This window comes from Hesperophylax consimilis, chromosome 8 (genome assembly GCF_061612785.1).
Source record: "Hesperophylax consimilis isolate HC1 chromosome 8, BYU_Hcon_1.0, whole genome shotgun sequence".
Taxonomy (NCBI): domain Eukaryota; kingdom Metazoa; phylum Arthropoda; class Insecta; order Trichoptera; family Limnephilidae; genus Hesperophylax; species Hesperophylax consimilis.
Window position 1 is genome coordinate 24,070,810 of NC_142843.1, and position 207,020 is coordinate 24,277,829.

The window sequence follows — 207,020 nt, forward strand, 5'->3', positions numbered from 1 at the left end:
AGGTAGGTATATTATTACACGTAAAATAGAAATCGATTATAGTAGGTACCTACCTAAGTATCGCATTTTAATTCCCACATTTCACATCACTTGCTCCTCGACAGAGCGGAAACGAATGAAAAATAATAGTACACGGGTGAAACACAGGGTGACTCGCAAATGATGCGAAATTTAAAAAAAATCTTACCAACACAAGATAAAGACATTAATCAAAAATTAATTGACATGGAACGGAATAGGTAACGGGATAATGTGCAAAATTAAAATATCCCTCCGTCCACAACACCGATACAATGGACCGGGGTCATGTGGGTGGAATATTGCTTTACCTAGACTAGTTTGACCGCACAAAGTTACGTAAGCATTTTTTACTCTTTTACAATCTCCTCAATGGTAAACATGTTTGCTTGCAGAAAAAATATGTCTATTGCATCTAGCAAAATTTCAATTACTTACAGCAAAGGTTCTCAACTTCGGAGCTACTTTTTACTTTAATTTTCATACGGATCGACTTCTTACAAGAATCTTATAAGAATGTAGTCTGTGCTTTTTTTAGTCCTGTAAAACATTAACCCGCGCATCTAGAAAATACCATTTTGTAGTGAATGTGGGAGCGGTGTTGGTATTTTCAATGAGGCGATGTGGGTAGGCTTTGTCCAGATGTTTATTGGGAAAATAAAAATATAGGAAAAAAAAACGATTGTTTAAAATAAGAAGTACGTATCATTTTTAAGCTATAATTATTAGCCTGAAACACATATAAATTGAAAAAATCTTCCATGAAAAAATACATGCCGCCGACGGGAATTGAACCCGAGGCCTTTGGATTACGCCGCGTCAGCTTATTCAAAACCCGCCAAATTAGTCAAATATGTATTGGTATTTTTCATTCAACAATTATTGCTTAGTTAGATTTTTTACTAGAAAACAGCCAACTTAATTTTTGTATGAAAGGCATTGATTATGGTAAATCTCCTACTAGATGGCGTCGAGACATATTTTATCTTCATTTATTGGTGAAGTATTTTGACTTGTCAATTATTATTATTTTTAATGATAAACTAGGAATCAAGGTTTTGTATGCATAGCAAAAAGGATAACGATTTTTTTTTCAATTTATGTGTTTCAGGCTAATAATTATTGCTTAAAAATAATGCGTTATGCTTTGTTTTATGCATAAAATCCCTTGCTTCTTAAACATTAGTTTATCATTAAAAATAAAAATACGAAGTGTTTATGTTAGTTGTGGTGTTATTGTTTATCGTTGATTTTGTTTGTGTTTTATAGTCATTCTTATGGTTTTGTATGTCATTTTATTATATTGAAGGGGCACATGATTTGATGTGAGTTCTGAGATAGTTTCGAAAGACTGTGAAGCGAAATGGATTGTAGTGTGATATTGAGGTATGATGAAAAAGATTAGGACAACGTCGGAACAAAATGTGTTTATGAAGATTATAAATGATAAAGTACCTATGTTTAATTTAGAATCTTGAATTGTTTCGAACATAACTTTAGATCCGGATATAATTGTTTAGAATATAAGTTTTGCCACGTTTAGGATTAAGAAGATTGTTATATGGGAAAAGAGGAAAAGAAAATTCGTCTTCTAGGAAACCATAATTTTCTTTACTACAGCCCGCGCAGAGAACTGACATACAGTGACAACAAGGTGGACAGTGAACAATCTTGTACGTTTAATTAACAATGACGATGTGATCAATGGAAAAAGCAACCCCGAACCGTATGACCAATACTTAAGATTTAGATATAAGTAGATCTAAGTATCATGAAGATTTAGTAAGTATTAAAATTTGGCCAAACCACATTAAAATCCATGCACATATTGAACAATACATCTTTATAAATAAATTCATTCCCCCCGTCCCAACCCAAGCGACAAAAATTGGTGAAATGGCAGAGTGGAGGTAAAGTATAAAACTGCAATACTTATATTTAAATATACAAACCATTATTCTGAGCTCGCCCTCAGAATTTGGACATGGGTATATCTTTTTTGTCAAATTCTAAACTGTTGTGTACCCCTCTGCTCCTTGTTATGTGTCTTTGCAAAATTCTGATCCATTGGTCCTATGTGCTACCGGCTTTTTGTCGGTCTTTACTCATTTATTTATTTTCTTTTCGTTATCTCGAGTGGTTCATCTCGGTACTGTCTAGCGGCCGTCTCCAATATAGTTATAACAGCTGTTCCGGCGGTTGCCTATATTGAACTCAATCCATTCGTGACAGCTACTTCATAACTTCATTCCCGCTGGATTTTTTCTTTCTTTCCTAGCTCGAGGTCAAAATCCCCAGATTGAGGAGAAGAAAATAACAATTCCACCCATTTTCCGAGAAATGGGAAAAATTTTATAAATCTAAAATTAAATTTCTCCTACATTGGCACTGTGAGTGGTATAATATATGATTGGTACGTGAGTGATTTATTTTAGCGATGGGTACAATCGATGATTTACTCGATCTTTTTGACCATCGAAATATTTCGATTTATTATTATGGAAAAATCGATTCTATCAAAAATCAAATTACAGTCCGAGACAATATCATTCGAAACTACAGCCGTCAGATACATTGGTCAGAATTCATTCGAAAACGTAAATCGATTCCCAATTCTGAGAAACGTCAAAAATATCTCCTATTTTCTTGAAAAACGATATGTTATTCCCGTGGTGATTGGTTTATTTATATTCCCGTGGTACATTGTGTTACGTACTTCCTAATATGATTTGACATCCATTGGCAACTGAGATTACGCAATTATTCTTTGTTAATTGTAAAATGTTTAATTATATTATCTACCAACCGAAAAAGCTACGAGTATGTGAACAAGTCATTTATAATTTAGGTTGGGATTTACGACGCCCGTGCATTAATTGTGCGTAAAAATGGCATTCTGACTTATAATAAAATGGGAAGGTTATTTAATCATAAATTGATCATTTTTATAGTGCCGTTTTTGTCAACAAAAAACGCCAACTGCTATTGTACACAGGTTACTATTTTTATAATTTTGTAATTATCTATTATTACCAGCTACGTATTGTTTTTTTTAAAGTTATGTTTATGTTATTTTATGTTTATGTTATGTTATGTTATGTTTATGTTATGTTTATGGTAGGTTTATGTTTACGATATGAAGTTCATGTTTTGATATGTTTATGTTATAGGTATTCATTGTATGTTTGTGTTGTGTTTATCTTTATGTTTTATAATAAAATTTATTTACTCCCATTTGCTGTATTTATTTATAAGATTGCCAATTTCATAGTTCTGTTTAAAAAAACGCTACTAAGTTTGGAAAAATTTCTGGTTAAATAAAGAAAAACGCCAACTAATATTGTACACAGGTTCCAACTTTCATAATTTTGTGATTACCTACTGTTACCAGCTCTGTACCGTTTATGTTAAGCATGTTATGTTATGTTTATGTTAGGTTTATCTATGTTACGTTATGTTTATGATGTATAATCAATTATATTCTGTCATTTGTTGTATTTGTTAATAAGAAAAAAGTTAATTGTGTATGGTCAAGATCACCCCTAATGGGTGAAAGCCAAATTAAAGAATAATAAAAAATAAATAAAAAAAACTGATTATTGTAATCTCTATGGCATAAATAAACCAATCACCTCTATGGCCTGAAACTAGAGGTGAGTTGTATTGGCTTGTCTTGATACTAGGAACTAGTACGAGTATGAAAAATACTTATTCCAAATACTTGTTCCCCAGTATCTTTCAATAGTGTCTACCTACCTAGTATGCAGTACGCGTTTTGCGCGTATCTCCCGTACGAGTCGTGTGCTAGGTCGTACGCTAGAGGTGAGTCGTACTAGTTCGTCTTGATACTTGGAACAACTGGTACAAGTTAGAATAAATACGTATTCCAAATATCTGTTCCCTAGTATTTTGCACTTATCTACTTACCAGTGGTATAATTTTTTAGAATCCTAAATATAATTCCCCGCACTGGTTTTTGGAGAAATTCGGAGCAGAATAATTCCCCACAAATTTTCTACACATGAAATTCCGAAGTATGATTCCCCACGATAATTTTACAAGTATTTGGATTAGTGATACGCTCAGATACGCTCTTCTCACTAAGCGTCTTGCGTAGTCTTGCGCGTCAGTCACGCAATACTCGCTAGACCCGCACATAAATTGGACCCGCAATCATAGACTAAATACACAACTAGACAAGCCATAACCATTGAAAAATAACCTCAACACAATTTTGGTTTGGTTCACGTGCACATTTATGAAAAGGCGTACGCATTGTGTCGCAATTCGAAATGGGCAGTGTGCATTGCGTTTTACCTTTTGTTGGTCTAGAGCAGAGGTTCCGAAACTTTTTTGTGTCGTAGACCCCTTGCCATGTTTTTCTGTTTTTGGTAGACCCCCTACTTACCTGATATTGATTTTTTGTAAATTTCTAACTGTAGTGAAGTTTAGTGTTAAAAACTTAAAGTAAAAACACATGTTCAGTTTTATACATTTATTAATTGAATTTAAATTAAAACTACTCAAAATAAAATTTTGTATCTGTTATATAAAATAAACGTAACATAAAATAAACTAAGCAATAAGTAAATGTTTTTAGTGGGAAGGATGAACCTGATGCTTTAATAATAAATTATCAACATTTGGCGTCAATTTTGTAAGGTTTAATCTTAAGTCTCCTCGGCTAATGATGTCCAGTCTGTTTCTTTTTTTCGTTAGGAGATTGGTAACAGCGCTGAACCCCCTTTTCACTAGGTATGACGATGGAAAGGAAATTAAAAATTTCCTCGCTATATTCCATAATACGGGATAAGTAACGGGTATGTTTTTTTGCAGCCAGAAGTGCTGATATCCGTGCTTAAACTGAACCTTAAGTTCTTCGTTTGTACTTATTTCAGTCAGTTCCTCTTGTTTTATGACATTCGTTTCTTCTATGTCACCATATGGGTTAATTATCCACGGTGGTATTACCATAGTCAAAACATCCTCAAACCTAGTTTCAAGATCTGAATAGAGGGCATTTAAATGTTGAACGTAGGTTGAAACGTCGTCTTCCTGGCAGTTTGTCTGTGACAAATTGGGGAACTGGGAAAATTCGCCCCGTCCAATATTTTGCTTCATTAGTTTAACTCTGGCAAGAAATGCTGATAAGATGGACTTTGTTTTAATCAAATTTAGACTGTCGCCTTGTAACTGCAAATTAACCATATTAAATTTTGTAAACAAATCTGTTAAATAGGCGATGTCTGTTTTCCACTTCATTAAATTGTCTTTTAAAATTTTATCTTTAGTATCCAGAAATTCTAAAATAGTCTCAAAAAGTGCAAAAAATCTTGTCAAACATAAGCCTTTCGACAGCCAGCGTACTTCAGTGTGAAGGAGTAATTGATGAAAGTGTTCGTCATTTTCTTCACACAACTGCGCAAATAACCGCGTATTCAACGCGTTGCTTCGGATTCGGTTTACTGAATCAATGACTAATTGAAGAGATTCATGTAATCTAACACTCAAATTTTTAGCAACTAAATGTTGTCGATGGATGACACAATGTATTGCTAACACCCCTGGCACATTTTGTTTTAAAAAGCTTATAAATCCACGATAACGTCCAACCATGGCAGGTGCTCCATCTGTAGCTACTGACATTATATTTGATAAAGGGATTGCTTTTCCAATTAAGTAATCCTTCAAAACATGAAATATTGATTCACCTTTAGTGTCGGTTGTCAAAGTTCTTGCGAAGAACAGTTCTACGTAGATTTCTTGATTCATAATAAAACGAACATGCCAATAATAATGCTTCATTACCAGGTAAAGTTTACTCGTCCAGTTGTATAGAGAAATGGGTCGTTTGCAAATAATTACACAAGAACCTTTCAATATCAGAACTCATTTCATCAATACGTCTTTCAACAGTATTGTTGCAAGGGAATTCTTTTAATGATATCAGATGCAGGTTTGTGTAAAACAGTTTTTAAAACCTCTTCAACGGCTGGCAAAATTAACTTCTCTCCGATAGTATGCGGTTTTCCGGATTTTGCTATAAGTAGCGAGATATTGTAAGACGCCCGCAAACCATCATCGTTTCTTTGTGACGTCGAAACGAACATTCTGTCCAGCGTAGGTCTATTCTAAAGTTTATCTTTGAGTGTTTGAAAGTATTTATTCTATTCTTCGTTCCTCGTACATATATTTTTTTTTTTAACATGTCGAGTTCGAATTCAGATTCTGATCGCGGTGCAGGAACGAGTAGAAGCATGGGTGCTAAAAAAAATATTCGCAATATTATAAGAAAGAGTGGGAAAGTTTATACAGTTATGAAAGCTGGCTTGCTTTGTAAAAAAAAAATTGCATTCTGCAAAAGTTGCAACAAGGATATACATATTTGTTCAGGAAGAGATGCGTTGACAAGGCATTCGTCCTCACAATCGCATATAAAAAGCAGGAGATCTCTTTTGTCTCAACCGACGATCTCTAGTTTCGCAAGCACAGGGAATGTGAAAAAGGTCCTTGAAGATCAAGTGAAGGAAGGTTAGTATTTTTGTATTGTGGTATTTTTGTATAAATTAAAAATAACTAGAATACAATTTTTATTTTTATTTTTGTATAAAGATTACATAAAATATTATTTATACCCGCTTTAGTTCAAATCTGCCACGTTATCCAAAAAGTGCACAGTGAAAGGCAAAACATCGGTCGTCGGTTTTAAATGCTTACCACATGTGCACGGTGATAGACTAGTGAACAGTTTCAAGTGCGTGTAAGTGATTTATGAGGGTATCCTTTGGGCTATGATGGTTGTAAACAATGTCGTATATGACCGGGCCACACTACTCAGACTTAATAGTGAAAGTGTCTATTTGGACCCTGCAATAGCTGCAAAGATATCGCTGTATAACCTTGGACGCGTTATTACTAAAACAACTACCCGTAAAATTAGGTTTCGTGGTTGCAGAGCTGGACGCAGTAGGAAAAAACATCTGGAACACAGCATCGAAATAGTTACGTCACCGCTAACAAAAGAACAGGGAAAAGTAGCAACTCAAATTCTCCCGATTCCGGAGAGAGAATATAACACAGTTAATGCTTGTATACAACGGCATGCAAACTTTAAGAGCCGTCAACTAGGTATAGGATCCTGGAATGTTAGATCTCTCAATAACAAGATAGAGGAGGTAGGGGAGGTTTTCAACGAACAGAATCTTCATGTCCTGGCCATAACTGAGACTTGGCACGAAAATAGTGACTCTTTTTCAATAAAGAGACTCCGAGCTTTAGGTTATGTCGTGCTAGAAGAAGCCCGACCTAAAGCAACAATTTCTCGGGATGACAACATCGCTAGCGTAAATCACGGGGGTATCGTGATTTTAGGTCGCCAGGGCTTGCGTTTAACAAGGGTGTCAATTGGTGCATACCGAACCTTTGAGCACTTGGGATGCCGAGTTTTGTCTGCAGGAGCATCATTCATTTTATTTACCCTATACCGGCCTGGTTCAAAACAAATCACTTTGGACTTTTTTAATGAATTTTCGTGTTTTCTCGAGCGGGTTGTGGGACTTTCCGATAATATTTTCATAACAGGTGACATTAACATTCACTTAGAGCGTCTAGAATCACCAAATACTCTTAAATTCACTGATTTATTAGACTGCTTCGGATGCCGTCAATGGGTTAATTCCCCAACTCACGATGCTGGTGGAACTTTGGACATTTTTATCTCAAAGTCAAGCGGGCCGTTTCTGGTAGCGGATAGTGTGGATGTAGGACTATCAGACCATCGACTTATTCGCGCAGAAATCGATTTTAACCCACCGAAAATTCCTTACGTTACTATCACATCAAGAGCATGGCGCGGTTTTAACTTTGACGACTTCCTGTCAGAACTAAAAGCTTCTCCGCTCTGTACACATAGCGCATGGGAAACAGAGTCGCCAACCAAACTAGCAGCAGATTATAACACCATCCTTTCAACCCTTTTAAATACATATGCCCCAATTTCTACAAAAACTCGGCGTCTACGAAAATCTGATGCCTGGTTTGACGAAGAATGTCGGAGCCAGAAGAGATTGATGCGTAAATTGGAGAGGTCCTACAGACACTCGGGGGTTACATCACGGAACGATTGGATACAGGCTCAAAAAGAGTACACGATCTTAATCCGTTCAAAAAGGTCTGAATATTGGACAAATAGGATCACTTCAGAGCGTCAAAATCCACGTAGTCTTTGGAACTCGGTTAAGACAGTCATTGCTGATGTCCATGCACCAAATACAATCGACATAGCTCCGGAAATCTTCTCCAAGTTTTTTCTTGACAAAATTGAGTCAATACGAGCCCTAACAACCTACGCTCCACCACCGTATTTTACTAAATGCAATAGAGAAAACCTTTCTGCCTTCAAACCTACATCCCTAGAAGAAGTAAGAAAATTAATTTTTACTTCACCGAACAAGCAGTGTTCGCTCGACCCTATTCCAACGTGGCTACTGAAAAAGTGTTGCAATGAAATTGCTCCCTTTTTAGTTCATCTTTTCAATAAGTCACTTAGCACGGGTGACTTTCCAAAATCCCTTAAATCAGCTATCGTAACTCCATTATTAAAAAAACCACAACTGGACGCTGAAGATCTTTCAAATTACCGACCCGTTTCAAATCTGCCTTTTATATCAAAAATATTAGAAAAAATCGCTGCCTCACAGGTCATATGTCACTTAAATTCAAATGAATTATTAACTAAATACCAATCTGCATACAGACGGTTCCACTCCACAGAAACCGGGTTACTACGTGTTTTGTCGGACATAACTACTGCCATTGAGTCGGGTAAACTGGCACTTCTTTCAGTCTTGGACATGAGTGCTGCATTTGACACGATTGACCATGACTTTCTTATTAAACGATTAGATGAATCATTTGGTTTAAACTGTGATGTTAAGACCTGGCTGACATCGTACCTGGCCAACCGTTTACAAGCCGTAAAAGTAGGAAAAAACCAATCAAATTATGCAACCCTTTCATCTGGAGTACCCCAAGGGTCCGTTCTGGGCCCACTACTCTTCATCCTCTTCACAAATGATGTCGCTAAAATAATAGAATCATTCGGCCTTCTATCTCACTGCTACGCTGATGACCAGCAAGTTTATTTTTACTGCTTACCAGAAGAAATAAACAGTCTAAAAATTCGTATAACTGAGTGTATAGAAGCAATTACTCGCTGGATGACCTCAAATAGATTGAAACTGAATCCCACAAAGACTGAGTTTCTGTGGACTGCTACAAGCAGACGTCAGCATAACATTGAAAACTCCCCAATAACCATTTCCGGAAGTGACATCACTCCAAAAACGTGCATCAAATTACTGGGTGTCAATCTGGATGCTAATTTTTCCCTTAAAACTCAGGTGAACAGAACTGTAAGCACGGGGTTCTTTCAATTAAGGCAAATTAAAGCAGTGCGGAGAAACCTGCCAACAGAGGCGACTAAATTGCTAGTCAATTCCTATGTTGTTTCACGTCTAGATTATTGCAACGGAATATATGCAAGTCTCCCTAAATGTCAAATCAACAAATTACAATCCGTTTTCAACGCCGCGGCAAGGCTTATCACCGGAGTATCTAAATACTCCCACATTTCAGAGCATCTCAAAAATCTGCACTGGCTCAAATGTCCTGAAAGAATCCAGTTCAAGGTATGCTGGATGGTATTTAAGTCACTTAACGGAATGGCTCCGGCTTATTTATCAGAATTGTGTATTCCAGAAGATTCCAACTCCCGACAGTCAACCCTTAGGTCAGCAACGTCATCAGCTATCGGAAGGTTGAAGGAACCAAAGCGCACACCAGATACTAAGTTCGGTGAGCGTGCTTTTGCCGTGTCAGGACCTAAAGCCTGGAATGGACTGCCACATGATTTGAGAATGATCGCAGACTCGACAGAATTTAGGTCTAAACTTAAAACGCACCTTTTCAGACAGTCGTATCCATAATTTCAGAAACCTTCACTTTCACAGTTGACGGCAATTTAAATTTAAATTAACAAAATGTAAAAAATACTAAAAATAAAATAAAATAAATAAAAATAATAATTAAAAATAAATAAATAAAAATGATAACAACTAACAATTTGTAGGCTTTTAAGACAGTTAAAATACATTTAAATTAAAATAAAAACTATAGCAGACTTAAGATCATGCGACGACCAGTGTTTTTTGATATAGTGTCCTCTGCGTGCAGTTCTATCTTTTATAAGCATAAACTTTTTAATATAAGTGTGTTTGTTGGAAGTGACTTGCCAGGTAAGTATGTTTTGGTATCATTTCTAAATAACAAATGTAGATCCTAGGAAATAAATTGTACAGCGCCCTTGAGGTGATTTTTCACAAAAACGGCGCTCTACAAATTATCCAATTATTATTATTATTATTATTATTAAGCTACTGCAAGTATGGTTAGACAAATGCATCAATTTGTAATTTCATAAATGATTTTTTATTGCCAAAGGCTACTTTTATTGTTTGTTCTGTGGGCTCACTTTTGTTCCTAATTTCGAGGCACATTATTTATTCTATTTTATTTTTTAGCTGAAATTCGCGTGAGTGCATTAGTAGCTGAACACAATTTGCCGTTCACGATTATGGATCATTTGCCCAAGCTTTTCAGAAAAATATTTCCTGATTCAAAAATTGCCGAGGAAATGCATTGTTCCCGCACCAAGACGCAAGCCATAATCGAGAATCGATGAATCCACCGACAGAAGTACAGTGAAGCATTTGTGCATAGTAGTAAGATACTTGAAAAATAATTGCATCAGAGATAGTTTTCTTGCCCTCATCCCACTTTCGTCTGCAAATGCTATCGCTTTATTTAAACATATTCATGACTTTTTCATAAAACACGAAATTCCGTATAAACAAAATATGATCGGTTTTGCATCTGATGGAGCCAACGTTATGATGGGTAACCAACATTCTGTCATGATGCTTTTGAAAGCAGAAATACCTAATAACTTATTTGTGATGAAATGTATATGTCACTCATTTCATTTTATGCCTCATATGCATGTGAAAAATTACCGCGTTTTGTAGAGGACTTCGTTAGGGACGTTTTTAAAATTTTTTCCTCAAGTCCAAAAAGGGTAGCTGAATACAAAAAATTTCAAACATTTTGCAACCTAAAAGTTCACAAAATGTTACACCCTTCGCAAACCCGATGGTTTTCAGTACACGCTGCGGTAAAACGGGTACTAGAACAATATGCAGCATTAAAACTTTTTTTATAGATGCCACCCATAATAATGACCTACTAGCTGCTGAAAATATACTTCAAAAAATTAATGACCCCACGACGCAACTTTTTTTAGAATTTTTAGATTTTGTTCTCCCAATTTTTAATAACCTTAACAAAGAGATGCAGGCTGAGTATCATCGAATTCATGTGTTATATTCAGAAGTATCGCGAACACTTAGGACCCTGTACGATTGTTTTAGAGAGAATACATTGTCAGTGTACCTATTGACGACGTAGATTTCAAAAACCCGCGAAACTTTTTAGATTTAAATGACATTTATTACGGGGCGTTAGTTATAAATAATTTGTTAAACACAGATGAAATATTAACAAATGAACAAAAGCATTTTTTTAGAGTCAGATGTTTAGATTTTTATATTGAAGCGTGTAAGTAAATTGTCGAAAGATTCCCCCTAAAAAACAATGTATTGAAGGATTTTCAAGCATTTTATCCAGCCCGGATAAAAACTGGCGAAGTAGTTTCTATTGTTGCTATATGTAGGATTTTTCCAAATTTGATTACTGTTGGTGAATTACAGACAATTGACACGGAGTGGAGACTACTTCGAAATATTGATTTCCAAAACTTAAGTGACAAATCGGATTTATTTTGGGAAAGTATAAGCAATATGAAATATGGCGATGGTTCTGCAATGTTTCCCACTCTTATTAAATTTTTCTATAATATTTTTACACTACCCCATTCATCTGCAAATGTAGAAAGAATATTTTCAGCAGTTAATTTGCTTAAAACCAAGCAAAGAAATAGGCTTTCTTCTAAGACCATTGAAGGCCTCTTGCATTGCAAACGCCGTATTGATAAAAACAGCTGCTATGACTTTGACATTGAAAAAAATATGATGTCTGTTATCTCTAAAAAACATTGGTAGGATAAAGAAATTGAATAATCGAAGTTCATAATTTCTTTATTTGTTTGTCAGCAACATGCTTTTCAGCAACACATTGTATTTTTTTCCTTTGGGTATTTTATTTATTTATTTTATTTATTTATTTGTTAAGACATACACAGTACAATAAGATACAGTTAGAATTTTTTTTTAGTTATTACATAGTTGTAGTACCTATTACGTATGTCCATAAAATGTCATTACGTAATTTCGCCTGAGATTGTTATAAAAGGAAGGAAGTGTGTGGATAGATAATAATAAATGAATTGAAAATAAGAATTATAATAAGCTCACGAATTGTAATTGACTGTTAATACATAGGAGTTTTGAAAAATGATGTGAAAATATTTTTGAAATTTGTCATGCTAAGAAATTTAATAAGTTAGTTTTGTATGTTAGAAAGGAATCATGAAAGATGTCTAAATGTAGTAATTTTTCGTAATGGGTGTATGTTGTGATTGCGCGAGTAATTACTGAGTTGTTTGCTGCATTGGTATTGTTGGCTTCAATATGAAATAGTGTAGTGTGCCTGGTACGCCTCGTTGGAACATTTAAACCAATGACGGATAGTAATTCGGGACTATCTATTTTATTATTTAGCAGATTATGTAGAAACAACAGGTCTGACAATGTGCGTCTTTTTTGTAGAGTTAACATATTATTTGTAGTATTGTTGTATTTCTTGAGTAAATGTTTCGAAAATTTATTCTGTATACTTTCTACTAAATCTATGTATACCTTATATTGAGGATTCCATATTGTGGAAGCATACTCCAGTGGACTTCTGACCAATGAACAAAACAAAATTTTCAGAGTCTTAGCACTTTTGAAAACTTTGCATATTCTTAATAAGAAACCTAGCATTCTGTAGGATTTAGAAATAATGTGTTCAATGTGCTTGTCAAAAATTAATTTGCTATCTAAGTAAACACCTAGATCTTTACACGTAGACATAGGTTGTAAAGGTTTGTTATTCAAGTTGTATGGATAGATGATTTTGTTTTTATTTCTAGTAAATGTAATCGAGTGACACTTAGATATGTTTAAGGACAATAAATTTGATTCACAATATACGCACAAATTATCAAGATCGCTTTGCAATTCCATACAATCGGATAAACACTGTATAGCTTTATAAATTTTCATGTCATCCGCGTATAAAACAAAGTAACTATTTTTAAAGCATACGGAAATGTCATTTATATAAATATTAAATAAGAGTGGTCCAAGATGCGATCCCTGGGGCACACCTGAGATGATTTCCGTTAAGCAAGATGCAAAACCATTGACAACCGTGATTTGGTGCCGATTATTGACGTATGATGCGATCCATCTATAGAGGTCACCGTGAATTCCTAGACCTAATAACTTTTGTAAAAGAATATAATGATTAACACGGTCAAATGCTTTAGAATAATCCGTATAAATGGCATCTACCTGGCATCGCATATCCATTTGAGCATGAAGAAAATTTGTAAAAAATGCAAGATTTGAAGTTGTTGAGCGATTTTTCATGAAGCCGTGTTGATTATTTAAGAGTGAGGGTGAGATAATAGAATATAATTGATCGTAAACAATTTTTTCCAATACTTTACTTAGTATCGGTAATTTGGATATAGGTCGATAGTTCGAGACATCATTTTTACTGCCATTTTTATATATTGGGGTAATATTGGGGTATTGTGTATTCTTACATGTTATCTTTAAACATAACTAGATAGTTCTTGCATTTTCTCTTCCATTTACCGATGGGTGTTATTTTTAAGCTTTCTGGCAGCACATTGAATTTTTTTATTCCTATGTGGTGTAATATTCCATTGTAATGTGTTAACGTTATCTTTATTATTTCGATAACATATTGTGTAATATTAAGTTTTATGTATAAATATCAATGTCATCAATATCTCTATACTACTATAATATTGAATTCTTATATGTTATCTTTTAACATAACTAGATAGTTCTTGCATTCTCTCTTCCATTTACCGATGGGTGTTATTTTTATGCTCTCTGGCCATAGACATCAATGTTTCTGGCAGTACATTGACATTTTTTATTCCTATGTGGTGCAATATTCCATTGTAATATGTTAACGTTATCTTTATTATTTCGATAACACATTGTGTAATATTAAGTTTTATGTATAAATATCAATGTCATCAATATCTCTATACTACTATAATATTGAATTCTTATATGTTATCTTTAAAGATAACTAGATAGTTCTTGCATTCTCTTCCATTTACCGATAGGTGTTATTTTTATGCTTTCTGTAATATTCTATTGAAACACGTTAAAGATATCTTTATTATTTCGATAACACATTGTGTATTATTAAATTTTCTTTATAAATATCAACGTCATCAATATCTCTGTTTTACTGTTAGCCAATTTAGCTCCTGTAACATTTTGGCTACTTTTAAAAATCTATTTCGCCGTATTATTCACATTGCTATATTTTGAACAATTTGCAACTTACTTTGTTCTGTCATTTCACCAGAAAAGAATCGTTGGACAGTTGTTAAAATGTGGGCTAAAATTGGAGTTACGAGTATATACTGTAATCGCAGATTCTTGGAACAACTTTTGAATAATTCTTCCCAGAAAAGAGATACTTGTATCCAAGTTTCTATTGTAAATGCCCAGCATGCTTATAAAAATTAAATCTTAATCTAATATAACTCGTAATTACTCCATAACAGTAACGATTTCCACAATTTTATTTTCGCTCTTGCATTGTATTTTTTTTTGCTAATTCATCTGCTAAATTAGTAGGTATTTCATAATAAACAATGCTAAACATTTTACTATTGGGTGACAGCGGAATGTTTACATGTGAAGCCAGGTGATATGAAGAAAAAGCTCGAGGTGATTGGATGGTTGCTTATTAAAATTGAAAATAAAAAAGATTGTTTCGTTTCATTTAATCGTAGACACATCCCGAGGACAAAAATCGTCACTTGTTTGAATGCCGCTCAATTTTAATGTACATTGATAGGTATTCAATAAATTTTGACGTCTCTTGAACTGACATTTCAAATTTCACAAAAAATGTTCTGTGTTGACAGACGTAAAAATAAGTCTCCATCGAATGTTACGGAAAATTGCGTCATTCCATGGGCAACATCTACAATTATGCTGCTTCTTGATTTTTTAGATCGTTGTTAATGGTCTGCTTCGGAAATAGTAAACGGGATTCGGATTGTTGACAAGGGAGAATATTTATTATAATAGTTCTAGTCATCTCCCGATTTTTAGGCGAAAATTCTCCCGATTTTGAATTTTTAGTTTCGGGAACACTGGGTGCACATTTGACAGAGTGGTTAATTACTTTATTTATGATTTGACACAATGTGAAAAAATGAAGTGACTTTATATGTGAAAGAATTTATATACATATTTGACTGTTATATATACATTGAACACGAAGTTTATTATTTAAAATGCCTGTAGCGTGTTCTAAAATATGTGGAAAGAACGCAGTTTTGAAGGTTAGTTTGGAAAATCCTTTACTAAGATTTTTTTTAACTTAAGTTGATGGTAAACTATATACATATTTGACTGTTATATATACATTGAACACGAAGTTTATTATTTAAAATGCCTGTAGCGTGTTCTAAAATATGTGGAAAAAACGGAGATTTGAAGGTTAGTTTGGAAAATCCTTTACTAAGATTTTTTTAACTTAAGTTGATGGTAAACTATTAGGATCGCTTTCCACGCTTAATGCTAAGATTTTTTTATTGTAGTAGGTTATTCAACTTAATTACTATAAAAACCAACTATTTACAACCGGGGGAATGGAAAATACTGCATTTAAAATTACGTGAAATGAAAATTTGCTTTTGTATGGGATCACCGCTATAATAATATTTTACAATAATTTCTGTCCGTACTATGACATAAGCAAGCTTTTTATTCAAAAAATATTTTTTTAATAATATAAAAAATACAAAATATCAGGAATATAAAAATGTCAATATGGCGGACGTCCGATACAAAAGCAAATTTTCATTTCACATATTTTAAATACCTACAGTATTTTCTATTCCTCCGCATGTAAATTGTTGACTTTTACAGTAAATAAGTTAAATCAACGGGTATTTAAAAAAAACTTCAAATTAAGCGTGGTCAGCAATCGTAAAATATTACCAAAACGATTTTGTCAATTTATCAATTATTTCAGAGGCCCAAAACTGGTGATGCATTGTGTAAAGAATGCTTCTTTGACGCCTTTGAAAGTGAAATCCATCACACAATCACCGAGGGGAAACTCTTCAAAAGAGGAAATTTAGTTGCCGTCGCCGCGTCAGGTGGAAAAGATTCCACAGTTCTTGCACATGTACTTAAATTACTAAACGTTAAATATGACTACGGATTGGAATTAGTATTGCTCTCCATAGATGAAGGTATAACCGGGTACAGGGATGACAGTCTGGAAACAGTCAAAAGAAACCGTGATGACTATGAAATACCACTGAAAATCTTATCTTACAAAGAGCTGTATGGGTGGACAATGGATGAAATTGTCAAAGAAATTGGACGCAAGAACAACTGCACATTTTGTGGTGTGTTCAGACGACAAGCTCTAGACCGAGGAGCGGCGTTGCTGAAGGTGAATTGTGTGGCCACAGGGCACAATGCAGATGATATTGCTGAAACTATTCTTATGAATATTCTAAGAGGGGATATTGCAAGGCTACAGAGGTGCACATCCATCATAACGGTAAGGCGGCATTGATGCTACAGTTCAGGCTCATCCAAAAAGGTGTCTGTGACTTTCAAATTAAATAACTTAGGACAGGTTGTTTCGGAGAATTTGAACAATTCATCAAATTTCAACGTTCATTTACGGGTTCTGTGAAAGTCCTATTCAAATTCTGTTATTATATCATTATAGGCTAGTTGCTTGACAGAACTGAAATAAAAACAGAACTTAAAAATATCTTTCACAGAACTTGAAAATTAACTTTGAAATTCGAAGAATTGTTCATGTTCTCCGAAACAACCCGTCCTAAGTGTTATATTAAGGACGGGTTGTTTCGGAGAATCTGAACAATTCATCAAATTTCAACGTTCATTTTCAAGTTCTGTTTTTATTTCAGATTTGTCAAGCAACTAGCCTACAATGATATAAAAACAGAACTTGAATAAGTCTTTCACAGAACCCGAAAATGAACGTTGAAATTTGATGAATTGTTCAAATTCTCCGAAACAACCCGTCCTAAAGGTAGCTGCCAAAAATTATTTGCAAGATGATATTGTTAATTCTGAATTTAAAATATGATATGTATTGACAAATATGAAGTTTAATAAATAGGTCCCAATGGTCGAGTGATTTAAGAAGTCTATTGTTAAGACGAGAGATCCTGTGTTCAATTCCTAGTTGTGACCGTTATATTTTTTATTTTTCTATTTCATGTTTCGTTTAGATTTATTAGTATTATCTTCTTTAATGATATATTACATTGATGGATAATCAAAATAAGTTAAAAGAAAAAGTTATTCCTGTATATTATTTATTTGTACACCAAAACATGTAGAAAATCTTATTTTTTTAGATAATTTTGATAAATGAGTTCCTCATGTTGTGTGACGAACATCTAAGCGATAGTCGACCTCCCTCCGGGTATGCTGAATCATATCAGGAGTCACAATAGCAATTTTCGCGCAGATTCTCTCTGTAAATTCCAAATCCTGGATTTTTTCTGCATAAATAATGTTCTTAGGATAACCCAACAAGGAAAAGTTCATAGAAGTAAGATCAGGACTTTTAGGTGCCCACAAAATAACAGAACAAAGTGATTCACTACAACCTTATTGTGCAACAAGCTCTCAACAATAGATTCCCTGGCTGTTGGATTGGTAGCAATGGTCCTGTCTTTTGACCACATGTTAAAATCACGGACCTTTTCACTTTTTCAATGACCCTGTATAATAAATGTTATTACTCAATAAATATATAAGTTTTACTAGTTATATCAAATTGTTTTATTTTTAGGGAAGCGACGATGGGATTACAAGAGTAAAGCCACTAAAGTACACGTACGAAAAAGAAATAGTTATGTACGCTTACTTTAAAAAGTTAGTATATTTTTCCACGGAGTGCATTTATGCACCAAATGCGTATCGGGGTTACGCAAGGGCACTTTTAAAAGATTTTGAAAAAGTGAGGCCTTCTTCAATAATGGATATTTTGCACTCAGGTAATTTACTAACTGTGAATGTTTGTGACATAACAAAGTTGATTTATTAATTTTGAGTTCTGCAAATGTAATATACACAATATATATTATTTTTTTAAATTGTGGTATCGTTCACTACATATAATTATGTAATTTAATTGTTTCAGGTGAAAAACTCTCCATAAATGAAAATATCAAATTACCTGAAAGACGAATTTGTCAAAGGTGTAATTTTGTGTCCTCACAAGAGACTTGTAAAGCCTGTGTTCTTCTAGAGGGATTAAACAAAGGATTACCTCGGTTAGGAGTTGGAAAGAGCTCAAAAGTCAAAAGAATACTGGCTGAGCACAATAAAAACACTGAAAATAGAGCAATGAATTAAAAAATGTATTGGCAACGAATATTGTTTTTTTAATTTACACTTTACAAAAAAAATGCACACTGTAAATGAGGACATCAATGATTGAACATACCGAGTCAATAAGTTGCATTGTGAAACGGAACGTCAATTATGAACATTTGAGTCAATAAGTTACATAGTGAACATAGACATCAATGACTGAACATTCAGAGTCAAATTATAATCAATAAGAAATCAAAGTTACCCTTCATGACCACTAACATTCCTTGTGGATACAGATATACCTCAAATAACGGCAACTCTATAGCGACCCATTTACGTAAGGCTTTCTCTCAAAGCGTCACTTAGTTTATTTGCTTACAATCACCAATTTTTCTTCCATTACGCTCCATGATTTTGCAAAATAAAAATTTTGTATCCCAGAAAATCCATTACAACACAATTTTTCATTGAGACCTGGTTCAATAGCATTTGGAACAATTCAAAATTTTATTATACAACACAATTTTTTTTAAATATTTGTATTCCATTTTTCTAGATCTCAGTAAAGTCTGGTATTCTTAAAAAAAAACTTAATATTCACAAGGATAGTTTCTTCTGATTTGGGTAGTGGCTCAGTCTTAGCGACTTTTCCTTTTTTGTAACATTCTAAATATTAATATGTAGATTTTTTTTAACCTTACAATAAAACTATTTGAAGAACTCCATATTATTTAATTAAATTGATTTTTTATTAAGTTCTATGTGTAAATTAACATGCAACTAAAAAAATTATAAATACTTTTATTACGTTTCCTGTCTTTAGAAATGAAGTCTACCGTGTTTATTTTAGTTACAAGTGCATTCTTATTTCAGTTGTTCCTGTACATGACGATTTAATTGCTATACATGGATCTTTTCGTGAAAAAATGGTAGCATTTTGAATAGTAGACCAAAAAGGTTGTTTTGGTCTACTATTATTGGTTGTTGCAAAATGTAGTAACAGATCTCCGGAGGTTTGTAACAATCGTCGGCTAAAGATATTGGAATACCATTTCCTTATTTCAAGTATATGTCATAGGCACATTATCCACACCTTTTTAAAAATAACCCAATCAGTTTTCACTTATAACGTTAGTTTCTAAGTCATACTTTGTAAGTTAATAGAAAATATAGCAATTTTTAATGAATAATTCAAGTGGAATTCCAATCATGTAATAAATGCTGGTGCTTTCGATACGATAGCAGCCCGACACACCGGACAGTTGTCTTTGATGTAATCTGAGCAATCTTCACAGATGGAGACATGTCCACAAGGCAGAAGAATAATCTGAAAAAGATAAAATAGAATAAATATTGATAAAACAATGAGTTGATTGATGATGCAACAATTCTTAATTTGATGATAATTAACAAACTTAATGTAAACAGAAAAAATCTACAGTAATGGTAAAACCATTCTCTAAGGACGGGTTGTTTCACATTATTTGAATAGTACATCTAATTTGAATGTTAAAATTTAAGTTCTGTGAAAGTTCTATTAACACACTTTAATCGGGAAGAGTAGTTCTACCCGTTCGGTCGATTGATGCTTAACGTCGGGAAGGGTAGTTCTACCTTCTGCGCCCGCCTCATTTCAATGGCAGAAAAGAAGAAATTATCCGATGTTTTTATATGAATATTATATACCAATCTCTTTGTAAAGGTCCCAACTATACGTACATAATTATCAAATTGTAATGCAAGTCTTTTTTTAGTATTTATATTGGAGTCTTTTGTGTACATCGATATTTCAACTAAAGTGACCTATATTATTGAACACCTGACACTTGATAAGTATTGCGTTTGAAGATCAACGAAATAAGTAATTTAGATAACATATTCTGTTATTCTAATAATTCAATTCCTGGAACCAGGGTTTTTATGACCATGAAACCCGAAACAAATCTTTCTATCTCTGATCCGCACCCACTCAACTTCTAGGTGCGAGCGAGAGGAGAGTGTCGAGCATTTAAAAACAGCAGGTATCGGCAAACACAGTTAGGCGGACCATAATAAATATTTACAAGTGCGTGCCAGTTTTTAAAAAGCAAATTGTCCTACGATTGTGTTCCGAGGAGATAATATTTATATTTGCTTTTTCAAACCTTTCAAAATGTATTCTGAAAATTACGAAAGTGATAACGAAATCGTCGCAGATAATTTATCTGCCTGTTCTAGTAATTATTTGCCTGAATTATATAGTGAAAGAGAAGAATCTAATGGAAGTGAAGAAATTCCTTGTAGGAAAAGAATGTCAGTGATGCCATTACAGTTCAGTGATTCTGAAGAAAGTGATATGGAGGAAGAACAAGGAAATATTAGATGAACAATTTTTAGACGTAAACTGTAACTGATTATATAAAGGTGATTAAAAACTTAAACCTAATAGTGTATGGTGAAAAAAATAAACAATATTATGTGAGCAATACGAGAAGCATTCTACGCTAAGTGATTATTCTAAATTTCATTTGAAAAAATAACCAATATTATAAGCACGTTCCGATGGTTTTGGTCCGCTGTATCGTGCGAGAGGCAATTGCACACGTGGTATTTCAATGAGTAATAATGTGTTACTCTGACGATACTTGAGAAGTGGCAATTGTTTTTGTTTTTATAATGATTTGGGCTTGGTGAAAATATAATAATTTGTAATTTTATAAAATTGAAACCTAGTTTATACTTAAAAAATTGAACACTAATGACTCAACTATGACTTTGTTTTCGATTTATTATGTTGCATTAGAAATAATACTTGGTTTTCAGCTACAAATTATATAGCTTGGGTATGCTGAGTTAGTATGTAGAAAATTTTATTGAAATATTTCCATTATTTACGAAGATATAGCGATTTAAAACAAATTAAACAAATTCGCGCGGGACCTTTATTTTCGCCCGTTTTCAGCGGTCAGCCGGCGAAAAAATAACCCGATCAAAGTGTGTTAATCTGTTATTATTTCATCATGGGCCGGTTGTTTCACAGAACTTGGATAATAATACAACTTGAATATTAACACACTTTGATTGGGTTATTTTTTTGCCGGCAGACCGCTGAAAACGGGCGAAAATAAAGGTCCTGCGCGAATTTCTTTAATTTGTTTTAAATCACTATATATTCGAAAATAATGGAAATATTTTAAATACATACTAACTCAGAATACCCAAGCTATAAAATTTCTAGCCGAAAACTAAGTATTATTTCTAATGCAACTTAATAAATCGAAAACCCTAATGACCCAACAAGTCATTGTTGGGTCATTAGGGTTCAATTTTTTAAGTATAAACTAGGTTTCAATTTTATAAAATTACAAATTATTATATTTTCACCAAGCCCAAATCATTATAAAAACAATTGCCACATCTCTAGTATTGTCAGAGTAACACATTATTACCCATTAAAATACCATGTGTGCAATTGCCCCTCGCACAGTACAGCGGACCAAAACCATCGGAACGCGCTAATAATATTGGTTATTTTTAAAAATGAAATTTAAAATAATCACTTAGCGTAGAATGCTTCTCGTATTGCTCAAGTAAGATTGTTTATTGTTTTTCACCATACACTATTAGGTTTAAGTTTCTAATCACCTTTATATAATCAGTTAAAGTTCACATCTAAAAATTGTACATCTAATATTTTATTGTTCTTCCTCCATATCACTTTCTTCAGAATCACTGAACTGTAATGGCATCACCGACATTCTTCTCCTACAAGAAATTTCTTCAATTCCACTAGATTCTTCACTTTCACAATGGAATTCAGGCAAATAATTACTAGAACAGGCAGATAAATTATCTGCGACGATTTCGTCATCACTTTCGTAATTTTCGGAATCCATTTTGAAAGGTTTGAAAAAGCAAATATAAATATCATCTCCTCGGAACACAACCGTAGGACAATTTGCTTTTTAAAAACTGGCATGCACTTGTAAATATTTATTATGGTCCGCCTAACTGTGTTTGCCGATACCTGCTTTTGTTAGATGAGCCAGACACTCTCCGCTCGCTCGCACCTAGGAGTTGAGTGGATGCGAAACAGAGATAGAGAGATTTGTTTTGGGTTTCAGGGTCATAAAAACTCTCTTTCCAGGAATTGAACTATTATAATAACAGAATATTATGTTATCTAAATTACTTATTTCGTTGACCTTCAAACGCAATACCTATCAAGTGTCAGGTGTTCAATAATATAGGTCACTTTAGTTGAAATATCGATGTACACAAAAGACTCCAATATAAATACTAAAAAAAGACTTGCATTACAATTTGATAATTATGTACGTATAGTTGGGACCTTTACAAAGAGATTGGTATATAATATTCATATAAAAACATTGGATAATTTCTTCTTTTCTGCCATTGAAATGAGGCGGGCGCAGAAGGTAGAAATACCCTTCCCAATGTTAAGCATCAATCGAAGAACGGGTAGAACTACCCTTCCCGATTAAAGTGTGTTAACTTTGAAATTTGATGAACTGTTCAAATTATTTGAAACAACCCACTCTAAGACCAAGGGAGTTATAATTTCTTTTGTTATGAGAAAGTTCAGAAATGAAATAGAGATGACTTCAGCCGTGTTTTTTCATCAGGGTATAAGCTAAACCCAAGGCATTATTTAATAAATTTATATTTAGCCAAAACTCTATCATCCTTTCTTAAAATTGCAGTGTAAATATTATGCGGTACTTATGGTTGGAATGGTGAAAGGCTTGAATTATTATTACAGCCTAGGTATGATTAAAATGGCGTTAAACCGGGCTCTAGGCCGGCTTAACTATACCTAAGCTGAACAGGCGCGTAAGAATCTAATAAGACGAAATATTATATTTATTTCTGGGCCATTAATAAACAAGTTTTTAAAAAATTATTAGTTTTTTGGACAATCATTCAGATACCCTGCAATATTCAAATCATTATTTAATTTTATCTTGTTATTGAATTTTATTAAATTGTAAAATGGGGGGCCTCTGCTCCGGCAAAGCACCCAGTGAAGCCCACAGTATGAAATAATGTTTGAAGATACATAATGTTATTGTATCAATAATAAAAAATAAACTGTGATTACGAGGCATGATAATGGCTATTAATGCATCACTAGTAATTAAATGCGATAACAATTACCACATAACATTGATGGCATCCATTAAAGAAGTGACATGTATTAAGGCGATGCACTACATCGTGTAATATTTTAAATTGAGCCTCTATCAATAACAACCCTTACGTAGATGGCGATAACGTTTAAATTCCCGCTTAACACCATCCGCCTGTTTTGATTTATGCAAGAAAAAAACATGGCCAAAAAGTGGCTTTTATTTTATTTTGTGGATGTTCAGGCATAAATATTTGATTTTTTTTCGATCATTTTATAGATAACTTAATTTTCCACATTATACAATAAAATTATAACCGAAAATGGGTTCGTAAGTAGGAGATTTTGAACTTTAAAGCAGTTTTCATAGGCCTTATACATTATTTTTTTCTGGGCTTATAAAAAGGCTTATCTAAAAAATACTCGATTATTTCAAAGGCCAAGATGTATTCTACTCGCAGTATTTAATTAAAGCATCTGAAACATTTCTAGGCGACCAAATTTTCAAACCAAAAACACATGATATTCAGAGATGTGCTTTATTTCAAATAAATCCATTTCAAATGGAAATGCAAAATGGGTATTTTCCATTTTGCATTTTAAATGCTTTTCTCAATGCATTTTCCATTTCAAATGCTTTTTTGCAACATTCTTCCTACTATCTCCTCTCATCTTTTTTTCATAAGCCACAAATATCAGTCGGTCCTCAACCTCGCTATGAGAGATAATTTACATTTGTCAAGTTGCTCCCTGGTAGGAGCCCTGGCAATTGAGCGATACCATTACAAAAAATACTGAAGATGGGGCCATGACGCTGTAATATTAAATGTTAGATAGCAGTTTCTATGTTTTTACGTTGGCAACATTAATCCCGCGCAAATTTTTTGTGGTTTCATAATATGTAGTCGTGGTGATTTTGGATTTACTATCATATAATATGTTTGTTCTACATTGATGTCCATTATTAAATGACAAAATTGCTTAAAAATTCTATAATTATTTTGATTGTTTGACCTGAGAAACCATTTTGCATTTTCAATGCATTTTGAAAATAGGTATTTTGCATTTGAAATGCTTTTCTAAAAACCATTTTGCATTTTCAAATGGAAAAGTTTTGACCTATTTCCATTTTGCATTTCAAATGGTTTTGGGTACCCATTTTGCACATCTCTGATGATATTGCATTACTACGTATGGCATCGCCTTAAGAATGTAATTTACTTATTCCTTAGGAATTCACTTTGATAAGCTAGGTACATAAAGATGTACTTTAACCTGTTAACCGGGCGGGACGTATAAATACGTCAAACGTAAACAGTATCGGGTACGGGTAGGACGTATAAATACGTCCTTGAAATATATGTTGCGCCCTGGAACGAGCGGGACGTATATTTCCGAACATATCACACGGAAATTGAGTTTTTAATTTTTTAAACTCAATGTTTCTCTTTTATCTGTGTGCTTTTATTTATTGTTCTGTAATTATAACCTTTTTTATATTTTTTTGTAATCTTTTTTTGTAATTGATACGTCCTAGTGAAGGAGTTCGCGCCCGTTATATGCTGCGTAATTCAAAACTGAACTCCCCGGTTAACAGGTTAAATGCTACGCAACATCATCGCATTTGCAAATCTTTAATCTAAAGAATGAATTATAATAATTATGTACTTCTTTAGGATTTTCTGCGCAAACTACGCATAATTGTGTTCGATCTGTTACATTTTTTCCTCGAGCCTGCGCCCTCCTTTCCCTCCTTGTTACTGCTAATTGTTTTTTCATAATATCTTCATCTTGTTGTCTTTTCTTTCTCGACATGTATTTGATGGCTATTCTACTTGTAAGTATAATAGCCACCGACCCAAATACCAAAATCAGTATTCTGAAACATATAATAAAGACCAAATTAATTATCATAATTGAAATCAAAATTTCATTATAATACTGGGCTCAAGGGAATATGTTAATATCTGTGTACATAAAGTGATTTTCATATTAGGATTCTTTTAGTGCAAGGAAAAATCTAACAGAGTAGGAGTGTTCACACTGGAAGTTGCCACCCAGCGATTTGGCCAAGCAGTTACTCCAACCATGGAATTATATCGTCACTTATTTATTTTTCGGAATAACTTTATTGAGTAAAACCTCAAATTGTAATATTTAAATATTGAAGACAATATTAGTGATTTATAAATATTTATTATTTTATTTTTTTTATATATCGTCACTGTTCAAATTCTCCCCCTTATCTACAAAAACATGTTTTTAATAAAACTGTCTATTTTCCTTATTAATACTTAAGTAATGCATTAATTAATTAAAAAAAAAAAAATTTTAAGGAAGGAAAAAGGACTTTTATTAAACTCCTAAGAAATGGTTATTTTGTAGAAACTATGTAATCAGAGCAGTATATATGATATGCACTAATAGCATTAGAGACGATAAGCACTAGAATCTTAAGAACTAAGTTAATCCCAGACCAAATATGCTTCAACAACAACTGTCAATACTCAACAGTATTTATTTTAAAATAACACATGCCTGTAAGGTGGAAAGGTGCCAGATCTTTGGAAAAAGGCAATCGTCCACCCAATCCCAAAAAAGGGGGACCGTTCCGACCCTTCTAACTACCGCCCCATAGCCATCACTTCCATACTCTCGAAGGTATTAGAAAGGGTGGTTAACAACAAATTGCTCACATATCTCGAGAATAACAATATCCTAAGCGATCGGCAATATGGATTTCGTCGAAACCGATCGTGTGGCGATCTACTCGGATATGTAACGCATATTTGGGGGCGGTACATGGAACGTTTTGGTGAAACCCAAACCGTTGGGTTGGATATCTCCAAAGCCTTTGACAGAGTCTGGCACCGGGCGCTTATCGGGAAATTACCATCGTATGGGATCCACCCAACCCTGCATAGTTGGATTGCGGACTTTCTGAGGGGAAGAACAATTCAAACCGTGGTTGACGGCTCTTCTTCCTCACCGCACCAAATCAATGCGGGGGTGCCACAAGGATCTGTGCTGTCTCCGACGCTGTTTTTATTGCACATCAACGATCTCGTTGAATGTGCACCAATTCACTGCTACGCTGATGACAGCACCGTTCACGAGGGTTATCTTTTTGACAGGCCCCCTTCCACCTATGATGTCCGAACAGCTCGGGAAGTTTTGAAGCGAAAAATTGACCACCACCTAGAGATGGTTCGTGCCTGGGGTAAGGCCAACTTGGTCAGTTTCAACGTCTCAAAAACCCAAGCGTGTCTGATTTCGGCAAAGAGGGAGATCAATGACTGTCTGGTGCAATTTGATGGGAGCACTCTCCCCAATAAAGACTCCATTGAAATGCTTGGAGTTACTATATCAGACCAGCTCAAGTATCGGGGATCCATAGAAGCCCGAGTAAATCAGGCCTCCAAAAAGTTGGGCGTCTTGTACAGGGCTAGGAGATTCTTCAACAGTGACCAGCTGCTGACCCTGTACAAGTCTCAAGTCCGCCCAACTATTGAATTTGGGAGCCACCTTTGGGCTGGTGCCCCAAAATACTTGATAAACCTGCTTGAGTCTGTGCAAAGGAGAGCGATCCGTCTGATTGACAATCCGTTGTTAACAGACCGATTGCCTTCTCTGATGCATAGACGCAATGTAGGCATGCTGTGTCTGTTCTACAGGTATTTCAATGGAGCCTGCTCCAAGGAGCTAGCAGCATTGATTCCTGATGCACCGGTGCACGTGCGCGAAACTCGACGGACACGAACTGAACACCCGTTCACGGTTGACGTTGGCTTCATGAGAACGGGCCGTTTTTACGACTCGTTTTTGTGTAAGTCGGCTCGTATGTGGAACGAGCTACCGGCATCTGTTTTTCTTCCCTCCTATAATCCGAGCCTCTTCAAGGCCCGCATTAACAAATCCCTTCCTACAGCCCCTACCTTACTCCGCCTCACAACGCCGCCCAACCGGGTGGTGACATAGTTCCCCTGTCTGTGCACTGCACAGGCAGGGACACTCTTGTGAGGTGTCACATAAAAAAAAAAAAAAAAAAAAACATTCATAAAACGTGGATTTTCTCAAAATTTTTTTTTTTTTTGTGTATTACAGACTGTGTGTCCATTTACAATACACATGTAACATTAACTACATATAGATGATACGAAACAATGAAATAAAAAGGAATAGAAATAACAAGTTATAAGTTATAAATAGTGATTTTTGGCATTGACATGCCTCTTGAATTATTAATTAAAAATATCGATAGTCTTGGAGGCGTTGTTTAACAGCGCCATACCCCGTGTCATGCTATGCCGAGCCAGTACGTCCGTTCTGCCACGTGGGATACATAGCAGATCATGGTGCCGTCCCTGGCTGTAGTTGTTCGGTACGAACAACTTATAGCATTCCAGAAGGGCTATCTATTAAATTATTAAGAATTATGTACGCCGTTAGTGGAGACCTTGGTAGCGCGTTTCGCCAAGCAAATCTTCGTGATGCATGAATCGCGGGTACTCTCCGTGCATTCTCAAATACATGTATCTCAAAAACTATTTTGATTCTGTTCTAATTTTTCAATGTATTTTTGTTGGTATGGGGCCCATACAGCAGAGGCGTATTCAATTTTAGACCTTATAATGCAGTTGTACAAAGTCATCATTGCCTCGGGATTGGAAAATATTTGTTGACTTGAAATTTTTTTAAATCCATTATAAATTTGAAATGCATTTGCAAATTATAATACTTTTGATACACAATGCAGCGTTCAAGATATACTGGGATGTTGTTTTAACAATATAATTAAGTTCCACCTCAAGAAGTCTTTTGACTCGCTGATCTTTTTGATAAGGCTACTCTTAGTTGATGTTGTCAAGTATAATGGAAGGCCATCTCTGGGGGTCTGCAGCTTCATGGTGCCACCCTCGTTGCCGCTCAACTCCCCGATTGCCGTGATGTAGGTTCCATTCCGAAGCATTTCTTCCGTGGTTTGCAAACCTCGCTGGTGAACTCCAGCAAAGAATCCCCAAATATAATCCATCACACTTGGAGAAAGGGGTTCAAAACGGTCAGATGTAACATCCATATCTGGAATTTAAAAAAAATGATTATTGAGGTCAGCCATAAATTGCATAAAACGGTAAATATATACTAATTTATGTTTTGCCTAATTTAGACCAAGGGTTCCCAACCTTTCGAGTTACTTTCTACCCTGGTTTTCATGGGTAGAAGTATATCGAAGAATTTTTGCTGTTACTTTTCTAGTTTTTCAAAACTTTGACTTTTAAACCGTGATTTGCAGGTAACTTGAATCCGAGTCGTTAAAACTTACTCCTTGTTCATATTTGAGTCCTATGTACCTAAGTACTGATGGATTTCATTGATTGGTTGGAACAGGAATATTCATTCTAAATTAAGATTGGTAATAATGGCCAATGCATTTCAAATTCATGCAACCAGGTTTTTAGAACAAATATTCATTTTGGGTAATTATTCAATCATTGTGAGTTCCTGTGTTTAATAAGGGTTTACGAAACTGTTGGAAAAATATATATATATACATATATTAGATTATTTAGTATCTTACAATTGTCATAATGTATCTGACAGTCAAGGAATAAGATTTATTCATTAAATAACTTGCACAGTCAATAAGCTATAATTTTCGACTATTTACTTATTTAAATGTTATCATATTTTTATATACATCTATATGTATAATAAAAATGTCCATTTGTTCAAAATCATAAATCTCGGAAAGTTCTTCACCGATTGGTTTGAAATTTTAACACAACGTACCATTTGAATACGCTTGTGTTTTTATACATACCTATATTATATATGGAGGATAAAAAAAGTCTTAGCTGTCGTTAGTGAAATAAATAGCAAGTTCAAGCCTGAAGAAATTATAATTTACAGGCTTGGTAGTAAATTTTCAAACAAATCAGATCCATTAAAGTAGAATTTGAAGACCCTAAGCTGGCAAAACTTATTATTTTTAATAAAAATACTTTGCCTAATGGGACAAAAATGAAACCCGATAGGACTCTCTCGAAGGAAATGGAGGAGAGAAAAGAAAAGGGTGAAATTGATTTGCGAATGAAACATTTTAATGGAATTAACCGATTAGCTTTGCATATATGATGGATATTTTTCGAATAGATGCTTGCACAAACCACGGGTTAACAGATAGGCATGAATCTAGATAAACCAATACGTCCTTTGCATGGCCACCGAGAGGGGGAATAATTCACCAGGCCCAGTTTTGCGAATGTGCTCGAGATGGATTTTTGATGAAAATGGGTGCTACTCAAATAGAATACAAGTATTATTAAAGTAGATACATTTAAAAAGTTACTTGGAACTTAACCCTTGAGACGTTGTTGATTTGCACGGATCGAACCTTCTACAAGCTTCCATTTTTTCAAAGACAATAACAAGCACTATTTCGTTCTCTTTCTGACATAAAAGAAATAATTAATTTTTAGATGAGAGGAAGAGAGATATATGCATTTTAATAATGTGCGGTCGTTCTGGGACAAATATGGTCTTAGGAGAATATAATGCGCGCACGGCATTTGGGACTGTTTGGGTCTTAGAAGGTCCCAAGGGTTAACACACTATCACAATCATGCACAACTGTACTTTACGTCTGTCGGCTATGTATGAAATAAATATGACAAGTTTAGTGCCAGATACAGACATAACACAGCCGGACCTAGGCTGCTCCTCACTCTTCGCCGGTCGCTTCTGTCATATTCAACGAGTCGTCGTGGGTGTATGCAGGTGTGGCTATCGGTTAGAAAAATTAGTTATGCATATAAATCAAGGGGGTCGATAATGTTCGTCAATAGAGTTCTCGGCGGCCCTGTATATCTGTATAATATACTATCACATATATTGTTAGGATATCATTTTTTTCATCCATGGTTGTAAATTTAAAATATGGAAATAATTATTATTCTCAAAATTTATAATAATTTTCGGGATCAACCAATATTTGGTCAGCGATCAACTGGTTGGGAATCCTTGATTTCGACTATTATGACTGTATTTGCATATTTTATAAAAATAATATCTATTATGATAATTACCACAAGGTAAATGTAAATACATGCATGAACTTATGTTAGCAATAATACTGGTTTTTCAATAAAATCATTCGGAAGATTACCAACAATATATTATACTATTTTGAGATACTTACTAGCATCATACAAAATATCAACATTCAATTAACAACATGCTATATTACCTAGTATGTTGGCATCTAGAGCATCTACTATTTCAATATCAATCGCATTTGCTGACAAAACAAAGGGCATATTATTGTAAATCTCTCGAACGGTCCGGGATTGATGTGACCAGAAGCCCCCTGTTGTTCGGGCGACTACATGTTCCTTAACAATAATCTTCTGAATGACCCCCGACACAGTATCATTAGATATACTCTTTATTGAGTTTCCCAAAGGTCTCACTAGGCCACGTATGACAACATACGGTATTATTTTGTCAGGATATTTGTTCAATTCTGCTTTAAGATCATCGTTGATTTCTAAACTAGGGGCATCCTGTAAAATTATTTAAAAAGGGTTAAAAGATGTAATGTATAGTGTATACATAAAATAAACAAACCGACAATTCAACAAAAATCGAACAAGTTTTGGTGAAATAAAAATTGTTAACCAGAAAACGAGCTTATTTATTTATACAGAGGAATTTACTCACATTCAGTGAGAAGATAACATTTCGACATCTAGATAATTGCTTTATGCAAATTCCCAAAACAAGAGAATCAACGCCTAATGCAATGGTTTCGCCAATTACATGATAAATAAAATCCATTTGTATAATTTTATTATTCTACACATAAAATTTGATACCGCGGCCAAGTGACATAATTTAAATATACCTAATTGCATCCATAGATTGTACCATAAACAAACCACTCCTAATCATAGATATACCACTCATATTGAGCAAAAAACCATAAATAAACCACCCACCAAAGCAATAAAGCATAGATATTAGTGATGGGCAGGATCGAAATATCAAAAGAATCGAATGATTAATCGATTAAACTGCTTGGAGTTCAACGGGAGCAGTAGCTGCGGACAGAGGCAGATTTTTGTCGGTGATTTTGGTAGAATGATTTAAAAATATTAATATAATTTTAGTCTAGGACTGGGTGATGATTTTTCATTTTCGTTCATGATAATTAATCGAAATATTTCGATGAACGAAAAGATCGATTAAATAAAATTTAAAAGCGATTAAAATAAGTCCTGAATTCTGCCCACATATTCCCCACAATTTTTTGTACGTAAGCTTGACTCCCCCATTAATTATTCGAATTGTTCGAAATCCATGGAGGGGCGAGGCTGATCACAAAAAATCATCGTAAAAAGTACCAGTCAAAAATACCCATCGAAAATATCCGTCAAAAATACCTATTAAAAATACCCATCAAAAATACCTACTAAAAATACCCATAAAAATACCTGGTAAAATTACTTATTCAAAATATTTAGTCCCAGTATAAAATACCTGTGAGTATTTTGGAGATTTGTCACAAGTACAAAGTATCGCATGAAAATACCCGGTACTTTTACTTATAAATGCACGCCTCACCTCTAGTCCGGGTGAGTGGTTTATTTATGAGAGTGGTTTGTGTATGATTTATGGAGTCCATGCAATGCAAGTCCATAAGTCCATAAATCAACTATCAAAGTCCATGTTAAGGTGCCTGTAAACGATCAAATTTGTTTGTCAAATTTACGTGTTTGTCAAATTATTTGAACGTCTGCGGCCTTGTTTGATGTGCTTGTCAAACAAACTACGTGTTTGTCAGAAATTCTGATTGACGGAAAGTTTGAACGATATTTGACAACATGTTTGAACGTTTGCGGGGGTGTTTATCAAACAAACGTCAGTTTCGTGTTGCCATCACTATGGAGAGTGCTGCGTCATCGAATGTTATAAGTGAAAGAGACTTTTTATTACATTTTATATCCATATATCGCGATCTGCCGCAACTGTGGAAAGTAAAATGCAGGGACTATATGGACAAGAATAAAAGAAACATAGGAATAAAAACAATAACGGATTTATTAAAAGTATTTCGCGCCAATATTACGGAAGAAGACGTGAAAAAAATATATATTGGTATATTTAGCTCTTAATTTTAGCCATTCTCTAGACCAACACCTTCTTTTTTTTCTTTTTAAGACACAGAGCTAATGTCAACGCAAGAAATGCTTTGTCCGCATCCGTAATTTTTAACAACACAAAATATTTCGCTATTCACCCCACTTCAGACCGGATACAATAAACATCAAAAGACAATTCCCGGCGAAAGCTGTAAATAAATGAACTAATATTTGACAAACTTCATTTGAACGTTTGCGGCTGGTTTATTTATGTTTGCGGCCTTCCCAGGCCTTGCTCATCAAACACGTGACGAGCAAACGTTAAATTTGACAAACAAATTTGATCGTTTACAGGCACCTTTAGTCTATGGCAGTCTATGGATCGTGTGCCTGTTTTTGACGTTTGTATTGATTCCAAACCAAACATAACCTTATTTATTACAAAGTATGAATATTTTGTACTAATTCTAAATATCGTTATATTGCTTAGTTGGAAATATATTTTATATATAAATATGAATTGGTTTCGTGCTAGGCCGATTTTTAATTTAGCCGCCTTTCAGTGTGCTTCAAAATGTGTTTTCAACAACACTCCAAGTTTTATTGTGAGGCAAACCAAAATATCTTTTCCAAGCAATGTGCTTATAGCAGCTCCATATTCTGCACAGTCTGAAACATGCGAAGACTCTACAGGTAAGAGGCTTTTGGGCATATTATGGCCAGTATAATAATGTATCAATATTAACGGTTTGAAGATGCCTCAAACATCAAAAACGTACTGTGCAACGCTGTGAAAATATACTTTTCATGTATTTAAGTATGAGCTTTCATACTGATGATAGTCTTTTAACATCCATCCAATGTATTGTAAGTGAAAAGTATACAGGGTCATTTTTTTTTTTTTTATAGTGAATACCTCACAAGAGTCCCAACTGCTCCCGTCTGGAGCCAGTGAGACTATGGCATCCCCAATTGGGGGATGTTGTGAGGCTGAAGGTAAGTGGGGAAGGGAAAGAGGAAGGTGGGGAAGTACCTGGCTATTCAGATCTAGTCACTAAACACGGCTAAAGCCATTTGGAGCAACGTTTCAATTCTGAATGGTGGTCTTACACCAGGGCGATACTGGTAGTATCTTCCACTCTGGGTCATAGGACTATACAGCACGTTTTTAAAGTTTGTGTATGGTGTAGTCAATACTGATGCATTGTTTGAAGTACCTAAAGCAAATGGTTCATGAAAATCGATTTCATGTATTACTTATTAAGTAAAAGTATCTCGTACAGATTTAATATATTTTATGTATAGTGTATTTCCACATCATCTAAATATTAATTTATAATTATGAAAACAAGTATTAATCAACTCAACCCTCTTCAAATTACACTTAATTTACTGATAAACATTTATTATGTCTTAATTTAAAATATGTGCATTAATTTTTTTAGAGGAATTGCTGATGAAGATTTGCAAAGGTGACCCAACCCTCGAGAATAAATTACGGGTTATCATGTTGGAAATAGAGGTTATGCGACAAGACGGACGACAGGCTCCTGAAAATGAGAATATCAAACAACATCACTGGGAACATATTCTCTCCTTACCGTCTAGATCTGCCCGATTCAAATACCTAACCTTTTTATGGAAAAATGAAAAGAAAACAGAAAATACAAAGGTAAAAATTATATCATTTAGGCCCTTCTTCCAAAGGGATACACAAGTATCCAACACTCAATGATTAAAGTAAAAGATTATATTGGCGACTGCCGCCTTACATCTGCGCTCAGGTTCACGGAGGGCACGCGTTGCCGACATTTTGAAAAACTTGTCAGTGGTGCCGGTCTCCCGCAACTAGCCGGTCGAAGTCGTTACCACTCACGTTTTCGAGACTTTAAACACGGCGGAGATATTTATTTTATTTATTTTATTTCATTTAAACGCCCATAGGGCTTTTACATATAATAATGTACATCTTTATTTTTTAGTTATACATTTTATATAAAAAAAAATACATATAGATTACATATAAAAATGTCAGATTTAGCAAAATATAGGTTACATAAAATATAAGAGTTTAAAAAATTAGGTATGATAGAGTGCAAATAAGTGCGACAAAAAATATAAAATTTGCCAAAATCCTCCAAATCAACGATAATGTTAATAAGAAGGTATAAAATTAGTTGATAACAATAGTTTACAAAGTATGTAAAAATAGTTCGCACATACTCCGTTTAAAGTTGGCCAAGTTCAAATTATTGTCAAATACATTTATATTATTTAAGTATTTGTTACCAAGACTGTGTAAACGTTGTATTGGAGAGTGAAAACTATAGTTGGAATGAGATGTATGTATGTAAAATGTTGATATTTGCCTAGTTGTTCGTGTAGGTATGTGTAGATTTATTAAATGCAGGAGTTCACAACAATCGAATTTAGAGTTCAATAATTTTAATAAAAAGGTTAGGTCGTTTATTTTTCTTCTGTTTTCTAATGTCGGAATATTTAAATGATTCAATAATGACTGGTAATTTATGTGTTCTAAAGGGATGTTAAGTTTAAAATTGACGAAGCGTAGAAATTTTCTTTGAATTCTTTCAACATTATGAATATGTACATTGTAGAAGGGTGACCAAACTATGGAGTTATGTTCTATCAGGCTTCTAACAAGGGATATGTACAATAGTTTTATGATTTGTAAAGATTTAAAGTTTTTAATTGTTCTTAATATAAAACCTAATGTTTTCATACCCTTATTCACAGTTTGTTGAATGTGGGCCGTAAAGTCTAGTTTCTCATCCATTATTATGCCAAGATCTCGCATTTCCTTTACTCTTTCTAAATTTGTTTTATTTATTGAATAGCCAAAAAATTGTGATGTTTTTTTTCTGGAAAAGGTCAAAATTTTGCATTTTTCTACATTTAAATATAAATTGTTTTGTGAACACCACTTATTTAGCATGTCTATATTAGATTGAAGAACTTGACAGTCGTTTAATGAGGTTATTTCTTTATATAATTTAATATCGTCGGCGAATAGCAGTACATTGACATTTTCAAAGCAGTTGACTATGTCATTTATAAAAACAATAAATAAAATTGGGCCAAGATGACTACCTTGCGGTACGCCACTAGTGGCCAAAAATGGTTTAGATAAAAAAGATTTTATTTTAACAAGTAAAGTTCTACCAGATATGTAGCTACTTAACCAGCTTAACATATTTGCTCTGATTCCTATAGCATGAAGTTTTTGGATCAGTACTTTGTGAGACACTTTATCAAAGGCTTTCGAAAAATCAGTATATACACGGTGTCCGGAAACTCGTAGTACAAGCGGGAAACTGGAGAATCTACACCACATGGGGAACCCAAAAAAACATAAAGTTTTTTGATTTGAGCATTTTCAAAAAAAAAAAAAACAAAAAAAAAAATTTTTTCGGCTATTTTAGGGTTAAAGTTTTTTCTGGTGTTTAGGGTTGAATAACAGATGTTTTAACCCTGCAGAGCAGAAACATTTTATGATTACACCGGGTTAAATGAAGGGTGATTTCAAAATAATGCTTCAAATCCGAGTTTCTTCATTTGTTTTACTTTCAAATAGTTTTAATTAGTTGGGTACTTTGATCTTCAGTAATAATTTATAAGAATTTGATTAAAAAAAAAAAAAAAAAAAAAATCAACTTCAAACTCGATTTACTCGATAACGAAAGCTCAAATAAAAATAAAAAATACTACAAAATCGACTCCAAATGTGATGTAGATTCACCAGTTTCCCGCTTGTACTACGAGTTTCCGGACACCCTGTATACAGTCAACTTGTTTATTTTTAGAAAAAGACTCCAATATATAGTTTTGAAACAGTAGTAAATTTGTTGTAGTTGATCTACCTCTAATGAAGCCATGTTGTTTGTCATTTATTAATTTTGTTAGTGTAGGATATATTTCTTCCAAAACTAAAGATTCAAAGATTTTGGGTAATACAGATTGTATGCATATTGGTCGATAGTTTGAAATGTCAGTCTCGTCACCTTTTTTAAATATTGGAATAATATAGCTGGATTTCCAGTAGACGGGAAAATATCCAGAGGATAGTAGGTGGTTAAATAAAATGGTTAGTGGTTTAGACAATACGGAGGAGCACTGTTTTAGGAAAATTGGCGGGATGGTGTCCGGGCCTGCAGACTTGTTTATGTCTAAGGAATTTAATTTTTTTTTGCAAGATTCTTCGGTGATGTAGCAGTCTGTTAAATGTGTGGTTTTTTTGAATGTGTATGAAGGAATATTTTCTTCTAGTGTTTCATCATCATAAACATTTTTAAAGTCAGAAAAAAGATTTACAATGTCTTGCGTATTGTTGGCGTATTTGTCGTCCATGTGCATTTCTGGAGGATAGTCTGTGCTGTCGTTGTTTATTTTTTTAATAAATTTCCAGAGATTGTTCGAGTTTAAGGCTGTGTTCTCGATAGAATTTATATATGTTTTATAACAGATTTTAGAGAGATCTTTGCATTTTTTCCTATTTTCACTGAAATTTGTATAGTCGATTTTCTTCAGAGTTTTTTTGAATTTTTTATGAAGTATTTTTTTTTGTTGTAGTGAGGCTATTAGTTCTGATGAGAAGTAAGTTGGATATGTATGTTTTTTAGGAGTAAATAGTGGTACATATGATTTGATAGTGGTGGAGAATATTGAATATAGATTTTCTAAGGAATCGTCAGTATTAACATCAGACAAAAAAGACCAGTCAACATGCGAAAGATGAGAATTTATAGATTCAAAATCTGCTTTTTTGTAGTTGAGAGTTTTTTCAACGGGTTTCGGCTCGACGCCACATATATTTAACTTAATATAAAGAGGGGGGTTATGGTTATCAACAGGTAACAGAGGATCATTACATTTCTCAATGAACAATTTAGGATAATTTGATATTGCTAGATCTAGTAAGCGATCATTTATGTTGTATATAAAGTTATGTTGTAAAAGATTTAAAAAATTTGTCATATCTAAAATCTCACGTGCACGATCATTTTGACTTTCATTAACAATGAAACCACTATCACTTGTTTTCCATTTTAGGTTAGGGAGGTTGTAATCCCCGAGAATAATAATTTTAGAGTTAGGATATTTGTAGAGTAGATTTTCAACGTCTTCGCTGTGGCTTCGATAGTTTCCGGCATCAGATAGTGGCGGTGTGTATAAAGTTGCAATTATTATCTTTTCTACAGTGGTATCAATTTGTACAAATAGTTGTTCGAGTGTATTATTTTTTGTTTTGAGTTTTCTTGACATCAATTTCTTCTTTATTGCAATTAGTACTCCGCCTCCCCTTGTTTTGGAACTGGATTTAGAGTTTCTATCGCAGCGAAAAATTTTGTAGTTGTTGAGTCCGAGTTCTGTTGATTTTATTTCCGAGTCGAGCCAAGATATAAAAGAGTCTAGCAAAAATTTTAGTCTCATCGCTACCAGTGGCAGCTCGGGTGTACTAGAATGCTAACATTACAAAAAATTGCATTATTGACGGTGTTGTAGCTGAAAACGTCTTCGTTTTTTTTTGGAAATTCAGGTTTTTGTATGAAGATTTTCAAGAAAAAAATCAAATTTTCTAAAAAAAATAAAAAATCGTTTTGAAATAAACAATATCAATAAAGTTGAATTTTCAAACTTAGCACTCTATCACACTCAAAAGTCACGAGCCGCCACTTGTGTCAGACATTTTGTAACAATGCAAACAAAAGTCAACAAATAATGACAGCTACAGCAGTTGTGAGTGACTGAGTGTGGACTGTGCGCGGCAAGGTGTGTGCAATGTGAATACACAACTTCCTTGTCGGATACTTGCATATTCCTGTGGAAGAATGGCCTTATTTTCAGAAAATGTTGTTGTTTAGAAATATTATCCAGCAGCATGTAACTGGCAACATTATGCTATTCCCTATCATTGAAGTGACTTGCTAACTTTTCTATAATGTTAGCATCAAAAAAATAAATACATAATTTTTTATATTATCAATACACAACACAAAGGGAAATCTAGTCCCGTCAATGTGGAATCTGTTTGGATTTTTGAATTTGGAATTTGATTGAAATCATGTGATTCATGAAAATTTTTCATATTTTACAGCTCAAAAAAGAAGCTAGGAATAAAACGTTAGAGGAAGTAAGATTACAAAGAGCAACGGCAGACCCAAATGAAGAAAAGAACGAAATGGAATACAGTTTGACCAAAAACTCTATGTTTCTTAGAATTTATGATTCATCAATGAATGCTGGCTATAATCAAAGGTATAATTTAAAAATATTAATGTAACAATTTTTTTTACTTATTTAGTGAAATTCTGTAACAGTATTTTTAAATATTCTAGATTAATGCAAGCAATGCAATTTGGTGAAAAACTAGTTATTGATTGTTCCTATGATAAATATATGACACCAAATGAAGCAAGCAATGCGGGAAAGCAATTGACTTTTTCATTTGCCGAAAACCGTTTCCATGAGGATCCATTTGATTTGCATTACTGTAACTGCAATAAAGAATCTGGGAGCATAAAGCAGCTCTATAGAAATATTCCAACAATAGAAGAACCATGGTTTCCACTGCACATTCATCCTGAAAGTTACTTGGACTTATTTCCTAAAGAAAAACTCGTCTATTTAACCCCTCACTGCAGGGAAGAATTAACAAGCTTTGACCCCGATGCAATTTACATCATTGGGTGTATGGTTGATAAGGTCAGTAGTGTAACAATATATTATAAATTTGACTATGCGGGTCTTTTTTTCACATTCATTGCTTTTTAACATAAACTTTTCATATTTTCAGGCTTTTACTGAACCATTGTCTATGGGAAAAGCGAAAGAACAAAATATAAAAATGGCAAGGTTTCCATTAGATAGATACTTGCATTGGGGCTCAGGTTCTGGTAAGAGTCTGACCATCAATCAAGTTGTCAAAATTCTACTAGACCTTAAAGTCTCTGGTGATTGGAATCATGCTTTAAAACATGTCCCAAGCAGAAAAATTTACTCAAATACAGATAGAAGAGAGACGAAACCCCTTTGGAAGTCAAAATTCACCTCAACCAGTCATGACTATGCGAAGGAAGAGAAGGGTCCACAATCTAGAGATAATAATTACGAAAGGAGAGAAAAGGATTTACAAACCGATAATGATTACGGAAGGAGAGAGAGGGGTCTTAAATTCAGTGATAATTATAAAAGGGAAGAAATAGTTCCACGCCGTAATACTGCTTATGAAAGGAGGGAAAAAGGTTTTCAATCCACTGTTAATAGCTATGAAGGAAGGGAAAGGGCTACTCCATTCAATAATAATCATGAGAAGAGAGAAAGGGCTTCACAACCCAGTGGTGGTTATGAAAGAGGGCAACAATTCAGTGCTAATAATGATGAAAGAAGAGAGAGAGGTTCACAATCCAGTGGTGATTATAGAAGGAGAGAGAGGGGCTCGCAACTCAATGACAATTACAAAAGAGAAGAGGATCCACAAACCAGTGGTAACTATGGAAGGAAAGAGAGGGGTTCGCAATTCAATGAAAATTACAAAAGAGATTCACAACCAAGTGGTGGATATGGAAGAAAAGATGGAGGTGAACAATCTGATGATGTCCAGACTGAAAAGGTTCATCGAAAAATTCCTTCTGGATTCCAGAAAAGGAAAATACTTACAATGCGCAATTTATTTGATGATACTTCTAAGTAAATATCTTATAATAGTATAATATTACGTAGTAACCTTTTAATTAGAAATCCTTTAAAATATAATAACTTTAGAATGTTTATCAAATGTTGTTTTTATTTTCCTTTTACATGTGAACAAACATTTGAATGACATTTAATAATGACCAGCTTCCGGTCACAAAATGTTTTGGATCTTTTTTTTTTATATTAACTCCACACAGGAGGCCCTGAAGAAAATAATTTCCCTCAGGGCCTATGTCATCTTTGGGGATGCTGTGTGGAGGGTCTTTTTGTGGAGAGGAAGGAGTGAACATGGGTCTTGAAGAGTCCCATGTTGTAGGAGGGAGGAAACACAGAGGCCTGCATTTCGTTCCACAGCCGAGCTGTTGAACTTAAGAACGAATCGTAGAAGCGACCCGTTCTCATGTGACAAATGTCAACCGTGTACAAATGTTGGGCGCGCGTTTGGCGTGTATCCCGACTATGCACCGGTGCCGAAGGGATCAATGACGCTAGTTCCTCAGAGCATCTTCCATTGTAATACCGATAGAACAAGGACAGCATACCTACCTGACGCCTGTGCTCTAAGGATTGCAGTCTGTTTGTTAAGATTGGGGAATCTATCAAACGAACCGCCCGTATTTGCACAGAGTCAAGGGTTTTTTTCAGGTATTTAGGGGCTCCGGACCAGAGATGGCTGCCAAATTCGACAGTAGGGCGCACTTGCGATTTGTACAGGGTCAGCAGTTGTGTACTATTAAAGTATCTGCGGGCCCTGTACAGTACGCCCAGCTTCTGAGAGGCCAGCTTTACTCTGGCTTCGATGGAGCCCCCGTACCTGAGCTGGTCACTTATAGTTACACCAAGCATATCAATGGAAGGCCTGTTCGGAAGATTGCTTCCGCTGAAGGAGACTAGATTATCATTTAGATCCCTTTTTTCTTTAAAGTAGTGATTTGTCATTATGCCCTTCTGGTTTAGAACATTAAATTTAAATTTTAATTAGCTTATCTTTGTCTTTTGTTAGAAATAGGGACAAAATTTCTATCGTAAGGATTTTAAATTTTGCATTGTGCCAAACTCTATGACACAATTACAGCCATTGTGAAATGTGTATTTTGGGATAAATAACATTAACGGGATAAAAAAAACACAAATTTTATTTTGTATTTTATTAGTAGGGTCACAGTTATCACAATAAATAAATCCTTAATTCCGTCGTCTCCGAACTCTGGATATTCTCCAAGCATTTGGCTCTTCATATTTGTTGTAGAGAGGTTCCAATCTTTGGTTCTTCTTGAACTTTGAGAGTTTGGTTGGATCAGAGAATTTAAAGAAAGCCGGAGCAAATTCCACCAGCCATTTAGGATCAATGGTGGTCACTTCGCGCATATATTCTTTTGTAGTTTGTACCAACTCATGGTAAATGACCCTGAAAATCAGAAGTATAATTTTAGCATCTTCAGTTCATTTCGACAATACAGTAGCGGGTTAGAAATACTATCTTTGAATCTAGAGTTTGCAAATTCAACTTGAATGCAAAAATGTTCCATCAATTCTTTGCTGAGCAGAAATAATAACTCTTTTAGTCACATTAATTCTGTTGGAAATTTCACATCTCACGACAATATGATGTGTTGGTAAATTATATTCGATAAAAATAGTATTTTCTATTCGCGTGGGGATAAGAAATTGTATAAGGCAATAAAATAAAGAAGGGATAATTACCATTCAGGTTGTCGGTTGAAAAGTGCACTGGATGGATGAATGTATACTACTTGACTGTCCACTAGAGTCCTGTAACCTTCCTGTGGATCCTTTTTGGCAGCATTCCGGAAGAATCCAGAGCATACTGTTTTTTGAACTCTGACAGTGTTTTTGCCGGCAGATACAACGTCAAGTTTGTGCCTAGAAAAAAAATTAAATTAAGCATTAAAAGTGGCACATTTTATTGAAATGACCATACACTAACTAAATAGGCATGCACTAATAGTGTAAGTATTACAGAAGCACGTAAGTATTATAGAATTAAAAACAACATGCTAGTTAGTTACCTGTCCATAATACCAAGCAGCTGTTTCCTCACATCCTGGGCTCTTTTCAGAGTTCTGATCTGCACAAAGTTTTCATAACACCAAGCATTGGAAAACTTGTTATTCCTCCAACTATTATATACAGCCAAGAGCGTTAGATGGTCTCCTTCGGCCTGGTTAAATTTTGCTTTCTTTTGATCGGCTAGGGCTTGCTTATCCTTTGGGCGGTAAAATACGTTCTGAACGCTCAGCATTGATACAACAGTTAGGATTTCATCAGAACATTGCAGCGCAACAGACATGATCAAGATTTTAGAAAGATTAGGCTCCAGGGGAAATTCAGCCATCTGGAAAAGGAGTATTATAAAACAACTAAAGTTACTACATAGATTTGGCTACAGAAATTCTTAATTGGGTCATCAGGTAAAAGGGGTGAAATAAACAATAATTTACTTGTAAAGGGATAGGTACGTTGTTTTTGTGCTTTCTTTTCCTTCTCAAGTCAATATTTCAAACAGCTTTGCGGGGTATCCATTCATTGCATGCATTATCTGCCCTGATGATGGATGCTGCAAAGCTGTCCTAAACATTTACTCGAGAAGAAAGTGCTCCTTCTCAACAACCCAATATAATGTTGAAAGCGTAGAGAAATTAGCAATTTAATTAATATTCATACCCTTCTTCCCAATCTGGTGAGCAAACCCTCGGAATCGAGGGCGGAGAGGGAGTGCAGTTGTTCCAGGGCCATGATGAGAGACTCTACCGGAGGAGCGTCCATGAAGTCAAAATGCAAAAGATCATTAATTCCCATCGTTTTTAATTGTAAAACCTAAAAAATAAAATAATTTAGTATCAGAAATCAAAGGTAATATAGTTTATTGTGCGCAGTATATGTAGGAAGTTGGAATTTTTACAGTAGTAGCCAGGTTGGTTCTCTGAATTTCGGGTACTGGAGTTGGTAACATTTCATCTCTGTAGGCTCGCTCCGTGTAGAGGCGGTATGTCTTCCCTGGACCCGTTCTGCCGGCCCTTCCAGCTCTTTGTTTGGCAGCTGCCTGCAGAATTAAACATTCATTACACATTTGACTAAATTACAAAACTGGATACATACTATGAACAGTAAATAATGTAAACAATGCAAGACAACAGCATTACTCTGCCGGGAATGTATGTAGTATTTACCTGTGATATAGGAGTAACCACCAATGAATCCATTCCAGTTTTAGAGTTGTAAACTTTCTGTTTGACAAATCCAGGGTCCACCACATAGTAGATACCGTCTATAGTAAGGGATGTCTCGGCAATATTAGTGGCTATGACCACCTTGCGGCTCCCCGGTGGGGCCGGTTCGAAGATTCGGGTCTGCATCTCAGAAGGCAGCGCAGAATAGACAGGAAGGATAATAAGGTCAGGTACATCGGGACCCAAGGATTTCATACGTTCATACAAAATTTCGCATGCAGTGTCGATTTCTTCCTGACCAGTGAGGAAGAGTAGAATATCACCGGGAGGTTCTCGCAAGTGAATTTGCATCACAGTTATTAAAGAGGCATCCAAGTAATCTGTTTCCGGCTCTTTAGTGTATAACACTTCCACGGGGAATGTTCGTCCGGGAATAGTAAAGATGGGAGCTTCAAAGAAATACTGCGAGAATTTGACAGCGTCCAGTGTTGCAGACGTCACAATCAGTTTGAGTTCAGGTCTCCTTTGCACTGCTTGCTTCAACAACCCAAACAGTACGTCTGTGTGAATGGTTCTCTCGTGAGCTTCGTCCAACATTATCACTGAGTAACCCTTTAAATCTAAATCCATCAAACATTCCCTTAACAACATACCATCTGTCATGTACCTGAAATAAATTTATAAAAATATAATTAGCAATCAATTTTTAATTTTATTCTATAAACTAGCTGTACCCCTCGAAGCGTTACTGTGACTCAGTCTGTCTGTACAGATAGAGAAACAATAGCGCGTGTTGCTTTTACGCCCAACAGATGGCGCTGTTTTTGAAAAAAAAGTTTTTACCTGTCACAGGTGAAATCTATATGATATAGGTATGCATATAAAAACAAACACGTTGTCAAATGCAATATTGTGCCAAAATTTCAAAGCAATCGGTGAAGAGCTTTTGGAGATTTAAGATTTTGAACAAACAAACATTTTTATTTATATAGATAGATGGTAGAAAAGTAAATAGTAAAACTTACTTAATCACGGTTTCAGGACTTGTGCAGTCTTCGAAACGAATAGTATATCCAACCTCTTGTCCTAACCTACAGCCAAACTCTTCTGCCACTCGTTTGGCTACCGACATGGCTGCCACCCTACGGGGCTGGGTGCAACCTATCTTGCCTCTCGCAGTGAAGCCAAATTCTGCCAGATATTGGGTGATTTGGGTTGTTTTTCCGGATCCGGTTTCTCCAATTACAATCAAGATTTGATTATCAGAAACTGCCTAAAAATAATGTAACAGTGACATTAATTAACATACATAAATATATTCTCAAAAACCAACACACATATTAAATCCAGTCAAATGAAAGTTACCTTTGTTAGCTCGTCTTTGAGTTTGTAAATAGGAAGAGATTGGCGTTGTTCTAGTATGGTGAGATTTGTTTTCTTTCCGAATGAAGACTTTTTGCCACCAATGACATGTTTTTTCCACTCCGGCAAGTCTTGCGCAGACATCCCTAGGCCTCTCATGTTGGCCGCAAGTGCCCGACCGTCAGCTTCAGGAAGCGGGTCTATCCAGTTCTTGTTGAGGCCTGTGGGCAAGGCTTCCATTTCTTGTTCTCTTTGCAACATCTTCACTTCTCTCCTTTCTTTGGCGAGAGCAGACTGCATCATGGCAGCTTGAGCGAGAGAACCATCGGGATTTTTGACAATTCTTACGGGTGAGAGATCGTGGAGAGCCCTTCCGTGGCCCTGTAAGAATGGCGGCTCATCCTCTACTATTTCTATTTCAATGTCAGCCTCCCCGTCTTCATCCTTGGGCAGAAGGCCCGTTTCTTCGTCAAAATCAGGGAGCTCACTTTTATCAACAACACCTGAAGATATCATCTGTTTTATTTCCCACCTTTCCGGACTGGATATTCTAGTGACACGTTTCCTACTAGAATCATCGTCTGCGTCAATAGCTGTGGGTAACCCGTGCAGGACAGAGGGACCAGATGGCCGGTCAGGATTACGTCCATCTTGTTCAGGCTAAAAGACAAACAAGTTATTAATTTTAAAAGTATTGTTTACAAGGAATTCATAATCAATTATAAAACAAGGGCTGAACGTTGAGAGATTAATTTAACATAAATAATACCTTTAAGTGATCGTGGGAAGTTGGATTCAAATCTTTCCCGGTTTCCTGACAAACGTCTTTCATCGACAAAGAAACTTTTTGACCTGCAAATGATATTATTTTCACCTGAAAACAACAAAAAATCACTATAAAATACTACATGACATAAAAATGTAATTATCAAATAAAGTTACAATCTATTTCGTTTTATTGATAAACAGGTTTTATACCTGATAGATAACTAACTATATACTTATAAAATATAACTTACTGCCAAAAGAGAAAGGAGAATTTCCTTTAATTTAATATATCATTACATAATATTATATTCAACACAATACCAGTTTACCAACAAGAGTTCATTGAACTGAATGTTTACAAAGATGAAAATACCTTGACTTTCTCTCCTCGGCTGACCACATCAGACACGTTGGTGACTCGACCCTCCGCTCGCAGCTGGGAGATGTGCACCAGCCCCTCCCAACGCTTCTTCACACCCTCGATTTGAACAAAACACCCAAAGGGGACAATGTTTGCTACTTTAGCAGAGTAAATCTAAATGAAAAAATATATTATACAATTATTACTTTGATGATGTTGACAAATGCAAAAGGTTTTAATGGGATATAAGCTTAATACGGGAGGCCAAAAATAAAGTGAACAATTTTTTTAAAGCTTTACATTCAGTGATGATTTTAATTATTAAACATCTATCTTCTACATAAATAAAAATGTAAATGTTCATTTTATTTAAAATCTTAAATCTCCCAAAGTTCTACACCGATTGCCTTGAAATTTTGACACAATGTTGCATTCAAATAAGCATGTGTTTTTATATGCCTATATTATATAGATGTCACCCATGACAGGTAAAAACATGCTTTTGGATGTTGGATGTAAAAGCAACATACATTATTGTTTCTATATATGCAGACAGACAGAGCCACAGCTACGCGGGGCGAGGTACAGCTACGCGGGGCGAGGTACAGCTACGCGGGGCGAGGTACAGCTAGTATTATAATAAAATTCAAACGGAGAAATAAAATATAATGTACTACTTCGGTTAACATGTATTACCGAAGCGCCCTTAAAGTGATTTTCCCACCAAAATGGCTCTGAAGAAGTAATCCAATCATTATTATTAGTTTAGTAACGTAAGCCTCATTTTCACAGAAAATAAGTCAATTCAAGTTCAATCTGGAGCTTTAAGCTACCAGTACTCCAGCACTTGACACTACTTCTGACCAACAGGTATTTTAAAAACATCTTTTACAATTTGAATAAATTATATACCTTTCCTGGCTCTGGATCATCTTTCATTTCGGAGTTATTGGGACCTCTCTGGTTAAATCTTTTTGGGGAATCGTCAATCCTATTCCTGCCCCCAGCATTTTCCCTGAAGCCTCCCCTTCTTTCATTGGACTTGGATCTCGATCGCTTTCTATCCTGTGCCTTCGATTGTTTTCTGTCTTTGGATCTTGACCGTGACCTCCTACGTTCGAATGATCGAGATCGGGACCTTTTCCTGTCCCTTGATTTCGACCTGCGTTTATCCTTGTAGTAAGATTTATGAACTCGAGAAGAATTTTTATCTCTGGATCTTGAACGAATCTTTCGATCTCGACTCCTGCTACGTTGTTCCCTTTTAGGGCTTCTGCTGCGTTGATCTCTTTTGGGACTTCTACTGCGTTGATCCCTTCTAGGACTTCTGCTGCGTTGATCCCTTTTAGGGCTTCTATTACGGTGCTCTCGTTTTGGACTTCTACTTCGGCTTTTTTTATCTTTTTTAATGGCAGATTTACTGTGTTTTTGAGAGTCAGATTTAAACTTGGAAGAGCTGGGCTTTGGTTCAACTCCTTCAGTAATTCTTTCCAGTTTTGAAGGTATTTTCAGACCGGTTGAGGGAGCTAATGCCTCCAGTGCAGCCATAGCATCATCCACCACTGTGTCCCCCTTCTTACGTAAACCAGATCCAACATTATCAGATTCGTTTTTGAAAACCTTAGAACTTGTCATTCTTTTATTTTTAGGGGCAGGCTCCTCCTCTTCATCGCTTGACGGTGGTTCACTTAAAGGCATTGGTTTATCATTTGGTATGGCCAAACCTGGAAACTTGACTGCCATCATGTCGTGCTGACTGGTATTAATTGATCCACCATCTCTTACAATGTTTTTTGGAGGTCTCATATGCTGAATGATTCTTAACAAGTTTGCCACAAATGAGTCTGAGAAATTGGCACCATTTTCCGATAAAACTTTTTTAAATGTCTCTAATGTATTATGGTTTTCCGATAAATCGATGATAAATTCAGCTTAAATATGAAAAAAAAAACATACATTAGCGAGTGAAAGTACAAGAGTTAAATACTTTACTTTATTATAAGTTACTTTAAATAAAGCTTACCTAAATCTTTGTCATTTATACCATGATGGTTGTCCAACTCCGTACATATCTTGGAAACCAGGGAAAGGTGTTCCAAACGCAGAACTTCATCCATTTTATGGTTATGTTGCGTTTGCTTAGTCCTGAAGTCTTTTGAAAAAATATTTACATAGCAATATATTAAAATAAATATCAGTTTATATTCACAATTATTTACTTTTGCTTACTAGTAAACGTCAAGCAAACGTTTTTATTTTATTTTGATAGCAACGCTAGCGAAACCATTGACAAAATTTGAAGCATAAATAAACCAATCACATTTGAAGTTTGAAGGATAAACTCCATAGAAATAGAAAATGTCAACTACCACCTAATACTAAATCACACAGAGCGATTTTAGTTGATCAAGTCGGCGTTGAATGACACTTGAAAGCTAATCGACAAGTTAGTGTGAAAGCCTTTCAACAGAGTTGATCAAGTTTTTAGTTGAGCGACAAAAGTTGAAAGCCCGTCTACTTTTGTTGTACAAGTATGAGTCATCGTTCGATTTTCCTGCTGAATCGAAACGTGTGTACATATTTACATATGTTTCAAGTCGCTTGCGATTTTTAGGTTAAAGTTGCCGTAAGACGTTCCTAGTGAGTGGTTTATTTATGCGTACCTAGTACCTACCATCATGGTATCTACTTCAATGAAAGAATGTATTAAGTGGTCGGATGTCGGATGATATGATGTTCAGATTTATGCACTGCAATTAATAATATTATTTTTGAAATGTTACTGTGTAAATGAGTAGTTATTATTGTTAAATAACACGTCTCTGAATGTTACAAAAAATAATTATTTTTTATCTTCATAACAAATTTTAGGGCATCAACTATTACAACGAACACTTCTTTTATTAACAATTGTATCGTATTTTTTGGAACTCTGTGCATATAAGCCAGACTTGAAAAAGAATTCCCCGTTGCCAGGTATCTTAGCGTAATTTGTAACATAGTTTTTGCCGGGACAGCCGTGCGTATAACTGTGTCCTTGTTTTGGATTTTTTCTTGATTTTTTTACAGTACATCAAATTGTTCTTCCGAAATTCGCAAATGATTGCGATAGTCTTCGGTATCTTTTATCGCCTTATAATCCATTTTTTGAACTTTATTGAAAGGCTGTTCACACTTGTCGATTAGCTTTCAAGTGGCATTCAACTCTGACTTGATCAACTAAATTGCTATGTGGAAGGGGTATTACACATTGGGCCAGCGCATTAACCCAATGTGTACTGGCAGCATAGTATTAAAAAAAATTATAGTAATGCGAATCCATTGACAATATTTTAAATATAGGATAAACTCCGTAGAAAAAAAGGAAAAAAAGTAATAATGTATGTAACCAATAATGAATTAGACATTTGTAAACTTGGATGTACAAATGACTAAAATAAAATAAAACGAATGGCTCGAAACTAGAAACATTATAGCGATTCAGACGTTTTAATTTTAGTTGATCAACTTTTATTGAACGATAAGATTTCTAATGGCGGTCCAGACAGTGCGATTTTAGTTAAACTACTTTTATTGAACGTCAAAAATTGAATAGGATTTCATTCAGACGTTTCAGTTTAACTTCTGAAATTATTTGTGCGTGCGTCTCTATAATTTTTGACATTTTGCGAAACGAACTTGAGAACATGTCATTGAAAAAGCATAAAACGTCCTCTTTGGGTTAGAAAATGGATTCCAAGCATAATCGAATTAGGTGCATGTAATACTATTTTGAGAGATATAGCATTACAATATTAAAAGATACTGAAGGGAATCGAAATCATTTACAAAATTCGGATAAACAATTTGGTAAAGTTGCCAAATTCCGCTGCACGCATAATACTTTAATGTATAAATAACATTATTTGATTTCAACTTAATTAATACTAAAAAAAAAAAAAAAAATCGGGGAGATGAAAGTACATTTATTTGTTTGGTTTATTGAAAGAATTTCTCAGAAAAATCAACTTAGTACGCGATTGAGATAAAATGGAACTTGAATGCATCTTTACCATTTCCCCGGAAATAAGTAATTGTTTCTTGCAGTAGGTAATTAATTTGAAACCAAGTGTTATTTTTTTAAATTTTTCATTTTGGGTTATAACTAGGGCTGCCACCTTTCAAAAACAGTAGACCCGGAGATTTTAGAAATATAGTTTTTTTTATTAATATAAAACTTTTTTTAGTATGATTTATTTAATTTAGGCAAAATGTCATGGTAAAATACCATTGATAATGTTTTTTTTAAATATAAATGACCTAGCTAGTGCTAAGCTGACTTGGACCAGCTTGACACTTAAAGGTTTCTTCAAAAACTTCAAAAATTCTTGGCAATTCATATTGTAATTAATCTTCACAATTAACTCTGCCTTCACCATATCCACTGACAAGCAGTTTTCACTCGTCTGTCCACAAATTTCCCATTAAAGAAAAAAATCGCGTTCGACAAATACATTGCTTATAGGGATTGAAATTTTTTTCCAATTATTTTTGGCAGTTAGGTGAAGGTTGAGGTGACTTTGAATAACTGAACCCATCGTAAATCAACAGGCAATGTTGGATCACTAGATTGTACGAACTGAGAAAATACTTGGTTTAATTTTCGGGTCTCGTCATAAAGTTTATCTTCGTCGACATTTCTCAAACCAAGTGATTCGACAGGTTCCACAGTATCTTTGTAACTTACTGCACTTGTTAGATCGAATTTGGAAAATATTTTGAATACAGAATCCATAAAATCATAATATTTCTGTATGTATTCAAGAGTTCTCCTATAAACCTGATTGGCTTCTTTTTTTATTGATCCTGATCAGAAGGCCTCAAAAACTTAGGACGGGTTGTTTAGGAGAAATTGAACAATTCTTCAAATTTCAAAGTTAATTTTCAAGTTCTGTGAAAGATATTTTTAAGTTCTGTTTTTATTTCAGTTCTGTCAAGCAACTAGCCTATAATGATATAATAACAGAATTTGAATAGGACTTTCACAGAACCCGTAAATGAACGTTGAAATTTGATGAATTGTTCAAATTCTTCGAAACAACCCGTCCTTAATGTTTCTCATTATTTTGGCACCGTAAAATTCATCATGCATTACTCAGTCAGACAGTTACGCGCTCCGCGCCGTGAGCCGTGATGGTTGTTTGTCGCTTCGCTGCCACCGCCCAGTCTGACCCGGAGATATCGATGTTAAACCCGTAGCCCGGACATGCACCATGCAAACCCGTAGATTCCGGGTCAAACCCGGAGAGGTGGCAACCCTAGTTATAACTAAAAACTTGATAAAAACTTCATTGAAAGAAGGTACGATGAAATAATATCGAATCAAATTTTGTGAGTGGACGAGAATGCAATCGACATCTTTAGGTGAATGAGGTATTTTTTTTAGTCCCGTTCGTAGGTAAAATGGGTTAAATACTTCTGTGGACCGTGCGAACGCGAACCAATCTTTATGAGCTACAGGTTGTTCCGCTTGTGCCGCTAGCTTTTGATTTGTTTACTTCGTACGTCACTTGAGATTCAGGTGCGTGAAAGATAATATAGGTAAAATTGTTCGCGAGATAGAGATAGACAATAATAACAGTAGTGTTGTAAGTGAAAGCAGAATGATCGCGTGCGATGTGGCATGTGGGGAACCTGCAAAAGTGTGATAAAATACAGATTTGAAAGCATTGATGTTCAATGTTTGAAAGCAATAAAAATATTCTATCGCAAATTCATTTTATTTATTATAACCGATAGTAGTTGTATAACTTGTGATAATCAAAGCAAAGTTTTATTATTAAGCGGGCATATATACATGTACCTGAGCCGATACTACATCTTTTGAAATGTTATGATACGACAGGATGATTTATTATTCCGCTATTCAGCACAATTCGCCAATCATTTTATGAATATTTTCCATACGAGTTGGTAAATAGATATTTGTCAAAATGCATGAACTTTTTACTCAAGTTCTGGGGAACCGGGACTTATCCCGGGCGGGTGACATGTTCTCAGTATCAGATTCATCGATAGTAAATGACCTGACTGAAGTGGTGAGTACTCGCTGTCATTATTTATTAGATCATCTGTTGTGGAGGTGCATTGACACTTATATTTTTACCATTTTATTTCGGATTTCCTATGACATATTCAGAAACACACAAAAAATAATTTTAATGGCTTAAGCAATTTAAAATAAAACATTTTTTAAATTATTTAAATCATTAAAATGAATGTCAAAGTCAATTATTTGTACCCACTGCACAATAATGCCTGCTTGTTGATTAGATAAAACTTATGGGTTTGCTGAATATGCCCACTGATTACAGATAAAAAGATACCACACTCTTCAAACAATGTGAACTGATCTGAATCAAACACAATTATATAAATATTTTTAAATGCGCCATCAAATCTAAAATCATGACATAATGCCCGTGGGTTATTAATAGGATAATCAAATAATATATTTCTTTTTAGAATATACTTAAATAAAAAAAATGAGCATTCAATTCAACATGTTTTAAAGATTAACCCACAGGCCTATTTCATCTCTGAGGATATTGTGCGTGAATGTCTTTTCAATAATATTAACAAGTGATATAATGACGGAACATGTCAACCATGTTCAATGTAGGCAGAGATGTGCTTTATTTCAAATAAATCCATTTCAAATGGAAATGCAAAATGCAAAATGGGTATTTTCCATTTTGCATTTTAAATGCTTTTCTAAAAACCATTTTGCATTTTGCATTTTAAATGCATTTCTCAATGCATTTTCCATTTTAAATGCTTTTTTGCAACATTCTTCCTACTATCTCCACACATCATTTTGAGCCCTGGCAATTGAGTGATCCCATTACAAAACATACTGATTCAAATACTGAACATGGGGCCATGACGCTGTAATATTAAATGTTAGATAGCAGTTTCTATGTTTTTACGTTGGCAACATTAGTCCCGCGCAAATTTTTTGTGGTTTCATAATCTGTAGTCGTGGTGTTTTTGGATTTACCATCATGTAATATGTTTGTTCTACATTGATGTCCATTATTAAATTACAAAATTGTTTAAAAATTCTTTAATCATTTTAATTGTTTGACCTGAGAAACCATTTTGCATTTTCAATGCATTTTGAAAATAGGTATTTTGCATTTTGCATTTGAAATGCATTTCTAAAAACCATTTTGCATTTTCAAATGGAAAATTTTTGACCCATTTCCATTTTGCATTTCAAATGGTTTTGGGTACCCATTTTGCACATCTCTGAATGTAGGGCATATGTATCTCCCAGCTAAACCAGTGTCAAAGGGATCACTCATCCTGGTTCTTGACAATCATCAATCTTTAACTGTAAGCAATTGAATCTTACAGTTGTACAAAATCATTGACAATGTGTTGTTTGCTTTTCTTTATAGATAAACCAGATAACAGACATAGCTTCACAACCTGATTACTGCCAGAATGACAATAACCAGTCTGTTGTGGAAATATGTGTCACGAGAGTTACTTCTTGCATTCGGGAGACAGGCAGCGTGGAGAAGCATTGCACCGCGCTGGTGGCTCTGCTGGAATCCTGCTTGCACCACAATCTGCAGCCCGAACACAAGGATGAAGATCCTCCTCATGCTAAAATAGCCGCTGACGTTATCTCCTGCATATTCCTGGTAAAAATATGAATTCATTGCTAATTGATTTTGACGTTTTGTGGAAAACTCCTAATTCTTAAAAATGGATATACAGTACCAGGGGGCTCGCCAGCTTCCAAGTAGGGGGGGGGGGGCAGCTTAATTGTTTTTATAGAGGCTACAGGGGAGTAATAAAGAAGTAGTCAGAATAAAATAGAAATATTTATATAAAAGCTGACGTGTATCCGGCGTTGCTCGGGGTTATGAACAAGCCCGTTTAAGCCATGAAGGGGCCCAAAATATTATTTTGCATTTGGAATGGTATAATAATTGGCAAATAAAAGTAAAATGTATATTTTTTTAAATATGTAGAAACAAAAAAGACTTGAAAATTCCCTACGTTAGTCCCAATTTCTCAATGATCTCAGAGCCCTGCCCTGAACTACGATATTCCCAATGAATATGTGACATGGAGAAAGGGAGTGGAAAATTCGTTATAATTCCGACAAAGCCTTAAGAAGCGCTTTAAATTATTTTTTTACCATCGTATCCCTTTAGGGTAGATATGTGGTGTGGGTAATTATTACATTCAGAAAGACATGAAAAAAGCGCCACTGGCGAAAAATTTTCTAGGTCGAAGCGCAAACCAACAAATGCTTTCAATTTTTATTTTTCGAAGAGTCAGTATTCAAATAATATTTAGACGAAATATTTTAAGTTATTTCTTAAACGGAACTATTTTAGTATTGTTTAAATCAGAAACCTTTAAAATCTTATCAGCTTAATCGGCTAGTAGCCGAGTGTACAAATGCGTCGGATTCCCGCCCAGGTGTCGCGATTTCGCACCACTGCTAGCTAAGTCCTCCATCATTGCACAAGCAACATTTTTTACTTTCACAAACATGTGAAATATTTTTTTCTGCGTCCTGTGTTCTCAATGTTTATGTTGGGGCCCTATGAAAAAATTGATATACCAGTTTCACAGCATCCCCAAAGATGACAAATTATGCCTGAAGAATCGGTGCCTCTCGTGTGGAGTTAACATTGAAAAAAAAAACGATCCCTGTTGCGCTGTGTATACTCGCACACAGGTCTCTAATGCGGTTTAGAAATTCAAAAGAATTCACGTTTTTTGGAAATCTTGCAAATTATTTACATTGTTGTTTTTTGTTTTCATACCGACCCGAGTGGGAGTAACCTTACTGTTAATCGACAAAAGCGAGGTACATATGTCATCACGTGTCCCCTGTCAGATTTCAATCATTTTGGCGGGCTTTGAAAATTATTTTATATGTGATATTGACATTAGTGAAAAAAAAAATATATACAGGTATTTAAGTTAGAAGATGAGCATTTCCCACAAAGTTTAAAGAAGCTATTATAATCCCCATTCATAAAACAGGGTAAAAAATTAACATTGAAAATTACCGCCCAATCTCAATACTCACGGTATTTAGTAAACTTTTTGAGCGCATTGTCTACGATCAAATTTACATAACAATTGTTCGTAATATACAAAACCAACAACACGGATTTCTTCAAAAAAGATCAGTACTAACAAACTTGGTAAATTTTACAGAATATTTAATGTGCAATATGGACAATAGAAACCAAGTAGATGTAATCTACACTGATTACTCTAAGGCCTTCGATAAGGTAAACCATTTCATTCTAATTCAAAAATTAAAACAATTAGGCATCCATGGTGACTTACTCCGGTGGCTCACTTCATACCTTTGGAGTAGACTTCAAAGTGTCTTAGTTGAGGGAACAAAGTCCAGCTTCTTCTCTGTGCCCTCCGGTGTACCTCAAGGTTCTCATTTAGGCCCATTATTATTTAATGTTATATATATACAATATTCACAAATGTTTTTTTACATGCTAATTACCTAGCATATGCAGATGATAAAAAAATATACTTAGCTATTAAATCAATCAACGACTGCATTAAACTTCAAGAGGACCTCAATCGTCTTTTTATCTATTGCGAATTAAACAAACTTGTTATTAACATCGCAAAATTCAATAAATTAACATTTACACGTAATAATAATCAAATATCCTTTGTATACACACTAAACGGCAGACACATCAATGAAGAAAAATATATCAGAGACCTTGGGGTAACACTGGATGTTAAATTAAACTTTATCCAACACACTGATGACATCATTAACAAAGCCAATAAAATGCTGGGATTTATAATTCGCATAGCAAAACCTTTCCACAATATAAACACTCTATATTCCCTTTACACCTCATATATTCGCCTCACCTGGAACACTGTACACCGATCTGTATTCCTTTATACCAAGCCCATATCGAAGGAATAGAAAGAATTCAAAAAAAAAATTTCAAACACATTAATTATAAACTAAACTTACACTTCTCAAATTATACCGAATCCATTAAATTTCATAATTTTAACTCCCTCCAAACACAATGTCTAATTTTTGATCAAATCTTATTGTTTAATCCTAAATAATGGTCTGGACTCACCAGAACTTACCAATTTAATAAATCTTCATATTCCATCTAGATCAAGGCTGCCCAACCTTTTTAGCAGTTGGGCAAAATTGACGATTTTGAATCACTGGCGGGCCACTGAATACCTGACGGTTCCTATTTCCATGAGGGGGGGGGTTGTTAGAGAATTTCTATGAAAGATAATTCCCCACAAAAAAAAAATCTAAATAAGTGCTCCCCAACAAAATATTTAAAATCCATGGGGGGGGGGTTGTTACGGAACTTCGCTGAGGAAAAATTTCCGCACACCCGAACATCATATGTGATACCCCACAGCAATTTTTCGAATTCCATGGGGGGGGGGTGGCTACAGGATTCCATTTCGACGCAAAAGATATTATGTCGAAAACCGGTGTATTTTTGTTTCAAAAGTAAGTTCAACAGGTTAGATTTTTTCGTCGCTGATTCTCGTCCTGAGTAGCCTAAATAGCGATAAATCGCCGTCGTTGGCAACACTGGTGACCGCGCGCAAGCTGCATTGTTTGTTTTACCGCGGGCCCGCGACACTTTTTCAAATTGGCGGATTGGCGGGTTTTTTGAAAATGTTTCACGCGGGCCACTTATAATTCGTTCGCGGGCCACATTGTGGCCCGCGGGCCTGGGGTTGGGCAGCCTTGGTCTAGATCAACCCGACAATCTGATTTATTTTCCTTGAAAAAATTTTTTTTGAAAAAATTCCCCAATTCCTCGTTATGTGCATAATATAATACAAAATTTTACAGCATTGATATTTTTGGTAATAACCTAAAGAAATATTGATATGAAGTAATGCGTACGATCGATTATTAATATGAGAGTATGGAATGTATCGGGAGCATCTCCTATCCTCTTCCTATTTTCCTCTTCCTCTCCCCTTCCTTTAACACCAAATTAATTTTAAGATATTAAAACTTCATTTCCAATGAACTTTAACATAAGAAACTTCTGTGGCTTGACTTCAGTTAACTTGTATATTTATATCTATCATTGTATATTATATAAAAGCTGTTTGTTTCTTACAAAATAAATAAATAATTAAAAAAAATACTGGAATTCCTTATTCTAACAACAAAAAAAAGGTTGCTCAAAACGTTTTCAAAAGTAAAATTTGTCAATTTTTCATCTGAATTTTATAAAGGTGTAACCAAACCTAGTACCTACTCACCTTTTACTGGCTTGTTGCTGTACTCATGCAGTATTTTGCTTTTCATCTCATGCACTCTGCTTGTATTTTAGCTAAGCCTTGCCTTATTTTGTAGGCATCCGACAACCAGAATTACAGCAAGAAGGCGGTGATGGAAGCTGCTCTGCCCGTGGCTGTAAAATTCCTTCACAAGGGCAACAAGGAGCTGTCACGCAACATGGCGCGCTACCTCTCCCTCGCCGCCATCCACCACGCTTCGCTGCTTCAGCCACACGTGCAACAGATCATGGACTCCATCATCTCAGGTAAACATCATGGACTCTCCATCATCTCAGGTAAGCATCATGGACTCTCCATCATCTCAGGTATACATCATGGCCTCTCATGGATTTTCCATCATCTCAGGTATACATCATGGACATCATGGACTCCGCCTCATACATTATTATTATCATTATTACATCTGTGTAAAACGATTTATTGAACTAAATACAGCAACAATCCAAATTATTCTAAGTGATAATTGTAGACAGTGAATGTATATTTCTAATGCAATACCAGTTCTTTGTGGTAAATATGTATATTGAATATTTAGTGCATTCGATTTTGACAGTTTGCGAACCCAAATACCATAAAATATTTTTCATACAAAACTTTCAACAGCTGTTAAGGATTAAAAATTGAGTCTTCTAATATATATTTGTATCTATGATTATCAAGTAGTTTATAGACAACATATAGAAATAAAAAAATATCCGATGTTGACCCGAATAAGTACCTCGCACTGCAATTTCAAAGGAACTAACACAGAGAATTCGCGCGTTTATAAAGTTTATAATTAATGAATTATTTTTTTATAAATATTAAAAATATGTGACGAACTGTAAAATATAGGTGGATTAAATTGGTATATAGATAGCATTATAATCAGTTTATATGTCTCAATATTAAAATTATGTATGAGGTATGATTTTTTTAATGTGGGCGAGAAATTTCCAAATCAAACGCTCAGAAATCACGGTCGCTCGACTCGCTTTTCAATTATAAACGTGATAACTCATGTGGTTATTTAACCTGATCCATAAGCGGCTATCCTGCATGCAGAATTTTTCTCTAAAACACGTACAATGTGTAAAAACACATGGGATAGATTCAGTTGAAACGGCCAGTATTGTAAAGGTTAATGATGGAGGTCATTGTGAGATCAGATGAGAATGCGGAAGATTTGAAAAGATTTACCAAATTTTTCAAGAAACGTATGGAATAATGTAATATTTGTAAGGAATGACTCCCTGTGCCGAGTGTTATCGTACCTTATGAAATATTTAACTAAAATAATGTAATATTTGCAGGAAACTACCCCCTGTGCCGAGTGTTATCGCAGCTGTATGAGGTGTCTCCGGGCCCCCTGAACGGCCATGCCATGGCTCTAGTCTCATTGCTCCCGCACACGGACCAGCAAGAGAAGCTGGCCCTCCTCGGACTGTTTGAGCTAATGGCTAAGAATGATCCGTCGGTTCTGGAGGCCAGTATTTCCCAGCTACTCGCGTACCTTTGTCCCAACACGGCCAATAACAACGTATCAGGGTGTGTGTGCGTGGGGGTGCTGAAGGTGGTGCTGTGCGTGTCTCAGAGAAAGCCCTCCCTGTTGGTGGAGCACCTGGCCACGCTGCACCGTGCTGCCACCCCGCCGCATGCCACACCGCACCATGTCATCCTGATAGCGCAGATCCTGGCTCAAGTCGGAAAATTAAATAAGGTACCGGTTGCAAAAAATTATTATTACTATTACATTTTATATTATCTACTTGACCTTTTCGTCGAGCTCCTGATGTGTATGAGATAACAAGTGTGCGTGGCATACGTAAATGAAAACATACGTCTTCAAGCATACGTATATAAGCGTAGCGGTTAACTACCGGTTGCAAAAAATTATTATTACTATTACATTTTATATTATCTACTTGACCTTTTCGTCGCGCTCCTGATGTGTATGAGATAACAAGTGTGCGTGGCATACGTAAATGAAAACATACGTCTTCAAGCATACGTATATACGCGTAGCGGTTAACTTGAGGAAGATCTATGAGCAGAAGCAGTAAAAATTCCAGACTTTGAGCTCTGGAGTTTTTGCACAGCTTTTGAATAATATGGAATTTTTCAGTGCACAATTTAATTTCCACCATGGGCTACGGAGCTTTGAAATATCCATTTAACATTTAAAAAATAAGACAAGATCCCACAGAGCCTGGTATTAACTGGTATGTAATTGATGGTTCCATGATATTTCATCAAAATGAAAATTCAACACACCTTTAAAAAGTGATATAAATAAATAATAGTGATAAATTTGATAAAGAGTCATTAAAAGTGATGAAACAAAAACTAGGTTTAATAGTTACCAATGTAACCTATTTAACCTAGTTTTTGTTAATATTAGTTTATATTTCTTTTACAATAATTTATCAATACATTGCTTTCTGCATGCCTTATAATTTCGTTTAGGTTCCTTAACATTATATATATTATATTATACACTTAAATTAGAACTGTAATCGCGCTACTCCACATCTCAAACACGAGAATATATTTCTCATCTCAGACAGGTAGTATTGTTAAAAAAAAACAAATACTGTGTGAACAACCTTGAACCATTGTATCCTTGTAAAATCAATTCGTAAAATGTTGTTTGGCATACAATTCCGCAAAGAAACAATTTTTCCAAAAGTGATAAATATATTAATACCATTTGATTCATAATAATTTTCTCAGAGTGTTCATCATATTTGTGATTGGCCCGTATCCATGAAACCCGCATGTAAACAATAACGTAAGACCGAAAGTTTGACAATGTGCTAGAAAATCGTATGTTTTGAAGCCAAATTCATAAGGAGAACTGCACTAAAATAACGAAATGTAGTTATTTCGATTTGGAAAACAACGTGCATATTCCCTGCATGCATCGAAAATATTAGATAAAGTCACACTACAGAATAAATACATACTAGATAAAGTCACAATACATAAAAACTAAACAACAAAAGAAACATCATGTAAAATATTTATAATTATTTCAGAAAAAACACTATTTAATATATTTATAATTACTTTATACAGGGTGTCCGGTGGTAAAGTGCAGTAACTTCGGGAGGTGATTCTACGTGATCGTAGGAGTAAAAAAGATAAATAACTTTTTCTGAAATTCCAACTTTTAGATGTACTTTTAAGCTAATAACGAAAAATTTCTCCGACGTGCCTAGACGGCATTATTTTTTTCGTCGTTGCCAAATCTACATCCCGCGCCCCTTCCTGCACCCCCCGCTATTGTAATTCAGTAAGCAAACGTCTGTGCTTTGAATGTCACATAATTTGACGCGCGGAGTAAAAAACTTTGAAATTTTAATTTATCTAGTGTTAAAAGTCTCATTTAAATAAAAACTTGTTAATTTGGTGTCTTTATCTAGTGTTTAAGTCTTACTAAAAAGTACATCTTTATTCGGTGCGTGTTTTCCTTAAACATCGAGTTTTATCGAGTTTACGCCAAAGAAGTAAATAACGTCGAAGATCTCCGGTTACGTATTCACGAAGCCGCAGATGAAATACGCCACAATGTACGAATTATAAATAATATTACTGTACGTTTACATACTTGCCTACAAGCAGAAGGTGGACATTTTGAAAATATTTTAAATTAGTAAAAAGCGATGAAATTAGTTAAGTGTTCAATGAGTTATTAATATTTTTTATAATAAAAAGTGTAACGTGATTTTAGTGCAGTTCTCTTTTTGAATTTGGTAAAATATCAAAACATACGGCGAACTCTGTGTTGTTATTGTTTACAATTCACATGCGGTTTCCATGGGTACGCGCCACTCACAATATCGGTTTCCATGGATACGCGCCACTCACAATATGCAACGTTGCCACGTTCACACTTGCGAATTTATCGGGTAAGTTTGCACCTACACTATGGCTTTTTAGCAGGTATGTCTTTTTGTATGAAAAAGAAAAAATTGGAATTTCGGAAAAAGTTATTTATCTTTTTTACTCCTACGATCATGTAGAATCCCCCCACGAAGTTACTGCACTTTACCCCCGGACACCCTGTATTATATATACTACTAAATTTTAATAATATGTAAATGAAATCCTCAGCACGAGAGATCCCAGTGAGGATATCATTATCTATTTATTACAATAAAAATAAAATAATAAAACACTTAGGACGGGTTGTTTCACGGAATTTGAACAATTCATCAAATTTCAAAGTTGATTTCAAGTTCTGGGAAGGTTTTATTCAAGTTCTATTATTATATCATTACTGGCCAGGCGCTTCACAAAACTGAAATAATAACAGAACTTGAATAGAACCTTCTCAGAACTAGAAAATCAACTTTGAAACTTGATGAGTTGTTCAAATTCTTTGAAACAACTCGTCCTTAGTATTATTATTACAATTTTTTTTTGATTACAACAATCAAGTTTTAAAAGTCAAACACTAACTATATAAAAAGCACAGCAAATACTTTGCATTCAAATTCGACACTGACAGCGAAATCGGCAGGGGGCGCGGGATAAATAATAATGCTGGTCGCACACGGCGGACCAATTTACCTTTTTACATGAAAAGTACTATATTTTGGTAAAATGTTAGTTTTTAGGACAGTATGTAACACTGCTTTCAAGGACAATGCAACGTGTGTATCTTGGTTTTTTTTCTGTCTTGAACAATTTGTTTCATATTGCTTACGTGGTATTGCTTGCCGAAAGATGATATTAATTTTGTGACAAACTATGGTTCTTCCAAAGCTCTTGATTATCATTTTTGTTACTATAATTGTGTTCTTAAAGGTGGTGAATTTTTTTAATGTATCAGGACCGAGCGCAGGAAGCCCTAAACTTTGTTCTCGACCAATTGGCTGGTTCCGAGCGATCTTGTCACGCAGCTCTACTAAAGGAGGCCACAGCCCTGTGTAGTGCTTATCCGGCTTTATTCACGGACAAAGTGTTGCATGGAGTTCGTCACCGCAATAACAAGTAAGAATTGTTATTGTTAATATTAAGCTTGAGTCAAAGCGAAATTTGGTTGGCATCAATAATATATAGTTTGTTTAGTGAAATATGTAATATCATACTGAAAAGTGTTAGCTTTCTACAAAATATTAATTGTATAGCTAGACCAATGACCCAATAAAATAAATACTATAAGAGAGGACTTGGCATACCAATAAAAAAATCTGTCCAAACAGTAGCACAAAAATGGCTGCCAAGATGGCGGCAATGCCAGACCGTTGGTTATTGTTCAGTGGCTTGACATTTGGGGGCAACAACAATTATTTCTTATTTATCATAACCTATTCCATTTAAATAAAACACATTTTTGTGTGAACAATATTTTATTTAAGTAAGATAATTTTACTGGCAAGCCTAGGAAAAAATAATCAATTTTGTTAATAATCATTTTATGAATAATAATAATCATTATTTTTCATAATATGTATTTTTTATTTATTTTATTACTCCGTAACCTAATAAATATAATTATAACGATATTTAATGTTGTGGGCACTGCTTCATCCATCGAGTTAAATTCAATGTTAAAAATTTTTTCGCAGCACCTTTCTTTTCGCTGCTACGGGTACCGCTTAGAAACCTGAAGAGTTCACTTACATCACAAACATGTTATACATACCTATGAAAATGGAAGGTAGTAAACAAAATTAATCATAACGCAACTTGGGTATTTTTGTTTGGGTTTTTAAGCTAATATTTTACAATTAGCCGACTAACAGTTCGAAAGGAATGGTCTATCAACAATGGCGTCACACGTAATACTGGAAAGACGATTGGAATTTGACAATGTAATTTTAAAAAAAGAATGTAGGCGATGAAAATATTCTAGTCTCTGTTATGTGCGATGGTAAGAGAAGAGTGCAACTATGCAATGCATTTTCTCTTTGTATTATTGAGGTACTTCCTCTGTTTGTTCTGTATTCTATGACTGCCATCAAGTATACTATTAAATAGGTTTTTTTTATAATAAAATATTTAATATCATAATGTAGCTTTCTGCAAAATATTAATTGTATAGTTAGAAGGCAAGCAAAAGGTCACATCTTTTGCCATGCGCAGTGCGTGACTTATTAGTAGTTCGCTAGCTTGGTGGCTTGTCATGGCACACTATGCTTCATTTTAGACGACGCTAAGGAAAGGTCTTTTGTTTTTGATTGAATTATAATATTTTATAATTTATTGACTTTTTCCAGCAATATTCCAACACCACCAGTTCAGAGCAACCAGGTGAATCAGACGTCTGGCGGTGTCACCATTGTCAAGCTTGGTGGAGTTAATAATATCCCGCCTCCCGTTGCTAGTCCGGTGGTCAGTCCTACTCCGATGTTACCTCCACAGCCTGCCCAACTCACTCCATCCGTTCAGTCCAGCCAGCCGACTCCACCCATCACCAGTCCGGTGCAGAACAGCCCTCCCACCGTCCCCCTCGTCGGTTACACCCGTAGAGCCAAACTCGGGGACTCGCGGAGCACAGGAAGACTGCACACTTCGTCTAACACACACAGAAGTATGACGAGGCTTAATATTGCAGGTTTGATCATGCATTGTACTGTGTCCTCTCATATCAGGCCATTCCTTCCCGCTATCCATAGTATCTTCTTCATATTCTGTTTATATCTCAGGTTGGTTTTCCTGCATTATTAATTACATATTTCAAACTTTTTGTTTCTTATTATATTATGTATTGTATGCCAATTTTTCGTATTTGTAAGGCTGATTTTAGTGTCACGCCGACCGCACGCGCACCGTCGGCGCTGATGGTCGAGATATATGAACTTCTAGGAAGCGTTTTTGAATGACGCGTAGCTATCAGCGCGCAAGGTGGTCAACGCTGATGGCTATGCGGCCGTACGCGTCGCGCGTCGGCGCCGTGTAGCTGTCGGCGCTGACGATCGCACGAGTGCCTCTGCTTTCAGTGAGCGTTCTAGTGTCGAGCGGAGCAGACGTCATCGCATGTACAGTCATGGCGAATCGCGAAGTGGATACAGGTCGAGTTATCGATGAGGTTCGCCTGAGGAAGAAATTGTGGGATGCATCCGATCCACTCTACAGAAATAATCTAATATGGATGAACATGGAGTCTTCGTCGTCGCCTATTTTTATTTTTTTGGGATAGGTAGTACAAAGCAGCAATAACTAATACACTCCGCATTTTGGTCTTCGACTGTACAGTAAGGCGGTCAGTACGATACTGAAACGAGCCACGTTGAGCCTCAGCGCTGACGAACTACGCGCTGATCTATGAGCGCTGACGGTGAGCGTGACACTAAAATCAGCCTAAAACATGAATGTTCAGTAAATATACAGAAAATAGGGACACTCTTAACCTCTCAGACAAAGACTTTTATTTACTGTGTGTTCCTTTGAGAACTGTCAAAACGTGAAAATTTTTGTGTTATTTACGAGTTTTGCTAAAAGCTTCATAACTCACGTTCTGAAACGTAGCCTCATTCTAAAAAATGTTTTGGAAAGATTATAAATTCACTATCGTATTGTGTTGTTATACGTAAATATTTGCGTTTCTAAATATACATTTTATGAAAACGTCAAAAATATGTAAAAATCGCTGACCATTATTTCAAAGCCGTGAAAAATGTACTTTTTTCTGAGTATCATAAAGATATAACACTTTATATATTGAAGAAATATAATTAAAAACTATTAGTCACCTCAAAATATTAACCGTCCAAACTAAAATATTTTTAATAAATTATTTAGAAACGCAATAAATTATGAACGAACAAGATGACAGATCCAATCGGCTTAGATAATGCACTTCTACGTTCCATAGATATTCTTGAATACAGATGCGTAGCGTTATTCATTATCGATACTCTGTTTTTTAAATCATGGCAATCCGTATACTAGTGATGAAAATAAATCGATTTTTGTAAAATCTCGCGCGTTTACGTGAAAAGACGTTCTAATGTCTTGACCGCTATTATCATATTTACGTCTTTTGACGTTCTAATGTTCTGAGTGGTTAATATACACTTTTTATATTGAAAACACTTTGTATTAAATAGTTTGATAATAATGAGAAGTAAGTATTTCGGTTTCCAGAAATGGAAAATAATGAATTTATCTATTTCGTTAAAAAAAAACAGATAATTAACGTCTTTTCTTCACGCTATTACATATAGGGCGTTTTATATAAATGACCGCATTCTTCACTTCTGTTCATTTTGAATAAAATGCAATAAATGTTTTTTTGTACTTTTCCCACACTTAACTAACTAACTAACCATCACGCTGTTTCTCCGCAGAAGTAGGCAGAGAGGACGGACCGCCAAATGACCCGGTTTAGCACACACTCCTTGCCTCATTCACATAGTCTCATACATACTCTTCTATTATTTTGACTCTTGACATGGCCCGACTCAAGTATCTGATTCACTTGATCATGCCATGTCTTCCTAGGAAGTCCCTGACTTTTGCTACCATTCACTTTTGCGTCATATATTCTCCTTACAATTAATATAATTTTTGTAAATAAGTGTTTTCATAAGTTACACTCTGTTTATATTTTATTGTAATTAATTGGTAAATTTTTGAGTTATTTTTTTTTCTGTAACCTAAAGGAGATTGCCGTTGTTGTTGCAGAACTAACTAAATACAATATGTCATTTTGCTCCGAAACCTTTGCACTTGTCAATAGTATACATATTTGTTTCTCTATCCATTGTCATATCTTACTCATTTTAGACCAATGGTGGAGATTGCTGTCTTTGTTTTAATACACCTCATATGTATATAATAATTTAAAAATAGTTTTTTAGGTCAGTTATTAATTTTTTTAGTTCTTAACCCCTCCAGCGTTTGAGGGTCATATATGACCGAGCGTCCATATTTTATCATGCGAAAATACATTTTTTTTTGATGTTAGAAAGAGAAATAATAATTCTTTCCAGTTTACTGGAATCCATTAACAAAATCCTAAAATTAGACAAAATGAATAATTCATATTTTGATATTAAAATTTTATTAGTTAGAAACAGTTACTTTTATTTTAAATGCTTACACTTGAAAAATAATTTTATCTTATTTCTAAAACAGTATTTCTTTTTATGGAAAATTAAAAAATAAGATAAAAGTACATATATAGCGTATTTGAAATACACAGAAAACATTGCAAACTGAAGAAATGTGATGAATGTACTGAAGGGTTAAATATACCCAAACTTGGAATCTATTTTACGATCATATTTAGCGTTAAATAAGATTAAAAAAAACTTTCACACCAATAACAATGACCGCCAACTATTTTAATTTTATTGAAATAATGATTAAAATGCATTTCATTTCCTGAAACTGAAATATTTGCTTCGCATTATTGTCCAACTCCTATAAAGTGTTAAGCATGTCCCTATTTTATATATATTTACCAAATGTTCTTTATGATATTCTTGTTATTATTTTCATTAGTTATATTCTCTTTCTCTTAAATTCACAGCAAACGACAATACATATGTGTATGAGACAGTTATAAGTCTGTACAGATACTGTATACGATAAGGGGCTAGACACAACTTGTCACAAAATCAGCCTCGGGAAGTGTGGTGAAAAATGGAGTGAAGTATTCAATAAAACACTCAAATAGGTTACTTGAACACTTGGTTTTGGTTTTTGTTTTTCAGATGAGTTGTTTCTTCTTTAGAGGTAGATATTGAACTGACTTGACATTGAATGTGGCTCTGTATTTATAGGGTAAACTCGAGTCGGGTCTTCACTGACGGGAACCTCCCCTGTCATGGGAAGTGAATTAGTTAGGTATTTTTCCTCTCAGCTGTTGGCCGGCCAAGGAGGATGCAACTTTATGGGGCAATACCTCTAACTAGGTCAGTTCGACTCACCTAAACCATCACCCTAAATCTCGTTTATTTATTTTATGATAAAATATACAGTTTTACATATCTTTGATGCTTGACATTTTTGGATTGAAAATTTTTTCAAAATGCAAAAAATACAGTTAGGTGTAATTTTTCAGGTTATTATTTTAGCATATAGTCTTTTTTGATGTTGATATTTATTTCCCGGTCATAATTACGACCAGTTTCCCGTAATTTTGTCCGACGTTATCAGAAATGGTTATTTTGAACTCGTAATTATGCTCCTTTGCTCTGATTGGCTGTAGGTTTCGGCCATTGAAAGTTCAAATTCCATCCGGTGAACAGTGGAGGGGGGACAACGTTAATACTAAGGCAGTTCCTTGGCGGCGATCATTTCCTCGTCTGGTGGTTCCGGGCGAAGAGATAGATGTTTCTTTAGATATGTTTCAGGATCTGTTACTACATATATCAGTATGTAATTCTCTTTACTAATTACATATGGCATATTATTTGATAGAGTTAATTGAATTAAAGATCTTTTATATGTCGGTGACACGGTATCTGAAGATTTCAGAGTCAGAGTGTTCTTTCAATTTTACGTAAATATGATTTTTTCTTCTAACACAGCAAACTTATTTTGTGGCACCATTTTAATTGAAATTAATAAAATACTTCGTTTTTACCACTTTTATTGTTTATTACCAACATGTTTCATGAGCAACGCTCACTTCTTCAGGGTTTTTAATAATACTGAGAGTATTATTAAAAACCCTGAAGAAGTGAGCGTTGCTCATGAAACATTTTTTTAATTTTTTTTTTTATGTGACACCTCACAAGAGCGTCCCTGCCTGTGCAGTGTACAGACAGGGGAACTATGTCACCACCCGGTTGGGCGGCGTTGTGAGGCGGAATAAGGTAGGGGCTGTAGGAAGGGATTTGTTGATGCGGGCCTTGAAGAGGCTCGGATTATAGGAGGGAGGAAAAACAGATGCCGGTAGCTCGTTCCACATACGAGCCGACTTACACAAAAACGAGTCGTAAAAACGTCCCGTTCTCATGAAGCCAACGTCAATCGTGAACGGGTGTTCAGCTCGTGTCTGTCGAGTTTCGCGCACGTGCACCGGTGCATCAGGAATCAATGCTGCTAGCTCCTTGGAGCAGGCTCCATTGAAATACCTGTAGAACAGACACAGCATGCCTACATTGCGTCTATGCATTAGAGAAGGCAATCGGTCTGTTAACAACGGATTGTCAATCAGACGGATCGCTCTCCTTTGCACAGATTCAAGCAGGTTTATTAACCTTTTGAACGCGTTAATTGGCTCCGTTTTATCTATACCCGTACGCGGTACATATTTTCAAATACCTATGCACGCAATCAAATGTCAAATTATAGCATTCTGGCATGATTTATTGGACTATATAGACAGAACAGATTATTCTCCACAGTATGAAAACAAATCCTCGTGTGTCAACACTCTTAGATGTTTATAAAAACAAAAACATAAAATTTTATACAAAGACGTACCGTATCTTTTAAATGTGGTCCCGCCATTCACTCGGCGTCATAAATAAACCACTCTCGGCGTGTGTGTACTTATGCCACTGCGTTGGTAGACACAAGTGGGACACCATGATCACATATCATTTTTAGTTATGAAAAGTTCTGAATGACATACTAGTACTAACGCCATCCGTTGACAAAAATGTAAACTAAAGGACTAAAAGGCGCGAAGAGGCGCACTTGATTATCGATCTTTTTTTATGAAATACAATTTTATTTTTAAGATATTCTTGTAGATGTCAGCATCGTGATAGTTCTTCAAATGTCCAAGTGAGCGAAAAATACATTTATGACGAAAGAGCACTGGAATATCGGCCGTCAAAGTTTCCGTATCAACTGTTGATACAGCCGCGTGTGAGTATAGACTTTTTGCCGTAACAACAGTTGATACGGCCGCGTGCAAAGAGTTAAGTATTTTGGGGCACCAGCCCAAAGGTGGCTTCCAATAGTTGGACGGACTTGAGACTTGTACAGGGTCAGCAGCTGGTCACTGTTGAAGAATCTCCTAGCCCTGTACAAGACGCCCAACTTCTTGGAGGCCTGATTTACTCGGGCTTCTATGGATCCCCGATACTTGAGCCGTAGTAACTCCAAGCATTTCAATGGAGTCTTTATTGGGGAGAGTGCAAAACATGTTGGTAATAAACAATAAAAGTGGTAAAAACGAAATATTTTATTAATTTCAATATGATTTTTATTGAAAATGCTTGTATAATTCTGGACATGTATGATATATACAGGGTGTCCGGAAACTCGTAGTACAAGCGGGAAACTGGTGAATCTACATCACATTTGGAGTCGATTTTGTAGTATATTTTTTTTTATATGAGCTTTCGTTATCGAGTAAATCGAGTTTGAAGTTGATTTTTTTTTTTTTTTTTCAAATTCTTATAAATTATTACTGAAGATCAAAGTACCCAACTAATTAAAACTATTTGAAAGTAAAACAAATGAAGAAACTCGGATTTGAAGCATTATTTTGAAATCACCCTTCATTTAACCCGGTGTAATCATAAAATATTTCTGCTCTGCAGGGTTAAAACATCTGTTATTCAACCCTAAACACCAGAAAAAACTTTAACCCTAAAATAGCCGAAAAATATATTTTTTTTGTTTTTTTTTTTTTTTTTTTGAAAATGCTCAAATCAAAAAACTTTATGTTTTTTTGGGTTCCCCATGTGGTGTAGATTCTCCAGTTTCCCGCTTGTACTACGAGTTTCCGTACACCGTGTATATGTATACTCTTAATTTAAAAGGCTTCTGTTGCATTTGCTAGTGTTCTATTCATTAGAATTATGCAGGACTTCCAGCCATTTCTACTATGATTCCCTTTGGTATTTACCTTTTCAACATACATATTATCATTCATTGCTTACTTTTAATGTTGGTGGTTGATTACTTTTGTTTTTAATTAAGACCCTGAATTTAATATTAATTTTAATCCCTCTTATCTTTTTTCCCATTTGACTTTTAACCCCTAAAGCATCTAACATTTTGCAATGTAATTAATTCGCTTATGTGATCTGTCAGAATGCAGATCTCACGGAAACTATTTTTGCATTACGTTTAATTCTAGTTAAATTAGCCATTTTTTTGACATATTTCAAAATAAAATACTATTTTTGAAAGCAAATGATAGAATTATTCATTGTTTTGAACGCAAACATAGATAAAGTTGTTTACTAATACAGAGCTATGCAATTAGAGGCGCTATTGCATAATAATATCTCGTTGCAACGTGTTCCACTATTAGAATGCGATAAGCGGTTAAACCAATTTTTTCGCTTTATGTCTCATCTAAATATAATACATCAATGTTTACCAATTGTTTTTATCGTGTAAACTGTCATTACCACTTTCCACAAGAATTTAAAAAATATATTTAATGAGACAAACGTATTATAAAAGTTATTATCACTTATTTTTTTGTTTTAAACATTTGTAAAATATTTATATAAAAATTGCAAACCTTGACAAATATTTTTCAAATTTATCTTTTGTCTATAAACTTATGTTATTCGCTCTAAAGCGCGTATTTTCTGTTTCTAACATGGTGTGAATCATATATCTAACCGTAATACCTACAAAATGAGATAGCATAACTTTTTTGAGACCGTCTCAGGCTGGGAGATATATCTCCCAAAAATACTCTAAGGGTGTTTGCTGCCTGTGAAGAATATCTACCTCCCAAACTTGCTCATGAGGTTTAAGTAAATTTGTAGACCTTTTCACCAGCATAACAAATAATTCACAGTAATACCATTTATGTTCTCTATCAAGATTTTTTATTTGTCTACTAATATGTATTAATTTATATATCTTTTAGGTGGTTCTGTTGGTGGATTACACAAGAGTATGACTCGCTTGTCGTCATCTCAACAAATAAATAACCAATCTACGGTTCAACAAGCAAACCCGTCCAACAATTCGGCCAGCACCATTGCGTCCAACCAAACTCAGAGCAAATGGAGTAACAGCAACATAGTGGGAGGGTTGTCCAACAAGGCAGGGGTTTCTAGTGGCGGAGTGACCGTCACGACCATCTCTCCTCCCCGTATCCTCAGGCACGGCAACACCAGATCACACGCTGTTCAACATTCTGGACAAATCATCATTGGGCAGGGTTCAACGGGGACAAGTGTCGGCACAGGATCAGCTGTAAGCCACCCCATCGTGATACATAATTATCTATGAAGTGTGTCTTGTTTATATTTTAATGCTTATTTTTTTCTTTTGCTTACACATTTAATGAATTTCCAGGTGTCATCTGGACCTCTGATACTCGGAACCTCATCACAAATTCAATCGATCTCAATCAACCCACTTATCCTTGGAAAGTCTTCAGATTCTATCTCCACGTCGCCTTTGCACATTGTTTCCCCATCAACCTCAGTCTCCATTCAGCATTCCAACGTGGCACTGGGACAAGTATCCATAATCAATCCAGGAGTGCATGGCTCACTTTCATCAAATCCCAATGGAAGCTCTATGAGCCACTCAATGGGATCTGGTCCCATCAACATTGGCGCCAGTAATCCCATCAGTATATCAGGTCCTGTCACCGTGACATCCAGAAGAGCTAACAATACAAGTGTTACAGTGATCAATGCGAATGCAGCTTCACAAAGAATAAGCGTGTTTGAGCCATATCCCATGCGTGATACTGTCCAACATTTCTGTGAGAAACATTTGGATAAGATCAAATTATACATGGACAAAGTTTCATTGCGAATTCCTCCGCCTGCAAAATGCACAATTGAAGGTTTGTAATCATTTTTAAACATTGTGCGTAATACTTTAGTAATAGCATAATATGTGTAATACCGGTCAGTGGCGGAGTTGGCATCGCATCTGGGTTCCACCCAGGCATAGTGTGTTCAATTCCTTGGCTGGCTAAGTCCTCTATCACGACACAAGCTACTGTGATGGTAGTAGGAGATTTTCAAATATTATTATTTTCAAATAATAATAATTTTATATTTGCAGAGCGACGGGCGAAGAAGTTGGCTAAATTACATTTTGCTTGCCAGGCGAGGGGCCAACATTGTTTATATTCAAGAACCTTCTTTACAATGCGCACAAGGAATCCCAGGATTTGGATTCACCTTATGTTTATTGCATTACAGGTATGTTCAAGTCTGATAAGGCTTGCAGTGTTATCGCATTGTGTTGTAAAATAACTATGTCTTAGTTATGGCTTAATTTATGTATATCTATTACAGGCCAGGTCATCCAGTGCTCTCAGCAGCCGTGACTCAAGTGTAAGCAGCCTTAAGCATTGCTGGGATATTTTGAAGTGTGAGAATAAAACATTCCTCACTTTGGTGACCAGTGCATTCCCATGCGACAAGGTAACTTTATTAATTCTTCCTTATTTCTTTATCTTATCTTCAAATTATGTTTTTACTATCTAAAACTCAAAATTAATATTTAAGGACCAAGAAACCCTTCTGAATGAGCTGCGGCAATCGGGTTTCTTCGACGTGTTTGAGCTGAACCCCGCAAGGGACGGAGAGGCTGCGCAATGGGGATGTTTCCTGTGCAACCACCCAGAGAGGGCTGTTGGCTTCCTCAATGGGAACACTCAGCCTGTTATAGAGGGACAGTTGAAGGAAAAGAAAGGACGTTGGAGGCTTTTCCGCAGATGGCGCACTCGATATTTTACACTTTCCGGTGCTCATTTGTCATGTAAAGGATCGGTAAATAGAAACTTAATCATTTCTTTTTGAATCGGCTATAAACCCTAAGATTAATAGTACAGTCCTTTTCACTAAACATAATTTATGCTGAAAAGAGAGTAAGTTGGTACCTACTCGACTTGCTCGACTGTACATATTACGTATTTACAGAAATACCTATCTTCTTCTTTGAGTATTCTGACAATCCCATTTGGGTCTATTGTTGATTTAGTGCTCTCGTTGCAGGGTTTTAAAGCCAGAGTCTATTTCCTTGTTGCCACCAACTCACTAAATTTAATGTATACTTTTTCAGAGCGGCGGAGAAAGTATCGATGTGAATCAGATCCGCTCTGTGAAAGTGTCCCGAGGAGCCAGAAACATTCCGAAAGCTTTTGAAATCTTCACTGGAGACCAAACCCTAATCTTGAAGCCAAAAGATGGGAAGAATGCTGAGGAGTGGGTGCAGTGCCTCAGCATCGTGGTGGCACACTCGCAGGCCCGGGACGCCCCTGCCAAGTCAAACAGCCTCCCCGCCCGCGGTATCACTCTCAGGAACATCTGATTTGCACCACTATATCACTGAAATACTCTATCCAAAAGGGTAACCTGACAAAACTGAACAGTGAAAAAACAGAACACTTTTGAAATGTGATATAAAGTCAACTAGGTTAGGTTAGCTTAGATTTATCACTTTTCATTACTTTATCTTCAAGACTTTTCAAAAATGTTCTGTTTTGTCATGGAACCATCCAAAAGACATCTTCAATGGTGAGTACAAACAAACATTATTTATGTATTTAAATTAATCTTTTGTTGATATAGTATGTGTACATAATATTCGGTGGCAGGATTTCAAATAAATTATTTAAGAAGTTTATTAACATATTATGTTATTATGCTGCCAGTTTTTTATTACCTAATTATACTTTAGTCATATGATGTACTTATTTAATCTCTCATGATCTAATTGAAACTCGGTTTTCGAAGGAATGCATAGTTTATTTACAATAATTTCCATTGAATGTTTATACCATTTTAATTATACACATCTCCTACCTTAATCTTTTATTCATAAAATGAACGGTTTAAGAAAGCCGAGTAAAAGTGTCATATCGTTTAATTGTAAGGATTATTTATCAATTTTATATCACAAGATTTTAATTTCAGTACTTTTCTTTTACACAATGTACATATGTATTTCATCATTCAAAAGAAATAACTCATTTATTTAAAATGTGGACTATTAACATACATTTTATTTGTATACACATGTGTATTTATACACCAACTCAAACGATTTTCGAGTCAAATCTGCCTACAGGCTTATCTCGGATAAGCAGATATGTATACATTAAGGTACCTACTAAGATAATGTAATGACGCTTGTCTAACTGTTAACTGAACTCAGTTTAGGCCAATCTTCCTCATGCAAAAAACTATATATATATAAAACTATAGGTGAAACTCACTTACTCGCATAAGAAGTTTTCATGCGGAGTTTGGTTTTTTTGGATTTTTGAAGACTGAAATGTTATAATTCCACAAAATATAGTGTTTTCCCAGTAAAGAGGTTTTGATAAATTAGAAAAAGTGATAAATTTGATGTAAAGTTGGGGACATTTTTTTGCTAATTTTTCCTATTTTATATGCATAATATTTTCTCCAGTGTATAAACACAGGGTGTCTGGATATAATGTGCTAACTTCGGGGGGTGATTCTACATAATAGTACAAGTAAAAAAGATGTATAACTTTTTCGAAATTCCAAGGTTTTAAGGTAGTTTTTAGGTTAAGAAGTTGAATTGTTTGCATGGGAAAATAAATATTCTTCAATGGAGAAATATTTTTGTATGGTACAATAAACATTGGAATTTCGAAAAAAGTTATTTATCTTTCTAACTTGTACCATCATGTAGAATCACCTCCCGAAGTTAGCAAACTTAACCCCCTCGGATACCCTGTACTTTAAGTGAGATGTTTGAATGCGTCTGTTTTGAAGCATGTGTGTCGTTTACTGATTACATTCCAATACCTGCTCATTCTTAAATTATGTACTTAATGTCAATGCTACAATGAGGTTGTCTCCTAATTTTTTAAAATTAAAATATATCAAAGAATTAATAATGACAGTAAAATTAGTTTTTCTATATCTCCAAGCTTAGGAAAAACCAAAGATATTAGAAGAACGAGATGTGCTATGAGCAGTTCATACTGTGTTGAATTGTTTTGCCCAGTGTCGCCGGTTTTGTTCACCAATACTACTGCACACCTACGCTTACGCTAAGGTATCCGCACTAATACATAGAACAGATTTCTGCGCGTACACGTCCCGATAGTATCCAAAGTACCCTAATTAGGTAGTACTCCGCCTACGATCCGGCGGCCAACATAGCATATCTCGTTCTTCTAATATCTTTGGGAAAAACGTATACCTTCCCATGACATAATGAGTCACAATTTAGTATAATTTAAATGGCAGCAACGCACACTGCAGCGCCTGTAATATCTATGGCCGCGTGACTTCACACGCTATTAGCCGGCCTGTGAGATTTTCAACCTTTTCACTAGGTTCCATTCGGTATTTTCCAAAAAATTAAAAAATTCCTGTCCTCAGCTTGCTCTAATTAAAATGATATATTTGTAAATAATATGAAATTCCGTTGTAGTAGACAACCTCACATATAGTTATTTTGTGGGTTGTTTTTTATTTACTTTTTAAATATCGAGAGCCAGCCTTATAGTGGGTCCAGACGTTTCAATTTTAGCTGGTCAACTTTTATTGAACAACCGGATTTGTAACTAAAAACTTGATCAACTTTGTTGAAATAAGGTTCACACTTGTCTTTCTAGTGTCGAGTTGATCAACTAAAATCGAAACATCTGAACCCGCTATTAGGACTTTTTCAGAAAGTTCAATAGGTTGTCCAGTCACTGTCCGGTGGAAAATGCCTCTTTCATTAAACTAAACCAATGTTTTTCTTGATATCAATTTTAGACATTTTATTCTAACACATCCTCTCCGATTAAATTTGTCTCAAATGTATCTGTCGCCCCCTTGGCTGAGTGTAATTTTCACTTCGCCGTTAACTTAAAGTAAAGACATTTTATATTTGGAGAGTGACGTCCGCATAGCGTAGCTTGTAGGTCAACCTATTGACAGCGGAATCAAATTGAAACTTGATTTCCAAATATGTATGACATCATTTATAATATTGATTTGTGCATTCCATGTGTAAAGAAAAATATTGCATTCACAATTAGTAGGTACAATTTTTTTTTTATCTCTTTTGGCATTGAGCTAAAGCTATGTCAAAAAATGTTGGTGAAATGGAATTATCGTTTTCTCTGTTATCTGAAAGCTGCCGTAATTTAACACTGTCATTTATCATGAGATAATATTATCTGTGTGATGGTAACTATAATTTTTTTTTTTTTTAAATGAAAAACAAACATTCCTGGGTTACGAAATAACCTGACAATATTTGAAAATCTCCTCCTACCACCACAGTAAGCGGAAAATGTTGCTTGTGTTGTGATGGAGGACTTAGCCAGCCGAGGAATTTAACACACTACGCCTGGTTGTAAACGTTATGTCAACTCGGCCACCCGACCGGTCAAATTATATCCGAGGCTTCTTGCAATTAATAATTCAAATGGTTATTTAAATAAAATATTGTATTCTTCCCCCGTAATTGACTGACACAAAAATGCTCAACATTTAATTATACTTTCATATATAATATCAAAATATTAGATTATTTTATCTAGGTTTGTACATTGTTGTTCTAAGAATGTTATACTCATGCTTCAGTCATATTATATTTTTTGTTATGTATGTGTAGAAAAAAGTTATATGTACTTAATTTACAATATTTGTTTTATTAAAAAATATATGTCTGTACTTAATAGATGTGGGTACATATAAGGCTGGATGTCTAAAAATATTATGACATACATAAATAATATTATTAAATACCATAACCAAAAATATTTTTTCTCAGCAAATATCCATTTTTATAATTATTATTGTTGTGATACCAAATCACACTGGGGTAAAATTACGGAGTCTTATGATCAAAATAATTGAAGGTTAGAAATAATAATTGATTTTATTTTGGGGGAAAAAATCACATTTATCCATCCTTAGAGTTGCATCATATGAGTTTGTATTATTTTTTCCAAGAATTAGGTTAGGATAATAAACAATAATAAAATCACCTATGTAAATTTGATAATAACATACCAGTTTTGAGTTTTTTAAGTAAAGAAAATAAAAATATTATTTTTGCTCTCTTTACCTTATTAATTGGTTTTCTTTATTATGTGCGTTAAAGAAATATTAAGGATTAAAATAATACTTAATCGTTGTATTTAATTATTTTTGTTGTTGATAAAGTTATCATTAATTTATAAAATTAAACACCATTTCGCTACCTACACACTGAATTTATTAAACAATATAATTCTAGCATTCCTAAAGAAACACAAATAAAAAGTAAGTTTTCACAAAAAAAAATTTACCTAGTAAAAAAATAGTTTAAGCAACTCTGACGAAAAGTTGGAACTCTTTCAACTTGATTGGGAAGTGTTCAAGTATAAAATAAAAAAATGACATTATTGTGGCCTTTTGAGAATTATTGTGATAAATATTATAATGCTTGTATATTAGGGACCTGAATCCTTTAAAATTGATCATCATTTTCATATTTTTATACCTACTTTTTGTATTGAAATATTTATTTTTAATATTATTGTGTTAGTATTATGAAATAAGCAAGTTTTGAGTAAAGCAGCTATTTTAAAGACAGTTTATATTTTCATTGAATTTACCATTTTCTACATCCAGTAGTAATAATCAACCATGAATAATATTCATTCATCCATGCGTAGATCATTTTCAAATGATCCATTATTTCAATTTCTTTGAGTGAATGATCAATTCCAAAATATCGTTTAATTGAATTATCCTGCTAGTAATTTCGCAACACACTTAAATTACTATTCGGTTAATTCAATTAATCGGTATTTAGGAATCGTTTAGCAAGACAGTTCGATTCTCAGATAAAAAAGATCAACGAGAACTGATATTCTGGAGTCATTGTTTTTAGACATAAATACTGAATGGTTAGATAATGTCCGTCAGTATTATCCAGTGTCCAGAGACTTTAATTGTTTTAAAAAACCTGCATTGGGCTGAATAGAAGGCCTCTTTCTTTTAACCAGGTCGTAAGCATCTTGAAAAGAATAATTCTTCTGTAGAATTAAATACCCTATGACCACCATAGCTGATCGGGAAACACCCGCATTGCAGTGGACCAAGACGGAGCCCTGATTGCCAAGTGCGTCATCAATGTAGGCGCATGCTTCTCTCAGTACTTCATTAATACACGTTTCTGGCAAATCGAGACATGGAACAAATTTCTTATCCAAATTAGTAAATGAGTCAACACCAATGCTTAGAATATGAGTAAATTTATATTTCTCTGCAATGCCTTCATCAGCGCAATCTTGCGAACCAATGTGTAAACCTGGAATTACGTTTGCTGGAATATTATCTGGTTTTAAGTCAACTACAAAACCGTATTGTTTCGAAGAATTCTCTGTTTTAAGTGGATCCAATCCGAGGGACCTCATCTCGGAATTGTCTATGTAGGTGGAGCCATCACTGTGAGTAATCACAGTTTCTGTGCTTTTAAGATTTACTTTTCTTTTGTTTATTTCTTCTAAAAAACTCATGTTTTATGTTCAGCGTCTTAACTAAATAGTGAGTTGGAGATCTTTGGGATTATATTGAACTTCGTAGAGATAAAGTCCCCAGGGTGGAGCTATAGAGACACGTGGATTCCAAGAGTGCTTTGAGGGAACTTGTAACATAATCTGTAAATCCCTCGTAGTCAATACATCCAAAGCAACAGCCTCAGCTACTCCCACCATTCGACGGATCTGTAACCAGATGGACAGGGCAAAGTTATAAAATACATAATATTACTTACACGCTTATTTCGTTACATGCATCGAACCTTTGAAGCACAAAGGTGCCAAGTCTGCCAAAATGATAAATAATTACTTTTTGATGGAAATCGATGCTTTTCCTCCGTTCTAGTCATAAGTCCACATTTTATACCATTTCTAAAATAGTCAAAGATATCCATACGTGCTATGGACGCTCAAACTTTAAAATTGCCCTCCTGAATCATTCATCTCCAGTGACATAATATCTTTGTGCTCCAAAGGGTCGATGTATGAAATAGAATAATGTATTCACCTGATTGTGCAAGAAACCTCTCCCTTTAATCTTTATATCATAAAAGTGAAAGTCATCCAGGTGTTGGTGATGAGATAATGTCAACAATGGATATGCTTCACACACTTCTATAGAAATAACTGTTCTTACATTGTTCAATATCTTAGACCGTGATGGTGCAGCTTTTCTAAACGTTTCAAAGTCATGTTTACCCACAAATAAATTTGCGGCTTCTTTAAATTTTTCAATGTCAAAGCTTGGTTTCCTGTAATTTGAAATATGTATTTATTAAGAATTATGTCTTTTATTAATTAAAACTATCGCACTATTAATTTTTTTTAATGCTTGGGAAACATCAACAACAAATTACACAAAATATTTTTGAAACTAACCAAATCAAATGTAGTCTTTGCCATTCTTCAATTGGTTGTGTTATTTCTTTGTCAGCAATCTTACGAAAAGCAAGCCTAAAATGAAAACTTTAAATTAATTACAAACATCTTTGGTTTTGAATACGGATGATAGGATGATACAGTATACATATTACATTATTTGACATTTAAGCTTTGAAGTACCGATCTCCCGCGACTTAATACCTCTGTTTTGCTGATCTCCCGCAACTTAATACCTCTGTAGTGCTGATCTCCTGTGACTTAATACCTCTGTAGTACAGATCTCCCGCGACTTAATATCTCCATAGTGACAATCTCCCGCGACTTAATACCTCTGTTTTACCGATCTCCTGCGATTTAATATCTCTGTAATGCCGATCTCCCGCGACTTACTGCCTCTGAAGTGCCGATCTCCCGTGACTTAATGCCTCTGAAGTGCCGATTTGCCGCGACTTAATACCTCTGTAGTGAGCCGAGGATAAAAATCCCACAAACAGGAAGTATTTTTTTCAGTTTACCAACTGGATAAACCGGCGCTTATAGATACAAATTTTTCATAACCAATGAAAACTTTTGGCGCTTGAGAAGTTAAATAGGCTTAGGTTATCGTATTGTCTTTTACTATTGATATGCTCACCTGTACAAATAGGTTCGGGATACAGCGGAGAATCGGGCATGGAATGTGTCCGGAACTCTTCTAAAATCCTTTATTATTATTCCTAAATTATTTTTTGCAAAATATTTATTTAGCCTGCAGGTTATACGACGCAACGAATCATGAACAAATGGTTCCCCACTTTTAGTCTCCAAATCGAAATGTGCCGTATTGTTGAAAGCGTGCACACCTGCATCAGTTCTGAAATATAAAAATTAGAAAGAAAATATTAGTTGGCCTGAATCCTGCCATGGCCATTAGGGCTGAGTGAATTTTTTTATTACAGCACAAGAAGTCATTAAGTACCATTTTTGGTAAAACCGAGTTAGAAAACATTCAGGGTTATTTAAAAAAAAAAAACTACGAGGGCAAAAAGACATCAATACGCTTTTGGCCAAAGAACGGCTGCTTTTGCGGGGAAAAAGTTATTATTTGTATAAAATGAGCTTTTATTAAAATAGAAATCATCAGGTTACTTAATGACTTTATACTTTCTTTGAATGTTATTTAATGACTTCTTGCGCTGCAGCTACGATATGTTTAATCATTGTCCTTATACTATATGAGAAAAAACACGAAATTTTATTGACCTGTGATGATATCTATGATATATAATTTTATTTGATTAATTTGTGTCATTTCACAATTAATTAATTAAAATAATATATAGTATATTTGCGGCACGTTCCAGAGTGGAAGATACTACCAGTATCGCCCTGGTGTAAGACCACCATTCAGAATTGAAACGTTGCTCCAAATGGCTTTAGCCGTGTTTAGTGACTAGATCTGAATAGCCAGGTACTTCCCCACCTTCCTCTTTCCCTTCCCCACTTACCCTCAGCCTCACAACATCCCCCAATTGGGGATGCCATAGTCTCACTGGCTCCAGACGGGAGCAGTTGGGACTCTTGTGAGGTATTCACTATAAAAAAAAAAATAAAAAAAATCTTCAGGGGGCGCGGTTAACCTTGAATTAATATTTATTATATTAATATTTATTAATATTTGAAAAAAACTAATTTTTTTACATGTTACTAGAAATAGTGTTACGACTGTAAAGAGAAGTTTGATTTTTTATGAGTTGCGAGAGCGAGAAACAATAGTCCACCACTGGCCACCATAAATAATAATAATAAAGTTACTAGAATTGCGCTTTGTGAGGAGCCCTAAAAAGTAGCTGTCAATGATGAAACATAATTGGGATTTTGTAATTCTAAAATTTCACTCCTGCATACATTCTAATTCACTCCTGCATTCCTTCCTGAAAATTAACATTAATAATTAAATTTAGTATAGAAAGTATAATATTCTAAAAAAAAATCGTTTTCTACTAAACATCAAACATGTCGGATACTTCAAACTTAGCACTCTATCAAACTCTCTTACATTATAACAGGGTCCATGAGTACCCGGGAGAAAAATACATTCTTCTCTCCAGCGACCATTGTGGGTACCAAACCATAGCTACGGACCGTCAGACCCAGTGTAGAATTAGTGAGGTACGAATTATAAAGGTAAGTGTTGTTTTTGTATTTTTCAAATTTGTGTAAGTTTATTATACATTATGACAGTTATTATTATTATTGACATTTTGAGGTAATTTGTCATAGCTTTTACTAATAATCGTACCCAAAACTTATTGGATAGGTTGAAAGCATTGAAGAATCTCAACCTACAACAAATTTAGCTGCTGAGATTGCGGATGCAAATTTTCGTGTAATGAGCACTGAGTTATAATATGCACACTATGTGTTTGGTATGTTTTATTTCTTTTTTAGGAGACTGATTTTGTAAGTGTATATGTTTTTTAGCTAAAATTAGAAACTGATTTGATTTTATCTACGTAATTTAGTGGTCTCTAAGAAAATAAAATATTTTAGTTGATTACGAAAGTGGTTTTATTTTTTGTGTGGTGTGTATTAAAACACTTCTTTTTAAATGCTAACATATCTTAAATGGTCAAAAGTATTTTTTTTTCTTTCAAGTTTTATTTCCAAAAAATCTTTGTATTAAGCGTGGGCAGCAATTCTAATAGTTTATCAAAGAAATAAAAACATATTCCCTTGTGTACTTAAATCATAGGTTCGTATGGTGAAATTAAGTGTAGTACGTAAGGGTTAAGATGGTATTTTTAGATTCATTGGACCTAGCCGATTTATATTATCATAATTTAAATCTTTCACAATACCTACTAACCTGCTAGAAAATGAAAGGTCAGATAAATAGTTTTTTCTTACAAGTCCCAATGCTATTTCAACGTTTCCTTCAATACTTTGGGGATCTTTTACGCCTGGCAAACAACCCCAGTACTTTTGGGAACCCCTGGAAGAAACATTATTATTTAGTCTCACAGAGTGGTATATCTATGATCACACACTATAAAAACTGATGGTGCTACAAATAATAAAAACCACGCTTCAGAAAAATGTATAAATTTTACGCATCATTAAGATTTTTTGGTAAATATTTACCTAACTGCTGCACTTTTAATAGGCACAGATTATGGAAATTACACTTGTTTCTTAATTACTATAAGAAACTACTACTACTTCGGAAGAGATGGTAAAAGATGCATTCAAATTCCATTTCTATTCAAAGTTCAAAATTTTCCTTATTAAACGATCCCTTTTTTTAGTACGGATTAATGTTTTTGGAAGTCTCGCTTCAATCTAAACACGCATAGATTACGTAATTAACCCAAACTAAGAACCTTATAACCTATTTTGTGCATGAAAATCGTTGTTTCTTGTAGTAATTGTTGAAACGAAGTGTAATTTCCATAACCTGTCTAAAAGTGCGGCGGTTAGGTAAACATTTAGCGATTTAAAGCAATGAAAACAGTGAACACATAAATTTTAGCGTATTTAATAGTAAACAAAAAGAGGGAATACATTTTATAATATTCAATATTACCTAAATTGGCTGCCTATGTACGACATAGTAAGCAAGTACCGATGAGTCATGATAGATTATTTAGTCAACTTTAAATATAAATAAAACAAACCTTCAAAGGCCAAAAATAAGAATTAGCATAACCTACTGCCTACTTGGTTTAAATGCTGCCTGTCAAATTTGACAGTTTTTAGTTCTACTTTTTCTAAGCATTAAGACTTTTCGTTTTCCTCATTCACTAAAAATATAACATTTTTGCCATTTTCGAAAACCAATAATTTGACAACCCTATCAAATTTATTATTTAAAAAACATGATCCTAGCCGAGAGTGGTTTATTTATGTCCTAGCCTTTCGGATAATGACACGTAATGTGATCTTTTATCTATGGATTCTCATTCCATTTTGACAATTTGTCTTGTCAGATCTATCTATGCATATTTTGTAAATAATGGCGCGATGGACGTTGCATAGTTTTGCTATTGTTTTTGTATTGTCGGCGTTATTTTCTGTAACAATAGTAGGAGATGTAGCTTCACTAGGAGCAACGGGATCAACAGTCCCATGGTATGAAAGCCTGCCGGCTGTCGCCATGGATTATAAGGTTCATGTTGACGCTGGCAAAGAGGATTGTTATTTTCAATATGTCCAGCCGGGAGCAACGCTGTACATAAGTTTTCAGGTAAATTTAATTTATTACACACACGTATTGCACGAATGAATGAAAATAATGAGAAATTTAATTTATAATCCATTGGTTTCAGTGCAATTCAATTTCAATGTTCAGTTAGAAAGAAAGCGTGTCATTTATTCAATGCAGTATTAAATGCATAATTTCTAGCATAATGCACATTCTTACTATCTTATCACAGTCTACAAATATACATTTATAAATCTTAACCTAAATTCATCTATAATTGCACAGTTTATTTTACAATATGTCTTGAAATCACCAACATTGCAATGGGAAGGAGAACATATTGTTTCATCTGACAAATTGAAACACTTATGATAAAATAAGTATAGCATTCTGTAAATATTTAATATTTTATTGTATGGAAAATGGTCTTATTCATTATAATCCTTAACCTTTCCCTTACTGTGCTAAAAAAATCCACGCGTTCCGGTGCTGTGTAGTCAATACACATCTCAAAATAAGCGATTTAATATCGGAAAAATATGAATATTCATAGCTTATCGATTATGTTTATTATATTTTATATCAAAAGTGATAATAATTGTAATTTAATTGCTGAAAACATGAAAAAACCATCGGCAGATGCTAAAGAAACGTGCGAGGGGTCCACATCTAACGACAGTTGATGTGGACCTGTGACTAGAGTGGCTAGCGGCTGGCACAAACACAGCTGTGCGGTCGTAGGTACCGATGGTCTAAATCAAAATACAACTGCAGACGTGTGGATGTCTGATGTTCCCGCATAGCGAATTAAAGCGGGACATCAATAGCGTGTCATTTCCTCGCACATTCTTCGCGTATTAGTATCAAACGGTTGATTGTATTGGTGTATTTGTTCCCGATTTTTAACAAAAATCTCTGATTTTTAATTGAATTTGAAAACTATGGAAAATATTATTTTTTAATTCAGTGCATAAATGTATAACGGTGGAATACCTAAAATCTGAACTCAGAATTTATTATTTTTATAGAGTTATTATAGTTATTAGAAGCAATGTGTAGTAAATACACACCACATATGAGGAAAGGTTAATGACATAAAAACACCTTCAAACAGCCATCCGAGTCTTGTATGTTGAAAAACGCGACTGGCTTAGTGGCCGAATTAGTTAACCTCATTTTCATTAATCATAATTGTCTGCAACTGAACATTATTTTTTTTCCATTCTAAATAGTCATTAGTCAATAACTGCTCTGAAACAGTATGGCAGAATGTATTTTTTCCATTCTAAATAACGTTGCCGCCTCACTAGTCGATAACTGTTCTGAAACAGTATGACGGTATGTATTTTGTTGTGGGTGAAAATAGTTTTTATGTATTGTAATGTTGTCATTTAATTTAGTTGAAAGAATAGACAGGCTGCCTGGTGCTCAATTTAACTTAAACTACTAAGGTCCAAGTGTTTCGCAAACTTGAATAATCAAATTTCAAAGAAAATATTAAAGTTCTGTTATTATTCTATTACGGGGCAGTTGTTTCAAAGAGCTTAAGTAGTACTTTCACAAAACTTGAATATTAACTTTGAAATTCAATGAATTGTCGAATTTCTGTGTAACAACTGGTCCTTAACCGTTTGATTGCCAATCGTCGACTTTCGTCGATTCGTGTTTTAACGAAGATTGCCGATCGTCGATTTCCGTCGATTGCGTCAGTCGTGTTCTGATTCGCGCGTACGTCGGGTGTGGTGCTGCGGCGTTGGTAAATATTATTCTAATATTATCTTAATAGTTGTAAGATCGTAGTAAACCGTTTAAATTTCAGATTCATTTATTATTTTTTTTATTTAAGTTAATTGAAAAAATATATCGTTGAGGGCGTCCTTTGAAATGTCTGACAGCGGGAGCGACGATTTCCACTCCTATAATTCAAGTTCGAGTAAGAGTAGCTCTGATGAGAGTGATGTCATACCTGTGTTTCCCAACCGCAGGATGCGAATTTCCAGTAATTCTTCGGATCGTGACCAAGAAATGGAGAGTAACACCGGAAATTACTCATTTTCAAATGTACCTCCCGGAACCAATTTTTCTACCGAAAATTCTCATTTTTTCGAAACGCCTGGACTTCGGGATCCTCCTCCGCGTGATTCTAAGCCAATATCATATTTTGATTTATCGAAATCCTTGAAAATTCAAGGAATTTATGGGGTTTTAAAAAAATATATAGTTTCATAAAAAATAATGTTTTTTTGGTGGCATTTTACAAGCAAATGTATGAATTTTTTGGCACTCAAACGGTTAAGGCTAGGCCTCCACTTTCGTGGCTAGTGTGAGTTGTTTATTCTCATGTTGTGGCCCTATATTTTAAATAATAAGTTGTATTTTTGCGACTGAGCAACTCCACGATTATATATCTCGGTAAAGTCCTAGCCTAAGGCTCTGGTAAATGAGCAACTTTTTACAACAATTTCTTTCCGGCAATGTATTGCTATCTCCTTTTTTCTCGTTTACCCGAGCCTTTAGAAAAGGGATAAATCTACATCCAGACAATGGCAGCAAATATTTCTAGGTACAATAAAATAATAACTTAAATATATTACCCACACACAGGCTGCGCCTTAGTGGGTTCCCATTATTCGTATTGATTTATATAATATTGAATGTAATTAATGTAAAAATTGGGAAATATAAAGGAATTAAAAAAAAAAAAATAAAAATAAAGAATTAAATTTATTTAGTACTTGGTGGCAGTGTTTTGCAATTTCTAATTTGTATTTTGATCAAATTTATTTAATATTTTTTATGTGTGAGCAAAAAAGCAGTGAGGTCGTATGTATGTAGGTAACCTAATATTTATTTTTGAAATTTTCTATTGCTATAATTTATTAATGTAAAATAAAGAATTCATTAAAATGTATGAAAGAAAACCCACCTGCAGAAGTTGTGGCGACAGGAGGCGCTAGTGAAGCATACTGCCGTCAGAATGTATGGGAAATGTCAGAAGTTGGAGGTGTTGTCTCTATTGGTATTTGCTAAAGGGTATTTTCTCTCTAGGGTATTTTCTAATTTTTTTTTTTTTTTTAAAGAAAGATAAACATTTCCGGGTTCCGAATAACCTGTCAATATTTGAAAATCTCCAACACCATTACAGTAAGCGGAAAATTTTGCTTGTGTTGTGATGGAGGACTTAGCCAGCCGAGGAATTGAACACACTACGCCTGGGTGGGACCCAAACTCGATGTTAACTCAGCCACCAACCGGTCAGTTAGCTAGTACATTTATTTTTATATGGGTTTCATCAAGTGACTTTCAATAATTGAGCGTCAATACAGGAAACTATCAATGCAGAACTGAACACGGTAGTTTCTAGTAAAAAGTTACCCATAGGAGTGAGGCTTGCTGTCCATAATAGAATGCTGATACTGAACCTGATGTTTATGCATTAGTGAAGCATGGAACTGGCGGAGGAAGGATGGAAGTAGACTGAATGCTGTAGAAATGAGATCCCTGAGGCCGTATCACGAGATACGGAAAGAATGTACAGTGTATGATGAGTAATTTTGCACTAGTAAATAAACAGTTTTATTGGAACCCATATGCTAAATGTATTGGTAAACCATAGTTAATTAATTTTGCTCAAAATTCTGCCTCAGTACAGGTTCTGGTGACTGGTGCTGGTGAGTGGTGAGGCAGGTTATATCCAACTTAAATATACCTACTATTATTTTTTTTTTAATTACTGTGCCATTATACATTTTTCTATTACTGTTCTTATGTATCTAAAGTTACCTTGAATAGTAGGTATGTATGTTTATAATCCTGTTATGTTTTGATTTTAACTAAAAAAAATGCAGGGCTGAAAGGGACTAGATTGCACCACCTTCGCACTCTCATAATTTGTTACAAATGAATTTATATATATAAATTAATATGTACAATTTGTAATATAATGTAAATGGCCTAATTGATCGTTAGTAAATACTTGAGTCGGGTCATGTCAATATGAGCAGCATATGTGCAGGAGGCAAGAAGTTTCTGCCTTGTACAGCCGTATGGTCATCAGCTGCGCTCGTCCAGTAAATGTGAGAGCACTAATCACAAAGTGTTATGGGTACGCGTAGATCTCACCGGTACGATGAGAATAAATGCGGGCCTATTTCGCTCACCAAATCTAGCCGAATCAGACGCTGTTAGGTTGTTTAAATACCTGAGCAACGCTGTAGACGTTGTCTTGGCCCGCTACCCATCGGCCGAGTTAGTAATTCTGGGTGATTTTAATGTTCATAATGAACAATGGTTGAAGTTCTCGGGCCCAACAAACTCGTCCGAGAGATTGGCGGAATCCTTTGCTCTTGTCTTAATTCATGGATAAGAGCAAAGGATTCCTATGAAAATATAACATAAACTCGTAGAATCTCCTACCAGAATACCTGGTACACAGAGGAGGTTACAGTGCCTTTAGGATCTTCCGACCACTGCCTGATTACCACCTCTGTCCCATCCTCCATGAACAGTCAACCTGACCAACATTTGAAGAGGAAGGTATGGCACTACAGGGCAGCCAAATGGGAAGGCATGCGGTCATTCTTCTGCGCCTTCCCTTGTAGTGCAGTCTGCTTTAGCTCAGAGGAACCATCAATCTGCACTTGCGAGGTGATCACATCAGCGATGGATTGCTACATTCCCTTCTTCGTCAAATCCTCTGGAGCGGGCACAAAGCCGTGGTTTCACCATTGCTGTGCTTAAGCAGTCAGACTCAAAAACACGGCTTAAAGCACTCAGAAAGTTGGCTCCTCTGATAACCTTTCGGAATACCGAAAACGGGCAAAGGATTGCAAGAGAACTCTAAATAGAGCTAGGAGCAACCACGACCAAAGAATTGTCCCAAAGTTGGCAGACTGCCCCACCGGTAGCCGTTCTTTCTGGTTACTCGCTGGTTCAATCAGGAGAAATTTATGCAGAACTACTTTTCCACCTCTGAACAAGTCCAATGGTCGGCTGACTCATGAGTCTCCCCCTTCCATTCCGTACTGCAGTTCCCAACAAATGAAGGAACCAAAGATCTGGAACAAGGAGGTTTTCCGTGTCTTGATCGAGTTGAAAGTCGACAAAACCAACGGGCCAGACGGAATACCTGCCCTGGTTCTTAAGAGGTGTTTAATCAACTCCAGTGCTCTCAAAATTATTTAAACTCTCACTCAAAAGTTGACTGCTCTTCCTCTCCGCACCAAATCAATGCGGGGGTGCCACAAGGATCTGTGCTGTTACCAACGCTGTTTTTGTTGCACATCAATAATCTCGTTGAATGTGCACCAATTCATTGCTAAGCTGATGACAGCACTGTTCACGATGTGTTATGTACAAACAGCTCGGGAAGTTTTGAGACAAAAAGTTGACCATCACCTCGAGTAGGTTGGTGCCTGGGGTAAGGCCAACCTGGTCAATTTCAACATCTCAAAACCCAAGCGGTCCGATTTCGGCAAAGTTAGCAGATTCTTCAATAGTAACCAGCTGCTAACTCTATATAAATCTCAAGTACGCCCAAAAATTGAATTTGGGAGCCACCTCTGGGTTGGAGCCCCACAATACTCGATAAACCTACTTGAATTTGTGCAAAGGAGGGCGGTTCGTCTGATTGGCAAACCATTGTTATACATCGATAGTTTAATGGAGCTGCTCTAAAAGCTAGCAGCGTTAATCCCCGGTGCATGTGCTAGAACTCGACGTACAGGAGCAGAAGACTCATTCACGGTTGATGTTGAGGTTGACTTCATAAGAATGGGCCGCTTCTTCGACTCGTTTTTGTTTAAGACAGCTCGTATGTGCAACGAGCTACCGTTTTTCCTCCTTCATATAATCCGGGCCTCTTCTAGACCAGCATTAATAAACCCCTTCCTACAGCCCCTACCTTAACCCTCCACACATTGCTGCCGGGTGGTGACATAACTCCCCTGCCTTTACACTGTACAGACAGGGGCGCTCTTGTGAGCTGTCACGTAAATCGTCATCGCAATCTATCCCACACTCAATGTATTTGTTTTAGTGGAACCTCATACGTCACATGCGACATCTGCGTACGGGGATAGCCGCCAATTGATCACATATGAGAATTTCCAATGAGTTTGAATTGTTGTATTGTATTGTATTGCAGGTTGTGAGGGGAGGTGACGGCATGGCAGGGTTCGCCGTGCGCCACCCCAACGGACAGATAGTTCACCCGTACGAGTGGAAGCCAAGCTCCGAGTACACAGACCAGTCCTCAACGGGCGGCTACTACTCAGTCTGCATCGATAACCAGTTTTCCCGCTTTGCCGGCAAACTGGTCAACCTCTATCTGACCGTTATCCGGTATGACCAGTGGGACAAGCTGACCAAAGAAGTTGAGGAGATGAACATGAACATGGAGAACTTTACTGTGAGTTTTACAAGTAATTACTTGTCTAAAGGATTCTTAGCATTTTTATTTTGATTTTAATACTACACTAGAGTTCTCGTACCAGTGGAACTTGGAACCCAATTGGGGTATGTTGTGTGGCTAGAGGGAGTGGAGAAAGGAAGGTAAGACGGTAAGGTAAGTTGGGAAGTGTCTACCACTCCGGAACATGTAACAAATATATTTATTTTAATTAAATGTGCAACAGCACATAAAAATGAATTGTAAATACTAGGTTTCGAACCTGGGATCCCTGCATTTAAAGCCACGGATCTTAAACGTTTGGGCCACGGAGGGTTTAAACAGTGATTCTTGCATATTTTATTTTCATTGATTTTTCTTATAACCGAAGCAAAAGAGTAAAGATAATATATTATACAATAATTTTATCTTTCAAAATAACATACTATACAATAATATATTATGTCGAGTTATCATGGAACCGTGTGATCAAAGTAATGTGAAAAGTTAGTTACGTATTTGCATGGTGTTATTTTTTTTATCTACGATTGAAAATCACCAAATATTTTGTCCCCAAATAAATTGCAAGTGATGTGAATGGTTTTATACTTTAGACCGATTTCCAAAGTCTATTATCTTATGAGATAAATATGTCACGGTTTGACGGATCTGACTGATAAAACCTCGTAAATGTATGAAAAAGGATGTACAAAATATGTATTTTAAAATATATAATACTAAAGCGTTGTTTTTATATTGAGGGAAATGAACTTTGAAATTTATCAATGGTATTTTTTTAAATTTCAGACAACAATAAAAACAGTGGAAAGAAACATCAATGAGATGTTGCAATATCAGTACTATTCCCGGGGAAGGGAGGCGAGAGACTACAACTTGTTATCTGACAACAATACTTACATCATGCGCTGGTCCATCATACAAATCTTAGCCATTGCAACTACATGTTCCCTCCAAGTTTTCTTTGTGAGAAAACTATTCGAAGTGAAGACAGGCAACACCCGATCCCGTATTTAGAACCGAAGTGTGCTATTATTTAAGAATCGTTTGGTTTTCGTACAGAATAATCAGTTGGTGTCAATGTTGTCACAATTTCTTTAAAGACTAATAGAAGATAATATTAATACATACTTATTATCAGGAGTAAATGTTGTGAGAAGTTAATCTTAAGTTGCCAAATATGAATAATTATGTAAAACCACTGGACAGATAATACATATGTACTAGAAAGGCCTTCTAGCTCATTTAGCACGCGCTTACACTGCCTGACATTGTATATCGCCATTACGTTTGATTGAAATGAAAATTTCACAATGAAGATCAGTTATGTATTCGAAACTTGCGTGCGACCAGTCTGACTTTTGAATCACGAAACACCCATTTCGCATTATCGCACATTCTATGCGTAAAACTTGTCTTGCATTTATCTCATTAATATAAGCTTCTATTTATATTATCAATTTGCAACACACTCGCTGAACAATTACTGAACATAATATTTTATTACTTGCAAGTTTATTTACATAATATATTATTTTTTATGATTTTTGGTTATCAAGATTATCTATTATAGATATAAACTTGAAAGTTATATTTACCATGGATTTAGTGTTACAACTTAATAAGAGATTACACAACAAGCATTCCTTTATTGAGAAACAGCCCTACTTATATAAGGTGTACTTAAATAAATAAACCTGTACTTTCATGTCAATATTGATGTATTTATTTTGAAAAGATATTTTTATAAAATTTGTTAATAAATGTTTCAAAACTTAAATGGTATTTTACTTTTATTTATACATTTTATTAGGAATGTTACCTTAATTAAGTAAACTTGAAGTACGAGTAGTACAACACAATAAATAGCAATTAACAGTCTTAAATCGTATAAATGTAGATTATTTTAAATGTTATATAATTACACATTTACATAAGTTAACCGGTCAGCAACGTAAGCAGATATACACGATAAAATAACGATAGCAGTCAAGTACAATAAGCGTGTTTACACGTCAACGCGTGTCTCTCCATAGAAATCGTTCTTACTCCGTTATTATTTTAGTTACATCCCTCAAACAAAAACTAAAAGGTCGATTATAGATCAAGCTACACATCACTACCAAGTTGTCTATGGAAATACAAAACAGGAATCTGCTGACAGTCGCATAATTGACACAACATTTTTACCCGCGCAAAATGTCTGCCGGTAGCGCCGCGCGCTTCACATATTAAATTTTTATAAAATATTTTTATATGAAATGATAAAAAAATGAGGTGATAAAAGTGTTTATTACACATATATACAATAGAATAAATATTTTTGTTTACATAATCTGTGATTTTAGTACCATTTTCACCTAAAAACATGACGTGAGTCATTTTTAACCTATTTTTAATGTTTGCGTTCTAAATTTTAATATTTAAAAATGCTAATATTTATTTGTAATATAATAATTTGAAAGCTTATTTTGTAACTTTTCTAAAACAGTTTTTACTATTCGGCTACGTTCAGAAATGTTTCATTTATAGAGCTTTAATTGTGAAGCGGTAATAACAAAAAGTTTTCGTAAAATGTCATTTCGTTAAAGACAGTTAAAGTGCTTACATGGCGATTTTCGGAGGGGTTAAAAAGGTCAAATTAAGTATCTTTGCATTTGAAGAAAATTAACAAAAATGTTTTTAATTAAATAATATTCTTATTGTATGAAAATAATTCATCCCTTAATAATCCCTTGCTAGAGTTTTGTTTTTTCAGAAACTTACACTTATTATTTCTCTAAATTCAGGTATTTTGTGATAGTTACTATGTATGTTTATATAATTCTAAATTACTTAAAACTAGACCTATCTATAGTTATATGAATGTAGAAAGTATAATATATACAAAGGGATAAAATAATTATAATACAATCTTGAGACCAAAAGAACCTCAGTTGAGTTTGAAATTAATAATATCATAATACAATTACCAGTAAAAGTATTAAATCTTATTGAATAGAAATAAACCACCAAAGGTTGTAATGGCTTTGCTTCAAATGTGGATTATGATTACATTGTGAGTGTTTGTAGAAGCTGTGCAAAGTGGTGTTAACCCAATCGCTGCCATTTACGCGTATCGGCGTACGAACGATCCGTGCCACAACTGCCATCTACGCCGTATCACGTAAATCGCCAGTATGAATGTTTCGAAGATGATATTTCTAAGTTCTAACGGTAGATGGGGCTAAATATTATTTTGTAAAATATTATGAACTGTTTCTTTGCGACATCTCTGGTAAAATATGATAATTTTAATTGTTTATACTACGAAAAACAACATCCAAAAAAGGTCAACAGATTTCTTGACGCAGTCGTTTGAATCTCCCGCCATCGCAGCGTCGTGTGTGTGGATATCACGTGGTTCTTATTACGTTCTCTGTGGTGTGGTTCTAAAAGTTTTTTTAATATTCGGCGGAAATGTGGACTTGAGTTTTGTATTCCCGAATTGAGAATTTAGTTTGCGTATTTTTTTTTTAATTTAGTTCGATATTTCTTTTCGTGTGTACTTTTATAAAATCATTTTTGAAACTTTATTTTTAATATCCCTAAATATGTCAAGACGCGATCTCAATGAAGAAGAGATAAGAGAATTCGTCCTCGATATTGACTCTGAAATTGAGGAAAGTGATGATGACTCAGATATTATAACGCAACTTAGTGACAATGAAGATGAGCCTATGGAGACTGAAGTTACCCAAAGAACTTCGTCAGGAAATTGGACTGTGAATTCCGGAAATTTTAAACCAATCATCCATCAATTTAATGATTTTCCATCTGGAATAATCGCGACCCCATTATTATCAGAAAATTCCCCGGAAATAAATTTTTTTGAACACTTTCTAAATACAAATATAATGGCCGAAATTGTCAAGGAGACAGACAAATATTATCAAGCGACTATTAGAAATAAAGTTATTTCTGAACATTCACGGCTTCGCAGGTGGAAAGATACATCAGTTAATGAACTCTACATATTTATTGCAGTGACAATGCTAATGACCAGAAATAAGCACCACACGATAGAAGAGCACTGGTCAAAAGATCCCCTTCTGACAAGTAATATATTTGGCAAGACGATGGCAAGAAATCGTTACCAGATATTGCTGAGTATGCTGCATATGTCAGACCCTGATTCTCAAATTGCTGGTGACAAATTAAATAAAATTAAACTTCTGGTCAATCACACTCGAAAAATGTTCAAAGAAACAATGGTGCCATACGAAAATCTTTGCATTGACGAGAGTATTATAGAGTTCAAAGGACGTCTTAAGTTTAAACAATATATTCCATCCAAACGCCATCGGTTTGGAATAAAAATGTTTATTTTGTGCGACTCGAAGACAGGTTATATTTTAGATATAATTATTTACTGTGGAGATGGGACGGATGTCACTGACAATCAATGTCTTGGGGCTTCAGGAGCTGTTGTCACCACTATGTTAAATGACTACCTCGGTAAAGGCCACAAATTATATGTAGATAATTGGTACACTAGTCCAATATTATTTAAATTTTTGCATGACCACCAAACTAACGCATGTGGAACGGTGCGAAAAAACCGTAAAAACATGCCAAAATTCAACAAATTGAAGAAAGGGGAAATTACTTCTCAGTATTCCGATTCACTGATGGCATTAAAATGGCACGACAAAAGAGAAATTCACATGTTAACGACGCTTCATGATGATAAAGTTTCTCCAACTGGGAAAATAAATTTTAGAACTGGAGAAGTAGTTTCGAAGCCAAATTGTATTCAAGATTATAATAAAAACATGGGCTTAGTAGATAAAGCGGATATGATGATAACTAGTGTAAATTCGCTTAGAAAATCAATTAAGTGGTACAAAAAAGTTTTCTTTCATTTAATCGATTTATTTTTACTGAATTCGTACATTATGCACAAAACCGTTACTTCCAAAAACATTACTTTTCCTGATTTCCAATTATATGTGATAAGACAATTATTAGAAAAATATCATACTACATCGCACCCTGAAGTTGGTCCATGTACGTCACAAGATGTGCCATTACGGTTATCTGCCAAAATGCTAGTAAAACATATGCCGATACCTATACCCGCAAAGGAAAAAACCCAAAAACCTTATAAAAACTGTTATGTTTGTTCTAACACTAAACTTAGACCAAAAACAAGAAAAGCGACGAAGTACATGTGTGGCGAATGTAACGTACCGTTATGTGTTTGGCCATGCTCAACAATATTCCACGAGAAAAAAGAATATTAATTTTAAATCTTAAAAACATTGTGTAAATAAAATGTAGTACAATTTAGTGCAATATCAAATATAAAATGTGAAAAAAGTTGGAGAATCGTTGCCGACTCGATACAATCCATAATGACATGTGAGTGTTTATCTTATATCTCTTTGTTTATTTGTGTTAGTGAGTCAGCACTATGGCGGTTCACCGCACTCAATTATTCTGTCGGTGTTTATTATTTATGTCGAAAATACATAACGGGACACACTCGAGGATTCAAATATCTTATCAAGTATGTACCAAAGATATCAGTAATGAGCATCTAGTATAAACAAAGCCCTCAATGGCAATGGGAATGCCGTAAAGATTAATTTAATTGAGAACTTAAAAAAGGCTGAAATAGCTTGGCGTGTGATAGTTGACAGAGTATATTGCTTGGGCAGGCATTGGGTTAAGCTGTTAAGGCATTATTTCTCTTCCATATTACTGTACTGAGAGACTTGACTTGTCTTGATACATGATTCATGATAACTATTTTCTTGGTGCTTGTCTGACTTGTTTCTTCCCGAGCGTGCGGCACATTGTGGAGTTAACACCCGCTTCCATTATGCAAATAGCTACTACCAAAAACAAGTATAAAATGTGTAGTTTGGTGTGTAGTGCCCATGAAAAGATGGGTTCTTATTTCTTTTTGCTCTGTCCGAGATAGTTGCCTGTGAGGGCCAGTAACCTATACCTCTGCCTAAGGTTCCTTGCTCGGACATGCTGTGATGCTATTTCAGCCGCATAGGTTCCTGGAAACCAACCTTTCTCACCGTCCCTAATACGCTCACCGTGGTACCATCCTGAAATATGTTTACATTGTTAATTTTATGTGTTTTTTTTATATTCACTGATTTTTATGAATGAGTAATGTTATGTGTAATGAACATAATATTATATATTTATTAAATTGGAAGTGTGATTAGAAGCAAGCAATAATTGTGCAAATTATTTGAATGCCATGAAATTATTTGTGATAAAGTTAAAATAAAAAATATAATATTACGTACAATGTTAATGACTTAAATATGTTAACAGCATTTATTTACAAATATGCAAAAATTCAAAAGTTATTTTATTTTATTCTATGAATTTTGCTCTAAATATGTATAAATATCTGAATTATTGTATTTCTTCATATATTTAGGTTTGTAAAGGTTCACAACCAAAAGCTGGGATAAAACTTATGATTAAAATTCTATGTTGCAATTATTTGTATACAAGGGTTGAGAGTTAAAATAATTACAAGTTTAAAATTTGTAATATTGTTAATTGAAACATAGAAAACACAGTCAACAAAGGAAGATAGGGTTGATTAAATATATAAATTACATCAACAGCATAGTAGTTTTTGCAAAGATTCCTTCAGGATAATTTGTTTACTTTTGGAAACAACTAATACGGTCTCATAGAAATCGTTGCATCTCCCTTATTATCATGGTGAGAAATATGATCAAAACACTGCTAGAAAGAGAAAATGCAAAGCTTTATTTATTTTTTAAACTAGAAGTTAACAGTTCACCAGTAACAGAAGAATTAAAATGTTCACCTTTATGAAACCAAAGGTTCTGAACTCAATTTGAAAAAAATTATGAAACTTTATGAATTTTTAATCAATAATTTTAGTTACAAAATACTTAAGGTGAGCCATTTTTATGTTCACATTCAAAATATGAATATATCAAAAATTATATTTTTATTTATAGTAATAAAATTTGAAAGCGTATTCTATCACCTTTCTAATGCAGTTTTTGTTTTTGGGTACATTCAGAAATATTCCATTTATTTGGATTTTATTGTAAAGCGGAAATACTTAGACCTTCTGTGAAAATATGCAGAGAATTGAGGGGTTAACATTGAATTACAAACCTTCATCGATTTAGCTAAGCGTTAAAAATGATGATAAATTTGTACATGCAGAATACTAGTTATTAAAAAAATTGGTTCATAAACTAATTTGGCATTTAATTAAAGTATCTACACACAAATAACATATGCGTGTTAGAATATATTAATAGTGTTTATAAAGAGTTGTTGGAAATAATAACCTAACTTTGGTACCTACTAGATACCAAATGAGAATGTTTGTAATCTATGCAAGCCTTATGTTTTGCAAGTGAAATTATGGAATTAATCTCTAAACATGCATATCTCAATAACAATTTTTAGATTTTTCTGCTAAATTGGACTGTTTTTTTATTTTTATAAATAGCCTAAAAACTTAATGTATGTAGTATGTCATTAATTTTCAGTATAATTTGATGAACTTAGTTGTTGTTGATGATTAAAAATATTTTGTTTATCTTAAATTAGTAAGAGTTCACCGTACAGAAAAACCGCAAATCTTGGGAGATTGAGAAAAGTTGGTGAAAAATACAAGATGTTGAAAAAGCTATAATAATGCCATCTGTTGAAATAACCTTTAACTTTAATAACAAAATAATTGAATTCATGCAAAAATACAGGTACCTACACTGTAACTTGTTTTGTAACCGTTATTGGTTTTGGGAATAAATCGGCTATCAAATTATATTTGACACCGAAAACTTTTCTGAATCTTAATTAAATAATGCAGTTTGATTGCATGTCTCATAAATACACCATGGTTAGTAAGTAAGCAAATGGTAAAATGGATGGCAAATGGTTTAGCATTCTTCCAGGACAAAAGCAGTTAGATTGTAATGGGTATGAATTAAACTCAATTTTCTAATATTACTGTAGGTTAGGTTTTATTAAATAAATGGATAAGTAATATTTATAATAATGATGATATTCAATAATAATATAATATTGTTTATTTGTGAGTAATATCAGTGTTCCTCGGAAAATATGGGCTGGATCCTAAAAAGCACATTAATGACATTTAATTAAACGAGTGCAGAGATTGTACATAATACTGAATATTAGGTATGTATAATAATTATGTTTGCTGCCAGAAATTAACTGCTGCTCCCCAAACCGACAGAATAACACATGTAATTTATTAAAAAGAGTCATTCTGCCGCCGACATAATTACATACTATGAAATGATTTTGAATTAGCAGCGAAAATCTGTTATTTACAAATCATAATCTTGAGAAACACCGATAGTTTATATAAATATTTTCTTAACTTGATTTATGAATGAAAATGTTTATTGATGAATTTGAATGATATTACGATTTTATGAGAGAAATACTAACCATCTGCCATTTTTTTATTAACATTCACAATATCGCCCTTCTGAAGGTTCAACTCATCGGGTTGCGTGGACTGGTAGGCGTACACGGCCGCCACTTGTGGGCAATCCCAGCCCTCGTATACTGTCTCGTCAGGGTTGCTGGACGGCGGGGGGAGGCACGCCTCCATCCACCGCTGTCGGTCTGACTCGCTCACACAAGACAATAGCTATAAAACAACAAACATTTTTTTTGATTTTCACAATTTACCCAATTCACAATTTATTTAGTTTTATTGTAACCTGTCATTCTGAAACATAATCCGTTTAACCTTCAATATGCGAAGATGCAAAACAAAATTTGTATTACCAAGGAGTTACTGAGATACCCCACACATGTTATCATTATTATGGTTATGTAGGAATACAAATTCACTATTTACGCTGATATTGGAGGATAGTAATTTCGGGGATTCTGGTTACCCCCAGGACCCAACCTTACCCAATGGGAAGGTGGGAGAGATTTCAATGGACCTATCAGCTATATACCTTTATATATTTAATTCATAAGTGTAAATTGAGTCAATACCATTTCAACTGTTTTGTGATCATAGTTTTCTAGCATTGTGAGGAGCAACGTGTATTTTCCCGCGCTTTCTTTGACTGGGGATGGGCCCATCATGTCGCTCGTTGTTATTTCAAGAAGAGACCTTTTGCAGTAATCCACAACCACATATGATTCATCGCTGTAAAGAAAATTAAAGATTAATCCAGTTATGTTTCATGTACAAAATTGACATGGGCAGATTCATTAATACTATGTAGTGAATTAATTCATTCATATTGATCATTGCATTACATCTAATTTATGCAATATTTTTAACTTTAAAAAATTATAAAATAAATACCTTTTTTTCTTAGTCACTATAAGGAGATCAGTAAATAAGAACAAATGCAGAGGAATCTTTGACACTTTTCTTCCAAAGGTCAACTTGGATTGGTCTTCACCTCTCCACAAGAGATGAGTTAGTTCTCCAGATCTTACAAGCCACCTGGGAGTTTCGCATGCACTGATTTTCTTATCAGACTTTGGAGCAATTATTGGCATTTCCTTGATGTGTGGAGGGAATTCGATTTGTGTAGAAAGTATTCTGATTTCTTCAATGCGCTCTACGTTCCGGGCGCCCTCGTTGCATTGAGACACGACCTGAAAATGATCAATATAATGAATTATAACTTTTCGACAAATCAATAGGTGTGTTAAAACTGTCATATTTCATACTTACATTGTTCAATGTGGCTAAGGCATCCAAGCAGGGTTGATATTCATCATCTGTGGCAGTTAATTTCTTTAGAACAGCATCCAGAAGGAGAGGTAATCTCGTTGCTCTTTGCATGGGCAGCATCAGGAAGGAGTGAAGACATAGACTCTGGCAGGCCGGCTGAGTTTCAATTTGATTCAATACTTCAGTAAACTTTGGATCAGATTTGAGTTTCTTCAAAGCTTTTACAAGGAACACTTGGCTCTCGCAATATTTAACATAAACATGGAAATTCTTTTCAGCGTGATTTTTCACAATTTTACACAAACCACGGAGAAGAATATTCTCTTGCCAGCATTGTTCTAAGTCAGCCAACAATTGCTCTGAACACCGTTTTACTGCAATTAAAAAACCACATTTCTGATAAACTTCTAAACCAATTTAATTCATGATTGTTTGGAGGAAGCGTAAATTTATTTAACTTACCTGGTGGAATATTTCCAAATAAGATACTTTTTTCAGTGTTTGAAAGTATTCGTTCATCAGTAAATGCTGGATGAGACATGAAGATGGTCTCAAGAACAGTCAGAGAATTCAAGTAAGAAGCTTCGCTCGATATTATCTCAAACATGGCCTCTTGCAGTTTCTTCTGGGTAGGGGTCAAGGTAGCTAAAATAATATAAATTATAAATAAATAATGATTTTGTTATATACACAGACTAGTCTTTAGCAAGTACTCAGATACACGGTTAATTTCTATGTAGGAAGTTAAACTTTTACTTACTAAGTATAGCCGAGTTGATAACTTCAGGAATCTCACACCACAGTGTTCTGGAAGGGCCCTTTTGGGGGTTGATGAGGGTCATGGCTGAAGGGCGCTGGAGGGTTTTGCAATCCTTTGGAATACCTTCCTTAAAATTTGCAATTTCCTCATAGCCATCGGAATCAGAGTAGTTGTTACTGATTTCTCGACAAACCGACTGAAAATTACATAAAATAAATTTAAAATACAATGTTAATCATCATTTTAGCATACCTACACATGAAGACCACAAGGAATTAATGAAGCTAGGACGGCCTTCACTCAGCAATAAATAGTGAAACTCGATAATGTGGAGAAAAATTAAAAAAATAATTCTTAATAGAAAAAAAATCAATACCTCCAATTTAGCTGCATCATAAAACTGATACAGGGGCTCCTGGTTGAACATGCCCAGCGGGGGCACAGGGGTGTCGGGGGGGCTGGGCGCAGCCGTGGTGGAACAGGTGCCCCCGCTCATGGTGCTGCTGGCCCCGCTGCTGGTCGAGATATTCCCTATCTGGTAAAGCCCCACTTCCGCATACCTACAAAATAGTGTTACATTAGTCACCCTTCAAATAATGCTATGCAAGACAATTGATGGTGGATTTTCATGGTTGATAAGCCATTGGTTGTTTACTATGCTACTAGGTTACTAGGCCATGTCATTGTCATTCTAAATGCCAAATTTTCAGAACAAGATGTGTCACATGGTTCTGGGTAAGTGTAAATATGTTTTATCATTCGCATAATTATTTTATAATATATATTCACTAGTTATACTCTCAAAAGGTTAATGCTTGGATTTTATCTATTGAACTGAGTATCCTCAAGAAATTTATGTTTTTATGATCTTTTTTTCATTGCCTACAAATTTTTTATCGAATTTCGATATATTTACAAAATTTTGCCAGTCTCATAAGGGTTAACAAACCCTGTAGAAGTAATATCCTCAGGCAAAATTAATGTATAAGGTCAACACTGCAATTGTAGGTCTTCGGCTCCTAAGGGTTAAGTAGATAGGGATTTAAGTACCTACTTCCAAATCTTATGATTTCAGAGGAAATTTTGGCTTTGATTTATTATTAAGAGTAAATTAGAAAAATACTTTTTTAAAATGCAAGATCCACTGTTCCCAGACCTGCTAGTATTACAGTAATTAATTATAATAGGCATAACTGGCGTAAGGAATGAATATTGTGAATTTGAAACGGTCAGCCAAATTCCATAACAATAAAATTAATATTTATTTTAATAATTTGTCATGTTGCTTATGACAGCTGTAGAGACATTTTTGTAAAGTTCATCAAACTTAACAACCAACATCACAATGTTTATTATTGGATACAATTTTGATCATGTATTTCTACTATCTCCTGGTGATTAATGACACATTGTGTAAACATAATTGAATCCGCCTATCTTAGGCTGTGATTTCACCAGACCAAATATTTATTTTCTCTTTTGATAGCACTGTTTGCAGTAAACGCAAATACAATAATGGTTGTGAAATTGAATCTAACAACCGTAGCATAAAAACTTAATATTTATTACTTTGCTAAAGCTGTTCTTACTATGTATTCCATACCTCGGTACATTACAACAGTTAATTATTGGCTTACCAAGAAGTGCTCGATGTTCGCTCTTTGCCATTTCCATTAGTTTCTGGTTTGTATTGCTCGTTGGCTTTAAATAAACCACATTCAGCATACCAGGAAGTGCTATTGACGGATCTTTTTTCCTTTTTACTTGCGGACAATCTCTTTGGGTCTCCTAGAATAAAGGACAAAATTATAATTATTCAATGTCAAATCCAAATGCGTAAACTGTTACATTACATGAATGTGTACAAACACTACAGACTAATGTTTTCTTCTTCTAACTATCCTCAAAATACGCCAATAACATCATTTCCTCAACACACACATAGACCAATCTCATACCACTCTTTGATCCAACACCATTTCCCTGACTATATCTCATAAACTCAGTTTTCCCTCCAAAAAAGCTAACTGTTAAAAGAAACTTACTCTTTCACATTTGTTTAGTAATTGTTTTTAAAATCAACCCATAAGTTATTTTACTATAGTACATCTACTTTAAAACTAAAATAAAAGTTTTTTTATGGGTTTGAATCAGGATTGAACCTTTCCACCCAGGAACTGGAGTCGACAACTCTATCAACCTCGCCAAATGCTGATCAGGTAGGACCAACATTTATTTAGTACATTAACTGATGTAATTTCAAACGATTTCAGAGAAATGCATATATGTCTGTGTGGGTGTGTACGTGTTTGCCAACAAAAGTTGGTAGAATGCATTGTCATCGATAACGAGTCTATCTGCAAGTTTCAGCTCAATTGGAAGTCGGGAAGTGTTCAAGATGTTCGTCCAAGATTTGTATTCATTCCCAAAAACAAAATTGAAATTCCAATATATGACTGAGAATAATCCACAAAGAAAGTACTTAACTACCCAAATTTTGTTAGATCATTTTTTTAAATAGCAAAAATGAATACCTGTCGTTGGTGATCCTGTATCTGGGGGTGGTGGAGGGGGTGCATTTGGTCGCATGGTCACCAATTTCAACAGATTACTAGACTTGTCTCCGCTGACGGGAGATGACTTTCTATTGCTCGGGGGGACTGCTGGGGGGGTAGAGATGTCAATCACAGGATTACAATCAGAAGTTGGAATTAGAGGCAGTTCAGCTGCAGGTTTCTTATTGTGCTTTCTTGATGGAGCTATTGGCTGGGGTTCTTCTTTACTGACTTCAACACTCAGCGATTCATTACTGAAAATAATTTATGCATTGAAGAATAATCGGACATAATATTATTCTGTTCCGTGCAGAAGTCTTGTACACAAATTACACAAAGAAAATACATATTTACCTTTTAACTTCCGTTGAATCATTCAGCAAATCATTCAAATAAAATGTAGAGTTCATAACGGACAGAGACTGCGATCTTGATTTGTTGCTCTCTGTCAATGATGAATTTCGTTTGAATTTTGATTTGAAAGATAAGTATGATTTCCTGGAAAGTGTTGCACTATCTTTGTCCATTTTGCTACCACTTTTAAGAGTTTCCTGACTATCAGTGTTATTGTTTGATATGTTGGCGTAGTTTTGCTCTGTTTTTGATTTGTGGTCGGCCAATTCTAAATTAAGTTGTGAAGTGTTACTTATATTAATATTAGACAGAGCATTTCTGACAGGAAATTGAGAAGATTTTATATCACTCATTGGGGAATGTTGGGTTTTTATTGTCTTTTGTGGTTTGTCCACACTGGCTTCATATTTGGACTCTGGAAATAAATTATTTTGACTAGTAATGTCGGGTGTTTTGACATTTTCTTTGAGCTTTTTGCTTTTTTGTTCAGGTCCTTGCTTTACTTTGGAAGAATCTTCATAAATATAAGTATTTTTCTCTCCCCCATTATCTAAAATAAAATAAATATTTAACATGGAGATACTAGATGATACATCATGATTATTATTAGATAAGTTTATGAATTAAAATCAAAAGAGTTCCAGCAATACTTAATTCAATGTGAATCAAGATGATTAATAAAAACTGAAATTTGTCTCTCATTTATCTACAAACCTGTTATGATAATTAAAGAAAAGATCAAAGTGTTATGATGAAGTTTAAAAGTAAAAGCAAACATGCAAATAAATATTACAAACGATAGATATATAAAATGGTTGTAAATAGTAATAACTAATAACTGAAATTGTGTTAAACCTGTAGATTTTTTCCTTGTACTTTTGGTAAAGTTAAGTTTCAGTTCGCGCATCTTTTTCCCCGCAGCCGATGCAAATCGAGTAAGCGTGTAGATGTTGCTGGTGGAGGGTGGTTCAGGTAGCTGGGTGTTGTCAATGTCACCCTGCAACAACAAATTATTATTATTTTAAAAAAAGAAACATTCCTAGGTTACACATAACTTAACAATATATTTTTTTTAAAACTCCTACTACCATCATTATATGCGGAAGATGTTGCTTGTGCAATGATAGAGAACTGTCTTAAGTGATAAGTTGTAGGTTAAATAAATTAAGATGTAAAGTGCCCCGCGGCGCGCTTACGAAAATGGCCCTAAAGAAATAATCCAATCATTATTATTTGACCAGCAGAGAAGTTGAACTCACGACGCCTGGGTGGGAACCCGACGTATTTCTCAACTCAGCTACTGAACAGACCGAGTTAATCGTCAGAATGGGAAAATTGGTAAACCTTTTTCATAAAGTTTTTTTTCACGAATTTCACTTTTTTTCCTATTTTCTTCCTAACCTAACCATTTTCCTAAAATAACAAATTTATAAAATAAAGAATTTAATTTCTAATTTTGTCTTTTAGTTGTCGCACCAGATAAGTCACCAGACGCCACTGGCTGATTCAGATTTATTCAGTACATAAATAGTAAATAAATGTTCCGCAAACATTATAATAATGTGTGCGGAACATTTACATAATCATCAAATATTGACATGTCACATCACATGTTATGTAAGGCTATTGTAATTGACATTTGTAAAGCAGTTGAATAAAATATATCACTGGAGGGAAACTGTAAATTTGAATTTTAATTTACAGTATCAAAAATTATAACTACCATCAATAATAAATTGTCATTGATTAAAATTAAAATCATGGTAGCAGTATATCGAATAAACAACCTCCAATCGAGAGGAATATAACTAGTTTTTCAAATTTTAAACTAAAGTCTTTGTAATTTTTTTTAAATACATCGATTGTTTATCATAACTGTTTTGTTTTCTTGAATGAAGTGGAAATTAACCCACTTCCCGACATCCGATCGAGCTGAAACTCGGCAGATATACTCATCGAATTGTCAATGACAATGCATTATATCAACTTTTGACAGATTTCACACATAGACAGGCGGACATACGCATTTCTCTTAGATGTTTAGTTTGAATTAGATGACATTACAGCATTTAATTTACGAAATAAATCTCCGTACTAAAATTAAAATGAATAATTTATTTAAGAACGTAATAAGTTCTCCTGGCTAATTTAGTTGTTAAGATGAAAAAGATACACACATACACGGTGTTGGGAAACTAGTGGTACAAACTGGAAACTGGTGTATCACATTACAGAGAACCCATAAAAGCTGTTTCTTAAAAAAAAATTCGGCAATAGGGTTAAAAAAACTTTTGGAAGCCGGGTCTATGCTTCCACGCATTTTATAGCAACCGATTTTTATACGACAAAATCGGCTTTAAATGTGATCTAGATTCACCAGCTTCCCACTTGTGCCAACCACTAGTTTCCAGACACCATGTATAATGTATATCTATCTATCTAAATAAAAATGTTCTTTTGTTTTTTTTTCACCAACTGCTTTGAAATTTTGACACAACCTTGCATTCGAATACGCGTGTGTTTTTGTTTTTATATACCAATATTATACATATACTATATCACATGTGACAGGTAAAAACAACGCCATCTGTTGGACGTATAAGCAACATCCGCCATTATTTCTCTAACTGCACAGACAGACTGAGCCACAGCAACGCGTGGCGGGGTACTGCTAGTGTGATATAACTTCTATATTAATGAGTTATATTTTTTCTTTATAAAATAAATAAATGTACCTTGTCAACATGATGATAAGACTGCTCCGATTCAGAGTCGCTGTCGAAAGAGTCGTAATACTCCTGTGGTATTCGAGAGGTCTCTGGAAGACCCTGGTGAGGAAATGGTTCATAAAGGTGCTCAGAGTCCGTGCTGTCAAAATCTGCAATAAAACAAGATAAAGTCATTTTCGAATGAGAAAAAAACTGTGGGATTTCGCAAGCTGGTAATGGAGTAGAAAGAGGAAGGGAACGTTTATTGAATAACATAACTTTCAACTAGGTACGAGTAACATGAAGCTTCACGGGTCAACAATGACTTATAGCACATGTTTAGTAAAAAAAATGAAGGGCACATTTATTGGGTAACATAACTTTCAACTAGGTAACATGAGGCTTCACGGGTCAACATTAACTTATAGCGCACATTTAGTAGAAAGATGAAGCGCACATTTATTGGGTAACATAACTTTCAACTAAGTAACATGAGGCTTCACGGGTCAACATTAACATTTAGCGCACATTTAGTAGAAAGATGAAGCGCACATTTATTGGGTAACATAACTTTCAACTAAGTAACATGAGGCTTCACGGGTCAACATTAACATTTAGCGCACATTTAGTAGAAAGATGAAGCGCACATTTATTGGGTAACATAACTTTCAACTAAGTAACATGAGGCTTCACGGGTCAACATCGACTTATCGGTATGTTGGGAATTTGAGACCTGTGAATCTATTAGTTAAATTAAATAATATACCTACAACGTATCATGTATTAGTAAAAGACTAGGTAAATTGCTTATTTTGAAAATTCGAAATTGTGTCCAAACAAAGTTTAAAATATTAGATTGTATTTTTTTGTAAAAAGAAAGCAATTTAAAATGGAAAACAATAAAATGGTAGAAAATAAATATCAAATTTAAAATTTCTTATTTTCTAAATTATTCCGATCAGTAAAAAAAATATCGTATTATCAAATTAGAATAACGAATGGTTGGAATTGTTAAACAAGATATTTAGGTAATGATGCAGCTTAAATAAAATGTGGGTGCAAAGGTGAGATAATGTTCATATTATGGCGCGTTGAATTATTGAATCATAAAAAGATATGTAAATAATGAAACGTGTGTAAATTAGTAGGTTACGAAAAATTTACGGAAAAAATAATAAATATTATAGTCAAAGGCGAAGGTATTACAAAATGCGACGCAGAGAACAGGTTTCGGTGATAAATAATCGGCCATGTTAGATTCGAAACAAAAAAACCGTTGCGAAAATGAGCACATAATACTTCGTACTAATTAACCTGCTGTACCAAATGGAAACACAGGTATTGTATCATGTGTTAGTCAATTAATTAAATAATAATTATTATTACAATTGTAAAGAAATAATGCAATTACCAATTAGAATTGTTGCTTCTTGCGTTTCTGTGGAGTCATCTTCGAAAACGTAAACTTTGAAGACGGCAAGTCCGGTTAAGTCTTTTCGACGTACTTTAGGGTTGCTGATTATTCTAAATATCACATCGGCGTTTCGGTAGTTCCGTAAAGAATTGCAAATGTCGTCGTTATCTGAATAGAACGTCGCTGAGCGCGTTGTCGAGATATATACTTTAGAGGGGGAAGACACGAACACTGAAAGAAATAATATAATGGATACAATCCTCACAAAGGGATAATTGATAGCTCAACAGAACTTGAAAGCGCGAGCCGAACTGCGTCCGAAACAAACAAGTCGAACAAAAATCAAACCACGACAAGACTTACTCACGCGTCAGCAAAATACATTTTCATAGAGTAATTATTCTGATACTATAAAAAATACACTAAATCGTTTTGGTTTCTGCTGCGAATAAATTGGAGCCAAATTTGTACTACATTGCCGCATTGGACTATTCTACTCTACCTGTAAGAATACTATGTAAATTTACAGACACGAAAGCTGAATCTTAATGGAATATTGTAAGAATATAAGTGGAGCGTTGAACTCGATAAAAGAGCGTTTTGCGCGGCCGCTGCTTTCGAGGACTAGTTGAAACTAACATTTATATGTTTACTAAATAATAATTACCGGAACAAGGATAGAGATTAGTGCGAAATTTCAATTGGAGTAGGTATCTCAACTAATGGTAAGCTATTACTAATGTAATGAGTAATGACTAATGACTGTTCAAAAATATATATTATTAACAAATGCCTAAATTAATACTCCATTTATAGCCGAAAGTTATAGTTGGTTTGAGTTGATACAGATTTTAAATATTCAATAGTTATAAATAAGTTGTCGACCTTCAGCGACAGTCGCACATCGCAAGGTCGGCGGTTGAAGTTAAAGTTTCCGGACGCAGTCGATGAAAACACTGAACGAGGTACGAGTACATCATTCAGAGGAGCGAAAATAAAAACTCTACAGAGTCAAACTAAGTTTGTCGCTTCTCTAACGAAGATTTCAATTTTACTAACTTAATGGCGCAATGAAGCGCAAAACTACCAAGGAGACTTCTAGATCAAATAAAAAACAATTAGGTACATGTCTGAATACATATGATCGCGTAATCCAATGTTACGTATCTGTGTGTGAATCAGGTGGCTAGTCATGGGCAATATCCAAGGTGAGCCGTGAAAACTCTTCTCTGAGATGCGATTTCGCAAAAATGATAAGAGTTGGCATACTGTCTAAGGTATAAAAGAAAAAAAAACACACAAATTCAATGAAATATGCATTCTTTACGCGATTACACGCCAGATGACTAGACAATGATATATATGTGTGTAAATTCGATTGGTTATTTTAATAATGTTCTAGGACATTGCAAGCGAGGTTGCGGAGAGATCTCGGAAAGGTCAGAAGCCAAACAATCTCCCGTATATATAATGTCTGAAGGGAAGTCTCCCTGGTAGTTGCGCTTTTCTCCACGAGGAGTGAGAACCAACCTTGCTCAGCGCAGTGACGGCGCCTTCGCGCGGTGTTCACGGGGGCAGCCGCTCGGTGCGCGCGAGGACTTCGCTGGCGGACACATCCCACGCTCATGGCTCATTTTAAATGTGACGGACACACAACTACCATTTGTGTTCTATTATTAGGTAACTTATGGTAAGAACATTTTTTATCTCTGCTCGGGATAGAAATAAACGTTATTAATCTCGAGGGAAAACGTCACAGATGCGCAATAGCGAAACAATATCGCATCAAGACGATAGATGAAAATAAACATATTAGGTAATGATTGCCGATAGTTACCACCATTTATAATATACAGAATCTATTATAATATCATTATCGTGGCTGCATCCGAGTGGCTCAGCCCAGTGAGCGATGGATATAGATGATGAGGAGAAATCTCTGATGTACGGTAACCGAAGTTTTGAACGTAAGCAAGAAGATCGTATGCAAAAGATCGTATGTAAAAATATCGTAATTATTATTTGATCGTAAATGATAGTAAATTACGTAAATAAGAAAAAGATGTTAAATACTCGATCTTATAATGATTGTAATTACAGTTAATACGGACATGTGTCTAGTGTGGTAGTCGAAAAGCATGTAAAAAAACTGTATATAAATATATTTTACGAATAAAGGAAAGAAAAAAGTGAGATTGTAATTTTACTTTAAAAAGTTCGTGAATAAGAAAATGATCGTCATCAGTCTAATCAAATAGTGATGACGAATCTAATCAAACTGTTAAGTTCAGGAGCAGACAGGTGCATAAACAAGGATTTTTATTAGAATGTTGTCTCACTGAACAAGGAAGGCAACTTGGCATATTTATACAATATAATGGGAGACGGGAGGAACATTATTCTCGTCATCGCTTTAACTAACTCATCATGGAGTTAAAGTTTGGAGGATTCATGCACCAGTTCGCCACCATCATCCAGATATCTGCCACCGAGAGGGAGCGACAACTGAAGTTCGCATAGAACAATATGCATTGTCAATCTGGGTCCCCTCAAAAGAAGTACAAAGACAGCACTGAAAGCCTAACACCTATTGTGAAAACCGTCGACTAACCACTATTGTGAAAACCGTCAACTAACCACTATTGTGAAAACCGTCAACTAACGACTATTGTGAAAACCGTTAACTAACGACTATTGTGAAAAGATTTTCAAAATGATGAGATTATTGACTATTTGCGTGGAATAGCCCACAGCATTGCTTACTGAAGAGAACAACTTTTTTTTTTACATATATTATTACCTAGATATATTTGCGTAATATAAAGTATGTAAAACCAGCATTTAATATGATAACGAAAAGTAATAAAATGTATTGTTCAGTATGAAATAAATGATTAGACGTATATTATATCAAATCTTTTTACTACACAGACCTATTGTTTGTTTACTATCATTTGCTTATTATTTGCCTAAGATCATTTTGATAACGATCATGTGTGAGTTACGATCATTTGATCACGAACATTTTGTATACGATAATTTTGTTTACGATCCTTTTACCTATCACCCTGATGGACGATGCTTTAATTTTAATTAGATTTAATTTAATTTTTTTATTTGTGTGATGTTTTTATTGTAGGTTATCAAAGTACCTAAAATAAATATAACCTTCCTATTATTAATTTTTATTTTTTTTATTTGAATTTTGAATATAAAAGTTATATACAGGGTGTATCGGCACGTACCCGACAAACTTTAACCAGCTATTCCTTAGCACTTTTGGAGTAAAAAATGTTATGGGCACTTTGCTGTCCGGTAACATTTTTTTTTAATAAAAAATTTAATATTCATATTTTCACCACAATATGTCACCAATGTTTTATCCTTTGACAAAAAAAGAAAAACCCGTCTGGCAATATTTTGTTCGAGTTTCGTTGAATAATGTACGTACGTACCTACGTTGGCGCGCTTTTACAATCACAACGAAATGGCACGGCACCATTGTCTCATTTTTAACTATTATTATTTAGTGTGTACGAAAGAGCGAGGACACTTTTTGACACACTTGATAATAACAGCTGTTGAACACGAGAAACAATGCAAATGACAGTGACGGAGTGTGGATTTTTTTTAATTTATTTTTTGTTTTTAATAAAGTTCTGATGGAGACTTTGTGGTTTGTCATCACTTTGATCAACTTCTACATAGATTATCTCCGACCATTAGGTATTGATTCTACTGTAAACTTTCAGGCCCACTATTGGGGTAGGCAAAGGCATGTTTATTGTTAAAAAGAATAATGGGCCACTTCGTCTAAATGAACAGTCTAAAATAACAGTATTCGGAAGTTTCGACTTTTTCCTTTCCGCTGCAGTGCGCGGCTCGCACGGAAGTAATGTTGCCGCTCGAATTATATTTATTCGATCTGATTCTTACGAAAATAGAAATCGGTCGCACCCGCAACTCCTCTATTTCAACAATTTTTAATGGACGTCGAAATGAAGTCATTCAATAATGAATCAATATTTATAGTTATGGAAGCTGATTCATACATGATTCAGAATCGATTATGAAAATGTTAAATTTGAATTAATATTAAACAAACATTTGTTCAACCACAACCAAGGTGAGATTAACTAAATGTTCATAAACTTGATGTTGTTCTGTGAAAATATTTGGTATTATATAATAATTCGTTGTATTGTTTGTATTCAAAGTTCTCACAGCAAAAGAAAACTATTTAATTTGTCCGTAGGTACCTGTGTGCTTTCGTATTACATACCAAGTACACAGTCAGTATAATTTTACACAATAAGCATTAAAAACGTTTTCCCTCGAGATAAACAATGGAATGTTTTTACAAAGAGTATTTCCTAGATAATGTAAAATCTCCACGGAAAGATATAATATGCGAAGCAGAGGTGCATACAATAGAGACAAGTGCATAAAGCAATTTGCGCCGAGCACGTTTATCTAGCATTAATCGATCGTGGAACAATCGTATGAATTAAGGTCGCGAGAAAAATTGGGAAAATAATGTATTATTTTAGAACTGTCAACGTTTTGCAGCCGCGGGTTTCGTAGTCCCGAGCGTCGAGCTCCAATGTGAGGCATTTTCTGTTTCCTTAGCTCCACTTAGCTGCTACTTCACTATTCACTAGATATGTAGCACGAGGCACGAGAAACTGATAAGTTGATAACGGGCATCTTCAGGTCAGCCGTTGCGGTGAATGGTCATCACTAGCACGGCTGATGAGTGCGTCTGACACGAACACTTGGTGAGTCTCCAAGGTGACGTGATACGAAACAGGTTATTGCACATGCACACTATTTTACACTCCGTAAATTATAATATGTCACTTGACACAGTTGAATTGGCGTGATGTTTTCTACAAAGCACAAAACCGCTTATAATACAGGAAGTAAACAATGCGTTCCATCGTACAAACAAACGCTATTTTATAATTTCCAGAGTCGTTCGGACGTAGGTACAATTTCTCCCGATTATCCGTGATGGGCATTCGCGGTTATGCAAAAGAATATTACGCAATTAATCTGATAAACGGACAAACACAAAGCACCGCTCCGCACTGAATCGCACCTCGGCCGCGCAGACAATAAGACCTTCTAGCACAACCGGATTTCTCTATCAATTCTATAACATAATACGCGGACGCGAGCGAGGATGATCACATACGCGTAACACTAATATGGGGCTATTCGTTTACATATACGCTTCAGGCGGACAGACGTCGAGGAAAACTTTTGTTATGATCACAAGTCGTTTTGGGCAAAGGTTGTCGTAATTCCACTTTCACTTGTCGGGCGCGAGCGCTGTACTGGCCCGGCCGCGCGCGAGTGCCGCGCTAGCCCGCTAGCCCGCTAGCCAGCCAACCCGCGCAGTCGTGGCTCGCCTCCTCGAGGGTCGGCCTTCCTCGGGTCGTGGGCCGTGGGCCGAGATCCGCGATCCGCGAACCAACACACAGCCGGCAGATACATTCCTCGGTCTCGTACACGCCCAAACAGATCCATCCAGGTGGAACCACTACTTGCCGTGTAAGGACTTCGGGTAGAAGGGGACGGACCCCGCGCACTGCCTGCCGTCACTGTGATACCAAGTGCCACATTCTTGTACCTTGCTTTTCACGGAGCCATCACTATATATGGGGTGACAGCTGGTTCAGGGCTGGCGCAAGGGATAATGAGAGAACAGGATTTGGTAAATTTGCCGAAATCCGGCTCAGCACGATTTTTTTTGAAATTTCTACTGGAAACGACTAAATTTCTACTGGAAGTCGGGGGAGATGTAAAACATGCACAAAAAGGTTATTGGGTTCTTAGTTTGGGATATTTAAATAATTTATGCGTATTTCCTAACCTTTAAACTTAGCTATGATTGAGAAAAAAATGAACTTTGATGAATATTTTACAATCTCCCCAACATAAAAAGAAAGTTGTTTCTTGTAGTAATAAGGTTGAAACCAAGCGTTATTTTTTTTATATTATAGTGTGTATCATTTTGTATGGTTTTAGGTAATGATGGTTTATTTAACTTTGTTTAATCTCAGAAACAATTCCCTGCATAATAAGATACCACATTGACTTTAGATAATAATTTAATAAATACTAGGTATTGATTTTATACCTATTAAAAATTCAATATAATAATAATAATAGTTTATTCCAGAATGTATGCAGGGGTAGTGCAATGTAATACATTCCATATTTTGAAATAACAAAAAAATGAGACAAATAATAAATTAGACAAAATAACAATACATAGATTTAATGGTAATTTTGTATTACCCATATCGTATCTTCTGTCATAAATCACATTAGAAACCCCATATTCGATATAATCCATCTATGTATGTAATTTACTTATTTGATTTAATATATTTGTAATTGTATAAATGTAGAATAATAAATAAAAAATAAAGACAGGCACATAAAATAAAAACAAAAAAAGCAAAAAATGCAAAAAACACAAAAATGTATGCATAATAAAATTTGTTCAGTGCTATAGTTTCGAAAACACAATAAATAATAATAGTAATGCTTTAGAAATCCAGCTTGAATAGAGAAAAAAAATCATCATGCAAATGGCCCATGCAATTGAACCAAAACCACCTATATGACAAGGCCAGGACACTGAATAAAATCGGCTTTTTAACTTTTAAGAGATCCTCAAAAAAAAAAATTTTTTTGTCTTAACAAATTTTTTTTTTAAATGTAGACGTGTATTAACCATGTTTAGTCCTCCACTAAAACTAACTATAAAAATATATATTTATACAGGTCATTATTGATAAAAAAAGGACTGCAGTTCTTCATTGGATGAATTTGTGTATTCGGTAAGTATGTTTGCGAGAGTTGAAAAGGCTGATATGGAAATTGAATGATGGGTTGAATTGAAATGCAGAAAACTCTAATAGTTAAAATAATTTAAATTTTTCGGGTTTCCAAAAAACGCATTGAATCTCTGAATGACCCGTGATGTCACCGATGACCAGTCTCAAAAAGTCAACTTTTTTGTATGGGAGTTGAAACGTTTGTTATTCTTAAGACCCGGCATTTTCAATTTCTACCGATTTTATATCAAGTTTCTCGCTAACTCCTTAAGTCTTGGAGTTCCAAAAAAAAAATGTTGTTTTTGAAGATAATATCCATACATTTGTTTTGCCGAAACGTTAATTATTTGAAATTCCCTCGATAGAAAAAAATCGAAAAGTAAGCTCCGAAAATTATTAAAAATATGTTTTGTTCTGTTATTTAATATGTTATAAGCACGAAAAAATTCAGAGTGTATGTTTAAATGCAACTAAAGACATTGGAGAGAGATTTTTGCTTTATTTCAAATGAGTCGTGTTTCATAAAATATTTTCACAGCAGTCGCTTACGTTTGTTCATTCCAATCCTTTTAAATATTAGCGCGCTCTCTCTAACATTGTGATTTACATAAGACCATTTCAAACATTCATCAGTCCCGCGCAGTCGGCAGGCATAGTGGACGTGTGTCAGAATTTTTGGCATCTAAAATTACGTGATTTACTGTAAATAATATTTAATTTAAAATATTTGAATAGCTTATTTAACGTGAATATTGCATTTATCGGTTAAATAATATTGTTTTTCAAAATTGAAAAATAATTAACAAACATAAATTAAATGTCCCAAGGCCGCGGCTTGTGTACAAAAGTACTATTCGCCAAAAATTCGTTTGCCACAAGGCGAAGTAAGCTGATTGTTCTAAAACTGTGAGATTATTTCTTGAATGAATTCCGCAGTCGTTTTTTGCCACTCTGGAAATATTAGAGTAAAACACGTCAGGTGTTTAACAAATACTGGTTATTCAGACTTTGCCGAACATTTAATTAATACTAACCATACTTTTGATAAAAATACAGGAGTCAAAATTGTACATAAAAATAAAATAGGAATACGCCTTAATAATATAGAAGCATTAGAAATAGTAGTAGATTGAGATCAAACGAAACCGGTCGACGTGTATAGCAAAATAAAGTGGTTTAAAACAACAACAAAAATTATTTTGAATAACATATTTAATTAAAATGTATCTATCACGTATACTTTTATAAAATTTACAAATATCTTTATGAAATTCAATTTTTATTTAAAAAAGAAAAAAGTGAAGTAAAGCAAAAAATAGAGTATTAGAAATTATCCTCAAGGGACAACTCTGTATTACAAAACATATTCAACTATTTCAAGTTGTTTTTATAATTTTATACTTTATATTATTTTTTAGATTGCGTCCATTTAGACATATTTAATGCATTGATAACTGTAAAAACCGAGTAAGTTTGTTTTGTATTGGCCATTAAATGATGATGATGTTTTTGTTACGTAACTCCACACAGGATGCAGGTAATTCTGCGTGATTATACAAGTTAAAAATAAAATGTAAATTTTTCGAAATTCCAACGCTTTAAGGTCGATTTCAGGTAAGTAAGTTAATAAACTAAAGGATAAATAAATATTTTTCTATGGAAAAATATTGTTCTATAGGAAAAAACACAATGGATTGTTAACCCTATACGAACTCTATGACAAGTAAAAGTGGTGGGCGTCGCCCATCTACAATTCTAAATGCAGAATGCCGCGTCTTAAGAGGAAGCTACAAGCCAAAAATATGTATATTCTTTGTTTGCCTTATTTCGTGACGAATACACAGGTAATAGGCATTAAAATCGCTTGCAAAATGGATTCAAGAAACACTCGATTTCATGCGCAAAAGTGGTTTTTATTTATTTTGTATAAAAATTTATAAGTACGCAAAAAATTAATCAAAGGAAACTGTCACAAATAATCTTACCCATAATATGTTATTTTTTAAAAGTTGATTCATTTGTGCATTCATACATTTTTATTGAATAAATACATTTTTTAGTAGGTTACATTTATATTTTATATGAAGTAAATAATTTTTTCATTTGAATTCTCCTCAAGAGAAAAGATAAGAAAAGCATCAATTTATATAAAGCATTTTATTTGGTACTCATAATGTAAACAAATTCGTTATAAAGATTAATGGAAAATCACTATTTAGCACTAATTGAGCTTCGCCTTAAGTCTGAGTTCTGTTGATTTTATTTCCGAGTAGAGCCGATTTTCCGTCAGCACATATACGTCGTAATGGGGTAAAATATGGTAGATTGTAGTTCATAATGTTATAATGCAAACTTATTAGATAACTATTTAAAATTATTGTACTGTATGAATAAATATATAATTACAAAAAGTCTTCTGTTTTACAAGTCCTTAGGAGGAACCTAGAGTTCAAACCCTGTTGATATAAAAAAGCTTAAAACAATTAAAAGTATTTTTAAAATATGTAATTATTTACTTATGTATATACTTTTATAAAAGTATATAAATATGTAATTATTTACTTATGTATATAATTTTATAAAAGTATATACATAAGTTACATTTTAATTTAATATCAAAAAGATTTAATTAATTAAATCTGTAATATCCTTAGTTTGAGAATTGTAGACGTTTTAAGTCCCGCGCGCGTCCAGTTCAAGTAACTTCGCTAGTATTTGTCCACCGAAATAAAAGTTTATTTATCAAGTACCAAATACCTAACGACCGGCGGACTCCTGTCGACCCTTACTACGTGTTGCCGTTAAATGCACGGCGAATTTGGAGAGTATGTCCAACTTTTGGTAAAATTAATTTTAGTTCTCAATAATATCAACAGATGTAGCAAACGCAAGAAGTGAAATATATAAAATTGCTATCTTAGCGACAATCAAAACCCTATGCGCAGTTGTGAAAACTAAAAAAGGAGGGTGTTACCCAAATCGCAATTCCAAACAGCGTATGCTGAGGCTTAAGATTATCCACTTTCAACATCGAAAAACTCTATGTAAAATATTATCGTATTAATCAAAGTGCAAAAATGCATCCATGACTGATAAAAAATTTAACGGAAAAACCTGTAATAAAATATTTTCATAGGTTCAAACGTGAATGTGGACCAGAGTTGAAAATACCCAAAAGATATGAAGAGATTTTCAAATTCCCCACAAGATGCTTTACAATGAAACAAAATTTTATTGAAATTAGCAATTTTTTTTTATAATCTAGTCATTTTCGGATTTTCTCTTTCGTTCAGGCTTTAAAAATACTTTTTTTTCAAGATTTCTTTCAAACGTAAACGAAATACATGTAGTGCATTCGCATAATTATTGTAAATATAATTTTTCAATATGGTTGGATAGAAATGCCCAGAATCCCAGCATTTTCCCCACAAAAAACCCAATTCATGAAAATCTTAGAAATTCCCCACAATTCAAGGAATTCCCCTCGAATTGGCAACCCTGATGTGGATGTTATAGACAGCGTAGGCAATAGATATATTACTCACGTAGACTGGTTGTTATGAAACTGCAGGTTCAGTCGTACCAACCAAATGGTGTGTTTTAATGGGACAGTATTTTATTAGTTAACCCAGTACCGAGATAATGTGCAATAATGAAACATAGATAAGTACATAAACCCAAATTTATGTATGTATTATGCTATGTATAGACACGCGAGTCGAACTGCCGAACTGAACCTCGACTTATGGGAAAGGAACAAAGCAACTGCAAAGGGTGCGAAACTCCACTAGCAGTTGATTCGTTCCTTTCCTCCTAATTCGTGGATCGGTTTGCGTTTCGGTTCGCAAATGTATACGTACCATTAGATGGTTAAAATGAGATTATTTTACATCTAGCCAGTTTTTTGTGAATACCGCATTATCCGGAGACAGTGGGACTATGGTATCCCAAATTGGTATGTGTAGTGAGGTTGAAGGGAGCGGGGAAGGGAAGGAGATGCGAAAATTTTGAGAAGCAACTGGTTATTCAGATCTTGTCAACAAACACGACTAAAGTCATATCAAGCAACGTTTCGATTTTGAATGATGTTGTTTCACCGGGGCGATACTGAGATTATCTACCACTGAAAGTTGAAAAAACTTTACCCAATCATAAGGTACAAAAACTTTACCCAATCATACACAAAAAAAACAATGTGGAAAAATTACAAATAATGTCACCAAAAGTGTAACCTTTCAGTTTGTGTTTCAAAATTAACAGGAACATGTTACGTTCAAGGGTAATTTATTGGTGAATAATTTGTAAGACAGGTAAACTTCAAAACCGTTAGTTCCAGTTAGAGTGATAAACATTAAAATTCTAGTTTCTTACGAAAAATATCAGGTAAGAAAAACTTTTAAAATAATCTCCATCCCGCACTTAATATGCCATGTTACTCGGCCACAAGACATAATACCCCAAAAATAAATTACTATAATAATACTTTAGGCCATGAAATTCTCAAATCATACCTGTTCATTAATTAAATTAACCCATGAAATATTTTTTATAAATGTTTTAATAATTAATAAAGAGATTTTAGTAATAATTGGATAGAATATTATTTGTGAACAATTTGAGCAAAAACCGGATTGTAATAATTTTATCAATACACCTACGCCATCTGTTGATTGCACGAATAATTAAATATTCTACAATGGTGAGAAATTATCATTTTAGGTAAGATTTTGTATGCCTATTTAAAATTTCTTTGGTTATAAAATATAAGTACATTGGGAAAGTTTGATAGATTGCAATTAACATAACCTGGTAGCTTAGTAAGTATTGCATCGTTTAGAGCCATCTATTGCATTATCATGGAACAAATTAATAAGACAAGGTAAGTGTGGACATTTCAATAGTATGAAGCTTTGTTAGGCTTTATGATAAATAGCAAGGTGAATAAACAGATGCTTATTGTAATAAATTATAATAAATTAATTTATGAAAATAATTTATTTGTCTGTATACTGTTCGTGCCAAGATGTTCATTATTCCCTTGTCTTTTATATTATTAGTTCCTATTATGACTAAAAGTGTAATATATAATCTTACCTCCCGGACCAGCAGATTTTTTAGGAGACGTATTCCACTGGTGTCGCACCTTCCTAGACCAGCTAGCCGGACTACGCTTCCCTCTTGACCTCTCTCGCTTTCTGTAATATGAATAGTTATTAATTTATTGATCAAAGGCCGAAGCTACCAACGCTTTTAAAACGTTTAACTGGGTAGATAGCATAAGACAAAATGTAATGAAAACAATTACCGATCTAAATAATATGTAACGTAGCGGTAACTTACATGATTTTGCTTGGGTCAGAAGGGTCGACAATAGTTTCATCTTGATCAGACATATCCACCCAATCATCACTGCGGTCACTTGAACTAATCTCACTCGGTGCATTGCCGTATATGGTGGCCTCTGACCTGATGGAGCCTGAGCTTACTATGGATCTTTGACCATATATACTGTTTGTCTTGTTCTCACTTGATATTGTGGAACCGGAATAAGATTGGCTGAAGTTTGAGATGGAGTCAAACGGAATATTGGACTTGATCAAGAGTTGTGGAAGATATTTGTTGCTTGGTTTTTTCCTCATTTTTATAACGCTGTGTGGACTTCCAGGGATACTTTCGTAACAGTTGGATTCTGATATTGTATCACATGGCTTTATGGTATCATAAATATTTTCGTCGCAGTTACATTCATCATAGTTGATTCCATGATCGTGATCATTATAATGAGAATCGCCATTTATACAATGTTTACTATATTGTAGTTCTGAGGTTGGTTTTGAGGGGATACTTTCATAAATGGATGAAATCTTTTCATATCCCATTGAATAAGTTGGACTGTTTGATTTCACTGGGGAGTACGCATCTTTGGTACTTGTATTTATTTTTGAAGAGATAGCGTGAATCAAGGATTGATCTGTTTTAGTTTTTGCATTTCCTTTTGGAGCAGTGCATATCTCATACCCATCATCACTATCATTATTATAGAACTGCTGTTCATTTCTTTTACTTGCACAATATTCATAGCTGTGACTGCTAGAGTTATCATCATCAGTAAGAATACTTTCGGCAAACAAATATTTATATGAAAACTGTTCTTTTTCTTGAGGAACTTCAGGAAGGGGACAATTACTTTTATTGTGAGATTTGTTTGAAACTTCAGCCAGAGATTTCTGGGAATCTGTTAAATCACTTCTATAAGGTTCTAGCGGTTCATAGCCTTCATCCAAATTTTGTTGATATTCGTGTTTTATTATATTCTCCGTGTCGTTTATCGCCACTTCATTGATAGCTTCTACAATTTCATCATCAGATTTGATATTCAAATTAAATGCTTCATTGCAGAAATCTTGGACAGCAATAGAAATCTTTTCCTTTTTTAAGTCTTCAGCAATTTCTCTCTTTTTACTATCTAATAAATCATCTGTCTTTTTCAACAAGATTTCAAATGATGGAATAGATTCCTCTTGTGGGGTATTTATTTCTTTTTCTGAATCGCATTTCAAAATAGCAGTTGACGGTCCCACAACATCATAGAGGTCATCATCTTCTTCAGTAATCAAATCAACTGCAATTTCATATTCTTTGGAAGGAATCAAATCCAGTTTAGAATTGCTACGCCACAGGAATGAATCATTGGGTTTAATTCTTGCACTAACTTCTTGATATAATTTTTCATCTTCAGTAAGAGAGTCAAGTTTATCATCATTGCTATTTGTGGAAATTGTTTCCTTCTCTAAAGCAATCTCCTTATCAACATCATCAATAAATTTTATTTCAATACCTTCCATTATTTCCACTAATGTGGAAGTTGAAGAGGAATCAATTAAAATATCAGTTGTGTTTGATAGTTGCAATTTAGGTTTATTCAATATTCCTTGAGAAAATTTAGCCTTGTCATAGATAAATTCCTTTTTGGTTTTAATTTCAATGGCTGTCTTGACAATTTGATCTGAGACAATTTCTTTTGGAAGCTCATTTACGGCAATCTCAGGATCTATTGTTGGGAAATCTAGTGAATTTGATTTTATATTTTTGAATTTTTGTTTGCCATCACGTATGACAACATTTTTTGTTTTTGACAAATTAATTTTCTTTTCGGGAATTTTAGGCTTTTGGACAGGAATCAAATCTTTATTTGTATCCAATTCTACATTACTACTGGGATTTTGAATAATTGGTTTAATATTGGGGGAAATAATTTTGACATCATCAATAGATAATTCTGGTTTTGTATGTTCAAACTTTTGGATAGCGGCTCGCACATTTACAGAATGTCTTGTAGGAGATGTTTTGAAACTGGGTTTTCTCTTGACACTATTTTTAGGTTTCCTCAACTCCAGTGTTTCTGAGGTGTCAGTATCATTTTTGTCTTTGATATCAATGGTGCTATTTGATTTAGTAGAATATGGAGACTCTACTTTTTTATTTAAGTCATGAGTTTTTTTTTTAATTGAACTTTTCTTTTTAGGTAAATCAGATTTAATTCTTGATAATTTTCGATGAGCAATCGGAGATTCTGGAAGCACTTTATCAATGGAGGCATTACTGGAGGACCTGCTTTTCAAACTTGTTCTTCGTTTCACTGATATTTTATTATAGGTTTTTATTTTCCCATTTACGTTTGAAGGAAGGGTAGAGGAAGTTGAAAACACATTACAATGTCTATTTTTGTTTTTGTATAGTTTAATATTATCATTGACAATTGTTATTTTAGATTCCTGTGTTATATCTTCATTTACTTTGATCAGCTCATTAAATTTCTGAGTCAAAGTGGCCACTTTGTTGCTGGCTAATACTGGCCTCCTGTGAACTGGAGTTTTTATTTTGAAGCTTACTTTTCGGGATGGATTGAGGTCTTTAGAATTTTTCTTAGTTAATGCTGTGTTTTGAGAATTCTTTTCGGAAAGTTTAAATTTAGGATTTGGATTCATAAATTCCTGATTCGGAGGTGTTCCTCCTCCAGTTACCCTGGAATCGGTGTTGTTGGATTCCATCATATGGACGTGCTTACACTTTGCATTGATCTTTTTCGAAAAGGAATTAGAATGTGCTGCGTTTGGTACTTTTCCTTCATCGCCTTTACCCTTTAAAGTATTCAATTTTTCAGCTTTTTCAGAGAGAGAGGCTTTTATACTTTCCGAGTACAGAAATGATGCCTGGTAATCTTTTAATGATTTATCAGTCACATTGTTCTCTTTAGGGCCACGAAAATCACCTAAAAGATTTTTCGTATTGGATATGTTATCTATTCCAGTTGGTTTACTGACAATCGGAATTTCATTAATGATCCTCATGTGTTCTACTTTAATATTTCTTTTCAGAGGGGAAGAATAGGCCTCTTCCTTCTTATTGTCGCCCAGATCGATGAGTTTGTGGAATATGCTCTCTTTTCCAAACGTTTGGGGAGGTTTCTTCACGAGAGATTTGATGTGATGGTTGAGTTTCTTTTCCAGGGTTCGGTGAGATGGATCACTGCTGTTTCTCATGGTGCTGCTCAGGAAAACATCTTGGGTAGTGGTTCCTCCTCAAGTATTCAAAAGCTGTTGCAATACCTGAAAGAAACACAAAATATAACTTATTATTAATTCGGAATTCAAAATTCTATAGTACGGCCTGTGGTGATGTGAGCTTCTGTTAACCAAATTAATAAGTGTGGAAAAAGCTACGTTAGTTCCCAATTTTTTGTGTAATCATGTATAATTTTATGTTGGCTAACGCCCATCGCTATTCGTTTGTTTTCACGGTTTAGAAGAAGTGCTTTGAAAGTGTTTTTAAATAATCTTTTTTTACTACGGTACCATGATACACGTTGAATGCATAAAAATATTTAGAAAAAAACAGGCACACTGTCGATTGCAAAATAAATCACAAACATCTATTCATCATTCACCGCCTTTGACTTAACGACGTATAATTTCCCGATTCGGAACACCCATGAAAGGCCCAGCACTTCGACTGGATCGTCGACTAGCCGTGGTCGGCAGTTGAAAGTGCCTCCTAATGGGACCACCTGACCAGTGTTGGTGCCCGCAAGGGCCCGGGGCTCGCTGGAAGGGGGGCGGCACCCACAAAGGACCGGCCATCCGATAAACAACAGTGAAAGTCCCCATTTCCCCGTGGGGCCTTCAGGCATTCTCCCCGACATCTGTTGAGAATTTAAATGGACCAAACAATTGTACGGTCTGGTCTCGACAACTATGCACTTTCTCGGTATATCACTAGTGTGGCCTCCGGCAGTAGCGGCCAGGGTCCCTTTGGAATTCCAACCTGAGTAGATTATATTGGAATAATGTTTGATTACTTCACGCCTACGTGATCGTGTCAACAGTTGAATAGAACGAAGCAACACACATGATTCTAAAATGAATCCGACATTTCCCAAGAGTGAAGACACACATCAAATAATAACTAAAACTAAGTTGAGAAAACTAAGAGAAGAATCTCTAAATAGTATAAAATAAAGTCTGTTTCTTTGTGCGTTTAGTTCTTCTAAACTTGGCAACGGATTTTGAAAACATTTCACTATCATTTAAAGAATTTCTTCCGGAAGGTTTATATATATGTATAATACATGCCCTTGAGGTGATTTTGCACAAAAACGGAGCTATACAAATCATCCAAATATTATTATTATATTAATATTTATAGAAAGTCGAGAAAGGTCGATGTTTTGTAATGAAGTCGTAATTTTTTTTCCGGCGTTTACATTGCTAACGCTGGCTAAACCTTATGAGATTCATCAAAATAATGTACTATGAAACTGTATAAATTAAAAAGGTCTCAAAACCTTAAAACTTTACCCCAAACAATTTATAATTCCCTGAGCAACTCCGGGTACACGTCAGCTAGTCTGAATACTAACACCAGGAATATATTCAAATGGCAGGATAAGAGAAGTCATAACATTGCGATGATAATGCTATGTGGTGACTGGGACATGGCTTATCTCCAGGAAGCGCCACATGATTGGAAAATGCTCAGTTCTTATCGAGGAAATGCAAAGTTCATTTAATCGTGAGTCATTATTTGTTGATCTTGCTGTCACAATAAAACGCATGATGTCTGTGATTAAGGACATAAATAATAAATGAAACAAATATAATAAATAATCTCAAAATTAATAAACAATTATGAATCAACCGACTCGTAGAGAAACCCTGAAACATGAATAAATGCATACCTAACTAATCATAAAATTACCACCTACATAGTCTAAGTACTTTCACGTCATCCATATTTTGTTAATTTTAGTGGCTTTTTAAAAATATTTATTTACATTACGTACACACAATAACATTGTTAGGTTGCCACTAAACGTTGATAACACTAAACATTTAAAAGGTCGGTAAAATTCCTACTAGTTTGGTACCATTGGCATATTGGCAAGTAGGTACCATTGGCAAGTAGGTACCTACGGCTGAATAATCTGCATACAAAGACGAACCCATTGGCTGCTAGTTCTAGTCCTATTTAGTTTCATACTAACCTTGATGATACCTTAATAACGACGAATGTAAAATGTGGTAAAATGATTAGCGTAGGTATGTTTGGAAAGTTTGTAGGTTTTATTTTTTTATGTGAAACCGCACAAGAGTCCCAACTACTCCGAACCATCTGGAACCAGTGAAACGATGGCATCCCCAATAGGGGTATGTTGTGAGGCTGAAGTCAGTGGGGAATTGGCGAGGGGAAGGAGATGTGGAAGAGGAAGGTGTGGAAGTACCTGGCTATTCAGATCTAGTCACCAAATACGGCCAAAGCCATTTAAAGCAACGTTTCAATTATGAATTGTCTTACACCAGGGCGATACTGACAGTATCTTCCACGTGGAACGTGCCGCAAATATACTATAAGTTATTTTGAAATTTGTGAAATAACACGAATTAATCAAATAAAATTTACTTGCGCACGCCGGTATTTGATCCTGCTTGCTAGTCGAGAGCCTTACCCTTCGACCACGGAGGCCGTCGAATCGGGGTATTGCCATTGTTAGAACCTAATGATAAAAACTTATATATGTATATTATGTTGGTGACGATGATTACTTTTCTAGTCCAAGAAAGAACCGTACTTAGTAAATAACGCTCGAACATAGAAAATAATGAGAGGAAGCTACTATCATCAAGACAAAAACTGATAACCACTAGCAGTACAAATAACATAACAAAACTACCCAATTGTCAGACGAATATTTTAACAAAAAGCGTATCGAAAGAGAAAACCTTAAGAGAAATTTCAACACAAATATGATATCAAGCCATTTTGAAATTGCCCCGGGAATGAAAATCTTATCTAAATAAAATAGTATTTAATAGGCAGTTATTGTTTTCACTTTTCCATGGGAGTTTTCCCACACATTGTCGCATTGTTCCACACGAGTGAATGCACAATACGCGGTGGCCGAGCTGGCACTGCTGGCACTTCTGGCAGCCACCAGGTACAACAACAGCCATCGATAGCACGTAGAGAACGAGACTTTTTGGCACATGCGTTTTTGCCCGCTTCAATTATAGTTGTGCCTGTGGTCTGATTGGATCAGATTATTTTTTCTCCGGTTACTGAAAGCGAAGTATTTTTTCCCTGGGCAAAAAGTGAAATTGAAAGAGAGCCAAGAGTGGACGAGAGGTCTTTACACAAATTCAATTCTCGGCGAGAAATGAAGCGTTAAATTGAGATGGACAATCTCAAGTTATCGACATTCGCCAGTCACTTTAATGTGTGCTGGTTTACGCGAACTTGAAAGCAATTTTATTTGTTGTATTTTTTTACCTTAGTGAAACTAAATGCGACGAAAACGAGCAAAGTTGTTACAGACTTCGATTAAAACGAAAGTAAATAAAAAATTTTTCAACAAATTGTTTTTGAAGGGGAAAAGGGTTTCACGAATTAATAGCCAACCAAGTGCAGGTTACCCAAGTTGTAACGAATTGGGCGTCAACGTCCTAGAAATATGTTTCTAAAGGAATTTCTAATCCCACTTTCAACAGACAAAAGTCATGACTGACCTTGAGGAACACCGCAGAGCTAGACAACGCTTTATTAAGCACCATACCACGCATACCTTTCGGATTATGTAACTAAATATGATAATTTACTGGATAATACTGCTTATTTCTCTCTAATGTCATAGAATCAAAAATATTGCATGCATTCCAAAGGAGGGATAAGAACAAGTTCTATTCAAACCAATACCGTATTTCGGTGCATACTTGTATGGGTTATCCTATCAGTCTATTTATTACTGGCAATCGTAAAGATTCTATCTATGTATCGGAAATCTAATCAGTAATATTTGAAAAATATAAAGATTGAATTCCTCACTAACTCTTCTCTATTGGTGGCAAAATATGATAGGGGTTTTTCAATGCGTGTTATTTTGAATACCGGAAAGTTTTTTTACAACACGAAAATCATCACGTCATTATATTGTGTGAAGGTAATAACACATATTATGGTCATCTATCAACTTGTGTGTACACATATAAAACGAAGCTATGTTGTAGTCGTAGTATAGAATAGAATGACACCTGATCTCGCCCATATTGCAGAGCTAGGAGGCGTCGCGTAGCTGGGCTGCAGGTGTGCGAAAGTTGCCAAAGAAATGATGGCTAACAATAACAACTAACAATGCAATGCTCCCAAATAAGCTTCAACAAAGAGCAACAACGACGAACTGGACAAATTATAAAACCTAATGGATGCCGACAGGTAATAAATATGTAGATTGTAGATGATGGATCATGATCTGCCTGAGGGAGTGTAAACATTGGTTGTTTCATTTGCTATTTTTCAATATCATTGGTCTAACAACTTTTGGAATAAAAATATTAATACTAACAGCCACTAATAATCGAAACCAGAATATAACCAAATTGATGAATTCTCTACTTCGGACGTGATTTTGTGCAAACATTGAATCAGGCATTGGTCATTAATCATTAGTCTTGATGACTTGAGGTTTAACATAAAATCGATCATTTCAAATATGCAGTAAAAGCCGACCAATTTACAATCACAGTTTATATATAACAAGTCTACCACAAGAGAAAATTTCGAATGTAAAATTTATTGACAGAAAGGCAAATTTTCATTTCGTGTTTGGATGTTCAATTGAACAAGACTTATTTACTTGTCGAGTGTTGAATGGAGATGTATGCGGTCTTCGCACGTCCAATCCGCACTTGGAAAAACCGGGACATAAGCGCTCTGCTTTGGCAGGTATGCTCGGCACATAAAGACGCTCGACAAGGTGAAATAATGGATGAGAAATCTTGCCGAAATGCCTGCAGAATTATAAACTAGAAGAAACCTCGCCTTCGGAGAACATTTTAAGCTCAGTTTCATACGGAAAATAATTTAAATCATCGGTCAAAACCACAGACATAGGAATTAATAGACGAGAAGATAATGGCGAGGGGTAAAATCAACTGTTGAAGAACGAAGGGGGTTAAGCTGACTGTGATTCGTCAATAAATCAATCTGACAGTAAATAGGCATCTCGCATTATAATATCACCATTTAGTTCTTAAAAGTAAAATCTGCTTTGAATGAATAGACATTTTTACATGGGAGCGCAAATTACTCGCCACGTTATGAACTAATTTGCGAAGTCCAAATTCGGCAAAGTAAATTTCTTCTGTTTGCAGAGTCGTAGTTAGTTTCAGAGTATTTAGTTAAGACACTTTTACAAATGTTTCATAATTTACTTACCCCAGTAAACAACGATGAGCACACTTGAGAATCGCTACATTGTGATGTGATAGTATATGTTTCTAAAACTGATCCATATAATACGGTGTGAATAAGCTTAAAATAAAGTAAAATAATGCTTACTTATGGAATGTAATACGACAATTGGGTTTATTCTCTTTTTCACATCTATTTTTACAAGTTTTCATATCACAAGTCAACATTTTGCCGTGTTATTTCGTAAAATGAACCGATGATGCCTCGACCATAGTTCGCACAAGAATGATGACGTCACGTTTTCAAATTTCATTTGAGGCCATACGCGAGCCCAGCCGGCTCAATGGAACCGGTATGGGGAGTGGGGATAATACGCTTTTAATCACTTAGGGCAGGTCTACTAATATTCATATGTCTATGGTCAAAACCTTCACACTTTCGACTAATTCTCGAATCCCAAGAGTGCGTTTGATTTTTTCGTAGAAGCAACAAACACTAGTACACTTTCCCTCTTAGTAAGCATGTCTTTTGAGGCTTCAGTAATGTCATATGATATTATCACATAACACCGGCGTGCAATGAATGACAATGTAACTTCCGAATATAACATTTCAAATTAATGTCTCCACTCCTTCTCTAAGGTTTCTTAGGTAACCGATACTTTGAACAGCGCATTCATTGCACCATATTGCTTTTCAAATAGGTAACAGTACGAATAAACTATTAACGCGAAGCTGGAAAATTCTACAACGAAGCGCGTGTGTTCTTCAATATTCTGTAACTAGTTACGTTAGGATTTACTTAACACAAAATATGGGGAGATACGATACGGAGCGAACCATGCGAGGTTTGAATTTAACTTCATCTGAACAGATAGTCATTTTTTCAGTGAGTGTAAAAAAATGTTATTTATTGTGTCTATGATTTAATAACTGGTAATTGATTAGACGGCTGGCACCTGGCAGGTAATGTGAGCTTCAAGGCAAGCCAGCACGCAGTGCCGGTACGATGAGCAGAGGTTAGGTATGCCTAAAGACGAGAAACGGACTCAAAGGTCGCGACAAAAACAATGAACTCGTTTTCTCCGTGTAGTTCGAAAAAATATGCTTAGTGTGCAATTCATCATACAATACCGAATTTTGAAATAATTTAAAATATTTTAACAACGACGGAGATTCATAACTGATTCTATTTACTTAACGAAATGGCTGAAAATTACTTTGTTTGAAAGCCATTCCCTCAGGCAGGTATAGATCCCTACAAATTGCGATGATGCCTTCTTATCGGGGCTTTAGAATCATAATGTGGGCTTGTATGTGTACAATGTGTACATGTACAGATGTACAGGTATCACTTAACTTAGTATGCGCAACAGGCGTCCTGCGTGAATGCGCTTTGGCTCCTAGTCGAACTCCATAACCATAAAGGTGTCACCAAACAAGGCTCTACTCTTCCATTGATTTCGAAACAATAAAGATGAGCGGCAATCAGAATGTAATTACATCAACCCAATATTCGTGCGACACAACGAGAACAAAGCACAGTATTCTCGCTGACAGCGGAAATAACAAATAATAACGATTCTCAAAACTATCCGACCGTTTCAGTTTTCTTTGTCAGTGTAAAAAATATCCGGCGAATCGATACTGGGAAACCATCTGTGGTCGCGAAATTTAGAAAATGTCGACGGTAAACACGTTTGCAACATAATCAACCAAGATGCGAGGAGGTAGATTGTCAAATTGTCAACAAAGAACGAACCTATTATTATCTCTATTTACTCACATCGGCGAGCGCACCGTTATCACTGCTGTGAATACTGGGCCACTAGGCACTACGTACTTAGATATCCGCCTACCTATTGTATTTAATTGAAATAAAATAATGAATAGATAAATCTGAAGAATGTTGAATAAATTAACCAAGATGGTTATTTCAAATGTGAGTATGTCTGTGCGACTCAAATAATATGTCAAAATGAAACGTGATAAGGCATACAAAATTATAAATTGCAAATTAAAAATTAAATGCGTATTTGTTTTTCTGTACACTGGAGCATGGGAAAGTTTAAATTTGTCGCATATTTTTTAATGCCTAGATACGAAAGCGAGAAATTGTTGTGTTTTTTCTTTGGCGTAAAGAAATTTATTTGAATATATATTATGTATGATAACACAATAGCGCGGGTAAGAGCTACCTATATCAAATACAATAAATAAAAATCACAGTTTTGAATACTTTTTCGATATACATTATGTTTCAAATCTTATTTGATGGATGTTCAACCCCAATAAAATCTATGATTTCTTTTTTACTTCATTACAAATAAAACCCGGTAAACTACTAAAACAGTTTTTAAAAAGCACAATACATATTATAGAGAAATACTATCTATGTCCCATCTTATAAATCAACCCTTAACTATCTTGTTTTGTTCATTCCTTCTCATTTTACTACCATAATAATTAATATTAAACTAGGCACGAACTTCGTTAAACTTTCATAAAATAAGATTTTTGTGTAACATGGGCCTTATTTTCTAAAATTCCGTGCTTCACAGAGTTGGCAGAACGTTGATGTTCTGGAATGGATTTATATTCATAATATATTCAGTAAAACACTCTCTAGTAAAAGTTTTCCCATGGTGTGTCTATTGAAATCATAACTGATTATCTCTAGGAAGATTATATCTAGGTAAAATTCCAATGAAGGTGAGTTGTTCATCAATAAGTCGTGCAATTAATTAGCATAATAAGATATATCGAGAACGTTGATGAAGATCGTTGACGGGATATTCCCATGTCTTTTATACTTCCGGTTTGGTAGGTAGAAGTTTTTTTTTATAATCAGATTTTACTGATCTCGTTATACATAAATAACTTAACCACTGAACGCCACACATTAATATACCCAAGTAGAATGTGTATATATGTCGAGAATGTCTGGTTCTTACTCGACAACTTTTCAAACTAGTTTTTGCAACGCCCATGTAGAAGATTTTATATAAAACCTATCCCGTCACCAATCAAATGGAAAACCATTGATTTATTATCGACAGACCCATAAACAATGCTCGAAGAAGAAAAATGTTATAATTTATGAAATCTCGTGTAACTACATTGTACTGGTAATGTAAACTAATGAAGATAATTCAATTTTAAATTAAAACATCAATTGGTAGAGGCGTCTACAATTTATATAATATCCGCACAATTACATAAATGATCGATCATTAAAACCCATTAAAGCTCAAAACGCATCAAGAAAACTTTTCTACATATTTTCAAAAAATGTCGTAATACAGTTGTGAACGCAGCTGCTATACTATTCTCAAGATTTTGAATTTAAAAAGAGCCAGCCATAACAATATTCAGCCATGCGCAAAAGGCAAAATGAACGCGACAAAGGGGCATCATTATACTTAAAAATATGTGGATGGTTGGGTGTGTAAGAATAATTTTAATATTATTTCATGCGATACCAACGGGTTGCAGTAATTATTATTATAGCAATATCATTGTAATGTAATATTATTTATGGATACCAATCTGTAACGTCTTACCAAGAAGTCGTAACAAGAAAATATTATATGCCTTGACCAAATTGTACAATTTTTTTCTTTATTTGTTCACATATAAGATCAAACATTTTTAGAAAAAAAAACTTATTCTTACAGTGTTACAACATCTAAATCATTCAGCAATAATTTTAATTCTTTTACACGGTGTGATATTTTACGAGCCATTTGTATTTGTTTTGGCAGAAGATTAAATGTACGCGGACCAATAACCACCGCGGACCATATAAAAATTGTCGTTGACAAATCGTTAAAATGTTTATTAAACAACATTCTGCTTATCTAGTAAATATTATAACAACAAAAAATAGAGTTCCTGGCAACGTCGGGTTCGGACCGCTACTTTATTATAAAAGCTATTCCCAGAATCCGACACAGTTTTAACTGGTTTTTTGAAATTTATATATTTATTTATTGTTTTTGTGTTAAATTCGTAGAAATCCATTTAATTTTTTTTTTAAATTTAATTAAAATCAAATGTGTCACAGTTTGAAAATGGCCTTGAAAGCCGAAACAGCTGTAACAATAACAAAAACCAAAAAATACTTGCAGAACTTAATAATTATATTATTAAATTTGATTTTAATTAAATTAAAAAAATATAATAATAATAATAAATTTGATCCGAGTTAAGCGGACTTAGAACCACTGGTCAGGACATTTTAATCTTACCGTTACTCGCTAAAGAATATTGAAAACTTTGATTCAGGTTGGCCATTTACTAATGAATGATTCAATTATTCATAAAATATCTTTATATTCCATGCAACGAATTTAAACAACACACAAGGCTGATGATGTCAGACTTAGCCCTTCATAAACCCAATTTTATATAAACTATAAATTGCATATGGCTGTACAAAACATTGATTAAAATTACTCCATGGATAAAATGTCTCTATTGAAACGTTCAGAAAGAAGAATAAGCACAGATTTAATAATATTACTCAAAATACCGCATTACAAATTTGACTGTTAGAACTGCTTCAATTAATCTCGCAGAAATATATTACCCTTTCATATTAAAACTTACTGTTGGGAAGTAAGAGCTTCATAGATGCACGCACAGATGGCAGTGTATAGAGCTTGCGTGGAAGTCCGCAAGATGGAGCCAGTGGCCAGTAGTCGCCAGGGCCAGTGGGAAGGCTCCCAGAGAAACTTACTGTTTCAGATTCCAATTAGCCAGCTTCTAGTTAGGTCGACTATCGAGTCACCCTTATAATACGCGGAGTATTAATAAATCTCTGATTAATCTAAAAGAACCATTTATTTATAAACTCCTTCGACGACGAGTTGGAGACCTGATTACTAAAATCTCTCCAACTTATTCGTATTCCTGTTAACAACGGGACTGCAGCTCTTCAACGAATGAATTGACAGGTTTCCTAGCGAACTGTTGGTAAAACACGAATATGATATTAGGTTGTCGGAACACGTGTTCATTGTAACATTTATTCATTATATTTACCAGGAAAAGGACGCCTGCATGAAAACGTCTTCCGATATATTCTGTATAGACATTTATTTTATTAGGGAAATGATTTCAATCACATTTTTAACAAGATTTCAATAAATCAGCCATACTCATTTTTCTCCGTGCATTATAACGATTAAGGATTGCTTTTGAATGGAAGGAAGTAGCATTTCCTTTGGCAATACAGCGTGCATTCACTCCGTATGTAGAATTTGAATGGCATATTTCAATTAATTACATACAATGAATATTGAAACATTTAAAAGAAAAAATACAAATAAAGTAAATAACATTCCACATAGTTCAGCTACTTTATTAGCATACTAGCTGTACCCCGCAACGCGTTGCTGTGGCTCAGTCTATATGTGCAGATAGAGAAAGAATAGTGCGTGTTGCTTTCACGTCCAACAGATGGCGCTGTTTTATTTTATTTTTAAAAGCATGTTTTTACCTGTCACGGGTGACATCCATAGTATAATATAGGTATACATATAAAACACACACGCGTATGCGAATCCAACGTTGTGTCAAAGCAATCAGTGAATAACTTTCGGAGATGTAAGATTTTGAACAAACGAACATTGACATTTTTATTTATACAGGGTGTATCGGCACGTACCCGACAAACTTTAACCAGCTATTCCTTAGCACATTTGGACTAAAAAATCTTATGTGCACTTTGCTGTCCGGTAACGTTTTTTTTAAATAAAAAATTTACTATTCATATTTTCACCACATGTCACCACTGTTTTATCCTTTGTCAAAGTTTGAAAACCCATCTGGCAAATATTTTATTCGAATTCCGTTGAATAATGCACGTGTGTACCTATATTATTTATTTATTTAACGCCCAGAGGGCTTTTACATGGTTGGTAGTATAATTTTAATTTGACAAATACTTTCAAACATAAAAAATAAGAATAAAATTACATTTGATAAAAGCTATGCAACAAGTCATACAAACACAAGAAACAAAAACAGAAAATTACAGCTATTTGTTGGTTTACATGATGTGTTTAGGAGTATTGTTGAAATAAATGTTTTAAATGATCCACAAAACTTGCCAAGTTGGTATTGAATATGTCAACCTCACCCAAGTAATGATTTCCCATGGTGTGAAGTCGTTGTATCGGAGAGTGGGCAATGTAGTTACGCTTATGTGTGCTGCTGTAGAATATTGTATTTTGTCGTGTTGTTACTGTGGGTGTATGTATGTTTATAAGTTTATTTTGGCGCACACTTACAATCACAACGAAATGGCACGGCACCATTCGTCTCATTTTTAACTATGTATTATTATTTAGTGTGTGCGAAAGACGCTTTTTGACATACTTGCTTATAACAGCTGTTGAACACGAAACGCAATGCCAATGACAGTGATGTAGTGTGGAAATATTATTTTTTTTTGTTTTTAATTGAAAAAAAAATGCTACCGGACAGCAAAGTGCCCATAACATTTTTTACTCCAAATGTGCTAAGGAATAGCTGGTTAAAGTTTGTCGGGTTAGTGCCGATACACCCTGTATAGATAATAATTCCCCGAAATTGAAATGAAGACAGATAATATTATACTAACTAAGCGACATGATACCTATGCTTATTGGCAAGTATGCTAACACTGCTAAATACGATATACTATTTAATAAAATTAAGAATGAAAACATGTACAAACATTCCTTACTGATTAAAACATACTTCGTAATAATAATAATATTATGTTGACTTACACATATGGTTTTGGAAATGTCAAGGCTCCTGACATTCGAGGAAAGAAACAATTTTCAAACCTGTCAATTACTTGTTGAATATTAATTTATAGTGTCGTACTAAATTAACATTAACATAATATCATAATAAACGATTACATTTCGTGGGGTAGTTTTATACCCCTTCAGTATTATCTATCTATCTATTCTATATAAATAAAAATGTTCGTTTGTTCAAAATCTTAAATCTTCGAAAGTTCTTCACCTTGCGAAAAGCAACGCGCGATTGTTTATATTCTGCACAGACACACTGAGCAACAGCAACGCGTGGCGGGGTACAGCTAGTTATTAATAATTAATCCGTTTATGTGGTGCGCTCGTGGGGTAGACGTCAACCCCATGAGTGCCGCTAAGGGTTATTTTTTAATGTGCATACCGCACAAGAGTCCCAACTGCTCCCAACCGTCTGGAGCCTGTGAGGCTGAAGGTAGTGGGGAAGGAAAGGAGATGGAGAAGAGGATGGTGAGGTAGGCTATTCAAATCTGGTCACCATATATGGCGAAAGTCATTTAAAGCGACGTTTTAATTTTGAACGGTGGTCTTACACCAGGGCGATACTGAGAGTATCTTCCACTCTGGAACGTGCCGCTAGCAAACCATATATTATTTTATATGAATAAATCGTGAAATAACACAAATTCATCAAATAAAATTTACTTGCGCACGTCGGGTTCTGAACCCGCGACCTTCGATTGCTAGTCGAAAGCCTTACCCCTCAACCATGGATGCCGTCAAATACTTGTCGATTTTTTATGAACGCGAGTTTAAATGAAAGTTGATATAATAAATGTTTTAAAATGCACCTACTAAAGGTATTTAAAAATAAATTATAATGAATTTACAAATTTTGGTGAATTGGTGAACTTTGGTGAAAACCAGAAGATTAATTATATGAAATGTGTCCTCAATCTGCGAATTACAGTTAACATTTTCATTAGGTATTCAATTCTGACGCGATCCAGTGTTTAAAAAAGTGGTATTTTCATGACTTTTTCAGCAATTTTGAATTACTTTGTAAACACTGGATCGGCGAGCTTAAAAGTGACGTCACAAATCGTATTATGTGTGAATCAAAAGCTGACGGTTGCGGAAGAGGCGATGGGAGGAAGGGAGGGAGGAGCGGGGCCGCGACACTTGTGCCAGCCACCGCGGCCTTCGCGGCTCCGTGTCCCCCACAACCCCAACTTCCCCTCCCTGCTCTTTACTCTTTGTAAACCATAAAACGTATTATAGCAAGTATATTAACGAGTACCAGTTACCTACACTTACCTACTCCTAAATTTATAACTTGTAACATACTAACCTTACTAATTAAGCTTACATACATAGATATCTGCCACAGAGAGCTCTGTGTTACTTGTTACCTCTCACTCTGTAAGGTATTGGACGACTCTTGACCCTCCTATGTTAGGTATGTGCATCGCATATGAAAAATAGTTAGATCTTTCAATTTTCAATCATGTTGGTGGTATGCCTTTGAATCATTTCAAGCCAAACCTTTGGTATTACACTTAATTAATTTGGGAGTTTCAGAAAAATTCTTCGAGAAAGGTCAAAAAATTGGCTGAACACGACGAGGTTAGAATAATGATGATCCCAATTAAATGGTGAGCTTTTTCACTGCGATCGTGGGATCACAGCTTTTACTTCACCGACGACTTCGTGAGTTGCTGACAGAAAACTTTCGTTACCAATAGACAGTATTTTCTAAGAAAATAAGACATTTATTAATTATGCCAATCATTTCTGGGCCAATTATATTGATTTAGAATGTGCCTAAACAAATAATAAGAAGCTCGATTACAACATACATAGCTAGTAATTAAACATGACCACTATGACCAGTCAATTTCAGGGACATATTTAAATCATTTCCAGTAGCGATATTATGTGAATTTAATTGAGTAGAATGACATGTTGAACGCAAAAATGTTGTTTTAAAAAATGACTCATGCAGTGAAGGTTTTTACAACAGTTGATAGTGGTATATGGTTTTTACTGACTTGTTTTTTTTTTATATTATGCAATTATCAATTGACCGGTCGGTGGCCGAGTTGACATCGCGCTTGGGTACCACTCGGGCGTAGTATGTTCAATTCCTCGGCTGGCTAAGTCCTCCATCACAACACAAGCAACATTTTTAGCTTACTGTGGTGGTAGTAGGAGATTTTCAAATATTGTCAGGTTATTCGTAACCCGGGAATGTTTGTCTTTCTTTTTAAAAATTAAAAAATTTAAAAAAATTAATTAATATTGGAGCAATGGCAAAAGAGCTGCTAGGAGAACCGACTAATCGAAGCAATTTAAAGTAATATTTGGAATGGTAGTCTTTCACCAGCGGTTACTGAATGCAGCTTTCAATTCTTTATATCTTTGTCATTCAAGAAACAAAAACCTTGAGAGGGACAAGAATAGGAAGAAGCAATCTAGGACACAATGAAGACAAATGAAAATGTGGGACCAGCCAGTGTGAAACTGGGTATACAATAATCAGGGTTCTAAACATCAATGGTTCTAAACTAAATCATTTTTCAAATGCTTAGAAATAGTAGTTGTAAGAGGTAGGTTACATAAAAAAATAAACATTTAAAATCCATGAAGATAAAAAAAGTTCCTACTCGGCGATACATGTTTGTTATCAGCAATAATGACGCTGAACATTGCTGACTAGTTACGAATGCACACACTGATTTTGATGGCACAAGTCACATCTCTAACAAATAAATAAAGTGATTATAATAGAATAGGCAGGTTCCAAATTATTTATTATGAGCGTGTCTGGCATAAAGAAAAACGAAGCTATTATAGTAGGTAGTTCTCTATAGTAATTATGTTGTAAATGCTTTATTGATTTTCATACATTACAAAATACTGAAGTTGGTATCTTGATGTAATAATGCCCTGTTCATATTGGGAATAAATAAGTTCCGGTTCTTTCTACAAATGAAATAATAAAAAAAATAATTGAATGTATTACAAGATGCATATCAAGAAAAAGAGTTGATTAGTCAATGGTCTTGCTAGATAGTTTTGGCTGTGATAGTTTCCACAGTGGAGCATTATAATAAATCCATGAACTTGATACCCACACAATATGCATACTTTCATCTTTGTTCGCGAATCTCTTTTGGTGAAATGACGGCCAAGTTCAGGGAACTGGAATGGTGAGTCGGAAACCTGTAGTCTTCAGTCTTTAGTGATGCCTCTCATTACCCACACCGATGTACTTGCTGAAAAACTCAAGAATAATTTGTCGAGATGAAAACATGACGACTGTACTTTTAAAACAATTTTTCTCGCAATTCGTTTCTACGAGTGGAATGCATTTTTCATATCATTGTCCCTTTGTGTGGCGACAGTTGTATAAATGAATAGTCATTAATGACAAAAGCTTTAGAACTTAATGAACCAGCCAGAACTACGCATACATGTTTTGTATAATGCGTGAAAAATGAACATGGCATACTTAAAACCTAGATGCCAATTACCTTTCATGTTTACTGTTATGTTATGTTGGTGATGGTGACACAGTACGAAGAAGAGATTTGAATATTCAGCAGGAAGCCTACTTTACATTTATAATAGTATAACATAATAGCCAATAACACGATACGCTGCAATCTTAATATATTATATTATGTTCCGACAGCTCTGCTAGCAAAAATAGTGTAGAATTGTCATGGTCTCATAGTTTCAAATTACAACAGTATGTGAACTTATAAAATATTAAAACAAAATTAAAATTAAGCGGTAATTTTATTACTATCAAGAAATCACGTATTGTATTGTTTTGTTCGAGAGGCCCGCAGAGGGAGAGATATCAAAAGCAAACACATCTTACCAAATTGCACACACACAAAAAATATTCAAATTTCATTTGTAAGTGGCCGCCATAAAGGTATATTGCTTATTCAAATTCATAAAGTGAATACGATTTTTCGCGATTCCAAATTTTATAGAACAGATTCTGTATTGTTTGGAGTAATTCTTGGGAGAAAATCATAAAGCGATTATCCGCAATCGTTACAATGTGGTAATTACGCGTGAGAGGTAATAAGGAAGCGATAATGAAGGGATTTTCAGTTTATTTACACCGAAACATGGCATACTTCAAAAGACGTAACGGAAACATATTCGCGTCGCTGTGAGAAGCATATCACTACAATGCTGAGCGAGTGGTGAGAAGTTGAGAAGGATTGTTTATAAAATAGGTATACAAATCAGTCCGTTGTGCCGCATGCCGCCTGCCGCCTCTCTGCAATAATGTACCCCGCACTGAGGTCGCTGAACTGCCGAGGATATTTTTGCCATAGCAAGCGTTTTATAGGAATCTTACTGTAAATGGTCGCGTTGATTCGCATAGTATTACTACGCAAAATGTTTCGTTTCACGAGAAATTGAAATCTCCATGCGATGTGTGGGCTACGGGTAAGTAAGGACGGGTTGTTTCGGAGAATTTGAACAATTCTTCGTTTTCAAAGTTAATTTTCAAGTTCTGTGAAAGATTTATTCAAGTTCTGTGAAAAATTTATTCAAGTTCTGTGAAAAATTTATTCAAGTTCTGTGAAATATTTATTCAAGTTCTGTTATTATTTCAGTTCTGTCAAGCATGTAGCCTATAGTGATATAATAACAGAAGTTGAATAGAACTTTCACAGAACCCGAAAATTAACGTTGAAATTTGATGAATTGTTCAAATTCTGTGAAACCCATCCTAATAAAGATATAGTAAGGACTTATGTACCCAGCACCACGAACATTCGCGTACCTACATTCCACATTCATGAGTATTCTGCTCTCCTCACCATGTACCTCCACGGAGAAAACTTACTGATTACTTAAATCTCTTCCAAGTTATTCGTATTCCTATTAAAAACGGGACTGTAGGCCTTTAACGAATTAATTGACAGATTTCCTAGTAAACTATCAGTAAAACACGAATTTGTTATGGCAATGAAAATTCAAATATTTTCGCATTAACAGGATAAACGCAGCTGCGTGAACACGTGTTCCGACGTGTTATGAAAGTAATAATAATTTATCAGGAAATGGCCAATATCACCTTTTTAATAGGAGTTTAGTAAATCAGCAATACGTATTAAATCTATATCGTACGTATGTGCGCACATTCGACCAACTAACTTTTCATTTTCAGAATATGACTTATGTGCTAGATGGTTCCATGATAACTCAACACAGTGACAATTCAACACACTTTTAAAAAGTGATATAAAGTCATTAGAAACGAAGAATTTTTTTTAACCTAACCTACTTAACCTACACAGTTTTTGTTTCATCACTTTCCATGAATTATATAACTTTTTAAAGATGTGATGAATTATCATTGTGATGATTTATCCGGTCACCGTGCTAGATACCTACTACACGGTGACCGGATAAATCATCAAAATGATAATTCATCACATTTTAAAAAGTTATATAAAGTCATGGAAAGTGATGAAACAAAAACTTTATTTACTGGGTTAAGTAGGTTAGGTTAGGTTGGGTTAGGTTTTTTTTTCATCGTTTCTAATGACTTTACATCACTTTTTAAAAGTGTGCTGAATTGTCACTGTGTTGAGTTATCATGGAACCCTACTACACATAACGGTGTAAAAGTGTGTTGAATTGTCACTGTGTTGAGTTATCATGGAACCCTACTACACATAACGGTGTAAAAGCGTGTTGAATTGTCACTGTGTTGAGTTATCATGGAACCCTACTACACAAAACGGTATAAAAGCAAGGGTGTGGAAAATATGTCAAATAGATAATTGGTTCCACTTCAGTCATAATCTATAGTGGAAAAAGCGAGTAGGTAAAGGCAACAAGAAGTTCAGTGATGTATCTCCAGGTGCTAATGAGGCAATAACGTTGGCAGGTAATGTCATTATAGAGAACTACTACCTATGTAAATAATAAAGACTGAGATTGTACATAATAATGTAGGTAAGTGGTACTTAGATAAACCGGCTTTTAAGAAGTGTTGTTCAAATGATTGGCAAATAAGCATACTGACAAACATAAACGTCCTAGCCTAGGTACCTAGTACCAACCTATATCTATTATTGACTACTTGAATGTTATTATATTACTAGTGGATCCCCCGCAATGCTTCGCTATTGATAATGTCTTTCTCGGGCGCCTCCGACTCCTTCCACCATTCACTACTGTAAATATTACTGTAAAAAAGCTGCATTACATTGACTTTAATTTGACTCCGTATCTCATTTCAGTGCAGAGATATTGTGTTAAGTATTCATCGGGCGTCCCCAACTTTTTCTACCATTTAAACATCTCTAAACACTCCTGGCACTAATAACAACAAACTTTGAAATTTTCAGCGATTCGAGTTTTGCGAGCACCGACATACGCTGGCTGAATTTTTATATATTAAAATTGAAAACCAGTTAGAATTTAACTCAACCATTTGGAATGAATTTTATAATATAGGGTTTTCCAATAAGAGGTGTTATTTTGATATTCAATCGTAAAAGATCAATGGTTTCGTTGCTTGTGTGGCACGTAGCGCCGTCTTGTTGAAAGTAAACGTTGTCCAGATCAATACCATCCAATTCCGGCCATAAAAAATCATTAATCATCTCTCGATCGCAATCCATTCACCGTAACTGTTGCTCCAGCCTCATTTTCGAAAAAGTAAGGTCCAATGACTCCGCAAGACCATAAACCACACCAAACAGTCACACGTTGAAGATAGAGAGGCTTTTCAATAATAACTCTTGGGTTTTCCGAGCCCCAGATGCGACAATTTTGCTTGTTGACGAAGCCACCGAGGTGGAAATGGGCCTCATCACTCAAGATGACTTGCATTTGATTCACTCAAGTGAATTTTAATAATTTCAATGCGTTGTTGAAGCGTGTATCGTTCCATTCTTATTAATGGCGTAGTTTCTACTTGTCAAATGTCAAAAAATGACAGCTTCAAAAGTAACATCTACCGAAATAGCGGGCTATTCAAAATAACACCTCTTATTGGAAAACCCTGTATAAGATGTTGTCCTGCTACAGACTGCCTTCTATGTAGGGAAGTTAAAATTTGTGGTGGTATGAATTTTTTTTTGGACCAAAACTATCATATATTTCAAGCTGGAACTAACCATACACATTCACAAAATTTCATCGAAATCGGTTGGGCGGTTTCGAAGATTAGCGTGTACGAATATAGTGACACGTGATTTTTTATATATTAAGATGCGCGCCTACGTAGGAATGTTGCGTCTTCGGCCTGTGTTGTTTTCACGAATACTGTTGTGATAAACGCAATAAAAATAAAAACAACATACGGGTTCATAATCGATACGTTGTTAGCTGTTAATATCAGTGTCGATAACGAAGATAAACTCGTTTTTTATACCAATAAGAGCGGAAATCAAACGGAACCAAACAGGTCCAAATTACTATAATGATAACAATATTACATCCGCCTATCATACATAATGCTCTTGCAATGTTGACATACTATTATGAAATGTGTGTCAGAAAGGCTGGAGAATGAATGAGATGAAGATGCACTGATCCCACACTACGCTTCGCCAATTCCATGTGCCAAAAGGCCTTTGAATATCGTTGTAAATTTCGTTGGAGTAATGTCATTCATCTGTCCAACAGTGAGTGCAGTACGCTGCAAGTCGCAAGGCTTATTCACAGCAAGTAAATAAGTCAGAAGGTACCTCGTAATCTCCGAGCAGATAATTAATGTGGCTGTATTTTCTTTAGTGAAAGCACATCAAAGCCAAAACCTCTCCTGCAGGAATAATGATAACACTGATATCTGATAAGCATCATCTCATTTGACCGTACAATTTCGTACATATCGGCTTGAGTCGTAAAAGAGAAACATTCTATCATCCCATCTTGCAATATTATCGATGCCGGTTGATCAGTTTGTAAAATAATACAACTATTGAAAGTTGTACTGAGCTGGTCACATGTCAAAATCTCAGGATGAATGATGAATGATAGAACCGACAGCGTTCATACAGATGCCAATAGGGTTAATTAAGGGCGCGCAGGAGCGCCGAGAAATTTTAACGATAGGTATTTGTAAAAATTATTTCTATTTCGTTCATCTCAGCGGGGACGGCAAAAGCGCTATCGGTGTATTGGTGAACCCCAATGCGTGTGTGTGCGTGGCTGCAGGTGCAAGCACGAATCGTCGCGCCGCGCCCGATAGCGACTTTGCGTCATATTATCGCGATCAGTTCTTATTATTTCATTTACTGTTATTCATTTATTCCAAAAATTAAGTAGGTGCCTAGGTACATATTCGTAATAAAATAGCGAGGTCTACATTATTTAATATTGTATTGTACTTAACTTTATTATTATTATTACTTACTACAAATATGTACGTAGATACATTTATTTTGCCTCCGTGGTTGAGGGGTAAGGCTCTCGACTTCGAGTCCGGAGGTCTCGGATTCAAATCACGGCGTGCGCAAGTAAATTGATTTTAATTAATGTATGTTGTTTCACAATATTAAAAATAATATTCATTAAAAAGAATATTAATTAAATATAATATAAAATAATTGTCTGGAGAAATAATGATACACGCGGCGACTTAGTTACGGCCAAATCAGCTATCAGCTTACAGGGTTTTGTAATACTAGTCCAATTAAGTCGCCAATTGGGGAATCCACAGTCTCACTGGCTCCAGACGGGAGCAGTTCGGACTCTTGTGCGGTATTCACATAAAAAAGTCACGTCGCAACTCGCAACTAGAGCGCCTGCTGTTCGCTCATCACCTCAGTCACATCGCGACTTGTGCGTAGTTATATACATGTGACTGCCTGCTCCGAGCTCATCTTCTGCACACACACAAGTAAATGAGACTTGTGGGTGCGTGTATACAGGTTGCTGCACACATAAAAAAGGAGATATCAAATATAAAGTACGAACACACCAACTGCACATTTTCCGATTTAAAATTTGTGAAGGAACGACGAAATGGTCTTCTAGCCAGAATGTTTTCGAGTGCAAAATGTGCAAGAAAATAGAATACGTACACTCCGAAGACCCGAAACGGAAAATGTCTATAAATACTGCTGTCGTCGAAGGAGTGATGTGTACAGGAAATGGGTATTCACAATGGAATGAAATTTGTGGGGTTTTAAATATGCCAAATATGGATTGTAAGACTTACACGAACATAGAACAATGTTTAGCGCCAACAATTGAAGAATGTGCCTTAGAAGAAATGATCGCAGCTGGTGAAGAAGAAAAAAGGCTAGCCATTTTAAACGGTGACGTAGACGAGGGTGGCTATCCTTTGGTAACGGTGGTTGCAGATGGCTCCTGGGCAAAGAGGTCGTACAAAAGTGGATTTAGCTCCTCATCTGGCGCAGGGTACATAGTTGGACTACGAACTAAAAAGGTTTTATTTCTGGGAGTGCGAAACTCATACTGCTGCATATGTGCTAGAGCTACTAAACTACACATAGTTGCTTCTGAGCACAGGTGCTTCATAAACTGGCGTGACAGTGCTAATGCCATGGAAGCCCACATTATAGCAGAAGGGTTCTCGAGAAGCATGGAAATGCATGGATTGAAATTTAACAAACTAGTTGGTGATGGCGACTCCAGCATCATGAAAAAAATAATGCAACAAATGCCATATGGTCCTAACCTTATAGTACAAAAAATAGAGAGCAAAAATCACTTACTCCGCAATTTTTGCAACAAAATGAAAGCACTTGGAAAAAAAACCAACAACGCTAAAGGCTTTGTACCAGTTCATATAAGGAAAAAGATTGAAGCAAACGTTTTACGCATGAGAAGAGCTGTAGTTGGAGCAGTAAATTACAGGAAAGAGCAAGAAAACACAGTACAAAGTGATAAAATAAAAAATTTGAAAATGGACATAAAAAATACCGCAAATCATGTGTTTGGTGATCATAAGAATTGTGCATCGTACTATTGCAAGCCGGAGAAGTATACTGATGATCCAAATTTAGTAAGCGATCTTCGAGATTGTGGAATATGGACTGATATCCAACAATTCTTATTGTCTCTAATAGCAAATGCAGAAAGTCTTATTATTGACGTGACAAATAACACTGTGGAGCAATTCAATAACGCTATCGCCAAATTTATAGGTGGAAAAATGGTAAATTTTACTACAAGAGGATCTTACCAAGCAAGATGTTTTGGAGCAGTAGCTTCGTGGAATAGTGAATTGGCAACCCATTCAAGAATACAAAAGAAAATCCAAGGCCACAGTCCCGACAAATACACGAAGCACTTTATAGAGAGAAAACGACGTTCGAAGGATAATACACAAATGTGTCGAAAAAAAAAACTAAAGTTTAATGAAAATACGACAGAAAAAAGAAAAAAAGTTACAGGGCCCGATGAAAATTATGGTCAATTGGAATTAGAACCAGATATGCCACCCGAAATATTTGAAACGAAAAAAGAGGAATTTCTCAAAGAATTATCTTCAACAAATAAGGAAGAGCTCGAACGGAATACGGTAGGCCAAAGCAATAACAATCTGTAGGCAATTGAAAGACGTAAGCGGATAACGGCGTCTAACTTTGGAAAAATATATAAGCTTCGGCAAAAAACTTCAGTTACGGGAGTATTAAACTCTTTACTGTACTCAAAATTCAAAGGAACTATGGCCACAAATTATGGAAAAGAAAATGAAAGCCTAGCAATAGAGCAATTTTCAAAAAAAACAAGTTTGCAGGTATCCGCTTGTGGGCTATTTATCGATAAAACCATAAACTTTTTAGCAGCAAGTCCGGATGGCCTTATCGGTGAGGATTCTATAATTGAAATTAAATGCCCTTATAGTATAGCAAATATGTCACCAGAAGAGGGAATTGCACAAAAGATAATTGATTACTGTAAATTGGAAGACCATTATAGAGTCAAAAGTCATTGATGTACGGAGCGTTGAAGATATTTGGAGAGCTACCAGAAGAAATAAAATCAGAAGAAAACATAAAAACATTTAAAATTAAATTAAGAAAATATGTGATTGATTCATTTTAAATGTGTTACCATAATTATATGTATGTGTATTTAAGGATTGTATTAGGACATAGATAACTATGTACCTACTTAAAATACCACAATAAACAATAAACAATTCTTTAACATTAAAACGGAATCATAATTACTTCTACCAAGTACAAGGCCAGTTACATACTACTCGTCGTAATTATTGTTATTTTGTTGTGTGGAGTCCAAAAGGTTTGCTGTATGAAAAAATTGAAAGGGACGATGAAATCTGGCAAAAAATCGTTCCACTGTTAGAAAATTTCTACCACCAATGCCTTTTACCAGAAATAATTGACGGTAGGGCGAGGGAAAGGTCTGGACCATAAATTGTTTTGATTTCATTGTGTAGATGTTAAACAGTAATTTTTTTTACAATAAAGCGTTTAAAAACAAAAAATTTTAGATCATTGAAGAAGATTGAAAATGTCAAGTGATGTAGGAGGTATTCCCAAAAGTGCATTTTTCTGTAATAATATAACGTATTAAAAAAGTTAAATAAAAACTAAACTAGTTATGTGTATGTACCTAATATGTAGCACAATAAACAATATTGTGCCTCTTATACATAGATTTCAATATTCATTTGTATAATATGATATTATAATAACATAATCGATTCAACAACATGTGGTAGATGCATGTACCACTGAACATACGCTGTACCAGCATTCCATCAAACGATCAGTGGTGTATGTACTTACCATCACACATTTTCTTGTAAAATATATATATTTTTTTTTTAAATCTAGAACAATATATTTAGTCAAATATAAAAGTTTTTTTTGGTTCGGTAGTTGTATCTTAAAAAAAGTGTCCTATAAAGGGATAATATTATGTTGAGTACAACCTTCAAAAGTTATCAAAAAATATTTTAATTAATTTTTGTGTTCCATATCCAACTCGGCAATACGGAACGGAATCATCTCGGGGTCTGTCTGTAACAGGTGTTTTTTTTTTCAATTTTTTTCAATTAATTTATTTGACGTAAACAAATTAAATTTGTCACAATAACTTTAGTAAATAAGCTCGGTAAGTATTGGCACACTCAAGATAAGTCACCAAACAGAAAAATAATTTTTAAAAAACATCGATAACTCGGGACATGACAACACTAGTGGACTAGTGTATCGATATAATTATTGAGAATGTCACATCACTTCGTTGACTGTATACGTATTCAACAAAACCCTCTCCGCCCCCCCCTCACCCCCGAATACTGAGAGAAAGGGACACATGCACCTCAGCCTGATAATACCTAAATAAAATTGTCAAAATCGAGGTTTTGTAGTCCTCATTTTTCTACTCCAAAACTGGACCGATTTCCAAGATTTTTTTTATCAAATGTATTGGAAGAAAACATTCTATGTCTGTACGTTTTGCTTTTTTAAAAAATACATCGTCTTATTTGTATACTGAACGTTTGTTGATGGCGTTAAAAAAAGGCAATTTTAACAATTTTTGAAGGGTTATAACTCCTATAAAAAGTAACTTATCAAAAAAATCAAAACGTACCGACACGCTTGCGGTTAATATTCATATTATATAAAAAAAATATTTTCTCTAGTGTCAAAATCCAGAGAGGGAAATGAGGAATACGTTTGTATGGAAAAAACACCACCCGGTTTCCTCTTAAGACGAAGAAAAACACTAAAGGTTGGTTTGAACCAAAAATAACAGAACTTGAATTCTATTATCTTTGGTTTGAACTGAATATTCTCACTCTTATGACCTGTCAACTACATATGTAGTAGGCATTGATGTAAAGTCAATGGTAGTAGGTAATTATGAAGTCAAAAGATCACTTTTATAGAAACTTGACGAATTGAGAATTCAGAATCCGAATGTTGCGGTGTCTAATTCTACAGTTTTTCCACGGACTTGAATTTTAATGTGGAAAAGCGGTAATGAGGAAATATCGAATGCAGAAAAATACGATAAAAAGAGACACGAAAGAAGTTCTGCAGTGCATGAAGAAGACAGAAGACAGTGTCAAACACGGGGAAGAAAGCATATGCAAGTGCATTTGCTTTGATAATATATCATGACGAAACGCGAAAATATTCGGATGTTCTTAATTAACTTATTCGTAATTTACCAAAAGTTTATCAGCAAACCAGTTAATTCATTCGTAATTCCTGCAATCCCGTTTTTAACCGGATTACCAAAAATTTGAAGAGATTCTTAATAAATTGGCAAAACTCATTTGTCTCCGTGTACTTTCATATTATAAAGCATAGGAAACCTGAACACTTTGGCCAGTGGATATCTAGTGGACATATTATATGATCCAAATGAATAATAATTAAAAAATAAGAAATCCTACAACTGTCCAGTCAAGGTAAAATAAAAAAAACAAATGATCGAGGAACCTTTTTTGTATGTTTTTATTTAGTTATAAAAAAATTACATTTTTATATCTAGTACAAACCTATAATTTATAAGCAATAATTAGTCGCCTGAAATATCAATACAAATTGAAAATATCTTCCGAGTAAAAATAAATGCGGCCAACGGGAATTGAACCCATGCCTTCTGATGTCCGGTCGGGAAATATTTTCAATTTGTATTGATATTTCAGGCGACTAATTATTGCTTATAATTATTTGTTATCCTTTATGCTATGCATAAAACCTTGTCTTATAAACATTAGTTTATCATTAAAAAATAATAGTACAAACCTTATAATAACAACTTATTTCTATGACATTAAGGACACTTTACAATAGACCTAAAACTTATTCTTTATAGTATTTAGGCATAACCCTCGAAAAGCAGCAAGGCTTTTAGCTTCTTTAACATCTGTCGGTAAATTCATTAAAAATCTTAAATCCTTAAAAATAGAGATTATTTTAGGTTCCGACAAATTTGTTTTTGGAAATATAAAATTTCTAAGTTTCTCGTGGGGTAGCCATGTATTACGAAATTAAAATTTATATTCTTAAACATGTATTTCGTAATGAAGAGTAAGTTGTAAAACACCTACATTGGGTTAAAACGGAATGTTCAAAGTTTAAAAAGCAAAAAGTTTTTTTTTTTTTAAATGTGAAACTTCAGGGAGGATAGGTCATGTAGACTGACATAGTGCTTACCTTTCTGTTAATACCCTTAGCAGCCACTTAAATAAATAAGAATATATATATATATATATATATATATTTTATATATATATATATATATATAAAATATGCCTTGTTAATCTGTGAGAAATAGTTAGGATGCAGGCGAATTCTCCAATTAATGTTTTTTTACTGTCATGTTTATTACTGTCTGTATTTGTGTTTTCTCCAATAAAACAGAAAGATTAATCCATTCCTTAGTATAACATACCTATTCCTCACAAAAATTCACGAATATAAATGTGTATACAATACCTTCCCTGCATGAGTAGAAGAAATTAAGAAACGTTCAGAGTGATCGATCAGTATGTATGAAAAATAAATAACATAAAAAGTGAGATAGTAATAACAGCATGGTATGAACTAGTGAAAATTTGAAAGTGATCTGTTTGTGTTTGTTCTGTTCATCACGAGAACAAGGTATCGTGATTTGAAGTTTGCGAACGTCGAATGAAGGTCCCAGGTCACAGCTGATATGAAAGAGTTAAATATTACGATGGTGCAGAGCAGCGCCAGGTGGTTAATCATCGTGCACGCTTTCATTATTGAATTATATCGTCTCATATCAGGGCTACCAATAAACCGACAAACTAGAATCGGTTTTCGGTTATATTTGTATTAAAAAAACAAGGTTCAATCCATTGACTGGTTTTGACTTACAAATATTTGATTGGATTGATTGTGCCATATCTTATCGGTCGTATATGGCTCCATTATACAATCGATTCCTGCCCTTCCCGTGTATCACTGGCATGCCTATTAGGGTGGATCGATTTTTTGTTTTTATGTTTTTCTTAGTAGCGGGGTGTGGAATGGATGCTCTATGGGGATACTTTTAAAAGTCATTATGACAGCATTAAGATATTTTGAGTGCAAGTACTGCCCCAAGTCAATTCAAATTTTTAAAAACAGCGAGAAACTAGAAAAATAAGGGTTTAATCTTTGCTCAATAAAAGTAGTTAAAATATTTTAAAAAAAATAACATTTCATTTACTAATAATATTATCTACTAATCAAGAAACAATAAAAGTACCATTGCTACACAAATAATCAAAAAACAATGTTAAAAAATAAAGTCAAAAATCATAAAAGTTATTGTGTTTTATAGTCCTTCTTCGAATTGAATACTGGCATTATACGACAAGATTCCAGCTTGTTTTGTATCCACCCTTCACGTATTTCAGTGCCGCAAACAGCAAAGCATGATGCCGTTACCACTTTGATGCATCTTTCCGTGGCTTGCGTGTGACTGGGCATAAATCGGAACTTACACAAAATGTTGGATTCGATAATTTCGTGGTCTGCAATGGCATCAATTATTGTCTCGCTAGATATCAGTTTTGTAAGAGGTGGTTCTGATGGTTTTTCCCAGTAGATCAAGTCAATAAAGTCTGCTGCGTTGAAATTATAAGTGGGTAGCTTAAATACTCCTATTGGAGAGAACCGTGACGTACGTTCTCAGATACTTAGAATACGTCTCAGAGCCAACTCTCTAATTAGTCTTCCTTCTTCGTTTAATATACTAATAAGTGTATTTGAATTACGGGATCTACCACCTTTTTCAAATGCTCTGGAAGGTAACGAGACAATTTTATGGTTAAACACACGAGGGTTGTTTTTTTTTATTTTAAACCATATCGCAGCATACACTCTTAGTACAAATTCAGTCAACATCACCTGATTATCTGACGGATTCTTGGTTGAAATGTAAAGTCAAATATTAGAATTGGCTGTTGTTAATCAACGCGAATGACAATTTTACTCGGGTTTCTTTTCGCTAAGTTTTCGTTACATTGTCCTTCGGCGATTGCTCCAATAAATTCCAGTAAATAAAGCTGGTCTGTACTAAGGTCGTCACGGAATTTTGTAATGTCCGGTTAGTTGCATTCTATTGCTTGAAATTCTATCACAGGAAGATGTTCACAGTTCTTGAGTAACTTTCTTAGTTGGCTGCTGAAGCTTCTAGGATCTGTTGCTGTTCCATCAAGATATTATTCGAAACGGTGTCTTAAACTTAATTCGTTAGCATGTAACTGAGAGACCAACCACTGAAGTGGACGATGGAGCTTTCCTTCGAGAAGTCGAATAATCCCAGACTTAGTTCCAGTATTAACTGCTGTTCCGTCACATCCAATGCACGCTAAATCAATGGATTTTGCCACAAAATATACAAACAATTTGTGAGCTATTGTTTTCGCATCGTCGTGGCCAATGTATTGTGAGCCAGGTTCTTTCAAAAGACTGATATGTTCTTCTATGACAACTTTTCTGCGTCCATCCTCCATGATTAATGTTTTATCCTTTCGACCGTCAAACGATATGCAAATGCACAAATCAAAGTGGGGCTGGTTGATGGCAGTCAGTGTGGTCCTAGTTTTGGCACGAGCACGTCGAATCTTATTACGATCGATCACGTTTGTTAGATTGTCTGTTGTCACTAATCCAATATCTTCCAAAGTAGCGCATACGATGGCAGCACCTGCCTGATCAGAAATACTGTATCAATCCAATGTTCTGGATACAAAAGATCCACTGTCTGTTGGATTTATTACATAAGAAGAAGAAGTAGATGAAGCAAAGTATTGTTGGTCAGTTGGAAGATCAACGTTAGTAAAACTTGAAACTGTACTGCGAGATGTGGACGGTTGATCTAAATATGTTTGTTGTGTTTCTTGGTAAAGTTTGCGCTTTAATTTTCTTAACATATTGCTCTCATTTTGCTCAGTAGTTTTTCTATCTAAAAAACCAATCATCATTTTTCTGTCACCTCTTTGATCTATCAAAAAATGTCTTTCTTTAATAGGTACTTTTTGATCTTGCGCACAAAAACAATTTTCGAACGAAGAACATTTGCAAGCAGCGATATCAAACAACGTCTGGGTGCGTCTTTTGAAATCATCCAGTTTTTTAAGGTAACTCTCATTATGCTTTCTACGTTTGCATGGTTTAAGAATCGCCCGATATTTTTCATGGTAGTCCTTTATTCGCGCCAAAATTGTGCGATGTTCCACGATCGGTAGAGACGGTCGTTTCCAAATATTTTCTATTTTAGCAGCAACAATTTCACTAAAATCTCTTACCAAATCCTGGAATCGTTTTTCTGTGCTTTGCGAGACGTGAATAAAATATTTCATCATGTCTTCATAACTTGGTAACACACTAGCTGCTAATTACAATTGTTTGCTGATGATTGCAATAACGCATGCAACACCCCCGCGGCCCCGAGTCACTGCGCGCGGGAATACGCTATGCGCGAGCGAGGCGCGAAATTGGACTCAGCAATTTGTCAAATTTTCGCGGGAAAATAAATATTATCACATTTTTTTAATATTATTATTTAAGGCGCGGCAATTTTTATTCATTATGATATGTAAAAGTAAAAATTGAAGTATTAATATTGACACAAAACTGTTTTACAAGGGGATATTTTTTTATCAGATTTTAAATAATTCAACTGCTTTGGGGCAGTACTTCCTATCAAAATTTTAAATTGATATTTTGTATGCTTAATCGTATGTACCTAGAGCATCTATTCCGCACCCCGCGAAAACTGATTTATAAAAAATAAAAAAATTCCATACAATGGCGATCCACCCTAATGCCTATGTCTACATCGCACAATCGACTCCTGCTCTTTCTATGTATCACTGCCATGCCCATAGCTCCATAGCAAAATCGACTTCCAATCGACTTCTGCCTTTCCTATGCATCAATGGCATTCATCAGGATTGGTACTAGAACTCAGCTGTGACCTGCTAGTCAGGCTTTCATTGACAAACTTTATACAGGCTGTTACTGCCAAAAATCAATATCCTTATCAGCCCTCACGTATCTCGCTAACATAATTTCACAGTTACAAAAACCATTGAATAATTATTGCAAAACTAACTGCTAGGGGGATTCTGATTAACCGAATAAAATGTCTGGTTATAGGTTATATTTCATTAATTCAAATATTTGGAAACGGTTTAAATCGGTTCAGAGGCCCTGGGCAACTCTGTTTTTCTCAATAAATCTGTGAACTGCAAGAACATCAAATTAGAGCCATCGATATATAACGCAGTACGTTCACACTATTCCGTACTAATCGCAATTAGATAAAAGACGTGAGTTCAGATAAAAGTGAAAGGATTAGGTTTTTATAGAGATTTTGAAAAAAAACTTCGTAATGAATCGAAGACAACATAAGATAGGAAAAAGTTGGAATGTAGGTTAGAGATTCAATACAAAATCATGTACTCAGCTGTCGGCCTTTTATATTGTCTGTGAAAATTCTATTTGCCTTTCGCTGGAACTTTCTATGCAGTGTCATTTTTTTCTTACACGACTGTTCTTTGTTGCATGGGAAATAAATCATATGGTATACATGACTTAATTTAGTTCAGATAAGGTTCCGACGTGTAGAGAAATTTAATTTATCGTGAAGAAGGTGCTCAGTGAAAAACCTTTTTACACAATTTTAAAGGATAAATTCAAATCTTCTTTTCGTAAGTGGTAAGGTTAGGAGATGCAAACGGGATTCAGGAGGCGAAGGTTGCATTTCCGCAAACCAACGCACGGCTAAGGATACCATGCAAAATATACGTGGTTTTAAAATTATATTTATTTGAACAATTCCAAATCAGTTTTATTTGAGAAAACTTCAGTCAAATAATAATTAAAATGTTAGTTTCGTAAGAACCTCCATTGGAAACAAAAGTAAAACAGAAAATTTAATATGAGACATAGAGAAAGAAGAAAACAAAGATAACGAACGGGTGCGCGCGCAGTTTGCAAGGGAAACAGAGCGGTTCATTCCGAAACTGGTGGACACAATAAATATTGTGGTTTGAATCAAAGAATTTCTTTAAATTAATCTACTAATGGCAAGCCACAACGGAACTGCTTTCTTATAAAAATATTTATTGTGGAAAACCTCAAAACTTTTATTATTGGACGCATCAACACACTCGTGTATATATTGCTAACTATATTATTTTTATCAAAGATGTAGGCGTAGGTACCCCAAATTAAACGAGGAATTTTCCCCAATGAAATGTCTTTATTGGTAGTAAACTTCAAGTCTTGGGAAACTACTACTTACAAGAATAATTTATTGATATCGATATGACAATCATTATGATCGCAGTAAAAATTAAGAAAAAAACATTATTATTAACTATGTGTAGAAATACTTTTTTGTAAACGTGGAAGACAGGACGTTGTGTGTATAATTGTGTGTATAATAGGGTGTACAGTTGTGTGTAAAAGTGTGCGTACAATTGTGTGTACAATTTCTACACCAAAACGTCAACCAGACGGACCTAGACGTCACCAATATTTTGTTTAGTTTCATCGAGAAGTTTGTTTACTTTAAACTTTAAAACACCGCATTAAAAGCATGTCATTTTTTGCACTTACTTGTAAAACAATTTTCAAGTCTCGAAAGTTATTAGGATATTTTTAAATTCTTTAAACGTTTCTATTAAGTGGGTGAAAATGTATTCGGAGTAATTGAAGTTGATTGCCAGTTTATGATTGCAGAGTCATTAATTTATTAATTTAGTTGATATTTAATATTACGAGGTTTGAAACATTTCTTGTGCAGGTTCTCGTCAATCTCTACATGTGGGACAGCTTATGGCTTATGTTAGAGCAAGATGGTAAATGATGGTCTGACGTAATAGTAATACACCTGAGGCGATCATTACTTCAGACAGATGGATACAGAATACAGACATACATTTACAAGTACTTAGTACTTACACCCAATAGAAAAGTAGTCCAAGCCAGTGATGTGAATAAACTTGTCATGTTGATTTAAACAGCTTTAGAGTCGAAGAAGATATTATTATTTATGAATGATTTTCATAACACGACATAAAAGAACAGTTTTGCGCATAGACATATGAATATTAGTAGACCTGCCCTAAGTGATTAAAAGCGTATTATCCCCACTCCCCATACCGGTTCCATTGGAGCCGGCTGTGCTCGCGTATGGCCTCAAGTGAAATTTGAAAACGTGACGTCATCATTCTTGTGCGAACTATGGTCGAGGCATCATCGGTTCATTTTACGAAATAACACGGCAAAATGTTGACTTGTACTATGAAAACTTGTAAAAATAGATGTGAAAAAGAGAATAAACCCAATTGTCGTATTACATTCCATATATAAGCATTATTTTACTTTATTTTAAGCATATTCACATCGTATAATATGAATCAGTTGTTACTATCACATCGAGAAACGTCTGGACGCGAAACACAAAGCTGGTTGGTTGCTGGGAAGTAAATTATGAACATTTATAAAAGTGTCTTAACTAAATACTTAAACTAAATATTCGATTCTGAAAATAGAACCGAATTTTTTTGCCGAATTTGGACTTCGCAAATTTGTTCATAACGTGGCGAGTAATTTGCGCTCCCATGTAAAAATGTCTATTCATTCAAAAGCAGATTTTACTTTTAAGAAGTAAATGGTGATATTATAATGCGAGATGCCTATTTACTGTCAGATTGATTTATTGACGAATCACAGTCAGCTTCACTCCCTTCGTTCTTCAACAGTTGATTTTACCCCTCGCCATTATCTTCTCGTCTATTAATTCCTATGTCTGTGGTTTTGCGGCAATTCTTTTGAATTATTTAGTCGTTACTGAGAATAGACGTATGTTGCGTATTACCAACATAAGTAGTAAGTTAAGTAAAGAACTTACCCATCACAAATTATGTACCACAGTAATAGGCATTCATAAAAAAATAAAAAAAAATTAATAATAAATTTTAATAATAAACCTCGAAAAAAATAAGTGGCCAAGGCAGCGAGAATCTATATAAATAAAAATGTTAAAGTTCGTTTGTTCAAAATCTTAAATCTCCAAAACTTCTTCACTGATTGCTTTGAAATATTAACACAACGTTGCATTCGAATACGTGTGTGTTTTTATATACCTATGTTATATAGGTGTTACCTGCGACAGGTATAAACATGTATTTTTTTAAAAACAGTGTCATTGTTTCTCTATCTGCACATACAGACTGAGCCATAGCGCGTGGCGGGGTACAGCTATTAGAAAATAAATGATAAAACAAAAAATCTGGTTGAATGAAGTAACAAAATCCTTCAAACAATGAGTGCGATAAAACAAAAAAGTCTGGTTGAATGGATTAACAAAATCCTTCAAACAATGAGTGCGATAAAACAAAAAAGTCTGGTTGAATGGATTAACAAAATCCTTCAAACAATGAGTGCGATAAAACAAAAAAGTCTGGTTGAATGGATTAACAAAATCCTTCAAACAATGAGTGCGATAAAACAAAAAAGTCTGGTTGAATGGATTAACAAAATCCTTCAAAAAATGAGTGCTGGCGTCGTGAAATTTGTACAATTCGTTCTGTCTGTAATTTATAGTTTAGCGCAATTATTTTCAGCACGCAGTCATTTCCACCATGACTTGTAGATCTTTAAAATAACCATTTAACTATGAAACACCAGACGACATATTAATTATTCGGTTATACTATTTTCAATTGTTTAGCAAGAAAAATAAGTGATGATACTGGGGCGAAGCCTAGTGGTATAGCCAATACATTACATTCAAGAGATAGATACCTGCAATATTAGACATCAGGTAATAAGCTAGGAGGCTCCAGATGAACAAGAATGTATGATCGATGAGCAATGTGATCTACCTTAAATATTTGACGTCATTCTAAACAAATACATATAATAGGTGACGTAACGCAAAGGTAAATTGGTACGTTCGTACGTCGAACCACGTTCAAACACATCAACAATAAAGTAATAATACACTGTAAATCCATGTATTTTTTTAATCGATGAGATAAGCCCGTAGTTACAAAAGAGTTTTCAGGATTGATCTAAAAGTTTTTATAAGAACTGCTCGTGTAAATACTACGTGTGTCTGTGATTTAAATTAAAACGATGATCAGAAAATTAAACAACGTGAAACCACAAACTAGTCTTTAGTTCAAAGGGTTTCGTTTTTTTTTTAAATATTATCTTCCTATTACATTTTAAGAAACAATGAACGAAGTGTTAAGCTTGAAAATTGAAGAAAAAAATACTCAAATAAAAGACGCACAATATTTTTTTTTCTTGTTAAATTGTAAAGGTATTATATCCCCCGTTTCCTGAAGGTTCCAACAATCACAAATCTAAAAAAAAATAGGTGAACGTGCTAATAAGCCTGACGCGCGTACACTTAAAATGTAGAACTAGTCTCATATAAATTCTGTTTGAAAAACAAGGGCTATTTTCCTACATTACCATGATTTATTTCTGATATTTTTCTTCCCCGCAATTGGTCGATACCCGCAGTATAAGCAACTAGAGATTTCCCACAAATTAATATGTCAGTGGCGGTAGAATGGATAGATTTGGGACGGCGGCCTGCCAGTATTGATTGACCATTTGCATTCATAATTAATAATTTCAATAATAATAGTGGTAAGTATTGCGGCAGAGCCGAGACGGAAACTCTTAGTTAACTTCTGATCTTGCCCACGCACTCTCAAGTCAATTTCTGTTCGACATAAAATTGCATGAGAAACTAATAGATCTGATACGAGAACGCGAGAAATGATTATAATAATATCACATGATTGTGGCAAGGTCAGTAATTTATTATGATTTTAGATGGTTCTTGAACAACAATCTTCGGCGCAATAAGGAATTTGAGATAAAAATTTATTGACTTTTAAAAAATATATTAATGTGGATCAAAAAACGCCGATTCTGGTTACACTTATATTTTTTTTATTTTATTTTTTTTATTTGGTACAATATTTTTTTACATTTCAAAGTTTTCCAGTAATGTTGGCCTCATTGGGTGGCTTGCCCGTGCTGAGGCCTTCATTTTATAATATGAAAATATAATCTAAATACAATCTACAATATAAGATAAAATAATACATTTAATATATAATCTTGTGTGTTTGTGAGTGATGTGTGTTTATATTGGTTTTGTGTGTTACGTGTAGGTATTATTTTTATTTTATGCTATGACATTTTGGTAATATTGTCTTTTTTGTTCTTTAATCCATTTTGTAATTTTGTGTGTGAATTTATTTTTACTTTCCTCAATTTTAATTTCAATTTTTAGACTGTTGAAAGCTTTTATAGCATGGTATTGGTAGTGTCTTTGTCCAAAGCTTGAATTTACTGTTGGAGTTTTTATGTTTTCTTTGTACGCTTGTCTAACTGGTCTGTTAGTGTTATTTTGTGTATGTTTACTATAAGAATTAATAAACGATTCTTTTTACTGTGTATACGGTCCATGATTGGTCGAACGAAATCTGATGTCAACGTAATAATTAAACATCTCTTTCTGTTACACGTTTACTTTGACAAGAAGAGGAAGAGGTCGCTATACAGTTTTGTATTGTGTAGTTAGGTATGTTGATCTGAGACATTATTAGACTATAGTTAGGTATGTTGATCTGTCTTGACATTTTGGAAGGTTTTGAATTCAAAGCGGTAAAATTGAATGTATTCCATAATAAAATGCATCTCAAACAAGCGCGATCGCGACTAAAATCACCTACATGCCAATTTGACGTTTTTGTAAAAAATAGTAGGTAGGTACTCATTTCAAATTTACGTAAAAGCAATTACAATAACTCCGCTGGTGAGAACTCGCCACGGCGTGAGCTACGTAGGTACATCCATCGATAATACCGTGTAGACTTCAGTGTACTGGCTTTGTCTGGCGATGTTTTGGGCGAGAACAACAAATTTTAACAATTAATTTCAGTATGAATTTTATATGAGTATTTAAAAAAAATAATACCCTTAATTTAGTAATAAAATGTACTGGAATTCCTTACTAAAGAACAAAAAAAAATCTCCATACAAAATGCACTAACCACAGGACGTTAAGGCCCCGTAGTTAGTGTTCAAAGATGGTTTGAAAGGGAGACATATAAATACGAATGTTAGAGGGAGCGCGCTAATATTAAAAAAAAACGATAATAACTAAGCGAAAATGATGAAAAAAATCAATAAAACACGACTCGTTTGAAATAGAGCGAAAATCTGTCGTTAAATGCTTGCATTTAAAGATATATAGTGATTTTTTTTCATATATTTATTGTTATTAAGTTTAATTTGTAGAACTCCATTTTATTTTTATTTTTTTTATATATAAACAATAATATTATTATTGGGTTTATAAAAACAATTTATTTTTAAACAAGTTCTGCTGTGTAATTATTATTACGCGTGACAGCTGTTTCGCCCTCTAAAGGCATTATCAAACTGTGGTCAGTGGTCAGCCCACTTACAGACGATACATTTAATAATAATAATTACACAGCAGAACTTGTTTAAAAATAAACTGTTTTTATAAACCCAATAATAATATTATTGTATATATGTATAAGAAAAAAAAAAATTTCATACCTGTAACATCCTAAATAACAGAACAAAACGGGTTCTTAATAATTTTAGGAGCTTACATACTTTTCGATTTTTTTTCTGTCGATGAAATTTCATATAATTAACGTTTCGGCATAGCAAATTTAATGTACAGATATTATCTTAAAAAATAAATTCTTTTTTTGGAACTTCAAAACGAGAAACTTGTTATAAATCGGTAGAAATTTGGTATGGGGGGGGGGCTTAAGCACACACAATGAAAACGAACTTTTAAAAAATCCACTATTTAACTTTGAAAGTGGTGTTGATAATTTTTTTTTTAAATTTACTCAAAATCCTTATTTTTAAATAAAGTAGTGATGGACGTCTCGAAACATTTTGATAATCGAACGTCAGATTATAATTCCGAATTATTAAACGGATGACATTAAAAAAAAATTCGTTCTCTAAAATAACGACGATGCAATTTTTAGATTTTAAAATTTCGACATCGTATTGGTCATTATTTTTTAACATCACACTGCGTATTTCAGAAAATATAATCGCTTAGAAACGAACGATTCTTTAGACTTTAAATTTAAAATGTTACACTTTTGTTCAAATAATTTATTCTAAAGAATTGCAAACATTATTAAATGTTTTGAAACTTTATTACGATTGCTTATGTAATCGAATGAATTTTAATTGATTATTTTTAAATATCTCGATTATGCATACTACACATCACTAGAATAAAGCCTAATTGGTAAGAAACCCGTATATTATTTTGTTCTCTGAGTAAACAGAAACGAGGTGTTGAATCATGAACAGCCTCTTTTCTTACTAGTTAATAATTTAATGCAAATATTTGAACGGCCGGTAAAAGGTAAAGTGTAATGTAACTCCGGATGTAAAGTGTGCCGGATGTGTGAGACGCCTTCAAAAGTTGATGACTTAACAAATTATTTACAGTAATTATTGGAAAACTGCGAGGGAAATCATAGATTTTGAAAAACCGAGCATGAAGCGAAGGAGAAATTAATTAGCAATGCAAAGTTGTTAAAAAATTAGTAGTCATGAACATAATATTTACCTGATCGGGTCAGCACTCGGTATTGGACGATAAGGCCACACTGTAAAGCGATAAGTTAATTTCGAAAGCAAATAATAAGAAATTCAACATGCGGCACTGTTTATAAATTAATCATGATAGACAACCAACATCACTAACAAGCGTTGGAAAAGGAAAGTTAGCATCTGCTAAAATATGGCCTAAACCGTGTAATGGGCATAAAACCTTTGAGAGATAGAAATAGTCAGGAAAGCACTTTATCGAGTTGGCACTACATACTAATATCATGCAGTAAAATTATGCAGGTAAATTTGTGCAAGTACAATCGAAAGTTTGTTAAATAGCGGTTCTATAACCAGTTGGCAAGTTACAAAAGAAAGTGCAGAACGCATGCAGAATAATGTGTATGCAGGGACAACTCTCCTGGCAACATTTGACCTGAAGTGTGCGTGCAAACACATGCAAGGTAAACAATTGAACCAGTTGTCATTTCCATAATGTCTATTTTGTACACAAGAATTTTCGAACCAAGGCTACATTTAAAATAGTAAGCTATTTGAAGTCCAGAACTGTTCCGATGGGTTCTTTGTACAATTTAGTTGGTACTTTGTTTTATGAAGACCCATAGAAGTAGCAATGTAATTTTAATGAGACGAAGCATTAAACATGGATATTGAAGATAGGAATAATGAAAGGAGCTGTGAAAGTAGAACACAGCATAATTTAATAAATTACTACGATTGTTTGTACCCAACCGACGTCATCATTGGGATAATTTGATTTCAATAGACACGAAAGAAGATAATTATTAACTAAATTTCCACTTTTCTAATTAGTAAATTAATATCGTTATTTGAATTAGAAAATGGGAAAAGTATTTAAGATTCTGTGTTAAGGGGTAGATATGCCTTTTTATTCAGTAATTTTATTATTCATGAAAATAATACATTTTGATTTCTACAGCGGAAGAATTATCTTGTAATGGTTAAATTCAAGCGAAAGTTAGCATAATGTAGGATTATGGACAATATTCAACTCGTACAAATGATAAATGTTATACTGAGGGAAAGGATAAACCATTCCAGAAACATTATTATCATAGAATCCCGTCTGACTTCAGGATCGAGCATTGAAGACCATTGGAGAAAGATACTTGTTCCCACCATCTTAGATCCGATGGATTCCCGTGCTTCTCTGCTTTAACTTAATTTCATTTTCTATTTAATTATTAATTTTTTAATCTCTTTTTATTTATTTTACTTTATGTAAATATTATTTGTACTTATATCCTCTATGGGATGTGTGGGATTGCACTAACCTCCCCACATCCTGGAATAAAGAATTTATTATTATAATTATTTATTTTTATTATTATACTTATCTGACGTTAATTTTCTAAATTGTCATCCTACATATATCACACCAATTAATTGATTATTGAAAATATCAATATTGATCTACTGATAATACTTCCACGTTTACGAAAGTGCCGTGATTAATAATAATATCAATTTTATAAATGAGATACTATCAACTTTAAAGTATTAAATAATATAGTTGACGTTGACAATGATGGAATATCACACATATCACAGGGAAATTCATTTTTATACTGATAGCACAAGCTAAAACAAACACAACAACAAAACAAACGTGACTATAATAGCCAACGCAATGTATAATCGAGAACAATAAAAGACACGTATTTAACTGTTTCGATTGTGATTCAATTATTTTCTAAGCAAGTCTATTTAATGTTCACTCATTTATTCTAGCTAAAATGAACAAGGAAACAAAAGCTGACCTGGTATTTATGTGTTTGTGATATGAGTATTACATTATTACTGATGCATAAAAATTGGCACAGCCAGAAGCACCGTGGCGCAATGTTTACAAGCGCAGACTGAATGCATTATTATGCATATTATTTCACGGTGATAAAATAATATGGCATTGCGTAGGACATGCATTCCGTATCGTGTTTTTACTTTTTACCCAGAGGAGCGATCCTCTAAGCGGCGCGGGTGACGTAAGAATTACGGATTGGCCTCGCCGGAGAGTTACAAGTTACAACCCAGAACAGGTTGGAGAATAACTAATCTTGAAGGTATCATTATATATTATATGTTGAGATGAAACAGAAATCAGAATTAAAGAGTTTCTCGCTGGGTAGAAGAGGATGCAAGCAAAGCGCTCAAGAGTTTTTGATAAGGTTTTCCTGTTGCAACAGTTCGCAGAATACTTATCACAGCTCACAGCAAAGAGAAAATAAAGTACGTACTTATGATGTATTTTTATTATTTTAGTAATGAAGGAGAGATTTGAGAGTAGGCGATAGTTAAGATCGATGTTTAGTAAAATTATGGAAAAGAGAGATCGCACGTTTTGATTTTATAGATATTGAGGTAATATTTGAATTTCATTATCAATAAAAGTAAAACCGGTTTCAACTATGCGCTATTACGATAAAGTGAAAAATTCAAAAACCCACCTGAAGATCAATTCTTGGCCAAGGATGACGTCAATGGCATCTGCGTTTGCAGCAGGTAATTCCGAAATATCAGCTGAAAAAATGGAAAATAATTATTATTTGGTTCCTATTCACACGACTTAATTAATTTCTTCTTGATTTAACTGGAATAAAAACCACCCACAAATAAAAATGCATAACATAACACATTCCTTCCAGCGGGCGCGTTGAGAAATTTCTCTTGAGCGGGCGCTTGTCGTAAATTTTACGTCATCAAATTTTCTCCATGTAAGTGGTGTTTTCTTTATACAAACGTAAGGGAATTTCTTTAAGGATATGAAAAATCATAATAGGCAGTACTTAAAAAAAAATATTTGACTTTCTTAAAAAAAACGAAGCAACACTCTAAACATGTTAATATTTCAAAACAAAATATTTTATCGACCTATTTAGTCAATATTCTCATCCTTACAATTGTTACAAACCATCTCAACTGAAGAATGGTTCTTGAATGTAAAGGACTGGCAACGGCAACACTTCATTGATGCTGAGGATCTTTTCTTATCCAGTGCACATAACCGACAAACACCGCATTTTGGAAAGCTTCTGTTATCGGTTCAACTGCCCTACCGTAATTCACTTTGAGAAAAGCATTTATATCTTGCGGTAAATGTTTGACATTTAATTTGACTCTAGCATAGCTCGAAGCTCGATGCTTACAACTAAGTCGCAAGAGTGGGGGAAGGGATAAGGCGCGTTTGTAGTAAATTTTACGACAGCGCGCCCGCTGGAAGGTTAATAAAACTGTTAAAATCACTCGAAGAAACGGGCAAAACTTGTTTTTATACATTTCGATATTTACGATAAAAAGTTTTCCAATAAAAGCATTTTACAAAAAGGTTATTATTCATTATTTTCGCACATTTTCCCACGTCGGACGATAATATTTTTTTACATTTCACATAAAACTATTTTACCAACAAAAGCTCTATTCTTTTGAGTCTTCCATAAGGAAAATTCACAGTTTACAAGAATTATCATAACCGTGCTCGTTATCTGATGTCCCCGACGTAAAAATGTGAATTACTCTAATAACTGTTATTATTAGTTAGTAGGTACCTCGATTGTTTTGATTGTGCGATGTGACAGAGTATAATTTGCACGGGAATCATCTGCCAAGGAGTTATTGGTCCCATTCACCGTTAGTGAAGTAAGGCAAGCCTTGCATTCTTCAGCGGTCAATATGGCTGTTATTGCTATCCGTTATCCAATGGTTTCCAATCTTTTTGAGGTCTTGAGAAATCTCACAAAATACATTTTTTTCTAGTTCTTCAAAACTTTGACCGCTTCGATAAATAACAGATAAATATGAATCGCACCAAATCAATTTGTCCTACGACCAGAATATACTTTTTTTCATGCATGGTTGTAAATTTCAAATATGGAAATCTTTATTTTCAAAATTCACAATCGTAATTATTAGGGTCAACCAAAATTTACACCGCCATCGACCGTTTGGGAACCCTTGAGCTATCGTATCTGACAAATGCGCAACTGATTAATTATACTGAGTGCGGTTATAAATTATTTAATGGACTGAAAGATAATATTACATGAAAACAGATAAACAACGTTAGCTATTGAGGGTGCAGTCTCACATGCAACTCGGTAAACATATAATACAAGTTGAATTAAGGAAGACTGAGACCCGTAAGCTTTGAAATTATATTCATTTTAATGTATATATTTTCCCTTTTCCCCATAAACGAAACATACATCGGAAAGGTGGGTGACCAATGGAGCTATCAGCGGCAGGACCATACGTACTTTCCTTGTTTATTTTGGGTATCAAAAAGCTTCCGGTCTCTTTATCAAGTAGTCACAGAGCGCAGAAGAGGCAAAATCGCCGGACTACAACTTCATTATCATGATGACTGATGACATTATCAGTATCACTCTAAAAGAATTCCGACTATTACTCATTATATCGTGTCTCAGGCAGGAGTAGTGAGAAGCTATAACTTGTACACTCTGGTGGTCAAATGACACACTTAAAAAAAAACAGTGCATCCTTGTTTATAATATCTAGTGTTTTATTATTAACTATACAAAATGATTGCAAACACCATAAACGTAAACTACATACAATATAAACTATAAATATAAACTACATACATTTTAATATGTTATAGTATTTTTATCATGGTAAGAAGTACCGAGAGATACGATGATATTTATCGTACTAGCTGTTCACGTTACCAGATTCTAATAAATCTATGGCATTATTTTATTATTATAAAAATCAAAAATAGATTTAAATTAACGATGGTCGTATTCAAGTCATTCGATTTCAAAACAGGTATAATAAAGCGCAAAAATAAATTCAATATTATTCCCGTATACGAAATAAAACGGCGAAGCCCAATTTTTTATTACTACGTTTGTCTGTCTAAGCGAATTATCATCTAGTAAATTCGATTAATCGCTTTAAGAATTGATGGAATTTTTTAATCGAAATGTCACGAATGAATTTTAATCGATTACTTTACGAAACAGATATTTCAATTCTTGAAATAATCATTCATTTCGAAACGCATATATCGATTATGCCCATTAATAATTGAATTGATGTTTTGATTGAAAACTAGCGAACGGTCTTCTTTTGAAATCTACCTCGATGGTGGCGGGCAATAAAATAAAATATTTGGTTTACACCTGCGTCAATTCTATTTATTAAATTATAAATGACACGTAAAACGGGTTTTTCTAAATATAGGACTCACAATTATAATAAGAATAATGCAAAAATATAATGTGACGCAAGATGAAAACCCAGGAAAGAAAAAGACTCACGAGTCCACGAGACAAAAAATCAGAACAGAAAAATCCCCATTAGAATCATCTATGAACAGAATGGAATACTTGGAATAGACATTCCGAACCTACGCGCAGGAACGGGTTTCGTAATCTGCCATTGCTGATTTACGATACGTTGAGAAGTCGGGTCTTGTAGGTCTGTAGGCAAGCAAGAAATGTACGCGTTTGGAGTCACAATTTCATTCAATTCTTATTCTCGGCGAGACTGCCCAATGGAGCCCGAAGTGCAACAGTGTCTTTCGCCAGTACTCTGTCTCGTGCCTGCTTTTTTGTGCTCGAGTCAAATGACGCAAAATGAACTATCACCGTAGGAGAGTAATGTACACGATCAATAATAATCCAAACAACTATTGCGCATTATAGGTCCCGCTGATAGCGGAGTTCTCGAATTACAAACTGACAAGACGAAAGCGACCGTTTTGGCAACAACTCAAGTTTTAAATATTTACAGTAAGCGTGTACCTAATCGTATAACGGTAAATTTACAATAATTTCAATAATCAAACCTGTAAAGGTCATGCACACAGACGATAACGGTTTCCCTCAATTTTGAACGGTTTATCTAATTTTCTTTATTTTTCGATGTATTTTTTCAATGATATTCAATCCAATGCTACTGAAAGGGGATTATTATCCAAACAAGCGGATGGAAGGTTTTACTGGTTTGCATTGAATTGAATTCTGGCCTTAAAAGACTGTGGAACTTTAAAGTTTATGGGAAAAATCACATGATAATTTTCGCATCCCGAATACCGCCTTCGGACGGTAGATTATGATACATTGAATATTTTAATTTGAGTTTTAATATTGGGTTTGCCAAAATACTTTCATGGTTTTTAGTTAACAGTTCAGGGGCCTCAAATAATTTGAAATATTTGAGTCGTAATTAAATAACCTGATCAGATACAAGCGGTCATAAGTTAGTGTAGGTAGTCGAACACAACATTTTTCATCAGAATAACTGTTCAATCCTGATTCTACTTCAACCTACGAATAAAGCGTTTGAAGATACCTTGACACAATTCAGTTTTAAACATTGTCCTAATAGTCCAGTCAGTGGGGAGTTTCACCTTGCAAAAGGTTAGGTAGTAGCGATTTTGATATATGTTGTTAAGATTGGGACTCTAAGGAAAAAAAAAAGTTTTCGACCCTGGGAGGGTCGAGCTCGACCCGCCATCTTGGATTGAAGGTGCCAAAATTTGTTTTTTTCAAAATAATTGTGAAGTGGTCGTTTTTACAACCAAATTGTTGAAGGCAAACTTAAAGACAACTAAATTACCTACATTTTCTGTAGAAATTTTTTTTTTGTAAGTCTAATAGATAACGAGTTACAGTAGCGGAAATGTGAATATTTTTCTAAAAAATGATGAAATTCCCAACATTGTAAATTTTTCGGGTTATTCATTACATAATTATAATAATTTTGGTAACTCAATTCCACACCACCATGAGGTAGAGAACATGTCGAATTTTTTTTATTGTGGTATCCCCAGTAGGTCTACTTCACAGATTATTATTACTATGAATTATGTTACTATAAATTATGTTACTTAATAACAGTCTTCGTCATCAATGTCATCATCTAACTCATTGCCTGTGATACTGAGATTCTGGGCTTCCATTGACAAAATCTCTTCTTCTTCGTCCTCGACATCGATGTGAACCTCTGGCGAATTTCGGCATGTTTGACCATTACAGCACCCACATACAATAGAACACTTCAATCCAGCTTTCCTGCAGCTACATGCAACGCCGCATCCTTTTTTACAATTGCATGAAATAAATTTTAATAAAGTCTCGGGTGCTGGTTTCTTTGTCATTCTTACTGGAACAAGCCCGTTGGTGTCACGTTTCCAGCCCCAGTTTTCTGGATTTTTTTGGATTCCATACCATTTTTGGACTTGATGGTACGTTCTAAATGCATGGTACCGTGCAGCGTCGTTCGTTGGTGGTAAAGAGGCAAGATTGAATTTGCTTTTTGTTGTCGACTTTGCTAAACGTTTGTAGCGGACTTCTTCCAAGGTATCCTTATCCATGTCACCCCCGTACAAAGCAACAAGAAAGCGTGTTCCTGCAACTGCTATGTCTTCTGGTGTTGCATCATGTTGTTTGAAGATTCCTATCATGGCATTGAGTCTTGTGTCGTTTTGCACAAGCGAACAAAATTTTGTTTTTCCTTGGTTGAAGAAGGACGATGTTGTATCGCAGCCGCTAAAGGCATGAAGAAACAGAATATTCTCAGCCGCCTCTTTGTATTTCACACTATTCGCGGAATACAGTCTTTCAAAAGTTTTGCCTCTCCCAGGTTTGCGAAGATATATACTAATTTTGGGTGGTACATATGCTGTCAGCAGAACTAGGAGATCAACGTCTTCGCCAGTAATGAAAACAGCGTCAAATGATGAACACAAGGAAATCGCAGTACTGACAATCAACTCATCAGCATCTTCTTCAGCCTGCTTAACTGTAAAATCATCCTGTATAATATTGCTTTGTAAGCATCGAAATCAGACGGACTTTGTTATTTTCATTGGCTAAAAATCGTTCTTGTGAAACTTGAACTGGCATTGTTTCATCGAAAAGAACATCTGCAGACATGAGCATCCAGGCAACGTCCTGTAACCAGGACTCAATCAGTGTTGCCAAGTCAGCTGTAGACTAGGATCCCACTATAACAAATCAACGTCATCGAGCAACACGGATGATGCTATATAAGTATATTGTAACGTAGAAATACGTTAAAATGATATTGTGTACTATGTTAGTACAAAATTTATCAAGAAAACTGGAGTTTTACAATTTTTTGTCAAAATTTTCTTCTTTCAACCGCTGTAACTCGTTACCTATTAGACTTACAAAAAAAACTCTCTACAAAAAATGTAGGTAATTTAGTTGTTTTTAAGTTTGTCTTCAGCAATTTATTTGTTAAATCAACCACTTCATAATTATTTTGAAAAAACCAAATTTTGGCACCTTCAATCCAAGATGGCGGATCGAGCTCGACCCCCCCAAGGTCGAAAACTTTTTTTTTTCTTTAGAGTCCCAATCTTAACAACATATGTGAAAATCGCTACTACCTAACCTTTTGCAAGGTGGAGCCCTTTTTTATCCCCCACTGACTGGACTATAAAGCGAGGCACTCAAAATCATTGATTAGAGATTAAGATTATTGTATGCTGTGAAAAAGTTATATTAGTTATCTCTTGAGACAAAAATTATCATTTTAAAAAGCGTGTGCTTTTTTATTGTACGGTTGCAAATTATGTGAACGATTCGTATAGTCGGAAAACGTAATAAAATTTTATAAAAGCCTTAAGGCTACGTAGTAAGCATTAAAAATGAAGGAAATGGTTTGAAAGAGATATATGTAAATATGTATATTAAAGGGAGCGCGTAATTTATTTATTTATTTCTAAATTCAAGCCCGGCTGGGCTTTTATGTGTTATTTTTTAAAAAAATTTACAAAGAACATATAAATAAACACAAAAAAAAAACAAAATCAAAGTAAAATCAAGAAAAAAATAGAAGACAATAAAACACAACCTCTTAAACAAAAACAAAATAAAGTCAAAACGAAATAAAGTAGAAACTAGACACTTCACCATGCTAGATGGAAAAATATAATACTAGGAAAATTACAAAACTTTGGTAATATTATAATTAATAAGATAAAGCATCTTTAAAATAGAGCAAAAATTTCTCGACAAATCTCTTCCAAGAAACACTGTATTTTATTATCTTCATACCTACAATATGTTAAATTAAAGAACCATATGTTTTTATAATTTTCGGAGTTTACTTTGCGTTTTTTTTCTATCGACGAATTTTCTTATAATTACTTTTCAACTCGGCAAATGTGCAGAGATTATCTTAAAAAATAACACACATATTTTTAAGGACTTAAAAACTTACAGTGTTCAAGGGAGAATTATACATATTATAGTGGACTGGAAGGTTGGTACGAACGAGTTAATTGAAAACTATTACGTCATTATCAATAATATGCGTTCGTGAATGTTTGATGTACAATTTATGGATATAAAATAAAACTTTTATTAAAAAAAATTATTAAAACAACAATTTTATTTTCAACAATAACACTCGTTCATGATTTTTTAACGTAAAGGTTTCGTACGAAATAAAGTTAAAATGTTTAATATTTTATTAATATCTGCGGTTAATCGGGAGCGTCAGCTGAATGGTTAGTCACGGGAGCAGAGCTGCTTGCATAGAAAAATAGTATTTTCCTACCACAGGATGAATCAGCGGATAACCGGATTGTGACTAAGTTATCCGACTAACATTGATCTCCTGTTAATGTCTGAAAGGAGAAAGTTGGGGTGAATCAATACCACGATCCAACTGTAACTTTGATGAATTACAATTATATTTTTCCATCCGCTGGACAAGAACGAAAATTACCCGAATTTTTAAATCGCAATCTACAATCACCTTTCGATGTAAAATTATACGGTTCCATGATAACTCGTCAAAATGACAATTCAACACAGCTATAAAAAGTTCTATATTAAATAGTTACATATGTAACCTATTTAACCTAGTTTTTGTTTAATCACTTTTCATAACTTTATAGCACTTTTTATAGGTGTGCTGAATTGTCATTTTGATGAGTTATCCGGTCACCAAATTATAGATATTACAAGTTAGTGAGAAGTGAAATAAAGGAATGTACCTAACAATAACTAGGTGTGTTGGCTAAAATTGCATCCGATTGATATTCCAAGAACACGACCTAGATTTTTATTGGTCACCACCGAAGAGAGAAATATTTCTGGAAATTTGTTGGTTCAAGATTAGGAACTGTGACGTCGTTATGAATATCAACTGCTTACCTAATCATAGTTCCGTGTTATGATATTTTTAGTGAAATGGAGTGACATTTCCAAAATGCTTTACTATTAAGTTTAATTTCAGGTAGACATAGTTCGCGAATCGGCATGAACGGGAATGACAATAATAACAGAGGAAAACCAGATGTCATACCACCATTATTGATCAAAATAACCGACACGCCGGAAGTGGTTGCCAATTTTTTACTTGACAAAAGTCTATTCGGTAAAAAAGTTAAACAAATTGATTTGCACATATTAATCACAAGGTCATCATCGCGTTAAACATAGATACTGACGGGTGTAAATGCCCACTTCATCATAATATGACATGAATGCGAATAAGCACGATATCAATACAAATTAGCGAAAGATGATAAAGAATAATGTAAAAATTGACAAAAGAAAAACCAAGGCCAACAACATATTACTTTGTGTGTTTTCAGTTATTATCTAGTTACTGATGATTGAAAAACAATTAAATATGGTAATGTTTGTATTAAAGACAAGTGGTCGAGCCTCATTATACTAAAATTGAATGTGGTAGTAAATTTAACTACTGAATGTGGTATTGTAATGGCAAAATACAAAAAAAGCATTAACTCCATTATACTTAATGGAAGTCATAAAATAATATAATATTATACAAGGCAGCAAAGAAACTACACACAAAGAGAACATTCGAGTCAAAGAAAGCCCTGATTTACGATTGTGTGAGAAATTTGCTGATGGTAGAATAATGGTGGAATTAATGAACGTTCACTTACTTTTTTGAGCACACGTGAGGTTGTTCTATGAACGACTTTTTTTTACATTTACCTGTTGCACATCATTAAAATGTCGTAAAATTAGAAACGTTCGATTTCGTTATGATTACCGCCCGTGGTTTAGAAAATAAAGATAGCCGCCATTGATTAAAGAAAACTAATTGGTTAACATTTGGTCCAGGCAAGGTAGATATTTCGGTACTTGACTGATAGTGTTTACCAGTTGTGACTTATTTTTGTTCCATAGCGAATATGTTTTAGTAAAAAAAATCTTTTGGTAAAAACAATCTGTAGAATAGGGTCCTCCTTCAGGAAGGAGAAGTTTTTTGGGAACATGGTGTGTTTTTTTAGTGATACCTACCTATTGTTTTGTACATTTCGAAAGCAAAATATCGTAAAGTTCCCATAAATCATCAGGTTTTTTAAACAAAAAAGTGTAAATTACTTACTTAATTAGAAGTAAAATTGTTTTTGAAGTAATCTAACAAAATTAATAACTGCGATAGGAAGTGGGACAAGAATGCTATGCACATTTGCATACACAATGATAGTCCGAGAATACAGGGCTAACCAGTGAAACAAATCTAGATCTGTGATTATGATTACCCAGCTAATGAATGGTTATATATTTTCAAACCTTGAATAAATAAAATTCACATAAAAGGTCAAAATGAATTCAGAATATTACCAAACTCCTATTTAATAGAAAAAAACGAGTCGCGGGAAAACGTAGTTTTGTTTATTGACAAGGTTAAGAAATTGTGAAAAGTCATTGCATTGCAACACAACCGTTTTGAATAGAAATCGCATAAAATACGGTAGTAATAAGATAAAGACCGCCATGTGTCATTATGTATTCGTGACAAAAAGCAAAACCACTCAAATGCCTCTTTCAGCGTTGAAAATCATATAATTAGCAATAATAGCCGTCATCAGTTAGAAGTTAAACGGATGTGAAATGTTTGCTTCTTTCGGGTAGTTAATATAATTTGTTACTCATTCGTAACAAATTAAATATAGATTATTAGTTAAATAAGAGGTACTTAAATAAAGTGTTAGAATTTTAAAAAATGTGCCCAAGGCTGGTGCCAAACGAGCAGAGGGTTCACTATATATATTATACTATTAAAATAGGACGGCATAATATTTTTTTGATTTCGAGGTTTAGACGTTTTGACGGAATAAGAGTTAGTTATCGGATTTTAAAAACATGGAAATTAAAAGGAGAATTAACTCATATATTGCAACACTAACCGCAACTCGACTTCCATCGTTATTCCTTTCAAATCATGACATCTGCTTTATCAGTGAGACAAATGAAATTATTTTGTTTTTTAAACGCTTAAACATGTAGAAAATAAATTTGAAAATTTTTATGACGAATTTAAATTTTTGCTTTATGCTCGGCTTACGATAAGGTGGGATAGGGTTTGCAATCCTGCAATCCCGCAAATTCGTGGGATTGACAAAATACTAAATTTACAGCAAAAACATGGTGTTTATAAATAGTAATCGGTGGTCAATCCCGCAGTCCCGCAAATTCGCGGGATTGACAAAATACTAAATTTACAGCAAAAACATTGAGTTTATAAATAGTAAGCGGTGGTCAATCCCGAAATTCCGCAAATTCGCGGGATTGATAAAGTACTAAATTTACAGCTAAAACATGGTGTTTATAAATAGTACGCGGTTGTCTAATACTAAACTTACAGCAAAAACATGGGGCTTATAAATAGTAAGCGGTGGCCAATGTGTGACAATTAAAGGGAACTTGATGTTAGATAGAGCCGCGTCTCAGGCTTGTAAACTTCAAGACCTGGAACCGACGTTGAAGAAGAGAAACCCGCTTTTGAGAACTGATCAAAGGGAGACATCTTTAGTTTTTTTTATTTTTTTTTTATTGAAAAATATAAACAAGATTTACAATTTTATAACAATATAAACACAAATATTTCAATCACTCTCCTAATAAAGCAGCTGCTTGTGTTTAGGAGAGGACAACAAAAATATTTTAACATTTGTTTAAATTAAACAAAAAATATTAGTAATAAAACAAAAAATAACAATAAAAGTAATAAAAATATAGGTTAGTTAATAAATGATTCAAAGAATTTAAAAGGCAAAAACATATTTCTAAACAATAAGTAAAGTTATGAGGTGGTACAAGAGTATTTTAATTTAATTTTTTTTTTATATTTTTCGAAGTTTTCTTCCGATCGTATATCAAGGGGTAATTTATTAAATAATTTTACACCCTTGAATATATAGTGATGCTGTGCTGTTGTGGTTAGTGCTAGTGGCACGGTTAGTCCTCCAACAGATATTATTCTTTTGCTAATATTCAATTGTGGTAAATTATTTTTACTAAAGAAATCTTTATGTATTTGTAGAAGTGCAATTTTGTCATAAATTTTTGTAAGTGGGGGAACCGGGAAATCTTGAAAAATATTTATAGCTGGGTAGTAATATGGCTTTTTTAGTTAGAACACACCTTCTTGATAACAGTCCCACCAACTAGTGTGGAAGCAGAGAGATAGTTTATTACTTTGCATTCTCTATACCAAATTTATTTGTTTCGCGGAGGATATTAATTTCCTAGTCAGTAACATTATTTTGGACATCAATACATTGCAAAATCGATCCTTTTTAATGTAGTGGGGATTACGATTGGATGAAATTTGTTACTCAAAGGGATTATGCTAAGAAGTACGATTTTCACTAAGCCAACAGAAAAAGAAAATGTTTTGCCGTTATATTGAAACAGATATCGGAAATTGGTTTTGTTTTAACCTATTTTATACATCTTAAATGGAAATGAGTTTCTCCAACTTTGAATGCAAATTGATAAAATTAGTGACAATGACTATGAATGGATGAGAAGCGAGGGTCAAGTGAATGGGTTCCGGCACGAGGTTATGGAAAATGTCGAAATCAATAATCCGATAAGAATACCTAATTTCCTGCGGTTTTACTGTTTACTAGGAGTGATTCACACAGTCCAACATCAGATCAGATCACACCGATCAGAAGATGACATGACGCTTGTGTGCTCAGACTGTGTGGGGAACTTATGCATTTTATAAAAATAAACTTTTTCCGGGTGGACACAGTTCGACTATAAATGTAGAAAATGAATAAAATCGCTATTTTTTTAATTACTATGGCAACACAAATTTTAGGGAAAATAAAATTGCACGGCTTTTTTAAATAAAGATATTGTTAAAAATTTGCCATATCCATATTTGCTTATGTCCACGTGCGTGTCATACTTAAAAAATCAATTCTGACCAATTGAAAAAGCAGATGACCCAAAATAAGGGAGTGGATAAAATGGGAGAGGCAATGTAGATACATAATTAACACAACAAAAAAGAAAATAAATGGTTAGTAAAAACATCACGATCTTGTTGATTGCCGACATCAATATTATTCAAATTAAGCGCGTCGTCCCACGGGTCGGTGAGCAATCGACATAAACCAAATTCTGTAAGACCCGGCGTAGAAAATTTTCACCTTACTAAAGCGAACTTAATTTTCTGAGCAGGGTCTTGCAGCATTCGGTTTATATATGTCGATTGCTTACAGACCCGTGGGATGACGGCTAGTCGGCTAGCTGTTTGAAGTGATGCCATTGGTAGGTACCTACATAATAATAATGTACAACGTGCACAGATTTTACTTTGCCATGAAACTTTATAAGCACACATTTAACACTAACGAATTTTTCACACGACAGAAATATTATTGCCCGATTAGAAATTACTTGTATACCAACACTGAAAACGAAGGAAAGTAGTGTGTATTATCAAGTAGTATTGTGTATTTGTGTATATATGTATTACTTTGAGAAAATTTAAGGTGAGCCAGTAAGCAAACACTCCCTGGAGATTGTCTTTGGCCCGGTATATAGGTTGATTTAAAGCTCGGCTTGGACGTGGAGCTTAGCGCGACTTGGAACATAATCTGCATATAGATCGGAAGCCTAGATGTCAGCAATATTACACGTATTGTCCATGATTTTATTCGAGGAAAGTACTTGATCTTCTATGTTGCGTAAGTGGTACATCTATGGCTCCTACGTCATCGGGAGATCGCGAGCTTTCAAAATGTCAAATGTTTTACGCGGGCTAATTTACGAGTTGATTTTTTGATAAAGTTCCCCACTTCAATCAGCATGGTGCTATATGCGAGTGTACTAATTTTAAATAGTATTTGTTTTGCTGTAGTCAATGCACTTTTCATGAAATTATGACAAACACACCGCTGAAAACACTGTTCTTACGTTGAAAACATCCTCGTACAATACCTTACCATATATATGTCTATTTTAGATTGATTATCAATTAATAACATCTCCAATCACTCGATGAATGTAACAGTCCGTACTAATAAAATTATGCAATTTGCGTATATTTCGCAAACGTCATATTTGACATTAGTTACTGCTAGCGCCTCGGTGTCTAAAGAAACAACTATACTGCGGCTTACCAAGGGTTAAGCGGCCGATTTAGCCCACTTAAATTTGCGCGAAGAACGTCACATATAGCGAGGATACAGACTGACTGATATACCGGGCCTTAGGATAATTATTATTCTTATTTTATTTTAATCTGACATTCAGTGAATCAGGTAGGTTAGTAAAATACATGACAACTGAAAACCTGATGAATACATGCATAGTGGAAATAATATTATGAAAACAGGGAAAACATTCAATAATTTAATAATGTTTCAGGCGTCAGATTCAGAAGTTTAGATCGGGATTTCAGTAGTGGTTAATAATCACTATTAGTTTTTAAGTTTAGGGTACAATACTACAATATCCTTCCGACTATTAGATGGAATGATTGCAGGCTTGCAAAAATATAGCATGCTTCGTCAGCTTGGATACAGATAGTAGGTATGGATCTTACATTATTTGAATGTCCTACCTACCATAAATTATATTCCGTATGGTTCAGTAACATTCGTGTGGAAAATCAAAAGGTTATCACCGCAATCTGCCATGCTGTGGGGAAACTGTTACAATTGCACTAGAAAGCATTCTTAAAGTGCAATTATTATGCAAGCATTACCCGTGAAATTACAGTCAATTTGAAACGTCGGTATCCGAATCGACAATTTTCTGAACGTAAACAGAGGTTTCGACAAATCACAAATCCTTGTAGCCTCCGGTATTTTCAAAATGATTTATTGAAAAATCAATTCATTTTATTTTCATGTCTTACCTTTGTAGCACAGATAGCAGCACACTAATTATTATTTTTGTATTTCCAAACAGACTGCCCACGAAACGTCATAAAAAAATGTTCGACACTCAGAGATAACATGGGTCCTGATAAATGAACGTCACTAAACTTAACTGTCACAACAACAACAATCACTTAAACGTAAACAAAGAAGTAAAACTAGCAACTTGAAGTCTATAAACATAATTTTTTAGGATTTGTTGGTGTAAATTTGAGTAAGATAACTTATTTGCTCTGACCGCACCGCGCCAGCTCCCAACGGAATTCTTCGCGGAACTATTTTATTTGAAAGAACGGTCACGAACTCGATTGCCGCCGAACGCCTTCGTTAAACTTCGTTCCAGTTCATTTGGCGTTCGGAGATGTTCGTGCCTTCCCGCCAACATTGTGTGGCTTGTTCGTACGTTCCCTAGGTAGTAGGGTGAGTGTGGAGTGGTATATTGTGCATGGGTATGTGGTATATCTGCGTAGTAGGTAAGTGTAGCAACAATCCGCCTCGGCAGAATTCGTGTGTTCGTGACAGTTTTTATTTTTTTTGATTTATTAAGACAAACAAGCGAGAAGCAGGATTTTTGTAGCCCATCCAACTCATAACAATATATTAATTTAAAGTAACTTACGTGGGAACTGTTTTCTCTCAATTTTTTAAACAGAATTAAAATTTACTGCTCATTTCTTTTAATTTTCTAGTACATGCTTGCGATAAGTTTACACTGTCCTACCTACTCAAGAACAGACAAGAAAAAAATCGAATGCGACAAAACTTGCCTCCCTTGTGTAATAATAATGATTTTATTAGTTTTCTTATTAGATTCTTATAAAGTTTAAAAAACATTGGTTCAAAGGAGTGAAGCATTTTTTATAGACTAGAAAATTTATTGATGGAGGCAATGGCAAATAAACAATAAGGGATGTAAAGGCCTAGTCCACGTTGGACCAATGCATTTACAGGACTATTTGGCCGTTGAATGCATTGGCTGCCAACGCTGGCCGGTCAACCCGATTATTGTCGGATTTCGTGCACACATCAAAGGATCTTGGCGCCATGGCCAACCAGCTAACGGTGTTCACACGTTGGCTACGTCCTCAGTTCGAAATACGAGTTCAACGACACTCGTTTTGATTATTGCGTGAGATATTATTTACGTTTACGAATTAAGATGATTAATAATTAAACGCGCTGTACAAATAAATTTTCGCGGTTGATATAATTTCCACATCCATCTAGATTTGACGGCCTCCGTGGTCGAGGGATAAGGCTCTCGACAGCAATTTGAAGGTCGCGGGTTCAAATCCTGGCGTGCGCAAGTAAATTTTATTTGACCTATTTGTGTTATTTCACAATTTATTAATTTAAAAATCATACGTCGTATAATAGTATACTTGCGGCACTTTCCAGAGTTCAGTATCGCCCTGGTGTAAGACCAAAATGCAGAAACGTTGCCTGAAATGACTTTAACCGTGTTTGATGACCAGATCTGAAAAGGCAGGTAATCCCCCCACCTCCCTCTTCCCCATCTCCTTCCCCTCTCTACTACCTTCAGCCTCACAACATACCCAAATTGGGGATGCTCACTGGCTCCAGACGGTTGGAAGCAGTGCGTTATTCACATAAAAGATCAAATTTCCAACGAAGAATAGGGAGTTTTCATTGATTTTATTTTTCCGAAAAATTTCGATAGTCAAGGTATATTTATTTTATTTTTATGTTGACGAATAAATTTTCTACAACGACTAAAATTTAAAATGTGCCATTTTCGAATTGCCGCCAAAACGACACGACCGTTTTTAACCGGCCAACAATGCATTAGCAATTAGGCCCGTAAGAAACTAAACAAACTCATAAATGTATTTTGTGGGCAATTTGTGGGTGCGCAGTATCCATGACAACGCAAATTGTAAACAGACCTGGTGCAGGTACTTGAAAATATATTAATTTGAACGTCATTCGAAGCGCAGTATTTATATAAATCCAAAATTCGCTTGCACTAAAATCGTTTTAATATTCACCAATTCACTATTCAGTGAGTAGTGAAAATGAATTCGTTCAGGTAAGTACTTTCTTTATAGTGACAATCAACATTGTAGCTTCGTGATAATATTGGGTTCAATATATCTGAACAACATTATATTATATGCGTACCTTGATGCTCAGTGATGGAAATATGATGCAAAAACATGACACTGTCAAGATCGATCATTTAGACAGGTCCAAGTTTGTAACTTATGTGATACGCATTGAAATGTTTTGACTTTTCCAAGTCTAAAATCAATTGAAAATGCTTTCAGTGATTTGAATCCCGTATCGAGATGGCTGGATGTTTCTGGATCTGTTGGCCAGGGTATAAATACTTTACCAATGAATGTTGTCTTCGCAGACGTATTTGGTGACCAAGATTATAAACTATTAATTGGAGACATTGGTTCACCAAATACGAAACCAAAGCTGAAGGTTTTATTTATTGATTTATTTTTATTTTGAACATTTACATAATTTTTTTTTAAAGTTGCAAACTGCTTTGGAAGGCTTTGAACTTGGTTAATTTTATTAATGTTTTCGATATTTAAAAATCTCAAAGTTTAGCTCAATAAATTCAAATCTGCATGTTTAAAAGGTGTGAAACTTTGCTTAGTATATTTTATTCTGTCAAGAGATGTCGATGATTTTCATTATTATTGTAAAAAAATATTATGTTGATATAATTATATACCAATAAAAATTTATTATCTTTAACAAAATAGGTTTACAAAGGAACATCTATTGTAAATGACATCATGTTACCAGATACTCCCACCAGCTTAGTCAGTTTCTTCACTACGGAGAGTATTCCAAGGAACTCCCCAGTCGTTGCAGTATCCATGGGCTCTAGTGTTTATGTGTATAAGAACATGAAACTCTTCTACAAGTTCTATCTTCCCCCAATCGACATACAACCATTGGAAGCTAATGTTTGGAGACGGGTAATATATATAAAACAACTTATTATGATAATGTTATCTAAATCAACCCAACATATTTTTTAATTGTTGCATTCCTACCACATGATAGATTATAGATTCCGCTTAGCATTTTAGTGTGTAACTTATAACAATAAAATTATCCATTAAAACATTTCAGTTTTCTGAAGAGTTATCCAAGAGCGATGAAAATATTCAACCGAACATTGAAATTCTTCGATCTTTGGCTTATTCATCATTGACACCACAATCGCAGCATCTTCTCTCTTTATCAAAGGAAAAACACTTGACTTTTATAAATCAACACTGCGAACATCTTATGCCGAAGCTTTCAATTGTGACTTGCTTGACTTCGCTGAATATAAACTCTAAAGAAAAGGATAGTGTGGCGTGTCTAGTACTGGGAACAGAAAATGGAGAGATTTTATTTCTCGATTCACAAACTTTCACCGTTATGCACCAGGTACATAATTATTTAATGAATGATTGGCTCAAATGACAACGTTATGCAGTTGTGATACTCAAAACCTTTCTAAATTTCATATTATATAATTATTTCTAGGCTCGAGTGAGTGCCATTAAAACAACACCCACACATTTAGAAACTGCAGGACTTTTTGATGTGGAATATCGGATTATAATTGCAACAAGGTACAGTTTGACATATTTATCTCTGCAGGCAGCCAAAATAGGAACTAATGAATGCATTAACAAATTTACAAATCTATAGTTTTTGGGTCCACCAAATCTACAATAGTGATCCTCCAGGCTGCGTAGATAAGTTTGTTGATTTTTAAATATATTATCACTTCCCCCCTTGGATCCATATATAATAAGGCAATATTATCCACGGTAAGGTTTTACAGATTTAAAAATTTTCAAATTATAGTAATGTTTGGTTTATTAAGTTTTTTCAAATCATCGCCTACTGAGATTCTACATGTTCATTAATCAGTTTACTCTTCATAGGGAAGGTTTTATTTGTATCCTAAGAAGGGAATGGTTGGAAGGAAAAGTTTTGATACAATTACCGTCTCTCATTGTTGGATTAATAATTGTACCAGGCGATAACAGTCTTGTCGTGGCATGTATGGATAAAACCCTACATTGCTATACTAAAAAGGTAATGTAAATAGAAATCAACTGATTAAAATATGCCATTTGTTAAGCTGGGATCCCACCAGATCTATATAATATGATCTATTTCACAGAACTAATTGTTTGTGAGTGGAATGGAATTGTTGCCCGTTCACACTAACTTGCTCTATTCTATTTTGTAAACTCGCTCTACTCTATGGACAATTCTATATTATAGAAGAGAACAGTTATTGAAGTTGATTCAAAATTTCTATTTCTATCGGGCAATCTATGGCATAGAAAGCCTATTTTCACAGATCTTTTTTGTAGATTCTACGGAATACATCATAAAATAGAAGAGTCGGGAACGAGCCATAAGGAATCTCTTACCTAAATACACATTTTTAATATTTTAGGGAAAGAAGAATTGGATGGTTACTCTTGTCTATGGTATAACCAATATAACATTAGTCCCGCTTGTGCATCTGGGTGCTAATTTAATTGGTGTTTCAATGATTGGTGGTTTCGTTCAATTCTTCAATGGGAAGAATCTAGTGGATACTTTGCAAATGGAAGGTCAAAAGTGTTTTATGTTTAATTTTGTTTTATATTTCTACTCAAATTTTAAGAGTTTCTTTGACACATTTCTTTGTTTGGGATGTTTTAAAGAAAATTAAACTAAAGATTTTCATTTCAGACACCGTATCAACAATGAAATTTGGTCAAATCGGTCAAGAAGAACACGTTTTGGCACTTATTACTTCGGGTAGGTCTGCTGGAAATATTTTATTTTAAAACAATATGATTTTTATGATGGCATAATTGGTGATAAAAAAATTTCATTCACAGATGGCGCTTTAATTCTAAAGATTTTGAAAAGAACAGCTGACTTCAATCTTTTTCCAACCGGCAATATTCAGAAAACCCATCCTTCATTTTTAGCTGCTCAACAAGCTCGTCCATTATTAGTTCCAAAAAAGTCTAAATTGTTTCTGGAACAAGCCACTCGGGAAAGGGAGGAGTCGATTGGTTTGTGTGAAGATTAATAATTGATTAATGTTTTAAAACAATATTGAGCAAGTGAACTTGCATACCTACTCACGGTAAGTTAGTTTAGAAAGTAATGTAGTTTAGGAATTTGTTCCTTTGACTGTTTCAGATATGCATGAAACATTTCAAAAGGAACTTTGTCAATTGAGATTGACGGTTGCGAAAGCCACTCTCGATGCAATGAAGAATGCCAACTGCTCGCTCACTCCGGGGTCAACAGAGCCACTTAAATTATCTGCTCAGGTACAGCTTTCACAATACCAAAATAAAATAATAAATAGCTATAGCAACAAATTATGTGAATTGATTGATTTTATATTATCTTTAGGTGCAAGGTCTTGGACCAATTTTCAAAGTGCATCTTTCAATTGAAAGTCTTTCAGCCGAAATCATAGTGATGAATTTGTCGTTACTTCTGACTGCTGATCATAGATATTACAAAATATTTTCTCCATTTATAACGGTAATTACACTAATTACGTACCTACATAAAATTATTATCTCGGTAATTTTCATAGCATTTCTTCATGCAATTTTAATAAATCACTAGCTCAAACAATGCATTTTTATTATTCTCTTGCATAACTTAAGAATTATCCTACGCAGTAAGATAGTGCAATCTTGACCTGAACATCGTCAATTGTGATGTAATGGCATTAATAAATAGTATTTATATTTAATTGCATCATTGAATAAGGTGCGACAGTTTTACAGTATATCATTAATCATTACTTTTATCAACATTCCCAAGCATGTCAAGTATGATTACCCAATGTTATTCAAATAAATTTAAATAATAACTGTAGGTACCGATGCTGACTACTGGCCATCCATACACTTTTATATCGAAAGTGGAGGATTTGTTCTTTGTTGATGATTCTCCAAACATTGACGCTGACGATGACATGGAAGAGTCAGAGCACGACCCAAAGTCAATATTAAAGGTCATTTTACTGAAGCAAGGGCAAGTCCAGCCCCTCCTTGCAGCCACAATACAAATCCCTCCAACGGACCCTCTCATGATACCATTTGTGTGAAAATTTAGGCAGTTATTTCATAAGTTTAAGAATTGACGTAAGTATATTATTATTTGTTACATCCATTATTTGTTGATTTAATAATGTTATTATAATAATGTTAAAATAAAATTGTACGTTTATTCAGGGCCTTTGTTATGTAAAGACCCTTAATAGCAGTGTTTCTCAACGTGGAATGCAATTTGAATGTTTTGGGGGCAACGCAATAAATAATAAATAAAGTAGTACGCAAATACTTTGTTTGGGGCATGGAAATTTTTGAATCGTTGAAGTGGGGCATATTAGGGAAAGGTGAGATATTATGGGGGGGAGTGGTAGTATTTACAGTATAGTAATGACTGTAATGAGTTTAATGTTTTTTTTAAATGTAATAACAATTAGGTCGGTATGTTAATGTATTTTGTTAAGTTATGGTAATACTGGAGTGAAAAATGAAATACTAAAGTTTGCAAAGAATTTATATGAACAATACAATCAAATGTATGAGGATAAATAAAACTGCTTTGTATTGATTTGGTGGGGGGGGGTAAAATGCATTATTTTATTTGGATATTTTAGAATTTTTTTTCTTTAAATACATATTTCATGGTTTGCACTGTTGCATCTTACGAATATTAAATATGTTCGTAGGTTCTTGGAAAGAAACTGAGCAATACTAGAATTGAAGTTATTCAATATGGATATGGAAAAATAATAAAGTAAAATCAATTTATTTTGGTGAAAGGGTTCACACCCTTAGAGTAAAATAAGAGATTTAAAATATATATATCTACCTCCTAAAAAATCCTATACATCGTTTTTCAACAACGCTGTGTGGGGTTTATCAAAAAAATAGCCTCAATCATATCATTAAGTTATTAAGCTAAATTTATTTCAAACTTATCTCGTATCAAATCACGTGAATGACAATAGAAAGTTCTTAGACAAAAAATGCAAAAACTTATGTTATAATGCCCAGTAATATTCCATTGTTAAAAGACCATTACATGCTGTTCAATCTTTTCGCAGATCTACCCTGATTTCCAACAACCCAGTTATTTCACAGAATTTTAATATTTCATCAAATTTCAAATCTTTAGGTTCTGTAAAGGTTATATTTGAGTTCTATCATTATATCATTATTGACCAGATGTTTCACATATCTGAAATAATAACACGACTTAAAATCATCTTTCAAATTTGACGAATTGTTCAAATTCTGTGAAACACCTGGCTCTTAGGACGGGTTGTTTCGGAGAATTTGAACAATTCATCAAATTTCAATGTTCATTTTCAAGTTCTGTGAAAGATTTTTTCAAGTTCTGTTTTTATTTCAATTCTTTCAAGCAACTGGCCTATAATGATATAATAACAGAACTTGAATAGAACTTTCACAGAACCCGAAAACGAACGTTGAAATTTGATGAATTGTTCAAATTCTCCGAAACAACCCGTCCTTGCTGTTTAAATAAAGTAACACCTTGATAATCTTGCATTTGTGTTAAATCAAAGGCTCTGCCACACGTACACTTCGGAGCTGCGGTACCAAACGCCGCTCCGGGCCGCCGCCCGCGCAGAAGTGAACGTGTGGCAGAGCCTAAACAATCCAATGTCCGAACCAATAAGACTATGGTTGACAGAACCTCTTTTATAAAATAAATTTTATTTGAAAAAAAAATGTCTGTTCTCAATTTATTTTCTGGCACTTTTTATATTGAAATGTCCGAAACAATTTATTCAATTTCAAGAATATTTTATACCTTATAACTATAGGTACATCTTATAGACATCATTCGACGAATCATGTTGGATACCCCAGACTCGGCAACTAGCAACAAGGATGGCAACACTGCAGAACAAGGAGCCGACGGGCGCATTTTTTTAAATTCCTTCACAAAATCGAAAAAATAAGTCACAACACTGACATGGGGTCGATGTAGTAACATTCTGGTTGTAATAATTGCCCAGCGTAAGCGAATATGTTTGAAGTATAGACCTACTTTGAAACAAATTGAGTCAAATCGAACCCCCCTCCCTTTATGTGAATGCTATAGCTATACCCTTGCTTAAATATATGCCGTCTCACAGATTCTTACACGCCCGTTTAAAATTGGTGCGGTATAGCTGACGTTGAGCCTGGTTTAAGACCATTTTAACCAAACTAACGCCATGGTAATGTGTAAACTTTGTACCCACATGAGGCAAAAAGTATAAAGCGCCAAGTAGGTAACTACGCCGTTCAATTTATATAAAAAACGGTAACTAAATTTAAATGATTCACCTCTTCGTAAGTTATTAAATTTATCTCTGTTTACTGAGTCACTGACGTATGTACATAATATTATACACCTTAATGTTAAGGGTGGTGAATAAAAGAGTTTCCTTTCCGTTTTCTGCCGACTATTTTCTAGTGATGAAAAGAGTTAGTTAGAAGTTAGTTTAGAATAAGGTAGTATAAATAATATAATTTTTGCAGCTGTAGGTCGTATATTGATTCAATGTTAATTATTATTGTAGGTAAATAAAAAATGTATAATAGCGCGTATACACTTGATAATCAAACCGCGATCCAAACCACGAATCGGAAGTGCGCCGTTTGCGGTTGGTTCATTCATTTCCCATGATCGTGGTTCGACTCACGGTTCGGTTCGCAAGTGTATACGCGTGAAAACATCTGACTTGCTTAGATATATTTTTTAACATATTTCATATTTAATTTTTCTGGTATCTCTTTCAATAACCGGAGATGTAGGTATTCTGTCGGTACAGGAGTGTACAAAGGAATGATATCCGATTGTCCGCCGCAGGTACACCTTCGTTTTCGTATCGGAATGCAAAGTAATCCAATCCATTAGATAAAATCATTGTAGTGTTGTACCCATCGACTAACTGCTAATAGTCATAATAATACCTATTTGGTCCCCTAAAATAAAGTTCACTCTAGCAATACAGAACGAGTTCAGCACAATTTTTTTAGATACATTATTTTAAGCTCAAGATTCCAATTGAATACCTTAATTATGTCAGTTGGATGAATGAATTGCATCTCAATAACGCTGTCTGAAAGGAGAATTATGTCGGACCTGGTTGTATTACACATCGCCCTGCCATCGTCGCCACTATTGAATTCCATATACCGACTAGGAACACAAGACAAAATGTAACATTTTTCTAGAAAACCAAATATCAGACACACTCACTAACCAATAGGATGCATGATCTAGGCAACAAGTTTGGGGGTACTATTGATATATATTAATTTATAGACACCATTTATAGAATTAAGCTATATCAGCACTTTGTAGAATCCTACAAATTATAGTTGCGTTGGTAATGTCGTTTTAGTATTGTTTTAGTTTCCGTTTTATTTTAAGTTACTGTTACATATTTTACTAATATTTTTTCATATTTAGTTTTATTTCATGCTTTAAAATAATTTCGATAGTTCACCATTTATATTCTGTTCTTATAATTCTGTAAAAGCCCAGCTGGGCGTAAAACCAAATAAAATAAAATAAAATTATATCGTTGAGTGGAAGTAAATACCTTTACCAGCTATTGTTTCGAACATGATTCCGACCGACTACCGTTGTATGATTATTTACTGAGATAGTAATTTAGAACAGTTTTAAGTGACTGTATCCGTACTAATAATTGAGTCACCTACTAATAATGGATGCGACAGTTTAGAAGAGACGCCCCCTTCAGTGAGCACAGAGCACTCACTGGTTGCCAAATATTATTAATCTCATGTAGATGGAATATTAGGTAGGTACCTATATTAATAATTGCCAGGATTTTGTGCCATTACAGAGTTGTGTAACGCTGCTTGCTGCTTCCTCTCTGTATACCCTCGCGGAGAAACGGCGCGATCTTCAATAGGTGCGTATTTTAGAGTTCAATTGGTACATAGTTGGTACTTAGTACTCACTGAATGTTAATAAATATACTGGCTGTACCCCGCCACGTTGGTTAGGTTAGGTTAGGTTGGATTATTATAGGTTAGATTAGGATATAGGTTAGGTTAGGTTGGATTATTATAGGTTAGGTTGGGTTATTATAGGTTAGGTTATAGTATATAGGTTAGGTTAAGTTGGATTATTATAGGTTAGGTAATAGGTTAGGTTAGGTTGGATTATTATAAGTTAGGTTAGGTTAGATTATTATTGGTTAGGTTGGGTTATTATAGGTTAGGTTAGGTTAGGTTGGAATATTATCTAGTTTTTGCATACATTAAATGGTTAAAATTCTAGCCACTCATATCAGGAATACCAAGAAGAGACCTTGAAGAGTCATCAACAAAAATCATTCCAGCTGTCATCCCATACAACGAAAGTGGATTTTAGATTTACGAATTAAAAATTACAATGCTAAAATTAAAAATATCCCTAATTCAGTCAGATTCCTTTTATAGTAATATGGTAAATCAGAAGATTTTATTTAAAAATATTTCGTATAATACGTGTCCAGCGTTTCCGTATATTTACCCCGCCTTCTTGTAGTTACTCCCCCAGAGTTGAAATATCTTACCTGATCACAGACATAGGAATTGATATGTCTATGTACCTGATGTACGGTGGGGTTATGTTCGCAAGTAAGGGGAGCCGAGGGAGAGGTTTATATTCAAAAGTCCCGCTGAGGTTCGCGTTGGGGCGGTATGTTGAACATCGACCATTGAAGTGTGTGCTCATTCACAAGTTGAGCCTTGTCCTGGTTTTTTGCTCACTGTTTGCATGCGTTGCCGGTAGTTCAGGCTCTCGTCCAAAGTAATTTCCGGATGACAGCGGTGGGAGTCAAGGTAAATATTTTTTCCATCACACTTAGGACGGGTTGTTTCGGAGAATTTGAACAATTCATCAAATTTCAACGTTCATTTTCGGGTTCTGTGAAAGACTTATTCAAGTTCTGTTTTTATATTATTGTAGGCTAGTTGCTTGACAAAACTGAAATAAAAACAGAACTTGAAAAAATCTTTCACAGAACTTGAAAATGAACGTTGAAATTTGATGAATTGTTCAGATTCTCCGAAACAACCCGTCCTTAGTTTGGTGTTCGCCTGTGAATTGCTAAGATGGAAAGCTGTCGCAAACTGTTTTCGACCTATTTGGCTTTAGTCACCAGTTGAGGAAATATTCTTCCATAGCTTTTAGTTCAGAATTAAGGTTCTCTTCTGCTACTTTAACCCTCCAGCGTTTTAGGGTCATATATGACCGGGAGTCCATATTTTATAAAAGTATTTTTATCTTTTTTCTATCAGGCGTAAATACGTAATTTTTTTGACGTTAGAAGGAAAAATAATAATCCTTTTCAATTTACTTTAAATGTTTATACTGGAATCCATTAATAAAACCCTAAAAATAGCCAAAAAGGATAATTAATATTTGGCGACGGTATCGAACAATTTCTTATTTTTTTATTATATGAACAAGATAAAAGTGAAGGTACAGTTTTCTTATAAAATCCCCAATCAAAACGAACGTGTTTTAGAAATATTGAGTTCTCTCAATTTTTCTATGATTGGAGGAAAAAATTACGTACAAATGTGGTTAGCGTTTTTGACAACGTTTTTCACGTTTGATATTAAATTTTTATTATTTAGAAATAGTAATATTTATTTTAAATGCATATACCGGAAAGATAATTTTATCTAGTTTCTAAAACAGTGTTTTTTTTACGGAAAATTAATAAATAAGATGTATACATCGCATTTGAAATACACAGATAACACTGCTAACTGAGTCAAAGTGTTCAAAGTACTGAAGGGTTTTGGCTTGGGCTGTGACGGCGCGGCGATGTCATCTGCGTAGGTAAATTTCTTGCCTTCTGTGTAAGGAAGGTCTCGGGTTAAAAGCGATGGGGCCAGCACTCAGCCATGGGCAAGGCCATTATTGAAAGGTATTTTTAAATTTGTTTTTGTCTAAATATAAATCATAAAACGTAGGTACATAATATTACTGTTCATCTTTTATACATCTCGTTAATTAAATAGATAGCTATAAAAATACCACGAGAAATTTGTTGAAACGTTAAGAGAGATTAACAATTAAGTTTTTTTTAAGAGAAAGATTATTTTTACCAAATATAATATCGCGACTTCATTTACAGTCGGTTCGAAGAATATGGTTTTATGAAAAAAAAATATATATGTAGGTATAGGTATATATATTAAACTGCGTGCAAGATAAGATAGCACTCATTAATATGTTTTACGTACACCGGTACTTTTTTTGTACAAATTTAATTGATATTTGAACGGTATGAAATATGAAGTATGACTTGACGTGGTGGATAGATTTACCGTACACGTCACGTAGTCGTATGTACGCGACCGGACTGGTTGTGTTAGTGTCGAAAATGCATGATGAAATCGCGAGTAGGATTTTTTTTGTAACAAAATCGACGGTAAAAAGTGCATCAGGTGTCTCAATTTCTTATTATGATATCTTCCCAACCAATTTGGAATTAATGTAGGTAGGTACTAGAACCTGCATACTTCATTAAAATTACGATAGTGGAAAAGGATTAATAATTCTTCATTTTTATCACACATCTCTAAGGTAACCTCTAAGGTAAGGTAAACCACAACATTTGAGTCTAAAATTATAAAAAAGGAAAAAAAATCAGATTACCATAAAACCTGACCTTGATGAAATTTAACACCAACAACTAAAAATATCGTTAAAAATCTATTTCTAATTTAAAATATAGATAATTTAGATTTTTTAATGTTATAAACATGAATTTAAATGTTATTATTTGAACGGTTTTGAACGTCGAAACAGTCTAACAATAATAATTAAACAAAAATAATAAATGCATTTAGAGAACTTTAGTGATCGACGAACCGGTGGATGCAATATGTTAGACATAAATTGATAATACGGACTAGTCTAAAGTTAGTAATAACATATTTCATTGCAGAAATGTATTATTTATTTGAACAGTGATTTTGCAAAAAAATGGCGCTTATGCAAATTATACATATATTATTATTGACTTAATTAACTGAGCGTAACGGTCCGTTTTGATTTGACGACTTTGCATTTCATCTGTCTGTAAACTTGTTTGTTTGTTCCGTGTCCCGTTAATCCTGTCAAGATGGTAACCGTATTCGATGGTACCTTTTCATTCCGCCAGAGAGCATGAGCGTTGCAATCGTTGCGAGCTGCCAAGACGGAGTAATCCACTACTGTTCACAGAACTACTAGAAATAAGATTATACGTCCACTGTTGGGAGTGGCGAGGTTCCGGACAAATTTAGCGATAGACCCCAGAACAAAATTACTCGAAAATCTTGTTTTCAACTGAATTCACTTGTTGTTGTTATTCTCTTTTTACATTATTTATTCTTAGAATTGTTGTACACCGTTATCGGACCGTTGGTATTTGGTCTTTGGTATAACTTTGTATTTTTTATGTTAACCATCTTTCTGTTGTGTGCATTACGAATAATATAAAGTATAAACAGATTATCTTGAGGTAAATATTTATTTTTATTGTTTATTTATGGTACAATATCTTACATTTCTTAGCACAATTTAGTATTTTTTTTATTTATTTTTTTATTCCAGACGGGGAGGGTTGTGCAATCCCACGAGCTCTATATTATACATAGAATATATATATAAAGTAAATATAAAAAGATATTGTAAGATAATACATACACAATAAACGAAAACAAAAGATAATAATAATACAAAAAACATAATGAGATTAATGTTTTTTTAAAATAAATAAAATGTTGGCCTCACTGGGTGGCTTACCCGTGCTGAGGCCTAACCAACCTAAGCCTAACATTAATATACAATAAAGTGGGACATGGTTAATACGCAATTTATTTTCCATTTTTCCAAACTATTTCAGTTTGCGTATATGGAAAATAATAGTTATTTCGTTGAAATTAAAATCGATTGTTTACTGGGCGGTCATCGTTATTATTTTCAAAGTTTCAAGGTTAGTTAACAAAATACGTCAAATTATCCGCTTTTTTAACGAAATAACTGTTAAAATGCATACATTTTCGGTTACTGATACAGAAACGGTGCCTATTAATCGTGTCCGACTTTTCTACATATTTGGCGATTTTGATTTCGTTTTATTGAATGAGAACCGCCCACCTAACCCCACCCGATGAGATAAAATAAAAAAATTGTGTATTTTATTGAAATTTCCACTTGGCTTCTGCCTATTGACTGTTGAGTCCATACCTGTATTTTAAAAGTAGGTAGATACTGAATTGTTTCGCAGACTGTTCTCAGGTCGCGCGTACCTCTTTGTATAGTATCCAATAGATTTCAGTTTGCACGAATCGTTTCAACTGTGAATACGTTCTTCAAATCCAAACCAGGTACGTCCCCACCTTTTTATTAAACATTCTTAATTCAAATTAATTCTGATTTAATTGACACGAGATATTTGTCGAGCGTATGGTGTATGCGACCGTAAAAACTTTTGCAATTTAATGCAATATTTTTTGTGCATTTTGCAATAAGTTGAAACACTGAACCAATTGGATAAATTATTTTTCTTCTGTTCGTGCAAGAAATGATTAAGTTCCATTTTAATATCAAAGGTGGCTTAACCTCACAGTCGAGTTATATTTTACTATATATTTACGTGTTTTTATTATTTTTATTTCAGCACAATCATGTCACTGGACGAGGTAATATATTTTATTTTATTTACGATTAGGAATGTTAGTATAACTGTTTGTAGATAACCTCGTGAACACCATATTTTAAAAATATAAATATTGTTTTACTTATGGGTAACGAATAACCAATACGTTAAACACGCATAACATTATATACAAGTGTTTGATTAGGTACAAGGTACAATATTTACTCAACGAATTTGGTATTTTAAATAAATTTGTTTGCACGTAACATGAACATTAAATTTGAATGTTCCATGTTCTATTTTATGTGCAAGTCGCTTTTTTCATGTTTAAAAATCGTTATTTAACTTTACCTAAGGTTTTGTGACGAGTGGACCGTAGGAACATGTCTGTATTTTATTATTTACATAATATATTATCGTAATGACCTCAACTATGCCCGCAGTTCAAAAGTCGTAGTCGTACCTTATGTGGTATATATGGTCAATAGGTTTAACCATTTTAGGAATCATTCACAATATGCTGTACACATCCATCTACTAACCATCTACTTTTACCTTATAAGTGAGATAGCTAGAGAATTTTGACAGGTACAAATACCTACCAATTTATATTTCTTGCTATATTACCTTGCCCCATGTCCGTGTGTAATATCATCGCAGGTATTATACTAAATGATAATATATACAGGATATGAGACAGGTTAGCTCCTCGAACCTACCTGAACTTTGTACTTAACGAAAAGTCATCCATCAAGTTTATTTGCGTAAAAAAGGCAATTATTAGATATCGTGTTGAGTCAGCGACACGTAGCAAGAGTATTTTTAAATGCTTGGTTGATTCTAAAAGTAGATTATAAATACTTATTGTGATTATTATACAGCTTCGTACAAATAAATAGCATCGGTTTATTTTAAGTAAACCGGAAAAAAAAACTGTTCATCAAGAGCTGTCGTGCTTGAATTTAGTCTTGCGTTACAGGTTTTTTTTTAACTTGCCGTTGTTTGCCCATACATAATGGTCAGATAGATTAGCCAAATGGTCTTTGAGATTCCTAGGTAAAAGTTGAGGATCGAATTAGAGATTTTACGATATTTTTGCCATCGATTTATCTGTTTCTATATCTGCCTCTAACCACGTACACAAAAATACGTTCTTGTCAATTTAATGTCTCTCTAACACGAATGAATGATTTAATATACACGCGATTTTTTTATAATCATGACTGGAGAAAGTATTGTAAAACAATATGCGGATTATATAGGATGTTCAGATACCTGTTGAAGAAACTTGAGACTTCATGAAAGTAGACCAGTTAGGTGGTGATTGGGAAGACGTTAAAAGAACAGCCCAGTTTTGATGATTAAAGCCAATCAAACTAACAGTTTAATTGTTGATATTGATTTAATCGTTTCAACGGTATATCACATTTGGAGAGAGTTTGCATTAAATAGGTAGATCGGTACCCAGGTAACTGATAACCTAAGTATCGATATCACGCACAGTTACATGTGAGTAAATTGAAAGTGTTGATAATAAAAATGGTAGTTATGTTCCTTATATTATAGGAAAATACTGGGTTTGCTTGATAAGAATCTACACAGGTTAGGTACCTGTTTCAAAGGCAGTTACAGAAGAGACCGTGAATGTAGTATAATTAATTATTATTCTCAACTGAAATGGCACAAATTCGTACGAAATAGGCTAAAAGTAGAAGAGTGCAACAACCTTCTCATATGACGTATGGCTGCTGGTTCTATTACGAATTTTAATATTTAGTATAAAGTACCTTAAGTACCTATTAACTAGTTTCGATAATATTATGTAATTAAATAAGCTCAAACAACAAATATTACAAATTTATTGCAGTTTTCTAGATAGGTTTATATAAGTTTATGAGGATTAAAATGAGTATTGCTAATATATTAAAAATCTCTTCAAATCATTAGTAATCCGGTTAAAAACGGGATTGCAGGCCTTAACGAATGAATCAATAGGTTTCCTGATAAAATTTTAATAAAATACGAATATATTATAACGACGTCGGAACACGTGTTCATAAAAATCATAAATATTTTCGCATTTAGTTATTATATATTATCAAGGCAAATGCAGTTGCATTAACCGGATTACATTATTCAATTAATATTTGTTAATGTATTATAAAAAATATATGCATACAATACATAGGTATATTAATATATTTTATGTTTTTGGTTTTAAGGTAGTGTCATACTTTATTGATTTAAAGTGAATTGTTTATGATAACAAGCTTTTAAATTTTACATAATATTTGCAAAATATTACCTAAATTTGATGAATAAAAATTAATAAACAACAGTTAGATTAATCGATCGCTAATAATCTCGTAATCTGGTCATATCTCTTATTATATATAGACTTACCGAATTATAATATTTATATTATGATTTAATTATAAGCCGTTTGATATTGATTTTTTCCACAGATATGATTTGTTTACCTCTGTAGGTATTTGAGGAGATTTTCACCGACCTCGGCTTCGACCGAGATTTCAATCAATAATAGGAAAAAGCAAATTTGTGTCTCGTCTTACCTTTCTTACAGTCAAATGTATATTAAAGCTTCATGGCTCATGATGCAAATTACGATATGAGTTGAAAGTAGTTTCGATTACCTAGAAATTTCAGACAGAGCTGTACAAAAGTCATGACGCCAGACCGAGAGTGTTTCTGCTTCAGAAACAAACAAATATAGATTTTCTGCTCCGTACTTATCTAAAATAACACAAAAATAGTATGCAAATATCCAATAGTGTGCAAATTTAATAATAAACAATCGTATATAAGTATTTAATTATTAAAATGATTAGTGCTGGAATTTAATTTGATATATACATAAACACGTGTGATGGAAATGTATGTATGCATATATATTTTTTTAATTGAAAAAAAAATATCAACGGACGAAAAAATAACATTTGATTCTAATTATTTTTTAGTTTATCTTTCATATTTTCAATCATATTTTTAAACAACTTTTTTTATTAATATACAAGTTCTGCTGTGTAATTATTATTACTATGCATGACAGCTGTTTCGCCTTCGAAGGCATTATCAAACTGTGATCATCCAATAGCTAACACGCATATTAATAATTATACAGCAGAACTTATTTATAAATAAAGTGTTTTTTTTTTAATAAAATGAATAATAATATTATTGAATATAAAAGAAAAACTTAAAATTGATATGGAGTTTTACAAATTAAACTCGATAATGATACATAATAACATCTACATATTTTACTCTATTATGCTTAGGAATCGCTGGTTAAAATCCTTCGGATACGTGCTGTTACACCCTGTATACTGAAATATTATAATTATCTTTATTTTGGTACAAGGAGCTGCCAGAGACAGAAATACTTTATTATTAATTAATCAGTTTTATAAATTAGGTAAATTTGGTTCGTTAGGTATTAATAAAATACTCGTTATTATTTATGTAATTGCTATCTTGATATTTTGATAAACTGATAACGACTTTTCACGTTTCAAGTTCATTTAGGTTATTTTTCAGATATACAAATATTAATGTGATCATTACAGGACATAATAATGTGATTTACATACGATAATATTAAATAGGTGTGGTCGATTAACGAAAAATGGATTGTTAATTATGATTGAAAATCGTCAATAATATTATTTTCAACAACACCATATACCTACTATTCTTGCTTACACAGCTTACCCACGTAGGTACCGATATTAACAACAGATTACGTATGATGTAGGCAGGGCCGTATTTAGATTGTTAAAGTATTATAAAATATAATTAAGCGGCTTAGGAGTATAGCGATCCATGGTTTTTCAACATATTTTCTGCTTCTGTTTACTTCACAAATGTCAAAGTCCTGACATGTAAGATCGTTTGCAAAAACGAGAGCATCTTCCGATAGGGTGATGACTTTAGGGCCACTTGGGTATCTAGAGCGGTCGATCGATTAAGGCTTTATCGATAACGTCGGTAACTTGTCATCGTTCCCGAGCATGACTGCAGATAACTAACGAATAAACAGTTCACAACAACTAAGTGTTCTTGATTTATTCGATCTGAACTGTTTTTTGTACGCTAACGATCTCCAGTCGTGCTCGGGAAAAATGACAAGTTACCGACATTATCTTCTAAAATATACTTGCATTGTGTCGCGAGTGGGAGGGCGAGGGACTTTTTTTTAATAAATCTACAATTTTATTCCGAGATTGATGAAATTTTGCACTTTTAACCTTCTAATCAAGAGAAATGTTACTATCTATTTTGAAAAACCAAAACCACCCTATCCAATTTTCCCACACGTTAAAGCAGAATTTTTATACTTGTTGGTGAAATTTTTCACACATGATGTTGGAAATTAGAGGAAAATTACTGTCAATTACTCGTGCATCGAATTTTGAAGCCCGGACTTCAGCTATCGAAAAATCCACAATCGATCGACCGTGCTAGGTGTTCAGTACTTACGTAGGTAGGAAAGCAGAAAATTTCTTTCTTGACTTTGTGTAATATTTATGATAATATCTGCGGTTTTTCGTGACACTAGTAATGACTATTCAAATATATGATTAAAAATCTACATTGCATTATAAGACTGCACCTTGCCTCAATACCAAAGTTCAAACTCCAGAAAAACACATTAAAAAACATAAGTACCTACGTACTTTAAAGGTGGCAGAGGTTCACAAAAAAAGATTTGTCAGTATTATTACGCGTAGGTATACCATTTATTACATGTGGTATACCTCAGGATTTAATTTCAGATTACTGCATAAAAAAAAACTCACAGTGGGATGGATCGTTTGGGAAAATTTGTAATGTATTTTTTTTTATCTTGACCCTGTTTTATGACAATCGTTTGTAATGTATTATTATTAATGGAAATTTAGAACTGACGCATACAAATCCTATTACGCTATAATAATGATTTAAAATCATTAAATTTACGATTTTTTTTTTTTTTTTATAGTGAATACCTCACAAGAGTCCCAACTGCTCCCATCTGGAGCCAGTGAGACTATGGCATCCCCAATTGGGGGATGTTGTGAGGCCGAAGGTAAGTGGGGAAGGGAAAGAGGAAGGTGGGGAAGTACCTGGCTATTCAGATCTAGTCACTAAACACGGCTAAAGCCATTTGGAGCAACGTTTCAATTCTGAATGGTGGTCTTACACCAGGGCGATACTGGTAGTATCTTCCACTCTGGAACGTGCCGCAAATATACTATATATTATTTTAATTAATTTTATTAATTTTAATTTATTTTAATTAATTAATTGTGAAATAACACAAATTAATCAAATAAAATTTATTTGCGCACGCCGGGTTCGAACCCGTGACCTTCGGAATGGCAGTCCAATGCGTTACCACTGGACTATGCCGGCCGTCAAACGATGGCAATATTATATTGTTAAGTCGATTAGTTTAATGATGATTCGATTAATTTATTTAATTTTACACTTTTTGCGTCACTTTTTTGAACATTTGAAAAGATAGAATAATCTTGCTTAGTTTAAAAAAGTTAAATTGAGATTTAAAAGCTTATGTTGGAAATGCTCAACGAGAGTGTTTCTGTTTCAAACATACGGATTTTCTGCTTTAAATAAAATTTAGGAGAGTGATTGAGGAACGTAAATACCTCAATCTCTCATAGCTATCAACTGAAATTTCGGACCTTAGTCTGCGAATTCTGCTGAATTTTCAGACTAAATGAGGTGTTAAAATTTTGCCGATTAACCGTCAAAATAGTTTTTGAATTGACCGTTTGACAATGATAAATTATTATTGAGATCATCGCAATTAGAAAGCGTTTTCTTATAATTACCTACCGGTGAATGCGATGAATCATACATTTCTTATTGACGTCAGCATCAATACTTGATCAAGCATAAAACTCTTCGATTCAGTTCACTAGTGATTCATACTTGGCATACCTGGCCTTCACTTGCACATTTCTAGTCGCGGCGACCAAAAAATCGCTGCCGCAGAAAATCTACAAGTGCACCTTGCACACTGCGATAAATAAAGTCGGAAACACATTATTAAAACCCGACGCGACCCGATGAAACGCGATGCGTGTAGAGTCGAATCAAATGTATTGTTTTCTTATGACCAGAATCACACTATGAACACCCGACATGGCGTCGCGTCGGATGTTCATAGTGTGATTCTGGTCATAAGAAAACAATACATTTGATTCGACTCAACACGCATCGCGTTTCATCGGGTCGCGTCGGGTTTTAATAATGTGTTTCCACCTTAAATCGTTGCATTTGAACAGTTTACTGGTATATCTATGAGTATCCTAATGATGGAGTGCTGGTACCTACCCTACACTGGTATATCTATGAGTATCCTAACAATGGAGTGCTGGTACCTACCCTGATGTATGGAAGTGAGGCATGGAACTGGCAAAGAAAGGATGAAAGTAGATTGAATGCTGTTGAAATGAGATCCCTGAGGCGTATGTGTGGTAAAACCATGTATGATCGTGTGAGGAATGTGGATATCCGCAAAGAGTGCAAGGCTGATGTAAGCGTAATGAGTAAGATCAAGAAAGGGACGCTTAGATGGTTTGGGCATGTAGAGCGAATGAGCGAAGAAAGGAGTGTAAGGAGAATATACGATGCAAATGTGAATGGTAGCAGAAGTCGGGGGCGCCCGAGGAAGACATGGCACGACCAAGTGAATCAGATACTTGAGTCGGGCCATGTCAAGAGTCAGAACAATAGAAGAGTATGTATGAGACGATGTATGAATGTGAATGAGGCAAGGAGTGTGTGCCAAGACAGAGTTGTTTGGCGGTCCGTCCTCTCTGCCTACCCCTGCGGGGAAACGGCGTGATGGTTAGTTAGTTAGTTAGTTATCCTAATGATGTCATTGAAACTACTTGTGTGCTCGCTCTTTTGCTTCGGGAGAGAAGTAAACAGCGGAAGCATCTTTATTGGGTACATCCAATATCAAATCAAAGATAATTTAAAGGGCAGTTTTACAAGTTATTTGATAATTTATGTGATGACCCCGCAGATTTCTTCTAATTACTGAATGACAAAAAGTAATGTTGACTAATTGTTACAACTGTACGGTGAAGAGGGCCTTATACTGCTCGGGCTAAAGAATTTACTCATATAATACACATGCAAGATTTTTTTGACTGGCACCACTTTGTTGCAATTCTCAAAAACACGGTCGTTTTCGCATATCGCGTTTATTTGCCAACTTCACGTTTCTTCAGATTACATTTGCGATGTCATTGACCCAGAATTACTTCGAAATTTGGCCAATTTGATTATGCGTTCCATATTCGCTTCGGTAAATCGATTTAAAATATTCCTCTGACAGTGCTGACAATAGGTACCTACCTATTACTGCTTTTCTACATTTTCAATGCGCGACCGATCAATATTTGTCAAATTAACTCGATTGTTAACAAAGTCCGCGATCTCCGTCTTAATACGACAGTAATACGTCCCTAATCCGTCTAAAATCTAAATCTAAAAATCTGTCAGCCACTAATACTGCAGTATTACGGCTGGTATATGCAGAACACTTGCGCATGATTATGAGTATAGTTCTACTAACCTAATCTTATCCCTTCGTATTATCTATTATGAGTAAGGTGGACAGTATTTAAACAGAAACCAGAATAAGACTGCTTCAGAACTACCAATAACTTTAATTCCGTACAAACCATAAAAGTAGTTTGGTCTCCATCTTGCAAAACTCATATCGATAACACTGAGCGAATACAAAAAAAATACGTTTCTTAAATTTTAAATTAAATATCCCGCTAGAATACATAAATTATCCTTTCTTATTAAATACTATAAAAAATCATACATTCGAAGACAGACGCAAAATAAATGATAAAACTTTCTTTATATTAAACTGTTCTGAACTCCTGCAACTTATAAACTTAAACGGTTCCATGATAACTCAACACAGTGACAATTCAAAACACTTTTAAAAAGTGATATAAAGTCATTAGAAACGATGAATTTTTTTTTAAACCTAATCTAACCTAAACTAACCTACTTAACCCAGTTAATAAAGTTTTTGTTTCATCACTTTCCATGACTTTATATAACTTTTTAAAGATGTGATGAATTATCATTTTGATGATTTATCCGGTCACCGTTTAATGTTGACCTAGTGAATTTTGTGGATCATATTAAAAACCTATTCCAACCCAATTTTTGAACATTTGATTGCCTTTTTGTTAACCTATCTGATGTATCTTTATTAAAAAAAATGTTTCTTGGATTTTTATATCATGTATGTATGTATTTTTTTGTTTATCGTCATTATTTTTTCTATTTGTTCTAAATTACGCAGCATGTCAAAATTTTACTGCTGTAAAATCCCTATGGGCGTAATTGCATAGAAAAAAAAGAACTACGAATAAACTATCACAAGTGGGTGCATTTGCATTGTCCATTGTCCATTGTCCATTGTGTGTGTAGAGCGACAGTCGCGTCGCAGCGAAAATAGGACCGGTTGCAAATTTTTAATCGCTGTGATTGTTTAGTCGCAAGTGTGTGCACTTGCATTTGAAACAATGTTTATTTTTGCGCGCGACTAGAAATAGCAAGTGAAGGCCAGGCCCAGCAAAAAAGCATTTCACAAGATTTTTTTTTCTAACCTAGCGTAACCTGCCGTGTTACTTAATTTTTAATGTCGACTTGTTGACCAGTAAATACCTAGCTCTAAGGACATAACATTTTTTCATATAGCTAAACCACAGAGGAAAGAACTAATTCTCACCACTATTCACTCTATAGCATTAGGTTTATCTTGTCGTCTAGTCAAGGGGACGATAATAATATAATGTGAATCAGGCGAATATGGATTGATTCTTATATACCACTCACGATTGATTACTGATTTGTGATGCGAGGATGTGTACAACGTGAATGTAGGTAGGTACTACTTGTACCGAGTACCTGCTTACGCGATACAGAGTTACATATTTATAAGGAAGCCACTAATCCTACGATCAATTCGTTTTTTGGGTAGGTACCTGCCCATAATAAATGTTTTCGAATGCATTTTTTAATATGATTTTTTTTCTTATTCCAGAGATTCAACACTGCGGCCGACAAGGCAAAGTCCTTCACAAAAAGGCCTACCGATGGAGAGCTATTGGAGATTTACGCACTGTTCAAACAGGCAACGGTTGGAGACAATACCACAGGTAAACATTTAAAAAATCTCGTGGAAAATCACATCAAGTGTACCATGCTATGTTATTAACTTGACCACACAACACCCAGATAAACGCTCTTAAAGCATAAACCTATAAGTACCTACCTAATAAACGTGCACATAAAGAAACCATAAACCTTTAACATAATGCCATAATAATAAGTGTCTTTTAAATTCTACACAACTGATAAACAGCCATTTATGATACAAAAAGTTGTGTAAAGTTTAAAACACAATTATTATTAGCATGGGGAAAGTGTATAACTTATGCCACCATTATGCTTCATAAGCTATTAATATATTAAAATTAAAATAAAACATTGGTATTAGGTATACCTACCTAACACTTTTCTGTTTAAGACTATTTACAATAATCTTATTGTAACATTTTTACCAAAAAATCCGTGACTGTAATTTATTAATAAAATAATGTAGACAATTCCGTAAAAACTTACTGGCTCCAATATTTGTTTAATTTATTTTGCAGATAAACCTGGTATGTTAGACCTGAAGGGTAAGGCAAAATGGCAAGCGTGGTTGGACAAGAAGGGACTTTCCAAAGATGCCGCTAAAGAAGCCTACATAACTAAAATCGCAGAATTATCCGCTAAATACACATAAACTCATAATAACATAACTTAATACCTACAAGAATTATAGGTTGACTTTTATTATATTTTTTACTGTACAAATAAATCCATGTAATACCGAAAAGTGTTGTTTGAATTGCCCGCCTTTATGTGAACTAGTTGCCCTGTTGGTACGATTGATTGTTTTGAAGTTAGGAATGATTCTCTGCCATTTTGCTGATCGCCGCTGCTAACTTATAACTTACTAACTTCATACCTATCTCGTGTCCGTTCTGTCTAGTTTACCGGTGAGTTGTCATATAATATTATCTAATTACTTTGGTTTATAAAACTCCAATTTGCTGCCCGTATTTATTAAACGATACCTCAATTATTATTTTCATATAATCGCCACTTTTTGGTGCATTTGAATTAATACTTCCGCTACTTTAGGCTATAAAAGTGTCATCGACCTTTCAGTCTTAATAAGCTGTAAAATTATTATTCTTAGCATTTTATTTTGCTTAGACCGATTGATGATAAAAGTGTATTTGTTTATATATTCGTATACCTTATTTCCAGATAAATACAGATCATCACAGTAAATAAGATGTCTCTAAACGAGGTTAGTAAACTAGCTATTTAAGCGATTTTATTAATTAGAAATTTTTCTATGTGCAGAATTTTCGGACAAAGCGTTGCTATGCATTGTATGTCGTGAATGCCAGCATATTACTTTTTTAACTTACCTTACAAAAGGGATAGCTTCATTACACAGGCTATCCTTTCACCAAAACCTCATACATTAAAATTAGATAGGTACCTACTCTGCAAAACTTTTTCTTTTGCATTATAGTTTATGGAAATGATAGGTTTTAAATAAGTTTAAAAGTCTTGCATTGATTGATCAGTTTTTAATAATATGTAGCTTTCGAATAAATAAAAATTATAAATCTTATCCAATAATAACCGATATCAGGATATACCGATTTATTTTTGGGGTAATTTAGCCAAATTTAGCATTATATAGACACTGTAATGTTGTCTGAAGAGTTGGATAAAGGAGGTAGCGCAACATGGCATAATACCCCAAAATAAGTCTATAATACTTTTGGCGGTGAAAATCTCATCTTATCCGATATTAGGATGTAATTATTTTCTCTGTACACTTATCATTATTATTTTGTATGTAATAGTTATCATCTTAAAGTATTGATTGATATTTAATTTTTTGTAGAGATTTGAACAAGCTGCGGAGAATGTGAAGAAATTGAAGACCACTCCAGAAAACAGCGATCTCTTGGAAATTTATGCACTCTTCAAGCAGGGCTCAGTTGGTGATTGCAACACAGGTTTGTTTATCATAAATATTTAGGACACGCAATATTTCTTCTATGTGCACTGCTGATAGTTCCATCGTAACCAATTTAGCAGAAAGAGAGGTTACTATGGAGCGCTCAGTTGCACAATTCTACAATACTGAATATATTTACAAATTTACCTCTGTTGAGGGTACATATATTGATTTACCCTTCTCACATTTTTTGTTTTTAAATCTGAGTTCAATCAAATACTGTAGAATAGTTATAATATCTCTGACTTCTAACATTTACTATACAATCTGAAGGCAGTATGCTACACTAGTGTCACAAGTTGTAAAGCTTGGTTTACTTTTATACATTTTATTGGATTTTATATATAATTAGACAATGCTACACTAGAGCCTCTAGCAGCCAGAGGTGCCAGCACATACAAGTAAATACTGCCAATATTTTACTGGAGTTGGTTTTTTTAAATTAATATTCAAGGGTATTTAGTTCAATGTCCTTCATAAGTATGTATTTTTCAAATATTGTCAGCTTATTCATAACCAGGGAATATCTTGCTTTAAAAATATATAATTATATGCATATTATAATAGAAGATAAAATAATAATTTAACATCCACATCAAATAATAGATGTTTAGAATTTAAAGCAAGGTGTGTCATATTAATTATTTTACCATCTATTTATTTTAAATTGCATCTCTTACAAACATTAATGCAGACAAAATGATTATCATATCGCTGATAAAATAATCTAAACACCAGTACATATAAAGTCACATACAATCATTCATTAATCATAATCAATCAATGCGACACACAATATCCCTTAGTCAGAATTATGCACCGAATTATGCACCTTATTATTATCTTTTTTCTTTATCGATTATTCAATTATTTATGTATATTTCTTCCAGATAAACCTGGAATGTTTGACTTCAAAGGCAAGGCTAAATGGGAGGCGTGGCACACCAAGAAGGGACTTTCTTCTGATGAAGCCAAGGAACAATACATCAAGAAAGTGCAAGAACTAATAGACTCCATTGGACTGGCATAAAAGACAACTATTTTTTTCAATTGTACTATTGACTCTACACAAATAGATTTTCTACATTTTTCTAATGAAAGTTAAAACATGATTTAGACATTTTAATTTATGGTGCTTTTCTTTAAATGACCGCTTTACAGTCTATTTTGAAAATGGATCTTTGCTCAAATATAATGGCAGCTTTATTCCTTATATTTCTATTTATTGTAATATTTTTTTTTTAAACTGGCAACTTTAGATATTATTGCACTAAAAAACATTTGAAAAAATATTACTGAACATACGGAATGGATGGTATAATAGTTGCTGCATTATATCGATAATATATCACGTTGGCTTTTACCAAATTCCATAATAAATATCTTTATTATTATTGATTCACCTTTGTATTACATTTTATATTTATGGTACCTACTTCGATAAGTTATATTGATATTATATTATGAATTATTATGTTATATATTTTTGAAAAATAAACACATTTTCTTATCAAATTGATATTTTGTGAAAATTGTCTGACGTAATGCTTCGAAGCAAACAAGTTATGCAACTATGAAGGTGGATAATATATGGATTATGGACAGTGTGACGTACACATTTTGTATTACTATGAATAATTAAGTGATAAGTAGAAACTATTTATAGATAACCTAGTGAACCCATGCAAATTAAAATAAATTGCAGGGTAGAACCCACTTTCAAGAACTCTATCTTCATAAAGCATTGCCATCTGTTGTGCAAAACCAATAGTTAATATTGACATATCTTGTGCATGTCAAAATAAATTCTATTTTGGAAAATCTTGGGTACTTTGCAATGAATAGCCTTATTTTGTACACAAAACGGTACCTACGTAGCCTAGAGACATCTGCACTGAACAAGCAAAGTAATTTCTCAAAAGGTTTACATCTTCAAATGTCAGGAGTCCGCTAAGTAAGCAAATTTTCAATTTCTCAAATGATTCCTCTTTTCAATTTTTTTTGTTGCTATGTGGGTGGGGTGGCTGTACTATAATGGATTTATTGTACTGCCTACGATTGCATGCTAAAAGTCGATAAGTTACAAAACTAATTTAAAAAAATTATTTATGGTTGCCCTTTCCTCATTATAATAAACTGAGGAAGTAGGTACTTACCTTTTACTAAAATGATATTGGTTGAGGGAGACCTTTGAGGTGGGATGAGAGACTGGTTGACCATGGATGAGATGGATTCACACGTCCGTCACTCTTGGACACACTGACCCCCACACTGATTCCTACCCACTTCTCAAGCCCTTTTCCTTCCCAGAACTTCTTCTCCTCCTTTCCCTAATAGGCCCCTTAAGGAATTATTTTCCTCCGGGCCTTTTTTGTGGAGTTGTAAAAAAAATAAATACATATATATATATATATTTACAGTAGTACAACAATGTTTATTTATTCTCCATGTTTAAAACAATATCTGAATGATACAGTGATCAAATTTTTATTCTTTGGTTGCATCACAATATTTTTTTCCATGCATCATAATAATAAGTTAAGTTTAATTATCTTCATCTTTTCCTCACAATAGCATGCGGAAATCGAGTTATTTATATTAGGAAATAAACAATGTACACGGGGGCGTTACCAGCTTCCAAGCTAGGGGGTGGGGGCAGCTTACATTCTTTTGCAGAGCTTAGGGAAGGAACAAAGAAGTAATTAGAATAAAATAGAAATATTTAAATAATTATATGCAATAATTAGTCGCCCGAAATATTAATACCAATTGAAAATATCTCCCGAGTAAAAATAAATGCCGCCAACGGGAATTGAACCCGTGCCTTCCGATGTCCGGTCAGGTGCTCTGTATCCACTGAGCTATGTCGGCTTATTTCCAACCAGCCAAAATGATTCAATATGTACTAGTACCACAATCAACAATTACTGCTTATTATATTTTTTCCACCTGTTAACAACCAACTTTATTTTTGTAGGAAAGGCTTTGTTAGTGCTAAATTTTTCACTAGATGGCGTCGAGACATATGATATCTTCATTTATTGGTGAAATATTTTTGACATGTCAAATATTATTATTTTTTAATGATAAATGAATGTTTATAAGACAAGGTTTTATGCATAGCATAAATGATAACACATATTTATAAGCAATAATTAGTCTAGTAAGAAATTTAGCACTAACAAAGCCTTAAGCTACAAAAATTTAGCTCTAACAAAGCCTTAAGCTGCAAAAATTAGAAAGGGTCGCTTCTACGACTCGATCTCGAGTTCAACAGATGTGCAACGATTTGCAGGCCTCTGAGTTTCCTCCATCCTACAAGATGGATCTTGAAGAGAGTCTTTTCACGGTGTTGACGGAATTGAGACGTCATTTAGGCACCTGCAATAATATTTAATATTTTAGGAAATTAATGATTGTGGTAGGCATATTAATTTGGGCAATTTTAAAGTCTAATGTTAAAATTAGTCTACTGGCATTATAACACAGTAATATTTATATGGTAATCTGATTCATATGTAATATGGTAATATTTAAAAGGTAATCAGATACAAATATGAAGCTCTTTTTTGTTTCAACAAAAACAAACAAGGGATTGTTTCTACCATAAAATAAAAATCAAACAAATCTTACTAAACATTAATTTACTTCCTGTTTCATACTTATATTCTGGTTTTACTGTCTTATAATTAGTCTACTTGATATTTTACTATCGGCCTTTGAATTGTCTCGTACATGACGTACATACGTACTACGTCCCTACGTGTAATGTAATACAGTTGTGCAATTTTATAATATTGTTCAGCTTAAACATTATGCGCCTTATTA

At 34.3% G+C, this 207,020-nt stretch overlaps 12 protein-coding genes across 22 annotated transcripts; 7 read left to right on the forward strand and 5 right to left on the reverse strand.

Annotated features, from left to right (window-relative positions):
• The first annotated feature begins 15,461 nt into the window (after window positions 1–15,461).
• Ctu1 (Cytosolic thiouridylase subunit 1) lies at window positions 15,462–18,798 on the forward strand. Of its 2 annotated transcripts, none has more exons than XM_089635068.1 (4): window positions 15,462–15,703; window positions 16,399–16,938; window positions 18,214–18,418; window positions 18,565–18,798. In XM_089635068.1, exons 1-4 carry the CDS (start codon window positions 15,656–15,658, stop codon window positions 18,777–18,779), a joined length of 1,008 nt encoding a protein of 335 aa, XP_089491194.1. In that variant the 5' UTR covers window positions 15,462–15,655; the 3' UTR covers window positions 18,780–18,798. The 2 variants fall into 2 exon arrangements, with proteins under 2 accessions (XP_089491194.1, XP_089491195.1); XM_089635069.1 differs by lacking the exon at window positions 15,462–15,703 and adding an exon at window positions 15,759–15,860.
• Window positions 18,799–18,815: 17 nt separating this feature from the next.
• On the reverse strand, window positions 18,816–31,780 carry Mul1 (Mitochondrial E3 ubiquitin protein ligase 1). Its single transcript, XM_089635067.1, has 5 exons — window positions 31,588–31,780; window positions 31,115–31,430; window positions 28,674–28,947; window positions 25,537–25,747; window positions 18,816–20,067 (listed from the first exon to the last, which is right to left on the reverse strand). Exons 1-5 carry the CDS (start codon window positions 31,702–31,704, stop codon window positions 19,948–19,950), a joined length of 1,038 nt encoding a protein of 345 aa, XP_089491193.1. The 5' UTR covers window positions 31,705–31,780; the 3' UTR covers window positions 18,816–19,947.
• A 1,601-nt stretch (window positions 31,781–33,381) lies between these two features.
• rswl (tRNA methyltransferase roswell) lies at window positions 33,382–40,772 on the forward strand. 2 transcript variants are annotated; one of them, XM_089634534.1, is made up of 6 exons: window positions 33,382–33,409; window positions 33,572–33,701; window positions 34,454–34,680; window positions 39,124–39,284; window positions 39,365–39,731; window positions 39,823–40,772. In XM_089634534.1, exons 1-6 carry the CDS (start codon window positions 33,386–33,388, stop codon window positions 40,717–40,719), a joined length of 1,806 nt encoding a protein of 601 aa, XP_089490660.1. In that variant the 5' UTR covers window positions 33,382–33,385; the 3' UTR covers window positions 40,720–40,772. The 2 variants fall into 2 exon arrangements, with proteins under 2 accessions (XP_089490660.1, XP_089490659.1); XM_089634533.1 differs by having other exon boundaries at window positions 33,384–33,701.
• Window positions 40,773–41,880: 1,108 nt separating this feature from the next.
• pea (ATP-dependent RNA helicase pea) lies at window positions 41,881–49,189 on the reverse strand. Of its 3 annotated transcripts, none has more exons than XM_089635072.1 (13): window positions 49,078–49,189; window positions 48,427–48,555; window positions 47,316–48,334; window positions 46,416–46,577; window positions 46,044–46,148; window positions 45,278–45,934; window positions 44,938–45,185; window positions 43,913–44,579; window positions 43,645–43,785; window positions 43,407–43,559; window positions 42,752–43,077; window positions 42,426–42,605; window positions 41,881–42,129 (listed from the first exon to the last, which is right to left on the reverse strand). In XM_089635072.1, exons 2-13 carry the CDS (start codon window positions 48,518–48,520, stop codon window positions 41,907–41,909), a joined length of 3,975 nt encoding a protein of 1,324 aa, XP_089491198.1. In that variant the 5' UTR covers window positions 48,521–48,555; window positions 49,078–49,189; the 3' UTR covers window positions 41,881–41,906. The 3 variants fall into 3 exon arrangements, with proteins under 3 accessions (XP_089491198.1, XP_089491197.1, XP_089491196.1); XM_089635071.1 differs by lacking the exon at window positions 49,078–49,189 and adding an exon at window positions 48,724–48,763; XM_089635070.1 differs by lacking the exon at window positions 49,078–49,189 and having other exon boundaries at window positions 48,427–48,710.
• Window positions 49,190–51,976: 2,787 nt separating this feature from the next.
• melt (ventricular zone expressed PH domain-containing protein melted) lies at window positions 51,977–77,842 on the forward strand. 2 transcript variants are annotated; one of them, XM_089635073.1, is made up of 12 exons: window positions 51,977–52,480; window positions 53,846–54,094; window positions 57,820–58,009; window positions 59,057–59,463; window positions 62,581–62,741; window positions 63,971–64,308; window positions 71,497–71,828; window positions 71,931–72,432; window positions 72,657–72,796; window positions 72,893–73,021; window positions 73,106–73,369; window positions 73,662–77,842. In XM_089635073.1, exons 1-12 carry the CDS (start codon window positions 52,376–52,378, stop codon window positions 73,908–73,910), a joined length of 3,066 nt encoding a protein of 1,021 aa, XP_089491199.1. In that variant the 5' UTR covers window positions 51,977–52,375; the 3' UTR covers window positions 73,911–77,842. The 2 variants fall into 2 exon arrangements, with proteins under 2 accessions (XP_089491199.1, XP_089491200.1); XM_089635074.1 differs by having other exon boundaries at window positions 57,835–58,009.
• A 32-nt stretch (window positions 77,843–77,874) lies between these two features.
• On the reverse strand, window positions 77,875–79,083 carry Mkp (MAP kinase-specific phosphatase). Its single transcript, XM_089635076.1, has one exon. The coding sequence runs from the start codon at window positions 79,081–79,083 to the stop codon at window positions 78,493–78,495; it is 591 nt and encodes a 196-aa protein (XP_089491202.1). The 3' UTR covers window positions 77,875–78,492.
• Window positions 79,084–79,104: 21 nt separating this feature from the next.
• Window positions 79,105–83,690, reverse strand: LOC149421762 (uncharacterized). Its single transcript, XM_089635075.1, has 6 exons — window positions 83,552–83,690; window positions 82,835–82,960; window positions 80,621–80,839; window positions 79,984–80,058; window positions 79,613–79,856; window positions 79,105–79,290 (listed from the first exon to the last, which is right to left on the reverse strand). Exons 1-6 carry the CDS (start codon window positions 83,599–83,601, stop codon window positions 79,105–79,107), a joined length of 900 nt encoding a protein of 299 aa, XP_089491201.1. The 5' UTR covers window positions 83,602–83,690.
• A 222-nt stretch (window positions 83,691–83,912) lies between these two features.
• On the forward strand, window positions 83,913–92,355 carry loj (p24 family member logjam). The gene is made up of 3 exons (XM_089635084.1): window positions 83,913–84,211; window positions 90,315–90,578; window positions 91,365–92,355. Exons 1-3 carry the CDS (start codon window positions 83,981–83,983, stop codon window positions 91,590–91,592), a joined length of 723 nt encoding a protein of 240 aa, XP_089491210.1. The 5' UTR covers window positions 83,913–83,980; the 3' UTR covers window positions 91,593–92,355.
• Window positions 92,356–93,108: 753 nt separating this feature from the next.
• On the reverse strand, window positions 93,109–177,577 carry Exn (Ephexin). Of its 6 annotated transcripts, XM_089635078.1 has the most exons (17): window positions 177,294–177,577; window positions 163,592–163,664; window positions 120,303–123,571; window positions 120,057–120,157; window positions 106,725–106,867; window positions 104,845–104,986; window positions 103,990–104,539; window positions 103,615–103,889; window positions 102,718–102,868; window positions 101,457–101,640; window positions 101,081–101,276; window positions 100,783–100,965; window positions 100,321–100,694; window positions 99,943–100,241; window positions 99,624–99,780; window positions 99,060–99,264; window positions 93,109–96,679 (listed from the first exon to the last, which is right to left on the reverse strand). In XM_089635078.1, the coding sequence occupies exons 3-17, from the start codon at window positions 123,503–123,505 to the stop codon at window positions 96,516–96,518; spliced, it is 6,327 nt and encodes a 2,108-aa protein (XP_089491204.1). In that variant the 5' UTR covers window positions 123,506–123,571; window positions 163,592–163,664; window positions 177,294–177,577; the 3' UTR covers window positions 93,109–96,515. The 6 variants fall into 6 exon arrangements, with proteins under 6 accessions (XP_089491204.1, XP_089491205.1, XP_089491206.1 ...); XM_089635079.1 differs by lacking the exon at window positions 163,592–163,664; XM_089635080.1 differs by lacking the exons at window positions 163,592–163,664; window positions 177,294–177,577 and adding an exon at window positions 130,065–130,320.
• Window positions 177,578–179,665: 2,088 nt separating this feature from the next.
• On the forward strand, window positions 179,666–183,502 carry BBS1 (Bardet-Biedl syndrome 1). The gene is made up of 11 exons (XM_089634535.1): window positions 179,666–179,766; window positions 180,057–180,275; window positions 180,433–180,735; window positions 180,835–180,923; window positions 181,242–181,395; window positions 181,766–181,925; window positions 182,047–182,115; window positions 182,199–182,378; window positions 182,509–182,642; window positions 182,728–182,862; window positions 183,206–183,502. Exons 1-11 carry the CDS (start codon window positions 179,674–179,676, stop codon window positions 183,434–183,436), a joined length of 1,767 nt encoding a protein of 588 aa, XP_089490661.1. The 5' UTR covers window positions 179,666–179,673; the 3' UTR covers window positions 183,437–183,502.
• An 8,122-nt stretch (window positions 183,503–191,624) lies between these two features.
• On the forward strand, window positions 191,625–201,983 carry LOC149421766 (acyl-CoA-binding protein homolog). The gene is made up of 4 exons (XM_089634537.1): window positions 191,625–191,762; window positions 192,056–192,077; window positions 201,144–201,258; window positions 201,757–201,983. The coding sequence occupies exons 2-4, from the start codon at window positions 192,063–192,065 to the stop codon at window positions 201,888–201,890; spliced, it is 264 nt and encodes an 87-aa protein (XP_089490663.1). The 5' UTR covers window positions 191,625–191,762; window positions 192,056–192,062; the 3' UTR covers window positions 201,891–201,983.
• A 78-nt stretch (window positions 201,984–202,061) lies between these two features.
• Window positions 202,062–204,707, forward strand: LOC149421767 (acyl-CoA-binding protein homolog 1-like). Its single transcript, XM_089634536.1, has 4 exons — window positions 202,062–202,146; window positions 202,421–202,463; window positions 203,076–203,190; window positions 204,083–204,707. Exons 2-4 carry the CDS (start codon window positions 202,449–202,451, stop codon window positions 204,220–204,222), a joined length of 270 nt encoding a protein of 89 aa, XP_089490662.1. The 5' UTR covers window positions 202,062–202,146; window positions 202,421–202,448; the 3' UTR covers window positions 204,223–204,707.
• Window positions 204,708–207,020: the final 2,313 nt, after the last annotated feature.

Bases quoted from the DNA above. Each gene is read 5' to 3' on its own strand.
- Ctu1 (XM_089635068.1), top strand. From the start codon at position 15,656: ATGCCTGTAGCGTGTTCTAAAATATGTGGAAAGAACGCAGTTTTGAAG. The intron at 15,704-16,398 runs GTTAGTTTGGAA...CAATTATTTCAG, and splicing joins GAAAGAACGCAGTTTTGAAG to AGGCCCAAAACTGGTGATGC. The intron at 16,939-18,213 runs GTAAGGCGGCAT...TTTTATTTTTAG, and splicing joins GGTGCACATCCATCATAACG to GGAAGCGACGATGGGATTAC.
- Mul1 (XM_089635067.1), bottom strand. From the start codon at position 31,704: ATGGATTTTATTTATCATGTAATTGGCGAAACCATTGCATTAGGCGTT. The intron at 31,431-31,587 runs GTGAGTAAATTC...ATAATTTTACAG, and splicing joins ATGTTATCTTCTCACTGAAT to GATGCCCCTAGTTTAGAAAT. The intron at 20,068-25,536 runs GTACATAATTAT...TATCTTTTTCAG, and splicing joins GCGCAGAAAATCCTAAAGAA to ATTATTCTTCTGCCTTGTGG.
- rswl (XM_089634533.1), top strand. From the start codon at position 33,386: ATGGATCGTGTGCCTGTTTTTGACGTTTGTATTGATTCCAAACCAAAC. The intron at 34,681-39,123 runs GTAAAAATTATA...CATATTTTACAG, and splicing joins AGAAAACAGAAAATACAAAG to CTCAAAAAAGAAGCTAGGAA. The intron at 39,732-39,822 runs GTCAGTAGTGTA...TCATATTTTCAG, and splicing joins TTGGGTGTATGGTTGATAAG to GCTTTTACTGAACCATTGTC.
- pea (XM_089635072.1), bottom strand. From the start codon at position 48,520: ATGGATGAAGTTCTGCGTTTGGAACACCTTTCCCTGGTTTCCAAGATA. The intron at 44,580-44,937 runs GTAAGTTTTACT...AATTTATTTCAG, and splicing joins AGTCCTGAAACCGTGATTAA to GTACATGACAGATGGTATGT. The intron at 43,560-43,644 runs GTAAAAATTCCA...TTTATTTTTTAG, and splicing joins GAACCAACCTGGCTACTACT to GTTTTACAATTAAAAACGAT.
- melt (XM_089635073.1), top strand. From the start codon at position 52,376: ATGCATGAACTTTTTACTCAAGTTCTGGGGAACCGGGACTTATCCCGG. The intron at 58,010-59,056 runs GTAAACATCATG...TAATATTTGCAG, and splicing joins CATGGACTCCATCATCTCAG to GAAACTACCCCCTGTGCCGA. The intron at 72,433-72,656 runs GTTTGTAATCAT...TTATATTTGCAG, and splicing joins TGCAAAATGCACAATTGAAG to AGCGACGGGCGAAGAAGTTG.
- Mkp (XM_089635076.1), bottom strand. From the start codon at position 79,083: ATGAGTTTTTTAGAAGAAATAAACAAAAGAAAAGTAAATCTTAAAAGC.
- LOC149421762 (XM_089635075.1), bottom strand. From the start codon at position 83,601: ATGACTCATCGGTACTTGCTTACTATGTCGTACATAGGCAGCCAATTT. The intron at 82,961-83,551 runs GTAATATTGAAT...TGTTTCTTCCAG, and splicing joins TACATAGGCAGCCAATTTAG to GGGTTCCCAAAAGTACTGGG. The intron at 79,857-79,983 runs GTTAGTTTCAAA...TTCAAATTACAG, and splicing joins CAAAGACTACATTTGATTTG to GAAACCAAGCTTTGACATTG.
- loj (XM_089635084.1), top strand. From the start codon at position 83,981: ATGGCGCGATGGACGTTGCATAGTTTTGCTATTGTTTTTGTATTGTCG. The intron at 84,212-90,314 runs GTAAATTTAATT...ATTGTATTGCAG, and splicing joins CGCTGTACATAAGTTTTCAG to GTTGTGAGGGGAGGTGACGG. The intron at 90,579-91,364 runs GTGAGTTTTACA...TTTAAATTTCAG, and splicing joins TGAACATGGAGAACTTTACT to ACAACAATAAAAACAGTGGA.
- Exn (XM_089635079.1), bottom strand. From the start codon at position 123,505: ATGAGAAACAGCAGTGATCCATCTCACCGAACCCTGGAAAAGAAACTC. The intron at 104,540-104,844 runs GTTTAACACAAT...ATTTTATTTTAG, and splicing joins TACAAGGAAAAAATCTACAG to ATAATGGGGGAGAGAAAAAT. The intron at 99,265-99,623 runs GTATTGACTCAA...GTTGTTTTATAG, and splicing joins ATCACAAAACAGTTGAAATG to CTATTGTCTTGTGTGAGCGA.
- BBS1 (XM_089634535.1), top strand. From the start codon at position 179,674: ATGAATGTTGTCTTCGCAGACGTATTTGGTGACCAAGATTATAAACTA. The intron at 181,396-181,765 runs GTAATGTAAATA...TTAATATTTTAG, and splicing joins TACATTGCTATACTAAAAAG to GGAAAGAAGAATTGGATGGT. The intron at 181,926-182,046 runs GTCAAAAGTGTT...TTTTCATTTCAG, and splicing joins GGATACTTTGCAAATGGAAG to ACACCGTATCAACAATGAAA.
- LOC149421766 (XM_089634537.1), top strand. The intron at 201,259-201,756 runs GTAAACATTTAA...TTTATTTTGCAG, and splicing joins GGTTGGAGACAATACCACAG to ATAAACCTGGTATGTTAGAC.
- LOC149421767 (XM_089634536.1), top strand. The intron at 203,191-204,082 runs GTTTGTTTATCA...TATTTCTTCCAG, and splicing joins AGTTGGTGATTGCAACACAG to ATAAACCTGGAATGTTTGAC.